The sequence below is a fragment of the Emys orbicularis genome, chromosome 16 (genome assembly GCF_028017835.1).
Source record: "Emys orbicularis isolate rEmyOrb1 chromosome 16, rEmyOrb1.hap1, whole genome shotgun sequence".
NCBI lineage: Eukaryota > Metazoa > Chordata > Testudines > Emydidae > Emys > Emys orbicularis.
The window spans coordinates 33,439,971-33,704,129 of NC_088698.1; the positions used below are offsets into that span (position 1 = coordinate 33,439,971).

At 44.9% G+C, this 264,159-nt stretch overlaps 1 protein-coding gene and 1 non-coding gene across 2 annotated transcripts; one reads left to right on the forward strand and one right to left on the reverse strand.

Moving 5' to 3' along the window:
* Positions 1 to 15,832: 15,832 nt before the first annotated feature.
* TRNAA-UGC (transfer RNA alanine (anticodon UGC)) lies at positions 15,833 to 15,904 on the reverse strand. Its single transcript has one exon. It is a non-coding gene; the product is annotated as a tRNA-Ala (tRNA).
* Positions 15,905 to 33,284: 17,380 nt separating this feature from the next.
* ZNRF3 (zinc and ring finger 3) lies at positions 33,285 to 237,473 on the forward strand. Its single transcript, XM_065417916.1, has 9 exons — positions 33,285 to 33,470; positions 181,051 to 181,176; positions 219,652 to 219,726; positions 224,433 to 224,564; positions 225,949 to 226,059; positions 231,073 to 231,240; positions 234,092 to 234,194; positions 234,979 to 236,721; positions 237,430 to 237,473. The coding sequence occupies exons 2-9, from the start codon at positions 181,051 to 181,053 to the stop codon at positions 237,471 to 237,473; spliced, it is 2,502 nt and encodes an 833-aa protein (XP_065273988.1). The 5' UTR covers positions 33,285 to 33,470.
* Positions 237,474 to 264,159: the final 26,686 nt, after the last annotated feature.

Below are 264,159 nucleotides of genomic sequence, written 5' to 3' on the forward strand. Positions count from 1 at the left end.
AGGACTATTTTTGAGGGTCCCCTTACTTTTCACCCATCTCCTAAAAATATTAATTGCTTTATTTTCACAAACTAAAAACTATTCCAACACAACACGTACTAATACACTTGTAAAAAAGTCCACATTAAATAAGATTAATGGTATGTTGCGGGTAATAGTAAATCATGGCCCCCTTGAACTGCTTTTGGTTCTTATCAATTGTTTAGTCTACTTATGCCTAGGGGACACGTCTGGGTCCCAGAGAAGTGGAGAAGGGAAAGCATGCTACCTAGCCTTGAAAATGGGGAAAAAGAGGACCTCAGAAGTTATAGACCAGTGAGCCTAATTTCAATGTCTGGAGAGATACTGGAACAAATTGTTAAGCAATCATTTTGTAAACCCCTAGAGGATAATAGGGGTTATAAAGAGTAGCCAGGGAACTAGGGAAATGTGGTCTAGATGAGATTACTATGTGATGAGTGTGACGTTCTGGGGATGGTAAATGTGTGTCCTTACCGCGAGGGTGCCCCATTGTGCCCATATGTGACACATTGCAGGGGACTTGGTCTCTCTCTGGGGCTGGGACCATGCCACCCAGCGCTGGGGTTAGGGGCTCACCTGGGGCTGGGGGCACTCAGGTTGGGCCCAGGGCGGGGGAGGGATTGTGGGGGAGGGTGCGCTGGGCTCCTGCAGGGGAGGGGGAGTATCATAGAATCATAGAATATCAGGGTTGGAAGGGACCTCAGGAGGTCATCTAGTCCAACCCCCTGCTCAAAGCAGGACCAATTCCCAACTAAATCATCCCAGCCAGGGCTTTGTCAAGCCGGGCCTTAAAAACCTCCAAGGAAGGAGATTCCACCACCTCCCTAGGTAAAGCATTCCAGTGCTTCACCACCCTCCTAGTGAAATAGTGTTTCCTAATATCCAACCCACTGCAACTTGAGACCATTGCTCCTTGTTCTGTCATCTGCCACCACTGAGAACAGCCGAGCTCCATCCTCTTTGGAACCCCCCCTCAGGTAGTTGAAAGCAGCTATCAAATCCCCCCTCATTCTTCTCTTCTGGAGACTAAACAATCCCAGTTCCCTCAGCCTCTCCTCATAAGTCATGTGCTCCAGACCCCTAATCATTTTTGTTGCCCTCCGCTGGACTCTTTCCAATATTTCCACATCCTTCTTGTACTGTGGGGTCCAAAACTGGACACAGTACTCCAGATGAGGCCTCACCAATGTCGCATAAAGGGGAATGATCACATCCCTCGATCTGCTGGCAATGCCCCTACTTATACAGCCCAAAATGCCATTAGCCTTCTTGGCAACAAGAGCACACTGTTGACTCATATCCAGCTTCTCGTCCACTGTGACCCCTAGGTCCTTTTCTGCAGAACTGCTACCTAGCCATTCGGTCCCTAGTCTGTAGCAGTGCATAGGATTCTTCCGTCCTAAGTACAGGACTCTGCACTTGTCCTTGTTGAACCTCATCAGGTTTCTTTTGGCCCAATCCTCCAATTTGTCTAGGTCCCTCTGTATCTGATCCCTACCCTCCAGCGTATCTACCACTCCTCCCAGTTTAGTGTCATCTGCAAACTTGCTGAGAGTGCAGTCCACACCATCCTCCAGATCATTAATAAAGATATTAAACAAAACCGGCCCCAGGACCGACCCTTGGGGCACCCCGCTTGAAACCGGCTGCCAACTAGACATGGAGCCATTGATCACTACCCGTTGAGCCCGACGATCTAGCCAGCTCTCTATCCACCTTACAGTCCATTCATCCAGCCCATACTTCTTTAACTTGGCAGCAAGAATACTGTGGGAGACCATATCAAAAGCTTTGATAAAGTCAAGGAATAACACATCCACTGCTTTCCCCTCATCCACAGAGCCAGTTATCTCCTCATAGAAGGCAATTAGGTTAGTCAGGCACGACTTCCCCTTGGTGAATCCATGCTGACTGTTCCTGATCACTTTCCTCTCCTCTAAGTGTTTCATAATTGATTCCTTGAGGACCTGCTCCATGATTTTTCCAGGGACTGAGGTGAGGCTGACTGGCCTGTAGTTCCCCAGATCCTCCTTCTTCCCTTTTTTAAAGATGGGCACTACATTAGCCTTTTTCCAGTCATCCGGGACCTCCCCCGATCGCCATGAGTTTTCAAAGATGATGGCCAATGGCTCCGCAATCACATCCGCCAACTCCTTTAGCACCCTTGTATGCAGCGCATCCGGCCCCATGGATTTGTGCTCATCCAGTTTTTCTAAATAGTGCTGAACCACTTCTTTCTCCACGGAGGGCTGGTCACCTCCTCCCCATACTGTGCTGCCCAGTGCAGCAGTCTGGGAGCTGACCTTGTTTGTGAAGACAGAGGCAAAAAAATCATTGAGTACATTAGCTTTTTCCACATCCTCTGTCACTAGGTTGTCTCCCTCATTCAGTAAGGGGCCCACTCTTTCCTTGATTTTCTTCTTGTTGCTAACATACCTGAAGAAACCCTTCTTGTTACTCTTAACATCTCTTGCTAGCTGCAACTCCAAGTACGATTTGGCCTTCCTGATTTCACTCTTGCATGCCTGAGCGATATTTTTATACTCCTCCCTGGTCATTTGTCCAATCTTCCACTTCTTGTAAGCTTCTTTTTTGCGTTTAAGGTCAGCAAGGATTTCACTGTTAAGCCAAGCTGGTCGCCTGCCATATTTACTATTCTTTCTACACATCGGGATGGTTTGTTCCTGCAACCACAGTAGAAGAGGATGGTGAGGGGTGGGGCCTCAGGCAGAAGGGGAAGGGCCAGGGGTTAGCCTCCCCCAACGGCTTGTTCACCGGCCGCCTATACATTTAGCCCAGTATCCTATCTTCCAACAGTGGCCAATGCCAGGTGCCCCAGAGGGAATGAACAGAACAGGTAACAGGTGGGCCTACCATGGATTTATATAGAGGCAATATCATATTTTCTGTCTTATTATCTATCCCTTTCTTAATGATTCCCAACATTCTATTAGCTTTTTTTGACTGCTGCTGCACATTGAGTGGATGTTTTCAGAGAACTATCCACAATGACTCCAAGATCTCTTTCTTGAATGGTCACAGCCAATTTAGACCCCATCATTTTATATGTATAGTTGGGATTAAGTTTTCAAATGGGCATTACTTTGCATTTATCAACACTGAATTTCATCTGCCAGTTTGTTGCCCAGTCACCCAGTTTTGAGAGATCCTTTTGTAGCTCTTCACAGTCTGCCTGGGACTTACATATCTTGAGTGATTTTGTGTGATCTGCAAATTTTGCCACCTCACTGTTTGCCCCTTTTTCCAGATCATTTATGAATATGTTGAATAGCACTAAAGATGGAGATTCCACCACCTCCCTAGGTAAAGCATTCCAGTGCTTCAGCACCCTCCTAGTTTTTCCTAATATCCAACCTAGACCTCCCACACTGCAACTTGAGACCATTGCTCCTTGTTCTGTCATCTGCCACCACTGAGAACAGCCGAGCTCCATCCTCTTTGGAACCCCCCCTTCAGGTAGTTGAAGGCTGCTATCAAATCCCCCCTCACTCTTCTGCAGACTAAATAAGCCCAGTTCCCTCAGCGTCTCCTCATAAGTCATGTGCCACAGCCCCCTAATCATTTTTGTTGCCCTCCGCTGGACTCTTTCCAATTTGTCCACATCCCTTCTGTAGTGGGGGGCCCAAAACTGGAAGCAATACTCCAGATGTGTCCTCACAAGTGCCGAATAGAGGGGAGTAATCACTTCTCTCAATCTGCTAGCAATGCTGCTACTAATGCAGCCCAATATGCCGTTAGCCTTCTTGGCAACAAGGGCACACTGTTGACTCATATCCAGCTTCTCGTCCACTGTAATCCCCAGGTCCTTATCTGCAGAACTGCCAGTCTGTCCCCAGACTGTAGCAGTGCATGGGATTCTTCCATCCTAAGTGTAGGACTCTGCACTTGTCCTTGTTGAACCTCATCAGATTTCTTTTCTACCCTCCAGTGTATCTATCTCTCCCCCCATCTTAGTGTCATCTGCGAACTTGCTGAGGGTGCAATCCATCCCATCATCTAGATCATTAATGAAGATGTTGAACAAAACCGGCCCCAGGACCAACCCCTGGGGCACTTCGCTTGATACCAGCTGACAACTAGACATCGAGCCGTTGATCACTACCCATTGAGCCCGATGATCTAGCTAGCTTTCTAACCACCTTATAGTCCATTCATGCAGCCCGTACTTCTTTAACTTGCTGGCAAGAATACTGTGGGAGACCGTATCAAAAGCTTTGTTAAAGTCAAGATATATTATGTCCACCGTTTTCCCCATATCCACAGAGCCAGTTATCTCATCATAGAAGGTAATCAGGTTGGTCAGGCATGGCTTGGCCTTGGTGAATCCATGTTGACTGTTCTTCATCACCTTGTGTATCCCTTGGGGGAGGGATAGCTCAGTGGTTTGAGCATTGGCCTGTTAAACCCAGTGTTGTGAATTCAATCCTTGAGGGGCCATGTAGGGATCTGGGGCAAAAATCTGTCTGGGGATTGATCCTGCTTTGAGCAGGGGGTTGGACTAGATGACCTCCTGAGGTCCCGTCCAACCCTGAGATATTCTATGATTCTGTAGTCAAATAAACCTGTGCAAAGTGGCTGTGAAATCCTCCCAAAACACAATTGTAGCACTTGGCACAGATTTAAATGACTGCACACGGTACAGGGCAGGGAGGCCCTGAAACTATACTTCCAAAATCATTCACAAACTGTTTTTCTTACACAAATAGCTTGTGAACAATTCATCCTGAATATTCAGTATTCAGTGTTTGTTAGTTAGTCTAGTTTTGGCTTTAAGAAGGGCCAGGTGAGAGGGACAGGGCATAGTTTGGGATATTGTGGGGTAATTATTGTTTGTATTTGAAGACAGGTAAGAATGAGACCATGTCTACACTACCACTTATGTTGGCAAAACTTATGTCAGTCAGAGGTGTGAAAAACCTCCCCCCCGAGCGACCTAAGTTTTGCCGGCATAAGCAATACCCCAGTGTGCACAGCACTATGTCGGAGGGAGGTGATTTAACCATGTCGACGGGAGAGCTCTCTATCACCACAATAGAGCAGCTACATGAGAGATCTTATAGCAGTGCATCTGCATCGGTACAGCCATGCCCTTGTAAGCTGTCTAGTGTAGACATAGCCTAATTTATTTAGTTGTGATTTGTGGTTTTATGTAATGGCAAGGCACATTAAGCCATCTTGGAGGATGCTTTGTGTTATGTCTAAATCTAAATTAGTTGTTTTTAACAGTGACTGATCAATGCAGTATGAATTTCAAAATTAGAACATTACAACTGGACATCAGAAAAGCAGACTTTGACTCCCTCAGGGAACAGATGGGCAGGATCCCCTGGGAGAATAACATGAAGGGCAAAGGGGTCCAGGAGAACTGGCTGTATTTTAAAGAATCCTTATTGCGGTTGCAGGAACAAACCATCCCGATGTGTAGAAAGAATAGTAAATATGGCAGGCGACCAGCTTGGCTAAACAGTGAAATCCTTGCTGATCTTAAACGCAAAAAAGAAGCTTACAAGAAGTGGAAGATTGGACAAATGACCAGGGAGGGGTATAAAAATATTGCTCAGGCATGCAGGAGTGAAATCAGGAAGGCCAAATCACACTTGGAGTTGCAGCTAGCAAGAGATGTTAAGAGTAACAAGAAAGGTTTCTTCAGGTATGTTAGCAACAAGAAGAAAGTCAAGGAAAGTGTGGGACCCTTACTGAATGAGGGAGGCAACCTAGTGACCGAGGATGTGGAAAAAGCTAATGTACTCAATGATTTTTTTGCCTCTGTCTTCACAAACAAGGTCAGCTCCCAGACTGCTGCACTGGGCAGCACAATATGGGGAGAAGGTGACCAGCCCTCGGTGGAGAAAGAAGTGGTTTGGGACTGTTTAGAAAAACTGGACGTGCACAAGTCCATGGGGCCGGATGCGCTGCATCCGAGGGTGCTAAAGGAGTTGGCGGATGAGATTGCAGAGCCATTAGCCATTATTTTTGAAAACTCATGGCGATCAGGGGAGGTCCCGGATGACTGGAAAAAGGCTAATGTAGTGCCCATCTTTAAAAAAGGGAAGAAGGAGGATCCGGGGAACTACAGGCCAGTCAGCCTCACCTCAGTCCCTGGAAAAATCATGGAGCAGGTCCTCAAGGAATCAATTATGAAACACTTAGAGGAGAGGAAAGTGATCAGGAACAGTCAGCATGGATTCACCAAGGGGAAGTCGTGCCTGACTAACCTAATTGCCTTCTATGATGAGATAACTGGCTCTGTGGATGAGGGGAAAGCAGTGGATGTGTTATTCCTTGACTTTAGCAAAGCTTTTGATACGGTCTCCCACAGTATTCTTGCTGCCAAGTTAAAGAAGTATGGGCTGGATGAATGGACTGTAAGGTGGATAGAGAGCTGGCTAGATCGTCGGGCTCAACGGGTAGTGATCAATGGCTCCATGTCTAGTTGGCAGCCGGTTTCAAGCGGGGTGCCCCAAGGGTCGGTCCTGGGGCCGGTTTTGTTTAATATCTTTATTAATGATCTGGAGGATGGTGTGGACTGCACTCTCAGCAAGTTTGCAGATGACACTAAACTAGGAGGCGTGGTAGATACACTAGAGGGTAGGGATCGGATACAGAGGGACCTAGACAAATTAGAGGATTGGGCCAAAAGAAACCTGATGAGGTTCAACAAGGACAAATGCAGAGTCCTGCACTTAGGACGGAAGAATCCCATGCACAGCTACAGACTAGGGACCGAATGGCTAGGTAGCAGTTCTGCAGAAAAGGACCTAGGGGTCACAGTGGACAAGAAGCTGGATATGAGTCAACAGTGTGCTCTTGTTGCCAAGAAGGCTAACGGCATTTTGGGCTGTATAAGTAGGGGCATTGCCAGCAGATCGAGGGACGTGATCGTTCCCCTTTATTCGACATTGGTGAGGCCTCATCTGGAGTACTGTGTCCAGTTTTGGGCCCCACACTACAAGAAGGATGTGGAAAAATTGGAAAGAGTCCAGTGGAGGGCAACAAAAATGATTAGGGGTCTGGAGCGCATGACTTATGAGGAGAGGCTGAGGGAACTGGGATTGTTTAGTCTCCAGAAGAGAAGAATGAGGGGGGATTTGATAGCAGCCTTCAACTACCTGAAGGGGGGTTCCAAAGAGGATGGAGCTCGGCTGTTCTCAGAGGTGGCAGATGACAGAACAAGGAGCAATGGTCTCAAGTTGCAGTGGGGGAGGTCTAGGTTGGATATTAGGAAACACTATTTCACTAGGAGGGTGGTGAAGCACTGGAATGCTTTACCTAGGGAGGTGGTGGAGTCTCCTTCCTTGGAGGTTTTTAAGGCCCGGCTTGACAAAGCCCTGGCTGGGATGATTTAGTTGGGAATTGGTCCTGCTTTGAGCAGGGGGTTGGACTAGATGACCTCCTGAGGTCCCTTCCAACCCTGATATTCTATGATTTAACTGACTATAGAACTGAAAAATTGCTTTTAGCAAATACTGAAGGATACTTGTCATAACATTTGGTTTCAGTGAGTATTTGCACTACTATAGCTTGAATGCTTGAAAATGAAAATGAAAGGCTCATGGGAAGAGATAATTGTTTTAATCCAAATGAATATTTGTGGAATTTTTCCCCACTATTTGTTCAGTTCTAGTTTTTATTGTGAAATGTGGAACATTAATGCACAGAAATACTGCAGAGTTTTTGAAGAGGTATGAGGACATCTAGTGGTACATGCTGAGATGATCTCCCTGTGGGATGTCACTCTCCAGAAAGTGCAACATGCAGAAAATGACGACAGTATTTGAGTTTTTAAAGCAAATATAGCTGCAGATGCCAAAAGCTAAAATTGTTCATGCTGTTTCAAAATCTTAAACTCATTAAGCATTCATTGATTCTCAGAATGGGTTTCTCGATCAGTACTAAGTGACATGGCCCCATTCCCATTGTGAAACATGTCTGAAAAGATGAAGGCTATGTTTTACACCTAGTACATTGGTGATAAAAAAAAAAAAAGGGTGTGTGCATGGGCCTGAATCTATTGAGAAAAGGATATTTTCTCCCAATACGGGTTGTTAGGAGGAGGAATAACATTTTCTTTTGCCTTTGGAATAGCTAGGCCTTGAGCACCTGTGCCCCAGAATGCACTGTTCCTACAGACTATGTGAGATTTGAATTTGTAGCTATCAGGGCTGTTGGTTCCCTTCTAATGTCTGAAAAGGGGAGAGGGAAGGGTAGACTCTTCTCTCTCTACTCAACTTTGAGGTGGTATCAGAGGAGACCACTGCGCAGGTTTGGCAGATTTTCTGTGCAGCTCCTTGGTATTTTCAAATTTTCTGTGATCTGGATGGAGCACAAATTTGATTTGAATGTATGCTATAAAGATAAACTCACAGGCACATGCCTTTAGTGACAGACCCACGACCCTCCCTCAGCTATCAAATCCTTACAGTCATCTGTCTATGTCTGCTCAGGAACTCCTACAACCCAAACCAGCATAGCATCTAGTAACTGTAGGGAGTGGACACTTTTGGATACACTACCTGATTTTTCAAATTTGAAAATAACAGCAGTATGAAGTCTCAGAATGACCTCCAAATCAGCATGTATAACAGGGCAGAGGGATGGCAGTGTTATGTACAATGCTCGTACACTCTCCTTTCTCCTGCACCTCAGCTTAAGTCTTTGCTGAAGCACAGTGTTTTCCCTTTTCAGATTTTTCAGAAAGTATGAAACAGAATTACCCTCTGGGCCATGTACATAAAATGCTGATATGATACGTAGGTGTTAGTACTTCCCAGTCAACTTCAAAGAGAGACTAAAATACAGTTTCTTAGTAAAACAAATATGTAATGCACAGAAAACATATATTTGAAATACTGTGAACAACTTTTAAACAAAAGTTTCTAAGAAATAAATCTACTGGTCTTCCTTCTACTGACTTTGCCCACATTGTTTCTGTTACATATATTTAACTATAAGGCTCCAACCTAACACTTACAGCCCTACATTCCTATGATTCTCTGTGGATTACAAGTACAATCTTCATTGTGTGGCACAAGAGCACTACATCCCAATATCAGACAAGGAAGTCACTGAATTCTCTCTGTGGTAATGAAGAAGCAAAGGTAAGATCCTCAACACCACTCCCCCCAGCACCCCCCATCACAAGCTCCTTTATGCTGGGTAAAAGTGCTGGGGTGGTGTACACGGGCACAAAAAGTCCTGTAACTGGCTGGGGGAGGATTCCTCTAGCTCAGTCCTGGTAGACGACACTGTAAAGCTTTCTTCTGGGAATCCCGCACAAGCCCTAGGAGGTGGGGTGCAGCTATAGGCTTGTCAGGAATGGGGCCAGAGCACACAGTGCTCCAGAGATTCAGGCAGCGCTATGGCCCATAGTGGAAACTGCTGGCCCTGTTGAAACTTAGGATATCCTCAGCTTTCCCTTGGGGTGATATAAACAGAACATGTGACAGTGTGTATTTTATTCCACCACTCGGTACTATGGTGACCCTAACACTTGAGGGTGTATGCGGTGCAGCACACTGCACATATTCCCATGCCTTGTCCATAATGTGAACCTCATCTCTGTAGGCACTGCTGCTACTTGACTCATTTGGACTCAAATAAATGTCCATAAAAGCTTTGGGACAGGGAACCATCTTTTCTTTCATGTCCGTACAGTGGCCAACACAATCACAGCACAGATCTTGATCTGTATGTCCGTGTGCCACTGCAATACCAATAATAACAACAACAAACAGGAATAAACACAACACAGGCAGGTCACCCAGTTTTCTCTTGGACTAAGGCACTTCCACTTCCATAACATGCAGCAGTAATGCTATTAGAAAGACTATAGATAGAACAATAACAGGAGTGTGGCAGTACAAAAGAGGCTTTAGCTCACCTAGGTGAATGGTGATCCCTGCTGTTCCTCACCAGGAAGGAGATGCAAAGAGACACCAGGACTGAATGGAAATCTATGGTTTAAGGTGGGACACAGTATTTTAATGGCATATTCCAGCCTTGCAAAATTAAAGTTGCTCACCCACCTAGGGAAGTATTTCCTTTTTCAACATGAGCTCCGTAACCCCCAAGCTGTGGAATGGCTTCCCCCTTCTCTGTATATTTTTTCTGGAGTTTGCATGACCATTTCTGAATTTATTGAGGCACCCTGTTCAGCTGGGTGTGCAGTCCTGTGGCATGCCCTCTTCCCCCTAGAAATGTCATGCGATGGGGTGGGTGTATAAACACCACACTAGTTAACCAGGGTTAACAGGTGCCTGAGCCCATTTAGACCACTGTGTGGCACCTGGAGGGGTGTTAGGCATAATTGGCGATCAAACCCAACTGGGTCTTCATGAAAGAAGGAGCACAAGGCAGTGGAAAAGGGGTTAGAGAAGAAACCTGTGTGAGAAAGGTTTGGTATCAGACCTAGTGGGTCCTGAGATAGAAAGAAGTCTGGGAGGCTAGGGGCTGCAAAGTCTAGGCATGTTTTCTTGAGTTGTGGGAAGCTAGAGGCAATGAAGCCAAAGAGGCAGTGACAGTAAAGCTTAAGGAGTGCTTGGATTGAAGTTTGGAGGGGTAGGCTCCTGTGGCAGCCCCTGAGGAGGGAGTTTCCAGGGAGGAAGCTCTGTGAGGCCGAACTCTGAAATAAAAGCAAGAAGGAATTTTGCAGGCATGAGGCTGAGCCCCAGTAGGAAACCCTGAGGAAGGAGGCTGTGGGCCCTTAAGATTTCTTTGAATGGTCTACATTGAAGATCCTGGCTGAGGATCTGTGGATCCTAATAACCGCTAGCCAGAGAAGCTGAAGACACTGGAACTTTAGGCATTGTTTTATGTAGACTTGAGAGTGGAGTACCCTGAAAGGTGTGTGGAACTAACACATGACCTGGCTGGAAGCTGGAGGGCTGAGTCATGAGAAGAAGTGGCCCACCACAGAACTAGCACAACTGTTGGCAAGGGGTGTTGGAGACGAAGGTGCTGCTACACCATACCTAACCAGGAGGGCATGCATCTGCAGTAAGTCCAGTCTTCTACACATCACTAATCAAACACTGGTGGTAACTATAGAACATCTGAAATTCAGGGGTTAAAATGCAGTTGCTGACACACTGAGCTCCATCACTGTTAGTGGCTGCACCTATAATCTATCTTAATGTGGGCTTCATTTGTCAAGTGATAAGGCAGTTTAGCCATCCCAATAATAAACCAACAAAATAATCACAGTCACATCAGCAGTGTTTCTCTGTTTTAAATTAGAGAAGCTAGTCTCCAAGTCTTGCCAAGAAAACAAAGAGCTTCTGGGGGTAGGTGCTGACCATGAACCTTACTATGCTTAACCTGGTTTCCCCATGGAAGAGACTTCTAGGATGTTGTATGTAGAGATTATACTATAGGTCCCACTTCATTTAAAGTGAAGACTGGAGACCTCAGTGTGAAGGACTGGGTTGCTCAGAAAAGTTAGTGGAACACAGAGACTTTAATCTCTCACCTGTTGGCCTGAGTCCAGGCCAGGCTGGTGGTGGTGAAAAGCCATCCCACATGATGGCCTTTTGCTGCTCCTGACTGTATGTGACCTGAATTTCCAGGCTGGAAGGATTACTTCTTAGTCGACAGATGTCCGCACTATTGTTGGTACAAATTGGTCCTCCTTGCTGTCATACAGAGATTAAAGGACAAGGGCTGTGGGCTACAGAGACTGAAACCCCCTTTTAGACACTATTACTGCATTGAATTACCTATTTGGGGGGCAAGAGTGGTTGTCTCACATTTTTTGGTACCTTGGCATCTTCAGCTGCTGTCTTTCCCGCTGAGAATTGAGCTAGGAAGTAGAATTGTCAGAATTGGTGGGCTAATGACATAGAAGTAACACTGATAACTCACTTTCACACACATAATTATCTTTTCCCTGGGAAAGTACAGCAGTTTGGCTTGTTTTTACTAGAGGATTAAACCTAGACTGTAAACTTTCTCTCTAATAGAGAATTGAAAGTACTTGAGTTTTCGCCCTCCATGTCTCCCATTGTTCACTGTTGTTCAGACCCACTCTTGTCTGTTACAGAGTAGGTGATTAATTGCATTCATTTCTGCTTCACAGAAGCCCAAGTTCATCCCTACTCCTAAATTTCACAGAAAGCTCAGTGGAAACAGCAGCACTGAAGCATTTGTCTGTCTAGCAGCAAGAGGGTTAACTCAATGATTCTTAGGACTTTTCCTATGCACCAGAACACAAGAGGGGATGCTATTAGATACATGAAAGTGTAGATTCACTCAATGATCTACTTTTGGGATTTTATTTTCTATGGGTTTCTAGTGTGATTATTCCCTGTGGGGCAGGAAATGTGCTTACTAGAGAGGAACCACTGCCTGCTTGTCTAACTGGGGGTGCTGGAAAAAAGGATGTTGCAGAACTTCTCTCAAGTGTACTGTAATTCTGGTCAACACCTTAAAATGGATCCCAAGGTCCCAGATAATTGTCTTTTGATAGTGTGATGAATGTTCAAATACCTCCTAAAATTGACAGCCTGACAATAGATCTTATGGGATTTTTCACAGGAGACTGGGTGTTAATCAATCTGCTGAAATTCCAGTTTGGGGAACTGCATTTTGCCAACCTAAATTCCCTCTTCCAAATTAAATTGTGCTACGCAGTGCTGATGTGTGGCAGTTAAATTACCATGTTCTACCCCAAGGGTGGCTACATTTAATTAGTGGGGATAAGGATTCCTATGTACACACACTGTGCAGTATGAGTAAAGTTTGTAATGTTCTTTTGGCTCCACATCTATGGAATAACTTTTATTAAAAAATTGGCTATTAAAGGGAGATATGATAGTGTATAAAATCATGAATGGTGTGGAGAAAATGCATAAGGAAGTGTTGTTTACTCCTTTATGCAAGAACTGGAAGTCACCTGATGAAACGTTAGGCAGCAGGCTTAAAACTAACATAAGGAAGTGCTTCATCATACAACACACAATCAACATGTGGAACTTGTTGCCAGGGAATGTTGTGAAGGCCAAAAGTATAACTGGGTTCAAAATAGTATTACATAAGTTCAGGGAAGGTAGGCCCATCAATAGCTATTGGCCAAGATGGTCATGGACACAACGACATGCTTCGAATGTCCCTAACTCTGACTGCCAGGGACTGGATGGATTACTCAATGATTGTCCTGTTCATTCCCTCAAAGCATCTGGCACTGGCTGCTGTTGGAAGACAGGATGCTGGGCTAGATGGATCATTAGTGTGACCCAATGCATCTATTCTTATGTTCTTATCAAGGTTGGTAGCTAATCCTCTGTCCTTGCAATACCACCAGGAAGCGCCAGGGGCGGATTAATGATTTTGCTGCCCCTAGGCCCTGAAATAATTGCCGCCCCGCCTGCCCCTGGCCCCGACCCGACTCCACCCTTTCCACAGCCCCATTCCAACCCCTTCCCCAAAGTCCCCGCCCCAACTCTGCCCCCTCCCTGCCCCTATTGGATCCCTTCCCCAAATCCCCCCTGGCCCCGCCTCTTCCCCCAGTGCACCGTGTTCCTCCTCCTCCTCCCCCCTCTCTTCCTGCCCCGCAAAACAGCTGTTTCGTGGCGCAAGCGCTGGGAGGGAGGGGAGAGAGACAGGACGCCGCAGCGCTCGCAGAGGAGGCGGAGGCAAGCTGGAGTAGGGGGGGGCGGGGAGGGGAGCTTCTCCGTGGGTGCTCAAATTTGCTGGCCTAGGCCTAGGCCTTGGCCTTGTCGGCCTAGGGGATAATACGCCGCTGGGAAGAGATTATTTCTAAAACCATAGACCATATACATGCCTAAACAAAGAGACAGAGACCCTCTCCTATTTGGAAGGGTTACTTCAGAGTGGTAGAGGCTAGAAATGTAGCTGAATATTAAAACGTGAAGGTTCTTCAGAAGCTGATAGACTCAGTCTCTAGACTCACCAGGGGAAGTTCTCCTCACCAGTGGCAAGTGGGACTTTTCAAGGCCTGCTTGAATAGCTGATTAAGTTCTCAATCTTGTCACTTCCAAGGCCCTTGATCACTTTGTTGCCAGTTTCTGAATTCCTCTGCTGCTTCGGGACTAAGATAGCAACATAATGGGGCGCTCGTCTTAATGCCAGGTGATAAAAGGAGAAACAATCTCAACACCACTTATGCCATGCAACCTATGAGTGCACTTGAGCCTTTGTGAGCAGCATGTACAAACTTACTGCTGACCTGCAGGGGGAGCTGGTTACCATATTCTGAAGTCCCAAACCTATTGGCAGTCAGTAGCTCTGGTCTAACTGATGCTCACTGGGCTAGCTAACGGTTTGGCAACATGTCATGTTATAGCCCAGAATAATAACTGCTTTTCCTTGTTATCTGAGCACCCCTAGTACCAGATTTTCTTCTTTCTGCAAAGAGATGAACTAGCCTTGCAAGGTTTGACTGCGTAGATAGTTAACCACAAGCAAACGGAAATTCCAGACTCCCTTGAATGTAGAAGAATTTTTATCCTGGTTCATAGTAAAGTTTGGCAACAACTTTCCTTATTTCCTTTGTCATAGTCAATTTTAGGGTGACATTTTGCAAAAGTCTATTACATTTAAATTAAAACTGCAATCAGTGTGAAAGTCTTACTCCTCCTCTGGAGTCTTGATAAAATATAATGCTCTAATTATCGTAAAATTGAGAATTTAAAATAGCATCATGTCAGTATAAGAATTGTAGATTGTCAGGAAGTGCAGAAAGGGTTGTGTGTTCTTTTAACAAGTTTTTTTGTTAGAAATCATTTGAGTAAAAATGTGCTACACCTTTAGAAATAGGCTTGTTTGCCACAATATCAACTACTAGACTTCATCTTTCTGTGGTATACATTTTCATACTTCCATGTACTGGAGAAATATAGGGTAATGAATATAGTCTGTAAATATAAGGGCAACTTTCTGGAAAGGCTAAAAAAAATTGAACTGCATTTACATTAGAAGTCTTGAGTTTTTGTGCTTGGAATAACAAAATGACCTGAAGAAGAGCTCCATGTAAGCTAGAAAGTTTGTCTTTTTTCACCAACAGAATTTGGTCCAGCAAAAGATATTACTTCACCCACCTTGTCTCTCTCATATCCTGGGACCAATATGGTTATACTACATTGCAAGCAAATTATTTTGTTTTTAAAAATGCTAACTACACATTTCCATAGTCCTCAATGTGGAATGTGATTTGCTAATTTTGAAAATAGAGGGGTAACAGACAATAGAAGGGATTGAAGATGTCTTACTGAATCTGTGCAGTACAACTTTGTTCAAGATAATAACACACTATTCCAGGCAAGTGCAGCTGATGCATATATTTACCTGGAAGTACATTTTTTTTGACAGCTTCCTGAATAGAAGCGGTGTTTCATATAGCATCCATTTTAGATCAGAGCTTTAATTCATTTTATTTATATATTAGGCAAATAATACCTACATTCCTACCTGAGTACAACTTTGCCCCAGCTACTGAAGTACCGACTACAAAACTCTTATCTTAACTTCCTGTGTTCTAACACAAATGTACCAATGACACGCCAAATGCTGGTATCAGTGTACCAACATGTCTATAGCAAATAAGCCAGAAACAGGGACACCTATCCAAATAAAATAAATATATGGAGATATACCTATCTCATAGAACTGGAAGGGACCCTGAAAGGTCATTGAGTCCAGCCCCCTGCCTTCACTAGCAGGACCAAATACTGATTTTGCCCTAGATCCCTAAGTGACCCCCTCAAGGACTGAACTCATAACCCTGGGTTTAGCAGGCCAATGCTCAAACCACTGAGCTGTCCCCCCCCCAAAACAATGGAGATGCTGGGGATTGAACCCAGGGCCTCATACATGCAAAGCATGCACTGTACCACTGAGCTACATCCCCTTCCTTCCACATAACAATCTTGTATCAAACATATCTATATTTACTGCTATAATCTAGAATAGCCCTTTAAAATGCAAAGAAAGTTAAGTAATGTTAGATACTTAAACATAATCATAACATAACCCCAACTATACATATAAAATGATGGGGTCTAAATTAGCTGTTACCACTCAAGAAAGAGATCTTGGAGTCATTGTGGATAGTTCTCTGAAAACATCCACTCAATGTGCAATCAAAAAAGCTAACAGAATGTTCGGAATCATTAAGAAAGGGATCGATAATAAGACAGAAAATATCATATTGCCTCTATATAAATCCATGGTAAGCCCACATCTTGAATACTGCCTGCAGATGTGGTCGCCCCATCTCAAAAAAGATATATTGGAATTAGAAAAGGTTCAGAAAAGGGCAACAAAAATGATTAGGAGTATGGAACAGCTTCCTTATGAGGAGAGATTCATAAGACTGGGACTTTTCAGCTTGGAAGAGACGACTAAGGCGGGGGGGGGGTATGATTGAAGTCTATAAAATCATGACTGGTGTGGAGAAAGTAAATAAGAAAGTGTTATCTACTTCTCATAACACAAGAACTAAGAGTCACCAAATGAAATTAATAGGCAGCAGGTTTAAAACAAACAAAAGTGAAATATTTTTTCACACAACGAACAGTCAGTCTGTGGAAGTCTTTGCCAGAGGATGTTGTGGAAGCCAAGACTATAACAGGGTTAAAAAAAGAACTAGATAAATTCATGGAGGACAGGTCCATCAATGGCTATTAGCCAGGATGGGCAGGGATGGTGTCCCTAGCCTCTGTTTGCCAGAAGTTGGGAATGGGCAACAGGGGATGGATCACTTGATGATTACCTATTCTGTTCATTCCCTCTGGGGCACCTGGAATTGGCCACTGTCAGAAGACAGAATACTGGGCTAGATGGACCTTTGGTCTGACCCTGTATGGCCATTCTTAAGTAAAGGCATATGTAGTGCCTTTTTGTTTGAGGTCTGATCATATGGCCTGATCTCTGATCAATCTTGAGTTCTCCAAAACAATGCAATTTTTATAATGGATAATTCAGTGATATGCACTTTTGCCTTCCTCTTCTCTTTGCTCTGTCTTTAAAAGGAATTTTAAATGATAATACTGTTAATGCAAGGCTGAGTTTTAACACACACATCAGGAAATTCCAAAATTAGGGTACCAGCATAACCCAGTAACCCTGCACATGTGAATAAATATTAGCAGCATCTAAAATAGATCCTTCCTGTATAACTTATAGCCAAGTATTATAATGGATTCCTATTTCCCAAAAAAGTATTTGGGATGGATTCACCAGTCTGCTCTGTCCTGTCTGCTGCTCAGGTGCTAAGTGGGCAGATTCCAGTCACAGTTGGCCAGTGGAGAATCTCCCCTTCAGAAGGGGAACTGGTCACTGTGTGTAAGGCTGGAAGAAGCCACAGAGTTGGCTCCTGCATGAGTTCCTTCCATCCATCTTCAGTAGGGAGAGGAAAGGGGAGGGGAATATGTTGGGGGGGGGGGCATAGCAGAACTGCTCCTATCCTCAACTGACCTCTTAGGGTTCCTGTGCCAGTAGAATGGAAATTAAAGCAACTGGAGGCCTGCTCTAAACTTTGTTGGGACTGGGCAGCACAGGATCACGGAGCTGAAACTGGTTCCCTGTGCTCTCACCTTCCAATCACTCCCAAGTGTAGCCCTTTGCATTACTTACTAACAGAGCTGTGTGGAGGACAGAATTCAGATTTATTAAGAATTCTGAGACTTCTAAATTTGGCCTTGTTCTGAATTGGAACAAAAATTAAAAATTTTGAAACTTGCCAAAAGAAAATTACCATTCCACCCCTCAAAAAAATCATTTTGGGGCAATCAAAATTGTTTCCATGTTGACTTTATTAAAATTTTGTACATTATATACATTATGCACATTTGTATATTATACAGAACTACAACATTTTTAACACAAGACACTTGTTCTTCAAACAATTTTTTTATTTAGAAATGTCAAACGTTCAGTTGGATGTTTTGACACTGGTACCTTCCTGGTTTTCTTCTGAAATTGAATTCCAGCAACGTTGACTTAATTTGCAACATGTTTCAATTTAGACAGAACTACGTATTCTTTAATGGAACCATATTCCATCAGTAGTTCTTCAAATGATGGTACATGTCCATTACACTAAGGGTATGTGTGTGCACGCGCACATCTCATGCACCAGGGATGGAGAGTTTCCCTAGCAGCAATGCCTCTGAGGTGGCCACACCTGTGCTCCACAGAGCAGAGCTGACCTGTCAATCCTTTTTACGCTCTGTGGTTGGAGCAGGCTGTCAGCTTCTTGGAACATGCAGTTAGTTTGTTTTGGTAGTTTGAGGACCGAAAAGTGAATACAACTAACCCCTCTGTCTTACCTACTGTCCTCTACTGTTCATAAATCAGTGGGCTCTGGTTCCCCTGGTACTAGGCAGAGCTCAATGTCTAGGTCCCCGAGCTTCAAACCCTGCTCTGTGTGTCACAACCCTCTCTCACTGCCTGAAGTGCTTGGATGAGGGCTACGTCAGGGCCCAGTGTCCAATTTGCTGACCCGACACTAAGAACACCTCAGATATATCCTCACAGAGATTGCCCTTTCCCTGGTATTGAGACCATTGCAGTCAGTTGGAGGGAGTTCCTTCCTGGCCAGAAGTACTCCCTGGCCTTCCCAGAAGGCCAGGAAAGGAGATCCCCTTCACCAGGGCACTACCGTCCTTGAAGAGATGTAAGTGCTTAGAGCTGCTTGGGCCTGTGAAGCCAAAGAAAGGGAAAGCTTCCACATTATCATAGTCCTCCATGCAAGCTGCTTCATCTACAGAGGCTAGGCCCTCTGGTACTGAAGGCAAAGCATGCCTTTCAGCTCCCTGATACCACTTCTGAAGCCAGGGAAAACAACTGTGGTATTTGGACTTCTGCAAGCTATCAGTCAAGGAACCTCTTCCTCTGCCTCCAGGCAAGGACCTGAGATTGCAAGATCACAGAAGGGTGTTGGACCTGAACCTCAGGCATTACACATCATAGCCTGGTTTCTTGGTCACTAGATCCCGAGGAAGTACATAATTCAGAAGCAGTCCTCCACAAGGGCTACTTAACTTAGTAAGTGAAAGCAGTTCTTTATCTGGGGAACTAGCCATGGTGTCACCTATGCAGGTCATAAATCAAAAGATCTTGGACTACTTGTTGCATCTAAAAGATCAGGTTTGGTGGTGAGCTCCATCAAGGTGCACGTGGGCACAATCTCAGCATGTCACTCTCATATCACAGGGAGATTATTCCACTTATTAGGGACCCTGCCCCAAAATGGGAATTGAATTTAGTGTTATCAGCTGCTTTGGATCCCACTCCTGCTCATGGTCACATCTTTCAGCAAAAGTGGCATTTTTAGTAGCCATCACGTCTATGAAGGACACAGAAGAACTGCATGCCCTAGTAATGGACTCTCCGTACATTTTTTTTCCTGAAAGGTACAGCTTGGCAACATCCTAAATTCCTCTCCAAACAGTATCTGATTTTTCATCTCAAGTAGTCTGTATCTTCACCAGTTCTGTCCAAAACCACATGCTCATACAGACAAACAAAGACTCATTACTCTGGATGTTTAGCTGAACCCTAGCTCTTTACTGAGCCCTTCTTGGGCACTGAAGGAGCTGGAGGTCCTGTGGGGGGAACACTGGACGCATTATGATGACACACCACACAAGGGGACTGAATTAGGTTTGCACAGGCAACATTAATTTCCGCATTTCCTAACTTTTAAGGATTTTAACTGTGCATGTGCCCATGCATGCACTCATTTGCTCATAGGTTTTACAGAAAGCAAAGGGGGAAAACCAAATTCCATCATGTTGACACCCACAAGGGTCATTGGCAGAGTTGGAACCTCTAGATCCACCACACAGAACTCTGCCATTTGTGCTAATGGAATAACTGATAGCAGCGGTAGGTTGTCACCCACCCTGCACTAGAAGGCACAGGACACATTGCCAGTGGGTTTCACAGATACCTGCAGTCAGCAGAAGAATGGTGAGAATCAGGAATCTTAGATTCCATTCTAAACTCTGGAGGGAGTGTGCTCTAATAGGTATAGACCCTTCTGCCCCATCCCTTCCAACCTATCACATCTTGTTTCTTTACTCCTTGGCTCCTAGTCCCATTCCCCTCCCTAGCCAGTCCCAGTGTCCCATCCTCAGGCTTCTCTTTACCCAGTAAAACCCAGTCTCATCCCTGTGGACTCTTGTCCTAGTCTGTCCCCTTTCTCCCCACAAATCAAGCTTATCCCAATTTATTTCCTCCTCACCCATAATTGAATGAGACCCAAAAAGTAACTTGGGCCTGCATTTTTAAAGGTATTTAGGCATTGCTGCGCTCAGTGTTGCAACTACTAACTGACTTAGGAGCCTAAATCTCAGGTTCAAAAGGGACTTAGGTCAGTTAGGTGTGGCAACATTGAGTGAAGCAATGTCTAAACACCTTTTAAAAATCCAGGCCTCTCTTCTTTAATTAGAACCCCACAGAGGAGTGTCACTGTTATAAAAGAGCTATAAACCAGGCACTTGATACTGTAGCCAACCAAATTAATAATGAAAGCAGGCCAGTGCAAGAATATAACTAAAATTAGAGTAGTGGACTGTATTTCTTAACAACCACTATAAGGGTTGAAATAACATCAAAGGGTACATAGACACACACAACATCCAGTGGAGCCACTAAATGAATGCTGTCCTGAAAAAAACAGACCCAGTGAAGCTGGGAAGAACTTAAAGTTTAGGGGAGTTGCCATCACCTTCCAGGTAGCATGCAGCTTGATACTTGCTCTCCTCAGATGAAACATGATCAATATTGAAAAAAGTAAAAATAAATAACCTAGATGCTGCTTGCATGACTTAAGATGGACTTGAACACAAAGAATGAGGATGAACCTTAATGTTCCCAATGGACTCTATCGTGTGACTTGGCAGCATAGCTAGGCCTGGCATGAGCTAGTCTAATTTGTTAGACATAATATTATAGTGTGCAGCCTTCCTATCTCTTCTGTTTTAATCACCTATCTTAAAATGTTGCATGCTTTCTTAAAATCACTGGACGTTGTCCAGCCTGTGCAATTACTAAGGCTGGGAACCTAAGATAAACAACAGGCTGTAATCAGGGAATTTTAAACACAGTGGTGTACAGTTACGCTACATTCTCCTACCTTTACAGAGAACAAGGATTCCAGTCATAGAATCAGAGAAGATTAGGGTTGGAAGAGACCTCAAGAAGTCATCTAGTCCAACCCCCAGCTCAAAGCAAGACCAACACCAACTAAATCATCCCAGCCAGGGTTTTGTCAAGCCAGGCCTTAGGATGGCTTGACAAAGGAATCTCTAAGGATGGAGATTCCACCACCTCCCTAGGTAACCCATTCCAGTGCTTCACCACCCTCCTAGTGAAATAGTTTTTCCTAATATCCAACCTAAACCTCCCCCACTGCAACTTGAGACCATTGCTCCTTGTTCTGTCATCTGCCACCACTGAGAACAGCCGAGCTCCATCCTCTTTGGAACCCCCTCCTTCAGGTAGTTGAAGGCTGCTATCAAATCCCCCTCACTCTTCCCTTCTGCAGACTAAATAAGCCCAGTTCCCTCAGCCTCTCCTCATAAGTCATATGACCCAACCCCCGGATCATTTTCATTGCCCTCTGCTGGACTCTCTCCAATTTGTCCACATCCCTTCTGTAGTGGGGGGCCCAAAACTGGACACAGTACTCCAGATGTGGCATCACCAGTGCCGAATAGAGGGGAATAATCACTTCCCTCGATCTGCTGTCAAAGCTCCTACTAATTCAGCCCAATATGCCATTAGCCATCTTGGCAACAAGGGCAGACTGCTGACTCATATCCAGCTTCTCATCCACTGTAATCCCAAGGTCCTTTTCTGAAGAACTGCTGCTTAGCCAGTCAGTCCCCAGCCTGTAGCGGTGCATGGGATTCTTCCATCCTAAGTGCAGGACTCTGCACTTGTCCTTGTTGAACCTTATCAGATTTCTTTTGGCCCAATCCTCCAATTTGTCTAGGTCATTCTGGACCCAATCCCTACCCTCCAGCATATTTACTTCTCCCCCCACAGTTTAGTGTCATCTGCAAACTTGCTGAGGGTGCAATCCATCCCATCATCCAGATCATTAATAAAGATGGTGGGGAGGGATAGCTCAGTGGTTTGAGCATTGGCCTGCTAAACCCAGGGTTGTGAGTGCAACCCTTGAGGGGGCCATTTAGGGATCTGGGGCAAAAATCTGTCTGGGGACTGGTCCTGCTTCAAGCAGGGGGTTGGACTAGATGACCTCCTGAGGTCCTTTTCAACCCTGATATTCTATGTTGAACAAAACCAGCCCCAGGACTGACCCCTCGGGCACTCTGCTTGATACCAGCTGCCAACTAAACATCAAGCCATTGATCACTACCCATTGAGCCCAACAATCTAGCCAGATTTCTATCCACCTTATCTAATCCATATCCATATTTTAACTTGCTGGCAAGAATACAGTGGGAGACCATACCAAAAGCTTTGCTAAAGTCAAGATATATCATGTCCACCATTTCCCCCATATCCACAGAGCCCGTTATCTCATCATAGAAGGCAATCAGGTTGGTCAGGCATGACTTGCCCTTGGTGAGTCCATGTTGACTGTTCCCAATCACCTTCCTCTCCTCCAAGTGCTTCAAAATGATTTCCTTGAGAACCTTCTCCATGATTTTTCCAGGGACTGAGGTGAGGCTGACCGGTCTGTAGTTCCCCAGTTTCTCCTTCTTCCCTTTTTTAAAGATGGGCACTATATTTGCCTTTTTCCAATCATCCAGGACCTCCCCCAATCGGATGAGTTTTCAAAGATAATGGCCAAAGGCTCTGCAATCACATCAGCCAATTTCCTCAGCATCCTTGGATGCATTAGATCTGGATCCATGGACTTGTGCATGTCCAGCTTTTCTAAATAGTCCTTAATCTGTTCTTTCACCACTGAGGGCTGCTCATCTCCTCCCCATACTGTGTTGCCCAGGACGGCCGTGTGGGAGCTGACCTTGTCTGTGAAGACCGAGGCAAAAAAAGCATTGAGTACTTCAGCTTTTTCCACATCATCTGTCACTAGGTTGCCTCCCCCATTCATTAAGGGTCCCACACTTTCCCTGACCTTTTCTTGTTGCTAACATACCTGTAGAAACCCTTCGTTACCCTTCACATCCGTTGCTAGCTGCAACTCCAGTTGTGGTTTGGCCTTCCTGATTACACCCCTGGCATGCTCGAGCAATATTTTTATACTCCTCCCTAGTCAGCTGTCCTTTTTGTGTTTAAGCTCACCGAAGATTTCACTGTTAAGCCAAGCTGGCCGCCTGCCATATTTGCTATTCTTTCTGCACATTGGGATGGTTTGTTCCTGCGCCCTCAATAAGGCTTCTTTAAAATACAGCCAGCTCTCCTCGACTCCTTTCCCGCTCATATTAGCCTCCCAGGGGATCGTGCCCATCAGTTCCCTATGGGAGTCAAAGTCTGCTTTTCTGAAGTCCACGGTCTGTATTTTGCTGCTCTCCTTTCTTCCTTTTGCCAGGATCCTGAACTCGACCATCTCATGGTTACTGCTGCCCAGGTTCCCACCCACTTCTACTTCCCCTACCAATTCGTCCCTGTTTGTAAGCAGCAGGTCAAGAGGAGAATGGCCCCTGGTTGGTTCCTCCAGTAGTTGCACCAGGAAGTTGTCCCCAACACTCTCCAAAAACTTCCTCGATTGTCTGTGCACTGCTGTATTGCTCTCCCAGCAGATGTCACGGTGATTGAAGTCCCCCATTAGAACCAGGGCATGTGTTCTGGAAACTTCAGTTAATTGTCCAAAGAAAGCCTCACCTACTTCATCCTCCTGGTCTGGTGGTCTATAACAGACACCCACCATGACATCACCCTTGTTGCTCTCGCCTCTAAACTTAACCCAAAGACTCTCAACAAGCCTTTCTGCAGTTTCATACTGGAGCTCTGAGCAATCATACTGCTCTCTTACATACAGTGCTACTCCTCCACCTTTCCTCCCCTGCCTGTCCTTCCTGAACAGTTTATATCCATCCATGACAGTGCTCCAGTCATATGAACTGCCCCACCAAGTCTCTGTTATTCCAGTCACATCATAGTTATTTGACTGTGCCAGGACTTCCAATTCTTCCTGCTTGTTTCCCAGGCTTCTGGCATTCATGTACATGCACCTAAGATAACTAGCCGATTGCCCTGCTTTCTCAGTATGAATCAGGAGCCCCCCCCCTCCCCATTGCAGCCTCCTCCTGGTATTTTCTCCCGGTATCCCACTTCCCCACTTACCTCAGGGCTTAGGTCACCATCTTGGCAATGCTCCCTTGGTTAAGAGCTTCTAAGTAGGTAGTGGCATAGTTGGTTCTAAATGTGGCTTGTGTTCCACATTCAACATGTTTGATATAGTTAATAACCATAGCAGGTCATGATGTATCATGAGTGTCAGTGGCCTAGGCTGTCACATGGTGATCGTGTAGCTAGCTAACTATCATTATTTTGCTGTATAGAAAAGACTTCCCAATTGGGTTGGCTGTTACCTAACTCTTTTCTCAGGATGGTATCCCAGAAAGTATCCCCATATTTGCTGCTGTCTGGGCACTCTATCCCCTGCTAAGGCATGGTGCAGATAGCGATCTATCTTTTTAGAGAATGCAATGATTGTAAACAAGCCTAGGTTGCAAGGCTAGCACTCTTCCTCTCCCCAAAAAACATAGCAGCTTTCTCACAACACAGACACATGGACTTAACTGGATCAGATGAATGTCATGAACTGGTTACAAAACAGTAATGTAGACTGGGTCTCAGAACATGACAAAGTATGGATTTAATAAAGTAAGCTGCTCACAGTCACTTTAATTAGAAATCATATTGCAGCTAAAAAGGGCTTTCACATCACTGCCTTTCACATGCAAATTAGTAAACATTCCAAGCATTAAAAACTTATTCCTGGGAGGCTCTCTAGGGTGGGAGTCTCTACTGGGAAGGGATGTCCCTAGAGTTCTCAAACCCTTTGTAGTTTGGGGTGCATTCTGCACTGCTACTGATTCAGGCTTTGTCCCCCAATTAAGGCTGTCTTCTGCAGACAAGAAGTAGTTGCTTGGTGGGGGTGAGGAAGGGAGGAGAGACTCTTCCCTTACTCCTCTCTTCCTCTTCTCTCCTTAAAAGCAGAAGAGAGAGACCTTGAAGGAAGGAAGCTGAGCTGCTCAGGAGCAGATGCCTCTTGGGATGAGAGAAGAGCTAAGACCATCACATTTGTCACAGGGCAGAGGAAGGAGGAGAGCAGGCCTTGAGCAGCTGCACTCCTGGTAAGCTGGCACACTTTGCATCCTTCAAACAACCATTGTCCTACAAACAATGGCTTATTGGAGGGAAAGAGAAGAGAAGCTGCTGCTGCTCCCACTGAAAGCCTTTTCGGTTCCAGAAGAGCAGGTAAGGCAGCAGAGTCCTATTAGGGTTGGCCTAAACTAGTTAAACTTGGGGAAGAGGGAAGCAGCAGCAGGATTCATTGAATATGCCAGATTGCATGAGTATGGACTATTTCCCACCTCCCGCACCATGCCCCAGGGGAAACTAGTTACAGATGGCAAAACTGGTTTAGTTGATTCACACAGGGAGAAACATCCTTTTAGAAGTAGGTTTTACAGTTAGAAACCATTATGCTCTGTCAATTAGAGTGCAACAAAACTCAGGTGTTCCATCTGCTGGTCATTTGTCATGTATTGGTAAGTTTGAAGATTGAGAGGTAGGGATGTCCCTTTCCATTATTTATCGGAGGGAAGTGAAGGGGAACTACTTAAAGAAGGGATCCTATATGTGTCTGAGTTGGTCGTAAAATCAGAAGATGTCAACCTAGAGATCAAATATCTAATCACCCTTTTGGTAACAACTGCACACACCAAGAAATGTCTAGATGCCAAGCGCACTTTTTGGCATTGTATAAATAAAAATAATGCAGTACATATACCAAGGGGTAAAATGCCATTAAAAGAAATTAGTCTTTCATTTGAATTTCTAAGTGCGAAAATTACATACAAGTCAATAGTTCAAGGTGTATCAAATCAGAATGGTATTTACTTAACTTGTGGCTATAGTCTGAAAAGTGACCAAAAATAGAGTTTCATGGGATTCCATGATTCTCTCATGCCTACCTAGCTAGCCTCTTATAAGGCACTGTACTATCTGAGCATGTATCTATACACAGTGAGCCTGAAAAATGAAATCCAGCTTGTAAACTAAGCAGATGCTAGCACTGCAGACTGCAGTGGGATGTGGAAGTCAGCCGAGTTCTTGTTGGCTTGTGCATCATCAACCATAATCGAGTTCCAGTTGCAGTATTTTTAACTATTGTGTTGATGACTCTTCACCTCAACTAGAATTCAGCTCACTCAAGAGTCAGATATCTATGACAATGTTTTAGAGGCATCTTATAAATGCCTAATCACCATATAAAGCTTGGATACTATTGTGATGGGCACAGTACAAGAATCTAGATGGATAGGCACTGAAGAGTGACTTAGCAGTGCTAACATGAGTAAATCCCATTAAAATCTTTCTTTAGTTAAGCAACTATGTGCAACTCTGAATACAACAAAGGGGTTCTCTGAGTGATTGCACATGTCCATTCACTGTACGTGAGTGTGCGCCTCATGTACGGTTATTGGAGAACTTTTCCCCTCAGTGGTACCTGTTGGGGCAGCTCAAGTGCCCGCTACATCTGTGCATCACCATGTGCCAGTATAAGAGGGCGGAGCCGCCCCGACCCCCCTCAGTTCCTTCTTATCGCCAGTGATGGTTGTTGGAGCGCTTCCATCCAGTATTGCGATGGCAAGTTTATTTTCCTCACCCTTCTTGTATATAGTTTGTTTCTCATTTAGTACTTAGTAGTTAATTAGATATAGCGTAGCGTTAATATTAGGTTTTAGTTGTTTGGGTCCCTTTTGGACCAAGTTTGATTATTTGATACTGGGACTGGAGCTGTGTCTCGCTCGCTGGAGTTCAAGTCCTGCTGGTCGTGTGCCAGACCGATGCTGGTCTGTGACCCACATCCCAGCTGCCTAAGATGTCTGGGGGAGTCCCACATCAGTGACAAGTGTCACATTTGCAGATGATTTAAGCCTTGCTCAAAAAGAGACAGAACAGTGAGATTTGTCACCTTACGGAGGTGGCACTTTGCCCTCCCTGGGAGTCGTTGGGTTTAGAGCGCACTCCAAGTGCGGCACTATTGATGCGACGTGTGCTTCCTGAGAGGTCTTTGGCACCACATTCTCTGTCTCTGGTACTGAAGAGGAGACAGATCTGCCAAGGACACAGTACTTCGTCCAGCAAGATCTTCATAACAGAGGCCAGATAAAAGCAAGATCTCTGGGAGGGATTCTGAGGGGAAGCGTTCCCCACAGTATGCCTCTGCTGCAATAGGGGGGGTGTCTACTTCAGAACCTGTGCCATGTCTGCCAAGGCCAGCCCCTGAAGTTTCTATTTGTCAGACCCAATCCTGATACCAGCAATGCCAGAAGCATATACTGTCGCCAGAGAATTACTTAACCCCTCAATACCAATGTCCCTGGTGATGCAGGAAGGGTTCCAGCCAGTGCCAGTGTCTGTAGTGCCTATGCCAGCTCCGCAAGAGCATGGATTACTGATGCTGCTCCTGGTGCCTAGGAGGCCAGTGCACTCCAGGGGCAAGCGGTTGTTAATATCCCCGGCACTGCTGTCTCTGGGTTCACTTACCCGTCTCCTGTCCACATGGGTTCTGCTCCTCCATTACCGTAGGACTCAGTCATCTTTGTCGGACTTGGAAGTGGAGTCTTTTGTGTCTCGTACCAGACAAGAACCTTACCTTCCATCAGAGCCCTGGACGTCCCAGCAGCGGACATGTCCCAAGGGACAATGGCCTGCACAACCATGGGGCCCACCGTCACCAGGTCTGGCCACCGAGGGGTGTCCCTCCCTCTGCTAGGACCTTTCCTCACCTGAGTCTATTTCCTCAAGGATGCACCAAGATCACTGGCATCACAGGAAACTTTCTCTGATGCCTGGTACTGAGCAACTAGAAGTTGCTCAGGCAGTTCCTACACCGCAAGTGGCAAACCAGCCATTGCCTCAGCATCCTGGTGTGTCATTTCCTTATCACCTGATGAGGCTGTAGAGATGGTGAGCAATTCTCCATCACCAGGGCATTACAATACTCACCAAGAACGGCTTAAAAGGGTGGCCTTGATTTTAGACATTCAAGTGGAATCGGTCTGTGACAAATCCCCCATGCTAGTGGATACTTTAGCTTCTGTGAGACCCGCCAGAGTGGTACTTCTGAGGTAATGAAGCAATTCTGGAACTGGTTAAAACACTTTCAAAGACCCCTTCTTCCCTCCTGCCTACAGCGAAATATGCACAGAGGAGCTACTGTGTCCCTTCTAAGGGCTTCAAACCCCTCTACTCTCACACACCCCCAGGCCCTTTGGTGGTGGCAGCAGCTCATGAGCAGGAGAGTCAGGGTCACCAAGCATTGATGCCAAAGAGTAAGAAATCAGAGAGGCTGGACCTGTTTGGTCAAACTTATTCAACAGAAGGTCTGCAGCCAAGAATTGTTAACCAGCTAGCCCTCCTAAGTTGCTATGATTTTACCCTATGAGAAAACATCCTGAAGTTTAAAGACAGGCTACCAGAGGATTCCAGGCAGGTTCTCACTCATGGTAGAGGAGGGTAAGCGGGGGTGCAAGGACAGCTATTCACAACAGTTAGGATGCAGCAGACTCAGTAGCTTGTTCCATGACATCTGCTATTTCTATGAGGAGAAGTTCATGGCTGCAATCTTCTGGTCTCCCTCCTGAAGTACAGCAGACCATCTAGAATTTGCCATTTGAGGGTCCATCCCTCTTTTCAGAAACGATGGACAATAGGCGGCATAGCTTACAAGATTCCAGGGCAATACTGAAGTCTCTTGGAATTTATACACTGGCAATGAAGAGGAAGCAATTCTGGCCCCAGAAGGCTCACAGATATCAGAGCTTTATACCTCAGCCCCAAGACCTGCCAAAAAAAAAAGGGACAGGAATTATAGAAATTGACCACCGCCTCTCTCATCTGCGACAGCAGATTCCTCTCAACCAATGGCCCAGTCTAAACATGCATTTTTGACAGGCTTGTCAAAGACAGCGTATCAATACTTACAGATGAATCTGTTCCTACCCTTACCTTTGCCTATTGTCTTTACGACTTCCTCTGTGCTTAGACTCATGTCACATCAGTTCGGTGGGTCCTAAGCATGGTGGATGTGGGATATTGACTTCAATTTGTTTCTATCCTCCCCCTTCTCCATCCCTCTTCAAGGACCACTCTCAGGAGACCGTTTTACAACAGGTTTAATCTCTCCTTCCAGTGGGTGCAGTAGAGGAAGTTCCTCTACTCCTCAGGGGGAACAGTTTTTATTCCTGCTATTTCCTTAATTCCCAAAACAAAAGGGGGTATTTTAGATCTAAGGGAGTTAAACAAGTACCTGAAGAAAATGAAGATCCCCATGGTTACCCTAGCTACCATCATTCCTTCCCTGAACAGGGCCACTGGTATGCTGCCCTTGACTTAAAAGACGCTTACTTCCATATAGTGATCTGTCTAGACCACTGGAAGTTCATCATGTTCCTAGCAAATGAAACACATTACCAATTTACACTACTTCAATTTGGTCTGTCAGCAGCAGCCCCTTGAGTTTTCACAATGTGCAAGGTAAGGTAGTTGTATATCTGAGAGGATTGGGAATCCGTGCACTTCCCACCTGGATGACTGGTTGGTGACAGTCTGGTTGAACTCTCAAGTGCTATCCAGTGTGGGTATCATTCAGTCCACCCTCAATGTACTGCGTCTATTACTCAGTCAAGTCAGATCAATTCTAAAAACCTGTGCAAAGAATAGTTTATCAGAGCACTCCTGGATGCTATACAAACCAGAGCATTTCTGCCCCCGTCAAGGTTCCAACTGCTCTGAGATCTGGTACTGGATCTAAAAGCACATCCCATTACTACAGTGCACGCTTGCCTCAGACTTCTGGGGAACATGGCAGCATGTACCCACATGACGTAACACACCTGATTATGCCTCAGGAAGCTTCAAGGATGCCCCCTGTTGTCATCGTCTAGACAGAGAAATTTGCATTGCAGAGGTAATTTTATCCTCTCTGGACTGGTGGACAGACCCTCAGACTGTTTGTATGGGAGTGTCCTTCATTTCTCTGCAACCAACGCTTATGTGGGTCACGGATGCCTCGTCCCTGGGTTGGGGGGCACCTATCGGAACCCTACAAACTCAAGGGTAGTGGTCCTTGCAGGAGCTGAGGACTCATATTAATGTCAGGGAACTACGTGCTATCCATCTACCCTGCTCTGCCTTCTAGCCATATATTCTGGGGAAAAAATCTGTTAGTGTTAAAGGACAATATAGCAACTATGCTTTATGTAAACAGACAGGGAAGGGCACGTTCCTCCCAACTGTGCCAGAAGGATACCTCCCAGGAGAGCAGAACACATCAGTAGGTCAGCTGAGCAGGTCTTTGGCCCCTCACCATGAATGGTCACTAGGTCCAGATGTGGCTAGGCTCATCTTCCAGCTCTGGGGAAACTTCTCACATGGACCTGTTTGCAACAAATGCCTCCTGTTCTGCTGCTGAGAGAATTCCAGACCTGGGTCTTTGACAGATGCTTTTCAGCTATCACGGATGAACTCACGGCTGTTTGCCTTTCCACCGATTCCATTAGTACCCAGAGTCCTATTCAAGATCAAGCAGGAACATGCTTGCTTCATTCGAATGGCAGCAGCATGGCCTCGACAATGCTGGTTCTTGAAACCTTTTAGTGAGGCCTCCTACCTCCCCCATTAGATTCAGATGTGATTTTTTTCAGACCACTGCAGTCTACTCAACCCCAACCTACAGGCCCTCCATTTAACTGCGTGGATACTTCCCGGCTAACACCACTAGAAAGGACTTGCTCAAAAGACATTCACAAGGTGCTTCTGAACAGGAGAAAGCCTTCAACTAGCCAAATGGAAACATTTTTCTACCTGGTCTCAACAGAGAAGTCTCTCCAGTGCAGGCTCCCATTAACCAGATTGGATTATCTGTTGCACCTAAAACAGCAAGGCCTGACTGTTAGTTCTACTGAAGTACATGTGGCAACGATTTCAGTGCTACTACCCACTGGAGGGTAGTAGATCACTTTTTCTCCCACCCCCACAACTATCAGATTTCTAAAACGGTTGGATAGATGATACCCTCTAGTACAAGAACCTGTTCCCCATGGGATTTAAACCTTGTGCTAACAATATTAACGAGGCCTTCCTTTGAACCTCTTGACCCACGCTCCCTCCTCCACCTTTCTATGGCATCCTGGTTGGTTGCAATAACCTCAGTAAGGAGAGTGAGTGAACTGAGCCCCTTGGTTTCAGAATCTCCTTTTACAGTTTTCCATAAGGATAAAGTTTACCTCTACCTTCACCCAAAATTCTTGACAAAGGTAGTTTCCAATTGCCATGTTAATCTGGCAATTTATTTATCAACATTTTTCCTGAAGCCTCACATGCACATAGATGAACAGAAGCTGCATTAGGTGGATGTGAGGAGAGCATTGTCCTTCTACGTGGATTGCACCAGCCCTTTTTAGATCCTCACAAAGTGATTTGTTGTGATGCTGGACATGGTGACAGGCAAACTGGTTTCCACTCAGAAGATTTCCTCTTGCATTTATTTGTGCTACCAGTTAGCATGTCACCCCCAGACTGTTGGCTCATTTGACTAGAGCACAGGCAGCTTTTCTAGCACAAGTACCTACTGAAGACCTTTGCAAAGCACCAACCAGGTCCTCGGTACAAACTTTTGCTGCTCATTATGCCATTTCCCATCAATCCAGGAACTATGCCAGTTTTTGACGGATTGTTCTACAATTGCTGTTCAGATAGACTCTGAGCCTGCCTCCATGTTAATCTGCTTGTGAGTCACGTACAGAGGAATTGGGGATTGGTCCTGCTTTGAGCAGGGGGTTGGACTAGATGACCTCCTGAGGTCCCTTCCAACCCTGATCGTCTATGAATTCTATGAATGGACATGTGCAATCACTTGAAGGAAAAATGGTTACCTACCTTTCCAAAAGTGTTGTTCTTTGAAATGTGCTGCACGTGTCCATTCCACAAGCCACCTTCCTTCCCCTCTCTAGTAAAGTCTAGGCAGTAGGAAGGAAGTGAAAGGGGGGAAGGTCCCACCCTCTTAGACTGCCCGCAGGGGCAGGCGGTGCCCCTCTGGCTTTGACAGGTACTGCTTTGGAAAAAGGTTCTCTCACTACTGCCCGAAACAGGCACATGCCTACAGTGTGGACATGTGCAACCCCCTCTCAAAGGACAACAGCTACGGAAAGGTAGGTAGCAGTCTTCTTGGTAAGAAGCAGCCCATGTTAGCAGTCAGTTTTCAGACTAAAACCTCCAAGAACTATTACTTTGCTTTCCGTTATGGGCCCTCTCCTGCTCTGAGTGCCCTGTGAGTAGCTCTCTGCTGCACGGCAACACTTCACACTTTAAAAACAACAACTCAGGCTCTGACCTGCCAGACTCAGGCTCTGGCTGAAGCCAGGCAAGGCCAAGTGTCCAGGCCTGATCCTGCACGTGCCGAGGCGTGTTCTTCTTGACACAGGCAGGAGCCCCCTAGAGTCAGCGGAGCCTCCCGTGCCTGGAGCGGAGCCGGGCTCGTGGGGACCGGGAGGGCCCCTCTCGGCCCCTCTCCGCCCGGCTCCGACCCTTTAACGAGTCCCCTGCTCGAGGCCCCCTAAAGTAACGCGATTTCCCCTGCGGCTGCGGGGTCAGCGAGCCCAGCGCTGTCCGCCCCGAGGGGGGCCCTGGTTGCCCCCGCCCAGGTGCTGCGCCCCGGCCCCCCTGCGGCCCCGGCCCGTGACCCGCCCAGGTGCTGCGCGGCGGCTCCCGCGGCCCCGTCCGGCTGCGCGGTGGGCGGGCGCGGGTCAGCGCGCGGGGGCGGGGATAACCCCGCGGTAGCTGTCACGTGGAGCAGATGAAAGGGACGCGGCTTGGCAGGCAGGCCAGGAGCCGGAGCGAGGGAAGGGGAGCGAGGGGCAGGCGGAGGCGCGGGGCTGGGCGCCGCGGGGCAGAGGAGCCGCCGCTGCCATGGGGCGCTGACCCGCCCGGATCCTCCCGGGCCCCCGGAGCTGGAGCCGCTGGCGAGCGATGTGCGGCGGCTGGGCGCTGCCCCATCCCGCCGCGCGATGAGGGGCTGCGGGGCCGGCGCCGGCCCGGCCGTGCCGCCGCCGCTGCTGCTCGGGCTGCTGCTGGCCGCGGCCCCGGGCGCCGCGCTGGCCAAGGAGACGGCGTTCGTGGAGGTGGTGCTCTTCGAGTCCAGCCCCAGCGGCGACTACACCACCTACACCACGGGGCTGCAGGGGCGCTTCTCGCGGGCCGGGGCCACCCTCAGCGCCGAGGGCGAGATCGTGCAGGTGAGCGGCGGGGCTGCGCCGGGCCGGGCCGGACGGCCAGCGGCTCCCTGCTCCCAAGATGGCTCCGCTGGGCCGGGAGCGGCGGCTGCACCGTGCGGGCTGGGGGCGGGCAGGGCCCGGAGCTCGGGCTGCGGGCTGCTCTCGGCTCGTCGGGGCGGCTGCCCTGGGCATGGGGGGCTTGAAGGGCACCGGGGCGGAGCCGGGACGCGCTGCCCCTGCGTGCGGGAGCCTCCCTGCTGCCCCCTGCCTGCATCCTGGCCGGGGGGGTCGGCGCCCCTCACCTGCTGTCCCTGGGGTTGCGAGCGGCCGGCGGGTCCGGGGCGGCTCGGCCTGGTCTCGGCGCCAAGGCTGCGGGGGACCCGGCGGCGACAGGGGCGCCCAAAGCGCCGGCCGTGCGCGGTGCAGAACGTGCCCCGCATGTGGCCCCAGCCCTTCTGTCCGCGCTGGGCCTGACCCCGGCTCTGGGGACCGAGCACTGGTGTCCCACGTGGGCAGGGCACTTGTCTGAGAAGGGGGCTGCAGGACTTGCCCGTGGGATCCCCTGGGTACTGGGCTGCCCCTGTCTCATTGAGTGCCCCTCAGTGGAGGGAGGTGACAGTAGTCATGCTACAAAGGGCCAATTTGTTGTAGTGTAATGTTGATTTAAACAGCCCCCTGACTGCTCTTGCTGCTTATGCCTCTGCAGTTTGGACTCCTGACTGGGCACTGGGGGATAGTTTCCCTCTCACTTGTTTTAAGTACTTAAATAGGAATGGGAGAACCAGGAACTCTGAGGCTGCAGTAACCTGGAGATTTCACCCTTTCTGACAGGGCCTCCACCTTGTTACTAAATGAAAGAAATCTGCATTCCAGAGGAAGCTTGATATGGAGGGATTAAAAAATACTCTATTTGCAGGACTTACTTTGTCTGAGATGTGAACGAAGGCAGTGGTGCTGACCTACTGCTTACGATTGTTGTAACTGGATGCTGTTTCTTTTTTGTCTCGCTTTGCAAAGGCTTTGGAAAAACTCTAGTAGGTCTGTGGGCATAAATTATATTGCCAAGGGTGCTGGTGGTGGGAAGAGTTTTAAAAGGATTTGGTATCTCTTTGAACCTACTAAAGCATTGTACACATCTGGGTATTGCTAGCCTCTCACTCACTTCCCCTTCCTCTAAGAATAACAGTGATTTGAGTTGGTTTGGGGTTTTGATTTTATATACTAGAGAATGTTTCTGCAAAGAAAATGCATTGAGATTTATTTTCTTCAGGTTCTGAGTGAATCTTGCTTGCTATTAATAATTACTGACTGCATAGCGTCAACAGTTGAAACTTTCCTGCATTCTTGAAACATGCTATGGAGTTTCTACTCTAGCACATTTGGGGAAATGGCCTTTGCACTTCCACCAGGGATAGCAATGATGAGCGTGCACAGGGTGCAAGTGATTTTACTGCTGTCCTGTGTCTAGCTGTTCTGAGCCAAGTTAGATACAGAGATAAAAGTGCCTGTGCCCAGCTTACATTAATGCTACTCCTGGGGAACTGCATTCATGGTAGTGCAATGGTGAGAGTCTTTTCAAAACATGTCACAGTAGGCAAAGCTTGCATGGAACGGATTTATAAGTGATCTTTGTACCACACTGTAAAGACTGCAACTTTGTCTGGCTCGCTGGTTTTTGCATGAGTAGAAATGGTTGACCACTCCAGGCTGCAAAACAGAACATTAAAACTTCAGTATGCTGTGTGATAGCCTATGCCAGGGGTTCTCAACCTTTTTCCACCTCCACCCCCATCTCACTCAGTAGGCCACCCACCTGTGTGGGACTGTGTGCCGGTGCTGGCTGCAGAGCCAGGTTCTGACCAGCTGTGTGGGGGCTGGGAGCGGGGCTGGGAGCGGAGGAGCAGCTGCAACCCCAGGCACCAGCAGCAGACGGGGAATGCCAGGGCTGCCCACTCCATGGCACCACTAGCCGGAGGAGCAGCTGCCCTGCTCTGCCTGGCTCTGGCTTCCCACCTAGGATCTGGCCAGAGGGTGAGGGCTGAGGGAGAGGAAGAGGTGGAGGGTGTATGGAGCTGCCCGCAGGACTGCCCCACTCTGGGTAAGGCATTGCAGTTTTAGGGGGGCGACACCCTTGTGCCCCCTGAACTCTGCCCATGGGCTCAGGGGTGTTTGGGGTGGGGGAGAAAGCGCTTGGGGTTTCAGCTATGCACTGCCCCTGGCTTCGGAGGGGTAGACAGGGGGAGCTCAGGGTTTCAGCCCTGTGCTGCCCCTGGCTTCCTCCCTGCGGGGGGAGGAGGGGGTGCAAGGGATGGGGTGTCAGCCTTGCATCGCCCCCGGTGTCCAACCTGTGGGTGGGTGCCGGGCCTTGGGGTTTCAGCAGTGGCCCCTTGACAGGCCCATTTGGGAACCGTTGTCCCATATGATTCACATACACAACTCTTGTAGAAAGTGAAGGAGGAAATATTCAAGTGTAACGTTCAGTTTGTTGGAGAAAGCAATCAAGAAGTTATGGTTCTGGATTTTGCCGATTTATCAGTTCTTGTGGTGATTACCCATACATGTACTAAAGGTTCTTTGCAAAATTACTTAGCTTTCTCTAAAGCTTGGATTTTTGCTGAATGTTCCTGCTCACCCTGGTTGATTGGGCATTTTTAATATATGGTCAATGTTTGAAATTTTTGATTTGAGACTCATCAGAGAACTGTTGAACTTGCTGTTTTGATACTTAGAAAACATAGTATTAAAATATCTCTAGCAATCTATGCAGTTTCTGATGCTAAAATGTTTGGTTTTAGCTGCCTTGTTCTTTCTGTGTATTTGGCTTTCTGTGGGTCACTTTGTTCAGTGTATTCACTAGTCCTTCACTCAGAGCTAATCTCCAGTTAGCTATTTAATACAAAATTAAGTTTAAACACATCACTTAAAACTATCTTTATTCTTCTAAGCAGGTAGATAATGTCAGAGTTTAGCAGAACCAGGCTAGTCCCTATTCTATCTGGAACTTTTGAAGTGCTTATCTAATTCCTTTGTAGTCATTAGCAATTGTTGACTTAATTTTTTTCTTTTGGCTAGGCTAAGTAAAGAAAATTGGACTTAAATGGTATTTTAATAAGTTTACTTGTTAAGTAATCACTAATAGCTGTCCTTATTTCACTTACAACATCTGTGGAGTTGGTTTGTTTGAGCATGAGCTCTGTATAAAAATACTGAATAGTACTTTTTTTTTTTTTTTTTTTTTAGTTCAGAGACTATTCTTCCCTGTTCCCTTCTTGGCTTTGTTATGGAATTTACTGTGAAACTTTAAATTTTCTAAATGACAAAACTTTGTCACAAGAAGAAGAGTTGTGAAATCAGATTGCTGATGGAGGGAAAAACCCAGTGGAGCAATGAAGCAATTCAGTTTACTTTAAACTTTTTTAAAAATTGCTTTCAGGGGCTGAAATGTATACATTACTGGAAAAATCAACTGTTAATTTTAGCATGGTAAAACTTTGAAAAACGGGAGATTTTATTCTTACCATGAAAATCTGCCATGAGATGAAACTTTGAATGTGTTGTCCAGAGGAGGCACGGTATTGAGAACTTTAGAGACTGTCATGCTTTTTAAAATATAAATGTAAAGGAAAAATACATTTTTAAGACTTGAACTGGCATAACTAGAAGCAAATGTGTTAAGTGATTTTGTGTGTGTGGCCTTTCATTATAATATGGACCAGCTGATTTGCCTAATACTTAAAAACGTGGGGTGGGGGTTGGGAATTAATGAAGCAAATTTTTTGCTTTTTACACTGCTCATTTTTTTGCTAGTGGTTTTGTGCACGCATGTATGCAGCCATTATTTACCTCCCAAGCTATACTGTGTTTTAGATTTCAAATGAGATTTTAATTTATGCTTGTAAATAACTCGTATTAAGGTATTTCAGCCACCAGAGGGTGAAATATGCCAGATGTCGCTCCAAAGCAGGTAAAACTAGCACCATCAAAATCACTTCCTCTGTGTGCTCAGGCACTAGCGCATGTATAGCATGTCTTACCTGTAGTGTGGATTCCTTGCTCTTTTTCCTGTCCCTTCTGGTGAGTGAGTTGTATGGTGTCTAAACTTGTTTGTACACTTTCATAATTTTCTAAATTGCTTGCATTTTAAACAAATTTCATAGATACGTACTCCAGCTTTGGATCATTATCTGAAATTCTGCAAAACTTGGAAATGCAGGTCACCTGCCTAGTGATGTTAAAGATCTATTTAACTGTAGTGAGTGGTATATCCTTTTGTTTTAAACAAATGAAAAATACTCACTGAAGAGAGAACTCTCTTTTAGAGTGGAAATGTATTTCTCATTCAAATTAAATATTTAGAAATGTTTAAGGAATGAATACAAGGAAATGTGGGTGTTTGTGCAACCTCATGACCATATTTGTTTTTAATTGTTTCATTTGCTCACTGGTCTTGAAAGCATTAGAACAAAACCATCAGAAATAAAAGCTAAATGTGCATTATCTTTTAAATGTATGACTTATCAAATGGTTACTGATCAGTTTTCTGTCTAAAAGAGATACACTAATGGTGTTTCTCCTGTTACTGGGACTGAGTCTGGCTGGGGTCAGGCGTGTCTGGGGTAGCTTTTCTGAAGTGTTAAGAATTCACCTCTTTATGGTTGGAGTTAAGAGTTTGGTAAAGCATGTCCTTTAGGTCTTTTTGTGCCTCTGGTACCCCTTAAACTGACTAACGGTCTGATCCAGCAGTTGTGTATTGTCAACAAATGATCAGAATATTCTATATGCCTCAGAACAAAATCCTGTGGTTTTTTGGGAGTACTGGGGTGGGGATGGATGCGAAGAATGTTGATAGAGTTGGAGAGTGAGGAGGTCGTAGAGGAGGCTTCTCAGTAGGTAACCACCAGAGTCAAGTGATCACATCTCCACTGCATAGGGCTGAAGGTAGACAAGGATGGGCAGGCTGTGGCCAGCAGAGAGAAGAGGAGTTCCGTGTGGCTAGGAGTCTCCAGTCGATACCAAGTTCTCAAGTGTAGAAACTGTTTGCTTGTAAAGATACTTCTTAAGGTCCAGCTAGTCCAAGGGAATGAAGAGATGTACGAGACAGCTGTGAATGGCACTTCTGCCCTACCTGTAAGAAAATCAAGCTTGTCTGCAAAGAGTTCTTCAGCCCTCCAAGGAAGACAGATGATCCTTGTTGGAGATTTAATACTCAAAGAATAGAAAGAACATTCTGCAAGGGACAGGTGGATAACACAACAGTATACTACTTTCCTTGAGTCAAGACACAAGATGGCACTCTAAGATTGGATAGCCTTTTGAAGTTCATGGGGAAAAGATCCAGTGGTGGTGGTGGTACATATTGGCACTAATGATGCTGTGTTGCAGGATATCTCACAGATAATTGATGACTCAGAAGTGTGAAGAATATCCAAGTGATCTTGGAGATTCTTCTTGTCCCATGAGCAAAGGAAGACAGAAGGTAGAAGATTCCTTAAGTGAACCACTGGCTAAATAAGTGGTGTAGGATTTTTGTTTTTGTGGAACACTGGCTCATCTTCTGGGGGGGGGAGGGGTGTACAGTTTGGATGGGCTCCACATCAGCAAAAGGGGGACCAGTTTTCTCAGGGACAGGCTGGCTAGAGTAGGCAAGAGGGGATTAAATTAATAACAAAAGGGGAGTATAAAAAGAAGGAAGATATGAGCCCTCAGCACAAAATAGAGAAGTTTAGAAGAAAATCAAGGAACCAAAGGACATGAAGAGCAGAAATTATTTAATTGCCTATACACCAATGCTAGGAGCCTTGGTAACAAATAAGGAGCTGGAATTACTCATTTATAAATTTTAAATTTAGTCTAGTTGGTATTACCAAAACCTGGTGGGATGATTCCCGTTATTGGAGCATTACAAATCAATGGTTATAACCTATTTAGGAAGGATAAAATTGGCAAAAGGGGAAAGATGTGTGTTTTAAAAAAAAAAAAAAAACAAATTCCAAGTCACTGATAAAGTGAAAGGAAGTGATTGTGAATGGTTATGGATGAATGTCCTAACAGAGAAAGTACAAGATGAGGTCTTAGTTGGTGTCTACTACAGACAGGGAACAGGCTGCTAGGTGTGTAAGGTGCCAATCTATAATGTATGGGAAAAGAGGCTGTGTGACTAGGGAATAGTTCAATTTGAGTGAGGTATGCTGGAAGTCCCAGGCTGCCAGTATTTAAAACAGCTTTGGAAATTCTAAAGATAGATGACTGTTTCTAACTCAAAATGTGTTGCATCCAAAATGAAGGCATTCTATACTAGACTTCATCTTGACAGATGAAGAGTAACTTCCCCTTATTTAGTTCTGTGATAACTTAGGTACAAGTGATCATAACTTGTGGACTATAAGGTGGATAGAAAGCTGGCTAGATCGTCGGGCTCAACGGGTAGTGATCAATAACTCCATGTCTAGTTGGCAGCCGGTATCAAGCGGAGTGCCCCAAGCCTTGGTCCCGGGGCCGGTTTTGTTCAATATCTTCATTAATGATCTGGAGGATGACGTGGACTGCACTCTCTGCAAATTTGCAGATGACACTAAACTGGGAGGAGTGGTAGTTACACTGGAGGGTAGGGATAGGATACAGAGGGACCTAGACAAATTAGAGGATTGGGCCAAAAGAAACCTGATGAGGGTCAACAAGGACAAGTGCAGAGTCCTGCACTTAGGATGGAAGAATCCCATTCACTGTTACAGACTAGGGACTGAATGGCTAGGCAGCAGTTCTGCAGAAAAGGACCTAGGGGTTACAGTGGCTGAGAAGCTGGATATGAGTCGACAGTGTGCCCTTGTTGCCAAGAAAGCTAACGGCATTTTGGGCTGTATAAGTAGGGGCATTGCCAGCAGATGGAGGGATGTGATCATTCCCCTCTATTCGACATTGGTGAGGCCTCAACTGGAGTACTGTGTCCAGTTTTGGGCCCCACACTACAAGAAGGATGTGGAAAAATTGGAAGGAGTCCAGCAGAGGGCAACGAAATTGTTTAGTCTGCAGAAGAGAAGAATGAGGGGGGATTTGATAGCTGCTTTCAACTACCTGAAGGGGGTTCCAAAGAGGATGGATCTAGACTGTTCTCAGTGGTAGCAGATTACAGAACAAGGAGTAATGGTCTCAAGTTGCAGTGGGGGAGGTTTAGGTTGGATATTAGGAAAAACTTTTTTACTAGGAGGGTGGTGAAGCACTGGAATGGGTTACTTAGGGAGGTGGTGGAATCTCCTTCCTTAGAGGTTTTTAAGGTCAGGCTTGACAAAACTCTGGCTGGCATGATTTAGTTGGTGTTGGTCTTGCTTTGAGCAGGGGGTAGGACTAGATGACCTCCTGAGGGCCCTTCCAACCCTGATATTCTATGATCCCATTTATAATGTTCAAATAGAATAAAGAGCAGACCAATGGTACATATAGTAGGTGCTTTAAAAGGGCCAGTTCCACAAAGGTGAAAACAATTATGAGCCAAATCAGTTGTAAGGAGGAATTTAATTAGAAAAATATGAATAATTGGGAATTGTTTACAACACTTTTCTAGAGGCCCCAAAAGCCACAATCAAGGAAGAAGGCTGTATAGTTTAAAAACCGACCTGATTTATACAGGAAGTGAAGACAGCTATAAAATATATATGTTAAAAAAAAATGGAAGAAAGGGGAAGCTGAAAGTAATAAATAGAAATCAGAAGTGATCAATTTTCTACAGTTTCTAAGGGAAGCCAAGGAACACAAGGAGAAATCCATTACCAGCAGAGTAAATAACAGGTTCTTGCTGTTCTTAAAGCATATTGGGAAGAAAAAAGAACCCTAACAATGGAATTGTCCATTAGATGGAAATGATAGAATTATCAATAATAAAGCAGAAGAGGCAGAAGTGTTCAATAAATATTTCTGTTCTGTATTTGGGGAAAAAAGAGATGATATATTCACATCCCATGAATGCACTCATTCCATTCCAATAGTATCTCAGTAGGATGTTAAACAGCAGCTACTAAAGTTGGACATTCTTAAATCAGGTGGCCCAGATAACTTACTTCCAAGAATTTTAAAAGACCTGGCTGAGGAGCCCGCTCGACTGTTAATGTGGATTTTCAGTAAGTCTTGGAACACCAGGGAAGTTCCAGAAGTCTGGAAGAAAGCTAATGTGCCAATATTTAAAAAAGGGAACTGGGATGACCTGGGTAATTATAGGCCTGTCAGTCTGACATTGGTCCCAGATAATAGAGCGGCTGAGAATTAAGGGGGAGTTAATATAATGAATGCCAATCAACATGGGTTTATAGAAAATAGATATGTTTTTTGATGAGATTACAAGTTTGATAAATATAATAGTGTTGATTGTAATATACTTAGACTTTTGTAAGGTATTTGCCTTGGTACCACACAGCATTATGATTAAAAAAACTAGAAGGAAATAAAATTAACATGGCAAACACTAAATTGATTAAAAACTTAGACTTCAAAATGTAATTATAAACGGGGAATGATGGTCGAATGGGTGTGTTTCTAGTGGGGTCCTGTGGGGACAGGTTCCGGGACATACATGGTTTAACACTTTTATTAATGACCTGGAAGAAAAGAGAAAATAATTACTGATAGTCTTCAGGTGACCCAAAAATTGGTAATGGTCAATAATGAAGAGGACTAGTCCACTCATACAGAGTGATCTGGATTGCTTGGTAATTTGGGTGCGAATGAACAATATGCATTTTAATGTGACTAAATGTATGCATCTAGGAACAGAATGTAGGCCATATTTACAGGATGGAGGATTCCATCTGGGAAGCAGCGATTCTGAAAAATATTTGGAAGTCATGGCAGATAATCGGCATCACACAGGGAACTCGTGTTCCGCTGTGGCCTAAAGGGCTAATACAATTCTTGGGTGCATAAAGAGGGGGAACTTGAGGTAGGAGTAGAGATTATTTTACCTCTGTATTGGTTACTGGTGTGACCAGTGCTGGAATACTGTGTCCAGTTCTGGTGTTCACCCACTGAAGAAGGATGTTGATAGATTGGAGAGGGTTCAGTGAAGAATCATGAGAATGAGTAAAGGATTAGAAAACATGTCTTTATAGTGAGACTCAAGGAACTCAGTTTATTTAGTTTGATCAAGTTGCCCCTTAACCTTCTCTTAGTCTAGAAGGACCTATGTGAGGAACAAATATTTAATAATGGGAATCTTCAGTCTAGCTGAGCCAGTGGTGGGAAGTTGAAGCTAGACATTCAAACTGGAAATAACCTCACTGTTAAAAATGCATGCCTTATTAATCATTGGGCCAATTCACCAAAGGTCATGGTGAATTCTCAATCACTGACAATTTTAAAATCAAGATGAGACGTTTTTCCAACAGCTCTGCTCTAGGAATTAATTTAGGGAAGTTCTCTGGCTTTTGTTGGAGGTCAGACTAGAAGATCACAGTGGTCCATTCTGGCCTTGGAATATGTGAATCTACAAAATCTGGAATATCTCTCTGCCTTAAAACAGCAGTAAATTCTGTTGCTAGTGAGCTTGATTCTCTTTGCTGGCACAGGGAGGCATAAATGACACCTCCCCAAGGCAGCAGAGTCAACTGTACCCCTGTGGGGGAATCACTCTTGAAGGGAATGCAAATAATGTTTGCACTGCTGCCATTCCTCCTCTATCGGCCACACCTATCATGTTGTTGCTGATCAATACTGCCTGTTTTTGAGGCTTTGCTTGACGCTTCTGACTGTGGCTTCCCTGGTGGATGTGAAGTATTTCATGTATGCTGTCACAAGTTTCATCTTCTCTGAAACCCATTGCTCGGGAGCTGCTTCTTGGGTTATGCTGGCAAAGGCTGTTGAATCTGGCCTGATATCTTGTCCTTCTGTGTTTGAACTATTGTTTGTGGGTTTTGTTCTAGTTATGTCAAACCAGTCTCTTCCCTGTTTTTTTTTTTTTAATTTTTATTTATTTATTGGTAGAGTACTCACTTATGGTGCTCCAGTAATAAGCATCTTGGATTTTATCAGAAATATCCTCTGGAGGTTGTAGGAGAGTTGTGTGAGTTATTTCTGCCAGCGTTTGACAAAACATTGTGTTAAGTTCAGCTCTTTGTGCTGCCTGATGACCAGAACTTGATGCGTGATGGTGCTGCATTTGCTGTGATGGATGTTACCTGCACATTGTAATTATGTAGTCTCCTGGCTGGTCAAGGTAGGGGAAAGGGAGAGCAGAGTTCGTTTGTTCGTTCTCTCTCTCTCTAAAATACAGAGTAAACGAACAAGCAAACAAAAAATAAAATCTGGCAAGGTTTTTAAATATACCTACTTGTTTAACCACAGCAGGGCATCATCACTAACCCTTTTCCTAAACCTTTGCTCCATTGCTACCCCTAGTGCAACTCTGCTGGTGGAAGAAGTACTGTAGACTGGCTGCAGCATGGAAAACTCTAGGAAAAGAAGCCTAGTGTAGACAAGGGCCAGGAATGTTGTCTAGTCTTCCCTGTTTTTTGCTCATTGTCTCACTGTAGGAGCAGAGAATGTGCTTTACCCAGCTCTTAAATGAAAGTGGAAGCATATAGAGTGTAACAAATACTTGGTACTAGAGTATAATTTGTTTAAATAGTTTAGAAACAAAATCCAGAGCTTTAAGTGGTCTGAATAAAAACAACTTCTCAGTTGCTTGTGTCTCACTTCTTGGGTCATGTGATGTTAGTCTACTTATTTGTCGAGTTGCCTTTAGTCTCTCAGGAAAAAAGATTAAGAAAATTTCAAATGTTTAGAAGGCCCTCCTTTTTCCTGTGTTGCTTTTTCCTCTGGATAATCCTCCTCAGGCGTTCTCTGTGCATCCTAAAGCGGGGGGGCGGGCAAATTCCATGGTATTCTTTGACAGGTCACCTTTAAATACTGAAACATAATAGGGATAGGGTTCTGACTCTTGCCAAGAAGGGAGCTGGAATAAAAGCTGCAGCTAGGAGAGAAGTGTGGCAATGATTGGAGGAGACCAGCTTAAGCAAAAGTTTGTTAATGCAAAGTTTCATTTCTTGTCTCTTCATTCATCCATAGTTAAAATGCTAGGTGAATTTTTTGTCTTGCTCAAATTGAGAAGCCTATAGGCTAATCAAAATCAGGAAGTGGAATTATTCACGGCTTTGAGTTACAAGCATGTTGGATTTTTTGGCAGTTACCTTTTTAATGTGAAGATAGCTGGGTTTTGTTCCACATCGCTGCCAGATGTCTTAATTGTAAGGCATTGCTGGAGTGCCACTGCTACCCACAGCTCCAGACATCAGCTGAAGTATAGTCCTCTGGTAAATTGCTTGAGACCCTAGGCCCAAAGATTAGCATGTTCAGCAGCAGTGATCTGTACTCAGAATTGCTTTGTTTTCCTGTCTTTGGAATTTGGGTTCTTGGAGATGAATACAGAAGTTTCAAATTACTACTTATTTTAGTAGAGATTGGATAGAACCTCTAAACTTGTGGCCTTTGAATAGCAAAGTGGGGGGGGGATGGAGAAGAATGTTTGATCTGCTCGCTTCCATGTTGGATACAAAGTAGTCAAGGTATGCTTCTGAATCTTGCATTTAAACTTCCATTTTCAGCCACTGAATCTGAACACTGCTCCTGAACTCAGCCTAAACCTGATTTGGATTCTCTCACCAATCTCTTGCCCCATTTAATGTTCTATCACAGGGGTTCTCAAACTGGGGGTCAGGACCCCTCAGGGGTCATGAGGTTATTACATGGGGGTTGCGAGCTGTCAGCCTCCACCCCAAACCCCGCTTTGCCTCCAGCATTTATAATGGTGTTAAATATATGTGTTTTTAATGTATAAGGGGGGGGGGTCACACGCAGAGGCTTGCTATGTGAAAGGGGTCAGCAGTACAAAAGTCTGAGAACCCCTGTTCTATCAGTTAGGGTGGTTGAGTGAAAAATCGAAGATGTTTATTTTTCATGGATGCTCTTTGAAGAAAATCAGAGCAATCAGGGTTCACACGTTTCTTCTATCAGCAGGGGAACCCAATAGTACCAGTGCCTTATTAATTTCTTAGTACCTGGTGAGCCAAAAATTCAAGTGCGGTGTTCTAGACAGTGTTATCAGGGCAAACAGGAATTGTTTCACACTTGGACTAGTTACTCGTATCTCTCCTCTACTAAACCAAGCTTGGTGCAATATTTTGTTTTTTCAGCCTCCAATTCCTTTTTGTTTCTACCCTGTTCTAGATATTGTGACATTGAGACTTGCCTGTGGGGATCTGCTCTGGCTTAAGCAAATGAAATCCCCACAGTACTGCACCCCTCACATATGTTATAGCATAGCACGTACAACTGTAAGTTTCAACCAGACACTCTTATGAATTATTTCTTTATTTAGGCTACATGCCAAGCACTGAGACACGAACCAGTGGTTTTAAAATGTCCTGTGAGCTGGCAGGACCTGTTAGTGTTGTCTGATGTAAGCAGGAGGTTGGATATGTCTGCATTATATTAGCACTTTGCCAGTCCTCACCCCAGACTGCTGGGATTTCTTACCAAGGTGCTGTGCCTGTAGCTTGTTCAGGGGCTCCATCTTTATTATCCGTCTCTTCAGGAAGAATGCAGATGTTTCTGCCCACAACCTCCTTAGTGCTTTAGTAGTAGAAGCCTGATACTCCATCCATCTCCACTGCCTCCTGGCTGGTGTGAAGGGGAGGCATTCTCATTGTGAATAGTACCAATGGCTGTCTCTTCTGATGTTGAGAGCTGAGCAGTTTGAAATTGACTGGAGTCACAAGTTTTGCTGGTGACTAGTGTTCTGAGTAGAGTCCTGTTTGTTCCCAAGCCCCGGTAAATTAAAACTATGAACAAGGTGCGAAGGGTATATCTACACTGCAATTTGGTATCTGCGGCTGGCCCTGGCTCATGGGGCTTGGGCTAAGGGGCTGTTTAATTGCAATGTAGACGTTCAGGCTTGAGCCTGAGCCCAAACACTTACACCACAGTTAAACAGCCCCTTAGCTGAAGCTCTGTGAGCTTGAGTTAGCTGACCTGGGCCAGCTCCAGGTCTCTAATTGCAGTGTAGATGTAGCTATAGGGCTCAGACACCGTTTTAATAGTGCAAAGTTTAAAAAAAACAAAAAAAAAAAAACTAAACAGCGGTCAGTGGACTCAGGAAGATAGCACTAAAATGGACCGTGTTGGGAAAGATATTTTTGCTAACCTAAGGGTCCAAAATAATGTTTTTAAATTCCAAGACAAAAACTACTTAATGCTGAGAGTACATAATAGTAACATAAGGGTAAAAAAAGTCACAGGGGTGTTATAACCATCTGTGGCGGTCCATGCCCCCCAAGGGTACGAGCGGCATGGACTATCCGCCACCGTCCATAAAATAGCCCTTTGGTTCATGGCAGTGTGGCTTAGCGGCCGGAGTCCATGAAGCGACACTCGGGTGGAGGATAGCGTGGCCTAGCGGCCAGAGTCTGTGGTGTCCCCTTTAACGCAGGGAGATGTAGCCTGACGGCCGGAGTCTATAATACGGTCCTTGGCTACAGGGCAGTGTGGCCTAGTGGCCAGAGTCTTTATCGTTGGGGTGTAACAGCTCCAGTGGGGGGAGGGACCCCGACCCAGGGCCCTAACAGTGGCGTAGTGGCTCACCACCAACTCAGCGGGGGGGGTCCAACCGAAACATTCTGAGTTTCCCCTGGGGGGGAGGTACCACTCTGTCACCCTCCCAGGGTCACTTCCTAGCAGGCTCTCCGATGGGGTCTCCCAGGAGTCGTCGGGTCCTCAGTACTCTGCGGATCCGGTCGTCCCCTGGGTCTACTCCAATCGCCGGGGTGCAGGCGGGCCGTGGACGGCGTCGCTTCCCGGTGCAGTCAGTGGCTGTGGCTGGCCCTCTGCAGGAGCTCCCTTGGCAGGTCCTTCTCCTATGGACTCCAGTCCAGAATGAGCTGGTCTCCCTCCCTTTATACTCCTGTAGCACTTGGAGCATGCCCAGTCTTCCCAGGGTGGCGGGACTTCCGCTGCCAGTCCCTGGGGCTTAACTCTGTCCAGGTTAAGGCGGGGTGGCCTGACCCCTGCCACACCATCCTATAACCAAGCATTACAAACCAAGGAAATTCAGAGTTACATTTGAGATCCAAACATCTTAAGATACGGAAATGTGCAGTAAAGGCACTCGAACAACCTAGGCCGTGCAATAATCATGCAGTTCTGGTGTCCAGGAAGCTGATGTTGGTGTGGGAGTGCTGTAGAGCAGTGGCTTTCAAACTGTGGGTCGTGACCCAGTACTAGGTTGCGGAATGTAAGGCACTGGGTCATAAGAGCAGCCATACTGGGTCAGACCAAAGGTCCATCCAGCCCAGTATCCTGTCGACCGACAGTGGCCAATGCCAGGTGCCCCAGAGGGAGTGAACCTAACAGGTAATGATCAAATGATCTCTCTCCTGCCATCCATCTCCACCCTCTGACAAACAGAGGCTAGGGACACCGTTGTTTACCCATCCTGGCTAATAGCCATTAATGGACTTAACCTCCATGAATTTATCTAGTTCTCTTTTAAACCCTGTTATAGTCCTAGCCTTCACAACTTCCTCAGGCAAGAAGTTCCACAGGTTGACTGTGCGCTGTGTGAAGAAGAACTTCCTTTTATTTGTTTTAAACCTGCACTGCCGATCGGGCTGTTAAAAGTCCCGTCAGCAGTGCTGCCTGGCTAAGGCAGGCTAGTCCCTACCTATTCTGACACTGTGCTGTGCCCTGGAAGTGGCCAGCAGCAGGTCTGTCTCCTAGGCAGGGCGGGCCACGGGGCTCTGTGCACTCTCCCGAGCACTGGCGTTGCACTCCCATTGGCTGGGAACCAGTGCAGTGATGTCTGCAGATGGCCCCTGGAGCCTCAGAGCTTTGTCAAACAGTAGTGAAGTGACCTTCCAAAATCTTGATACAGAGCCCAAATCTATTCCTTTAAAAGGGTTGGTCAAAGAGTGGCTTTCTGGGGGTGCAAGTAGCGATCACTGTCCTTAAGCTAGTAGTTGACAGGTAAACACTTCAATCTCTACCTGAAAGTTTGGAGCCTCTACTGAAGACCTTACTCTGCCAGGACGTTGACAGAACCGTGACCATTTCCTCCCTTTTTTATGCTGAAATTGAGGAGAGTAAAACTGGCTCTGAGGGGTCGAATTATTTAAAAATCCCAAAGATTTAGAGGCATGCTAAAACACCAATTTCTCCAACTGGTTGCATGTTCAGTTTTCTCACTTGTGTACATCAAGGCTGGATCTGTATGAGTAGGATGGATTAAATGTAATTACAGCCTGCACGCTGTATTGCCAGCAGTTGTGGCCAGTAGTGCCACAAAGACAGAATTGGCACATGTCCTCAGTGCGCCAAGCACTGGCAGATGTGGTTATGGGACAGGGTGACTCCACTATAGCAATGAAAGTAAAGGGCTCCTAAAATGGTACCAGGTGAAGCATGAAGAAGAGAACATGATTTGATGTTGCACTTCTTGCTGGAAAAGAGACACAGACCGCTCCACTGCAAGACCGTGTTAAAGAAAATCCTCAAGCAGTTGTATACAACCACTGATTAGCATACATAGTAATTTTCCTCCAGTTTAGACCATTTTGCTGTGTAACATATATTTAAAAATGCTCCCTTTTTATTAGTCTTCTAGACTTTTTTTTGTTCTGAGATTTCAAAGTGAGGCTCTTTTTAGACCAAAATAGTCTTCATAAGTACAAACTACTAAGTGTGAAGTCTGGGAGACCTACATCTGGTAGGTAAGGAAAGTAGAAGGTGGAGGCGGTGACCCATTGTGTGTGTGGGGGGTTTTGTTTGTTAGATCTGTGTACACAGTTCTGTGAGCTGTATGTATTCTGCATTTAAGGTATATTAAAAGACTATGACAAAAAATGTAAGTGCTGAATTCAGGAAACATGGAGGTTTAATGTGTGATATTAATTCTGACCTGGTATATATGCATTATTGTCTAACAATAGTCCTGGTTTGACCATATTAATGCTCGCAGATCAAAAAAGTCCACTCTGTTCCTATCTGTTTAAATAAGTACCCTTCAGAGTAAAGATAACTTGTAAAGGAAAAAAGAAAATTTAGCTTGAATCTTCTGCTGTTTTCTGATGTACAAAGACCTGAAAGGTGGCTTTATTTAAAAACAAAAAATATTGTTTTAAGAAATTCAGGCCCTGTTTAACTTGGGAGTCTCTGGCCTTGTCTGCACTGAGGAATTTTATCAAAAAAAATTCTTTCCCCCCAGTGGTCCTATTGTCTGAAATGCACCTGTGTGGTTATTGGTAGGAGCTCTAGTGTAGAATAAGGCTCTGGTGGTGGTGGTAGCATTGACAATTAAGTCTGTTTGCATTCAGTTAACATCCCCTTTATGCTCTTTTTGTTTTAAAAAGGTTAAACTGACTGTAGCTTTAGATTAGGTTTTACAGCGCTTAAGCTACAGTATAGCCTTGCATCATTCTGAGTAGCAAAACAAGTTGCAGGGTCAATAAGGAGGTTGCAGGGGAGTGCTAGGGGGCATATTTCAAATGGAGTAGTCACGCTTTGAGTACTGCTGTTTAATTAGCTGCACAGGCATGCACATTACAAGTACACACCTCCTACTGTGAATTTATTGCGTGTGCTTGGTAAGCAACTTCTAAATGCTTCTGACTTTACAGTGTTTGAAAAAATTGCTCCTAATTTAGCAAAGGCACTAGTCCCTACTGATTGCACTCTGTGCCAGATTCACCTTCCAAAATTGAGCCTTTCAATGTGGGCCTGTTCAAAAACGTGCCTAAAATGAATTTGGGGTGTGTGTGTGTGTGTATTTTCTCCCTCTCCCAAAACTCAAATGCTTGAGACTCCCCTCCCCCCCCCCCTCCCCTCAAATCATTCCTATAAATTGACCTTTGGAAAAACAGTAAGGGTGGAAACTTTCAGTTCAAAAATGAAATGTTTAGGAAAGCTAGGGGCATGTGGACATGCAGGATTATAATTATGTGACTGCTTTAGTGTTCTGAAAACTGCTACATTCTTGTTTGTGCATTAGTGCAGTACTTGAAGAATCTATGCAGTGGTCCAGGGGAATTTGCCTTCCAGGCTGTGAGTTCTTCTTAAGGAAAGTGGCATTGAAGGTTTAGTGGATTCTCTCCTGTTATAGCTTGGGCCTATTTGAATGTATGGCGCAAACAGCTGAAATCTAGTAGGTTTTATCTAAAACAAAACATTTCAACACCTCACAGATGGTATTTAAAAAGCCCAAACCAGCTGTTGCACATACTAACCTTGGTGACTTGTTCCTCCTACCCTAAAGTGTTGCCCCTCCCCCGGCTAGAATGTGGGTGTGGAGGTGGGAATAGAGGCCAGCCTCCCTTATGGAGTAACTGCTGCCTTTCCTCTGAACTAGAGTGAGTTTCTCCCCTCTGATTTTTCTCATTTGCTTTATTGCCATTGGTGGTTTAGTCAACTTCATCTCCAGCCTTCTGTGAATGCAGCTCTTCAGCTACCCAGTCTCGCTCCCACGGCTCGTTGCTGCTCTACCTCCCTCTTCCTTTACCCACTCCTCATTCTCCAGCAATCCTTTCCTCTCCCTTGCTTCATCCCTGTGCACTCCCCCAACCCCCAAAATTAATTCATGTAGTAATGTATCTTATAAAAGGATATGGCCCTAACCTGCTGTGTCACTTCCATTACTTTGGTTACTTTTAGGGTTATCATATTTGAATATTGAAAAAAGAGGACACTCCACGGGGGGGCCTTGGCCCCACCCTCATTCCAACCCCTTCCCCAAATCCCCGGCCCCGCCTCCTCCCCAGAGCACACCACATTCTTCCTTCTTCCCCCCCCGCCCCCAGCCGCGTGAAACAGCTGTTTCGCGGCGCAAGTGCTGGGAGCTGGGGGGGGAAAGCGGGCACTCTCTCAAGTGATCAACATTCTTTCTCTTTCTTGAATGATCAACTTTTCTTTGGGGAAAAATAATAATGGCAAAATCCTGGACGTTTTTAGATATTTAAAAATTCCTCCCGGGCGGCAATTTAAGAACCAAAAAGCCGGACATGTCTGGGAAAATACGGATGTATGGTAACGCTAGTCACTTTGCTTGTGTGCTATATCTTTTATCCCACATTTGGTTTGACTCCCGTATTTCCTAAGCTCTTCGAGGAAGGAACTGCCTCACTGTGTTTGTACAACATCTGGTATTGTGGGGCCATGACTCTGATTTGGGTCTCTTGGTACTACTGTAACATAGGTTTTAAACCACACTTCTTTATAATTAACTATGTAGTAACAGGAATAAGTACTGAGTGTGTATCTTTGTCAGTGCTACACTTTACAGAATTTCTTGACTCCATAATTCTTAAATAACGCTTCTTAAAAATAAGGAATTTGTTGTGAGCAGGGCCGGCTCCAGGCACCAGCGCAGCAAGCAGGTGCTTGGGGCGGCACGTCCGGCTCTTCAGCAGTGGGTCCCTCAGTCCCTCTCGGAGGGAAGAACCCACTGCCGAATTGCCGCCGAAGAACGAAGGCACGGTAGAGCTGCGGCTGAAGTGCCGCCGATCGCAGCTTTTGTTGTTGTTTTAAGCGGCGGAAATGCTGGAGCTGGCCCTGGTTGTGAGGCAGGGAAACCTACATTAATGTAACAGTTGCAAACAAAGTCTGGCAGTGCAAAAGATTACCATTACTATAAGAACCTTGCATACATTTTGAAGTTGTTGCTATGAGAAATGTAACTTTTGCATTCCCTTACCCGACTTGATTGATGTGCAATTACCTTAAATGCAACAGACTTTTTCCTAAATTTCTAACTTTCAGTATTCTTGCAGTTATCTTTAATTAGATAGCTAAGCACTTCCCTTAGTATTTCATCATTACAGGAATATACTGACAGATTACAGTAGTTTCCCCAATAGGCTTGTCTTAAATGTGTTGAGTTGGGAAGATTCAGCTACCAGTGGCTGATAACGATGAGATCAAAAGTACTTCCTACTGCATTAGTCTGTTAAGAAAGTATGATTTGTGCTCTGAATTTCCCTTAAGTATTTGATCAGACAGCCTCAGTAGTGTTTAATATTTAATCAGATAGGGACCATACCCACTGATTTCCTGAAATATCTGTTCTGTGTGATCAGATTAAATCAAACTTATACCAAGGCTAACCTAAGAGTAGCTATTCTAATTTTTTGAAGACTGCCAACATTTTGTTTTTGGGGCTTGGATGCCAGTGGTCCTGGAACCTAGAAAAATTACAACTGAAAATAATATGGGGGGGAAAAATTAAGGTATCTTTGTCAGTTAAAGCTCTGAAGCGTTTTGACAGTGTCTTGAAAGGGTTAAGCTTTAATTAGCTCACTCACAAGGTATTTTTAATATCCTTATTAAATCTCAACTGCTGGTAAATTTTTTTTTTTCCTTATAGTGAATAAAATTTCTTGAGGAACTGAGCTTCTGCCTCTCAGATCAGAGGCTCACATGTCGAAGCTGGCAGTGCTAGAGGCTAGTTCCTATGTGTGACAGCATTTTTAATTTAACAGGACCAGCTTTGATGTTCTCCAATATTTATAGGCAGCTACAATCACTTCAGTGTGCACATTTTTAACTGGAGCAAAAGTTCCTCCTCATGCAAGAAACTTTTTTCCCTTTTGTCCATTGTGAATTTGCAGAATATATGAATGCAGTAGAAAATGCAAAACAACAAAATTATGAAAAAACACTTGTTCTCTTCAAGGTCCTGCAGTGTGGTGGTGGTGGTGGTGTCACCAAATGAAATTAATAGGCAGCAGTTTAAAACAAACGGAAGTATTTCTTCATACAACACACAGTCAACCTGTGGAACTCTTTGCCAGAGGATATTGTGAACGCCAAGACTACAACAGGGTTCAAAAAAGAACTAGATAAGTTCATGGAGGATAGGTCCATCAGTGGCTTTTAGCCAGGATAGGCAGGGATAGTGTCCCTAGCCTCTGTTTGCCAGAATTGGGAATGGGCAACAGGGGATGGATCACTTGATTATTACCTGTTCTGTTCATTCCCTCTGGAGCACCTGGCATTGGCCACTGTCAGACAGGATACTGGGCTAGATGGGCCTTTGATCTGACCCAGTATGACTGTTCTTATGTAATGCCTTGTCTCTGACAGTGGCCAGCATCAGACACTTCAGAGAAAGGTATAAGACCCCACAGGAGGCAGACTTGGGGTAATCTGCCCCCTTCTTTAAGTCTCATCCTGATCTCTAGTAGCTAAAGATGGGTGTAAATCCTGAGTATGAGTTTGTTAGAGCTGGTTAGAAAAATTCTCATTTTTCATTGGAGTTTTCTGATTCATCAAGATTGGAATGTTCCACTGGGATGGCTTTGATTTCAGTGAAGTTCTGACCGAACCCAGGTAGGAACATGGTTACCTGCTGTGGCAGCATGGCTTCTCAGTAGACCACCTGCCTGACTACTTCAGAGTCAGGAACTTCAGAGCTTCTGGGTCTGGGGCAGCCCACCTGGTGCACTGCCCCACAGTCCCAGGCTCCAATCCCTTTTGTGAGACTTAAAAAAAAAAAAAAAAAAAAAAAAAAAGTGTTCTGATTCAGAACAAAATCAAATTGAAATATTTAAGTCCTCTGTGAAATTGAATTGGCTTTTTTAGCACAGCTCTGGTTTCAATATGCCTTTCACAAAAAGTTTGTTAATTATAATTCTGAATATACTTTATTCATATAAACGTTCAGTTCTGTTTTGAGTCTTGTTAAATTCTATCTACACAGCAAAGAAAAACCCTTGTCTGTGACCCTTCCACCCTGGAAAGCTGGGGCTCCAGCCTGAGCCTGGAAGTTTACACAGCAATGAAACAGCCCGTGAGCCTTACTTGGCTAACATGGGCCAACTGTGGGTGTTCAGTGGCTGTGTAGACACACCCAATGACTTCCTGTGGCAGTGAGTTCCACAGATTAATTAAATATTGTGTGAAAAAGTATTTTCTTTTGTCAGTTTTGACACTGAATGCTAGTTTTCTCTGTTCTGCTGAGTTGCTGCAGTTGTATTATTCTCTCTGCTCTATTCTTTGGATTTTATTGCAGTCTGACTTATCACTAATATTCAGTTCCTCATAGAACCGTCTGTCCTAATCATCAGAAACAGCAAAGCTCTCTCTTCATCTTTAGTATTGTCCGTATGAACACCAAATATTTCAGTTAAGCTTTTGCGTGCCAATTTTTTTTGTAGTGTAGGGCTGAGTGATTCACTTCCAGTGAAGACCTGTCTCTCTTAGCTTTTATTCTTCCCCTGATGACTAGTCAAAAAGGGTTTTAAGACAGTCAGTATCTAAGTATCGGGTATCTCATGCACTAGTTTGTGACTTCACAAAGTTATTCGCTTCCTCTTCTCTCTCCCCCCACCCCCCATTCCACCCATGCAAAGTGTTGTTACGGTGATGTCCCCTCCCATCTGCAAATCTCAAAGTGTCAATATCTCGGGTGGTGATAGTTTGTGCAAGGTTGTTGGCTCACTACTTTTGTAGTATAGACTAGGCCTTATGTTTGCAGGTATTACACTAGGGACAGTTGGCCGGTATAGCAAGTGTACTTTTTTGCCTGTATAAGATAGTTTTGTCAGCATAATTTATTGTGTTTTGGCAAGTGAAATCTATACTGGCAAAAGCACTATAACTGAGTCTACACTAGGGCTTTTGTTGGTGTTGAAATTTTTACAAAAAAAATCACATCCCTAACTGACATTATACTGGCAAGCTTCTAAATGTTCTCCACTCTAGTTTTACATGTACTAACAGGTCAAGCTGAAGCCTTGGCGGCACCCTTTTAGGTTTCAGCTTGGCCAGCTAGCACTCATTAAAGTTGATGCTTCCTTGTCTATACTAGAGTTTTAGAATATTAACTAAAATGTGCTACTGCCACATCTTTGAATGGAAGGCCTTGTTCTCAGTACAAAAGAGTTCTTAACTTGAGTTAGCTAACTGAACATCAATCCTAGTGAAGACAAGGCACTGTGTATTTTTCATACAAGCTAGCAGTGCGTTAATTCAGCTTGCTGATTTGTGTGGAAACTACAGGCTGCCTTGTCTTCACTAGGATTTTACCTTGATAGCTAACTTGAGTTAACACACTTTTTTTGTAGTTACACACAACCCTTGTCAAGACAAATTCTCAGTTAGTTGGCAGTTCAGCTGTCCTATTCTGTGGTGTGGAGAAGTGGTGGGGGTCCTACATGGCATTTAATGCTTATTGTGTGTTCAATCTTCATATTTTGCTGTGCAAAACAAGGTCCCAAACTTTAGTTTTTAAGCTTAAAAAAACCAGAACAACAAGGATGTCTTACATTTTAAGTGACATGTGACACCCTGGGACCCCAATATTCACCGCTGTCATGTAATTAGGATATGTGGTGGTTTTTTTGTTTTTGTTTTTTTACAAAATATGCCTTGTAAGGTATCCTTCTAAAAGTCTTGATCTGCTACACATTAATATCTCGTTGGATTGTATGTGCTATGGTCGTGTATGAAGTTTGGCTATGTATGTAAGAGGAAAGACAATAACAGGAAATGGCAGAGATGCTTAATTACTTTATTTTGGTTTTCACCAAGAAGGTTGGTGGCGATGGGACGTTTAACATAGTGAATGCTAGTGAAAATGAGGTAGGATCAGAGCCTAAAATAGGGAAAGAACAAGTCAAAAAGTACGTAGACAAGATAGATGTCTTCAAATCACCAGGGCCTGATGAAATGCATCCTAGAATACTCAAGGAGCTGACTGAGGAGATATCTGAGCCATTAGCAATTACCTTTGAAAACTCATGGAAGACGGGCGAGATTCCAGAAGACTGGAAAAGGGCAAATAGAGTGCCCATCCTTAAAAAGGGAAATAAGGACAAACTGGGGAATTACAGACCTTAACTTCTGTACCCATAAAGATAATGGAGCAAATAATTAAGCAATCAGTTTGCAAGCACCTAGAAGATAAGGTGATAAATAAGTCAGCATGGATTTGTCAAGAACAAATTGTGTTAAACCAACCTGATCGCTTTCTTTGACAGGGTAACAAGCCTTGTGGATAAGGGGGAAGTGGTAGATGTGGTATATCTTGACTTTAGTTAGGCTTTTTGATACTGTCTCGTGTGACCTTCTAATAAACAAACTAGGTAAATACAACCCAGATGGAGCTACTATGAAGTGGGTGCATAACTTGTTGGAAAATCGTTCCTAGAGAGTAGTTATCAGTGGTTCACAGTCATGCTGGAAGGGCATAACGAGTGGGATCCCGCAGGGATCTGTTCTGGATCCGGTTCTGTTGAATATCTTTTTTCAATGATTTAGATAATGGCATAGAGAGTACACTTACAAAGTTCGTGGATGATACCAAGCTGGGAGGGGTTGCAAGTGCTTTGGATGATAGGATTAAAATTTAAAATGATCTGGAGAAATGGTCTGAAGTCTAGGATGAAATTCAATAAGGACAAATGCAAAGTACTCCACTTAGGAAGGAACCATCAGTTGCCCACATACAAAATGGGAAATGACTGCCTAGGAAGGAGTACTGCAGAAAGGGATCTGAGGGTCATAGTGGATCACAAGCTAAATATGAGTCAACAGTGTAACGCTGTTGCAAAAAAACATCATTCTGGGATGTATTAGCGGCAGTATTGTAAGAAAGACACAAAGTAATTCTTCCATTCTACTCCGCGCTGATTAGGCCTCAACTGGAGTATTGTGTCCAGTTCTGGGCGCCACACTTCAATAAAGATGTGGACAAATTGGAGAGAGTCCAGAGAAGAGCAACAAAAATGATTAAAGGTCTAGAAAACCATGAGCTGTGAGGGAAGATTTGGAAAAAAATTGGGTTTGTTTCTTCTTGAGAAGAGAAGACTGAGAGGGGCAGGGCCGGCTCCAGGCACCAGCTTGGCAAGCAGGTGCTTGGGGTGGCCGCTCCGGAGAGGGGCGGCACGTCCAGCTATTTGGCGGCAATTCGGCAGACGGTCCCTCACTCCCGCTCGGAGCGAAGGACCTCCCACCGAATTGCCGCTGCAGATCACGATCGCGGCTTTTTTTATTTTATTTTTTTTGGCTGCTTGGGGCGGCAAAAACCCTGGAGCCGGCCCTGGAGAGGGGACATAAGTTTTCAAGTACATAAAAGGTTGTTACAAGGAGGAGGGAGAAAAAATATTATTGTTAACCTCTGGGGATAGTACAAGAAGCAATGGGCTTAAATTGCAACAAAGGGCAGTTTAGGTTGACAGGAAGTTTTTTGTAATGTCCAGACTGGTTAAGCACTGGAATAAATTGCCTAGGGAGGTTGTGGAATGTTCATCATTGGGGATTTTTAAGCGCCAGTTAGACAAACACCTGTCAGGGATGGTCTAGATAATACAGTAACTCCTTACTTAAAGTCGTCCTGGTTAACGTTGTTTTGTTGTTACATTGCTGATCAATTAGGGAACATGCTCGTTTAAAGTTGCGCAATGCTCCCTTATAACATTGTTTAGCAGCCTCCTGCTTTGTCCACTGCTTGCAGAAAGAGCAGCCTGTTGGAGCTATCTGGTGGGGAAGTTTGGAACCAGGGTGGACCAGCAGCCCCCCCATCAGCTCCCTGCTCCCCTAAGTTCCCTGTTCAGCGGCTGCCCAGCAGGTTATTGCCGGGCAGTTCAGCTGTCCCTCCCCCCCCACTGCCATGTGCTGCTCCTGTCCTCTGCCTTGGAGCTGCTCCCTGAGCCCCCTGCTTGCTGTGCGGGGGGTGGGGGGAGAAGGGAGAGCTAATGTCAGGGTGTCCCCCCTGCTCCTGCCCCCCCCCCCGGCAGCAGCTGCTGTCTCAACTTGCTGATAATCTTCAAAAGATAAGTACGCTGACCCCACTCCAAGTACATTGAAGGGCGCGCACACACACACACACAGAGTCTCTGTCTGCCATTCTGACTCCCCTCCCTCCATTCCTGCTGCCTTGTAGAGTGTGAGGCTACATTAACAACAATGTGTTAACCCTTGAGGGCTCAGCCGAGTGCTAGTTCATCACATAGCAGGCGTTCCCTGGGAAATATCCCACCCTCTGATTCCTCCACCTCAACCAAGCTTCACAGTCCTCATTGCTGTGTATAGTATTCAATTGTTTATTTAAAACTTATTGTGTGTGTGTGTGTGTGTGTGTGTGTAGAGAGAGAGTCTCTTTTTTTTTTTTTTTTGGTCTGGTGAAAAAAATTTCCCTGGAACCAACCCCCCCCCCCCCCCTATTTACATTAATTCTTATGGGGAAATTGGATTCTCTTAACATTGTTTTGCTTAGTCGCATTTTTCAGGAACATAACTACACCATTAAGCAAGGAGTTACTGTACTTAGTCCTGCCTTGAGTGCAGGGGACTGGACTAGATGACCTCTCGAGGTCCCTTCCAGTTCTGTGATTCTGTGTGTCACTGAAACGTGAGGTTGAAAACACCCCCAAGCAGCCTTTCAGGTACAACAGTAAAAAGGCCAAACAGTGTTAATGTCTTACTGAAGAAATACACAAGGATTACCCCAGGAACTGTGTACACATGAATCCCATTGATTGGGCTGAATTTAGCCTCGTGTAACCCCTTTCAAAAATTCTTCCTTGCAGCACAGCTTTCAGCTGTAGTTTGACCAACGCATTCTGTGATTTCTGACAGTGTCCAGGACTGCTGTATCTAAACACTGTTACTGGAAGCAGGGGCTTGTAGGTTTGTACCAAACGCCATCTCACGATAGCAATGTCTTTTAAGAGGACCTGTTTCGGAAGTGTAGCAGCAACACTTTGTTTTTTTCACACTAAACCCGCATCTGAATTATGACGTTGGGGTGTGGTTCCCCTGCTCACGTACGCATACTTGCGCTAGCTCTCGTGAGCTAGAGCAAGTATAAATAGCAGTGTAGCTGCAGTAGCACAAATAGCGGCAGTGGAAGCACAGCTTAGCCACGTCAAGTACGTACCCACTGGTTTCAGGGACGTTTGTGCTCAGCCTGGCTGAGCCATGCCTCTGCTACTGCAGCTACTCGGCTACTTGTACTCGGGCTAGCTCAGGTAGAGCTAGAGCAGGTATGTTTTTGTGTGTGTAGGTGAATCAGGCCCCTAGTTTATAGTGTAGAAGTGCAGCCTAAGGATGAGCCTACACTACAAGCAGGGCTGGCCTTACCATGAAGCGAACTGAGGTGGCCGCCTCAGGTGCCAGACTGTGTGTGTGGGGGGGCCACTAGGACCCAGAGTGTAGAAAATTGTCTGTTGCTGGTGCATATATATTCTCTTTGCTCTAGATGCACAGAGATGGTGGAGTGCTGTGCTGGAGGAAGGAGGGCACAAGAGACATAACAGGCAGGCAGGAGAAAAGGTGAGATGGAATAACAGAAAGCAGCAGGAGCTGCAGGGAGAGAGAGGAGGAGGAGCCTCTTATGTACTTCTCTAGCACCTCCAGGAGCCTGGACTGATTTTACACCAGCTTCTCAGGGAGTTTCCTGTTTCCTGCTGCTTCCCTGAACCCCCTTGAGGAGAACAGGCAGTCAACTGAAGTAGTAGGAGCTAGTTAGGCCCTTAAGATGCTGATAGCTTCCCTCACTCAGGTCCTGCTACCAGCCTGCTTATTTGTCCCCTTCAATTGAGTATTGAGCACCATTATAGCTGGCACAGAACAGCAGTCATGAGTGAAAGAAGAAAACGCTCCTCTGGGGCAGCATTCAGAAAAAGAAAGAAAGCTCTTCTATCTAAGCAGGAAGGAGCTCTCCTGAGATGCAGAGACAGACACAAATGTTCATGGTGAGCCTTCCGGCCCCAGTGAGGATGTGAGTGGTGAGGAGATGCCTGATCTTCCAGTTAGTCAGAGTGCAGGTGACCTGGCAGCTACTGCAGCATCCATATCTCCATCTCAAATGGATGTAACCAGGCACATTCCTGAAGAAAAGTGTAGATCCGAGAAGAGAGTGGTGGAGGCGCAAGGAGACTGTGGACCCACTTGAGCAGTAGCCTGAGGGACTTCCTTGTACTGCATGGGCCACAGCAAGTGGAAAAACTTCATGTTCCCCAAAGACAAAGAAAATAGAAGTTTCCATCCAACGCATTACTGGCATGAAATCCCCAATGGTGACAAAGTGGAGAGGCCATGGCTTATGTACTCAAAAACCCAGAATGCTGCATAATGTTTTTGTTGCAAACTCTTCCAGTCTAATGTTCCAGCCACATTGGGTTCTACGGGAACAAAGGACTGGAAAAATCAGGCTAGAAATCTGGCATGCCATGAGAAGGCAGCAAATCACCAGAGAAGACTCCATAGGTGGAAAGAGCTTGAGATGAGACTAAGGTTAAAGGGCACCATAGATGAGCAGCATCAAGAGAAGATTGCATCAGAGTCTCTTTACTGGCAAAATGTTCTGAAAAGGCTCATTGCCATTGTGAGAATGCTTGCTACCCAAAACCTAGCACTGCGTGGCATTTCACATCAGCTGTGTGTGCCAAACAATGGGAACTTCCTTAAAATTGTGAAGCTGATGGCTGAGTTTGATGCTGTACTCCCAGGAGCATCTAAGAATCACCACCCAAGAAATGTACACACACCACTACCTTGGAAAAAGAATTCAAAATGACATCATACAGTTACGGGCAACAAAAGTCAAACACAAGATCGTGGCAGGTCTGAAGTCAGCAAGATATTACTCTGTTATTCTGGACTGCACACCTGACATCAGCCATACGGAACGAATAACTTTAATGGTGCGTTTTGTAACAACAACAGAACCTAGTGAAAATGTCCCAGCAAAGGTGACTGTCAGAGCATTTTCTAGAATTTATTGACATTGATACTACAGGAGCTGGTATGACAAATGTGCTTCTTAAAGCGCTGGAAGATACGGGAATTGCGATAGCTGACATGAGAGGTCAGGACTACGATAATGGTGCCAACATGAGAGGAAAGAACAGGAGTGCAGACATGGATCTGAGAGTTAAACCCTTGAGCTTTTTTTGTCCCATGCAGTTCTCCTTCATTGAACTTGGTGGTCAGTGATGCATTATCAGCTTCTAGTGAGGCTGCTGAATTTTTTAATGTAATTCAAAGCATCTATGTATCTCTCTCTGCATCAACTTATCAATGGCAAATTTTGAAGCAACATCTGGGAACATCCTTTCTGACACTGAAACCACTGAGTGCCACACGATGGGCAAGTCGAGTGGAGGCGATAAAGCCTGTCAAACACCAAATTGGGAAGATAAATTATGCCATAGTTGCCATTATGGAGGATAATGCTATGACAGGAACTGCTTGTGGGAGAACAGTGGCAGAGGGAAATGGAATCTTCAGAAACATACATAACTTCAAATTTCTGTGTGGCTTAGTGTTGTGGCATGACATACTGTTTGAAATAAACGTTGTAAGCAAGAGACTCCAAGGTGTTGACTTTGATATATCTGGAGCAATGGAACAACTGGACAAAGCAAAGTCATACCTACAGTCTTACCGGTCCGATGAGGGATTTCAAAACATTCTGAAGAGTGAACAGAAGTTGGCAGAGGAACTTCACACTGAAGCTATTTTCCCACCCATTCAAGAATACAAGAGTCAGTGAAGAAGACATTTTGATTACGAGACACCGGATAATCCCATAAGAGACCCCAAACAACAATTCAAAGTTGAATTCTTTAACCAGGTGCTAGATTGTGTGATACAGTCAGCTGAACATCTCATGCAGCTCTAGGAACACAGCAGTATATTTGGGATGTTGTATGATATTCCAAAACTCCTCACTATACCTGAAGACCTACACCAGCAATGCAGGGCACTAGAGACCGTGTTGACACATGATGACATGCGCGATATTGATGCGAGTGATTTAGGTGATGAACTGAAAGTCCTTTCAAGATCTATTTCAGCAGGATCAACTCCAAAGGCTGTTCTGGAATATATGTGCACAAATAAGAAGACCACCCTCTTTCCAAATGCTTTTTGTTGCTCTGCGCATACTTCTAACACTTCCTGTAACAGTTGCCAGTGGAGAACGCAGCTTCTCCAAGCTGAAGTTAATAAAAACACATCTATGCTCCAGAATGACACATCTTGCAACCATCTCAATAGAGTATGGGCTGGCCCAGACCATGAACCTTCAGCAGGAAGCAGTTCAAATCTTTGCAACCAAGAAGGCACAGAAAGCACCACTTTGATTATTCAAACAGAAAAATGCCAGTGTTTACTATGCAGACAAGAAAAGTTACATTTTGCTGTTCAGGTGTTTTGAAAGTTAAGTGTTACTTAAAATTTTTGAACAAGGCATTTTAAGTTGTTAGTTCTCCTTTATTCGGGTAGGTAGCAGAGCAGTACCATGAGAGGAGTAGAACAGGAAGAAGGCAGAATTAAGACCTTTCAAAGTTTTGGCCCAAGCAAGGGGACATGGGGGTGTCCTTTGAGCTCCCTGCCTCAGGTGCCAAAAAGGTTGTGGGCTGGCCCTGACTGCAAATGAAGGTGTGATTGTATGATGGGTAACAATAGTAGTGGAAGCCTGGTGGCACAGGCTTTAGCACTGGCTATCCTCCAGAGAAGATACCCAGGCTCCCTGGCAAGCATGTACTTGGATGGCTAATCTATGCCACCATGTCTAAACACCTGTTGTTACCTATGCTACAATCATACCTTTACTTGCACATGCCCAAATAGCCCATTGTAGGCTGTATCAGTTCAACTAGTCCCGAAGTGAAGCTGTAGTCCAAATTGTATGGATGGAAGGCAAGTTCAAGGTTTCATGTCAAGCTCTTTTTTACTGTCCTTTTCTCTGATGTAAATGGTCTTTGTGTCACAAAATCTCTGTGGTAGGGAAATTTCCATACAGTGGAAATATGAGGGAACACAGTCTGTAGGGGGGTTTGCCACAGGCTACATGGAAAGTCTCTTTGGCAGGGCTGAAACAAGATCCTGGTCCTTCACACCCAGTGTGGTGCTTTGAGCATAATCCCATTCTTCCATATTATACAGAGGGCACCATAAAACCACTAGCCCAGAAGAATAAGGTACTGCCTGTGTACTCCTATGCCTTATTCAGAGGAAGACTTGAACCTTCAGAGTGCTGAAGCACATTTGATTGTTTGGACTGTCTTTCCAGACATCTGTGGCCAACAGGAAGTATTTACGCTTGGCAAGGCCACCAGCTTGTACCTTTGGTGCTACTGGAGTAATTATTATATCTCTTTCAGTCTTCAGTGAGCGCCTGATACCCCACTGGAGATGCTGGCCTTGGGCAGGTATGTCATGTGAAACACAGGAGCAAAACTAGAGGAAGCAACTAGAGCAGGCCAACATTTCACACCTGCAAAGTGACTTGTACATATGGCTTAGTGTTTTTGTGAGCAACATCAAGAACTAAACCTAAGAGGCAAGGAAGGTTAGTCTTGTGACTAAACCATAGGGCCAAGAGTCAGGATTCCTGACTCTCTGCCATTGCTTCTTGCGTGGCCTTGGGTAAATTACACTTTTCTCTGAGCCTCACTTTCTGAGGATTTAGAATACTTCCAAACTGCATGTATGCTGTAAGGCTAAGTTTAGTAACGTGCTTAAAACATTGAGCCTCAAAGATGTGAACAGAAAATATAATTATATGCAAAGAGACTTACCTGCATTAAAGATCTGCCTGTATTAGCGCCACATCTCTGTTATGAGAATTATGATGGAGCACTGGCAACACCATAGTTTAAACAGAAACACTTTAATCTTAAATCCTAATTTCAAACCTCTCTAAAGCTAACATATATGTAGTTAGGCCAATTTGAAAACTGGCATGCCAATTCAGTGCCCCCAGTAGAACATGTAGTAAAAATCTGGGGTTTCCTGAGATACAAGCCCCCTAATGACCTGTTTGTAAAACTTCAACTCAAACGCTTCTTTGCAATGATGGAGGGTAAAAGGGACGAAGAGGAAGGATGGATCCACATTACTTCTCAACATAGGCGTTCTAGTGAGATTGAGTGTCCAGCATGAAGATCAAGCTCTAAAAAAAATAACAAATTCAGAAGTTATGAATTTGTGTTTGACTCTGCTCAGTGAGCTGTCCAACTGCTGCAAGCTCTTTTTAGCTCACTGTTGCCGGAGAAAGATGCTCAGCTACAAAATACGTTAAAACATAGGGGAAGATGCACTGAGTTAGGAGCAGGGGTCTGAGTTCATCTCCCCTCCCTTTCCAGTGGCTGCAGTTAATATTTCTGTGCACTTCACAACCCTTATTACTGACTACGGTTGCTTAGGGGCAGGTACCTAACATTCCCCTTATTTCTCAGGTAAAATAAGGGGGAGGTTGCAGGATGTCACTTTAAATTTTTACTCCTGAGGGCATGCTGTGCCAAAAAATAAAAAATTCTGCGCACAATATTTTAAAATTTTGTAAATTTTGTCAAATGTGGAGGCTCCAGCATGGCATTGGGGAGCACAGGCCACTGGCTGCACAGAGATGGGAGATCACTGTGCAGCTCCCCCCTGGGACATGGACTCAGTGGAGAGGCTGCACCCAACCCTGACACAATGCAAGGACTGGGCCTGCACCAGAAACATCCCAGGGCCCTGCCCCACCGTACCAGGTGTGGGTAGGCAGGCTCAGCAATGCAGGATCCAAGCATGGGGGGATCGAGATATGGGTTGAGAGGGCTCGGTGGGGGGCTGTCTGGGTATAGGTGGCTCAGTGGGGGATCTGGATGCACGGGGGCTTGTTCTGGGTGCAATGGTAATGGGACTCTGCAGGGGGGGGTTCAGGTGAAGGGGTCAGTGGGTGGGGTCTGGGTGTGGGGGCAAAGGGGAAGGTTCCAGATGCTGGGAGAGTGGGGCTCAGTGGGGTGGGGATCCATGTGCAGCTGACGGGTGCTTGGTAGGGTGGGGATTCAGGTGTGGGTGGCTTGTCGGCATGGTCCAGCTGCAGGGGGAGTGGGGCTCGTCGGGGTGGGGTGTTCTGGGTGTATTGAGGGGTGAGGCTTGGTGGGAGGGCCTGGATATGAGGGGGTCTCATGGGGGTTGGGTGGATGGAGGAGCAGCTTCCCTGTACAGTGATCCCTCCCCCTGCAGCTGAGGAGCGATGGTGCAGGAAGCACGGATGGGGGAGAGGCTGGGGGTGGGGGGAGAGTTTGCAGAGCTTCCTACAGCAAGGGGAGAAATCTGAGGGTGTCTAACATGGCCCCAGAGGCTGTGCCAGTCCTCCCCACCCCAGCCGGGACTAGCAGCTGAACCCAGTGCAGGAGCTACCAGCTGGGTCTTCTCTAGTCCTGCCCCACAGTGATTTACCTGTCTGCCACCTGCCCTGGACACCTGGAACATACTACTGGGGAGGGTCGTATGACTGCTCTTGTGGCTTCCCTTTGCTTCCCCATCAAAGTCATTTTTCTGCAGGGAAGCAAAGAAATCTGCGGGGGACATAAACTCTGCACATGTGCAGTGGCACAAAATTCCACCAGGAGTAATTAAATAAAGCTGAGAATAGAGATTTGGGTGTGCCGTATTCTAGATGCAGGCTCAACTACTTACACTGCCTTTTTGAATGATTGTGCTGTACATGTGTTGGCTCAAATAGTAGAAATCTGTGGTGTAAAATTTGAAAGTCACCTGGTCAAGCCCTAGTACTGGCCCATTTGGGAGAAGGAAGAATAAGGTGGCACTTTAGCTTTATTTGTTTAAAGTTGCAGATAAACTTCTGCTTAAAGCCAAATTCTGCATCCCTTCTAAAATCTAAGTCAGATTGGCCTGAAAATTTAATAGTTTGGGCCTGACAGAAGTGCCACAGAGTGACTTCTAGTAGAGCTAGGAATAGAATCCGTGTCCCTCGTGTAGTAGAACCAGTTCTTACTCATTTAACCATACTGACTGTTGGAAAGAGCAGGCATAAATCTATATGCATGACTATACTATTTACCCAATAGAATTACTCCTGCAAACCCACTTTTACACAGCACTTGAGAAACAGATTAACTTCTATAGCAAATACTTGCATGTGATGAAATTTCCATGTAGTGAATGAGGAAGGCAGCTACTGGAACAAAATGGACTGTCCTGTGGCTGTGGCAGTGGACTGGAACTAATGATCACTGGGTTCCATTTCTGGCTCTGAAACAGACTTCCTGTGTCATTTAAGATGTTTTGGAGGTGTCCCCTAATTTTGGCCTTTATTTTTCTGTGCTTTTTAGAAAGTGGGGCTCAACAAGACCTCCATGTCTCATAAGGATAGATAAATTCAGTAATATTTGTGGGGTGAGATAAAGTTAGCTGTTATGCAGGGAGAAATGTAGGGACTGGAGTATGTTTTTATTTATGTATTATATAAATTTCAGTAGTGGTGGGAATGTTGGACTTGAGCTTGGGGTAGGGATAATTATGGGAGGCCCTTCCATTTCTTCCCCTGCATAGCAGAAATGCAACTGATGGTCTGGAGAGCGAGGGGATGAGGCTGGGTCTGCCTTTCTGAGGTCTGTGTAGGTTACCCTGAGTGAATTTTAGAAAGAAGCATGGTCTTGTGGTTAAGGCACTAGACTGGAATTCTGCAAACAAAGGATTCTTTGCTCTGTCAGTTTGGCATCTTGGCCAAGTCCATTAATTTCTCTGTGCCTCCATTTTCCTATCTATAAAATGGAATAATGCTTCCATATAAACATGCTAAATACATTAATGTGTGAGAGGCTTGGATGTTGTGATAGTGAAGCTATGTAAATGATAGATCAGTGCCCCATTGTGGTAGGTCCACACTGAGTCTGAGCTTAAGAAGGCTCATTAGGACCACCCATTAGCTTTATCAGACTACTTTCTGCTCTTCAGGGACCTGGCTCATTTAGGGTTCAGAAGACAATTCTGACTGATTGGGTGCTGAGGAGACTTCTAAGGCTTTGTGGGGCTCTGTAGGGACAAGTTGTGGGCCTGCGGGCCAGTGTCATGCTTAGTGGAAATTTTTTAAAAATCTTTCTTAAATTGTCAATAGTCATAGAAATGATGTAGGTCTGGAAGGGACCTCAAGAGGTTATGAATCCAAAACCCTCTGTTGAGCAAGACCAAATAAACCCAGACAATCCCTGGCAGATATTTGTTCAACAACGGGGATTCCCCAATCTCCCTATTCCAGAACTTAACTACCTGTATAGTTACAAAGTTTTCCCTAATACCTACCCTAAATCTCCCTTCTGGCAGATTAAGCCCATTACTAATTGTCCAACCTTCAGTGGACATGGAGAACAATTGATTGCTGTTCTCTTTGTAACAGCCCTTAACATATTTGAAGGCTATCAGGTCCCTTTCTCTCTCCCCCCCCCCCCCCCCCCAAGACCTGTTTGTAAAACTTCAACTCAAACGCTTCTTTGCAATGATGGAGGGTAAAAGGGACGAAGAGGAAGGATGGATCCACATTACTTCTCAACATAGGCGTTCTAGTGAGATTGAGTGTCCAGCATGAAGATCAAGCTCTAAAAAAAAATAACAAATTCAGAAGTTATGAATTTGTGTTTGACTCTGCTCAGTGAGCTGTCCCCCCCCCCCCCCCCCCAGACTAAACATGCCAAGGTTCTTTTTTTTAACCTTTCCTCATAGGTCAGATTTTCTAAATGGGTTTCTTTGTTCTTTTTGGTGCTCTCCTTTTGGGGGCTCACCAGTTGATCCACATCTTTCCTGAAGTGTGGCACCTCCCAGAATTGATCACAATACTCCAGCTGAGGACTCACCAGTATTGAGTAGATCAGGACAATTACCTCCCATGGCTTTTATGAGACGCTCCCATTAATACACACCAGAATATTAGCCTTTTTTTGCAACTGCATCACTTAGTTGACTCATTCAACTTGTGATCCATTCTAACCCCCAGATCCTCTTCAGTAGTACTACCACGTAGCCAGTTATTCTCTAAGTGAAATATGCTCTTGTCTTTATTGAATTTCATTTTGTTGCTTTCAGATCAATTCTCAAATTTGTCAAGGTTGTTTTGAATTCTAACCCTCTCTTCCAAAGTGTTGGCAGGTTAGTGCCATCTGAAAATTTTATAAGTGTACTCTCCACTCCATTATCCAAGTCATTAATGAAAATATTTAGTAGCACTGGATCCAGGACAGACGCCTGTGGGACTCCACTAGATGCACTTTCCCATTGATAAATACTCTAAGTTACTATAAAGTTGGTGCACAACTGATTGGAAGACCATACTCAATCTAGACCATATTTCCTTAGTTTGTTTATGAGACTGTCATGTGCAACTGTGTCAAAAGCCTTTCTAAAATCAAGATATAGCACGTCTACTTCTTCCCTCCATCCACTAGGCCAATAACCCTGTGGAAGGGGATTAGGTTGGTTTGGTATGATTTGATCTCGACAGATCCATGCTGGCTATTTCTTATAATCCTGTTTTATCCTCTAGGTGTTTACAAACTCATTGTTTAATAATTTGTTCTGGTATCTTTACAGGTATTGAAGTTAGACTGAATGATCTATAATTCCCTAGGTCACCTTTGTCCTTTCTTTTTAAAGATAGGTAATCTGTTTGCCCTTCTCTGTTCCTCCGGGAACTCATCCATCCTCCATGAGTTCTTGAAGTTAATCGCTAACGGTTCTGAAATTTCTTCAGCTAGTTCCTTAAGTATTGTAGATGAATTTCATCAGGCCCTGACAACTTCAATACATCTAATTTATGTAAATATTCTTTAATCTGTTTCACTGTTTTGACTTGGGTTCCTTTCCCCTTGTTAATATTAGTTGTGTTGAGTTTAGTGAAGGGTGAAGGAAAACCGGTATTAAATACCTCAGCTTTCCTTATGTCATCAGTTATGAATTCTACTTCCCCACTAAGTGGAGGACCTACACTTTGCTTCATCTTTCTGTTGCTCCTAATATATTTATAGAACCTCTTCCTATTGCCTTTTATGTCCCTTGCTAGGTGTAACTCATTTTGTGCCTTAGCCTTCCAGATTTTGTACTTGCATGCTTGTACCATTATTTTGTACTTCTTCTTAGCAATTTGTCCATGTTTCCCACTTCTTGTAGGATTCTTCTTTATTTTCAAGTCATAACAGCAAATAAATAAGTACATAAGAAGCCTGCCAAACAATCCGTTTGGGCTAGTGGATCAAGGTGCTAATGGAGCACTAAAAGAAGACAAGGCAGTTGTGGAGGAGCTAAATAAATTCTTGGCATCTGTCTTCACTCCTGAGGATGTGAGGGAGATTCTTGTACCTGAACTAGTCTTTTTAGGTGACAAATAGGAGGAACTGTCTCAGATTGATGTGTCAGTAGAGGAGGGTTTGGAACAAATCAATAAATTAAACTGTAATAGGTTACATACCATAGTTAGTTCTACAATTTCATATTTAATTTCCTTCAGAATTCTTGGGTGAATGTATTTGTTCCTGGTGACTTATGAGATTAAATCAGCCTCTCTACCAGATGCCTGGAGAACAGTTCATGTAACACCGATCTTTAAAAAAGCCTCCAGAGGCAATCCTGGCAATTACAGGCCAGTAAGCCTAACTTTGGTACCAGGAAAATTGACTGAAACTATAGTAAAGAACAGAATTATCAGACATAGAGGAACATGATCTGTTGGGGAAGAGTCAACACGGCTTTTGTAAAGGGAAATCATGCCTCGCTAATCTATTAGAATTCTTTAAGGAAGTCAATAAAAATGTGGGCAGGGGTGATCCACTCGATATAGTGTACTTGGACATATAAGAGAGCCTTTGACAAGGTCTCATACCAAAGCATCTTAAGCAAAGTAAGCAGTTGGGGGATAAGAGGGAAGGTCCTCTCATGGAACAGTAACTGGTTAAAAGATAGGAAACAAAGGGTAGGAATAAATGGTCATTTTTCACAGTGGAGAGAGGTAAATAGCAGCATCCCCTCCCCCCCAAGGATCTGTACTGGGGTACTTGTGCTGTTCAACATATTCATAAATGATCTGGAAAAAAGAGGTGAATAGTGAGGTGGCAAAATTTGCAGGATCTACAAAATTACTCAAGACAGTTAAGTCCAAAGCTGACTGCAAAGAGTTACAAAGGGATCTCACTAAATTGGATGACTGGGTGACAAAATGGCAGATGAAATGCAGTGTTGATAAATGCAAAGTAGTGCACATTGGAAAACATAATCCCAACTATACATACAAAATGATGGGGTCTAAATTAGCTGTTACCACTCAAGAAAGAGGTCTTGGAGTAATTGTGGATAGTTCTTTGAAAACATCTGCTCAATATGCAGCTGTTTTACCTAATGGTAGGAACCATTAGGAAAAGGATAGAAAATATCATAATGCCACTATATAAATCCATGTTATGTCCACATCCTTAATACTGCATACAGTTCTGGTTGCCCCATCTCAAAAAAGATAGGATTGGGAAGAAGTACAGAGAGAGGCGATAAAAATGATTAGGCATATGGAACAGCTGTATGAGGAGAGATTTAAATGACTTGGACTGTTCCTTTTAAGAAAGAAACTACTAAGGGGGGATATGATAGAGGTCTATAAAATCATGCCTGGTGTGGAGAAAGTAAATAAGGAAGTGTTATTTACTCCTCCCCATAATACAAAAACCAGGGGTCACCTGGTGAAATGAATAGGCAGCCGGTTTATAACAAACAAAACGAAGTACTTCTTCATATAGTGTACTGTCAACCTGTGGAACTCTTAGCTAGAGGATGTTGTGAAGGCCAAGCCTATAACAGGGTTCAAAAAAGAATTCAATAAGTTCATGGAGGATAGGTCCATCAATGGCTATTGGCAGGGATGGTGTCCCTAGCCTCTGTTTGCCAGAAGCTGGGGATGGATCACTTGATGATCATCTGTTCTATTCATTCCGTCTGAAGCATCTGGTTCTGGTCACTGTTGGAAGACAAGATACTGGGCTAGATGGACCCTTTATGGACACTCTCTATGTTCTTAAATTCTGTTTGTTTATAAACAATGTAAGAATTCCCACCATCCACTTTGTCTGAGCCAGAATTCCAACTACTCTTCAACATAATCAAACTAAGGCATACATTAACAAGCCAAGCCAAAACCAAACCCTTTCATCAGGAGATTTGGCTCATTTTCCTCCACCATGGAAACAGTATGGAGACTGGGATAACTCCAGCAATTTCTTCTGGAAATGTGCTCAATGGGGATATACAAGTGAGGAGAACCCAGGCCAGAGATCTCATTTGGGCAGGTCTATGGATGAGTTCTGATCTTAATTTAAGCAGGACTTCTAATCTTCAATATTTATCATGCAATGAGGGGTAGATACCATAGTGGGTAAGGAAGAAAGATATTCTGATGTGATAGGCCAAGAGAAGTATGATGCCAGGTGGTTGGTTTTTGCAAAGAAGCATCAGTCCTGCAAAGTACACGTGCATAAGAACAGCCATTTTGGTCTGACCCAATGGTCCATGTAGCCCAGAATAGACTGAATAGACACCCAAGGAAAGGAGATTGGCACACTTATTAGTGTTTTGTCTATAGAGCACAATCCTGCATTGGACCAAGGAGTTAATAGAGATGAAAGCCTAATTTCCATGGTTCTCTAGCAGAATGGGAGCAAACTTTTTCTCTTGGGGGACAATGGAGTAGAAAACAGAAAAAAAGATTTCTAGCTAGTTCTGAACTCACCTGTGCATAATCAAGCTCTTTTGCTTGTAGTCAGAGGGAATGTCCGTTTTGGTCTTGTGTTCACATGGTGGCAGGAAGTAGTTTTGTCATAAGCTGGTACTATTCGATTCTACTCCATTATGCTATCCCTCCGTGGAAACTGTCTTAATGCAGAAGTCTCATACAAGACTGACTTTAAACAGCATTTTTACTGAAATGTCACATTATCTATAGTTTTTTTTTTTTTTTTTTTTTTCCCCATGTACAATTCCGTAATGTTTCCCTTTAGCTCCACAGCAGGGATTCGAACTCATGGCACTCCTAGTCCAATCATTTTGTGCCTAGGCATTGTTGCTTATAGAACCCTTTTGTAGCTGGCTTGTAGCATATATTCTGTTATGATGGCTTTATAGAGTATAAAAAATTGACACAATAATACATATCTGCATGTTTGGTGCATGTAATTTATAGCAAGAGAGGTAGTGACTCTTATATTGTGGTTGCCTGATCTTTTCCATTATAAACAACTTTTGACTTTTTATGGGAAAGAGCTTGTAACACTTCCATGGTGTGTAGAGAACTCTGAAATTTTTGACAAGGGGATGTGGGGACAGGGATGCCTTTTAACTGACCCCATGAAAATCTATTCAGATTTGGCTGATTTGAAAATCCCACTATTTGTGGTTTGCATAGTACAACTTGTCCTTGGTATGCTCTCAAACTTCTATAGCAGAGTACCTCATCCCTGTGTCCTCCTTTAGCGTTTCACACAGTCACCCAGGGGACTAAAAAAAGGCTTTGGCCACTGTTAGCCACATTAAAATACATCTTGGCCTAAGGGAATGTACACTGGGTTGGGAACCAAAAGACCATGAGCTCTAGACTTATATTTTTCTTTTTTTCCTGGAAAGTTGTGTAAAGTACAGAGTTAACTTACTGAAGGGGTTACACATGTGGGACTAGAACTCAAATCTCAAATAGAGCAGATAGTCTCAGCTTTTTAGACACATGGTTTCATAAAGAACTTGCCATATGTTTTTATGTGGTCTGTAGAATGGGCTACTCGTACGCATGTAAACCATTTTTAATATTACAGTAAAAGCCGTGTTTTCTGGCATGTTGAGGGAATGGGGGGTTGCCAGTTAAGCAAAAAATCCAGATAGCTTAGGGCTGGGGGTTTGGGGTGCTGGATCCAGGCAGTGCTCATCTCATGTGCCTCCCTGCCAGCGGCGACATATCCCTGCTGCTCCTAGGTGGAGGTGTGGCCAGGTGGCTCTGTGAACTGCTCCTGCCCCACCCTGAGCACTAGCTCCATAGCTCCCATTGGCCGGCGATAGTGGCCAATGGGAGCAGCGGGGGCGGCACACAGAGCCGCCTGGCCGTGCTCTGCCTAGGAGCAGCAGGGATATGTCACCGCTTGTGTGGAGCCAAGGTGAGCGCTGCCCTTATCCGGCACCCCGAAATGCCGGTTTCTAGAGTTTTCTGGCTTATAAAGTGCCAGAAAACACATCTTTTAGTGTACATAGAATTCTGTGTTTCTTCCTATAGGGTAGCCACCTTTTTACTTCTGTGGGCTAATGGTCCTGTAGCTCAAGAGACAGCAATGTTGCCAATTCTTGCTGTTTTTATTGCTTATTTGGTGGGTATTTTCTTTAAGCCCATGAGAACCTCCGCTTTCATTTAAATAAAAAGTGAAGTTTGTGGTTGTGAGGGAAACACTTACAATATGAACCCTAAAGCTTCCAAAACCAGAAAGCAAATAGAAAGAACAACCAAACTTAGATTTTTAAAATCTGTTGGGTTTTTTTTTTTTTTAGCCAGTCTCATGATGTTTTAAGGCTTGACTCATGATTTTGGGGTTGGCAGTACTGCTGAAGGTTCAGGGTTCAAGTCTTGCTGATGTATGATGGCTGAGTGTGTGGTTAAGTAGCTCATAGCAGATTTTTATTTTATTTTTTTTTAAAACCCTTTCTCCTTTATGTCTACAATAACTTCTCACTTAATGTCGTCCTGGTTAATGTTGTTTCATTGTTACGTTGCTGATCTATTAGAGAACATACTCATTTAAAGTTTGTGCAATGTTTGCTTATAATGGTTTTTTGGTTGTGGGGGCTTGGAACCAGGCTGGGCTGGCAGCCTCATATCAGCTCCTCTCCACCTGGCCCAGCGCCTCCCGCCTACCAATAGCCTGTGGATCAGCAACTCCCCACACCTCCTGCCCGCAGCAATCAGCTGTTTTGCAGTGTTCAGGAGGCTGGGAGGTTTGGGGGGGAGTGGGGATGGGAAGAGGCGGGATGGGGGTGGGGTCTGGGGGGAAGAGGTGGAGTGGGGGTGGGCCTGGGCCTGGGGCAGAGCCGGGGGTTGAGCACCCTCCCGCACTTTGGAAAGAACAGCAAGAGGAGCAGCCGGACAATTCACCCTCGGACTCCACCACCTCAACCAAGCTTCACAATCATCATTGAGTACAGTATTACATTTTTTAAGATTGTTTACAACTTATACCTGTATGTGTATATAATGTCTTTTGTCTGGCGGAAAAAAAAATCCCTGGAACCTACATCTTCCTACCCCCCCATTTTACAATTAATTTTTATGGTGAAATTGGATTTGCTTAACATAGTTTCACTTAAAGTTGCATTTTTCAAGAACATAACTACAATGTTAAGCTAGGAGTTACTGTACAATTATATATGGAAAGCTGTGAAAACCTATAAAAAGAATGAGTGCTTGACTTGTGTCCTTAATTTTAAGAAATGCCATAACTAAGGTATCCTGTGCAACCTTAAGTCTGCCCCTGTGTTTGTGTTATGATCAAATAAGAATTTTTTCTGCTAAATGTCTGACATAGATATTCAACATGTAACCCCAGTCCTTATTTACAACACACGTGCAGGGAGTGTGGAATTACTAATTTATGCATGGGCTTTTCTATGATGCTCATTATTACAGTATCTGAGTGACTCTCAGACAATAGCAAATGCTACAGAGTTATGAAAATGCAAGAGTGAATAGGCTCCCCATTTTATAGGGAGACTGGGACAGAAAGACAGTGATTTGCCTAAGGTCACACAGTGGAAGCGAGTGGTGGAACCAATATTGGAATGTAGTGCATCCTGACTCCAACCAAGCCCTGTATTCATTCCTTCAGACAATACTACTGTGTGAAAGGTACTGGGTATCCACAGTCCCATTTACTTCAGTTGTGGTCATGAGTGCTTGACATTTCAAGTTGAGTGCCCAGAAAATGAAAAACACGCAATTAGTGGCCACCTGCTAAAATTTTGGTTTAAGTGACTCACCTGGCATTACTTGAGAAGTCTGATAGACTTTAAGGCCAGAAGGGGCCATCATGATCATCTAATCTGATGACCTACACATTGCTGGCCACAGAACCTCGCTCACCCACTCCTGTAATAGACCCCAAACTCAGGCTGAGTTACTGAAGTTCTCAAATCATGATTTTAAAGACTTCAAGTTACAGAGAATTCAGCATTTTACACTAGTTTAAACCTGCAGGTGGTTCGTGCCCCATGCTGCAGAGTAAGGTTACAAAACAAAAAACCCAGAGTCCCTGCCAGTTTGACCTTGGGGGGAGCAATTCCTTCCTGACCCCAAATATGATGGTCAGTTGGGCCTTAATCATTTTGGCAAGACCCACGAACCAGACAGCTGGCCAAGAATTCTCTCTAGTAACTCAGAGCCCTCCCGTCTAATGTCCCATCACCAGCCGTTGGGGATATTTTCTACTAGCAGTCACAGCTTGGCTACATGCAATGGTAGGCAGTTTCATCATACTATCCCCTCCATAAACTTATCAAGCTCTGTCTCGAAGCTAGTTAAGTTTTTGCCCCCACTGCTCCCTTGGAAGGCTGTTCCAGAACTTCACTCCTCTGAGGGTTAGAAACCTTTGTCTAATTTCAAGCCTAAACTTGATGACCAGTTTATATCCATTTGTTCTTGTGTCCACATTGGTGCTTAAATTTAAATAACTCCTCCCCCTCCCTTGTATTTAAACCTCTGATGTATTTATATAGAGCAATCCTATCTCCCTTCAACCTTTGTTTAGTTAAGCTAAACAAGCCACACTCTGAGTTTCCTCTCAAGAGTAAGGATGATCAGAGGAATGGAAAACTAGTAACCCTTTCCTGCACCTGTTCCAGTTTAAATTCATCTTTTCTTAAACATGGGAGAACAGAATTGCACACAGTATTCCAGATGAGATCTCACCAGTGACATGTATAAGTATCAAATGAAATTTAATGTCCTGGGCTTGACTTGTCAAATGCGTAAATGCATTGGTTCTGGCCAGTTTCAGCAATTAGGTCCTCACCACAGAAATCGGCCCTATCATGGTCATCAAACAGAACTGTCAACAAGGGTGAAACTTGTAGGACCCTGGGACAAACGTCTTCGTAGCTGGACTGCAGCTCTTGGTCTCCCTTCCACAAGAGATTAGAATGGCCCTGGATCTTGTTGCTTTCATGACCAATAGAAAACACATTTCTTTGCCAGGTCCTACAATACCAACCACTTTCCAACATAAGTAACTGAATCAGATTATTAGTGTATGGTTGCTTTTTTGATATTCAGGAAAGGTTGGTCCCTGCCCCAGGAAGCTCCCAATCTAAGGACAGGTGGAGATTAAAGGAAAGGGAGAGAAAAACATTAGTTTAACACAAATCAATTAGACGCACAGTAGGTCTCAAGGCAAAAGTGGTTCTTTAAGAAGACTTAAAAGTAGACAGAGCAGTGGTTATACCTTCCACTGGGGTCCATGTTGAAGATGGGTAAATGATACTGGGCGGAAAGAGGAAGGGAGGAGAGAGAAATGTGCAAGGAAAGAGAGAAAGCTAAATGTCTGCTGATGTTAGACACTTTCTGACATGATGTAATTTGTTGCATGGTGCTCAGGTATTGCTGTGGTGAGTGCAGTATAAATGCCTAGATGGACAGATTAAATCATACTGGAAAAATCAGTAAATCTGAGACAAGTATAACTTTGGGCCCAAAGCCTTTTCTCTCTTACAGTTCTGTAAGTGTGTAATTAAAAACGGTTGAATATGAAGAAAGTATTTGATTACAATTAGAACCATAGAGAAGTGTAGGACTGGAAGAGACCTTCAGGTCATCTAGTCCTGTCTCCTGCACTCAAGACAGGACTACATAATAACTAGACCATTTGGCTATCACACTATTTGTATCTCTGTTGTTGTACATTTGTAACTGTGCCTCAGTGGGTCACAACTGAGGATGCCAAATTCAGGACAAACTGCTGAAAAATAGGGCAGATCCCCCATAGGATATACCAAACCAGCAACAATACTAAGCTTCTGTTTCACAACACTGGCTAACAAGAAGTCATCAAAGCACTTTCCTTAGGCATTCCAGTTCTTAGATCACCACCAAAACACTGGATTTAGAGATGAGTGGTTCTTTAAAGCCACTCTCTTCAAATAAGAGGTTCTTCTGATCCCAAAGGACCAGCCACACAGTTCTAAGTATAGAACTTAGATCTTACCCAAAAATCATGCTGAGTATCCTTTAGTATCTAAAGGTTTATTCATAAAAAGAGAGAGAGGTGAGTTAAAATTGGCTAAAGGAATCAAATACACCTCTACCCCGATATAACGCTGTCCTCGGGAGCCAAAAAATCTTACTGCGTTATAGGTGAAACCGCGTTATATCGAACTTGCTTTGATCCGCCGTAGCGCTTAGCGCCCCCCCCCCCCCCCGGAGCGCTGCTTTACCACGTTATATCCGAATTCGTGTTATATCGGGTCGCATTATATCAGGGTAGAGGTGTACATACAATAATTGTCAAGTTCTTGGTTCTGGCTTGTAGCAGTGATGGCATAAGCTGCTGGCTTAAGTCAAGTCTCTGGCTACTTCCAAATCACTGGAAGATCTTCGGTCCATTGGTTAGAGTGCTCCTATTAGTATAAATTCCTAGTCCAGAGGCTGAAGCAGGATAGAGGCAAAATGGAGGGGTTTCCACGGCCTTTTATATCTTTTGCCATGTGGAGGGAAACCCATTGTTTCAAACAAAAACCTCAGCATGCAGTGGAAAATTGCAGGTCACAAGATAGTTTGGAGTCACATGGGCAAGTCATGTCCAAGCATGAACTTTTGCACACAGTAAAAGCCATTACCTATACTACCTCAAGCAGCACGTTTGTAGGACAGCGCATTTAGTGTAGATGGGCATCTCCCACGGTCCATTGTCCATTAAGTGTTTCTTGATGAGCCACTTTAATTTGAATAGTCCCTCCAAAATGTGCTGGCTAAATACCTTGTGGGCGTTACCCCAGGAGCAAACATTTGAAATCCAGGTATAGAACCAATATTTATAACTTTAAATACCAAAAATTATATATGCATACAGATAGCATAATCATAACCAGCAAATCATAAACTTTTCATAGACTTCTTACATGCCACATTTTGTACAAGATTTGTTGCAAATATATAACAGTGGTTGCAACAACAATCTATATGGTCATATTTTAATCAGATAACATCACAACATTGTTTTCAAGTATGCCTGTATAGTATACACAGTGACCCTTCAGTTGCAATAATCCTTGTAGATTAAGGATAGACCAATGGTTTTGTCTGCCATGTTTAAGTTGCTGATATTGTATTTCAGTCATGTAAAAATGCTTTTGTTGTTGTAATATTTATTTCTTGTGATTCTGGTTTGATTAGTTCTTTAAACACCACTTTCTCTAGTTAGCACATCTGTGTGCAAGATTCTCAAAACAAGGGCTGGTTTGGAGGACATTGGCTACAAAACTTCTAAGGGCTAGAATGCACTTCAAGATTGGATACTGCCTCTGCGTCTTTCAGTTTGGGATGGTTTTTATCAGAGCTGGACTCATAGACTTTAATGTCAGAAGGGACCATCGTGATATAGTCTGACGTCCTGCACGTTGCAGGCCACAGAACCTCACCCAGCCACCTAACCTCTGGCTGAGTTACTGAAGTTCTCAAACCATGGTTTAAAGCAGTGGTTCTCAAACTTTTGTACTGGTGACCCCTTTCACATAGCAAGCCTCTGAGGGTAACACCCCCCCCCCTTATAAGTTAAAAACACTTTTTAAAAATATATTTAACACCATTACAAAATGCTGGAGGCTGGCAGCTCGCAACCCCCCATGTAATAACCTCATGACCCCCTGAGGGGTCCTGGCCCCCAGTTTGAGAACCCCTGATTTAAAGACTTCAAGTTACAGAGAATTCACCATTTATACTAGTTTAAATCTGCAGGTGACCCGTACCCCATGCTGCAGAGGAAGGCGAAGCTAGAGTAGTTTCTTGCTGTTGCATGTTTGTGTAATACTTCAAGCAATAGATATCAAGTTCTTATTTTATTATTTTAAATTATGTTGCTGAGTGTCCAAATTGTTCCTCGCTATTTTTTAGCTACGTTTGATTATAAGTAGGCTTGATAGAATTTTTTTTATCCTTTTTGATTGGATATTTAATATTTTAAAGCATTTTTAATTATCAGGGTTGCTCAATTATGGGCTTTAAGCATTTGTAATAAAATTTTATTAATTTATCTTTTCACAATTCTGGAAATTTGGAAATTAATGACCGTAGATTTTGTGATTCAAACGTTAAAGCTTTATAAACATTGAAGCAGATTTTCAACATCACATCAAAAGTATGCAAAGTAAATATCCTTATATCAAACTCTAGCTCTGCAGCAGCATTTTTATTTCTTTGCCTATCTATAAATTTTCAATATTATTGCTGGAAATACTTTTTTGTTGGGTTGTGCGTGTACAGTGAAATCCATATTTGCCAATAAAATCCTTCCAAACTTAATTATAAGACAGGGTTCCCTGAGATAGCAGGGGACTGGATTTAATGACCCAGGAAGTCCTGACCAGTCCTGTGTCCTATGTTTTTCTCACATCTGTAGTATGGAGTATAAATGGTAATATTTATGTATTGGTACAAGTATGTGCAATAGGTAAAAATATGCCAAACAAAAGCCCTCCCCCCATTTACAATCGAATGGCAAGAATGGACATCATATACTGAACGAAACCCTAGTAACTTGTCATTGCGCATTCTTCTGTTAAGATACTCCAGCCACAGAGAGGTGGTTAATGAGGTCAGTGCTGGACTGCTTTACACGCATTGAATGCTTTTAGTCAGGAGTCGAAGTAAAAATGCAATATCAGGACCTGAAGCTATAAGTCCTAGAGTCTTGTATTTTGAGTTCCATAATGCTCTAGAGAAAACTGAAGGACAACCAAACACTGTCTGCAAATAGAAGTCTGAATGTGATGAACTTTCACCTGTTAAAACTCTGTTCTCCATCTCAAACTGGAATGATATGAGGAAAGAACTATTTGCTGCTAGTTTCCGCTCTCACATCACCAGCTTAAGGAAGATGTAAGTGGTTCTTAGAGTAATTGCACATCTCCATTTCACTGTAGGTTGGAGACTTCCCCCCCCCCCTCAGCAGTACCCATTGGGGCAGTGCGAGTACCCTCTGGTGCCTCATGCCACTGCATGCAAAGGGCTGCACTACCCTTGGTCTCCCCTCAGTTCCTTTCTACTGCCAGTGATGGTTGTTGGAACTTTGATCTTTGTATTTGCAAGTCTTCCTTCTTTTAGTGTATATATTACCTGTAGACTGAGTTTTAAGTGGGGTGTGGGGGTGTGTGTGTGTGCGCGCGCACATATTTAGATAAGAATAAGTTTAGGATAGTAATTTTCTAGAGTAGGGTTCCCAATTCTCGGTTGGGTACTGGGCTCAATACTGGACTAATGTCTTGTTCTCCTGGCTTCAAGTCCTGTTGCTTATGTATCAAGTCTGTGCCAATGAGTGACCTACATCCAGTTCCTTTAAGTGTCTGGGTGAATCATCTGAGATTGACAAATGTCACACTTGTAGTGGATTCAAACTCCAATTAAAAAGGACAAGGCTGCCAGACTCAACTACCTGCATATGGAGTCTGTGCTTCAGCTGCTGTCAGAACCTTCCCTCTTTGAACAGGTATCGAGCATGCCTGAGTCGTTTAGGAGTGCTCCCCCTATTCGGACGGAGTCCGGAGGCAGATCCTCGTTGCTGGTACCTAAAAAGATAACGATGAGTCTTCCAAAGATTCAGTACCAAGGCCTTTGGCATCTACGGTTGGAGGCAAGGACTTGGAGGTGCGCTCAAATAAGACACCCTTCTCCCCCCCCTCCCCCCAACACCTTCCCGGACACAGTCCATATGCTAGGAGGGATTGCTGACTCCGTAGCCCAGGAAGGGTCTGTTGAGATCAGTCCTGGAAGGACTGACACATGTTACCCCTGCCTCCCACTGCTAAAAGGATGGAGAAGAGATATTCTGTCCCTTCACGGGGATTTGAACATTTCTAGAACTACCCTCCTCTAGGCTCCCAGGTAGTCGCTGCTGCTAACAAAAAAGAAAGACGGGTAAACCAGGCCTGAAAGGAAAAGAAGAAGAAAAAGAAAAAAAAAAAAAAAAAAAAAAGGCAAGACCTGTTCAGCAGGAAGCTTTTTATTCCACAAGAGGTTTATAGCTTGGGATCGTGAACCAACAGGCTCTGCTGGGTCAATATGATTGCAATCTGTGGGATAATATCCTGAAGTTCAAAGACAAGCTCCCTGATGAGGCAAAGGAGGAGTTCACTGCTATGGTGGAGACCACCAAATTAGTTGCCCAAACCGCATTGCAAGTGAGCTGGGATGTGATGAACTCTGTGGCTTGAGCTATAGCTTCTGCCATCACGGTGCAGTGTTCATTTTGGCTGCAGCTGTCAGGTCTTCCCCTGGAGGTGGAACTAACCATTCAGGGCCTTCCATTTGAAGGCCCCTCGTTCTTTTCCAATAAGACCAATGAGAGGGTTCATAGTCATAAGGATTCAAGAGAGACCTTCACATTTCTGGGGATTTATACACCAGTGGCAAAAAGAAAACCATGCCTCCCACAACAGTGCCAGCAATTTCAGCCCTTTTTGCTGTGTACCCAGGACATGTGCATAAAAAGGAGCAGAAGTTACAAGAAGCCACCTCTTCCCTGCACCTCTTCCACAAATGCCAGTTCTTCTAGGCAAACTGGGTCTTCTAAACAATCATTTTGACCTGTTGGTCAAGAGCAGTCTATCAGTTACCAGAGTACCATTTTTGCCAACAGGCTATCCCATTTCCTAAGTGCTTGGACCTGCATCACCATGGATCAGTAGATCTTAAGCATGGTGAAACTGGTATATACCCTTACATTTATTTGTCCTCCCTCCTCCCCTTCCCTGTCCTTCTTCAGGGACCACTCTTACAAGAGTGCTGCTTTGGGAGATCCAGACTCGTCCTTCTCCATGGAAGTTCCTGTGTCATTCAGAGGGAAGGGACTTTATTCCCGTTACTCCCTAATCCTTAAGGCAAAGAGATCGGAGGCCTATTTTAGATATAAGGCAGCTGAACAAGTTCCTAAAGAAAACAAAATTCTAGGTGGTTATTCTAGCGCCTGTGTTATCCCTTCCCTAGATCCTGAGGACTGGTATGCTGCCCTTGACTTAAAACTTTTGTGTTTTATGTGGTGATTCACAAGCGTCACAGACACTTTCTCAGATACATGATTAACCGCTCCCACTACAAATTTGCAGTACTGCCTTTCATCCTGTCAGCAACCATTGCGTATTCATGAAATACATGGCTGTAGTAACGGTGTTCCTGGGAAGATTGGGAGTCCATGTATTCCCCTACCTGGACAACTGGCGAGCGAGAGGCCAGTCAGGTCTCAGGTACTCTCCAGCATAGCCACCATTCAGTACACTTTTGATGCACTGAGGCTCCTGATCAATACAGCAAAATCTATCCTGATGTCTGTTCAAAGAATAGAATTCATTGGGGGTAGTCCTGGACTCTAAAGGCCAGGGCTTTCCTGCTGGAACAGAGGTTCCAAACAATGGGGGTCATTGCTCTAGATCTAAAATAGTATTCTGTCACTATGGTTCAGAACTGCCTTACACTTCTAGGACACATGGAGGTGTGCACTTATATGGTGCAGCATGCCAGGCTACATATACCTCAGAACTGCAGGGTTGGCTAACCTTGGTATATTCACTAGCCCATCCTCATGTGGGCATGGTGGTTCATGTACTTCCTTAGGTCTTGTCCTCCCTGGACTGGTGGGAGAACCTGCAAATGTTTTTGTGAGGGACTCCTTTTGTCCCTCCACAACAATCACTCATTCTAGTCAGAGATGTGTCCGATCTAGGTTGGAGAGCTCACTTATTTTCCCCTTCAGTCTTGGGGTCTTTTGGTCTCCTCCAGATCTAAGTATCCATATAAATATCGGGGCTTGTGTGGCGTTCCTTCTGCATGTCAAGGGGTAGAATTTGTTGGTACACTCAGACAACATAGTAGCCATGTTCTGTGTAAATGAACAAGGCAGGGGGGCATTCGACAAAGTTGTGCAAGGAGGCAATCCTCTTTTTGGAATTTCTGTATTGCCAGCTCCATCACCTGGAGAATGGTTTACTTTTTGGGAGTTCAAAACTCTCTAGCAGACCACCGGAGCAGGTCGTTTGTAGGTGATCAGGAGTGGTCTCTTCACCCAGATGTGTCCAGGCCCAACTCCCCAAGTGGACCTGTTTGCAACAAGAACAAACAAAATATTTAATATTTTTGTTCCCGAGAGTGTCACAGCCCAGGTTCACTGACAGATACTTTTCTCCTACCCTGGTCAAGAGGCCTGCTGTATGCCTTCCCACCAGTTCTGCTCCTGCCCAAAGTCTTATCCTAAGTCAAGCTAGATTTTGCTTATCTTATTCACATCCCAGTGTGGCCATGTCAACATTGGTTTTTAATTCTACTAACCCTATTGGTCAGACCTCCACTGCCACTCCCAAGAGATATGGATGTGATCTCTCAGGACCTCAGTTGCCTCCTTTATCTCAACCTTCAGGCCCTCCACCTGAGAGCATGGATGCTTCATGGCTGACAACCTTGGAATGGGTTTGCTCTAATCGGGTGTGGAAATTCTGCTAAATAGTACGAATCCATCAATTAGGGCTGCTTACCTGGCTTAGTGGAAGAGATTCTATGTTTTGGTCCATTCAAAGAGCTGTCCGCCCCCAGCTCAAGCTGTGACTTTTGCCATGTTTTGGACTATCTTTTGTTTCTGAAACAGCAAGGGTTAGCACTTAGTTTCATCAGAGTCCATTTGGCGGCTGTCTCAGCTTTCTACCCTCCTGTGGATAAATGATCCATTTTTTCAAACCCTATGCCCATCTGATTCTAAAGGGTTTGCTCAGTTGTATCCACTGTGAAGTTGATGCATGCCCCCCTCCTCCCCCCATGAGCTGCTAGCGACTTGTTCTCTGTTACACTTGTCTATGCAGGTGAGTTTCTTGGTTGCTATAACCTCAACTGGGAGAGTAGGGGAGTTGTGACTTTTAGTATCAGAGCGTCCCTCTTCAGTTTTCTTTAAGGAGAAGGTTTTTGTTTCAGCCTCACCCAAAATTCCAATCTAAAGTGGTTTCCAATTTTCACTTTAATCAGTGAATTTATTCACAACTTTCTTTCCAAAGCCTCATTCAAGTAAAGGGGAAGAAAAGCTCCATACTCTAGATGTTAGAAGAGTTTTGGCTTTTTACCTGCATTGGACTAGGCCTTTCAGGTCTTCATCTCAGCTCTTTTGTTTGCATTTTCAGACAGAGTAAAGGGGACACCCAGAGGAACTTTTCCTGGGTTTCTCTCCGTATTCATTTATGCTACCAATTGGCTGATATTGCACTTCCAATTAAAGGGGTGGCTCACTCAACTAGGTCACAGACTACTTCCGGGGCCTTTCAGGCTTGTGTATCTATACTGGACACTTGAAGGGAGGCAACCTGGCTCTTGGTCTGCATGTTTAACTCTGACTGGGTCACCTCTCATCAATCTAGAGGTGATGCAAAATTTGGATGGGTGGTCCTACTATCCCTGTTCAAATAGCCTCTGAGCTGCCTCCAGTTCAAACTGCTTGTTCATTACCTACAGTGGAATGGACATGTGCAGTTGCTTGAAGAAAAAACGGTTACCTACCTTTCTATAACTGCTCTTTGAGATGTTGCACATATCCATTACATAACCTGCCCTCCTTCCCTTCTCTGTTGGAGTCTTTCTGTCAAGAAGGACCTAAGGGAGGGTCAGGTCAGTGCGTCCCTTCATACCTGCATGCAGTGGCATGAGGCACCAGAAGGTGCTCTCACTGCCCTGATTGGTAGTGCCGACAACCGTGCCTGAGGCATGCACACACCTACGGGGGAATGGACATGTGCAACGCATATCAAAGAACAACAGTTATGGAAAGAGCTGTTTTATTCTTGTTCATAACGTACCGTGACTCTGCGCATACAGGGTCTAGATGTGAGAACAACACAGGATTCTAGTTCCAATGTCTCAAATGCTGCCACTCCTCCTCATTACATGTGACCTCGCATTTCATAGTCCAGTCTAGCTGTAGGAAATGTTTCTGCCCCTAGCCAGCTGGTGTTCAGGTCCCCAAAATTTTGTTAGCACAAGTTGCTATTTGGCTGGTGGGGAAGTCCATGAGTATACGTTTGTGAAAGCATAAGCAATAAAACACCACTGTGTGTGTGTGTGTGTGCGCGCGCTAAGGAATGAGGTGTAGCAAAGTGCTTCAGCGTCAGACCTGCATCTATTGACTGACATGAGTAGACTGGAATATGTTGATTCCTAAAAATTTGCAATTTTTAATCATCCTTACTTGTCTTGCTAAATTTACATCCAGTTTTAACTTCAGACTAAATTTATTTTAGACACACATAAAATGAATTGTTTCATATATTGGTCTTCCTGCAGCCAGTGCCTGAACTGCTTTTGTGTGTGCAGCCGTCTCTGATGTATCTCATTGACATTAGGGGTTTAATTTTAAATTCTTCCTCCCTCCCACTGGTCGTCGTCCTCCTTCCTGTAACTCCGAGCCACAGGAAACTAGACGTTCAGCTATTAGACTTGGCAGAATTATTTTTAATTATTTTTATAATTTTTGCAGATATTTGATATTAAGCATTTCCCCCCTATTTTTATCAGTTTTCACAGTTGCAGTAGACTATGGGGGAGGGGTCAGACAGCAATTATCAAATACCAGTAGATGCTGAGATCAAAAAGTTAGCTTCATAACTGTGAAAAAACCCCTAACATCCCCCAATTCTCTACATCCCATGTCAAAATATACAACATAAACATCCTTAAATGAAGCTGTAAGTTCTCAAGCAGAATTTTTCTTTCTTTACTTATCTGTAAATTTTGATTATTATTGGTGGAGATGCGTTTTCCTCATGTTGTGTGTTTATGGTGAAATAGACGTTTTCTGACATTTAGTGATAAAAATCTCCCCTTTCCAAGCCTAGCTATGAGGTGCTCCCTAGCTAAAATAGCAAGTGGCAGCTTATTATCTTCGTTGCCAGGGAAGAAGCATGTTGAGGGGTGAAAGGCTCGATTTGGCCTGGGGTGGTAAGTTGGCACTGACCAGTTAAAGCTGGGTAACTCTTCAGGAATGGGGCTGCTTTCCTAACGCTGCATATACAGGTGGGGCTAGTAAGGGCAGAGAAAACAGAGGGCAGGCAACCTTGGCTGAAAACCGCTCCTCAGGCTTAATTAGCAGGATGTGTCAAACAGCCTTCTTCCATACCCTTCTGTTTCCCAAAGTAGCAATACCAGCAGCTCTGAGATAAACGGCTGTGTCAGGTATTTTATACTCGTACATAATTTAACCACTCTTAATATAAAATAGCTCTTTAGCAATGCTGTAGTTTTTATGGAGTGGTGCCATGAGTTCTCTCCTCCATGGGCTTGTGGTGTTTCTGCTAGTGGCATCCCTTTCCCCAGTAAGTGGCTTTCTACTCCAGACCTGTGTTCATTGGTCATACATTAAATGGCTTATGATTTCACTTCAGTCAAATTGCACTTCTCCTCTCCCTCCTTCCTCCCCTTTGTTAAATGCAATCCCGTTGGCGGAGGTTGGGCTTGAACACAAATAACTTGAGCTCTGGCTGGTCAATAGATGTGGGTGCCAGAAATTGCTAGGCAAGTTCATGTGACTATTGTTCCCCCCCCTTCCCCCCCAAACAGACTGTTTGGTAGAAGCCAATTGAAACCTCTTGCTTCATGCAGCTTCAAACTTCATATTTGACCCTGCCTCTTTCTCCAGTCCTGAGCTAAAATGTCCCAGTCAGTACACAACTTTACATGTGTGTAAATTCTCTAAAAGGATAAAGCCACCATGAGTGCTGGCTAATGTATTAAGGGCCCTCTGAAAGGCGATGAGTTTGGTTACAACCATGGCTGCTGTGCTAGGGTCACATAGGGTTGGGCTGGGCTCATGTAGTTACCTTTTTGGTTTTATTGAATGGGTGTCTGAGTGTCTGCTAGCAGTCTAGATCCATCTGCCGTAGGGTTTTGTATGTGCTATATAACGGTTCCGGGGAGTTCAGTCCTTGCAGTTAGTTAAGGTCAGCTTTACTATTTTGGATTCACACACTCCTTCCTCAGGAGCTAGCCTTGTGAAACTCTTTGGACCGTCATGGAGAATAGTTTGCTTTTTGGACCCTGACAAAACTTTCATATCCTAGGCCCTCAGTTGAAGGGCCCCACTGTATTTACAAAGAAATAGTTTTGGTTTCAGTAAATGACAGGCTGGCCGTGAAATGTCACTAGGTGCAACGCTCTCCAGGGCTTCTCTGGCATGCTTTTCATAGGATGGCTGTTTAGCATAATTCATGCTAAAGGGTCCCACAGCTTCCTGAGTGTGTTTCTAACCCCATAGGAAAGAGTGTCCATTCTCGGAGAATATAGTTTGTCCAACACCACTCCAGCGTGCTTGAATGGGAAGAAGGAACTAGACAGCTCTAGGGCTCCTTTATATTGATGAAAGCTCAGTTACTTGTGCTGCTGTAAAAAGTTCTCTCTCTCTCTCTCTCTCTCTCTCTCTCTCTCTCAGAATTGATTGATTGGTTTATATACAGCCATCTCTACAGTCTCCGCCTAAAACAGAATGGGAGCGAACAGCAATGCCAGTCTTGCCCACCACAAACGTTCAGAGCCTTCTCTTTGGAGGGCGTGCCAGAAGCTCTCTAGGCATGGGGAACGCACCTCCACCTGATCCATATGGCATTGAGACATGAAACCTCTGCAGCATTCACTTTGAGGAGTCCCCAGCGATAAAACCAAGTGACCCGGCCAAAGAATGCAGAGCCCACAAGCTCCAGAAGTATTTGTAAATCTTGGGAAAATCAGAACCCCAGATAGAGTAGGAAGGGTGAGGGGGAATGTGCTTATTTAGGGGACAAGGCTGGCAAGCGGGAGATATTTTGCCTTCTGTTGCTTCTTTCTCTCCCGGTGGTAGGGATGGGGCTGTTGGTGCAAGGATGCTTTGAACGGCCTGTATGTTTGAAGGATCTCACTAGAGGCACCCTTTTGTGATGGGCACAGCCGCTGCCTGTTGGCACAAGGACAGAACTTGTCTGCAGGGATGGTCCATCTGGAATGGTTGCTGTCCCATTCTGGAAAGAACAAAACTATGTGGAAGGTTGGGATGTGTTCACTGTCTAACTTCCTGGTTGTCTCAGGGTATGAAGACATGCAGGGAAGTTTAACACTTCACTGTAGTGACATGGTGAGGCTGGAATTATTTGAATCGCTTTTTGTGCTGAAGCTGGCTCTCCTGCCACTACGTGTGTATGAGAGCAAAGCTGGGGGTGGGGGGAGTGGGAGGTAGAGAGGCGTTCTGTTAGCTGGAGTTTCCACTGAAGTGCTGAATTGCTAGGATCCTTTTGAACCTCCAGTCTGGGAGAATATTTATAGTCGACTGTTTGCAGCATTGGAGGAACTGAGGATTTGCCTCTGAGGGTATGTCTATACTAGCCACTGGATCGGCAGGCAGCGATCGATCCAGTGGGGGTCAATTTATCGCGTCTAGTCTAGATGCGATAAATCGACCCCCGAGCACTCTCCCGTCGACTCCTGTACTCCACCGCTGCGAGAGGCGCAAGCAGAGTCGACGGGAGCAGCAGCAGTTGGCTCACCGCGGTAAGTCGATCTAAGTACGTCGACTTCAGCTACAAGCAACAGAGGGTCCTGTGGCACCTTTAAGACTAACAGAAGTATTGGAGCATAAGCTTTCGTGGGTGAATGCCCACTTCATCAGACGCAAGTAATGGAAATTTCCAGAGGCAGGCATAAATCAGTATGGAGATAACGAAGTTAGTTCAATCAGGGAGGTGAGGTGCTCTGCTAGCAGTTGAGATGTGAACACCAAGGGAGGAGAAACTGCTTCTGTAGTTGGATAGCCGTTCACAGTCTTTGTTTAATCCTGATCTGATGGTGTCAAATTTGCAAATGAACTGGAGCTCAGCAGTTTCTCTTTGGAGTCTGGTCCTGAAGTTTTTTTGCTGTAAGATGGCTACCTTTACATCTGCTATTGTATGGCCAGGGAGGTTGAAGTGTTCTCCTACAGGTTTTTGTATATTGCCATTCCTGATATCTGACTTTTGTGTCCATTTATCCTCTTGCGTAGTGACTGCCCAGTTTGGCCAATGTACATAGCAGAGGGGCATTGCTGGCGCATGATGGCATATATAACATTGGTGGACGTGCAGGTGAATGAGCCGGTGATGATGTAGCTGATCTGATTAGGTCCTGTGATGGTGTTGCTGGTGTAGATATGTGGGGAGAACTAACCTCGTTATCTCCATACTGATTTATACCTGCCTCTGGAAATTTCCATTACTTGCGTCTGATGAAGTGGGCATTCACCCACGAAAGCTTATGCTCCAATACTTCTGTTAATCTTAAAGGTGCCACAGGACCCTCTGTTGCTTTTTACAGATTGACTAACACGGCTACCCCTCTGATACTTGACTTCAGCTACGTTATTCATGTAGCTGAAATTGCGTAACGTAGATTCCCCCCTAGTGTAGACCAGGCCTTAGTCATTTTAAATGAAATTCTGAAGCACTGCCTAAAGTGTCCTTCCTAAATTGTGTAGGGTTTTTGTTTTGTTTTTAGTAGGAATTCTACCCCCCAAAAAAGAGGGGGAGGGGGAAGACTGTTCCAGATGGTCTCCTGCAGCAGCCAGTGTGGCACAATAGGTTCCTGCTATCTTGTATTTCTCCTTTCTTTGCCTTCTCCTCTGCTGTAGGGGGAGTATGCTGGTTGCTCAAGGGTTAACTGATCTTGCTTTGGAAGCAGCTGGCCAGTTTACACTCCTTGCTGGGCTGTACAAAAATACTTCTCCTTTGAAGTGCGGGGAAGAGCGGCTAAGGGTAAAACCTGGAGCTAGGCTGCGGTGGAGCTGTTTCCAGTGTGCTTGCCTACCAGTCAGCCTGCTGCCTGCAGTCACGCTGTGAGGTGGCAGTGTGGGACCAGAGTCTGCTGTCGCCTCTCTTGTTTTGGCTTGGGGTCTTTTTGTTTTGAGACTCTTAAAATGATGTTTAATTTCTGGCCAACTCTTGATTTGGGGCTGGTCCCAGTGTTTATAAGTTTAAGTAAATAAGTGCCCAAAAAGATACCTGGGTGCAAACACAAAACATCCACTCTGCTTAAAAATCATTACCTGATCTGCAGACTCTTGACAGCAACCCCTCCCCACTTTTGTGCAGAAGAGACAGGGCTGAATAAAATGACCTAAATGGGGAAGGAGTTTGGAATTCTGAAAACAGCCATCTGGGGCCGGTCCTTGAAAAGCAAATGACCCATCAAAAGCCCATCTCGTCTGCCCAATCCCGCTGAACCTTGGGGCAGTGATTAGGTGTAACCCATGGGCCATAGGAGGAGGAGTTGTGGGAAGGAAAATTTCTAACTTTTTGGTAGGGGAGGACCTGTCCCTGTCCCAGTATATTAAATGGGAGGAAGATGTGGCCCTCTTAGAGGGGATTTCTAGTACACCTCTACCCTGATTTAACGGGATTTAACACCTCTACCCAATATAACATGAATCCGGATATAACGCGGTAAAGCAGCGCTCTGGGGGGGCGGGGCTGCGCACTCCAGCGGATCAAAGCAAGTTCGATATAACGTGGTTTCACCTATAACGCGGTAAGATTTTTTTTTAAATGTCTACAGAAATACTGTAATCCACTTTTGAGGTCTATAGGTCTTTTTCATGAGGGTTATAATCATATGAACAGTGAAGATTAGACTCGTGTCCATTAAGTATCATAAGTGGCAGGCTGTTGGTATTTCAATTAGGGCTCTCTATGCATTAATGTCTTTACATTATATACGGGCTAGAGGCGTATATGTTTTCTAAGGCTTAAAAACTCTAGGGAGCTTGATCCAGGCAGTAAAATGAGATGAAACTGCATCCTGCTTGTTACCTCATGGGGTCTTGTAGTACTGGGGAGGAAGGGGTAGCAGAGAGAAAGCAGTCTCCTCTCAGCTCCAGGGAAGGATCCTATATTGTACTGGCTAACAGGGAGAAATTGGCAACCCTGCTGAAACCTGTGATAAAGGGGTACTGCCTGCCCTCCAAAGTTCAACACTGGAGTGAACTTATGTGGAGTGTGAACAGAGGAGCTGGGACTGGCTTGTTACATGCAAGTACAGGGCCTAGCAAAACTGAGTTGGGCTTGTAGGCATTAACACAACACAGATGAATAACAATAAAAAAAGAAGTGGGAGCTTTCTGTCCTTCCTTCCCCCTCTGCAGTGTTAGAACACACGTACTCCTCTGTGCTCCCTATCTATAGCTTGGAAAGACTGCTAGTTTGGTAGGAAATCTGTAAAGACATTAATGCATAGAGAGCCCTAATTGAAATACCAACAGCCTGCCACTTATGATACTTAATGGACACGAGTCTAATCTTCACTGTTCATATGTTTATAACCCTCATGAAAAAGACCTATAGACCTCAAAAGTGGATTACAGTATTTCTGTAGACATTTAAAAAAAATCTTACCGCGTTATAGGTGAAACCACGTTATATCGAACATTTTAAATAATGGTATAGAGTGTGATGGAGAAATACGTATTGTAGAATTCTGTAGGCTGATCTAAACATTCTATAGCGTTTCATTCTCTGTTGTATTTTAAAGGTATTTTTTTTTTTTATAGAATTTTGTAGGCCTCATTCCAATTTAAATTGTAAAGGATTTCCCCCAAAGTGAATAACTCTTGAAGAGTAAGTGTTGGACAGCTGGTATGGAGTTACTGGTAATGGGGAAGGTGGGGGGTGAGGAGAGTTTTGGGGGGGGGGGGAGAACAGCACTACGGTATTTGTAAAGGAAAAGGTTGTTGTAGCTGTGTTTTGGGAACCTTTCATAGACTTCTCCAAATGCTAATGGCAGGTGGGTGGGGTGGCATAAAGAGTGCACCAAATTTAGGGCCATCAACTCTGAGGATTAATTTGACTGGATCTGGTCTGTGTGCTGGTGAAGGATGTATACTTCATCTTTCTATGTCTAGAACAGATAAGAGTTCTCCACAATGAGCTGTGGCAAGAAGGTGTAATCCCAGGATGCAAGCCCACTCCTAATGGGCAACGTACCTTTTCAGAGCTTTAAAACAAGATTGATAGAACCTGGAGAAGCTGAGGAAATTGCATGCCCTGGAGTCAGCCAACAGTCAGACCAGCAGCAAGTGACTTCCAAAGTAGATGTTCCTTCAGTGACAGTGCTCTGCCACCAGCACTCTAGCTGTTTAAACCTGGGGCTTTGAATGGGACAGCTTCGATTGTTCTAGGGCAGAGGTCTCCAAACTGTGGGGTGTACCCTCCCATCGGGGATGGGGAGAGAGCGCCACCCATCTCCGCTCCTGGCTCCCAGCTCCCGTGTTTCCCCCCTCACCCTACCCCCCCGCCCCATCTCGGGGCGGACAGGGTGAGGAGGGAGTGAGGTAAAAGGTTTGTGGACCACTGCTCAAGGGAACCAACTTAGATGTGCTGTTGAGTGCAGGGAGTCTTTTTCCATGTGTGGTGTATAGTGCTATTCACAACTGATGGGCGTCTCCTGTCGAGTTTGACGGATGAGCTACAGTCACTTATTTTGTGTCCTGAGATGAGACCACAGACGAGTTTTGGACCTGCAGCCCTGTCTGCAAGTGCCACAGGTAAAGACAATGGTAGATGAATGTGTATTGCTTTTAGCTTTATGCCTCATATGTCTGTCCCTGATTGCAGCAACCTGTGAGCTCTCAAAATCTTTCCGTCTGAGGTGGCGCAGCTGCCACCATGAGATCTTGTCATAGTTTAAGAGCTCCCAAGTGTTTAGGTCAACAATGCAAGTTTTGAAGGTTGGCCTCCAATGTCTTCATAACGTTTTCTTGGTCTTGCCCCTAAAATGAGTTTGTTTGCAGTTCTCCATAAAAGATGGGGTTCAGTGTTCTTCTGTCAGACATACAGGCCACATGACTCTACCATCTCAGCTGTGCTCTGACAATAAAAGGTTCAGTGTGATGTTGCAGCACTCAGGGATCTTGCTGTTTGGAACCAAATCTTGCCATTTAATTCCTGTTATCCACCATAGCCATTGCAGGTGGAATAGATCCAAACATTTTACATGCACGTAGAGGACCATGCAGTCACAGAGGGATGTGGTGGTGATGATGGCTCAGAAAACATCAATTTTTGTTTGAAGTCTGACAACGTGGTCATTCCAGAGATGACATTGAATTTTTCCACATGCATTGCTGGACACGCCAATGCATTTCATAATGTTATAGTCCATTATTGCATCTTGTGAAATGATACACACACCGGGTAGCAAAATTTGTCAGCAATCTTGAGTGGTACATCTTTGATGGATGCAAGTGGAGTAGTTGCAGTACTTCCCAATTGAGCCTGGGCCATGACATGTCTTCTTTAGGCTGATTATTAAGCCAAAACATTTTGATGCATACGCAAAGCAGTCGGTGAGCAACTGACTGTCCAGGAGATTGTGGGTAAATAAAGCATCATCATCAGCGAACAGTAATTTGTGAATAATTGTGTTAACTTTTGTCTCTTTCATGCAGATGATGCAGATTCAAGACACTTCCATCCATATGGCAATTCATATAAATGCCACAATCATATAAATGCCACAATCAGTCTCTGGATGCATCTATTGGAACAGCTGCAAACATGATGCTAAATCAGGGGTGGCCAACCTGTGGCTCCAGAGCCACATGTGGCTCTTCAGAAGTTTAATATGCGGCTCCTTGAATAGGCACCGACTCGGGGGCTGGAGCTACAGGCGCCAACTTTCCAGTGTGCTGGGGGGTGCTCACTGCTCAACCACGCCACAGGCCTTGCCCCCACTCCACCCCTTCCTGCACCCTCCCCTGAGCCTGCCATGTCCTTACTCCTCTTCGATTTCCCCTTCTTTCCCCCCCCCCCCGAGCCTCCTGCACACCACGAAACAGCTGATTGGGAGGTGTGGGGAGGAAGGGGGAGACACTGATCAGCGGGGCTGCCTGTGGGCGGGGGGGGGGGGAGTGGGGAGAGCTGATGTATTACTGTGGCTCTTTGGCAATGTACATTGGTAAATTCTGGCTCCTTCTCCAGTTCAGGTTGGCCACCCCTGTGCTAAATAATGTTGGAGCAAGAACACAGCATTGTTTTACTCCATTGGTGATGAGAAGGACATGAACCTACATTCCTGCTTGAAAAGATTTAATAATGTTGATAAACTTATGGGAGCCACTGAACTTTCAGAGGGCTGTCCTCAGGCCATCTTGATTTAGAATCAAAGGCCTTACTTAGATTGACACAAACTACACGTAGGGCTTGATTCTGCTCATGACACTTCTGAATTTGACAGAGTGCAAAGATCAAGTCAGAAGTATCGTGCCCAGAATGGAAGACACATTGGCTTCCAGGCAGTATCTTTTCTGCAAGTTGATCACTTAGTTGGTTTAGCACGGCTTGGATGAGTACCTTTCCTGCAGTGGCAAGGAGTGTGATGCCTCCCTGGTTATCGCAAGAAGTGCGATTGCCTTTCCTTTTGTAAAGGTGAATAATGTTGGCATCTTTAAGTACCTGGGGCACAGCATCCTGTTCCCAAAACCTTAAGTAGAGGCCAGTGAGCTTCTTGATTGGCTCCTGGCCCCCACCTTTGAAGATCTCTGCAGGAATAACCTCTGGACCCGCTACTTTCCCATTGGACATTTCTTTGACCGCTTCAGTTACGTTGGTGGAATTGAGAGTTGGTCTTGAATAGGAAGTTGTTCAGGAGCCTCAAGTGCTGATACTGACCTGGTGATCAGGCAGTTGGGAACCTTATTAAAGTGTACAGCCCCTGTCTCTTCAGAATTTGTCCATGATGAGTCAGCAGCAGTGACTCATCTGCATTTGATATAGGAGTGATATTATTCGATTTTGGGTGTAAATGGTCTTCAGCTCATCAAAAACCAATTGGAGTCTTTTTGGTCTGCCACTGATTGAAGCTGCTCAGCTTTCATTTTCCACCAGCTATCCTTCATGTGCTCAAGTTTAGCTTACCGATTACACTTTATACATGACTGTGCCATCATGTAAATAGATGAGTTTTGATCATTTATCCATAATGTGTAAAGAGCATGCATGGATGTCAGAAGTTGCTTTATCTTAGCGTCTTTTTTTTTTGTCAAACCCGTCCTGATGCTTGCTCTTTATAGAGCTGAGAACTTCATTAGACACATTGAAGGCTATTTCCTTTAAAATAGGGATTCTCAACCTTTTTCTTTAAGACACAGCCCCTCCCCCCCACCCAACATGCTATAAAAACTCCATGGTCCAGCTGTGCCACAACTGTTTTTCTGCATCTAAAAGCCAGGGCCGGGGTTAAGGGGTAGCAAGCAGGACAATTGCCTGGGGCCCCACACCACGGGGCACAGCTAAACTAAGTTGCTCAGGCTTCAGCACCAGGTGGTCAGGCTCAGGGCCCCAGGGTGCAGTACCGTAAGGTGGGGCTTCAGCTTTTTGCACTGGGGACTAGTGAGTCTAATGCCAGTCATGCTTGGTGGACCCCCTGAAACCTGCTGGCGGCCCCTCAGGGGGCCCCAGACCCTTGGTTGAGAACCCCTCTGCCTTAAAATCTGACCAGGCTGAGTCAGTGTTTATTATGTCTGACTAGGGAACTTCATCAAGCTTCTTAACGTAAGTGAGCTCAGGTTCAATGTATGCACATTGAGCTTGGGTATTGGAGATTGATGACATCTGCACTGTTCTAAGTGGAGAATCGTTGTCCTCTTACATCTCACAAGCCAGTGATCAGACCACATCATGCTCCCTGCGCTGCATGCGTGATTCTGATCTTCCGATGGTCATGGCAGTTAAATGCCAGTGACCAGAGCAGAGATTTATCCACGTTGTTTTGCACGTTGCTTGTTGAAATACTGTGTTTATGATGACTAGCTAATTGTCCTTACACTTTGTAAGGAGTACTGTGCCGTTTGAGTTCTTGTCCCCCCACCATGTTTACAAATTACTTTTTAGGCCAAGCTTTGTGATTACAACCAACTTTGGCATTAAAGTTGCCTGGGATGATTAATTTATTGTGCCAATGAGCTGACTGTATGGCATTGTAGAAGTCTTTGTGGAATTTTTCTTTGCATTACCAGAAGATGTCATTGTGGGTGCATGTGCACTAATGACTGTTACGTGACGGGCAGATGTCAAGTTGAGGCAAAGGACCATCAGGTGATCATTTATTCCTTTTGGTACACAATCAAATATGCATGCAATAGATATCCCAACAGCATCTGTGGTGTATAATGCCATACACAACTATGTTGCTTATGAACAGCCATATAAAGTTGTATTGTTGAAACACCTTGAATTCCACATGCATAAGTGAAATAGGGATCTAGTGCAGTTGCTGCTTCCTGCCACTAACAGCAGCTGCACTGGACTAGCTGAAAATTCAGAGTGGTCTTCAAGTGTAGCCTTGTGCATTTCGTTAATCGTGTCTAGAAGTCACACACATGCGTGATTATTGAGGCAAGGCCCAGATCTCTGTTTCTACCTCCTGGAAACATGTTAGAGAGGCACTCTTGGCTGCCAAAACCACTGAAGATTCCAGTAGCAAACATAGATCCAAAAGCAATCTGTTTGTGAGCCTCTTCAGCAAATGGTGGACAGTTTTCCTCACTATTAGGTAAAACTGAGTGTATCAATACTATATCCTCAAAACTTCCTCCCCACTCACTAGCATTTCTTTAGTCTTTCTTGGATTAAGTTCCAACCAGATCACTCTCCATCAAGTCCCAACCTGGTCAGGCACTTGGGGGGCAGCGTTTAATCTGATGCATTTGACAGAATTGCATTACTACTATTTATACCTCTCAAACAACCCTTAATTCCCTCCTCTTTTGTTTTATTTACAGCCTTCAAATATTTGTAGGTGGTTATTGGCGCTTTCCCAGTGGCCAAACTCCAGGTATCTAGTTGGAGTATTTTCTCACAAATGGAACCTCCAGTCTCTTGATCCTCTTTGTTGCTCTGTTGGGTCCCAGTTGTCAAACTTTCAGGTGCTGAAGTGACCGGAACAGACTACTGTGTTCTAGAGGCAGTCACACCAGCGGTTAGAGAGAGAGAGAGAGAGAGAGGAACATATCCTCTTTCTTCCTCCTCCAAGCCTTCTGTTGGATTTTCTCCTGTGTATGAAATGATCATCTAGCAATATGTGAACCTCTTTGCTTTCGCATTTAACACTTTCAGTGCACATGAACATGTGTAACTGTAGTTTTAAGTGACCGCTTCATAACAGAGATCATCTGGCTCCATTGCAGCACCACTGAGCTCCCGTTATAATAACGCATCTTCAACCTGCACCTGGTAGATGCATCATTTTGTATTGAAACGGGGAAAGTAGGCGGGAGAGATACTAAAAGGGCTCTAAATTACATAAATTACAGGGACTTGTTCATGCTGTTGGTCAAAGAAGCTGCTACAAGTTTTAGAACTCTGGTGGAAAGGGGAGTTGGCTGGCTCCTCATGATAGTTATGGTCCTTTGATTCTGTTGTGCAGCTTTCGAGGGTTTAGGAATTCTGAAAAGTTCTGTTGGATTTGGTATTTGGGAGGTGTTATGGTAGCTGAAACATTATAATTTCATGTAAATGATGTTGCTTAGGTCTGGTTTTGAAAAACCCAACTGAGTAAACAGTGCATTTTTTAAAAAAGCCCTCAACTAAGTGGGTTCAGAACAGTGAGCTGGGAACCCAGAAGTGCTAAGGTTATTGGATGCCATGTGCTGGTGCACAATGCACTTGTTGCCTTCTGTGTCTTTAAACAGTTGAATAAGTGTGGCAGTTTGCTTGCAATCTAACAGAAGGAAAAATCCGGCCTGTCTAAATGTTATGGTCGTGCGCACACATGCGGCACGTGTTCATGAGTCTCCTTGCATGGGGGTGTATATACCATTTTAGTGTATTTAGAAAAGATTCACTCGGGCAGGAATGGGTGCTGCTGCATTGCCTAAAACTGTGCAGGCAAAGCTGATATTATCAGCTTTGGCCCTGGGGTGATGAAATAGAAAGATCAAAGCGCAGAGCAGTAGCGCACAGAGGCTCTTCAAAGCCTGAGTAAGGCAGGATTGATACAGAAAACGAGAAGGCTCTTGCTGATGTAATCATAGCCTGTGAGACAGGTTTTTTTTTTTTTTTTTTTTTTTTTAAAACTTAAACAAAGACACAAAGACGTCCCTTGTATGTTTAGAGAGGTGAAGCGTGTGCCACAGAGGCTGGGAGGGATACCTGGATGTTTGGAGGGCTTCAGCAGTTGTGCTAGAAGGTTGAGCCCCAGCACTTTGAAATCATAGAAGATTAGGGTTGGAAGGGACCTCAGGAGGTCATCTAGTCCAACCCCCTGCTCAAAGCAGGACCAATCCCCAACTAAATCATTCCAGCCAGGGCTTTGTCAATGTTGCAGGCTTGTTAGTTTCCTTACCTTAGACTGCAAAATTGCTGTGAATGGAAGTAATTTCTTCTTTTATATAAATGTTTTGAGGGGTTTTTGTGGGAGGGAATAGATTTAAAGATGGGAACAAGAACATCTGGTCTCTCAGCCCTCCACCCACCGTTCTTTCCTAACTGAATCTCCCCCCACCCCCCGACCCTGCACCTCAGGTAAGGATTTCTGGGGCTTGTGTGGAGCAAGTTGAGGATACACAAGGTGTAGGGGAAGGAGATGTAGTCAGCCCATTTCTTTTAAGGAAGCCCCTACCTCTGCTCAATCCAGAGTGCGTAGTAATTTCCCCTCCCCCCGCCCCCCCAAAGAGCAGGGGAGAAACAGTGAAATTGCTTCAGACTTGATTCCTATTTTCATGAAGGGGGAAAGGAAAGCGGGGAGGAGGGGTGACTTTTCTGGGAGATGTAGATTGGGGGCCCTTCAGTTGACTAAATGTGTTCCGCAGCTGCAGAATTTGAGGCCAGGGGTGGAGACTGCATCAGAATTACGGTATGCTCCAGGTTTTTGGTTTTCATTTAAAAATAAAATAATTTCTAGCCTTCTCCATTACAAAGAACTTTAAAAAATGTGAACTGGATACAAACAATGTAGAGTTGTCTGCCTGAGTGTGCAGACAACCTGAAACAGTTGTGAACGGGGTGAGCTGCTCCCATTAACTTACAGTGGGTTGTTAACTCCAAAGCATAAAGCTGATAGTTAATATGTTAGCATCATTTCACTGCTGATCATTTTAGTAGAAAGATACAACTAATAGGTTTATCTCCACAATCCCAATCTGCTTTCCAAGGTGCCCAAAACCATGACTGTCCCTATCCAGCTGGCTGGCAAAACCTTGGGGGCTTCTCTTCCATGTCCTCCCTGACCTCTTATAGTTGTGTTGTCAATACAAACAAGTTGTTGGACTTTGAAAACTGAAACTGTAGTGACAGCATAAACTATGCTGTACAAGGGAAGGGAGGCTGCACTGACTGCTATTCATTTTCATGTTTAATTCAGTAAAAAAATAAATTGTTTGAATTCAGCCGAAGCTGCCATAACATTTCCTGTCTGCTGCTTCAGTAATGTTGACTAAATAGGTGGTCTTGGCCCGGAATTTGAGGACCACTTTCCCACAGACTATACTGGGGCTTGGGTGGGATTTTTGAATTGCGTGTTCTTTTGGAGACTCTCTCTGGTCCATTCACTGACACCAGAACTACTACTTTTTCCTTCTTTTGAGTCTCTTTTGCTGCCTTGGCCCCCCACCCCCAATATATCCTGATTCAAATACAACTGGAATATGCTGATTAGGTTTCTAGTTACTCAACCTGCAGGCATTAGGGAATTTGCACATCTTACAAAGCTCTGAGATGGGCCATGACATGTATTTTGCTACTGCTACAGGCATTTTCCCCCTTATTCTGTAAATTACTACAAAGTAAACAGGCTGGATTTCTGATATGTGAAACAAGGAGAGGAGAGACGGGAAGGGCAACTATAACCATTTTCTGGGAATTGGATCCCTTTCCAAATATCTCCTTTTGGAACATGCGTCTGGATTCTTATAGAACAGGGTGTCCCAAACTGTCATAATGCACCTCCCATAAACATTCCCCCTATAGAATCAGTGCTGAGGGGGAGAGGTGGCAAAGCATTTGGGGTTTCATTTGGACTGGAGAGAGGTGCATTTTTGACATGTAAATAAAAGCTTTTTGTCAGTAGTACGTCAGTGCTAGGCTTGTAGGCGTTTCTTGTGGTCAGCCTTATGCGAAGCAAACACTTTTCCCTGGACTTGTTTGACCTATAGCAGAGGGAAAACTGTGTGTATAAGAGTGCCATTGCTACTAGCATAACCTCACTGTGGCAGCCCTGAGTGTGGGAGATAGCAACTCACTCCCCTCTCTTGCAGCTGTGTTTGGGCAGGGACATTGTGTTCGTGTTTGTGGAGAACACAGTGAAGAAGCTGCTCACTGGGTTTCCTGTGAGCAGTTCCTGTTGTTGGTAAGGTCTTGTGGGTTTATGACAGGGGAGACATGAATTGAATAAAGGAATAATTCGCTTCAGCATCTTGCCTGAATCTGGAAGGGCTGCAGTGAAAGCTGCTCTGTTCTTAGAAAGGCCTTTTACTAGCCTTGAGTAAAAAGCCACATTGTTAACCCTTACTTTGGCTCCAGAAATCAGGTAGGGTACGGGGAGAGTGGTGGTCAGTTTGGTGTGTGTTGGCATGATCAGCAACTAACTAGCTAATGTTGAGGTAGGTAACAGCCCATTGAAATAAATGGGGAAGTGCATTCTTAGGCGATCTACACTGGCAATTGAATGACACAACTTTTGTCGTTCAGAGGTACTAATCCACCCCCAGCCCCCAAAGACAAAAGTTTTGCCATGGCAAGTATCAGCGTTGTCAGCAGGAGCACTCTCCTGTTGACAACACAAACGCTGCTTGTTGGGGGTGGAAGTCTTTTTGTTGGCAAAAGTGCCGACAAACAGTGGCCACGCTGCCTGATTTTTAGTGACATGGCCGTGTCGCTAAAAGCTGTGTAGTGTAGACAAAGCCTTAGACTCTGAGCTTCCTGCACATGAGGAGTTCGTGTGGGAGGATGCCTGTCCTGTTTAGGGCCTTCTAAGCTTCATGAATCCTGCTAAGCATTCAACCTCACTATCGAGTGACCTAGAGTTCCACAGGTTAATGTCTATGACGTGAATATTTCCTTTTATCAGTTGCCTTTCCATTTTATCAAATGATGCTTTGCTCTTTTATTAGGAGTGTCTGATTTTACTTTTTCCATTCCACTTATTCTTTGGCATATCTCTTATTTGCCTTACCTCAGTTTAAACAGTCACCATATTTTCAAAGTATGGTCATATAAAAATCTTCCCAGGTCTCTTAATTGTCTGCTTTGTTGTTCGCTAGACTCATTATGTTTCTGCAGATCTCCTTTGAAATTGGGTTGCAAACCATTGTTTTGTATGGCCTATTTTCAGTGCTGTTTCCATCTCCTTCATAAACCTTGAGCCAGATGCTCAGGTGGGCCAGAATAGTGGTTGGAGCTCCTGAGGAAAAGGGGAAAGTGTTGGGTGTTTGTCTACTGCCTTTCTGCACATACCATTCTAAATGGGACCCCTTTGGCTCCCAGCATAAGTAGAAGCAGCGTCAAGGCTGCTCCAGCATAATCACTAATGGCCCCAGCTTGCTGAAGCAAAGTGTGTGCTTGTCATGCCTCTTTCTATTCAAGGAATGCCCCTATGCTGGGAAAGTGGCATAGAGATGCCAATGCTAGCTTTATAGTACCCATCAATTCTTCTGTCAGGGAGAGTCCACAGCTGGTGGGTCGCTTACCATTCCTTTTTGCATCGTTGTTGTGGGACTCAGGATGTGGCCCCATAACATTACTGTTTTGATGGCAGCTACAGTGGGTTGAATCACAGGCTTTTGTTAAGCTGTCAACGTTGACCACAGGTCTTTTTCCTGAGTGGTAATAGTTTTAGTTTTTGGATTCAACAATGTGCTGACTAGCTCAAATCACTCTTTGCATTTGTCAACACTGAATTTCATCTGCCACTGTGTTGCCCATTCACACAGTGTTGCTGGGTCCTCAGTCTTTTATGGTTCTGACTGTGGCTGGACGCAGCATGTGAATGTGCTGTGCAAATTTCCTCTGCTCCCACTCCCACACGTTGCTCTGCTAAACCACCTTAGCCCTGGCATTGCTGTCCTGGGCACCTGCCCAGCTTGTGATGCATCTGTGCTGCCCTGCAGCACTCCCTGCTGTTCAATCCAGATCCCTAACCACTCTGCCAAGGCACCTCATTCTTGATGCTATTCCTATTGCATGCTTTCCTGCCAGGGGTTGACTTAGTTTTAAGTTGGATTTCGCTTTTCTTGAGTGAGTTTGTTTCCTGCTGGTGTTGGGGTTATGAGCTGCTTTGCAACTGAGAAATGAAAGTTTTTGGGCTACCAAGCTGGGGGCAGTATTCGGGTGTGTGAGGGGAGATTAGTGCTTGTCCTTCTGTAGCTGGGTATTGTGCTCCTGGACTAGACAGATCTGAGTCCCTCGAAAACAATTCATGTCTCCCCTGGTGAGGAGTATGGTTACTCTGTGAGTGCCCCCTCTGGCTGCTCTGACCTCTGTTGGGAATTGCATCCAGCTCTCTGGCAAGAAGGATGCAACATCTTGAAGGGTGTGTGTGTGTGTGTGTGTGTGTGTGTGTGAGAGGAGGGGGGAACAGCATACAACTCTGAGCTGCTGGGAGAAGACAGTCTGGCATGAGTAAACAGTATTAGCAATTGACTTTTCACTACCATTGTATCTGTTGAGGGACTGTGAGGGAGTGATAAGTTCATGGGGACTGGGTCCTCCCCATCAGTCAAGCTCCCAACCTCAGTTTATCTTTGGCTTCTCACTTCCTGTCTCTTGCTGAACCTCATCCCTTTTCCCACCATCCCATTTAAAATCTGCCATTCCTCTGTCTCCACTGCAAAAGCCCTGGTTCACAGCATGGTTTTCTCATGTGGACTCCTGTAAACTCCTAACCTCTTCTCTCTTCACCCTCTCTAGCACGCTGCAGCTAATGTCGTCTTCATTCCTCACTCCCTTCACCTTCTTTCTGTATGAAGACTTAACTCCTGGCATGAACTATTAACTAAGGTTTGTAACCTGTCCTTTAAATCGGCTTCGGTACCCAATGACTGGAAGTTAGCTAATGTAACGCCAATATTTAAAAAGGGCTCTAGGGGTGATCCCGGCAATTACAGACCGGTAAGTCTAACGTCGGTACCGGGCAAATTAGTTGAAACAATAGTAAAGAACAAAATTGTCAGACACATAGAAAAACATAAACTCTTGAGCAATAGTCAACATGGTTTCTGTAAAGGGAAATCGTGTCTTACTAATCTATTAGAGTTCTTTGAAGGGGTCAACAAACATGTGGACAAGGGGGATCCGGTGGACATAGTGTACTTAGATTTCCAGAAAGCCTTTGACAAGGTCCCTCACCAAAGGCTCTTACGTAAATTAAGCTGTCATGGGATAAAAGGGAAGGTCCTTTCATGGATTGAGAACTGGTTAAAGGACAGGGAACAAAGGGTAGGAATTAATGGTAAATTCTCAGAATGGAGAGGGGTAACTAGTGGTGTTCCCCAAGGGTCAGTCCTAGGACCAATCCTATTCAATTTATTCATAAATGATCTGGAGAAAGGGGTAAACAGTGAGGTGGCAAAGTTTGCAGATGATACTAAACTACTCAAGATAGTTAAGACCAAAGCAGATTGTGAAGAACTTCAAAAAGATCTCACAAAACTAAGTGATTGGGCAGCAAAATGGCAAATGAAATTTAATGTGGATAAATGTAAAGTAATGCACATTGGAAAAAATAACCCCAACTATACATACAACATGATGGGGGCTAATTTAGCTACAACGAGTCAGGAAAAAGATCTCGGCGTCATCGTGGATAGTTCTCTAAAGATGTCCACGCAGTGTGCAGAGGCGGTCAAAAAAGCAAACAGGATGTTAGGAATCATTAAAAAGGGGATAGAGAATAAGACTGAGAATATATTATTGCCCTTATATAAATCCATGGTACGCCCACATCTCGAATACTGTGTACAGATGTGGTCTCCTCACCTCAAAAAAGATATTCTAGCCCTAGAAAAGGTTCAGAAAAGAGCAACTAAAATGATTAAGGGTTTAGAGAGGGTCCCATATGAGGAAAGATTAAAGAGGCTAGGACTCTTCAGTTTGGAAAAGAGAAGACTAAGGGGGGACATGATAGAGGTATATAAAATCATGAGTGATGTTGAGAAAGTGGATAAGGAAAAGTTATTTACTTATTCCCATAATGCAAGAACTAGGGGTCACCAAATGAAATTAATAGGCAGCAGGTTTAAAACAAATAAAAGGAAGTTCTTCTTCACGCAGCGCACAGTCAACTTGTGGAACTCCTTACCTGAGGAGGTTGTGAAGGCTAGGACTATAACAATGTTTAAAAGGGGACTGGATAAATTCATGGTGGCTAAGTCCATAAATGGCTATTAGCCAGGATGGGTAAGAATGGTGTCCCTAGCCTCTGTTCGTCAGAGGATGGAGATGGATGGCAGGAGAGAGATCACTTGATCATTGCCTGTTAGGTTCACTCCCTCTGGGGCACCTGGCATTGGCCACTGTCGGTAGACAGATACTGGGCTAGATGGACCTTTGGACTGACCCAGTACGGCCTTTCTTATGTTCTTATGTTGCCAAGACTCTGCCTCTATGGACATTTCACTGCTCATCTGCCCCTGAGCTCTGCCCTATCTTTGTCCCTTCATCTCCTCATCTCATGCCCTTTGTTGGCCTTTTTCCTCCTCCTGTGAGCTATGAGTACTCCTGTCTTCCTTCCTTCAAATCCTCCTTCAGTGCTTTGCACCATCAGTGGCCTCAACTCCTGGCATGACTTTTCCTGCCCAACCCTCTATCTGTGTGCTGCCTTGTCTATGCTGAGCTGCAGTGTGGGCCACAAGGATGTGAATTGCAGACTGCACCGAAGTGTTGTGCTCTAACTGCCCTGTATGGATGCTGCTGGTGCAAACTAAAAGGTATCTTGTTTTATGTTAACACAGTCTTGTTTGAAAGAGTACTGTATTAACATGTATTAGGTACCTCTAGTTTGCGTCAGCAATATCCATGCAGGCACTTCGGTGCAGTCTGCAATTCACAACCCCTGATGGTCCAGACTGCGGCAGAGTGTAGATGTAGGCTCTGTGTAAAAATATTAGAATTTACGAGACTTGCTCACAACACAACTCACTTTTGTTTTAACTCTCATCCCTCCTTTTTATATTCCCATCCTTTGATTACCTTCGTGTTCTATAATTAAAAGCTGTTTGGGGGAGAGGGAGTATCTTATTTCCTCTACCTGTAAAACCTGTGCAAATATGGTGCTAAAGAGAAATGCTTAATTATAATAATAAGGCGCTAGGAGGAATCCAGGCCAGGTTGGGAGTCAAACTGTTGTATGAATGCTTAATGGCATGTGTGAAATGAGTTTGCAGGTGTGTATCTCAGCCCAGTTGCTGGCAGGGCCGCCCAGAGGATTCAGGGGGTCTGGGGCAAAGCAGGGGAGCATTATGAAAGAGATCACTTCTATGCAGTGTTATCAATAGTCAATAGTCTATTATTATTATTATTATTATTATTATTATATTAGAATAACAGCCTTGTACTGATACTCCATTACCTCAGTGATAAAGAACTGCTGTAGGTCCAATTATCCAAACCATGCTGGTGAATCAGAGCTGTGTAGCAAAGGAGACAGTTGTCTGTAGGACCCCTGCCTCATTTGTTGCAGAAGTTGAAAGATGTGTAGTAGAGCTGTTTAAAATAATTCATGTGTAGATGTAGTGCTTTGTTAACAAACAGTTCAAAAACATTCCATTTAACATGTCATCAGCTTTCTAGTATGGTCTTAAGTCACAAGGGAGCATTCCCTCTTGTTCAGAGCAATCTCCCAGTCTAAAGGTAACAGTGCTTTTACAGTTACTATCATACAATGCAATAAAATGTGACTGACCTCAAATCTACCCCCTCCTCTCAGAGAGGGAGGTAGGTACAGGCCAGGTCCAGTTCCCTTGCATGGTGGGAGTCCTCTTAACACTAACATGGCTCAGGTTTTTTCCTTTTTAAAGGAAAAACCGGTTATTCTCTATAGAGACCTGCCACTAGAGGGGTATGGAGATGCACCCTTGGCCAGTGGGTTTCAGAGCAGAGGAACACTGAGGTCTTGTCTACACTACCACGTGGGGTTGATCTAAGATACGCAACTTCAGCTACATGAATAGCTACGTGTCATCACTGCGGTAAGTCAACAGCTGATGCTCTCCCGTCGACTCCGCTTGCACTCTACTACTCCACCAGAATGAGGAGTTGATGGGAGAGCACTCAGTGGTCGATTTATCGTGTCTAGTCGACCCCCACTGGATCGATCGCTGCCCGCCAGTCCGGTGGGTAGTAAACAAGCCCTGAGTGTCAGGAATAAGGGTTTCAATTCCAGGTTCTGGAGGGGAATATGCTATAGTGGTTATACAGACCTTTCTGCCCCTGTCCAGTTCAGTTTCTCCAGGCCCATGCTTCCTGCCCTTCTCCCATCTGCATTTGAGTCAGGCCACTTCCTCCTTCCCCTCCATGATGCCTGGGTGCCAACAAGAGCATTGAGAGCACAGGAGAGACAATATCCCTGCTCTTAATACAGTATTTCTTCTGCAGTGGCATCCTGGCAGGCAGGTGGAGCAACAGCCATTGCACGGAAAGTCCTACTCATCTTCTGCATTCTTGGGAATGGAGCATGCCCAGCTGCTGTGTAGAGACGCTACATGCCCAGCCCAGTGGTGTGTAGGAGCTATGAAGGGAAGGAACCCGCTCACCATGGACTGAATATTTGGAGAAATTAGATACCAAACAAGTCTCGACTGAGCATGTTTAAATTGAGAATTTTCAAAGGCTTCCAACTTGTCCAAACTTGTCACTCCACTTCCACCGACCCAGAACAGCAAAAGGCACATCCTTAACACCAGGGCGAATTTGAAGTCCCTGCTCCAAAGTATGGAGGCACTAGAGCTTCTTAATGAAACATTTGTGACAATTTTTTTAAGGTGGACAAAACAATTTATTTCCCCTTAATCTTGTTCTCAGTAGTGGCAGAACCATTTTTTGCTAAAACTTTCCCAACAAATCAGCCTGAAGCAGACACCTGACATGGAAAATTTCAGCCCTCATGGCTAAACTTGGGCAAGGTTACAAACAACTGACAACTGGGTCTTCTAATGGAAGTGTCATGCAACCTTAGGTTTAGGCAGCATTGCTAGTTCCACCTGTAATTTAGCATCTGTGGCACCTGGCAACATCCCTTTCAAATTGAGTACAGGAATTCTCTGATTCTGAATTATTTCTATTCCCAGGTTTTAGTGTCTGTTGCAAAAACCTGTCAAATTCAGGGCACTGCTTGTTCTAAGAGTTTCATTATTAAAAATCTGTCTGTTTTTGGATTTGCGTGCATGTTGTCTTGCAAACTAAGCAGCTACCATTAACTAACCAGTGACTAGAATCTTTAATAAAGGTTTCTTATTATTTCCTACATGTTTAAACATTAACTAAAAAGCATTCACTAGAATCATGTTATTAACATTCACTTGAAAGGTTTTAGGGATTATTGGGACATTGTTTTTCCTTATGTTGAGATGCTGGAATATGACAAGAATGCACCTTGGTATGGTGCCAGGGAAAGCCCTCGATGAGAGGAACTTTATTATTATGAAGGCACCAGCTGCAGCTCCATAGTTAAGGTTAGTTGAATTTTACTTTTTCAAGCTTGGATTCAGTTGCTTTGTTACATTAAAAATGCAGCAAATTTATCCTCAAGCTTACAGCAGTAACTCTTTCAGTACAGAATTGATTTTGAGAATTTACAAGTAAATCTGTTATAGTTCAGGATTTAAAATTTATTTTAAAATGGGTCCTCTAAGAAGCTTAGCACCTCGTGTCAGATGTGTGGTGTTTTTTTTTTTTTTTAATTTTTTTTTAAGGGAAATAAACTTAACAACAGAATAACACCTGTATGCAAATTCTGAAAGTTTAAACTATATGGGAAGTGAGTGAAATATTGTGCGTTGGCCACATTTGAAAAATTTAGGAATAATGCACATTTTTTCGTTCTAAGCCAACAGGGACTGAAGAATGTTTGACTATTGATAACACTGCATAGAAGTGATCTCTTTCATAATGGCTGCTGATTTCCATTTGGAACAATGGGATTGAAGTCAGACTGTCAAGTGGCCATTTTGAGAAGGACATCTCTCTTCTCTTGGCCTCCATGGGACTGTGTGTTCCTCTCCCTCTTTGCAGCCTGGGGAACCACTATTTTCTCTTGCTTCATTTTAATTGGGCGCAATGGAAGATGGGGGTGCTATTCTGACTGAAGGTGCCGGTAGCAATAGTAGCAGCCAGAACAGGGACCTTTTTCACTTTCAGACATTCTAGTCAAAACTGTACACAGTTCTGACTTTCTCTGTCTTGTGCTGTTTTGCTTCAACTCTTCTTCTCCCTCAGTCTCTTCACCTCAGCTTCACTTCACACCTGCCCCTCCTTAGCTTCTACTCCCCGGCCTGACCCTTCACCCCCCCCAACCTTGCCAACTTCTTTTAAGTTAGCTGATCCCCTCCTAAGTAAACCCACTCAAATCTATATTGTGGAACTAACATGATGTTTGACACCATCACATTGCTCATTCTGCTTGAGTGTTGTACTCCCTCCCCCATCCTGTTTGTGACTTGTCTATTTAGATTGTAAGCTCTTTGGGGCAGGGGTGTCTACTTTTAACCACAAGGGAAACCCAGTTGTGGGTTTTGAATGACTGACACCTACCAAACCCCAAAGTTGGAGTTGGGGTGACCTCTGGTAAGGTTTTTGGCATGCTTGTAGGTTCTTTCATTGTTTTTAGTACATCTTCTGTGTAATGCTTTCACCTCAAAAATAAATGTGCTTCCATATAAAGAGCTGTGTGGTAACTTATAACTGCAGGCCATTACGCTAATTATAGCCTCCGGAGAGAAAGCAGAGTGCAAGTGCTGGCCTGTTTAGACAGTCTGGCTTGCTTGTGCAGCCTGGAAAACACCCAGTTAGGAAGGAGAGAGGTGTGGGTCTCTACCCAAGAGATGGGTTTCAGAGTGGTAGCCGTGTTAGTCTGTATCAGCAAAAACAATGAGGAGTACTTGTGGCGCATTAGAGACTAACTAACAAATTTATTTGGGCATAAGCTTTTGTGGGCTAAAACCCACTTCATCAGATGCATGGAGTGGAAAATACAGTAGGAAGATGTATATACCTAGTACATGAAATGATGGGGGTTGCTTATGCCCAAATAAATTTGTTAGTCTTTAAGGTGCCACAAGTACTCCTCGTTGATTTTACCCAAGAGATGTGACTGCTGAGGAGCCTAGAGTGGGTGCCCTGGATGGACCATGAGAGAGAAATACAGGTGCAGTTGCCTGAACTATGACAGCATTCTCTTGAATTTCTTGTTTAATGTTCATGTATGAAATTTTTAGTTGAGATTTTCCTTTTTTAGACACAACTACATCAAGCTGGAGAAAAAGTTGAGTACTTATCACGAATGTAGGTAATTGTAAGATGTTGTTGTTGTTGTCCCAAAGCCAACCATTATAAACCAAGAAAATTCAGAGTTAATATGCTTGGATTTTGTTAACCTTAACTGTCAAGTAAGAAATGCGCAGTCAGGGCACCCAAACAACCTTAACTCTGCCCTATAGCAGTACTGTGATGGGGATGGAAATTCTACATATATTTAAAAATGAATTTTAATGACGTGGGATTTTTTTTCTTTTCTGCACATGGTGTCACTACTGAGGATTTGGGGGAAGAATTATGAGTTCAGTTTCTGACGTGCTGAGTTTGAAGGAGGACAAGTCAGAGACAGGTGGAAATATTTCATGATAGAGGGGCAAGGTCAAGGATGGAGATGGAAGTCCAGGGCGAGTCTGCATAGAGCTGTTAGTTAAAGCCATGAGAATGGATGAGGTTGTCTAAAAACATAGCGTAGAAGGAAAAGAAAGAAGAGTGAAAGGGTAGAGACCCAGACAGTCTGATTCTAACAGGCTGGCTAGAGGGAAGGGCACATTTTGGAAGCGAAAACGCTCCTGAAGTTTCTTAGGGACATGTTATGGGGATGGGAATGAGAGACACTTGCCATCTCGCCATCTCACCATCTCATTTAAAATTCCCTCACAAGGGAGTAATCTTCCAGAGCGCAAGAGTGGGGTAATGCCTACTCATCTTCCATGCCATCTACTGTTCAAGGAGAAACACCAAGCTGGGCAAAACATGGTGTTAGAATTCTCAGAGAAAATCCTCCTTCCGGGAAATACCAGCTATGGGTATGCTGTAGATTTAATATAAAATGTCCTAGTAAAAGGTCTGCACTCAGATGTCCAAAACCAGGTTGTGTGGGCAAGGTGGAGGGCGGCTGAGCTGTGTGCTCCGGAAATTAACAAATGTCTTTACAAACATTTCTTATCACTTGGAGATTTAAGACCTATTTAGATTTATGCAGATCTGTTTTGCCTTAGTCAAGGCATCTGTACTTCATCTTATTCAGAGAATCAGTAAAAATACTTTGTGGTTCTAATAGTACCTGTTAGCAGACAAATGAAGGGAAAATCAGAACTCTTTTTAATATGTGCTCCTTCTCTGGCCCTGTGACACCTTTCTGAACCCCATGTTTAAGTACTCAAAGGTTCATCTGGGCTTCTTCTGCATGCTGATCTATGAAATAGGATTCATCTTCTGGCGGTGGCAAATTATGCATATCTAGCCACAGTAAGCCATTCAGAGCCTTGCAGAGAATATCTTGATCCCAAGACCTTCACCTCATGGAAAATTTTCCTCTTCGATATAATAGGTATAGGTTTTGTAAAATCTTATTGGTGCCCCAATGAGAAACTCTGCTACTTACTCTCCTGGTAGGCTTTAAGATTTTCTTTGAGTCAGACTTGGGGCAATACATTTAGTACTTAAAAAAAATAAAAATTCTTTCTTTCCTCCTGGGTAGGGTGACCAGATAGCAAGTGTGAAAAATCAGGACGGGGATGTGGGGTAATAGGCACCTAGATAAAAAAGAGCCCCGAATATCAGGACTGTCCCTATAAAATCAGGACATCTGGTCACCCTACTCCTTGGGTCCTCTGCTGCAGGTTTTTCTGTGTGAGAGAATGGGAGAAGTGTATCGTACAACTGTCTAATAATTTTCTATTCAGACCAAATACACCGCTACCGCGATATAACGCGACCAGATATAACGCGGTAAAGCAGTGCTCCCGGGGGGGCGGGACTGTGCACTCTGGTGGATCAAAGCAAGTTCAATATAACGTGGTTTCACCTATAACGGGGTAAGATTTTTTTTTTTGGCTCCTGAGGACAGCGTTATATCGAGGTAGAGGTGTAGTTGTAAGGACTGTTAGTGTTCATACTCCAAGATACCATCATACTTCAGTGTAAACTGAAACTTTGTGCTTCCCTGTATTTTTCCTTAACCCAGACCAGAGGAGGAGAAATGGGGGCACCTCCTGTGTGTCAGCTAGACCATAACATTTTGAAGTCTTTAGGCCTCTGGGAAGGATTGTTGTCCCTTTGGAAGGGGAATAAATTGAGGCAAATAACTTCTGTTCTGTTCTTGCATGGTAATTTAAGAGCTGCGTTTCAGAGGTTTGTGAGCTGGCTGGGTGGATTGCTTTGCCATGTGGAAGGGTCATGCCTAAGAGGGACGAAGTGAGGTTTGAGAAGCTAGGCAAGGCAGGCTTTTTGGTTTTCTCCCCCCAAAATAAACTTAAATTTCTCCAGTGGTTGGTTTATCAGCTCCAGTGATCAGGGTTTGTAGGTTTAGAGTTCTGAGAGTAAATTCCCTCTCTCGAACTCCTGATTTCAGTGTTGACAACACAAAATGTTCATAAATAAAGATTTTTTTTTTTTTTTTTTTTTTTTTTTTTAAACGTGTAAGTTTGAGGCTTTTTATTTATTTCAGGGTTCACTTGGATCACATTTTTCTCTGCAATCATTAGGGCTAAAAACTTTTTTTTAAAATGAAAGCTGAAATTCTCATTCATGTATTCTCATCTTTTCAAGAGTGGGAGCTTAAAAAATGCAACCAAATATTTAGAAGCACACAGTAAAATCATGTGAGTTGGCAACACCCTGGTTTCGAAGTTTAATGAGGGCTGCTAATAAGATCCCATTTATGCTGCCTTTAGTGACACCACATCTTTCAGTACAGGATGTGTCCAATTTAATGTACTCTCACTACAGTTGCTTATTTATAACTATCTTGTTTACATGATTCTGCCTGTAACAAATCAAAATATAGAGCTTCTGTCCTCTCATCTGTCAATTTTCATAGCAAGCTTACAAATAAATAAGGTTTCAGAAACATGACTGAAGTGTAGGTGTTGTCCTGACCTGGAGAGCAGTGGCAAGTTTTGTCTGTGGCATGAAAGAGCAGATGGTGGGATTTTGCACAACTGACTTCACAGATAATTTGAATATGTTCTGCTGTACAGCAAGGTGGCAACACTGGAGAAAACCAATAATCAAACCGTTTGAAATGGGTAGTGTGAGCAGATGAGATTGAGTCTGGTCTTAAGGTGACTGACTGTTTTTTGTTTTTGTTTGCTACAAAAGGTGTAAGCATTATTCCACGACTTTGCATTTTGTGGATGATTCCATTTGTTTTGTCCCTATGGTGTCAGATAAAAATCACATAGCCCTTCCTATTGTGGGACTAATCTCTGCAGGCTCTGATTTTCTGATGCGGGTTGGGTGGGGAGGAGGAGTGTGTTTGACTTTGCTCAGGAATGTTCCTAATGTAAATACCTAATAGTCATTCCTCCACCACCCCTTTTTGCCCACTTATACTGGGTTGTAAGTTGTAATTTGAAAATCTGCTGTTTAAATGAAGGAAAGGGCCATCCTTGGGCCTCGTCTAGTTGTTGTTGTACTGGCTCAGTGGGGCGCTTTCTTTCTGGGGTATCTAGATAATGGTTTAGGTATTCAGTAGGCAAAAGTTGGTTGGGGGAGGGAAATGATATTTTAGACCTTTTCTGTCTTGCCCTCTCCCTGCTGAGAAGCACAAAATCACCAATTTTTATATTCCAGGAGCCAGCTGCTCCCTAGCACTGTGTTCTCATGTCTAAATTTCCCTCCAATCCCCAGGGAAGCTGTACCTTTCTGGTTCTTTGGCAGCTGCTGGACTTTGATGGGGACATGCCTTCTGCCTTTGCACTTGCTTCCCTTGGCAACCAGCCCTTTGAAGATGACCTCTTGCTGTTTGCCTGTTGTCTCTTTCGTGTTGGATTATAGATGAGAGGTGGGGGTGGCGTGGAGTGTTGATTTTTAGCTCATTTCCTTTGAGATTCCCAGCTCCCCTCCTCTCGGGCTTTCACCTCTCTGTATGTAGCTGAAACATTTATCATGCAGAAATGGGCACATGGAAAATGTTTTTCTTGGTGGGAGCGCTCAGTGTTTCTGCCTCTACTTGACGTTTGCTCCATAGGCCTGAGAGTCGGTTTGGTTTACAGTGACGGTGTTGCTCTTCGGCCAGTAGAAATCCACTTAATTTATTCCTCTTTCATAATACATTTGTAACCCCCCTTTCCTCCCTGGGTTACTCAGGAGCAGGCAACGCTCACCTGTGTGCCTGGGTGCCAGATGTTGACATTGAAGATCCTGAGTATCCTGAGTATCCCAGTGGTGCTGTTGGATAGGTGAGAATCCTCTATTCACCCCTCTGCTGCAATTCCTTTACTCCTAAAGGAATTTAAAATTGGCAGTGCCTCCACCTGGCTGGCCCCTGTATACACTCAATGGTGTGCCTTGGGAACCTCCAGGAATAAAGCTATTCTAATAATAATAAATAATAATAATAAATAATAATATAACTTAAAAATACCAATTATAAATAATACATACCCAATATACTTAAATTAGAGTTAACACACCTTTACTTTAACAACTTAAAAAAATCAGGGTATAACAGTCTAAGACTATGTCACTATTAATTTAAATCCACAGGGGGGCAGTTGAATAAAATCAATTAACAAATATATTATATTTAATATATATAATATATATTATACAGTGTAAAATGAAACTTATGTAACTGCCATTTACACTGCCACCATTTATCCCACCCCGCAGTGAACACTCCTCTGGATTTCAGAGTCCTAGACGCTTGCATGGGCGTGCTTGGAGATCTGCAGCTGGAGACAGCACCCTGTTGGTTCTGTGTGTCAGTCCCGGCCAGGCAACAACCCCACTGATGATTGGAGCTGGCCCTACCAAATGTCAGCCCCTCTGGGTGCTGGTTTGGTGGGAAGATCACTCAGTCCCTCTGCTGTGCCTCTTCCCTTGCAAGCACTTTCCCAAACCAGAGCTGGGGTTACTCATAGTTCCTTCACTGCAGGCCCACCTCATTCAGCTCTAGGCACAGCAACAGTCTCTGCCCTGGCCCCAGTGAAACCACCAACAGCTTCTGAGGCTCCCTGCTCGATCAAAGCCCCTGCAGGCCCAGCAACAGCTTCTGGCTTCCTAGCAGCAGCTCCTGGTATGGACAGAGCTCCACAGCAGCAATCTCACTCCTTTTCCCAAAATGGAGTCCACCCCCTGTTCTACCTGCATGAGGAAGTCTCTCCCCCTTTTCACAAGGCATCATGGGAGTTCAGGTCGCTAAGGCTAGATTGCAGCACACAGGCTTTTTTCCCTTGGAACACTCCCCAAAAAAGTTCAGAGGCTCCTCTGGTAAAGGGTGCCTACACATTGTTCTTAGCTGTCATGGGCAACCACTGTAGCGCCCCCCACCCCCCATATACTCTTCTCTCTCCTCTGTCCCTACCCTGGCCTCTCTGGTGCAACACAACCACTCTAGATGATTAGCAAAGGCACTGATGTGAAGTGTCAGGGGAGGAGACAGAGCCCTGCATCTAGGCTTTATTTTCATAGATACCAAGGCCTGGAGATACCATTGTGATCACCTAGTCTGACCTGTATAACAACATCCAATCTTGATTTAAAGATTCAGTGATGAAGACTCCACCACAAACCTTGGTAAATTGTTCAAATGGTTAGTTACTCCCTGTCGAAAATTTATGCCTTATTTCCACTCTACATGTATAGCTTCAACTTCCAGCCATTGGATCATGTTAGACCTCTCTCTGCTAGATTGAAGAGTTCATTATTAAATATTTGTTCCCTGTGTAGGTACTTACAGCCTGTAATCCAGTCACCCCTTAGCCTTCTCTTTGTTAAGTTAGATAGATAAACTCAAAGAGGGTGTTTCCTAATCCTTTAATTGCTCTTGTGGCTCTTCTCTGAATCCTCTCCAATTTATGAACATCCTCCTTGAATTGTGGGCACCGGAACTGGGGACACAATTCCAGCCATGGTCGCACCTGTGCCAAATACAGAGGTAAGAGAACCAATCTATTTCTACTTGAGATTCCTTTATTTATGCATACCAGGATGGCATTAGCTCTTTTGGCCACAGCATCATATTGGGAGCTTATGTTCATCTGGTTATCCCCAACAGCCCTCAAGTCTTTTTCAAAGTCACTGCTTCCCAGATAGTCCCCCATCCTGTAAGTATTCTTTATTCCTAGATGTGTTTAACATGTAGTTGTTTTTAAAATGCATATTGTTTGCTTGTGTCCAGTTTACCATGTGATCGAGATTGCCCTTAATCAGTGACCTGTTCTCTTCATTATTTACCACTCCCCCAATTTTTGCATCATCTGCGAACTCTATCAGTGATGATTCTATGTTTTCTTCCAGGTAATTGATAAAAATGTTAAATAGCATAGGGCCAAGAACCAATCCCTGTAGGACCCCCCCCTTAGAAAAACCCATTAAATTACATTTGAGACCTACTAGTTAGCCATTCTAGGTTTTTAAATCAAAATGTTCTGCGGTACCAAGTCAAATGCCTTGCAGAATTCTAAATATATTACTGTACATAATAAACACTGTTACCTTTATCAACCAAACTTATAATCTCATTTTGTGTAGCCATGGACTCTGTTAATAGAAGCCTGCTATCCTGGACTCCTCCCCCCCCCCCCCCCCCCCCAAAAAAAAAGTCTGACAAAACACCTTACAAGAGGCTACTAAGGAAACCAAGTAGCCATAAGATTAGAGGTAAACTTCTGTCATGGATCAGAAACTAGCAGAGAGACAGGAAAACAGAGTAGGAATAAATGGCCAATTTTTCAACATGGCAAAAGGTTAACAGGCTGTGTGAGGTTCTGTACTAGTGCCAGTGGTGTTTAACACAACAATCCGTGATCTGGAAAAGAGAGTGAGCAGTGAGGTGGCAAAATTTGCAAATAACAAAATTATTTAGATGAGTAAAGACTAGGTTAATCTGTGAGGAACTTCAGAGGGACCTAAAAAACTTAAGTGAATGGACAGCACAATGGCAGATTAAATTAACAACAAATGCAGAGAAGTGTGCATTGGCAGGTATAATTGTACACTTGGTACTATATTAATTGTAACCACTGAAGACGAAAACATGGGCATCCTTATGGACAGCTCAATGAAAACTTTTCAGTGTGCAGCAATGGTCAAAATCCCCAAAACATTAGGATCTATCAGCTACAACTTCAGTATTTTCCATATCACTCATTAAATAACTTCCAAAATAGGAATTTGTAGGAGAAGTGATGTTGAATGATATCTGCGGATTGCACAGGGAAATTTCTTTTAGAGCCAGTTGCTTTAGCACCTTTAGTAAGCCTGTAGATGTTGCTGTTGAGTGATATGAAGTTTTGGCCATGTCTACATTATAAAATTTGTACAGCCATCGCAGTTACTACATCACTTTTGTGTGTCTACACTTTGCTCCTTATGTCGGCAGTGCATGTCCTTAACAGGAACACTTGTAACAATGCAGAATGCAGGGTACCGTGGGTAGCTATCCCACCGTGCAACTCACCACTATCCAGGACAAGCTATTTTGGAAAGTCTTTACAATGCCTGATGGGGCTGAAACAGGTCATCCAGGGGTGACTGGGAGTATGGGGTCAACTTCCCATAATGCAGTGTTCTCCATCCCATAATTTCATTTGCATCCAATAATACTCCACACCTTCTGTTCAAAATCTGCATATCCCATCTCACTGGCCATGATCTCTGACAGCAGGTTTAAAACAAAAGGAAGTATTTTTTCACACAATGCACAGTCAACCTGTGGAACTCCTTGCCAGAGGATGTTGTAAAGGCCAAGACTGTAACCGGATTCAGAAAAGAACTATATAAGTTCATGGAGGATAGGTCCATCAATGGTTACTAGCCAGGCTGGGCAGGGATGGTGTCCCTAGCCTCTGTTTGCCAGAAGCTGGGAATGGGTGACAGGGGATGGATCACTTGATGATTACCTGTTCAGTTCATTCCCTCTGGGGCACCTGGCATTGGCCACTGTTGGAAGACAGGATACTGGGCTAGATGGAACTTTGGTCTGACCCAGTATGGCTGTTCTTATGTTCTTATGACAGAAGCATAGAGCCTGCACAGCTCTGCTCTATTGTCATGAGTGTTGCAAGCACAGGGCGCATGATCCTCCAGTATTTGCAGAACCGCAAAAGGAGCCATGGGGAACATGATGATTTTTTGGAGGCTAGATTGCTGTGGGACATAAAAAGAAACAATTCAAGGCCGTTGGAGGCATTCATGGAGGAGCTGGAGATAGTGGAGCACTTGTGCTGGGCCTGAGAAGCAAACACTGACTGGTGGGATCGCATTGTCATGTAGGTTTGGGATGATAAGTTGTGGCTGCAGAACTTTCGGTTATACAAGGCCACATTCCTGGATCTGTGTGCCAAACTGGCCCCAGCCTTCCAGCCAGGGATACCAAAATGAGAGCTGCGCTGACAGTTGAGAATCGAGTGGTGACATGCATTGTGAAAATGTGCAATGCCAGATTGTTACTGGTCAGTTGGGAATCAATTTGGATTTGGGAAATCCACTGCAGGGGCCGTTGTGATGCAAGTGTGCAAGTCCATTAAATCACCTGCTATGCAGGACTATGACTCTGGGCAATATGCAGGACATAGTGAATGGTTTTGCAGCAATGGGATTCTCGAACTGCAGTGGGGCAATAGATGGCATGCAGATCCCTATTTTAGCACCAGATCACCTTACCACGTACATCAACAGAAAGGGCAGTGCAAGCACTGGTGGATCCTGTGGACCCCAGAAACTAGGGATGCTTTACCGACATAAGTGTGGGCATGTCAGGAAAGGTGCATGGCGTACACATCTTTAACAACCGAGGACTATTCAGAAAACTGCAAGCAGGGACTTTCTTTCCCAACTGACGGATTACCATTGGGAATATTGAAATGCCAGTAGTGATTCTGGGAGACCAAGCCTACCTCTTGCTCTCATGGCTCATGAAGCTGTACACCGGTCAACTCAGCAGCACGAAGGAGCGCTTCAACTACATTATCAGCAGCTGCAGAAAGACAGTTGAATGTATCTTTGGTCATTTTGAAGGCTCGCTGGCGTTGTTTACTTAGAAGATTGGACCTCGGTGAGAAAAATATCCCATGGTTATAGCTGCCTGCTGTGTCCTGCCTAATACCTGTGAAGCAAAGGGGGAAAAGTTTCTGCCAGGGTCCAGGGCGGAGGTGGAGTGGCTGTTGAACTTGAACATCTAGAAATGGGGGCGATTAGAGCTCAATGCAGAGCTGTATGGCTCAAGGAGGCTTTGAAAAGACCATTGTAATTGTGAGCCAGAGTAGTGTGCGTTGCTGTAGTGTGCTCTTCCTGGCCTTGCTCTTATGGAGCCTGGTACAAAGGTTGTAGTGAGTGCCGTCTGTGTAGGAATATAAGATTGCCAATGCAACTATTGATATTGTCTGTGAATGATACGTGTTCTGTGAAAAAGTGAAGTAGCAAGAAATTGGTTGCTGTCAGACCTGCTTAGCACAAGACTGCATATGTTGTGATCTAATAAATATGAATTTGGTTCCAAAAAGCATATTTTATTCTGTAACATGAACCCCGCAATCAAAACTCAATATCAGAGGTCCCGATATTGAGTTCTCTATGGGCTACAGAGGGAAACTATCACAGGGTTTTGAACCTGCAGCTCTGCCAGAGCGTGCAGCATTTCCATTTGCTGTTTGAGAAGCTCAAGCACCTTCTACTGCACTTTCCGTTCCTTTTCCAGCACCTTTCTCCTCTTCACTCTGTCCTTCTCCGTGCTATCTGCAAGGGTGATCCTCCAGGCCCTGGTCTCGTTCTCTGATGCAGCACTGGCTTGCAGGATCTCCTGGACCATGTCATCCTGAGTCGTCCTCTTTCTCTTCTGTATCTGGCTCAGGCGTTCTGTGGGTGTGGAGAGGGAGACTCTGAAGGCCACAGTGGCAGCAGCTGCACATACAACACACAGGTACCATTGTCAGTGTATTCACGATGAAATTCAAAACTTAAGATACTGAACTCACTCCCCTTGCATCCCAAAACTTGTAAGCACTACATTCTCACCTCTCCTTGGGATTTATAGAACATGGCACCAGTCCCAGCACCAGCCATGGTGAGTACGCCCCTAGGGGCGGGGGTTGGGGAAATGAGGGGGGGAATAGCTCGCTGGCATGATTCTAGCTTTATAAGGCAATGGAACTGAACACTGGCACTGTTTTCGACAGGCAGTCTTGCTCCTCGTGGATCTCTTTGCCTAACTCTAGAGGGGAATGAAAAGCAGATAGCAACTCTGTCTCTCTTGGTTGTTCCACTATTACTTCTAGCACAACTAAGAGTTAATTAACAGATGTGTCCGGTTACATTGGGGGTTCCAACCCTATAATTTCTAAGCAAACTGCTTACTTACCTGAGGTTCCTTCCCCCGCATCAGGCTCACCTGTGCTTGACTGTCAGGATTGGCTGGACTGTGGGGAGTCAAAAACAGCTTCTGGCTCACTGTGCAGCTGGATCCCCTGGTTGCCTTTTCCCCCCTTGCTGTTCAGGGGCCTGTGACTTTGGCTTCTCTGAAGCATCCGCGGTGCTCGGGGGGTTTGCCAAAGATGGCATGCAACTCTTTGTAAAAGCGGCAGGTTTGCAGCTCTCCACCAGATTGCCTGTTGGCCTCTCTGGCCTTCTGGTAGGCCCGCTGCAGCTCCTTGGCTTTCATGTGGCACTGCTGCTTGTCCATGTTGTAATCTTTCTCCTGCATCTCCCGAGCACTCTGCTCATTGATGTCCTTGAGCTGTATTTTCATAGCCTCTTCTCCACATAAGCCCAGGTGATCTGCCCCTTCCTGTGTACTCCAGGCAAGAGTGCGTCTGCAGTGTGTAGCTGGCATGGTCTGCTGGGCAGTTACACTCAACAATGGAGAGCTGCTAGGTGTGCTTGCCAAGCTGGGCAACCAAGAAGAGGAACTTCAAAAATTTGCAGGGCTTTAAAAGGAAGGGGCGGCTTCCTGTCCACCTGACCCCTGAGCAGCGGAGTTCACACTGAGGACCAGAGCAGTCAGCATGGGCAATGGGGGACAGCTTTTGGTAGCCAGAAACAGTTGATGTAAGTAATGCAGTGTCTACGCTATCACTGTGTCAATCTAACTACACTGACCATGACTACACCACTTGGGTATTACAGAAATGTAGCAGGGCACTTACGTCAGCGGGAACCACAGCTAGCTCGACCTAAGCTGCTTACATCTACCTAACCGTGTAGTATAGACCAGGCCTTATTCTTTCCAGCCCTAAAAGTTCCCTGTAGCACTGGAATGGGTTACCTAGGCAGGTGGTGGAATCTCCTTCCTTAGAGGTTTTTAAGGTCAGGCTTGACAAAGCCCTGGCTGGGATGATTTAGTTGGGAATTGGTCCTGCTTTGAGGATGGGGTTGGACTAGATTCCTCCTGAGGTCCCTTCCAACCCTGATATTCTATGATTCTATGAAATGAGTAGCTTTCATTATATTCTAGAAAGCTTGGATTAGGGCCTTCCTCACACTCCCATCTTAGTCTTCCAGTGGAAAACTTGCTCAGAAAGCACTTGTAAGGCTGTTTGGTGCATCTCACTTTAAGTCCAGGCTGTTGTTTGGCATTGATCTGATACTTGCAGGGTAAATCCTCCACTGATTAGTACAGGACAAATTTAGTAGTTTATGAAGTGCAAGATAATCCTATTTTCCCAGCCAGTTCTCACTTTATCTAAAGCCCTTGCAAGGCCATTAGGGTATTTTGGGCCATTCTCCTTTTATATAGTGCCAGAACTCTTAGATTTTTACTGTATAGCTACTGGCAACACTCTTCTGCCAAAAAAGGCTACAAATGTATCATTTTACACATAATTTTCCCTCCCCTCTGTCAGTGGTATTATGCTCACATCTCTCACCAGCTTCTTTCCACCCAGTAAATACCACCTCCACACACACAAAAAAAACAACTATAAATGTGACTCTGTTCCTTCTTTGTTCTGTTGATATTGTGGAAGGAGCACTGGTATTTTGTTGACGTAATTAAAACACTTATATTTTGAAGAGACCTCAAGGAATTAATCTTAGATATTCGCATCTTTGTGGGGCTGTGTTTTAACGAGACCCTTTGAGGGAATGAAAAGGCTGAAATTTGATGCAGAGCTTCCCCTGCAGAGTGCAAAGACTCTCTTTAAAGGAATACCTGGGATTGGAGTACAAGCAGCTTGCCTCAGTGGACTGCACACTGAGTCTGTGTGGCACGCTTTGCTTTATAGTGAATGAGAGACAAGGTGAGTGAGGTAATAGATCTCATTGGACCAACTTCTGTTGGTGAGAGAGATGAGCTTTCGAGTTATGCAGAGCAGGGCCGGCTCCAGGAACCAGCTTAACAAGCAGGTGCTTGGGGCGGCCAAGGGAGAGGGGCGGCACCTGCGGCAATTCGGGGGCGGCAGGTCCCTCACTCCCTCTAGGAGCGAAGGACCTGCCACTGAACTGCCACCGCCGATCGCGGCTTTTTTTTTTTTTTTCCAATTGCCGCCGCCGATTGCGGCTTTTTTTTTTTTTGCTTGGGGCGGGAGAAATGCTGGAGCCGGCCCTGACGCAGAGCTCTTCCTCAGGTCTGGGAAAGGTACTCCGAGTGTCACAGTTAAATGTACGGTGGAACAGACTGTTTAGCATAAGTGGTTAACACATATCCTAAGAGACCATTCAAGGTGAAGTGGCCTGTAAACCCCGCTGCAGTCATAGGACAAAATTAATGTCTTGCTACAAGAACATGATTTTTAGTGTTTTGCAAAGTTATGAATTGCAGTGAATGATCCGTTTGGAGACGCCTGCCTGTGTCACTTCACTGATAGCAGTATCAAGTCCTGGATCCTTACTTAACAAAAGTTAGCCTTGGCTGAAATGCAATCCGTTGGTCAGAGATGACCATTAGTGTTCACAGGGCCTCCTGGGTAGTTTGTAGTTCCATCCTATCTGTAGCCTCCATGCTGGGTTTTTCTGCATAATGGGATGTGCTCAGCTGCCCTGCCCTGGTTTCACATGAAATCAGAACTCCAGCCCTTGCTGTAATCCTGTCCCTCAGGCCATCCCCTTTCTTGGGGAATGAGGAATAGAGCGCACTTCTAGAGTGCTTGAAGCTTCTGGTTCTGAGGGTCATTTTCAGTGGGACCCTCTTGTAGGTTCACTGCTGGTTTGAACCGTATAGTCACAACTGATGGCCAAGAAAAGCAAACTTTCTGGATAATGTTACATTTCATGGTGGTTTGGTTCCTAGCCTGATACGGTATCCTTGTTTTAAAAACAAACAAACAAACAAAAAAAACAACCTCTCTAATGGGCCTGTTGTTGTACTTGCATTTGAGGCTGTATGTTGCTCTTAACCTTGCTGAGTTCCATGTCTGATACGTGCAGAATGTTGAGGAAAAGCTTCTGGCTTTCACCTTTAGAAGAGCTGCTCTACTCCAGCTGCTGCTAACATGGAAAGTTCATCCACTTCATTGGATTGAAGGGACACAGGCAATACTTCTTTAATATGCTTTTGTTAGTCTACCTCCTAGATCATGAAAGATTTTCTCTAGTTTATTTCCCGTTTGTAAAACACTGTTTTCTTATTTTTAATAGCACCTTCATGTAAACAAAGCAGTGTTACTGTTTTGTGCCCCTTTCTCTCCAGTGGGTTATGGCAATGATTTGTTGCTAACAATACCTACACTTAGGTAGAGCCTTGCACCTAAGTTCCTCTCATCTGCAAAAGAGCTTTGAGAGCCTTTTCTATTTTAAGATACTGCACTGTGGGTAAATACTTACATTTTATAAATAATTGGGGAGGTGCTCAAATGCTATGGTGATGCAGCCATATAAATACCTAGACTGACTTGTCCACGATCACACAGTGATCCAGTGGCAAAATTGGGAATAGAAGTCCGCTGTAACCACCAAGACTGACTTCTGTTTGTTGTCCTGCAGATCTAGTAGGATACACAAGAACAAAACGTTGTTTCTGTAGGCCCTATAAAAATAGTGGGTGCTTTAGTGAATGAGAATTTTAAAACAAAATTGTTAAAATCACAGGAAATACAAACTAAAGGTATTGCAATATTAACTTTGCTGCAATACTTGCCTCGTATATCTGATAGTGAATATTAAGAAACAAACAAATGGAATATATTACACGGTTCACTAGGAAATCAAGACTAGACAGTACTGGGGATGTGCATTTCAGTGCAGTAGTTAATGGCAGTCGAGCTTTAGCTTTGCATTTCATGACTGATATTTTTTTTAACTGAATTTAAAGTTGCATTAACATTTTTTTCTTTTTCATTTGTTAGAGACAGGAGGAACTGTTCATATTTGGGAGAGGGATAGCTCAGTGGTTTGAGCATCGGCCCACTAAACCCAGGGTTGTGAGTTCAATCCTCGAAGGGGCCATTTACGGATCTGGGGCAAAAAAAATGGTCCTGCTAGTGAAGGCAGGGGACTGGACTTGATGACCTTTCAAGGTCCCTTCCAGTTCTATGAGGTAGATATATCTCCATATATTCTATTCTATTCTAATAATGGCAGCTTATAATTGGAACCAGTCAGGCTTTGAAATGGATGGACTGGGAAGTGGGGTATTTTCACTAATGCTATTTAGCTCTTCTTATGCCCTCCTTATTAGCACCCGCACACAGTGGCCCTGTCTACACTGGGTAAATTACCAAAAAAAAAAAAAAAAAAATCCCCCTGATTTCAGCTGAAGCAGTATTAGCATTGGTGGGAGGTGCCGTGGCTGATTTCTAGTTTTACAACAGTTTAGGTTAGACTTGCTTAGGTTTACCTAAAAGTGTGGCTGAAAACTGTTCTAAGTGCTGGAGCAGTGTTTATGTGACAACTTCCACTAGTACTGATGGTGGGAGTCAGCTAATCAGGTTTTGAATTTTTTGGTAAACTTACCCAGTGCAGATAGGGATGTTGGCTGTGTCCACGCTAGTAAAGTTAGCAGACTTAATTCGCCTCAAGAGGAAGCTGTAGATGGAGGGCCAAGGTGGTGAATTTGGACTACATGTGACACAGCTGTTGTCACATCTGAAATTAGGTTGCAAACCTTTTCTGGTTAGGGCCTTGTCTTCTAGTGCATTTTTAGGTACTATAAAGTAACAACAAATGGATAATATGAAGATTTAGTCACCATTATGGAAAGATAGAAACATAAGAATGGCCATACAGGGTCAGACCAATGGTCCATCTAGCCCAGTATCCTGTCTTCCCACAGTGGCCACTGTCAAATGCTTCAGAGGGCATGAACAGAACAGGGCTATGACTGAGGCCTGGTCTACACTACAGTTAGGTTGATGTAAGCTGCCTTGAACCGATTGAACTATGGAAGTGTCTACATTAAAATTTCACTCCTGTGTATGTATAGTTGGGATTATGTTTTCAAATGTGCATTACTTTGCACTTATCCACATTGAATTTCAGCTTCTATTTTGTCACCCAGTTTTGTGAAATCCCTTTTCACTCTTCCTAGTCAGCTTTTGACTTAACTATCCTGAGTTATTTTGTATCATCTGCAAATTTTGCCACCTCACTGTTCACTCCCTTTTCCTGATCATTGATGAATATATTGAACAGCAAAGCGTCCCAAGACTGATTTTTTTTGGGGGGGGGACCCTACTATTTACCTCTCTCCAGTGTGAAAACTAACCACTTATTTCTACCTTTTAACTGGTTACTGATCCATGAGAGGACCCTTTCCTCTTATCCCCCAACTGCTTACTTTGCCTAAGACATTTTGGTATGGGATCTTGTCAAAGGCAATCTGAAAGTCCAAGTACACTATATCCATTGGGTCACCCTTGCCCACGTGTTTGTTTGACCTCCTTAAAGAATGCTAATAGATTGGTGAGGCATGATTTTCCTTTACAAAAACTGTGACTCTTCCCCAACATATCATAGGATTGTAGGATTGGATGGGACGGGACCAAGAGAGGTCATCTAGTCCAGTCCCCTGCACTCATCTATCATCTAGACCATCCCTGACATGTTTGTCTAACCTGCTCTTAAAAATCTACAATGATGGCGATTGCATCACCTCCCTGGGCAATTTATTCCAGTGTTTAACTACCCTGGCAGTTAGAAAGTTTTTCTTAATGTCCAACCTAAATCGCCCTTGCAGCAATTTAAGCCCATTGCTTCTTGTCCTATCTTCAGAGGTTAAGAAGAACAATTTTTCTTGCTCCTCCTTGTAACAACCTTTTATGTACTTGAAAACTGTTATCATGTCCCCTCTCAGTCTTCTCTTCTCCAGACTAAACAAACCCAATTTTTTCAATCTTCCCTCATAGGTCATGTTTTCTAGACCTTTAATCATTTTTGTTGCTTTTCTCTGGACTTTCTCCAATTTGTTCACATCTTTCCTGAAATGTGGTGCCCAGAACTCGACACAATACTGCAGTTGAGGCCTAATCAGCGTGGAGTAGAGTGTAAGAATTATTTCTTGTGTCTTAGTTACAACACTCCTGCTAAAACATCCCAGAATGACATTTGCTCTTTTGTAACAGTGTTACACTCTTGACTTGTATTGAGTTTGTGATCCACTATGACCCCCAGATCCCTTTCTCCAGTACTCCTCCCTAGGCAGTCATTTTCCATTTTGTATGTGTGCAACTGATCGTTGCTTCCTAAGTGGAGTACTTTGCATTTGTCCCTATTGAATTTCATCCTATTTACTTCAGACCATTTCTTCAGTTTGTCGAGATCATTTTGAATTATAATCCAATCCTCCAAAGTACTTTCAACTCCTCCCAGCTTGGTATCGTCTGCAAACTTTATAAGTGTACTCTCTCTGCCACTATCTAATCACCGATTAAGCTGTTGAAGAGAACCAGATCCAGAGCTGATCCCTGCATGAATCCACTCAATATGTTCTTCCAGCTAGACTGTGAACCACTGAGAACTATTCTCTGAAAATGGTTTTCCAACCAGTTGTGTGTCCACCTTATGGTAGCTCCATCTAGGTTGTATTTCCCTAGTTTATGAGAAAGTCATGAGACAGTATCAAAAGCTGTACTAAAGTCAAGATATTCCATATCTACCGCTTTCCTCCCCCCCCTCCCCCCATAAACAAGGCTTATTACCCTGTCAAAGAAAACTATTCGCTATTATCATGTTCTTCTGTGTCTGATAATTCTGTTCTTTACTATAGTTTCAAACAATTGTCTTAGTACTAAAGTTAGGCTTACTGGCTTGTAATTGCCAGGATTGCCTCTGGAGCCTTTTTTTAAAATGGGCATTATGTTAGCTATCCTTCAGTCATCTGGTATAGAGGCTGATTTATGCAATAGGTTACATACCACAGTTAGTAGTTGTGCATTTTCATATTTGAGTTCCTTCAAAGCTCCTGAATGAATACCATCTAGTCCTCATGACTTATTACTGTTTAATTTATCAATTTGAGGTTTCAATAGAAGAGGTTTTGGAACAATCTGGGACAGTTTCTCAGATTTGTTACCTAAAAAGAGTGGCTCAGGTGCGGGAATCTTCTGCACAGCCTCTTAGCGAAGAATTCATATAGCTTCTCCACAATGGCCTAGTTTCCTTGAGTGCTCCTTTAGCACCTTGATTGTCCAATGGCCTCACTGATAGTTTGGCAGACTTCCTGCTTCTGTTGTACTTAATTTTAGGGTTTTTTTTCTTTTGCTAGTTGCTCTTCGGATTCTTTTTTGACCTGCCTAATTACATATTTGCACTTGGCTTGCCAGAGTTTGTTCCTTTCTACTTTTCTCAGTAGGATTTTACTTCCAATTTTTAAAGGATGCCTTTTTGCCTCTGTCTCTTTTACTCTGTTTAGTCCATGGTGGCATTTTTGGTCCTCTTACCCAAAATTAAAAAAAAAAAAAAAAAAAATAGTATTTATTTAATTTGTGGCTCTATTATAGTATTTTTTTAAAAAAGTTTACATGCAGCTTGCAGGAATTTCACTATTGTGACTTTTTTCCTTTTTATTTTCCATTTAACTAGCTTCCTCATTTTTGTGTAGTTCCCCTTTTTGAAGTTAAGTGCTACTGTGGTGGGCTTCTTTAGAATCTCCAGCCCCTTCCCCCAAGGATGTTAAATTGAATTACATTATGGTAACTATTACTGAGAATTGGCCCTGTCAACACTGGTTCTCCACTTGCGAAGTAACTCCCTGCTCTCCATGTGTCAGTATATAATGCCTGCATCTGTAACTTTCACTCTATGCATCTGAAGAAGTGAGGTTTTTACCCACGAAAGCTTATGCCCAAATAAATCTGTTAGTCTTTAAGGTGCCACCAGACTCCTTGTTATTACTGAGCTGTTCAGCTATATTCACCTTTTGTACCAGTTCCTGTGCGCCATTTAGGACTATCTCAAGAATTGTCTCTCCTCTTGTGAGTTCCAGGACTAGCTGCTCTAAGCAGCAGTCATTAATGTGTCTAGAAATTTTATCTCTGCATCCTGTCCTGAAGTGACATGTTCCCAGTCATTTTGGGGCTAGTTGAAAACCCCCATTATTATTGGGTTTTCTGTTTTTTATAGTCTCTCTAATCTCCTTGAGTATTTAACAATCACCATCACCATCCTGGTCAGGTGATTGTTAATATATTCCTATTGCTATATTCTTACTGTTCAAGCATGGGATTTCTGTCCATAGAGATTCTATGGCACAGTTTGATTCATTTAAATATTTTACTATATTTGACCCTGCTTTCTCACCCTCCAGGATGGCTCGCTATGTCAAACCTATGTATTTTAGACCCTGGTATTACTGTGTCCCATTGATTATCATCGTTCCACCAAGTTTCTATGATGCCTATTATATCTATATCCTCATTTAATACCAGGCACTCAGGTTCACTCATCTTAGTATTTGGATTTCTAGCAACATAACTCTTTAAGGGTTTTTGTTTTGTTTTGTTTTTTAGAATTAGCAGAATATTATGGAATAAACCCAAAATTACAGAGACTAGCACAATTTGTGACTTCCTGCAACCCGTGCTCATGATTTTTTCCTGTACCAGATGTTAAGGCTAGTAGGCTTTCTTTTGTGTTACACAATGTTGCAATGCACCACTTGAAGTTTCCCTTATGCAAATTGTTGCTGTAGCAGCTGCTGGGCTGGTGAATCCAGGCAAGGAGAATGTGCAGTGGTGTTTCCAAGGGGGTGATGCTGCATTGTGCTATGCATACTTTCAAACTTTTGATGCACACTCAACATGCCTGGAAGTTGATGGGTTTGTTTTCAGTTGCTTACCACTTTATTTTTTAGTTCTCTTCCCAGAGCTTGCCTCCCCCATCATGACTGGGCTGTGTCCCTGCTTTATTTCAAACTTAAGCCATCTTTCCTTTAACCCTTTTTATTTTTCTAAAGGTGGCTAATATTATTTACAATGGTATAGTGTATTTTTATTGTCCCATAACTTAGCTGGTGAGACAAACTTATTCAAACTGTGTTAAAAGCCAAATGTCAGAGTTCTTTTTAAGCACTTTCTTGGTTTAGCACTTGTCAGGGAATAGAAATAAGGAGGGTTTTTTGTTGCACAGCTTTTTTTCCTCATTCATCACTAATGGGCTAATGCCCCCCACCTATGGAATTCAGAGGTGGTCCAGTGTTGTTGCTGAAGGCTACAGGACTCGGGCCATGTCTACATTACCGCAGTAAGTTGACCTAAGTTACGGTACTCCAACTACGTGAATAATGTAGCTGGAGTAGACGTAGCTTAGGTCGACTTACTGCGGTGTCTACGCCTTGCTGTGTCGATGGGAGATGGTCTCCAGTCGACTTACCTTAATCTTCTCGTTCTGGTGGAGTACCAGAGTCGACTGGAGAGCACTCTGTGGTCGATTTTAGCAGGTTTTCACTAGACCTGCTAAATCGACTCCCGTTGCATTGATCGCAGCAGTGTCGATCCCCAGCAAGTGTAGACATGGCTTAGGCCATGTCCTTCTGCTCAGGCCACCAGATATTCTGCTGCCAGTGGTAGAAGAAGTTGGTGTTTAAGTTTCTCCTGACCATTTTGTTGTCTAACTTGCTTTTGTGCTGTAGCAGCTTATCTATATTCCTCCTCTGGATCTGCTGTTTGACAGTGTGGTGGTTTCAACCATTCAGACCCACTGCTGCGGCATCTCTTCTCCGAGATCAGGCAGCATTTACAGGTTATTGAAAGGGCAAATCACAACCAGCTGACCCTCCCCCGGCCAGGGTATGAGAGTCTGAGTCTGACTGGCATGTTGGCTCACTCTATCCCATTGAGCCAGGACTCCAGTGCAGGAAAGCCTGATCAGGAGCTTCTGAGTATTTGGGGAAGAGTTTCAGGATGAGGAAGACGCTGTCAGCCGGCTCAAGGTAAGGCCCACAACAGATCCGGGTTGGAGGGTGAAAACCCTCTGAACGGTTTCACACTCTCCCCCCAGTACTGTATGGAAGCAGGGCTCCTATGCAGGTTTGCAAACCCCAGAGACTCCAGGTCCCAAAAGGCAAAAGCAAGTGTTGCCTTCTCAAGGCAGTAATTAATATTGTTAATGAACAAGAGCGGTGAATATCAGGGGGTTAAATCCCTTCTCCCCCAAGAAAGTGTCTGCTGGGGGTGTTTCTCCTGTACAGATGCTTTTGTTGTGCTCTATATCATGGTCCCCACTCCTCCCCTACTCTGCAGCAAGTCTGGGCATGCAGAAAAGCAAGATACTTCCATAACTGAGGAGTCTTTGTACCAATGCCCTTCCTAGATTGAGTGGTCCCCAGTGTGAATCGCATGCTGTCTTCCCGCTCTAAACAGCCAGGGGAAGTACCACACATGTGCCATCACCAAAACCTTGTAGGCCTTTTCCAGGACAGGATGTCAGTGGCTTGCAAGGAACTCATTAATATAAATAAAATACCTTTTCTTTGAAGTGTTGTTAGGATATATAGTTTCCTGTAGAAGCCGCCTTTGGAGACATCATAAGATCCAAATGAAAATTTTTTTTTTGTTTCAAATTGAGACAGCTGCTCCTTCAGAAGGGGATTTCCAGAATGCCCCAGAGGCCATAAGAGTGATGGCACAGTGCACAGCAATTTCAAAGTCTCAGTGATTGCCATTCAGATGAAAGGTGGCAAGCAAGTGGCTTGTTGTCAAGGGTTATGATATCTGCTTGGAGTAAGCCATCCCTGCTCAAACCCTTCATGTGACTTGTAATAAGCAATGGCTTCTAACTTGTTTGGCTTCAAGGAAACCATGTAATACCCATGAATAACCATCAGTTATCCTAAATCGATAACTTGTGCATCCAGACTCACGGGTGAGAAGCTGTTTGGGGAAACATTTTGAGAAATTAGTAGCTGAGATAGTGAGGGTTGAGGCCTCTCTGCTATCAGAGTCTGCATAGCAATCTGTTGGTTGCCACCAACGTGCAGGGTATACAAGAAGGGACTGTTACCCTGGAAGAGGGAAAAGTCTGGAGCAGAAGCTTCCAAGGAAACCTAGGTAATTTTTCCTCCAAACAAAATCCTCAGCATGACTAAGGTAAAAAGAGCGATGGTCTATAAGAGCTCTCAGTCCCTGTACAATACTCTTCCTCCTGATTCACCCCTTGCATCAGAGTAATATATATATTTTTTAATTATATGGAGATATACCTATCTCATAAAACTGGAAGGGACCTTGAAAGGTTATCGAGTCCAGTCCCCTGCCTTCACAGCAGGACCAAGTACTGTCACTGACAGATTTTTGCCCCAGATCCCTAAATGGCCCCTTCAAGGATTAAACTCACAACCCTGGGTTTAGCAGGCCAGTGCTCAAACCACTGCGCCCTCCCTCCCCTCACAGCTGGTGGCATCCCAGCAAGGCACAGGATGCAAGTTACCTACTTGGACAACATGCCAATCAGTGCTGTGTCCAGAGAAACAGACCCATTGATAACTGGATGACTGCTGGAAAGGATTCTTAGTCACCACTTTTTCAAAATCGAGAACTTTTGAACCCAATGCAGCGAATTGCTCATCTAGGGGTCAAAGTAGACACGGCTCTAGCCATAATTTTACCATCATGGGTAAAGACTTGCAAAGAGATCCAAAACTTCATTGCATCAGGTATTTCTTGGCAGTGGTCACCATTAGCCACTTATCTGCAATGGCTACGATTGCTGGTGCCATATATCAGCTTCGTTCTCTGAGTGGGGTTTTAAAAATGTGCCTGCAGAAATTTCTTTTGAGGATGTGGAACCATGCACTTGACGCAGTGCAAAATTAGGTGTAATTCTCAGATCATGTCTGAATGTCGCTTTTTGTGTGTGGGTCTGTATAAGCAACACGCTGACATCCAACCCAATTTACACTGAGGAAGCATCCCTCACAGGGTGGGGAGCATACCTGGAAGACACATTTCCAAAATCTGAATACACATCCTTTTAGTTCAGTTTGATAACTATATTAGTGGCTTGTCAGAATCCAACTCCCTTCCCAAGAAACAGCCACCTGGGATCAGATCACTGGTCCACCTCCTGAGAGTGGCCAGCACAACAGTATAAGCTGCTTCGGAAGGAGGAGTAAGAAACCATGTATCAGGCAGTCATGGTGTTCACAGGGGAAGTCTCCTACCTCAAATGGGTGGCTGGCTTATGACCTGAGGCAAGAGTGTTTATATCCCCTCCAAAACCAGGGAGTAACCAGAAGTCAAAATTTCTCTGTGACAATGGAATCATGTTTTGGGTAGTTTCCAAACAATTTATGTAAAGGATACAGGAAAAAAGAAAATGTGAGTGTTGAAGTCCTTCACTGGCCCAGAAGGCACTTTGGACTTGCTAGATAACTAAGAAACCTACACTGTACTCACAGAAAAGACCAGAACTCTTGCAGGAGTCCGTGCTTCAATTCAGACTGGGAACATCCGCAGTAAACAGCCAGGACATCAGAAGAGAAGTGTCATTCTGCATGGATTCTCTATTAGCCTCTGATACGCTTTGGGTATCTAGGAAGAACTCGGCCAAGAAATTTTATTTATTGATCTGGCCAAACTTCTGTTTCTGGTGTGAAGGGAAACAGAAAGCTCTTTGGGATGAGGACTGCCTTTTGTTTGTACAGTCCCAGTACAATGGGGTCTTGACCTCCAGATGCAACCATAATAATCACAAAGTTCTGGAAATCTCAGCTACATTAGTTTCTTCAGAAAGGTTCATTGGAGTACTACAACCAAGTACCATAAATACATGGGACCAGCCCTAGTGGCATTCCAGAGGGGTAGCTACATTGAACTCTCCATCTGAGTATCAGGGGCCAAGACTAATCAAAATGTAACTAGACCAGGGGTGGGCAAACTTTTTGGCCTGAGGGCCACATCTGGGAATAGAAATTGTATGGCGGGCCATGAATGCTCACAAAATTGGGGTTGGGGTGCAGGAGGGGGTGAGGGCTCTGGTTGGGGTGTGGGCTCTGGGGTGGGGCCAGAAATGAGGAGTTCAGGGTATGGGAGGGGGCTCCGGGCTGGGTCGGGGGAATAGGTGCAGGGTGGGGGGGATGAGGCCTCCGGCTGGGGGTTGGGCTCTTGGGTGGGGCTGCAGATGAGGGGTTTGGGGTGCAGGAGGGTGCTCTGGGCTGGGATCGAGGGGATCAGGGCTGGGACAGGGGGTTGGAGCGTGGGGAGAGGCTCAGGGGTGTAGGCTCCGGGCAGTGCTTACCTTAAATGGCTCTCGGAAGCAGCCACCATGTCCCCATTCTGTCTCCTACATGGAGCCGTGGCCAGGCAGCTCTGCGTACTGCCCCATGCGCAGGCGCTGCCCCTGCAGCTCCCATTGGCTGCCCCTACACATAGGAGCCAGAGTGGGGCCATGCTGCTGCTTCCGGGAGTGGCGTGGAGCGGCCTTCGACCCTGCTCCCCGCCTGGAGTGGAGCAGGGTAAGCCCCAGACCCTGCTCCCCAGCAGGAGCTCAAGGGCCGGCTTAAAACGGCTGGCGGGCTGGATCTGGCCGGTGGGCCGTAGTTTGCCCACCCCTGGACTAGACAAATCTCTGGCTGGCCTTTCTAGTTCCCATTAGATTGGAAAGGCAGGTTTTTTAATTAGTTTCCCTTTCTATACAAGAGAAACACTACTGTTGTCATGAGGCAAATCTGTACAACAGTATGAGAGAAATTTCCTACCTAATAAGACTGGTCTACAGCCAAAATGCTTCTGAAATAAATGTAGTCAAACTTTACTAATTCTGGGTCACTGAGAACGAAAATGATGCTTAAAATAGTTGATTAGCTCTAGTTTTCAAGATATGCTATTGGGTCAGTATATACGATCCTTGACTTGGGAATGGCGGAGGATAAGTGAGTTATAAAGGGAAGGGATCTCAGTTTAAACCAGAAATGACTAAAATACATCTTTGACTGGATCTATGAATAAATCTATGACTGGGTTTGGACAGTACTTGCTTTTTAGGCAAAACAATGAATGATGCAATCTGAAGCTGGTATTGCGTCATACATGATATGAATTGCATCATGTTATTCCTAGAAGTCATGGATGATGCAATCATAATGAAGCTTACATCACTCTGCTGAACAAATTGCCCTATATCCGCTCTAGAAATCATACAGTGTCGTGCTCTTATTTGTCAGTGTTTGATTTTGCAAAGGGACACATTTCTGTTTAGCCAAAGTGAGCAGAGATGCCTCATACTTGTGTGAACAGTGCAGATAACTTCTGCTATGTTTGTGGTGAAGTGACTTTTGCATCACAAAAGCGCAGTATAACCACTATGGTTAAGAAAGCCTATCACCTTTATTTTGGCTGCAAAATTGGAGATCAGGACAAGAGGTGGGCCCCCCACATATGCTGCAACACTTGTGCAACAAATCTTTGCCAGTGGTTGAACAGGAAAAGGAAATCTATGCCTTTTGCAGTGCCAATGATTTGGAGAGAGCCAACAGATCATAGCAGCAATTGTTACTTCTGCATGGTGCCTCCAGTTGGGAAAGGTGTGTCAAAGAAGAAAAAGTGGACTGTGCATTATCCAAACATTCAATCAGCTATACGCCCAGTACCCCACGGAGAAGGACTGCCGCTTCCTGATGCACCAGAATCATTCTCACTTGAGTCAGACGAGGAAGAGGATGAAACTTCTGGTCCTGAACCATCAATGTCACAGGACCCACATTTTCTCCCATCCTCCTCCTCTGAACCACACCTCATAACACAAGGTGAACTGAATGACCTTGTCAGGGATTTGGAACTACCCAAGAGTAAGGCAGAGCTGTTGGGCTCCAGACTACAGCAGTGGAATCTCCTGGCAGGTGATGTTAGGGTTTCCATGTTCCGTGACCGTCAAAAGGATCTTGTCCCATTCTTCTTCATGGAAGGTGATCTTGTAGCCTGCAACAACATCGATGGTGTGATGGCAGCCCTCAACATCGTTCACGATCCAGATGAGTGGAGACTGTTAATTGATTCATCGAAGACGAGTCTTAAAGCTGTTTTACTGCATAATGGCAATGTTTTGCCATCAATTCCAGTTGGTCATGCAGTCCATATGAAGGAAACCTATGACAACATGAAACAAATTTTGAGGTGCATAAACTATGACCAACATCAGAGGCAGCTTTGTGACGATTTGAAGGTTGTTGTTGCTCTCTTGCTTGGTCTGCAGACTGGATACACAAAGTACTGCTGTTTTCTCTGCAAATGGGATAGTCGTGCAAGAGATTCCCACTACATCAAGAAAGATTGGCCACTCCGACAGTCATTGGAGCCTGGGAGGAAAAGTGTTCAGTATCCACCACTTGTTGAATCAAGGAAGATTTTGTTACCACCCTTACACATCAAGCTGGGTCTGATGAAGAACTTTGTCAAGGCCATTGACAAAACACAAGCAGCTTTCAAGTACCTCCGTGGAAAATTTCCAAGGTTAAGTGAAGCTAAGATAAAGGAAGGTGTCTTTGTTGGTCCTCAGATTCGTGAACTTCTTCGAGATGATGCATTTGACCATGCAGTGCGTGGCAAGGAAAAGACGGCATGGAAAGCCTTCCAGTTAGTGGCAATAAATTTTCTCGGAAACAACAAGGCAGACAACTACAGGTTGTTGGTGGAAAACCTCCTCGAGGCATACAAAAGCCTTGGTTGCAACATGTCACTAAAGATACATTTTTTGCACTCTCATCTAGATTTTTTTCCACCGAACTGCGGAGCAGTGAGCGACGAGCACGGCGAGCGATTTCACCAGGACATTGCGACAATGGAGAAACGCTATCAGGGCAAATGGAGCCCATCAATGCTTGCAGACTATTGCTGGACAGTGACAAGAGATGCTCCATTTAATGAATACAAGAGACAAGCCAAGAAGCGTCGAGTAGACACTGAATAGGACTAAACTATGTACATAATTTTTGCCTTTTGTTTCATAATGAATTTTATTTATATGACCCTTTTGCTGATTTTTAAAGTGTTACATAAACAGGACAGGTGAAATATTATCCTGTAAAGCAACCATAAACACATGAAAAGACCTAGGTTTACAATTTATGATTAAAACTCTATCATCTACACAATATACGTAGACATAAAATGTAAAAACTTAAATATCTTAGAAACAGTAGCCAGTCAGTTGTTTTAATTGTCATATTTGACTTCAGCACATCAAAATACATAATAAATAGCACATTTTATCTCTGAAGCAGACGACTTCTCAAAAATTGTAGACCAGTGTAATCTGCTTTCTAGTAGCCTCTCTTCATTTAACCCACCCTGGTGGGTAGGTAAATTAATGCACCCTGGTGGTCAGAATAGAAATTTGAAGCTTTTCTGTCAGGGATTCTTGGTTAACCTTAAAATAATTTATATGTCTAATACATTATATCAAGTTATCTTAATGCTAATAATTGGTGGATGTAGTGTTTCTGCAGCTTTTGGAAGAACTCTTCCTGGGGTCTGAGTTGAAGGGCGGGGTTTAGTCCTTGAGACTCCAGCGATGATGTTAGACCATTTCTGAATTTCATAGCTGGGGGACATTAGCCTAGTAATGATGAATGGGGAGAGAATTCTCTGTTAGCAGCTTATCAGGTAAGAAATTTCTCACTTCCCTTTCTGAGGAAAAGACATGAGTTGGCCCATACCCTCCTTTTTTGTTTTTGTTTTTTTGAATGGGCATCCTTCAGGAAGGGAAGTGCTCACTAATCAGAGGGGTATGTTACTATAATGTACTCATTTTCTGTTGTCTAGTCAGCTCTGAGCTATGGCATATTCTCGGCTTGAATCAGACCCTTTGGAAAAGGCAGTGGGTGTGGGGAAATAGATGGAGAGCTCACAAGCAGCTGACTTGCTTGCCAGTAAAAGCCAAGAGGCTGTGCAGCGGGAACCCTCCACAGTGCACTCCGCTCTGAGTAACCCAACTCTGCCTCAGTCTACGCTTTGCATTTTGGGGAAAATGGGAGAGGTTGCACTTCCTCAGTGATGTAAACTTTCCATTAAGATAATTTTGCACCGTGAGAAACTCATCAATTTAATTTCAAAAGCCTGTCTGGTAAAGGAATGTGAATTCATGTTAAGGGAGCCGAATCCATGTCAAATGCAATCTGGATAGGAAAGTTACGGTGTGTCTGTGTCAGGTCCCAGAGCCGATAAAGAATTCAGGTCCTCACAAAAGAGACACTTGTTCTGTTCTGATTGCTTCTAAAGACTCATCTTGAGTGTAATGTTTTTGTTTCTCCTTTTCATTGTGACCTTTTTGAAGCCATTAGTTTGAGTAATTGCTCAATTTTTTTGCAGTCCGGGCTGTATGCTCCCTTATCACTTTGGTTCAGTACATCAGAGTTGTGTGGGGATGGCTAGGAAATGGAGTAAATGGGCAAGTAACAGAATTTGCCGTCTTATGCTCTGAATTTGGATAGGTTAACACACGTTTCTAAAGTGGAAAATGCACGAAATCAGAAATGGGCCCCTGAATCTCTCCAGAGAGTTGTTAGAATTTGTTTTATATTGTTGTTCCTTATCTCTTCATGGACCCCCCCCCCCACGCTTTCACAGACTGCAGTCCTCCATCCCCCATGTTTAAAACAGAATACGATTCCTAAGACAGCATCACAAAACCCCCAACATAACTCTGCATGGTTGCTATCTCAGTCTGTGAGAGGCACAGGGTTGGGATGTAGGAGGTGCTGCAGGATAGGACTGAAGTTTCTCAGCCAAGCTGTATGGGGAGTCCAGAACTGGGCTTACGGTCAGGATGGAGGGGCTTTTCAAACTGTATTGGGAACCGATCAGTGTGCCTGTACGATGCCTCTGTCGCTTTTTAATGAACAGATTCAGCCAATATGTTTCAAGCTTCACTGTTTAATTTTTAAACTGTACCAAGTCATGCACCCAGTGTGTCTCTCCTGTGGGAGATTTGAGAAGATGATGCGCTGACTGTTGCAGTGATGAGGGAGGTTTTTGTTCATGCTCGTTCTGTTTTTGGTATGGCAAGCAAGAACTGTGCAGCAGGAGAGGGGACCTTTATTGTTTGTGAGGGGCAAGAGAGGTATAGATACTTGCAGGGAGGAGCTTCAAGTGATCTCTTGTCACAAAATTGGCGCTTGAATCTGGCACCAGAGTTGGCATTGGCAGCGCTCCACCTTCCAACTGCCTAACTCAAGTTAACTGGGGGAAGGCATAACCCACAGGCATGTAGATGAGAAGCTTAGATCCTTTTAACCCTTTTGTAACTTCACTATGGTGTGCATTCACCCTCTGTCTTGGGAAATCTCCCCTTTCTGCACACAGCTCCTCTGAATCAGCACGTTGCTCTCTATAGAGGGTCTTTGTGTTTGTGTAGGGTTTGTTTTTTGCTAAAATACAAAAATGAACAAACAAGTTGTATATGCAGGTTGGTGAGGCCTGAAGTGAGGTTTGATATTGTAACGATGGGTAAGGGGGGAGGGAGAGTTGCAGAGATTCCTCTGAGCACTCCCCAAACTCCCCCAACTTTTGGCACGTATTCCAGGCAGTGTTAAATGTATCCTGTATTTGTGTGTTCAGATGTAGCTGAGGGGAGTTGGGGCTATAAAGGAAACATCTAGTGCCTTCTGCTGCTGTATCAAGAGCTAGAGACGTATCCCTACAGAACAAAAGGCTCTTGGGAATGGCTTAGAGAGCATCCTGTACATTCTCCTTTCCCAGTATCCTGCTACACCGTGACCAGCAGATCTGCTACCTGAGAACAGGTAAACAAAGCATCTCGCGGTCCGCCGGGGCTTACTCCGAACAAGCCATGAACCAAGTTTGGGAACCCCTGAAGTATAGCCAGGTTTAAAGTGGTGAAGGGGCATGCTGGAGACCATAAGAAGTGAAACTGAGGAGGAGAGGTTGGGGGCTACTCTTGGCCATGTGATTCGTGTAGCCTATGTCAGTGCTGGAATTAGATGACCTAGTCCAGTGGTTCTCAAACTAGGGCTGCCGCTTGTTCAGGGAAAGCCCCGGCGGGCCGGGCCGGTTTGTTTACCTGCTGTGTCCGCAAGTTCGGCTGATGGCGGCTCCCACGGGCCGCGGTTCGCCGCTCCAGGCCAATCGCTGCAGGAAGGGCGGCCAGCATGTCCCTCGGCCCGTGTCGCTTCCTGCAGCCCCCATTGGCCTGGAGTGGTGAACCGCGGCCAGTGGGAGCCGCAATCGGCTGAACCTGCGGACGCGGCAGGTAAACAAACCGGCCCAGCCCGCTGGGGCTTTCCCTGAACAAGCGGCGGCCCTAGTTTGAGAACCACTGACATAGTAGACCATCTGCAGGTAGTTTTGTCATACTATTTCCACTGCTGCTACCACCAGAAATGCTGTATCCGTTTGGAATTACAGGTCCTGACTTTTTCCAGTATAGGCAAGGGTATAAATCAGGGGAGGGCAAACTACAGGCCGGATCTGGCCCATCAGGGCTTTCAATCCGGCCCGTGGGATTGCCAGCCCCATGGTGCAGCGGGGCTAAGGCAGGCTCCCTGCCTGCCCTGATCCCGCACAGCTCCCGGAAGTGGCCAGCACCATGTCCCTGCGGCCCCTGGGGGAGAGGGGGCAGAGGGCTCCGTGCACTGCCCTTATCTGCAGGCACCACCCCCCACAGCTCCCATTGGCTGGGAACGGGAACCGTGGCCAATGGGAGCTTTGGGGGTGGTACCTGCAGGCGAGGGCAGCATGCGCCTGCCCCGCCCCGCCCCACCCCACCCTCCAGGAGCCACTGCTGGACATGCTGGCCACTTCCCGGAAAGGTGTGGGGCCAGGGCAGGCAGGGAGCCTGCCTTAGTACCGCTGCGCGCTGCTGCCATCTTGGAGCTGCTCGAGGTAAGTGGCACCAGGTTGGAGCCTGCACCCCCAAACCCCTCCTGCACCCCACACCCCAACCCCCTGCCCTGAGCCGCCTAACTCCCTGCTTTGAGCCCCCTGCTGCATCCCTCCTGCACCCCAGCCCCCTGCCCTGAGCCCCCTTCTGCACTCCTCACCCCCTTCTGCACCCCTGCCCTGAGCCCCCTCCCTCACTCCACACCCCTCCTGCACCCAACCTCCTGCCCTGAGCCCCCTCCCTCACTTCTCACCCCCTTCTGCACCCTAGCCCCCTGTTCTGAGCCCCCTAACTCCCTGCCGTACCCCTTCTGCACTCCAGCCCCCTGCCCCGGCCCTGCATACAATTTCCCCACCCAGATGTGGCCCTCGGCCCAGAAAGTTTGCCCACCCCTGGTATAAATAGTAAAGACTGAGTCGTACACCCTTAGAGGCATGAAACTTATTTTGAATGCAGTGTGGAAAATACCTGGATGTAGATTTGCACAACTTCCATCCATATGATATGCTAGGTATTACACAACTGGGCTATTCACAGCCACCTTCTTTTCTGTTGTGCAGCCTCTCTCCTCATTCTTTATTCATGCACTAATGCCCCCCACCTGTGGAAGTGGGAGGTGGTCCAGTGTTGTTGCTGGAGGCTCCAGGACTAGACTTTGCCTTTGAGCTCAGGCCACCAGATCTTCTGCCTCTGGCAGTGGAACAAGTTGGCTGATAAATATCTCCTGATCACGTTAAGGTTTTAAACCTTAGTTTCTAATCTTTCTCCTTCTTCTTTCCCTTGATCAGGAAAAAATAGCAGGGTGGTGGTTTCAACCTCTAGATTTGCTGCTGCGGCACCTCCCTGCCAGGCTCCTCTGCCCCCACTCAGGTATAGCAGAACTGCCCTGCAAATCCCAGGTTTAAATCTAACCAGACTGTAACCGTGCCTCTGTGGCACACAACTGAGAATACCAAATTCAGGACAAACTGCTGAGAAGTAGGGCGGACACATCCCAAAACTGGAGGTTATTCTCCCATGAGATATACCAAACCAGCAACAACAGTAAACTTTTGTTAACCAATGTGGTGAAACAGGAAGTCATAAAAGCAGTTTCCTTAGGCATTCCAGTCCTTGTATCACCAACAAAAACACTGGATTTAAAGATGAGTGGTTCTTTTACAACCAGTATCATCAAATAAAAGTTTCTTCTGATCCCAAAGGACCAGCCACACACCCAGGTCAATATACAACTCAGATATTACCCAAAAAACACGCTGTTGCCAATCTTTTAGTATCTAAAGGTTTATTCATAAAAAGAAAGAAAGGAAAAATGGTGAGAGGAATCAAATACATACAGTAATTGTGAAGTTCTTAGTTCAGGCTTGTAGCAGGGATGGAATAAACTGCAGGTTTAAGTCAAGTCTCTGGTTGCTTCTAAATCATTGGAGGGACCTCAGTCCCTTGGTTAGATGCTCTCATTAGTACAAGTCAATAGTCCAGAGGCTTGAGCAGGAGAGAGGCAAAATGGAGGGGTTTCCAGAGCCTTTTATAGCTTTTGCCATGTGGAGGGAAACCCATTGTTTCAAACAAAGCTCTCAGCACAGCTAGTGAAAAATTACAGGTAAAAGATGGAAATTTGGAGTCACATGGGCAAGTCACCTGTCCATGCCCGATTTCGCTTAGTCATAGCAGGAAGCCATTACCTATATTTCAGATGGAAAGTCCATTCAGTTTAGATGGACGTCTCCCATAGTTCATTGTGAGTTAACTGTCTTTTTGATGGACCACTCAATTTGAATAGTCCCTCCAAGATGTGCTGACTAACTACCTTGTGGGCATTACCCCAGGAGCAAACAATACTCATAACATCAAATACAAAAATGATACATGCATACAGATAGCAAATCATAACCAGATAATCATAACCTTTTCATAGACATCTTACATGCCACATTTTGCACAAGATTTGTTGCAAATATAGAACAGTGGTTGCAACAAATTATATGGTGATATTTTAATCAGATAACGTCACACCAGTTCTCCCTGCGTGAGACAGCACTGATAGGCTCTACAGAGGGTGAATTATGCCTTGCCTGTCGCCAGTCAGCTGACCCTCGCGCTCCCAGCATACAGGGCTCAGAATCAGACTGGCATGTTGGGTCCCCACCTGTCCCTGAGGAGCTGTGACTTGAACTGAGTAAAGCCCAATCAGGAGCTTCTGAGCTTTGGAGGGAGAGTCTAAGGACTGAGGAGGAAGCTATCTGGCTAGCTCATGGAGGTAGGTCCTGCAACAGACCTGGAATCGAGGGGCAAAACACCTGAAAGGATCCTGAGTCCCGAACCCCCTAATGATACTGTATGGCACCTCAGCTCCTTGGGGAAAGGAGCAGGGCTCCTGCACAGCCCTCCTTCCTCCCACTTTGAATCGGGGATTCTTATGATGCTCAGGAGCAGATTTGCAAACCCCAGAGACTCCAGGTCCCAAAAGGCAAAAGCAAGTGTTGCCTTCCCAAGACAGTAATTAATATTGTCAATGAACAAGAGGGGTGAAGATCAGGGGTTAAACCCCTTTGCCTCGTGTACAGAGGCTTTTGCAGCGCTCTGCATCATGATCCCTACTCCTCCCCTACCCTGTAGCATCTGGGCATGCAGAGAAGCCTGTTCTTCCTGTGCAGCCCTGCCTCAGGCTGCAGCCTAATGGAAGTTGTGCATGTCTGGGTTTCAGGCTGCAGACAAGGTCCCTTGCTCTGCCAGGGAAATGTGCCCAGGGGCTAGAAAGTGGGAAAGGGTCTCTCTCCCCATCCCTCCCATCCCCACAGGCCCAAGGAGCACTTCTGGCAGTCTGTGACCAGAACAGATGCACATGAGGAGTCCATTTCCCACCCCCACACCCCCTACGTAGCTGCTCCATCGTGGGGTTACAGAGGGCTAAGTGAGAAAACCCTTCCCATGTTCAAAATGATCCTGATTTCCTGAATAAGCCCCAGGTGGAACTAGGTTGCTCCTACAGTACTTACTTGGTGCTAACTAGCCTGGGGGAGCCGGCAGGCAGACTTTCAGGTTCCCAGGACATCTAGCAAGATACTTCCATAACCTCAGCCTCCATTCACATTTGGTTTTCCAGTAGACCAGTGCCTGGTTGTTCATACCTGGTATTCTGGTTGACCATAATGACATTTATGACCGTTAACCCAACTATTTGCATGAGCCCCTTCCCAATAGTTTTGTAACATCAGTGCAATTAGCTCGTATTGCAAAAAAGCCTCAAGAGGCTCCCATCTATTCATTTGCGGTTTATTTGTTTATCACCAAATGCATTGGTAAACTATCACAAGGGACATTGCTACATTTTTTAATTTTGGATCAAGCTTGTATTGTTGCATAACCTTTGGTCAGATGCATAATACTCATCCTATCTTATACCAACTGCTAGTAGGCCTCACTCTAAGCCCTTAATATTTTAACGCTTAAGACCTATAGCTAAGCGTATTTTGAATACATTATTTTGGTTCTTCTACTTGCCATTATAGCTTCAATAACTTCCATTATTATTTCTATAAACATGCTTAGCAGATGGATTTTATTTTACCCGAAACTATAAACCCTCCAATATCAGGTCTGGGGTCAACAATCAACAATTTTGTAGACAGGTGCATCAGATTCTCCATTTGACTTTAATCAGGACAGTTTAGATAAACCTGTGGCTGGCCTAGTCACCATTACCTCTGAAAGGAAAATTTTGGAATTAGTTCCCATGTCCATACAAGAATCACACCTGCCTTTGTCATGCAGAAAATGTTCTTATAGCTCCAGAAACCTTTCTGTTCAAGATAAAGTCTTTCCACAATTCCCGGGAAACCATCGTCCCGTCATTTTGTTCTAACCCTTGGAAGGTTGTGGCATGAATGAGCATTCCTGGAGCTCTAAAGATATATCTCAAGCACATGGATTATATAAACCATTTGTATCCTACTGATCTCATTCTATCCAAAATGCCAAGGCCGTCGGACCTCAAGGTTACTGCAGGCAAGATGTAAGAATCTGCACCAGTTGGCATGCTAGGCATCTGGGACGCTGTTCACAGAAGTCCCTACAGGCACTTGGGGGAGAAAGTATATGAGTTACTTCACCATTCTTCCTTAAATGAAAGTTTCCATTCCTTTGCAAAGGCATCCTTTGCTGGAAGGTGCTACTAGGTTTGTTTCCATGTAACTCCTTTGTTTATAAAGCACTCGCTTTATATGGGGGGGAACTTCATTTCTGCCTGTATTTTTTACTATAATTTTGGAACTCTGCTTATCCTTTCCTTCTCTAATTCTTGCTACTTCCCAAAAGTAATTAATGAGGAGAGAAGCTGTGAAATAGAAACTTACTACCTGATAACTTTCTTTCTCTTAGCAGTTTCTCTCTGAATTCAAGCCACGGTGGTAGTGTGGTAAAGAACCATGATAAAAATTGATGATTTTCTCTAAAGGAAGACCTTGGACATGTCTATACTACAATGTTAAGTCAAAGTAAAAAGAACTGGAGTACTTGTGGTACCTTAGAGACTAACACATTTATTTGAGCATAAGCTTTCGTGGCCTACAGCCCACTTCTTCAGATGCATAGAATGGAACATATAGTAAGGAGATCTATATACATACAGAACATGAAAAGGTGGAAGTAGCCATATCAACTCTAAGAGGCTAATTAATTAAGATGAGCTATAATCAGCAGGAGGAAAAAAAAACGTTTGTAGTGAGAATCAAGATGGCCCATTTCAGACCGTTGACAAGAGGTGTGAGGATACTTAACATGGGGAAATAGATTCAATCTCTGTAATGACTCGGCCATTCCCAGTCTCTATTCAAGCCTAAATTAATGGTATCTAGTTTGCATATTGATTCAAGTTCAGCAGTTTCTCCTTGGAGTCTGTTTTTGAAACTTTTCTGTTGCAAAATTGCCACCTTTAAGTCTGTTATTGAGTGACCAGAAAGGTTGAAGTGTTCTCCTACTGGTTTTTGAATGTTCTGATTTGTGTCCATTTATTCTTTTGTGTAGAGACTGTCCAGTTTGGCCAATGTACATGGCAGAGGGGCATTGCTGGCACATGATGGCATATATCGCATTGGTAGATGTGCAGGTGAATGCGCCCCTGATGGCGTGGCTGATTTGATTAGGTCCTATGATGGTGTCACTTGAATAGATATGTGGACAGAGTTGGCGTCGGGCTTTGTTGCAAGGATAGGTTCCTGGGTTAGTGTTTTTTGTTGTATGGTGTGTGGTTGCTGGTGAGTATTTGCTTCAGGTTTGGGGGGCTGTCTCCCAAGATCTGTGAGTGAGGGATTGTCTTTCAGGATAGGTTGTAGATCTTTGATGATGCGCTGGAGAGGTTTTAGTTGGGGGCTGAAGGTGACGGCTAGTGGCGTTCTGTTATTTTCTTTGTTGGGCCTGTCCTGGAGTAGGTGACTTCTGGGTACTCTTCTGGCTCTGTCAATCTGTTTTTTCACTTCAGCAGGTGGTATTGTAGTTTTAAGAATGCTTGATAGAGATCTTGTAGGTGCTTGTCTCTATCTGAGGGATTGGAGCAAATGCGGTTGTATCTTAGAGCTTGGCTGTAGACAATGGATCACGTGGTGTGTTCTGGATGGAAGCTGGAGGCATGTAGGCAAGTATAGCGGTCAGTAGGTTTCCGGTATAGGGTGGTGTTTATGTGACCATTGCTTATTAGCACAGTAGTGTCCAGGAAATGGGCTGCTTGTATGGATTGGTCTAGGCTGAGGTTGATGGTGGGATGGATATTATTGAAATCATGGTGGAATTCCTCAAGGACTTCTTTTCCATGGGTCCATATGATAAAGATGTCATCAATGTAGCACAAGTAGAGTAGGGGCGTTAGGGGACGAGAGCTGAGGAAGCGTTGTTCTAGGTCAGCCATAAAAATGTTGGCATACTGTGGGGCCATGCAGGTACCCATAGCAGTGCCGCTGACTTGAAGGTATATATTGTCCCCAAATGTGAAATAGTTGTGGGTGAGGACAAAGTTCAGCCACCAGGTTTGCCGTGACTTTATCGGGGATACTGTTCCTGATAGCTTGTAGTCCATCTTTGTGTGGAATATTGGTGTAGAGGGCTTCTACGTCCATAGTGGCCAGGATGGTGTTTTCTGGAAGATCACCGATGGATTGTAGTTTCCTCAGGAAGTCAGTGGTGTCTCGAAGATAGCTGGGATTGCTGGTAGCGTAGGGCCTGAGGAGAGAATCCACATAACCAGACAATCCTGATGTTAGGGTGCCAATGCCTGAGATGATGGGGTGTCCAGGTTTATGGATTTTTGGATAGCAAATAGAATATCCCTGGTCGGGGTTCTAGGCATGTGTCTGTACAGATCTGTTCCTGTGCTTTTTCAGTTTACGTCGACCTAACCGTGTAAGTGCACACACTACAGCGTTCCTCCTGCCTTTGTGACTCTCCTGCTACGCCAGCCTAATATATTCACCTTGAAGAGTGGGTGTAATGCTTAGGTCAAAGTAGTTTGAGTGATGCAGTGTCTGTATAGACCCTGAGTTACTTGCATCGCCTGTTGGCTGTCAGGGGGGCTGACAGCCAGAGCCATGACATTGACAAGAATGTCAATTTCTCTGCTGGTAGGGTCCCTGTTTTGAAATTGAGTGGGGCGTGTATGTGTTCCAGCTGTCAGCCACAGCAGTGCTGACACCTGGTGCCTCGCTGCCCAGTGCTGAGAGCCCCGGTTGTGGGCTCCCTGCGGAGCTCCCAGCTGGAGCCCGGGTGGCAGCTGGGCTCCCCGCTGGGAGCTCCACGCAGAGCGGGGAGTTGAGAGGCTCTCAGCCCCCCACACGTCCCCTCTTAAGTCAGTGCATGAGTTCCTGGTGAGGACGCATACCACCGACAATAGCAGTAATTACTGCGGTGGTTGTGTAGTGTAAATATGGAATTAAACACATTGTCTTAAGGTTAATTTAACACACATTAGCATCAAGACAGTTGATATAAAGTGGTTGTTGGAATGTTTCTACAGCTGTGGAAGAACTCTTCTGCTGTCCTGAGCAGAAGGCCAGAGTCTAGTCCTGGAGTCACCAGAAACAACCGCCTTTGTATTTTGCACGTGGGGTGCATTACCCCATGAGTAACGAATTTGGAGAGAAGCTGCGCAACAGAAATTTCTCATTCCTTATTCAGAGTTTTCCTGAAAACTTCTACCGTATGACCTACAGGCAATGAACCAGCAATTCTTTAAAAACGTTGACTGGTTAGGGTTCAGTTAGCCCCAAAATGGCAGCAGACTCCCTTGAGAAATACTTTCCCCTGGGTTGGGGCAGCTGAGCCTGACTAGGCTGCCCAATATCCACAACATTTTCTCCAATCAGGACTCATCAGTCTGTGGTAGAGGAAGACTCTTCTCTACCTCCAGTGCTGGCGTGTTGTGTATGAATTTGTGATCCTGGTTATCCTTAAATCCTGGAAACTAGTGGAGTCCCTTGAGACCAAAAGGTGTCTATGGTATGTCCATGGACGCTAATGTTAGTATTGTAGGCTGTAGTGGGGTGCCATTTTCTTAAATTGTGTGCTGTCTTAAAAGTTAAACAGTGTTCTTTATGGCCATGTGTTTGGCAAGACAGACAATGAAGTGTGGGCTCTTTCTAGGTTCATAGGCTAAATATGATATTGAGGATAATACCCAAACTTACTCCAAACTGGCATTCAGAGTTTCATTGCTCAGGATTTTTTTCTCTGCAGTGTGTGAAATCCCAAAGTTTTTCAGAGGATTAGTTAAGTAGATCGTATGCCATTTGGGCCTTAGATGGTGTGAACATGCTGTGACCAAGAGAGGACTGGACGTTTTACATCACATACTCAATGGTTTATTGTTTGGTGTATTGAAGCTTCTGCCTTGAAATACTGACACATTTGGCCAGGAAAATGCCAATTTTATTGGTATTTGGTTGAATCCTTAATAGAGGACTCGGTACATCTGTGTATATCAATAAGGAGTTGCAATATGGATTCCGATTGTAGTTTATAAATTGGACATTTGGGTATTTAGACTCTTGATTGGAAGTCTTCCTTATTGTTATGCTAGAGTTATTCCTAATGTACCTTGTTTATAGCTGGTAAAGAATGGATTATGTTTTGGTGGTATTTGTCACATTCTAGGCCAAGGTACACAGCAGAAAATTGTGGACCCCCCCCCCCAACTCAAAAATAGACTTTCTAACTTTTTTGTTAGATAACCAGCTGAATCTGAGTTCCTGGTGTGATGCTGTAGCTAGGAGGGGAATGTGACTCTTGGATGCATAAATGGGAATATCAGGGAGGAAGTATTACCTCTGAGTACAGCATTAGTGAGACATGGCTGGATACTATGTCTATTTCTGGTGTCAACACTTCAAAAAAGCTATAGAAAAATTGGAAAGGGTTCAGAAAAGAGCTGCAAGAATGATTTCAGGTCTAGAAAACCTGCCTTAGAATGAGAGACTTAAACTAAATACATTGAGCTGCTTATCATCAATAAGGCGACTTGATCATGGTCTGCAAGTATTTACATGGGGAAGAGATTTCTGATGCAAGACAGCGCTTAGTATAGCAGGAAAAGACATAATGAGATCCAGTGTTTGGAAGATTAAACTAGACAAATTCAAACTAGAAATTGTGTTTGTTTTCAACAGTGAGGGTTGGAACAGTTTCCCTAGTGGCGTGTTGGATTCTCCTTCACTTGAAGTCTCTAAATCAGGACTGGGTGTCTTTTCTAAAGGATCCGCTATAGCTAAAATTGAAGATTATGGGCTTAGAGCAGAAATTACTGGATGAATTCTTTGGCTTGTGCTATGTAGATGACCAAACTAGACACTCATAATGGTCCCTTCTGCCCTTTAAAATCTGCGAATATCAATGTTCATTTTTCCCTAGTGCTTATTACAATTGTATCACTTTCTGAAACAAGTCCATTAAATTGCAGGTACCAAATGCAGACTTTGGGAAGAAAATTGTGTTGTGTGGCTGTAAGGCATTTTTAATCTTTAAGAGGCCTTGTCAGTGTAGAAGGAGCTGAAATTCTGGCAATATTTTAGTTTGTCCTGCATTATTTATTTCTATGACCCCAAATCTTAGAAAGTCTGGCTGAAATGTTTAGTAGACCTGTATATTGAATTTATTTTACAACATGTAATACTTTGGAGGAGTGACCATGTCTCATCTTCCCTGTGAAACACCCAGCAAAGAACTTACATGGTAACTTATATATGGCACAATGAGAGGAGGGGTGCAAAGATGTCAGATCAGTAAAATTGCACGGCTGCTCAGTGAAGGCATTTGCATATCATGAGCAAGCTGTTTGGTTTAGTTATGAGTTTGACTTGCTGCTTGCAGGCATTACAACAGAAGTGAACTTTTGAGAGGAATTTAATGAGCTCAGGTACGGTATGCCATGTGTAGGAGGTAGTGTGGAAAAAGGCATGGAGTAAAATTTTCAAAAGGGCCCCAACTCTCGTTTTTCAGAACTGACTGTGGTCCTTAGAAGCTGAAGTCTCATTGATAGGGCCCTACCAAATTCATGGTCCATTAGGGTCAATTTCACAGTCATAGGATTTTAAAAATAATAAATGTCATGATTTCAGCTATTTAAATCTAAAATTTCACTGTAGGGTTTGTAATTGTAGGGTTCCTGACCCAAAAAGGAGTTTTTTGGGGGGTCGCAAAGTTAGTGGAGGGGGGGTTGTGGTACCGCTACCCTTTTGTGCTGCTGCTGGAGAGCCACGGCTGCTGGCTGGGATCCCAACTCTGAAGGCAGAGATGCCACCAGCCGCAGTGCAGAAATAAGGATGGCATAGTATGGTATTGCCACCCTTAACTTCTGCAGTGCTGTTGGCGGGGCGCTGCCTTCAGAGCTGGGCGACCGGCCAACAGCTGCTGCTCTGTGGCTGCCCAGTTCTGAAGGCAGTGCAGAAGTAAGTGTGGCAATACTGTGACCCCCTCCCCTAAAATAACCTTGCAACTCCCTTTTGGGTCAGGACACCCAATTTGAGAAATGCTGGTCTCACTCGTGAAATCTGTATAGTATAGGGTAGAAGCACACAAGACCAGATTTCACGGTCCGTGACGCGTTTTTCATGGCCGTGAATTTGGTAGTGCCCTACTCATTGAAAGTCAATAGGACTTACGGCTCCTAGGAGCTCAAGTCCCATTTTCAAAATTGTCTTGGGCTCTTACGTCACTTAAATGCTTTTGAAAATTTCCCACATAGAGACAGTTGTGGGGGAAGCAGATGAATGGATCGGTGTGGCTGGCGTCACTGGCAGAGCGGTGGACATTAGATCAGATAGTTAGATGAGGAGTTATGCAGGTCTTGAAGGACAGGACAATCAGCTTTCAATTTGGCATGGCAGAAGAGAGGTGGGATTCATACAGGGAGGTGACATCAGTGATTTTTAGTAACTGTATTTTGTGTCTATCAGAGGGAGCAGTGGGGGTAGGTGAGGCCAGGGATAAGGAGTTTGCAGTAAGCAAGTTGGGAGATGGTAGGGGCATGAATGAGAGTATTTTGGTAGCGTGGGCAAAAAAGAGGTCAGAACTTGGATTAAGGGGACAGTGGAAGGATTTGGACACCACCTGTGTGGTGAAGGAGAGGGAGGAGTCAGATGTCTCTGTTACTGGTCCAGGTGACAGGAAGAATGGTGGTATGCTCAGTAGTGACATAGAATTGGACTGAGAGTGAGTGTGTTTGAGAGGAAAGATGAGCTCAGTTTTAACAAATTTGTTGTTGGCGACCTCTTCAAGGGGGAGGTGTTAAGAGAATTAGGCCAATATGTTAGATTTGAGGGAAGTGGTTCAGGTGGACCTGGTGAGTCATAGCATAGGGATAGCAGTTGAAACTCTGTGTGCAGAGATCACCTAGCGAGGAGATTTATAGAGAAAGGAAGGAGGGACCAAGACCAGAGTCCTGGGAAAAGCGAGAGAGAGAGAGGGCAGGAAGTAGGCCCACCAGAGGAAATACTGAAGAAGTGGTCAGAGAGAGCACATTGTCATGGAACCCGCAGGGATGCCAAGGAGATGGGTCACACTGGTGTCCAGGAGGATGAGGATGAAGTATAGGCCCCAAGATATGGCTAGAGAAAGATCATTAGGACCTTGGTGAAGGAGGCAGACATTATGGCAGACACTGTTGCTATTTTATGATCTTTATGGCTTTACAAAGCAACGGTGTGTGGTTGTGAGCTTGATTCCCCCATGTTCACTTTGTAATATTAGGTAACAATATGACTAGGTGTTTAATTTCTGTCTCCTGGTTGAGTTTTGCAGTTTCTCCTATCATCCTCACCCATGTTGGTTGTTGAATTTTCATTTCAGTCATTTGGTTTCATAATGAACATGGTTTTTAATTGGTCATTGGAATGTTTTCGTCATTTGTCCTTCCCTGAAGCACATGGACTATGAGAGAGCATCACCAGGATTATCTAATTTGTTTGGAATCTCACCAGGGCAATTAATGAATGTGATGCAACAAAATCCTTGTGAATTTGTAGCCTGCAGGTGTAGCTAATGAGTCCTCTACATCTGCCAGCACAGAGCCTGGGGCATCCTTTTTACGTTCATTTGCTGCTTACAGTGAGTTTCATGTTTGGGTTTGGGGGTTTTCTGAATACAGGATTATTTTGCCTATGGATGGCGACTTAATAAAGTTCATAACTTATAAGGCCAGTAAGGACCATTGTTATCTGACCTCATGTATAACACGGGCAGTGATGAGCTGCCAAAATCTTAACAACCGGTTCCCTCCTCACCCCACGACGGGGTCGTGGCCCACCCCCCAGGACTCCTGCCCCATCCACCCCCCTTCCCTGTCCCCTGACTGCCCCCTGCCACCCCATCCAACCCCTCCTCTCATTCCTGATGGCCCCCCAGGACTCCTGCCCCATCCAACCACCCCTTCTCTCTGTCCCCTGACTGCACCTGGAACCCCTGCCCCTGACTGCCTCCCACCACCCCATCCAACCCCTGCTCCTTCCTGACTGCCCCCCCAGGACCCTTGCCCCCATTCAATACCCCTGTTCCCTGCCCTCTGACTGCCCCAACCCCTATCCAACACCCCCTCCCTGCCCCCTTACCACGCCGCTCGGCTGGAGCCGGGCCGGGCCGCCGCCTTGCAGTGCCTGGAGCCGGGCTGCACAGCTGGGGCCAGGCCGGGCTGCCGCCTCGCAGCGCCTGGAGCCGGGCCGGGCTTGCTTCTCAGCCCTCCCAGGCTTCCTGCGTGAACAGCTGATTCGCGGGAAGCAAGGGGGGAGGAGAAGCAGGATGGAGCGTTCAGGGGAGGAGGCGGAGCGGAGGTGAGTTGGGGCTGGGGGCGGGGCGGGGAGCTGCCGGAGCTTTACCGATTGTTAAATTTAAAAGTCCCGCAGGACAACCGGTTCTAAAAGGGCTTCTAAATTTAACAACTGGTTCCCGCGAACTGGCTCGAGCTCACCACTGAACATGGGCCAGAGAACATGCCTAAAATGATTCCGAGAACAGAGCTGTTGGGAAAGCATCCGATCTTGTTTCAAAAATTGTTACTGGTAGCGAATCCACCACAGCCCTTGGTACATTTTTCCAGTGATGATATTCTTCCCATTAAAAAATTATGCCTTATTTCCAGACTGTAAGGCATGTTTTCTCATCTTTCATCGTTCTAACGACTCTTCTTTGAACCCTCTTGTTTGTGCCCCCTGTACGAGTGTATAAGGTGTAAGACCTCACCTGTCCTATTGGACTGCAACGTGAAGCTTTTATTTACCATTTGTGACATTCTTGCTCTAACAGCAGCATTGCTTGTCAGTAGGGAGCCATGCCATGTTAGGGAGAAGCTTCCTTTTCTGCCAGCTTCTTAATTTTGTGGTTGCCCCAACCATAGCTTTGTCCTAAGCAAGGAGTTACAATAAAATAGTTGTAGAACCTTGCAGTTGCCTGTGTGTAATGCTGGGTTTTCTATTCAGATGGAGTTCCTGGGTCTGATCTGGAATATATGAACACCTGTCCTTCAGGGTGAGTCGAAGATGTGTGCACTGTTATTGGTCTGAATCTTGTACTTAGGAGGTGGGTTCTTTGCTTCAGTGTTCCAAATTCCACCAGACTTTGCTAATCACATTTCTTTGAGAAGCCGCTCTGTCAGAGCACATTCCTGAATCTCAGGAGATTCCCTTGCATTCTGCCAGGTTGCCTCTTACATTAGAGTGGGTGTATGCTTCTCAGGAAGCCTGACACTGATGACTGCCATTTCCAGGAGTAATGGATGCTCTTCTGACAAACAAGTTGTGAAATGTAATGCAATGTTCAGTAAGTGCACAGCCCAAGTCTCTCTGGTGGAGTGAGCCTGTTTGTTTCCCAGATCCCAGCCTCTTTCATTGATCCATTCTCCACCCTTGCTTCATAGTACTGTTTACATGTAAATAGTGCATTTTTCTTTATAGCTAGATGAGTTGTCTCTCTGCACAATAGTCTGTTTTGCTATTGGATCCACATCTTGCAGATGTAGTTGATGGATCCTTGTTGTAGGCGCCCCATGCTGCAGCTAGTGTTAGGAGGCATGGTGCTGCACACTATTAGCGACAGCCCATACCACTTTCCTAGTCCTGCTCCTCGACATATTTGTTCTCCATTCATCTCACCTGTGAGATGCCTTTCTTGGCTAAGCTGGTAGGACCCAGTTAGAGGACGCTGCATGAAGGCTTTCTGTCAGGGTATGTCTACACTGGCAATTGAGCAATAAAGCTTTTGTTGTTCAGAGGTGCTAAACTTCTCCACGCCCTCCCCCCCCCCAAAAGACAAAAGTTTTGCCGCAGCAAGTTTCAGTGTGAACAGTGAATGCCGCTCATTGAGGGTGGAAGTATTTTGTCGGAAAAAGTGCCGACAAACAGCAGCTACACTGCCCGACGTTTAGTGACATTGCTGTGTTGACATGGCCATGTTGCTAAAAGCTGTGTAGTGTAGACAAAGCGTCCACCTCTTTAGGTGGTATGTGTCCACTGGACAGGAACCCCTCAGAGCTTTTAACCCAGCTGCCTGCTGCTGGAAGGGAGAAGGAGCTTCCTATCCTTGCTTCCCATCTTCCCCCAAGCCTCCTGACCTTTCAATCAGGAGGAGGTGGGGAAAGGGGCTAATCTACCCTCACTGTCCTTGCTGGCTGCTGCTATACATCTTTCTCTATGGCTAGGTCTACACTACAGCGGGGGGTCGACCTAAGATACGCAACTTCAGCTACGTGAATAGCGTAGCTGAAGTGGCGTATTTTAGGTCGACTTACCTGGCTGTGAGGACGGCGGCAAGTCGACCGCTGCCGCGCCGCCGTCGACTCCGCTACCGCCTCTTGCCGCGGTGGATTTCCGGAGTCGACGGTAGAGCCATCAGGGATCGATTTTATCGCGTCTTCACTAGACGCGGTAAGTCGATCCCCGATAGACCGATTGCTACCCGCCGGATCGGCGGGTAGTGAAGACAAGTCCCAAGACTAGTTCCAGTGCCTGTGTCTGCTTGTCATAGCTCTTCTCTAAGGAGCAGAACTGATGTGATTCTTTAGTTTCACTGCTGCCCATAGGGTTCTGAATTGTAGCCAGGAAACTGACCAGTCTTGTTAACTTCACTTCGCTGCTGCTACTGCCATGGAGAGCTTTGAGCAGAGTTCCTAGAGATGCACTGTAACGGTCAGTGCTCACATCATATTTGGAAAGCTTTCTTCAGGATTTAATTATTTAAGTAAATAAATAGATGGTTGAGGCCTCCCCGTTAGCCCGGACAAGTTTTTTACTTGCTACTGGCAAATTAATTTCTCAAGTCCAGCTTGTCTGGAATCATGAAGATTCTGCTTTCTTATCTAACAGGGCCTTTTTGCTGTTTGTCCTCTAAACTACATGCATCTGCTTTTCCTAACCCTTTTCTGAGGGCTGTAAGAGATTGGTCTAGTGGAGAAATCTGCTCCTGTTCTTTGTTCATTTATGTGTGCTCATCTTGCTAAAGTCTGTAGTTCAGCACTGCACAAACCATAATCTTGTGAGCGGAGAGGTGTTCATGCTGGCTTGCTTTGGCAACTTTTGGGTGACACTGAGTGGACTTGTGTAGATAGTAAGGAACCCCAAAGGGTCACTGACACACTCAATACTTTCTTCCTTGAAATTTTGTGTAGTTTATAATAGCATACTTCTCTTTTCCAATTTTCTGTTCCTGAATGGGAGCATGTACCAGACATCTAGTGCTGGCCACTGTTGGAGATATGATTGGACTAGACGGATCACATGTCCAATCCAAAATGACAGTGGAAAGTACAGTTTAGTCAAAAGAAGAGGCGATTTTATAATTTATTTAGGCTCATCAACGAGTCTATCTAGTGATGTATTGTGGAACGTGTTTCTCTGAAGTTTAATTCTTCCTGAATACGCTCTAAAGGCTTATCTACACATGGAAATTTACCAAAATAGCTATTCAGGAATGATTATTTCAGTATAAGCCCCCATGGGGATATTTTGAAAATTATCGGTAAATTTCCATGAGTAAATAAGTCTTGAGTCTGCCCCATACTTTTATGTCCTAACTGCTGCTACTGTTGTTGTTTGTTTATATTATTGGTGTCTAGGAGCCCTAGTCATGGACCAGGACCCTGTTGTGCTAGGTGCTGTACAAATATGAAACGACGACTGTTCCTGCCCCAAGGTGGTTACAGTCAAAGACAAGAGACAACAGATGGATATAGACAGAGTACAAGTAAGCAGTAAGACTGGTCAGGATGTTAAGTAGTGGTCACTGCATCCTCGGAGGTTTTAACCATTAAGGTTTTGTAGGTATTATGGCAAAGAAGAGATTTGAAGAGGGATTTGAATGTGGGTAATGAGGCAGCTTTGCAGATGTTTATGGGGAGCATGGGTAATGAAGGCTGGCCTGGTGAGCTGATTGGATGTGAGCATCAACAATGAGAGATGATGATGATAGGCTGGGTGGGGACTGACTGTAAAGGGCCTTGAAACTGTATACAAGTAGCTTATGTTTGATGCGATAGACAAGGTGGAGCCAGTGGATGGGGTGACATAGTTTCCTTAGCCTGCTGCTTTGACAGTCTTTACAGCAGCATTTTGAATGGATATGGGTGGGGCAAGACTGCATTTCAAGGACCCAGAGAAGGATGTTGCAGTAATTGATGTGAGATGAAAGCTTGGATGAGAATTTTAGCTGTGTGGATGGCTGGGAAAGGCCATAACCTAGAGAAGTTTTGTAGGAAAAACCAGCAAGATTTAGATTGAGGCTGGATGTGAGGACCTAGAGAGAGTTGACAACCAGGTTACGGGCCTGAATCAGAGGCAGGATGGTGGTGGTGGTTGCAATGATGGAGAAAGGAGGTAGTGCGGAGGGCTCTAGCCACTTTCTACTTTCCAGAGCATAAATTCTTTACAGAACCTTAGGAAAGATTTTGCACAAAATGGGCAAGAGGGGAAATAGGTTACACAAGAATTTGAAGTGAGTGGCAAGTGTGGAATTTCGAAGAATAAATTTCAGGTGGTGCTGCCCTCACCCGAACAGCCTGGTGACCACCTGGAGAGTGCAGCAAAGTGTTCTGTAGTGAGCTTCTCTGCTCTGATTGTTGAAGACAGACCTAGAGCCTCTAAGGAAAAAAAAAAGGTTGGTTGGTTAAACACTTTGATTCCAGTGGTCTGTCACCTGCCAGGGACTATTAGCGTTGAAGGATCTGTTTGTCAGCTTGTGGCTGTGGCCTCTTGAGAAAGTTTTAAGTCTGGTTGAGAAGAAGAAACACTGTGCTAAAGAAGCATAATGGTATTTAGAACAAAGTGACTCAGTACATAAATGGGAAGAATTTTCTATTCTTCTCGGCCCCACTCCAAGAATCTTTTTCTGGTCTATGAAAAGTAGGTGGAGACAGTTTGGGTGGAGACAGTTTTCTATGGATGGATAGAAAATACAAGCCTTTAATCTAGTAACAATGTCTTTAAGAGAAGATCCTGGGTTTGTTCATTTGGAGGCTGGTAATACCATGACATCCTACCCTAGCAAACAGGGGGAAAGGACAAAAGGACGGAAGTTTTCCCTTTTAATCTCCAGGACTTTTCTGAGGAGATAAAGTTACAGAGTAAAAAGTCCCTCCCTCCTTCCCAGTTCACTGTTTGTCTGCTGTGTAACAGTAACCCACTTAAAACTGCACGGCTCCTTTGAAGTTAATTTAAACCCTCAACAGCGTATACTGATATTGTAACCTTGGATAAAAGCACCACCCAGCTGTGGTTTCAGTTTTGCCCTTTTAGACGTGTGGAAAGTGCCCCAGTATATTTCAAGGATTTTGTGCTGGATACTTCTTAAAGAGATGGGCTATGACTTCAAAGCTTGATTGATACAGTGTATACCAGGGGACTGTTTCTCTATTTCTCTAGATATTTAACATAGATTCTTTTTCACTAACCAGAGAAAGCGGCTATTATAGCCAAGCTTGGTGGATTTGGAGCAGTTTGCAAACTCCATTTTTATTCATATTGGAAAGACAAAACATTGTAAGCTGAACCCTTTGGGGTTGATGAGCTTTGAGTATGTCGAGGTAGCTGAGTTTGTTTTCAAGGTTTTTTGGCCAGATGGGGTGTGTGTTTCCTCTATCTTTTCTCCCAGCTCCCTTTCCTTGCTTTATATCTGAACGGAGTGGCTTTCTGTGGGTCAGATGCTGAGTTTAAGGCTTGGTTTCTCCTGCAGAAATTGATATCCTAGCCCCTTAAAGGGAGTAATTTGACCTGCTCATCCACATGAACTAGACATCGTTGTGGACTCTGGTAAGCCAACAAGTAAACAATGTTAAAATGAACAAAATGGAATAGGGTTCAGTACTGGCTACCCAATATCTCTATTTTTGAGACAACCTTCTAGGTGATTCAGAGATGGGCTAATGAAAATAGAGACCTGGGAAAACTTCTGGGTTGGAGATAGCTATTGTTTAACACTTATACTGCAGAAGTGAGTCCTCCAGTAAGCCAGGGCCCCACTGTGTAGGTCATTGTAAATGATCATCCCTGCCTCAATGTTTATAAACTATACGACAAGACAGAACACATGTCTGAGACAAACAAGGGGCTGAGCGGGAGGGATGGGGTAACAAAAATAATAGGATATTACTTTTAGCACAGACAAGTCCTATGTGCAATTCTTAACTTACCATGTAATTCATTAACTGTAAACACAACTTGCCACCTGTCCTGCTGTTATCAGATTGCAGTTTTCTGTGTATGTTCTGGCAGAGATGAGTTTTGAGGAATGGCTTGAAGGAGGATGAAGTAGTGGCGTTCTGGATTTTGACTGGGAGTCTTTCCTGTGCAAACGGACAGCAAGGGAAAGGGAATGAATGTTTCCTATATAAACACTTGCATACTATCTGAAGATTGGGATATTAGGCTGAGAAAGAAGACAAATAGAAAGGGACATAAATGTGTACAATATAGCGAATAGTGTACAGGAAGTAAGTTGGGCATTCTGACTTCCTATCTCATAATAGTAGAAAAAGAGATGTTAAATGGAGCATGTTTAAAACTGATCGAAGGAAAGGAAATACTCTTAAAATCAGTGCATGAATTAACCTGTGGAACTCATTGCCACAACAGAGGTAATGAACATAGGATTGAAAAAATGATTAGATGCTTTATATGAATAACAAGAATATTGATGCTTACATTGGGTAGGGTATCAAAATTCAGAAGGAATTTAAACTCTGCTTCAAGATTTAACCCAAAGACTGTTATTTCTTAATTGTCCACTGTGGGTGAGGGGAAGGGCAAACAGGGATGTAGTCACTGCATGCAGCAGTAATGACCCTGCTTCTGTGGAAGGGGAGGCTATCCTGGTGATGTACAGCCAACTCAGCACATCCTCCAAGGCAGTTGGTAGCAGGCTATGAAGGTGGAGACTACAACCTCACGCCTCACTGGCGCATATTGATGATTCCTGTGTTGGAACAGCTTCTTGCTCCAGCAACAGAGATCCTGCTGCTCCAGCCCCAACCAGCACCAGCCTTGCCTTAGATAACACTACCGCTGCATGGAGTGAGTGACTGAATTCCCCGTCTATCAACGCAACTGCAAGGGTGCCTCCAGAAGTAATGCGGTAGCTGGATGCTTCCATGGTGAAACAGGCAATCTGTGTTCTCCGCCTCCCTCCATCTAGTCAGAATGGATTGTTAAAGGGCTGTGATACACTCTCAGGGTCCTTAGAAAACAGGAGCTTTGGCCTGTCTCAAGGAAGCAGACAAAGAAACTTCATGCCCAGGAGTCCCTCTTTTTTCCATTGCACTGAACCCATCCTTCCCTGACATTAAAGCCTAACCAGTGATGCCAAGGGAACCTAAAGAGGAAATATGACCCTAGGCCTGATACTGACTTCAAATGGGAATATCTCTTTAGTGATGGGAAATGCCTGACTCTCAAGCCTTGGATCTTCACGAAAGTCCAAAGACACCAGTGATGGTGCCCAGGTGTGTGTTGGTATTTAGTCTGAACATCCAGAGTGGCCAGAGGTGGTGAAAAGAGTGGGAGGGGGTGTTTTCTCTCAGTTTCAGAAGGAGCTGTGCCTCGTTTTTCATTATTTGTCAGGAAGACGGCTCTGGAATAAATTCGATAGGGAAGGAAAATCCAGATCAGACTGCAATTCCAAAGACCCTGAAAAGATTTCTCGTCCGGTTCTAGGGACAACTCAAAATGGATATTTAGTAGAAACTGATCCAGCTCCCCCTAAAAGAAATGAGATCCCAGAAACCAGAGTCCAGAAAAGGTCTTCAAACTGGAGTAGATGTGGGTCATAGAACGCATCAAAAGTGCAATAGTGTGGAGTACAAAGAAGGTGGTCATGCAAGCCTCTTGGTTCTGAAAGCGAAATTCTATCCCCTCATGATGACCTGTAATACACAGTTCCATATCCCTGTCAGATGTCTTCTCTGCATTCCTGCTACAACAGGAGGCACCTCCAGTGCATAGAGAGAACCATCTAGGACAAGGCAGAGAGACTGCAGTCTTTCTACAGGAACATGCATTTATGAAAGTCTCCTGATTCCAGTCCCAGACAAGGTCAGAATCATCACCTGAGAAGTTAAAATAATATCAGTAATGTTTTTGACTTGTGCTAGATGACTCATGCTGGTGGTATTGTGAAAACACATCAGTGATTCTGCTTCCACAGGAGGCCTGCAAAGATTCCTATTCCCCTTTCAACTCTTTCTTCCTCTGCTTCAAACTGAGGGTACCAGACTTAATAATTCAATCCATGGAGCTGTGGACTTGCCTCAGCAAGTTTGAACTGGGATATCCCATGTTAAAACTGGAAAGGATCTTCATCACCAGCAGTACTAGAAAACCAGTTGACACAGGGTGTTCTGTCAAAATAGGAACAAGGGGAAAGTAACTCCAACTGTTTGGAGCTCAGGGTAAGATGGCTTGCTCCACTGCACTTCCAACTAGTAGTGCAGCATAAGCATGTTTTAGTCCTTATGACAACAGCATGGTGATTGCATACTTGAATAAAGGGCGGGAGTAGGCTTATTCCTCTCGAAAAAGAGTCCCACAAGCTGCTTAACTGGGTGGAAAATCACATCGTTCTATCTGGACCCCCGTGTCCAGGGAAGATAAAGGCTCTATACTGTAGGAAATGTAATCCTTTTGAAGGACTTCCATGTTGAGACCTAATAGGGAGACTGAGAAATTTTTGTAAGGCAAAAATTCAGAAGTGAAGGCAATATATACTACCCCACAAATGACCTTTTAAAAAGCTTTCTATGTATTCCATTCTTGGCAAAGACTAATAGGAATATTATTGGCAGAGGCCATGGAGATCAGATGAAGATTGGTGCACCTCAGTCATATTGATAGATTCCTGACCACGTCACTCAGTGACCAGTTGTGCATCAAGATTCCCGTCACAGAATGTACTGGGTCCTTTAAGAGGGAATTGCTCCAGCACACCTCTGATTTGTTAACAGCCTTGATGGAGCCTGACAGAGGATAGGTGTCCTCAATAAAGAGCCAAAGGGGAACAGGAAACCAGGAGAGGTAGCATAGGAAAAGAGTAGAGAGTGAGGATGCAGGGAAGATGCTGGCACTGAGAGAGTTTGGATGACAGAGTCAGAAGGTTGAGCCCCAGCCAGGCAACCCCTGAGAGTGGCAGTTGAAGCAGAGAGGGAAGACAGATGCCCTAGGAAGGAGGGGCAATATGTAAATCAGAAAGGACCAGGGAGAAGAGCAGCCCAAGCCCCAGAAGGAGGGCTGTGGAGTTCCCTTAGTCAAGATGGAAGAGGGTTGGGCCTAGAAGGTCACTGAAGACTGCATGTAATATTAAATAACTAGACCCCACCCAGAAGGGTTAATTTTGTTTGAAATACTGTGGACTGTGCAGTTCTTAAGGGGCCCTAAGGAGGGGGAAAGGGAGCAGGGTGCTGCAGAGTGACCGCCACCCAACAGGGGGCACTCAGGAGGTGGCTGACTACTTAACAGCTTGGAAATTCCAAGGAAGGGACATACACTCCTTGGGATAATCAGAGGTAGACATTCTACTCTCATTCAGTAAAGAGCCCACCAATATTGCCTTTGGGGCGGTATAGACAAAAATTAGCTATAGAGCTGTGAATGATGCATCTGAGCATCCCCAGCCAAAGTTATGCTTGTGACAGGATAGCAGTAGAGCTCAAGGCCAACACTCAAGAAGTGTGTTCTAGAAATTGTCTGTTATCTACTGCAGAAGGCCAGGTTGATGATGAAACTCCATTACGTTACTAGATTCCTCAGAGCCATACAGCCGTTATGCCTACCAGTGATTCAGATTCCCTGCAAGATGCTAGACCTGTGTGCACCACAGGGCTGTAACCAGGGTGGGCGAGCAGGGCAGCTGCCCAAGGCGCAAAGCCGCAGGGATGGAAAAATGACAGGAAAAAAAATACAGTAGGGGGTGTAAAGATGCTTACTTGCCCAGGCACTAAAATACCTCGTTACGGCTCAAATTTTGTAAGGGTGTGGGGCACCAATCTTTTGTAACTCTGTGCTCAGTCTCTTCACTTTCTCACTTTTAAGGTGCTTTGCTCTAATGCCAGCTCAGAGAGTATTGTCAATAGGAACACTGTTAATAGAGTCAGATTAGGATAGAAAGTAGTTCTGAGGCCAGACCCACACCTTCATGCCAAAGATCAGTTAACTCATCAGAAGTAATTAGTGTATCTTTCTGTTAGAATCTGAAGTATCCTTAGTGATGGAGTGGTACACTTGGCATGTCAGGAGAACAACTTGCCTCAAGAGGACTGAACACTACAGAAAAGTTAATTGCACTCATAGTACTTTACCAGCCAGCAGTCAAGCAAGCATGCCTCCAAGGCCCTCACAGCAAGATGGCTCAACACATACATAGTGGAAGCCTGTGCAGTGACCCAGCCTCAGCTAGGCTGTGCCTACTATGGGGAGAGTCAGAGGCAAACAAACTCCACCTTTAACCTTACATTTTAAACTTTATAAAGGAAAAACCCAGACATTTGGCAGGTACAGTAAAATAAAGTAACATCAAATACTTGTTTAGGAAAATAAACTGTAAATTACAATCACAATGAAAGAAGTGTTTCAACAACGGTGCATCACCTCAAGCGGGAATTAGGTCCTCCTCTCCCTGGCTCCAAAGTCTAGCTTCACCCCTGCTGTCCTGCTTTTGTCTCTCTCTGGCTTGCAATGCTCCTTTGCTTCAACACTTCAATGACTGCACCTCTTTCCAACAGGTTCACTGGCAAACAGCTCCTCACCTGGAGGGCCACACCCATTCCTCAGGTGCCCAAACTCTATTCCCTCTGTCCATGTTTCAGTGGTCACTCTCACCAGTCATAAGCACTGTGCCCCTCACCACCAGGCTCCTTGCACACAGCCCTTCACAGACCAGGTTCCTCTAACACAGCTTTCTCTGGCCAAGCCCCTTTTCACCCAAGCAGAGTCTTTTTGCTGCCCTCTTCTCTAATAGTCTTCCAACTGGCCCTTTGTGCAGATTCCAAGCCCCCTCCCCAGCTTGAGCTGCCCTCAATGTCCATCTCTCTCCCCAGGACAGCATTCTGTGTCACTGCACCACAACTGCAGCAGCTACTAGGGCCAGGGCCACGGTTTCTAAATCTTTAAGGCCAGATGAGCCACTTCACCTAAGAGCATTACCGCTCAGTCCACCAAGTGGACAAAGAGAATTAGATACTTCGTATGAAGAACTATGCAAGAACTATGTTCATCCGCGTGTTCGACATACTACAAAGTATTCATTCTGCCACAGCGTGTGTGGTAGGAGAGTCTTCTAGAATGTGGTGCCTCAGAAATCCAATAGCCTGCTTTTATTGACGTGATGTTCTGAGAACCAGTAGTTCCCATTGACTTTTGTTAGTGTTTTGTGTGTTCTGCCCTTCTGAAAATCAGGCTACTGTATATTGTGTATTAGTATCACTATCCTCTCCCCAGAAGGCTTTGACAGCTGTGAACCATCCCACTGTTTAAAAAAAAATAAAAATGAAATATCAATGGAACTTTTTGATTTTTGCCTAAACTTCCTTTTTTGGACCCTTCATGCCCCAAAACATGTCCCCTAAGATACATTTCTTCAGGCCTGTTGTCAGTAGTTGAAGGCTCTTTTAAAGATGGGTATTAGATATTACCTGTTTCTAGTTACTGATATCTCAGAAAAAGATGATCTTGAATTCTTATGGATCCGGGTTCTAACAGATAAATCACAAGATGGGGGTTCTAGTTGGTGTCTGCTATTGACCCTAAATCACACCCAGGGAACAGGATCACCATTTATAATGTACCCATTTATGCACCTATTTATAATGTCTAGCGGGGGGGAAAGCTGAGTTATGATGGGAGGACGTCCGTCTGAGTGACACAGGCTGGTGGCCTCATGCTGTCAGTACTAAAACATCCTCAGAATTTCTAAATATTATAGATGAGTTTCCTAACTCAAAAAGCATTACAGCCAACAAGTGGGAATTCTATACCTTTGGCTTGACAAATGGCTTGTCTACACAGAGCAGTAATGCGCACTAGAGAAATGTGATTTCTTAAAGCACACCTGTGTGTTGCACTGGCCAATGTAGATACCCCTGAAGCTGTGAACTTAATGGGTCCCTAGTGTGCATTAATGTAGTGCTGTTTACTATGTAAATATGTACTAGGGACCTTTTAACTTGCACTAGAAGGGTCTATGCAGGCCAGTTAGCATGCAACACATCGGTGTGCTTTAGATATCACATTCCTCTAGTGCTGCTCTGTGTAGACAGCCCGAATAGGAATTGATCACAAAACTAAAAATTTGTACTAGCTTAGGTTCAAGTGATCATAACTTGATTACATTTGTTACATGCAAACAGAATAAAGTCTAAGCATGCATGCATATGTATAGCCAATTTCATAAAGTTGAAAGCCAACTGAACCTCAGTCAATTGGGAGAAATAATTTAAACAAATATTGAAATGATAATTGGGAGCTGCTTCAGAATATATTAGTAGATGCCCAAAAAGTCACAATTGAGGGAAAGCCACACTTTGAAGTGAAGGCAGGTTAAAATAAATAAATAAATATTTATATATTTATATATTTATATATATTAGCCCTTTTGGCCACATCAACACACTGAGCTCATGTTCAGCTGATTATCCACCATGACCCTCAAATGTTTTTTAATTATTAATATAAATCAGAAGTTCAGAATCATAGAAAATTTATGTCGGAGGAAAAGGACCTAAGGAAAGATCTATGGGCAGCACAGCTTAAGTATATTGGGAACGAAAGGAATCCTAACAATGGTATTACTAGATGGAAATGGTAGAATATCCAATAATGCAGAAAAAAGTAGAAGCATTCAAAAGTATTTCTGTTCTGTATTTGGAGGAAAAAAGATGCAGTTACAGCATATGATGAGGAAACACTTCCAATAGTAATCTCGGAGGGAGGATGTTCCCCTGCAGCTACTAAAGTTAAACACTTTTAAATCACCAAGTCCAGATAACTTCCATCCAAGAATTTCAAAAGAGCTGGTCAAGGAGCTCTCTAAACTGTTAATGTTGACTTTTCAATAAATCTTAGAACACTGGGGAGGTTGCTGAAGACTGGAAGAAAGCTAATGGTGTGCCAATATTTTAAAGGGTAAACAGGACAATCCAGATATAATTATAGGCCTGTCAGCCTGACCTCGATCCCAAGCAAAATAATGAAGTGGCTGATACCTTTCTTTATTAATCTAGTGTGGTAATATAATTAATGCCAATCAGTATGGGTGTATGGATAATAGATCCTGTCAATTTAACTTTCACTTTCTTTGAGGTTACAGGTTTGGTCAATAAAAGTTGATGTAATATACTAAGACTTCTGTAAGGCATTTGACTTGACACCACACAACATTTTGATTTAAAAACTAGACTAATACAAAATTAACACAGCAAATGTTAAATGGATTGAAAACTGGCTAACTGACAGGTCTCAAAATGTAATTGTAAACAGGGACTCATGGTTCAGCTGGTGTTTTTCTAGTTGGGTCCTACAGGAACCCGATGCTTTGTAACACTTTTATTAATGCCCTGAAAGAAAACATAAAATCATCATTAATAAAGTTGGCAGATGACTGAAGAGTGGAGGAGTAGTAAATAATGAATAGGCTAGGTCAATGATACAGCGTGATCTAGATTGTTTGGGAAACTGGTGCAAGCAAACAGTATGTGTTTCAGTATGGCTGAATGTAAATGTATTCATCTAGGTACAAGAATGTAGGCCATACTTACAGGATGGGGAACTGTAAGCAGTGACTCTGAAAAACATTTGAGGGTCATGGTGGATAATAAGCTGAACATGAGCTCAGTGTGTTGATGTGGCCAAAAGGGCTAATACAGTCTTTAGATGCATAAACGGGTATCTTGAGTAAGGATAGGGAGGTTATATTCCCTCTGTATTTGGCACTGGTGTGACCACTGCTGGAATACTTTGTCCAATTCTGGTGTCTACTGTGACACTACGCCCCCATATTCTTCAAAGAGAATATAATCATTTTAAGTGATTATAAGGGACAGCAAACAGATCAAAGCAGATTACCTAGCAAATAAAACAAACACAGAATCTAAGGTTAATATACTAAAGAAACTGGATGGACGGAACCCGGCCGGCAGCGGGCTGAGTGGGGCCGGCTGTGGGGGGGAGGGATAGCTCACTGGTTTGAGCATTGGCCTGCTAAACCCCAGGGTTGTGAGTCCACTTAGGGGTCTGGGGCAAAATCAGTTCTTGGTCCTGCTAGTGAAGGCAGGAGTCTGGACTCGATGACCTTTCAAGGTTCCTTCCAGTTCTAGGAGATAGGGTTTTTTTTTATTAATGGAGATATCCTAAGCCCAAGTTTAAAAAAAAAAATTATGATATGACAGGGGTCGGCAACCTTTGAGAAGTGGTGTGCGCCAAGTCTTCATTAATTTAAGGTTCCACCTGCCAGTAAAAGGTTTCGCGTGCCGGACCGGCAGCGTGGGTGGCAGATGGAACCCCAGACCGTCAGCGGGCTGAGCCGCTCAGCCTGCTGCCGGTCTGGGGTTCTGTCCGCCAGCCCCTGCCAGCCAGGGTCCCGGCAGCCGGCCCCACTCAGCCCGCTGCCGGTCGGGTTCCGTCCATCCAGTTTCTTTAGTATATTAAACTTAGATTCTGTGTTTGTTTTATTTGCTAGGTAATCTGCTTTGATCTGTTTGCTGTCCCTTATAATCACTTAAAATCTATCCTTTGTAGTTAATAAACTTGCTTTTGTTTTTGTCTAAAACCAGTGTGAACATGGAAATCATAACTTGGGGCAGAAAGCTGTGTATATTCCTCTCCACATTGAGGGAGGGGACAAATTTCATGAGCTTATGCTGTACAGTTCTCTGTGCAACACAAGACGGTATAATTTTGGGTTTACACTCCAGAGGGAGGTGTGCACTTGACTAACTGGGCAGTTCCTTAGCTGAGCCTTCCCATGCAGAGCTGATCTCCACATCTGTGTGTATAGCTGCAGCTGGGTGTGTCCCTACCTGTATGTGTGTTGGTAAAATGCAGTCTGAAGCCTGGGGAAGGGCTTTACAGGCTGCATAACAGTACAGTGTAAAGGGAACCCAGGCTGGTGGGTCAGGCGGGCTTAGTGGTGCCACAGTTCCAGGCAGTGCCCCAAGGTGGGGGGGGTCCCATCACAACCACAATTCAAGAAGGATGTTGAAAAATTGGAGAGAGTTCTGAGAAGGTCCAGAAGAACTATAAAGGATTAGAAAATCTGCCTTTCATAGTGAGACTCAGAGCTCAATCTATTTAGTTTAACAAAAGGAGGTTCAGGGGTGACTTGATTAGTCTGTAAGTACCTACATAGGGAACAGATATTTAATAATGGGCTCTTCAGTCTAGCAGAGAAAGGCATAACATGATCCAATGGCTGGAAGTTGAAGCTAGACAAATTCAGACTGGAATTAGGTGTAAATTTTTAACAGAGTGAGTTATCATTGGAACAACTTGCCAAGTGTCATGGTGGATTCTCCATCGCTGACTATTTTTAAATCGAGATTGGATGTTTTTCTAAAAGATCTAGTTCAAACAGGAATTAATTCAGAAAGTCCTATGGCCTGTGTCATACAGGCGGTAAGACATGATGGGCTGGTCCACACTAACCCCCCAGTTCGAACTAAGCTACGCAACTTCAGCTACGTGAATAACGTAGCTGAAGTTGAAGTATCTTAGTTCGAACTACAAGGTACTTACCGCGGGTCCACACGCGGCAGGCAGGCTCCCCCGTCAACTCCGTGTACTCCTCTCGCGGAGCAGGAGTACCGGTGTCGACGGCGAGCACTTCCAGGATCGACAAGACGCGATAAATCAATCCCAGAAGATCGATTGCTTACCGCCGAACCCGGAGGTAAGTATAGACGTACCCGATGATCGACATTCCCATCTGTCTGTATAATCTATTAATCTAGTTTCTTTATAGCACAATTAAATATTTTGGCTAACAACGTTGAATGTTTTATAGCTCTAGAAGCTCATGGTCTGTGGAGAGCTCAGAGTATGTTGGTCTGCTTCTAATCACCTGGGAGATCGGAGGTGGGGAACACTTAAAATTGTGGGACATGAAGGATCCAAGAAGGAAAATTTCCAGTTTAAGATCAAACTTCCCTTCTTGACCAATAAGTAAAGGTGGAACAGAGTCAAGTCTGCACATATGCTGTATGATTTGGGCTATTTCCTGATGTTAAATGGCGTTTGTAAAAACAGCAAAACCCCTCTGAATACCTTTTGAGAGTGAGATCTGCCTGCAGCCAGGGAGTTTGAGTACCTTTAAAACATTTGTCTCAAGCAGGTTAGATTTGATGTTCATCAGTAGTTAGTCTTAAAGTGGTGGTAAACTTTGCTGGGTCACTGTCCCATGGTGGGATAATGGCCCATAGTCAGTGAGTGCTTGCTTGTACAAACATTTAAAAGTCATGTGTTGTGATTAAATGCCAGAGCAATTTTTGTACCTTGGGGAGCTCTTCTCTCATGCTGTTGTAAGGACACTGCTGATAACAAAAAACAAATAAGCAGAAGGCAACCAGATAAATTATCAAGGGTCTAGAAGAGACTCTAGAGCCTTGTGGGCAGTGGGTTTCTTTATCACTGCTGGAAGTAGATCAGAAACATTCCGGAAACGGAGGCATGATGTGGTTTCTCTGGAAAGTATGTTCATTGTGTATGATGATCCACAAACAGCTCAAACTAAAGCAGATGGATGGCCAATGTCAATAATTTTTACTATTTCAGTGATCAAATACATTTGTCACTTGTCAAATATAACCCATTTTCAGAGAAGTTGAAGAGGGAAATAGGTTCTATTTTTCATTTCTCCTAAGCTATTGTTGGGGTGAAGGAGCTTTAAAAAAGCAATATCACGAGTTGATACCAGAAGAGAGGTTCAGATTATTATTCTTGTAAAACAAATGGCTGTTTAACATTTTGCACATCGGTAGCATCTTCCATTTGAGGCTCTCATCGCTTTACTACTAACCTTAAGCTGTCTGCTTCATAGCCCCCTTGGCAGGTATGTCAGTACTATCCCCATTCTACTGGTAAGTAAACTGACACAGAGAAGGAAAATAATTTGCCCAAGTTAATTCTGTGCTATAGCCAAGAGCTGACCCCAGATATTTGCCAATGATTTTGAAGGCTTCTATCACCGTAGCAGCTCCTATGTCCTGGCCTTGCACCCTGTTCTTCTTTGCACTAAGGTGGGAATGATTTTTTTAAATCCAAACCATGTTGGTGGAGGGATGGTTAATTGGCTGTAGGGTAAGGAGCAATTCCACTGGCAGGAAATGACCTTCAGACTTGTAGAAATGAACAAAGCAGCTTGATTATGAAACATTGCAAACAGAATCTGTGAAGTTGGCAAATTAAACACAAAGCATGCCCTAGAATGTTGGGGTCTTAGCACGTCAGACCATAAGTGAGCTGCTTTGGCAGAGCTGTCTGGTGGCCCTATGACTGATTTAGCAGTGGGTGCTGCAAACTAGAGGTAGTTTTTAATGAGTGAAGGGCTAAGGTTGCTGTAGAGCAGGGGTGGGCAAACTTTTTGGCCCAAGGGCCACATCTGGGTATGGAAATTGTATGGTGGGCCATGAATGCTCATGAAATTGGGGGTTGGGGTGCGGCCAGATCTGAGGAGTTCGGGGGGGGGGGAGGCTCTGGGCTGGGGCAGGGTGTTGGAGTGCAGGGGGGTGAGGGCTCCCACTAGGTGTATGGGCTCTGGGGTAGGGCTGAAGATGAGGGGTTGGGGGTGCAGGAAGGTGTTCCGGGCTGGGACCAAGAGGGTGGGAGGGGGATCAGGGCTGGGGCAGGGGGTTGGGGCATGGGAGGGGGTCAGGGGTGCAGGCTCCAGGCAGTGCTTACCTCAAGCAGCTCCCAGAAGCAGCGGCTTGTCCCTCCTCCGGCTCCTATGCGGAGGCGCAGCCAGGCGGCTCGGCGCGCTGCCCTGTCTGCCACACTGCCCCTGCAGCTCCCATTGGTCATGGTTCCAGTGGGAGCTGTGGGGGCGGTGCTTGGGGTGGAGGCAGCGTGCAGAGCCCCCTGGCTGCCCCTACGCTTAGGAGACGGAGAGGGGACATGCCGCTGCTTCCGGGAGCTGTGCAGAGCCACGGCACGCACGAAGCGGGGCAAGCCCCCAGCTGGAGCACCGGAGCGCGGCAAGCCCCGGATCCCACTCCCTGGTGGGAACTTGAGGGCCAGATTAAAACATCTGAAGGGCCGGATGTGGCCCCTGCTGTAGAGGTTTCATTGTACAAGTGTGTCACCTTTCTGCAAATCCCTTTCACCAAAAAATCTGATATCCTGTGCTCTTATATATACTGCTCCTTCATCTAGCAATTAATATAATCTCAGTTATGCATAGATATCTGTTAGAGAGTGTTTTTGAAAGAACAAATGCAAAGACAAATCTGCTACCACATTTAGAAGTGATGATGTTATGGTGAGTGAGTGAGAGAGAGAGAAACTTCTGCACTAAATACCCGTATAGGCCAGGGGAAATGTGACAGAGCTGGCAGCCAGAGGACCATGAGTTTAGATCTCACTTCTACCAACTACTGTTTCTTTCCACCCCATCACTACCCTTATTGTCGACTAAGACCTTGAGCCCCAACCGTAGATGGCAGTCAAGAATGAGCTACAGCCCCCATTAACAATTTTTTGTGTGTGCAAAGTTACTCAACATCATTGTATGCACAGTGAGGAATAGAACCCAGGTCTCTAACAAGGCAGACTTAAAGCTTATCCAGTCAGCCACGTTGCTTTTCAGAGTCATTGTTCCAGTTTTGACTACCTGTCTCTAGCCACTGAACCACACTCCCTTCTTAGGGACAGAATCTAGGATTTCTCATCTCATCTGACCAATTGGGAAGATGTGTGCCAAATCCTCCTCATGGTGGCTAGTCCACAAAAAGGCTCCGTTACTCCTATAGTTTAAGTGGGTAGGGGTCTGAGCTGGAGAATCTGAAGATCCAGGTTAAAATCCTGCTGCTGATGTACATGGGAGATGCTATGGCTGTATATCTTTCAACACTGAGAGAACTTCTTTTTTAAAACAGGTTTTGTATTTAATTTACACATTATCATGGTTAGTTCTCATGCTGTCACTTGGACAACATAGAGGCCGCCAAATGCATTATGCACCTCCCTAATGTTCTGTCCTGCATGACAGGTTGCCTGTGAGAGACAGGAGTGTGATGGTGTCCAGCCATAATATTTTAGACTAGGAGGTCTTTTCCCGCTTTTATACTCTGAGGTGAATTTCATCAGGCCCTGCCAACATCAATACATCTAACTTATCTAAATATTCTTTAACCGGTTCTTTCCCTGTTCTTTTCCTTCCCCCTTGTTGTTAATGTTTGGTTAAGCATCTGGTCACAATTTTTTAGCATGAAGACTAAAGCAAAATAGGCATTAAACACTTACGACTTATTGGTGTAATCTGTTGTTAGCTCTCCTTCCCTGTTAAGGAGTCCAGTTTCTTGCCACAGTCTCATCTAGGGCAGAGTGGAGGAGTGGGGGTGGGAGGAGAGACCTCCAGGAGAGAAGGCAGCTGCAGAAGCCTCATCAGATGGAGTGATCCGGGTCTTTGAACACCAGGAGCTTGCAGGAACAAGATATGAAGAGGTTATGGAAGGCTGTGGCCCTTTTAGAGATGAAGTGAGTATTCCAGAGGCAGCAAGACAAAGGGAGGGTGTCGTAGGGTAAATACACCCCGTCATGGAGTGTCAGGTCAGGGTCAAGGTAGCTACTGTCCTGTGCAGGGCAGCATGGCCTAATGGCCAGAGTCAATAGGGCTGCCCTTCTATGCAGGACAGTGTGACCTAGTGATCCAAAATGTTTAATAACTGGGACAGCTCTGCCATTAATTTCTATGAGACATTGGTCCCCTGGTCAGTTAGTATCTTCCAGGGTATTCCTACTCAGGTGAAGATTTTTAGAAGCTCGGCAGCTATTGTGGGGGCCATGGCCATCTGCCATGGCACGGCCTCTGGGTACCGGGGCACATAATCTACCACTATGAGGATATACTGGCACCCGATCCACTCTTCTCCAGAGGCCCTATCAGGTCCATACCAATCCACTCAAAGGACCCCAACTACAGGGAGTGGTATCGGGGGCGCCTTAGGTGTCCCCTTTGGGTTGGCATGTTGGCGCTCAGGACAGGAGGTGCAGAAGTCCCAAACTTCGCCGTAGACACCTGGCCAGAAATCCTCCCTGCCACCTCTTGCAGGGTCTTCTTACTCCCCAAGTGTCCCGCCCAGGGCATTGAGTGCGTTAGGTGCTGGGACCTCTGCAGGACCAGCAATTGCTGGAATTCTTCCTGAGTTTGAGGTTCCTTAGCCAGCTGGCAGAGGCAGTCATCATGCACCTCGAATTGGGGTGCTTGAGGTGGTCGTTTGCCACCACCATCCTCCTGCTTGGGGTCCGCCATGTGCTCCCAAGCTCAGCTCAGACTCGAGTCCCTCTGCTTCCTTAGGAAGTCTCCGTCAATGTCCAGCCAGCCCCAGTCAGCCTCCGCTGGCACCTCTGCCTGTGTGTGGGTGTGTATTGGGGTGTCTGGCTGGATGGAGGGGCCTTTTCCTGAGCCGTCCGGGCCCTTGTTGCCCAGTAGTTCCCTGCCATTCACCCACAGAGATACCAGGAGCGTAGCTGGGCCCCTTTTTCTTGCCTGGAGGCTGGCCACCTACACTTGGCCATAGCTACAATGGCCAGGGCCCCCCGGCTGGTGGTTCCGATCTCAAGACTGCAGGTCCCTCCAGGCAGATCTTCTCTCCCCCGTCCATCCGGGGGTGGCTGGTCGATGGGACGCCTCCTTGCTGGTGTTCATACAGTTGCTGATGGCCTGGGTTGGTGCCGAGGACTCCCTATCTTGGGACTGCGTGCCCCCCGATCCATCAGCTGACCCCAGCTCCCCAGGCTCTCCAGATTATGGACTCACGTCTCAGACCCTTCGGCATTGAGGTATTCCTCCATTAAGGAAATGGCCTCTGCGAGGGTAGTTAGGCAATGTCCCTGGACCCACTCCTTCCCCCCCCCACCAGGAAGGATCTGGGTGAACTGCTCCAGTGTGACCGTTTCCTCCACTTGGGCCCCGATCAGCTCATTGCCCTGGGGCAGGTGAGGTGGTTGGTCGCAGCAGCATCGCCATCTTCTGTACCAGGCATTCCTGCTGCGCCTGCTGCTGGGCGGCCATTTCCCATACCAGCTGCTGCCGCTGCTCTTGTTGCTCTGGGCCAGCTGCTGCTGCATGGCCATCTGTTGTAGCAGCTGCGTCTGCTGCTGCTGCTGCACTGCCTGTTGTTGCTGACTTTCCAGTAGCCATTTCAAAACCTTTTCTGTCTCCATCTTTAACAGACCAGAATGGGGGGGGGGGGGGGGAAGGTTGTGTCTCTGGCCCTCCTTGGTGTGGAACTTTCAGCAGGTTCTGGTTGTTGCCTGTGTTCTCTGCCAGTTGTCATGGGGTGAGTACATCCGGTCATGGGGTGTTGATGTCGGGGTCAAGGTGGCTGCCTTTCAGCGCAGGGCAGTGTGGCCTAGTGTCCAGAGTCGGTAGGGCTGGCCAGGGAACCCTCACTGTTTAGGGTCCCACAGCCTCCTGGCTGGGGCAAGTCAGCAACAAGCTCGGGCCTTGTGGCCAAATGGGAGCACGCCACCACCCAGTGGTGGGGCTGGCGACCAGGGGTAGGGGAACCCGTCACCCTACTCCACTATGTCCCAGCCAAGGGCTCTCAGTGGTGAGTGGTCGCACCACTGGGTCAGTGGGATCATACCAAAACACAGAGTCCGCTCCTGGTACCCCCTTGGATCAATGTCTGGTTCCACTGGACTACTTCTTAACCTGTCTTCCTGCTCCATAGTGTGCAGGTCCTCAGTCTCCTTGGGGTGCTAGGCAGGCGAGATTTCCAGTGACTCCTTTCCCCCGTGGGCCTCAACAGAGAGCTGGGTACTCGCCGGGGTCTTGGCGTGGCTTATCATAGGTTTGCATGAAGGTGTCCACTTCAGCCTTCAGCTCTGCCGGATCCACCACTGAAGCTGCATAACTGGCGATCCACTTGCGGATGGATCTCTGCGGCATGGGGCTCTGATAGCTTCTGGGCAGGTGCCTGCAACACATTTCCGCTCTCCTTCCCAGTCATCCCAGTCTGAGTTGGGCTATCCTCTTTTATGGTCTGCCTCCAGTTGGAGCATGCCCAGCAAGGGCAAGAGGGTGCCATGCTCCTCAGCCCACAGGGTATGGTTAACCCCACAGGGACAGTGCGGGGTAAGTACACCCCATCACAGAAGGAGATGGGCATGAGGTTAGGAATCTTGGCACGAGGGGTGACAGGCAGATATGGGAGGTGTAGATGCAGATGGAGGGAAGGCCAGGGTTGGGCCAGTTGTCACCTAGATGCTAGGAGAAGGCAGAGGGAGATGCAGATATGGGATCTGGATTTGTGCTTGTGTTGGTGGGAAGGCGATTGGGGTGGAGAAGGGAAGAGCACTAGGTAGCGCTGGTGGAAACTGTTGATAAGCAAGTAGAACTGGAGCCAAGGGGGGATGGAGGGAGGAGAAGAGTACACACTACAATGCAGAATAGGGGTTTGGGGAGACCTATGAGTGAGTGGCAGATGGAACAAGATTTAGACAACATAAACGGGAACTGATAAAATCAATGGAAATTAGTTGAGCAGTCAAGTGAGAGGTGAGTGACCATGGAGAAGGATAGTTATGAGATGCTCAAATGACAGTTGAGTGAAAGCAGGAGCTGAAAGATGTGGCAAAGGGGTGTTGGATGCATATGAGGACTCAGAAGCAGGAGGCAAAGAGGATGGTGGAGAAGTGAGGGAAAGTTAGAGATTCCCAATCATGAAGTACATTGAAATTAAAAAAAAAAAAAAATCATTAAGGTTAAAACTTACAGTAAGATACTAGGGTGATCACCATATAAAACCCTATAAATAAAAATACCCTCACTTTGTTTCTATAGATATTATCACTGGTATAGCAGCAGCTAACTTTTTTTTTTAGGTTTTTAGATGCCTTAATATTTATGATTCACACTGTGGTTTATAAATCTCTGTAAGATGCCACCAGTGGTGCAAACACATTAAGAACTCTGTGCAGCAGGGAGGCAACCAGGAATTAAGAATCATAGAATATCAGGGTTGGAAGGGACCTCGAGGTCATCTAGTCCAGCCCCCTGCTCAAAGCAAGACCAATCCCCAACTAAACCATCCCAGCCAGGGCTTCGTCAAGCCTGATCTTAAAAACCTCGAAGGAAGGAGATTCCACTACCTGCCTAGGTAACCCATTCCAGTGCTTCACCACCCTCCTAGTAAAAAAGTTTTTCCTAATATCCAACCTAAACCTTCCCCACTGCAACTTGAGACCATTACTCCTTGTTCTGTCACCAGGTACCACTGAGAACAGGCTAGATCCATCCTCTTTGGAACCCCCTTTCAGGTAGTTGAAAGCAGCTATCAAATCTCTCCTCATTCTTCTCTTCTGCAGACTAAACAATCCCAGTTCCCTCAGCCTCTCTTCATAAGTCATGTGCTCCAGCCCCCTAATCATTTTTGTTGCCCTCCGCTGGACTCTTTCCAATTTTTCCACATCCTTCTTGTAGTGTGGGGCCCAAAACTGGACACAGCACTCCAGATGAGGCCTCACCAATGCCGAATAGAGGGGAATGATCACATCCCTCAATCTGCTGGCAGTGCCCCTACTTATACAGCCCGTTAGCCTTCTTGGCAACAAGGGCACACTGTTGACTCATATCCAGCTTCTCATCCACTGTAACCCCTAGGTCCTTTCTGCAGAACTGCTGCCTAGCCATTCAGTCCCTAGTCTGTAGCAGTGCATGGGATTCTTCTGTCCTAAGTGCAGGAATCTGCACTTGTCCTTGTTGAATCTCATCAGATTTCTTTTGGCTCAATCCTCTAATTTGTCTAGGTCCCGCTGTATCCTATCCCTATCCTCCAGCGTATCTACCACTCCTCCCAGTTTAGTGTCATCTGCAAACTTGCTAAGAGTGCAGTCCACGTCATCCTCCAGATCATTAATGAAGATATTGAACAAAACCAGCCCCAGGACCGACCCTTGGGGCACTCTGCTTGATAATGGCTGCCAACTAGAAATGGAGCCATTGATCACTACCTGTTGAGCCCGATCTAGCCAGCTTTCTATCAGGGCCGGCTCCAGGGTTTTTGCCGCCCCAAGCAGCAAAAAAAAAAAAAAAAAAAAAAAAAAAGCCGTGATCGCGATCTGCAGCGGCAATTCTGCGGAAGGTCCTTCGCTCCAAGTGGGAGTGAGGGACCGTCCGCCGAATTGCCGCCGAATAGCTGGACGTGCCGCCCTTCTCCAGAGTGGCCGCCCCAAGCACCTGCTTGGCAAGCTGGTGCCTGGAGCCGGCCCTGCTTTCTATCCACCTTATAGTCCATTCATTCAGCCCATACTTCTTTAACTTGCCTGCAAGAATACTGTGGGAGAACGTACCAAAAGCTTTGATAAAGTCAAGGAATAACACGCCCACTGCTTTCCCCTCATCCACAGAGCCAGTTGCATTATCTCTGCTGCATAGGAGGGTAAAATTTGGGGAAACGCTCCTTTTCATCCCTCCAATGTCTGCACCTTTGGCTGATGGAACATCAGTAGTCTACCATGCAGGTTCCCCTGGATTCCTGCTACATGAAAGCACTGATTTGCTGTATTCATCTTCTGGTAAACGGTTTTCTTTCTTCTGTGTAATCCCTTTCTCCCCCCAAAACTGTGTTGGGACTTTGTCACTCCCAGACATATTCTAGTTCTGGGGTTCAGAAGTTCTCAGGTCTTCTACTGAAAATATCTCCTAGCTGTATGAACATGTTTACTAGGAGTCCCTGTTACATGCCCGATTCAGAGTAAATTCAACATGCTGCTGTTCTTATAAGTGTGTAGCATTTGGGATGTTCTGGTTCTTGAGCTCAGTTCGGAATCAGAATCTGCCCCCTTGAAGACCCTGATTTTTGTACAGTATGGTAACAGTTTCATCTTGGAGTTGTAGTTAACTTGTCAGTGTGCTTCCCTTTTACATATAAAAATTCATTTGGAGGCTGGTAAAGAATTTTTCACCACAGCTTGTACCTTGCTGATACCAAATTCTGTTTCATATCCAAAAAATATCCTGAGACTCCTCTCTAGACTCAGGTTGTCAGGTAATGGACAGGACAGCAGCTCTTCTTACACTAGTTTGGCATAAGATTCAAAAATTTTCCATTCTCTGATACTCATTAAGTACCATGTTGTGACAAAGTGGGAATTTTCTGTAATATTTTATGAAGCCTGTGTTTGCCTCAGTTTCCCCCATGTTTTGCATGGCTACCCCATGGCAGCAGGAAGGTCTATGTTTGGTCTCAGGGCTGGCTAAGAGACATGGGGAAGGGAGAGGTCTGAGCCTGAACAGGTCATCATAAAGGACTGGCTGAGGTCGACTCCATCTCAGTGGAAAATCTGAGAAGACACTGGAAAACTCAGTCACCAGGACATTAACACCTAGCAACCAACAACCTAGAGGGAGATGGATTTTCCCCACCCTGCATCAGGGAACCCGAGGAAAGACCCCAGCTCAAGAACAAAGAACTGGAATGTATGGGGGGGGGGGGGGGAGCTAGTGTTGGCTTCTGGAGGAATCTGACTGGGGGCCTCTCACCTGGGAACTGACTAAGGAGGTCAGATAAAGACAGAGAGCCAGAGACTGAAAATGCAGTTGCATTACAGCTTGGCTGGGGCTCTGGGCTGACCAAAATGAGCTATGCTTTAACCTTCATTTCTCTATGCTAACCTGTGGACTTCCTGTGCTGTGTTCTAGCAGATTAGTAAACCCAACTGTTTTGACATCACTGCCAGAGTCTCACTGTAAATATTTGGGAAGGTGCATTAAAGAGTGTACAAGTCTCTACCAGGAAACTCTCTCAGTTGGACATGCTGAACAGAGCTCACCGTGTGAAGCAGGAGTGCTGAAGCCCAGAGGTTCAGTCTGAGATGGTGGTGAGGCTGCGTGGCCTACCCTGTAGGAAGAGTGAGGTGCCTTGGGGGCCTGGCACAGCAAAGAGGTTCCTCCAACAGACTGCTCCAAAGCTGGAGGTGTAGCACCGATCTTGTAGCTCTGTGACAGGGGCCCTCTTGCACCACTACATACAAGAGTTTATTAATAACCATGTTCCTTTGTTTGATGGATTTGCCTCTCTTTCTTCTCCTCCTCCCATTGTAAATGTTTTTGTTAGGAAGACACTCCTTGAATATTTTACTCTTCAGAAAATGAGAATATTCACTATCCCACTAAAAGTCTATTCTATGCTGAAAAAATTGGTGCTTGAGCTCCTGGGTGGTCGCTCTGTCACACCTGTAACACACCTCATGCACTAGGGCTCGCAGCTCCCAGCAGTGCACAGATGTTCCAGCTACTGTTTGGGGTAGACTTGCTTCGAACTGGCTAACTGACAGGCCTCAAAATGTAACTTGTTAACTGGGGATCATCACTGAATGGGTGCATTTCTAGTGGTGTCCTGCAAGGATCAGATCATGGCCCTACACTATTCTTCCAAGTCATTGGAAGTGTTAGATAACTATAGTGTTTGTTTTGCTGTACAGGAAGAGGGTGTAACTATAGCACTATATTCACTCACAAAAAACTTTAATGCAGAGTTAAGGTAGTCCAGTGGTATTTTGTGTCCTTCCAGAACATTAAGTTAATCAAAACACAGACTTTTAAAAACTAGGAAATACAGAGTTACGATACACACCCATGCAACCTTAACTCTGCCCGGCTGGAGCCTCTGGGGATTATCTGCATGCACTCCAATTACAATTACTATATTATATGTAGCTGTATGAAGTGGAGAGATTAGTTGGATTAGTTGGAGCAGCTTGTCAGAGCTGTGATTTTGTGATATGAGGTGATCTCAGGGGCTGTGCTCCTCTAGGAGTGTGTGAGAGCCCCTGTCCCTGACTCCCATGTGTGTGATCAAAGGAAAGAGATGCATAGAGTCATTGGGCTGGAAGGGGCCTTGAGAAGTCATTAAGTCCAGCCCCCTGCACTCAGGCAGGACCAGATAAACCTAGACCAGTGGTCCCCAACCTTTTTCGTCTGGCAGGCACCAGACAACGAGCCACGGAGGACCGTGGCGGCGGATGAGCATCCGCTGAAATGCCGCTGACAAGCGGCAACGTCAATAGGCGTCGCCGCCGACAAGCGGCAACGTCAATAGGCGTCGCCACCGAAATGCCGCTGAAAATCGGCAGCATTTCGGCGGTGACACCTCTGGATGATGATGCTTCTCGACAGCATTTCAGTGGATGCTCGTCCGCTGGCCAGTACGCAGGCGCACTTAGACGCCCCGGCGGGTGCCATGGCATCCACGGGCACCACGTTGGGGACCCCTGACCTAGACCATCCCTGACATGTTTGTCCAACTTGTTCTTAAAAACTTACAGTGATGGGGATTCCACAACCTCCCTTGTAAGCGTGGTCCAGAGCTTAACTTTCTTTATAGTTAGTTTAGATATTAGGAAAAACTTCCTAAATTTTCCTTGCTGAAGATGAAGCCTATTACTACTTGTCCTAGCCTGGTGGACGTGGAGAATAATAGATCACCATCTTCTTTATAACAGCCCTTATGTGAGGTACTTAGCTGAGGCTTTCAGGGACGTGGTAGAATGGTCCCACACCCAGTCTGACAGCCTCTGTGCTGTTAAGGAGGATGAAAGTCTCGGGGAAGAAGACTATCAAGCTGGAGTGGAGGGAAACAATCCTATAGTTGAGATCCGCCCTCCAGATGATGTCATGATATCCTCTCACACTGAGGATACTCCTCCTGGCGTGGGAACCCATTGTTAGGAAGAGCCAGGTAATAGTGATGGGGATTTGATTATTAGAATATAGATAGTTGGGTTTGTGATGACTGGGAGAACCATGTGGTAAATTGCCTGCAGGGTGTGGAGGTTGCAGATCTCACAAGACATCAAGACAGGCTTATGTGCAGTGCTGGAGAGGAGTTCAGGTACATGCCATGCAACCTTAACTCTGCTATCTGTGGGTGACCCCCCAATACACACACTTATTTGCACCTGCCTTTGCGTTACAGGAGCGATCTCTTTCAGATGACCTGGAACCATCAGCTTGTGTATTATCTGACCTGTGTTAACTGCAGGGATTTTATTTTTATGATTCTGGTTTACACTGTCTAGCTGGGTTCCTTTTCAAATTAGATAATTAATTGTTTGGGGCAGAGACAGTATCTCGGTATCATACCTAGTACAGTGGGCCCCGATCCTAGCTGAGGGCTTTGGGCACTATTGCAATGTTAGGGTTTTTTTTGTTTGTTTGGTTTTTTTTTGGTCTGGGAGTATTCTACTGTATGTGTGAGAATGCAGATACTCTGGGTTACTGTTGCAGTGCCCCATGGGTATATTCATTCATTGCCCTTTCTCAAGGAGAGGACTGTGCTGGGCTGCTTCCTGTTTGAGGAAAACTCTAGACTGGAATAACATTTTAAGATCAAAGTAATTGCTGATTTGTCTGACGCTATCAATCTTCATATGGAGTGTTTTGCTGCTTTTGGCTTCCTAACTGTTTTGCACCACTGGTTTCCAATCCATCTGTTACTGGCAAATCTGAGCTCTGTCAAATCACAATTGAGATCAGAAGTGTAAGGACTACAATAAAAATATTTAGCACTATTATGGAACTTTTCTCACCTTCTGATGTGCCACTGTCTGAACAGCAAGCAGATATTTCTCTGTTTAGTATGTATTTGACTGATATACTATACTATACTCTGTATTTAGGCCACCAGTAGAATATTTTATTACTTCCATCATAAAGAACACTGTCTTGTTTTCATGTTAATGTTTTGGTTAACGCCTTTACCAACTTCTCTTCATCTCCCCTTGTTCTGTTTCAGATGCATCCACTGGGACTGTGTAATAGCAATGATGAAGAGGACTTGTATGAATATGGCTGGGTAGGAGTTGTGAAACTGGAACAGCCTGAGTTGGAGCCTAAACCATGCCTCACTGTTCTGGGCAAGGTAAGGGAAAAAATGACCACCAATATTTTGGATAAATGGAGCTTGCAACTCTGTTTCTAAAAGGGGATAGTTCCCTCTTGTGACAAATGAGAAAAACTGGAGGAAACTTTTCCCCCCAAACAGATCCTTTCTAAGGTCTCCCATGGGATATGGCACTTGTACCAAGCTTGAAAAGGGGCATTTCAGGTATGAAAAATGGCTGGGGGAGAGGAAAGATTTGGGCAAAGAAGGCCATTTAGCTCAAGGAGGAGTTTCAGCAAAGTATTGTGCTCTGCTGGTGGTGGTCTCATTGCAGTTATGCAGGGGGTGCATAAAACGGGGCAAAATGGGGAGATTCATGGACTCCAAGGCCAGAAGGGACTATTGTGATCACTTAGTCTGACCTGCTGTATAACACAGATCATAAAACTTTCCCAAAATAATTCCTGGAGCAGATCGTTTAGAAAAATATCCAATCTTATTTCAAAAATTGTCAGTTTTGGAGAATCCACCATGACCCTTGGTAAATTGTTCCAATGGTTAATTACTCTCACTGTCAAAAATTATGCCTTATTTCCAGTCTGAATTTGTCTAGCTTCAACTTCCAGCCATTGGATCATGTTAGAGCTTTCTCTGCTAGACTGAAGAGCTTATTAAATATTTCTTCCCCATGTAGGATTTTGTAGACTGTAATCAAGTCACCACTTGCCCTTCTCTTTGTTAAACTAAATATATTGAGCTCTTTTCTGGGAGTTTTGTGAAGAAATAAGGCATGGAAAAATTTAGCAGATATGTACTAGCTGGGGGTTAATGTGAAAGAGGGAGGGACCAGAAAAGACCTGGGCCAATGTCCTGGTGAAAAGTTCAGCACTTTACTGCTGGGGAGTGGGTAGGGTACTGGGAGGTGTATGTCCCTGGGCCCTGCTTAGGGACTCAGTCTCTTGTACCAGTCTTTGGCTACTAGCTGCTTTCCCAGCCTCCTCTGGCAGATGGAAAGTGGGAGAACCCTTCCTGCCGTGCCGCCCCTACCCGACCAGGGCCTCTGGATTATTTGGGTTGTGGAGGGAGGATATATAATAATTAATGGAGATATCCTATCTCCTAGAATTGGAAGGGACCTTGCAAGGTCATAGAGTCCAGCCCCCTGCCTTCACTAGCAGGACCAAGTACTGATTTTGCCCCAGATCCCTAAGTGGCCCCCTCAAACTCACAACCCTGGGTTTAGCAGGCCAATGCTCAAAGCACTGAGCTATCCCTCCCCCCGGGATATAAAGTCATATCTTTATGACTTTCACCAGAGTAGGGAGTTTCTTTGCTTCTTCTCCACCCTCCTGGCTACTAGAAAAGCAGGAGAGTCTTTTGCTATTCTATCCATCCCCAATCTCTCTGTTTCTGTGAGGGTGTCTGAGCTATTGTACCCTGCACCATTTCCTTTTTGTGAGTTCTCCTCTCCAGAGGATAGCTCCAGTGACTCAGCTGTAGCTCAGGGCTATAGCAATCCAGCAACAGCAGTACTATAGAACGGACTGGATTCTTGGCAGTTTCACTACAGACCACAGGATTCTGAATAGGAGCCATAAAATTTACCAGTCCTGTTAACTTCACGTTGCCACTGGGCAAGGCTCTGAGCAGCAGCTGGGGCACTAGAATTACTCTGACGGTAACTTTAGACTAGAAGACTCCAAACTCCGGGTCCTCAGTTCTGCTATCCTGGTTCAGTGTCCAGCTCTCTTGATCTTCCAGCCAAAGTCCTGCTTGACCATTTATATTCTAGGATTAGTGTTTTTCAAAGACTAATGTTTAAACAAGAGATGACATTATAGATGCAGTTGGAAGTGACACCTAGTTGAGGTTGCTTAATGCTTTCCATTATAAGACCTTGTTTTACAGCCCTGGCTGTCTTGAGACTAAATGTTTTTTTAAAAGCTTCAGCAAAAACTGATTAGCATTTCCAAGAACAAGGTTAGGGGGAAAAAAAGCTTAGCCCATTTTAAAAAAGTTCTTGCAATCTTTTCATTGAGAAGTTCTAGTGCCTCCATGCATTGGATCAAGGACTTAAAATGTGATGTGTGGAGGGTGCCATGGTGTCAGAGAGATGCCTTTGTCATCCCTGTGAAAATACAACCAAATTTAGCTATGTTATATGCTTCTGAAAATCACCATTTCTACATGATCTGTAGAGATTTGTTAGAGGTTGGGAGCAAAGTTTTCTGAACATTCTGTCTGCACTGAGCATGCTCCAGTCCAGGATTGTAGATGCTGAGCAGGACTTTCCTTGCATTGATTCTGCCAGCAGCGCTGGGATCATGTGGTGCAAGGCACCAGAAGTAAGAACAGAGAGACTAACTTTTTTGTGCTCTCAGTGCACCCTCTGCAGGTGCCCAGGCAGCATGGAGGAGAAAGGGAAAGCTTCCTGACTCAAATGCAGGGTGTTGAGGAGTAGGTTTGGTTGGGGACAGTCTCTGAGGGATGGGAGCACAAGAGGCTGTAACCCCTAGAGAAAAAACTTTTCCAGAACTTGAAACTAAAACCAGGATTTCAGAGCCCCCAACATTCCTCTGCTGTCTAGCAAATAGCTGTGAAAATTACTGGCAAAGTGTGAATCTCATCCCCCTCTGGTGTCAGGGCCTCATAGAGGATAACAGCCTTCTACTGCTACCAGTCATTGTTGGCTTGTGCTATGGATTAAAAGGTTCCTACCCTGCTGATGACCCATGTGGAGGTCTGTATTGCTCCATGTCATGGAATTTTGAGTTTTGTTTGATTTTTTTTTTTTTAAATAAAAATTTAGGAAGTTTATATACAATGAAACTATATTAAGGTTGAAAAGTCAAGCACTCAAACTTTTAAAAAATGCCAATATTAAGGTTGCCTGTGCAATCTTAATTCAGCTCCTTGTATGTATAAATTGTGATTGTAATCATGTGATTAAAAACTATTTTTGCCACAGCACCCCTCCCTCCTTCAGTTTATAGAGTAGATGGTGCTCTGGAAATGAATCTGGGTTGTGTAGTGGATGAGGTTATAGGTTATAGAACCCCCACCTCACTTGTTGAATTGAAAGGTGTATTGGGAAGGAGATGGTATTCTAGAAAGAGGAAAAGATGATCTTGTGGCTGAGTTGATTTAATGCCACCCTTGAACACTGAATTCTATCCGTGTCTGTGCCACAGTTCCTATGTCATGCTTAGCAAGTTATTTAAACCAAACTTTTCACAGATGGCCTCATTTTCTGGGTGTCTGACTCGAGATAGCTGAAGTCTGATTTCTGGAAGTGCTGAGTGCTCATAACTACAACTGTGCTTTGACTCTATAAAGTACAATAAAAATGCTCTAAAAAAGGAAGAATCAACTAAAAAATCTGGCCCCCTAGGCATCTTAAGTTGGGAACCCAAATAATAGACATTTTAGGCAATTTTGGCTTTAAACTCTGTGCCTCCATTCCTTATCTGCAAATTGGGAATAATATCACCTTACCTTACAGGAGTGTTGTGAAGATAAATTCATTGTTTGTGAAGACACTGTGGTGATGGGCATTATAGAAAAGCCTGTGAGGATATTAATAATTCTGTATTCAGTTCAGGGTTTGACCTGTGTGCAGTAAATAAGGCCTGAAGCCATATAACGAATAAGGATTAAAAAAAATTGAATAATGAGTCAACACCATCCAGACTGTGCTCTGAATGAAGCAGGAGTCCTCTTGTGGGGGAAGGAGGGAAACATATACCTGAAGATATCCTAATGTGTACACACAAGGAGGCTGAATTAAGATTTTCATGGAAAACCTTAATTCTGGCATTTTCTAACTTTTGAGTCCTTGACTTCGCGACCTTAATGCTCTTGCTGTGTGCATTTATGTATGTAATTAAACTATAGAACAGGGGTCGGCAATCTTTCCGAAGCGGTGTGCCGACTCTTCATTTATTTACTCTAATTGAAGGTTTCACGTGCCGGTAATACATTTTAACGTTTTTAGAAGGTCTCTTTCTATTGTTGTATGTAAAGTAAATAAGGTTTTTAAAATGTTTAAGAAGCTTCATTTAAAATGCAGAGCCCCCCAGACCGGTGGCCAGGACCCGGGCAGTGTGAGTGCCACTGAAAATCATTTAGTGTGCCACCTTTGGCACACGTACCATAGGTTGCCTACCCTGCTATAGAATGACGTTGGTTTGCAGAGTCAGTTATTTCTCCATTCTACATCTCTGACATTTATAGCCCATTACATTTTTACGATTTGTGGTGAATTGTTATTTCTCATTATGCTGAAGGGCTGATGCTGGAATTGGGCAGATGCAGTGATGGAGCATGCTTGACATTCCTGTGACTGAAATAATTTCAGGAGCGTTGCTCCAACCTGCTATCATGGCCTTTCCCCTGACTAATTGCTTTAGTGTGGGAGATAGCCCTAGTAAAGCCACCCTTTCAGGGAGTGAGAGAAAGTGTGGGGCCCTGAATATGCCTTCCAAGCTTCTTGATTTCAGCTGTGCCAAAGCAACTTGTTCACTGTGTTTTGTTAAGCCATTTGAGGATCCTCCCCATCCTCATTTCTCACAATTGATGTCACACCTTCCCACAAACATCTTGCAGATGGCATCCACTAAAGGTAATTTTCATTGCCCTGCTGTTCAAGCTTGGTTTTCACTGGATGCTGAGACAGCAAGGAAGGAGTGTTCAAAGGCTTTGTTTTTTGGCTATGGAGTCACAAAGTCACTTCCACAGCACATTGTTATCTGAAATGCAGTGGATCTCCCATAAACCAGGATTTAAAGGATTCCTTTTTTATTGAGTGCTGGCAGATTAAGTCTCTTTACTCTTCATCTTGCACACAATTCTCATAATACAATTTCCAGTATAGATTCAAAAGTTAGAAGTGTGCAAAGGGCAGACACAAGCCTGAGAGTCTTGTTGCAAACTCAGTTGGGGGTTCTGCATTGCAAGGATTTGGAACAAGGCTTGTGCTGTCTAATAGTTTGTATAGCAGCTTTCATGAATTCTAAGGTTCTGTACAGGGCATAAAAGACAGTACAAACCAGAATACAGCAGATTAAAAGAAACAAAGTTTAGATTTAAACAAACTAGGTCATAGTGGTCAGTTTCCTGGGAAGGATAAATGACTTAGGTTCTGTAAACATGTGCATGGAACAGTATGAACAGCTGTAAGTGTCAAAAAGATAATTTTGCAACTTTATTCAGACATCAGCAAATGCATACCTGTAAAGGTGCAGGAGATGAGAAAAGGAACAATGAAAAATCAAATGACCCATGGAATTTGGACAGAATGTAAGCCAAAAAGGGATCAGGCAAGAAGACCAACAAGGGGATCATTAGTGATTGAGGCAAGAAAAAAGCAAAGCATGGACCAGAATGTGGAAATAGCTACCAGATGGCATCTACATAAAAAGTGAGAGAGATCTGAATGAAGTGATATTCATCAGGCTCAGTCTAAAGTGATATGGGAGAAGTAAATCTTAACGTACTTTTATATATGCAGTGTAGTTGTAGCCGTGTCGGTCCCAGGATATTAGAGAGAGAAGGCGGGTGAGCTAATATCTTTTATTGGACCAACTTCTGTTGGTGAGAGAGACAAGCTCTTGAGCCGCACAGACCTCAGTGCCCAGACCTGAAGAATAGCCCTGTGTGGCTCGAAAGCTTGTCTCTCTCACCAACAAAAGTTGGTCCAATAAAAAATATTCCCTTACCTGCCTTGTCTCTCTAATACTTGTATATAGGAAGAGGCAATAGGTCCTAAAAACATAAACTTCTGGTTTTTCACTTATGTTAAATGCTAAAAAATTCTTGAATCCCTAACTAATGATCTCAGCCAGAGAGCATGAAATTAGGAGACACACATCCTCAGGATAAACCAAAAAGAACCTGTCTCTACATCTTCTGCATGCAGAAAGTAATTAGACCTCTGACAATTAAAGCATCAAGTGTCTGCAGATACAGAGGAAAAAAGCAGTAGCTTAAGAAGAATTCTGTGGAACATTCCATAAGAAGATCAAAAGATTCATGTGAGTTTTTTGCCATCAGCTACACAATAGAATAATCTTTGAGCAATTGTAGGGCTCAAGTCATGAGTGGGAAACTCAGATGCAATGTAGCTGGCAACCCTTGCATAACTAGCTAGTGGCCAGGATTGGGAATGGCAGACAGTATTTCACCTGCATGTCACCAGTGACCACCGTGAATCCTGAGCAGGTTGGTTGTGACAGACAATTACCATCTGATCGCTCTTTGGCCTGTATGGAATGACTGTGGGCTCAGTCCAGTTCCCAGTAGAAAGGTGAACCCACCACAGACCTACCACCATAATTGTCATTTAATTGCTTCCCGCTGTTGGTAGTCTTAAACAAGACACTAAAGAGCCCTGGAAACTATTTTTTTCCACCCTTCTTGCTAATCCCGCCACATCAGGACTGAGGCATGTTGGCAGATGGTGCATGGTGGAAGCTTGCATTGCCACTGCCTTGGCTGTTCTGGTTCTGTGTATAAACAGAGAATTCTAGTCTCCAGGGCTTTCAAACCAGTAATTTTCATGAGCACTGAACACCTGGACAGATGTGGACGCACACACTATGATCCTCAAAAGCCAATCTGTGGGAATAATGTGTTTTAAGCATCTAATCAATCTAACTGTAGAAACCAGTGTGACTACAGTATCTGTCAAGGCTAAGAAAATGAATATAACGTAGCAGGAGGTGACGGGAGACTGGCTGCATTTGACTTCTAGCTGCTATTGTTAAGAGTCCTCCTAGCAATTTGGACTCCAGGGAAACAAGGATAGAAAAAATTAATAGGGTATAAATACAGTACAAGTGCTACCCTCAAACAAAAGTGCATCTGCAAGGTCTAGTTGTAAACAATGGTAATAAACTTTGTATTCTCTCTTGTGTCCCTTTTAAGAAAATGCCCAATGTAGAAAGATTCCTGGCAGATTGTTGCAGCCTTTGTGGAAGAAGGGAAAGCCTGTTGGGAAGTGGAGTTCATAGCAACACAAGGATTTTAAGTGAAATACATGTTGGTGTTGCCATAAGTTTCTTTAAAGAAAAAAGTCTTAGTTATTTTTCACTTCCTCTGCTATTCATAGATTCTAGGACTGGAAGGGACCTCAAGAGGTCATCGAGTCCAGTCCCCTGCCCTCATGGCAGGACCATTAGAGAAGCCTGAACACCTCTCATATTGTCTTTCCCCCAAAAAAGTGTCAAATAATGGTTTTAACATAGAATCATAGAATATCAGGGTTGGAAGGGACCTCAGGAGGTCATCTAGTCCAACCCCCTGCTCAAAGTAGGACCGATTCCCAACTAAATCATCCCAGCCATGGCTTTGTCAAGTCGGGCCTTAGGGTACGTCTACACTTACTTCCTGGTTCGGCGGCAGGCAATCGATCTTCTGGGATCGATTTATCGCGTCTTGTCTAGACGCGATAAATCGATCCCGGAAGTGCTCTCCGTCGACGCCGGTACTCCAGCTCGGCGAGAGGAGTACGCGGCATCGACGGGGGAGCCTGCCTGCCTGCCGCGTCTGGACCCGCGGTAAGTTCGGACTAAGGTACTTCGAATTCAGCTACGTTATTAACGTAGCTGAATTTGCGTACCTTAGTCCGAAGTGGGGGGTTAGTGTGGACCAGGCCTAAGATACTTGGGATATAGTCCACTGGGACAGTTTGGCTGAGTATCTCCACTAGTGTGTCCATGGCTGAGATTGTAAACTTTGTGATCATCTTCTTTGTCTGGGTTGTTTCCATAGAATGGAGGAAAATAGCAAACCTGCCTATTTTTCCAGTAGACCCAGGTATAATGGAAATAGTTTGAGTTAACAAATCAAGTAAAGATTTTGAAACCTCAACAAAGATATGAAAGTTAAGATCTGTCTACTGAATTTTTTTTTACTTGCAGATGCAAATAGTTCCTCTTTCAAAAGACATTTTTGTAGAATAGATGAACTAGTCTGTGTAAAAACCCAAGATGCAGGGCTGTTGAACTTTAATTCCATAATGAGCCATAGGCCACTGGGAGAGATTCTGCTTTGTCTTTGCCTTCTGACGAACGCAGCAACATAATTGCAGCTGGAGTTTCTACTCCTTTCCCAGATCCCCATGGATTTTCTAACTCTGAAGTCAGGTTGGAATCTGCCAGTAACTCTCCTTCATCCTTAATTCCATTGGAAGCCATTCTGTTAACTGTGAGAACTAAGTTTTTTTTTTTATGTGGAAAGTGGTGTATAAAAAGTTGGATTATTTAATCTGGCAGTTTGATGGTAGGAAGAAAATCGGTACTGTGGAAATAAAGAAAAGGGTTTGCACAGAAGTTTAACTTAAATTGATTTAAAAAATAATTAACATCCACACAGAACATTGTACATATTTATCAGTTTAAAACCAGTTTATATCTGTTTACCTTGCATCTATGAATTACAGACTGCAGATTGAACCAATATAAACTAGATTTAAACAGACATAAGAGTGTCTATATACAGAGCTGCCACAGTTTAACGGAATTGGTTTAAAATCACACTTTCAGTTATACTTCTGCAACTTTGTGTGGACCAGGCTTGAAGATGACTCAGAAGATCAAGGAACATCAGGAGCTGTGTAGAAAGGTGCCATTAGGAATAACAGGGAAAGTGTCAGAATGAGAGTGTGTCAGGTGGGTGAGGAGCGCTAAGCTTTCTCACATTAGAAAGCAAGAGGGAGAGAACTGAGGATGAATTTAAGTAAAGGGAAAAAGTCACAATCTGAAATATAAGTGTTGTCTATCCATAACACAGTGATCTATCTGTTTGGTACAAGGATTCTTCTCAGGGCAGAACAATAGTCTGTGTTTTCAGTAGCTTTACACCAGTTCTCTATCCGCTCATTAAATAGGCCCAGTATTTAAGAACAAGAATGTTTTTAATTTTAGAGAGATCTTTGCATCACAAGAAATCTGTCCAGCAAGAATGAGCATTATATGATGTAATGGAAGGACAATCACAAGAGTGTCATCCTCTTTGCTCCCCCTCTAAAAACAGCTCCCATTTCAGCACCAGTGAAAACTGGGTCCTGGTTGGGCAAGGGGTGTGTGTGGCAGCCTTGATTTAGCATCTCCTTTGATCACAGTGCAGTCCTGTTTAAGGCACCGCTGCATGCAGGCGAAGCAAAGGCCTGGGCTTTACTGATCTGATGAGCTCCTGAATAGGGCTGGAAGGGGAATGAAGAAGGAAGAAGAAAGCTTTGAAAATGAAAAGGAAACCCCATGAACCCAACAAGCATTATTGGCTGGATTTGCCTACCAGGGAGCCGCTCAGTTTCTGCCAGGCTAATTCTGCTTCATTCCCCCTGCCCCTCCTCCCTCCTCTTCTTTCAGACTGTTGTTTTTTTTTGTTTTGTTTTGTTTTTGAATCATGGCTGTTGCTCCTTGGTTCTCAGGCTGGGAACCCACTGAGCCTGTTGCCATGGTCACTGGGAAGCTCTTAGTGCCATGTGCTTCAAAGGGAACCTTTTCCCCTTCTAGAATTCCTGCCTTCTCAATGCAGGCAGCACAATGAAACTGGTTCTCCGTTGGCCAGGCCTCTCCCCCACACGCTGCAACAGCACAACCTTGCCTTGCCCTGTTTTCCAGAGTAAAGTTGTCTGAAGTTACAATGAAAGTGCCTGCACATGCTGCATGGCTGCAGGCAGGGAGTGCCTGCCTGTGTGATGCACGCAAACTTGTGTGTGGTTCTTTCACTGGTAAATTACCAATGCTGACTGACTGACTGATTTTAAATAAGTTAAACTGGTGGAACCTAGAATTACTAGTGCCCTGCCTTTTTCTCTATGATACCAGGGCAGGACCAGAGTCAGAATGGCTAGCAAGAGACTATACTGAAGACCAGCTTTAAGCCACAAAACCTGCCCTCTCATACAAGCCTCAAAGTCCTCGGGAAGGGATTTATTTTTCTGTGCCCCTCCTAAGGTCCACTGAAGAGGGATTTACCTTCTGTGGCTCTTAGGAGGTGAGCAATAGCATGGCTTCACTCCCATGGATCTCAGCAAGAGGGAGAATGCACCCACCTCTAAACCGGCTGGCTTTCCTCAGTCCAGTGTTAGGATTTCTTAAAAAGCTAAGTATACTTCCACCATCTCCTCCCCCAATGAACCCATTTGCTTTATTTATTGAACTTAAATCAGAGCATATCTACATTAAGACTGACTAGAAGAACCTCTTGTGTTATGTCATAATGATAATATTTTATTGCAGTTGCCATGGGTTAGAGTTAAGGTTGTGGTTGCTGTCGGAGTGAGAGTCAGCATCTTGTTTGGGAAGTGTAGCCATGGGTTCTAATTGTTTGGCTTTCTAATGGGTTTTGTAATTCAAACATTCTTACCAGGTACACTTAAACTGCAGATCTACAGATGCAGCCCTAAGGCCAATTTATGGAGTGGTCTGTTCTAACGGGAATGGGTTTTAGTTTGGATTTAGTGGAATATTTAAGAATCTGGAAATAAAATTGAACAATAATTATAAATCTGGCTTACCTTTCATTTTGTCCACTCATTGTATTGGAGTTATGTCCCAGAATGTTATGTGACCCTGACTTGAGTTCCTTCACTTTGTGAGGTTGGCTGCTTTTCTTGTCCAGTTCTAGGTCTTACTCAGAGTCTTTGTTTCCAAATGGTATCTACGTAAGGTGTACCTATAAGCCTTTGCAGGCAGAGCTGTTCAAATTCTTAACCAAGCATTTAGGAAGGATAATGTTTTTAGGCCAGAAGTGCAGTGTGTATTTAATATTAGAGCATCAACAGTGTGCTTTGGCACTGTGCAGAAAACAGAGGGTAAAGTTTTGCCCCAAGGAGCATGTTTTAAAATAGACACTAGGAACTTAACTCACCAGTTAATCCACAGAAGAGTCCATAAAGCACTTTAAAAAACTGCCATCTATAAAATGCCTCTCAAGAAACCAGCTCCTGGAAACTCAGTTGAAATGTTGATGCTCCATCAGTTCTGCTTGCAGAAGCTTCTGGTACCCCTGAGGTAGGGCACATGCCAGAGAAGACAGTCTGATGATAACCCTTCCCCTCCCCCCCAATCTCAGATTTTATTACCAATTCATTTGTCAGGTAGGGGACCCTATTTTGCAGGACTCATACCTAATAGGGGCCCTTTTTAGGGAGGGCTCCTGGGACATTGTACAGTTACAAGTTTATTACCATATACTGGTTAATACTTGTACAGTACTTGAAGACAGAATTTTAAGTACTAAGTTGTTTCTCTCCTACTAGTCACTTTTCCCGTGTGAGCCTCTGACTTCCTGCAAATCTGTGGCTCCATCCAGCTTGCTGCAAGAAAATTTAGAATCAGACACACTTCTCCCCAGCAGTAAATTCATTTGCATTTGAAAATAGTTTTACATTACATTTCGTATTTCGGAGCCAGGTGTTAACCATTTTGTTCACAAATGGTATTTGCGAGCTGCTGAAACAGAAATAAAGCAGGTGGTAAACTGGTTTGTATCTAGGACTTTAAAATTAAAGTCAGGCATGTAATTATGTGCACAAAAAGAAAGTGCAATTGCTTTCCTAACCTGCATACGTAATTACTATGATGCATGCACAAATTGGGTAGTTGAATGTAGAAACAATTAAATCTGTTCCAGTTGTAGGAATTGCATATGCAAAGTAGGGTACAGTTGCATGCCTATCTTGTTTAAAAAGTCATGGATGAGCTACATAGTATTTTGTGGAACTAAAATTCAGTGAAGATGTGTTTAAATCCCTTAGGCTTAACAAAACTCAACTCAGGTCCCTAATATTTAAACAATATTTAACTTTAATATTTAACATTCTCTTTGAGAGAAGTAATTCAAATGTTGAAAGTTTGTAGTAGCCCTACTACAAGGCCCATCATTTTCTGTGAAAAGAGGGGAAACCATTCTGAGTCCAAAATGGAAGAGCTCTTTCGAATGAGATTAGGCTGGCCTGGCATACATTTCCAATGCTAGCTCATAAGAACATAAGAATGGCCATACTGGGTCAGACCAAACGTCCATCCAACCCAGTTTCCTGTCTGCCGACAGTGGCCAATGCCAGGTGCCCCAGAGGGAGTGAACCTAACAGGTAATGATCAAGTGATCTCTCTCCTGCTATACATCTCCACTCTCTGACAAACAGAGGCTACGGACATCATTCCTTACCCATCCTGGCTAATAGCCATAACCTCCATGAATTTATCTAGTTCTCTTTTAAACCCTGTTACAGTCCTAGCCTTCACAACCTCTTCAGGCAAGGAGTTCCACAGGTTGACTGTGTGTTCTGTGAAGAAGAACTTCCTTTTATTTGTTTTAAACCTGCTGCCCATAGTTCCGCAATTTCACATTTGAGTTCTTTCAGAACTCATGGGTGAATGCCATCTGGTCCCGGTGACTTGTTACTGTTAAGTTTATCAGTTAATTCCAAAACCTCCTCTAATGACACTTCAATCTGTGACAATTCCTCAGATTTGTCACCAACAAAGGAAGGCTCAGGTTTGGGAATCTCCCTAACATCCTCAGCCGTGAAGACTGAAGCAAAGAATTAATTTAGTTTCTCCGCAATGACTTTATCGTCTTTTTAAGTACTCCTTTTTTATCTCGCAACAGAGGGTCCTGTGGCACCTTTAAGACTAACAGGAGTATTGGGAGCATAAGCTTTCGTGGGTAAGAACCTCACTTCTTCAGATGCAAGTGAGGTTCTTACCCACGAAAGCTTATGCTGCCAATACTCCTGTTAGTCTTAAAGGTGCCACAGGACCCTCTGTTGCTTTTTACAGATTCAGACTAACACGGCTACCCCTCTGATACTTTTTTATCTCGATTGTCCAGGGGCCCCACTGGTTGTTTAGCAGGCTTTAGATCATAGATCTAAAAGGCAAGAGCAACCACTGTGCCCATAGGACGTCACCCAGTAATTCTTGCATTGGAGGGAATTTTTTCCCTACTGTGTAAGTGAACACTTTCAATCCCAGTTACTTACGGCTAAACCAGCACATGTAATTTAGAAAAAAACCCAATCTTGATTTAAAGACTTCAAGGGATGATGAATCCATCACATTCCTCGGTAAGATGCTCCAATAGTTTATTACCCTTATGGATTTAAAACAAAGTAGCTCCTTGTTTCCAGTTTGAAATTTTCTAATTTCAACTTCCAGTCAATGGGACTTGTTATGGATTGTCTGCTATCTTTAAGCAGCCCTTAAATTCAGAGTTACTTACTAGAGGATTATACACTATTCTCAAGTCTAGAGCATATATATGCTTTATATTCTTTTAAAAATATATATATATTAATTATGGGGACAAATGCTTAATTTAACTAAGGCTATACACAGATAACTGAGGAAGAACAGGGGCTCTGCAATGCCTTAATGGGAGCCAAGGGAACAGACAGCTTTATTCTGTTAACATACAGTTGAAAGGGGCTGCCACTTCAAGACTAGTTGCTAAAAATGAAGGATACCTTAAAAAAAAAAAAAGAGAGAGAACCAGTTCAACAGCAGTAAAGAGCATGAAGATGCAAGGAAAAGAGTGTAAGTGTTTGGAGGAGAGAAGAGCTCTAATATGTAGAATAAACTAGCAGGAGAGCATTAGATACAGATCTGTCCACTGTGGGTCCTATGGCAGGAGCAGCTTCCTTAAGACTCATGTCTCAGAAGGGATCTTGGTAATTGTGCTGGTATTTTCACATTGTATTTTTACGTCCATCTATCTCAGGCACCCATATTCTTATTTACTTAGTGCCAATAGTATACAGCTTGGTGCGGTACAAAGCCCAAAAATAAGACAATCACTATCCTGAGATGTCAAGTATCAGAGGGGTAGCCGTGTTAGTCTGGATCTGTAAAAAGTGACAGAGTCCTGTGGCACCTTATAGACTAACAGACGTATTGGAGCATAAGCTTTCGTGGGTGAATACGTCTGACGAAGTAGGTATTCACCCACGAAAGCTTATACTCCAATACTTCTGTTAGTCTATAAGGTGCCACAGGACTCCTTGTCGCTTTATCCTGAGATGCTAACAGAGCTGCACAGGGAGATCCAGAGACAGGATAACACTTGTTCTGTTTTTAAAATCTATTTGCCTCTAGGAAGATGTGAGGTTTCCATAATAGCATTTGTTGTGCTTGACTAGTTTGAAGTACAGTGACTAGCTAAAGTCTAATCTTCATCATGTCCCTGTGGGGTAAGCAGGTATTATGGGATGGATATAAATGGAGGGAAAGAGAGGAAATTATTTGCCCACAGCCACCAAGTGATTCCTCAGCAAAGGCATGATGAGAACTATGTACCTCCTGCTTCCCAGCTCCCTGCTCAATCCTCCAGACCATTCTACTTTCCAACTGCAAGCCTATTTAACAGATTTAAGAGGGACTTGAATGGGGAGAAGGAAGTGACTTGGCAAACTGGTTCAGGTGGGCACTGCATGCATAGAAACAGGAATCGGAGATAATTATCATTGGTGGAATGCAGGGGATGTGTGGGAAAACCTAAAACAAGGTCTGAGATGTAGGTTAAGCTAGCATTGTGAAGTTCCATGAAGGTGAGGACAAGGTTTTAAACTTGAGATACACCTTTTCTCTTGTCTTTCCTCCTAACCCTTTCTTTTGGCTCCATAATTATTTCATGTCTTGACTTCAGCAGTCTCTTTAAGGAAGAGTAAGTGGAAGGATGTGAGAAGGGGAAAGACAATGTTCAATTGAAAGGTGAGGGAGCTAATTGTGGATGGCAATCCAGGAGTGCATCAGGAGGAGAGGGTGTAAGATAAGGAATTTGATCTCAGCCATGTTAAGTGCCATACAGAAAGAAATATCAGAGAGAGGCTGACATGGGGCTGGACAGAGACCCCTACTTATGGAGAAGTAGATGCGTATGTTGTCAGTGTAGAGATATCAACCAGATATAAGAGGTGTGAGGAGAACAGCAGGGACTACAGAATAACAGCCAGTGTCAAAAGTCAGAGATATTAGGCTTTCACTATTACATTGACATCCTCAGACTTTCACTGTGTATTTTTATAACATGGAAAGAGTGGCAGCAGCATGCAAATAAAGACACATCTTATGCTTTTCCCTTTGGCCTCTCCACAGATTTGCTAACAGTGGATCAGCTGTGCATAAATGTTCCTTTTAGGACTGAGTCCTCCACAATCCCATCAAACAAACGTGGAGTTAAAGAAACCACTGTTATTTTCTGACACTTGTTACTGGTGTCTTTACTCAGGCAGAACTCCCACTGAAGTCACTGGAAGTTCTGGCTGAGTTAGGACTGAGGAGGACTTCAGGACTTGGCCTGTTTTTCAGTTGGGTAAGATTTTAGAACTCCATAATTGTACATGGTTTGTGACTCATTTACAAGTCCATGATATGCATTTCATGCCACAAAGAGCTTATAGACCAAATCAATACATGTGATAACTGAAACAGCTACAGTTGGAAGGCTACATGAAAGAATGGATTTGGAGGCAACAAGAAGTGGTTGGCTAAGAAATGAGGTTGCATGAAGCACAGGAATGATAACAAAGGAAAGCTGGCAAGCAGAGTGAGATAAAGGAGCAGTAAGATGAAGAGAGCAGGGAGCAGACGTGGAGGCAGGGAATGGGATTGTTCAGGGCTTTGCTAAGGCGAGTGAAGAGCCAGGATTCAGTGCACTAAAAATGAGAATGGGGTGATATAATCAGAAGTGCAGTGGAGTTTTGGATAGATTGGCAGGGAGATTAGAGGGGGAGGGGTTCCAGTAGTCACAGTAAGAGACAGACAAGTTTTAGCAGTAGTGATGAAAAAGAAATAGATTTTTAGAGAAGTTGCAAAGAAAGAAGTTAGGAGCATTTTGCAAGAAACTTCAGGGACATAGGGCTTGGTGGAAGAGGAGTTTAATACAACTCAAAACTTATGAGCTTGAACCTCCCTTTCCACTGAATGTCTTCACAATGGCTACACAGATGTACTTAAGGGTATCTGCATCTGTAGCATGTGGCAATTTTGTGTTTTGTGTAGTTCAAAGGTCTAATTCCAAGTGGCATAGGTATCCATTTCACAAATGAAGAAAAATTAGCACTAAGATGTCCCCTTTGTCAGCAGAGAGCATGTATTGAACTTCCCTTATTATCCTATAGGATGGTCCCGCTAGCTCAGGACTGAGGTGTATTTGTGAGCGGTGAGCTGTGCTAAGTTACCAGCACGAGATTCACACTGAGACATTTAATGAAAGTAAAAAGAATGCATGTGCATGTTCTGGTGCGTCAGCCATCATCTGGATATGGGTACGCAGGTTTTTCTGGTGAATAGGTCTGTATCTGGAAGTTTGATTCCCAACAAATCTTTAAAAATACCCCAGAGATTTTCTAGCTGCCCAGCCCTGGATGCTTGAGGAGAGTGCCAAAAGACTTGGAGAGAACTGACCTTAGTCTCCAGGCATCTGAACAGGGAGACATGTGCTTGGCTGATGGGACAGATAGTTATCTTTTTTTTTTTCCTTACTGTTTTTGGGGAAGACAAGTTGGTTCCTCAGAGCTCCAAAGACACAAACTTTTAAGCCCATGAACAGTGTTGAAACAACCAAAAGCTCCTTTGGGCCGACTAAAAGGGACTAATGAGCTAGCCTGGCTGTTTATGGGCTGTGGTTAACCTCTTGCAAGTTAGGATTTCCTGTCACCAGCAACGGACGGTGACCGCCAGCACCACAGTGTTAATGATGAGGTAGGGGCTGATTGAATGGCTGGACTCCAGACAGCAGCCTTCACTGGCAGAGAATCAAGTGGCTAAGGGGGAAAACACTGGTGTCTACAAGAGAAATAACACAAACTCCAAACCTATAATTCCCAAGTTTAAAAAAAGAAAGGGAGAAAGAAAGTGGGGAGAATTTCAAACCAAACCAAGCTTTTATCTCTGCATTCTGAACAGAAAACTGTTCCTCAGCAAAATCGGCTGCAAAAGCCAGGCCAGTTAAAACCGTATATAGGCAGCTTGCCTCCAAGTAACCAGAAATTGTTGGCTCTGAGGAGCCAACCTGCTGGGAGACGTTATCCAAGCAACGGCCTGAATGTAATTCCTCCCGCTGTGGAATGGCTCTTTGGCAAATGAAGACCCTAATTAGAGAAGGACGGGTTTCTATTTTGTTTTTCTTTAATCCTTACCCTGAGGCCTTTGCAATACAGCCATGTCTCTGCTTGTGTGGAAAGAAGTTTCCAGTTTCCCTTTGTAACAAGAACCCTTTTTCTGGGGAAAAAAGCAACAAACTAACATGGGCCCACCATCCTTTGGGTCCCTGAAACTAACCTAATCCAAAACCAAGCACCATTATGTTTTGAAAAGGTGATGATGTCATCTTTCATTAGCCACTAATGCAAAGTTGCTGACCAAATCAGAGTACTTCCTGGACCCAGTATAGGCAGTGCATCTTTATCCTTAGTACACCCACGGAACTTATCACCCGAACAGGTGCTGCCTGGTAGATAGTTTGCCAAATCCAAAAGAAAAATGGGAGAGAACAAAGCATAAGTTATGAGCAAACTATAAGTCTGAATTCTGGCATTGCTAGTGTAGCCCATGGAAATTATCCGTCTTTTTCCTATGAAGAAATCTCATCTGACATGTATTCTCATCCTCCTGGCTCGCTCTGCTGCATTTAGTGCTGTTGACCATGAGATACTGCTGTCCCACCTGAAGAAGGTGGCAGAGTGCCAAGAGAATGCACTAAAATAGAGAAGTCCAAAGATTAATCTTGGAGAAATTACACTTCTACATTCAGCCATTAGAACTGGTGAAATGACATGGGCTCGAGTGCCAGCAATATGCAGACGACTCACAGTTATGTCTATCCTTCACCTGATATGACCATACCAATACTACAAAGATGACCCAGTGCTTGAAAAAGATCAGCTCATGTATGAAGATCAGCTGATTGAACCTAAACCCAAGTAAGATGGAAGCTGTGGTGGTAGTCAGAAAAAAGCACATTGAGGAATTTGCAGCGATGGATGAGCCTCCTTGTGTTGAAGGTACAAGTCCAAAATTGGTCAAATCGGTCCACAGTTTCCTGTGGTCCTCACTGATGCTAAGCTCTGCCATACTCATGGCTGCTGCTTGTGCTTCCTCCCCCCAGATCCCTTAGACTAAGAGACTCCATCCCATCCTGTGAGGTGTTGACCTGGCCTCAGTTGAACATGACTGGTTAACTTCCAGCTTGACTACAGTAATGCTGGTCATACTGGTCATGAACCATCAGCCCTTGGGAAACTTCAGCTAGTACAGAATGCAGCAGCATGCCTTCTCAGCAACCTGGGCTACCATGAACATATCAGACCTGTCCTCTGCTCTCTGCACTGGTTTCCCATAGAATATTGAGTCCAGTTTAAGCTCTTTGTCTTTTATATTTAAGTCCCCTGGGCCCATTATATCTAAAAGATCACCTAAAACTCTGGGATGGGGACCCATGGTTCACGACTGTGCTTCTTGGGTACTATGGAACTCTCTATCACAAGGTTAAAGCTCATCTATGCGGGAGACAGTTCTTTCTAAGGGGGCCGGTCTCAGTCTGTGGAATGAACTCTGTCTCAGGAATTAAGAACCATAATAAACCTCTCCACCTTCCAGTCCCAGTGGAAAGCGTACTTCCGTTTCTCTTGCTTTTCTCTAATATAAACACAGATCAGCTTGTATATATTAAACAAACAAAAACCCCTACAAAACACTGCACTGTACATACCATTTCCCCCCATGTGCAAGAATGAGCCACATATGACAGATGTTAATCACACAGCTGAAGGTACTTGTACTTCAAAACTGGACCGCAATACTGCTGCTAACTCTGTGTCAATATAGAGTGGTAACACGCGTTCACCATAGAATCATAGAAATGTAGGGCTGGAAGGGACCTCAAGAGGTCATCTAATATAGTTGCCTGTGCTGAGGCAGAACCAAGAATACCTAGATCATCTCTGACAGGTGTTTATCTAATTTGTTCTTAAAAACCTTCAATGCCAGGGATTCTACAACCCTCCCATCCCAGATAAAGGTGATCCAGTGGATATAGTGTACTTGGACTTTCAGAAAGCCTTTGACAAGGTCCATCAACAAAAGCTCTTAAGGAAGCTATGTGGTCATGTGATAAGAGGGAAGCCCCACCCTTGGATCAGTAAAGGAAACAAAGGGTAGGAATAAAGGGTCAGTTTTCATAATGGAGAGAGGTAAACAACAGAGTCTGGAGCACATATGCACTGGAGTGTCTTGTTTTGGTAGGGTTTTTTGAAATCTGCATATTTCTGTGTATTTGTTAGAGAAGGCAAGGTCAAAGAAATGCATCTTTCGCTTGCTGCAGAAGGTGGTGAGGTTTGTGATGATCCTTAGTTCCTCAGGGAATTCATACCAGTCTCCAACTGACCCCTCAGAAATTTTTCCTACACAAGTGAACTTTACTTTTATTGTAGAGAGTTCTTCTGTGCCAGATGAGTGTAGTTTTTATCCTGGACTTCATCCTGAATCTTTAGGGAGTCTTTTAGGTATCCCAGGATTGGGCCATGGAGACTATGAAGATATCAGGCTAGACCGTAAACTTAACTTGAAATACAGTGTAGGGAAAAGGATTTGTTTGCTCACAGAAGCCTGTGTTGTTGAGGAGCTGCAGCACTCTGTACTAGTTGAAGTTCCTAAGGGCTGACGGCTTTAGGCCAGCTGAGAAGTGATGATGGCGTGAATAACTGAGGTTAGGTCATTCTCTGCCAGGATAGGACAAGGTCTTCTAGCTGGCCAGAGATGACAGGAAGCATTACGCATGGATTCTTCTACATGAGAGATTGCCGTCATCAAGGAATCCATGAGTACTCCTAAACTACAGACTGAATTGACTAATTGTGGTTGTGAACCTTCCACCAAAGGAAATGTTTGCTGTCACAGCAAACTCTTCAAAATGCTTTCTTGTGCCCAACTGTATCACCTCTGTTTTGCTCAGGTTCAGCTTCAACCAGCTATTCTTCATCCATGAGCCGATCTCATCCAAGCACTGGGCTGTCCTGGTGGTAGTGGTGTGGTTGTGTGTGGTAAAGGGTAGGTAGAGCTGTGCTTCCCTGCATATTGCTGATGCTTAAGTTCATGTTGTCTGACCAGTTTGCCTAGTGGCTGCATGTAAATATTGAAAAGGACTGGGGGGAGAATTGATCCTTGTGGAGCCTCACCAGTGCGAGGTCTAGTAATGGAGGTGCTGTGTCCCATTACTACTCATGGGGTGAGTCCATCTAGGAAAGACTCGCATCATTTTAGCACATTCCCTTGGACCCCTGTCACCCTTCTCAGGCAAAACAGCTGTATTTCATGGTCAACAGTGTTGATGGCTGCACAGAAGTCCAGGAGGACGAGAATAGGTGTCTGGCTTCTGTCCACTGACAGCGGGATATCATCCATCAGTGCCACTGAAGTGGTTTCAGTTCCATGTCATGGGCTGAATTCAGATTGTGCTGGGCTTAGAATGTTGCCTTCAATTAAATGAGCTTGCAGTTGGCCTTTGGCTACTTTCTTTGAGTGTGCTCAGGAAGGGGGAGAGGTTAACACCGAGTGATAGCTGGCCAGATGTATCCAAGGTGGGTTTCATATGTGTTTTGAAGGAAGAACGGAGAGCTCTTTCTTTGAATGAGGTGCGGGCTGTTTCAGTGAGGAGTGGCACCAGTTGCTCATGACTCTTTCACAGGCCAGGAATGGCATAGGGCAAATTCACAAGTCTTGGACCAAGACTCCCTCAGGGTGTCCAGAACTACTTGATGTGTGAATGTATTGATCTCTGGGAATGTAGGTGGGCTGTTGGTTGGTGGATGCACAGAAGGTGCATCCATGCTGTTAGAGAAGGCTTCCAGAATGTATGTACGAAGTAGGATGATAGTTCTTCACAGCAGTTCTTGCTCAATGATGATGCAAGTTGACAACACGCAGGATTGATGAAGCACTTTACCACTCTGGATAGCTCCTGAGGGTGGGTTTTGGTAGGTTTATTGGAGGCTGATGATACAGGCTTTAAGGAATTCATTAGGTTTTGTATTTGTCTGTATCAGCCTTTATCCACCATCAGTGCTTGAGTTTCCACCCCTTTCCCATCAGCCAGTACAGAGCATCAGAAACCTAAGGCACTGTGTGGGCAAAAAGGATGGGGCCATTTGGGAGGCAGTGTGTTGATGATCAAATCTCATACATAATGACAATGATTCACCAGGTTCTTGACTCATCATTCAGTGGGTGGAGTGCTGTTGACCTCTAGCAGGTTTCAGAATGTATTGGGAGTCCTGGAGTCTTCATGGTTGAATCAAGATCATTGGTCTGTCTTGTTTGAGAGCTGGAAGGTCTCACAACTGACTGTGTTGTGATGTCCCTGATCTTGAGTTATAGACTGAAGATCAGGTCCAGAGTGTGACCAGCTGCATGAGTATATCACCCCCGTGCTCTACTCACTGTACTGGCTCCTCACTAAGTAGAATCTAGTTCCAGGACCGTATCCTGATATTCAGACCCGGCCATGGGATTGACCTTACTTTCCTGAGATCACATCTTCCTTTGTGACTCTGACCCCTCACAACAACTGTATCATATTGGAACAACAAAACCATCAACCAACAAGGAAAGTTTGTAAACTTAGGAGTTAGACCCTATGCCTATGGAACCCATTGCCATGAGAGAGAAGTGACCGAGGGTGTCACCATGTTCAGAGCTAAATACATGTAAAACTGTTTCTTCACTTTCGCTTTACTTCATTAGGTTTTTCTTTCTTGCTCTCAACTGTAAACCAATAAGTTATTTCTTCTATAGACTGGGAAGGAAGAGAGAGAGATTGTTTGTTTGTTTCTTCAGGTTTTGGGTATTTGGGAGACACTTAGTTTTGTAGGCCTTATTAGTATATACCAGTGTTTCCCAAACTTGGGACGCCGCTTGTGTAGGGAAAGCCCCTGGCGGGCCGGGCCGGTTTGTTTACCTGCCGCGTCCGCAGCTCCGGCCAATCTCGGCTCTCACTGGCCGCAGTTCGCTGCTCCAGGCCAATGGGAGCTGCTGGAAGCAGCGCGGGCCGAGGGACATACTGGCCGCTGCTTCCCGCAGCTCCCATTGGCCTGGAGCAGCGAACCGCGGCCAGTGGGAGCCGCGATTGGCCGGACCTGCGGACGCAGCAGGTAAACAAACCGGCCCGGCCCACCAGGGGCTTTCCCTACACAAGCGGCGTCCCAAGTCTGGGAAACACTGGTATATACCATAGTAAACATGATTACATATCTAGACAGAACTACAAACAAACATCCTTTTTAGACTACTTGTGTCTTAAGTGCCTGTTTCAAGATTGGTTTTGGAGATTGTGAATCTGATAAATGGTCCATGACTTCATATTTTTATAGAAAACTGCTGTACACTGCATTTACCCAGTACTGGCTATCACCACCACATATGCAATATCTATAGCATATGTATAGAAGATGAATCTTTAGTGCTCAGGGTAGCAGAGCTAAGTGTTCAGGTCAGCAGGTTAATTTGTAACTTCAGCCATTAGCAGTTTAGATATCAACCCTTTCCATTCCCCACTTTCAGATGAAAAACGGACCTGTGGTCTGGCTTTCAAATCCTGCCAGAGAATTGTGGGACAGAGAAATCTCAGTGATACTGAGACTGATTTCAACACAGGATTAGTACGTATGACTATATTGTCCAAATATCTCTCACATTCTTGTACCCTTGGTAGCTTTGAGGGACCAAGAAAAGCTTCAGGGTTTATCCCTTAATGATGTAGTATATGTGACATAACATTGTGGGTTTCATGCAGGATTCACAGCTAAACAGTATGCAGCAGGTTACTATACTGGAATGTCTTAGCCTGTGGCTGACACACCACCCTTTTTACAGATTTAACTGTAAATCTGATGGAATTGGGAATGGGATTTCTTCTGTTCATTAAACAAATCTTTGTGCAGTTTTTTCCCTAATAGTAGCAGCTGCTAACTGTATTTATTATGGATAGTGAAAGGGATATAGAGACAATAAATTCTTGCCTACTTAAACAGTTAGCTCGTAGGATGTATTTTAAAGGTTTTGCTTTGCTTTAAACCAAAAGCAGTATCAAACAATCCAGTGATGCCTTTTTAAACAAATAAACAGATTTTGCTGGGCTGCTTCTGTTTTTTCCCAAATAGGAGGTACCTATTACATGTACCAACCATCAAGTTAATGGAAAGGTGGTGGTAACTGTCTCAGAGAAGATCATCTTTCTTTCTTTTCCCAGGTGTAGATACAGCACACTAGAGCTCGCTGGTGCCAAGCTGTAGAATAAAAACAAAAGACTAATTTGTGGAAAACGGTTTAAAGTCATCATGTGCACGCTGGGTCCTAAAAGGAACATATTGCTTGGAAATAAGAGATACTCCTATTCCAAGCCAGAAGCATGAATCTGTCTTTTTCTTCTTCTGTTCTGGTGCATTCTCACTTGTGGGATATGGTAACTCTTGGTGTTAGTCATGGAACCTCTGCCAAATCTCTATCACTGGGGATGCACAGGTGCCCATATGATGTTTATGGCCAACATCTGAGTGTATAATCGGTATGCTTCCCCTGCTCACCTCAGTTTCTCTTCTTTCACAGTGAAAAGTTTAAGGACTCTCACTACCACTCTACTTAGCAGATCTTAGTCCTGTACTTAGTTTAATGTAGTGTTGTTTTCCTTTAGGTAACTCCCTTCTTCTGAAGACAGAAGAGAACTCTTTCCCATTCACAGTCTCAGGTGCTGAGGCTACACAGGTGGCATGGCCAGCCCAATCTAAGAAGGGCTGTAAGTGATGTGGGATCTGCTCTTCCATCTTTGCAGAACTGGAGACTTGTGTGGTGGTTCGTGTGTTTGGACAAGGCCCAAATCTATCTGACTGGACTTTCATGCCAAATCCTGCCAGCATTTGCCACTTAAACTTCACTTTGCCAGGGAGGCAGTAAAATCTCCAGCCTCAGCATCAGTCAACCAAGCTGATAACATAGGCTCTTGGAATAGTGTGCATTAGACCTTGCCTGTCATTCAGATGCCAGATTTGGGTAAGCAGTGCTTCGGTCCTTAATTAAAGAACTTCTTTGTTCACCGTTCTCTATTGGTGGTACTTGCTACTCTCTCACCAGAAGGAAGGCACGAAGAAGAAAGAGACAGTCTGCATGGATCCCACTCCAATCTCATATGCATGCGTGCTTAAATTATTTTGGTCAACAGTGTCCATTGGAGCAGGACACATGCTCCTTGCATATTCTCACACCCTTCACTCAAGGGTGTAAAGGGTGGAGCAGCCACATCGATCACTCACTTCCTTCTTACCACCTGTGGCAGCAAGACAGAATTTCCTCGGCTACCCTATAGCTATAGCTTTTTTTATTATCCCTGTTAGTGTTAGTTCCTATAGTTATTTAGTACCCTGGCTTTAAAAGAAAAGAAACATTTTTGTTCCCTTAGTAGGTTTACCTCAGTAACATGGCACTGTCCCTATGGTGCAAGCTAAGCACCTCCATGATTTAAAACCTGTCCAGCCTGTGAGGTAGCTATGTCCTTAAATGGTAGGTATGTTAAATTATTTTTTTTGGCCTTGGAGAGCAGTATGTGCTTGAAAAATGCTTAATTTGTAGATATTTTTCAAAGAGTGCCCAGAAGGCTAGAGGTGCTCATCTGAAATTTTTTACGAGAAGGAAGGAGGATGGCATCCTATACTGGACTTCAGATGGCTGAACAGGTTCATTCATCAGTTTTGGTTCAGAACAGTCACCCTTGCTTCTATAATCCCCTCCCTAGATCCTGTAAATTAGTTTGAGACTCTCGACTTGCAAGATGTGAACTTTCACATTTCCACCCTCGCATCTCACAGGAAATACCTGCATTTCATAGTGAAGGACATTCATTACAAATTCAGAGGGCTGTTTTTTAGTCTTTTGATAGCAAGAAAGGTGTTCACCAAATGCCTATCAGTTGTTGTGGCTCATCTGCAGAGACAAAGCTTGCACAATGTATCCTTACCTGTGGTGACTTCCCTCATTCTAGCCAACCAAGTCACGGAGGCAGTTCAGTTGGTTCTCCAAATTTCTCAGTAGGATTCAAGATAAATTGAGACAAATCAGTCCTCAATCAATAGTCTATTGGGACACTTCTCATTTCGAAGCTAGCAAGGGCTTATCTCCCTCAAGACAGGTTCAGCACCACAAGTTATCTTGTATCAGATTTTCAGACTCAACCAAGGACAGAGAGCCTCTGTCTTCTGGGTCATATGGCCTCTTGCACTTATGTGATGCCATGTCAGGTTACATCTCATCCACTTCAGGGATGGCTGAAGTCAGTCTCTATCAGCCAAACAGACACAGCAAAATAGGGAAGTAGTTGTTCCCAAGAAATGTCGTGTCAACCCTACTCTGGTTGGCCAAGTGTCTGCCAGGGTGTGATGTCCATGTCTCCAATTCCAGCAAACATTCTTGTGACAGACTCCTCCAAACAGGATTGGGGGCACATCTTGCTCATCTGCTGACAGGGTCTGAAGTCCTTCCAGCGGGATTTCATCTAGAACGCAGAGCCATTCTTCTAGCTTTCAGGTCCTCTCGACCACTAATTCATGGCACAACAATCCATATTTTAACAGAAAATACTATAATGATGCTCCTCTTGGTCTTTTTACATAGCACAAGATCATCCCATCTGGGTCAAGAGGCCATTCTCCTATGGGAATGGTGTGTACAGCATTGCATCATTCTAGATGCCTGAGATTCAAAATAACTTAGTAGATCCACTCATCAAAAAATGCTCTTCTGTACAAGAAAGGTGTCTCACTGGTTCAGTTCTTTAGAAATTTGTCAGAAGTGGGATGCTCCCACCATGGACCTATTCACAACCATTCTCAACAACAAAAGTCATACTTTTGTTCTAGGAGAGGAATGAGCTCAGGCTCTCTGAGGCATATCTCATTCAGTGGAACAACAATGTTCTCTGTGCATTTCTGCTGATCCCTCTAATCACCAGAGATCTGTGAAAGATAAAACTGAACATGTCCCAGGTCAGCTTAATAGCTCTGGCATGGGTATGCCAATTTTGGTACATGGAACTGAAGTACCTATCAATTCAACCCCCGTTCAAGCTACCAGTCATTCCAGACATATCACAGAACCAAGATCTGATTCTATATCCAGACCTATTGTCTCTGTACCTGATGGCGTGGATGTTAGCTGGCTGAGTTTGTGCTGTGGGCAGTGTCCTCAAGGGAATAGAGCATCACACTCCTTAATTGTCTTCTGAACCAGAAATGCTGCGATAGCATCAAAGACAAATGCATTAAACTGCTATTCCATCTATCTCCATGTTGGCAGACCCTCTGGCTCACCAGAGCTTTTGGTAATTGATTGTCAGAGTTGTATAGGATCCAACAAATGCAAAGAGAACAGTATGTTGAGGTAGACTGAAGGATGGCAGATGAGTTTTTCTTCAGCTAATCTCTGTGTCCGGTTCAAGGAGACACAGTCCATTTTTTAAAATGCAATCATATTGCATAATGTGCAAACTCCTATACTTCGGTCCTCTTCCACTGGCTACATCGCTCTGTTACCAAATAGCCACTTCTAATAACTAAGTCTTCCTATTGCCCTCTTATTAATTGGAAATGTGTTGCTATTTCTATATGAATGTAAGACTAAACATGGCGAGCTATTAACTATCTGCCTTGCTTGCCCCACTTCCTGTTCCCAGGGCTCAGTCCCTCTCTCAATTTATAACATGCTTATTTCCCTATAGCTCTTCAGATCAGGGTGTCCTGGGCTCTGATACAAATATGACTGCATAATGTGAGGGAGTTTTGACTCTCAAAGTTTGTCTGACTGGGGACTTAAATCAAATGAATGAAGGTTAGTGAGGTTGGTATAATTTCTAATGGAGACTCCATTAGGCAACTTTTCTTCTTAACTTGGTTTCACCAGTGTTGCATAATTAAAGACATACTTGGCAGGGTGAAGCCGTGCCAGAAGGTGGAAGGCGGAGGAGATTGCCTCTGATATAATTAACTATTTATATCCTGCAAGCTTTTAGGGCCCTCGTACAGAGTGCTGTGCTGATGTTGGTCAATCAAAGGCTTTTTGTTGCTTTCTTATGTCCTATGGACCCCCCTCCCCCTTTAAGTCTAGTAACTTAGGAGTGGTCTACACTACCGCTTAAGCTGGAGTAATTTACATCGCTCAGGGGTGTGAAAAAGACACCCTCCTGAGTGACATAAGTTACATTGATTTAAGTGCTGTCCACACTGGCGTTATGTCGGCGGGAGACGCTCTCCCACTGACATAGCTTCTGCCTCTCACGGAGGTTGAGTTATTATGCTGACAGGAGAGCAGTCTCCCAATGGCATAACTTGTCTTCACCAGACACGCTACAGCGGTGCAGCTGCATCACTGTGAGCAGCACTTTCCCTGGTTTCCTTTACATCCCAAAAATATTCCTGGAAGTTTCCCAAGCATTGGAGATTTGGGGAGGAGATTCAATAACATTGAAGATCTAATTTCTGGGACCCTCCCCATGCTTCTGTCTTGTGGGTTTTTGTTTTTGTTTTTCCCCTCAACTTCTTCCTTTCCTGTAGATTAAGCTGTCTGGTAAATGCCTCTCCACCTTAACCTGACATGATTTCCTTTTTATTCTTCTGAGTGATGATCACCAACGGAGCAAATAGGCCTCTCTGACCCAGAACTCTAAAATGCCTTCATTATTTCAGTCCCCTCCGGGTCCCATGGTGCGAGATCCTCCATGGGAATGAAAACATTCTAAAACCTTAACTGGACCAGGATGATTTTCATTTGCAGCTAAGGTTTAAGACCACTGTAAAGGTTTATGCAACACATGCACTGCACCCTCTGCATACATTTGTCTGTGACTCTGGGACTGCCAATTTTAATCCTTCAGCTAAACATAGAATATTAAATGTTTAGCTTAGAAGATTCTATCTAATTCCTCTTTTTGTTCTATTGGCCCTTGGCATCTTTTTTATTTCTGTTCCCTCTAAAAATAGTTACTGATATTCAGCTCTAACAAAACTGTCACACTGCCTTAGGCAGCTGTTACATTTACCAACTTCTTTAAGGATCATCTTAAAATCTTTCTAGCACATTATGCTGAACTGATTATCAGGTCTTTTTAGTCTGGTCTTCACACTACCAGCAATTCTGTTCACCAGGACCTGGACTGAGACCCATTAACTCTCTTTACATGGCACACTGGTAATAACTTTCACTCACTACCAAACTTGGCTGGTTTTAAACCAGACGTCTAGAGGTGAACCGTTCTGTATCAATATTTTGAAACAACGTGTGGCTCGTTCCCCTGCCCTCCTTCTGGGATCAACAAAATCACTAGTCCAAACAAAACAGTCTCACTTTGCTCTCTCTGGTCCTTCAGCCCTGGTTGGACTCAGACCTGTCGGCCATCACTAGGCACTCAGACACAATATCCCTTTCTCCTTCTACTGGAGGCATCTGCTTGTCCCTCTTGATGGTGCTGCTCCAACTTAGGGGATTCTGGCCCGTCACTCACCTCTGGGTTCCAGGTGTGAATGGTGGAGCAACATGTCCCCTTCACTCCAAACCACTTTTCTTCCTTTTCTGGTCCGCTTCCTGTGGGGTCAGTCAGTCCTAGACCAGGGCTGTATGACTGGAGAGCTTTCCAGCCCGTCCCACTCCTTGCAGATTTCTCTCAGCTATACCTCCGGTTCTTCTCAGCTAGTTCTCCTGCCAGTTCCTCCCTATTATTGAGTCTAAGCAGAATGATACCTCTGTCGTATGACCCATCTAGGAGTACACCTGCCATCAGTCCCTGCCTGGAAACTGAATCACCTACAATTCCCTTTCCTTAAAGGGCAGAGTGACGCGGCAGCAGTGAGTCTCCTTAAAGGGGCTGACATGTTCAGTTACAATGGAAAACAGGAATAGAAAATTATACCGCTGTGTAAAGTGGCTTAGTTAATGTTGTTAGTAATTTGTTTACATGCTGACAATGTGTTCTTCCCAACACAAAGGAATAAAGAAGTTTGTCCCCGGGATCTTACAGTTTTAAGGGATGGAGTCTGTTCAGATATACTTGTGTAAATCCACAGTAGTTCCATTGAAATCAAAGGAGTTACTCTGGATTTACACCAATGTAGTTGAAAACAGAATTTTACCCTAAATATACAGTAATAATCAGGAAGAATGTACTAAAAGACTTAGAGCAGTGATACTCAGACTGCATCTTGCGAGCTGCAAGTGGCTCTTTAATGTGTTTCCTGTGTCTCTTTGCAGCACAATATTAAAACACTGTGTGATTTTAATTATTAACCAATCGGGATGCTGTTACTATGTTATTAACCAATTAAGTTATCATCTTGCACTAAGTTATTAACTTATTTGATGGGGGAATTAAAATATATAAAAGTACTATAATAAATGAAACAATTAATTCACACTACTATGGCTCTTCTGGGTAATGGAGATCGCTAATTTGACTCCTGAACCACTGGGGTCTGAGTATCACTGATCTAGAAGATGGTTTTATTTTGGAGTATATTTTGGCTTTAAGTTAATTGATACATGGCCACATTTTTACTGGTCTGGGTTTCATATGAGATGAGTTCTAATGGGTTGCAGTAGAACCTTTAGCTTTTACGATTTGACATTTGAGTGCTTGATTTCTCACCCTTAACTTTCCAGCATTGTCAGCTATTATTGTGTTTTATATAGTACCATTAACGAACAAGACAGTGGATTTTTACATTTAATTTTCTTTTGTGCTTTTTCAGGAGAAAAGTACTGCTAAATTGCAGCGTACAGTTGCCAGGCTCATGCTAAACTGGAGTGACATTATCTGAGGCATCTTTAACCATTGAGCTGTTGATGGCCTTCAACAAAGGCAAAAAAAAAAGTAGAACAATCTACTGTACAGATGTGAAAATGCCACTTTAAATGGTCCTAATATTGAAAGTACTAAACTAGTTAATTTTATTTATTCATGAGGAATACAAATATTTTCTCAGAAAAGGGGGAAGTATGGGGGGTAGGGGAAGAGGGGCTTACACACTGTCACAGTGCAGAATAGCTGCACTGATTTTGCTCATACTTTCAGGAAAAACTCATGGTGGTTGGAAGCAAGAATAGAGAAAATTTCAACCCAAATGGAATTTGTTGAATCTGTTTATAAGCAGCTGAAAAAAGAAGGGTTAGGAAGGATGTTGGAATGCAACCTATATCACTAGCTGCTGGCAGAAGCTTCACAACATTGCTACAAAATCATCATTAAACTCCTTGTGAACAATGTCATCTGCATTTCCCTTGCCATTATTGCTAATTAACAAGATAGGTTTTTTTCTTCCTTAGCAGGCTGTTCACGCTGCCTGAATCACTCTGTAATATTACAGTGCTGTGAATGGCCTCAAACCTGCACTCTACCTACTCTACTCTAAAGGCTCCTGAAGACCATGCTTTTCCCAGTCAGATTGTGAAAAGTATAGGCCACAGGTAGTCAATTATTTTTTGTCAAGGTCCAAATTTCTTGCTCAAGAAAATAATAATAAAAAACAATAATAATAAGTAAATAAAAAGATTTCGGGGTCCTTCAACAGCATCTGGCGATATGGATTTGGCCCATGGTCTGCCTATTGACTATCCCTGGTGTAAGCTATTTCTGCATGGCAGATTGATGTCATCTGTGACTATCAGAGATGCTCTCTGCTACCTCCACCCTATTCATTGTGTGAACTTGTGATCAATAAACACAGTTATAAATGGGATTCTGCTGAAACCAACTGGCCAGAGAGTGGCCATAAGTACTTGGCATCTCTGAAAATCAGACCTAATGGCTTTTCTTCTGTATCTGGGTTCTGACTTCCTCTTCCTCTTCCTCACTGGGGCTGCGTTCGTACAATTAATTGAGGTGTCAATAAGGGGGGGAGGGAATTAGAGACCAGTGAATTCAGTACGCTCAACTTAATTTATACAGGTATAGGACAAGCACAGGAACAGCTGTGTAAATGGTCCCTAAGCTTCTGGACCCCATCCTGAGGTATGACTGTGCCCTACTCAACTAAGATGGTGCATAGAAATGCACTTGCTGTATGTGAATGTAGCAAGAAAATTATCACATGCCACATTACACCCTTCTGAATTCATGTGCAGGTCTTCAGCTCCTTTTGCAGCAGCATTCCAGCCCAGACCTTGTAGAGGGCCCCCTCCTCAATGTGGACTGGGGTTAGTGCTGGGGAGGGGTAGAGATTGGGTTGACAGGTTGGAGAGCAGGCACAGTACCCCCATTCAAGCTCTGTGGAAGTTCCTGGGAAAAGTAATACCAGCTTGCAGGCTATATCAACTGTTCTGCAGACCCTCCCCCTTTTTGGGGACCCAAGTCAGCCACCATCAGGGAGTTGAGTCTGACTAGTTGCCAGAGCCAGTGGCAGGAGTACAGGGCCTCTGTACAGATGGCCCTGCCCTTCCACAGATCCCAGCGTCTGCCAACTTTGATCCAAGGGCCTACAGAGATTGTCTGGAGATGACTCTGCCAAAGAATGGAAGGTAGGAACTGTGGTGAAGAGGAGACTTCTGCCCCATTTCCTCACCCTCCCTATCCCAGACCTTTGCTGGGTTAGGCCTCCCCTCTTGTCAACTTCCTTGGGTTTGCTGGAAATGGCTCCAGTCCAGTGGGCCTTGGTGGATTTTTTTTATAATGGTGCTAAGGCAATTTCCACACCCAGAACTAAGTTTTGTGGTGGAGTTGGGGTTGCAAGCCCAAACCAGTTGTGTGAATGTGTATTATCTTACAAGAATATTGGAGTTAAAAAAAAAAAAAAAAAAGACCCAAATAACATTCTCCCCCCCCCCCCCCCCCCCGCCAAATGTTCGAATCCCAGGAAATGGTGAATTTAAGGTTCAATTTCTCAAGCAAGACACCAAGTGACCTGACTTTGCCAGGTAGATAATTCCTAAATTTTATTCATATGATGACTGTGATGTTTATGGTTTTATTTATTATAGTGAGATGTAGAAGAATTTTACAGATTCCTGATTAGACACAGCATGCTGAAGGCAATTATTCCCCAGTCTTCATTCAAGGCCCATTCCTACCAGGAGCAGAGAGTAGTCAGCATTTCAGGTGCTTAGGGCTTAAGCCTGAAAGGAGCTATGATTCCATGTGGCAGCCAAGTACCCAAATGTTGTTACACACAGAGCTAGCATATCTCTATATGCAACCACACAAATGCTCAAATAATTCAATTAGAACACTTTTTTTAAAAAATGGCAAAAGTTAGAATGGTGTCAGATATCACACTTTCCTTTGGCAGACGTAGAATAACCAGATCTTAGTCCAGTTTCTGTGGTATACATTTTTCATACTCCACATGCAGATAGAGGAACATGGGAGGCTGCCCGCTCTACAAGGCAGAGTTAAGGTAGTTTGGTACCTTGTTTGACAACTACAACAGTAATTCTGTTTCTGAGGGTTCTAACTTTTGGGAGGAGGAAAGGGGGGCTATTTCTTTCTTGTTTTTAACTCTAATGCTCTTGAAAAGTAGCATAGGTTCAAACATTGATATGTATCTGCAACGTAGCTTCACTTTGCCGAAGTCATTTGTGTGGGAATTGAGACTTAAGGAAATGTGTTGCTGTTTGACTCTGCATATTATAACCTCTGTGCAGTAGCCTCCCAACCTCCTACCTGTTGAGCTTGTACCTTTCTTCTTGGTTTACATTTTGGCTGCTACATTTTTTTTTTTTAAGAGTGGCAAGTAGTTTTTAAACATTAACTGATATTTTATTTATTTGTAATGACGAAAGGCACTTTATGAAGTAGTATCTTCTTAAGTGAGGCTTAAATTGCATCTTCAGTAAGCAGAAGGGCTCTGAGTAAGCAGCAGATAGGAAACTTTCAAAGGTTTAACGACTTTAATTATCCAACAAGATGTTTTTGAGGAGGAGGGAGAGAGGCCTTTGTGGAAGCAATGAGGCTTTGCACCACAACTTTAAAGAGTTTTCTTTATTATTGTGGGGTGGAAGACATGCAGCTGCCTGTTCCTCCCTCTCCTGCAGTGCAGGTGCGAAGGTTTCTCTTGCTGAGTTACCTTCACAGAGCTAAGGGAAAGAGCTGAAAATCAGATGAAGAAAATGCCTGTGTTCAGGCCCCAGCCTGCTCACACTCGCTTGCTTCTCAACAAAGTGCTGTGGTTTTAAAAACTGGGGGGGGAGGGACCAGAAGGGGAGAGGCTGCGGTGGAGGCGGGCAGGGGGGAGAGAGAGAGAGAGACTGCATTCTGTGGTGTGTTTGTGGCTTCTGCTCTTTGATCTCTTGCCAGGGAAACCTGGAAGGTCAGGCCAAGCTGCAACTAAATTATGGAGAGTGGAGCTGAGCGGAATGCTGGAATGGGATCCATAGCGTATGCATGTGTATTGTATGTGTAAAGCACTCCGCCCCCATCCAAGTCCGCTCTAACACCCGCTTATATCTCCACATCTGAAGCTTTCATATCTCATTGTCGAACTGAATTACATTTCCTTTATATTTACTCTGAGGAGAGCCCCCCTTTCTAATCTGCTTCTTGTGGTTATACTAAGTTGGTAACTTGGTCAGAGACTTGATTTTAGCATCTGTGGAGGTGTAATGAGTCAGACTCTGTAATAGCTTAGTTCACACATTTGGTCTGTTTTCACCCTTATGATCAGAATCTAAACCCAGGTAAAGAAAACAATGCCCAGTCTTTGAAGTGACTGCTGTGCTGCCCCTCACCTTTTCAGCCTTTTGTGTGTGTGTGTGTGTGTGTGTGTGTGTGTGTGTGTGTGTGTTTGGGGGGAGGATTTAGAGAGAGAGAGAGAATTTCCTTTGGAATGAAAAGTTTCAGTTTGAAAACAGGGCACTTTTTGAGACAGGGCTTCCAATCCTGAGTCCGTAGACTGATGGAGGGTTACTTGTGTCATACTTTTGACTCATGCTTCAGGGAACAGTAGCTGACCAGCATGCTTGTTAGCCTTGTGCTTGGGTGGCCAGCTTTATGGAAATAGGAATAACAAGGGTGGAGAAAGGGAAAAAGTGACAAGTGAGAATTAAAAGTGAAGTTGACTTTTCTGCCTTTACTTGGGGCCTAGCAAAATCCTGCCTTGCCCAGTTGTAATTGGCTAAAGTGAAACTAGCCAAGCAAGTTTGCTGCAGAAACAGGTAGTGGCATTTCTTTAACCCCAGTTTCCATGATTGGTTTGTCTACAACCAGATCTCTCTGGTATAATATTCTACATTTTGTATTTTACTGGGACCAGTGGGCCTGCTCTCTTCTGCTGTAGTTGCAACATAATGTAGTATGTTATCTATCAAGTCTGTGTAATGCCTAGGGCATGTAAAATGCGTTAATATCTCCTGAACCAGGGCTGTGGTCCTATGCTACTTATGTCCCTGATATCACTATTAAGGTTAGGAATTAAAGCTGGTATTGTAATATGTTTCTGGACCCGCTTTCTTTAATGAGCTGAGTGCATTAAAGTTTATGCAGAGAAGTTGGAACTGGGGTGGGGGCACTCAAGTCAGGATGTCAGCTGTTCTAATCTTGTTCTTGGCAAAGTGGTAGGACTTATGGTACCATTGCTGAGCAGCTCTGTCAGTAGGTGCTGCTTTGTGGACTAATACAGCAGCATTTCTCAGCTTCCTTTGCAATATGACAGTTACTCTTCATGTAGCTGTAACATCCCTTGATTCCCCCAAGCCTCATGCCAGCCAGCCTAGAAAATACCAGTTGGGTGCTGGGCTGAACCTCTCATTTGTCTATGGAAGAGGAGCTTGCAATTGCAGTGGTGCTCTAATGCTGCAACACGCAGTGGATATTGTAACATGCTATCTGGAAATATGCCACAAGGTTGTGTGGTGCCCCACAGGTACCCTGATGCTAGTAGCTAGAGGCATTGTGGTTCTTTGTCATCTTCAGCTTACAGAAAATATAGGTGTAAGAGTTTGACATTCAAGAGCTGCTGGGCCTTTTTGTTCTTTAGCATGTATCGGGGGAGAACAAGTCAAGATGAGGCAACCCAAAATTATACCTAATGAGTCTCAGGATCAAATAATTATAAATTTTTCAAGTCTGCGGAATACTCCTTTTAACTAAATTGCTATAGAGAAAAACCTATGAATAAGAGCTTGTCTACACAGGGACCTCAGGAAATGTAATTCAAATTAGCTAAAGCAGTGAATTTAAAGTGGATTAATTAAACTGCATTGAACCTCTGTGTGGATGCTCTCTTTCAGAGTCAAAGTGGCCTCTAACTTCTATGATTCTGTGCTACAAGGTAGTAATGAGTGACCAAACTTTGTTTTTGGTAATTTTGGAGTTATCTACTGTAAACCTGCTTGTTCACCATTCTATGCAAAATGAACCAAGCCCAGACAGGCTTCAAAAGTATAATCATCTCCAGAGATCAAAAGCTCTTCACATCTGACCCCACTGCCCACTGAGAAAGAACTGCTCTCTAACAGGCTTCTAAAGTCTACATGCCTGAAACACTTGAGCAAGTGCTGGGCATCTGTGAGAGAACCCTTCTGGGCAACACTTCACTGGCACATCTCCATGGCAGAGAAGAAGAGCTTTACTAGATCAGATTCCTTTTAGCTCTTCATTCCCAACAGCTATTAGCGATTAGCCAGGTGTTCTTTCTTCAAAGGAGATAAATATTTGCTGGGCTGAGACAGAGACCCTTTCTGGGAGCTGCTTTCCCTCAGGTGCTGTCTGATGTGCTTTATTAGGTTTTAAATGAAAACACAATAAAGAGAGAATGGAGCAGAGAAAATGACCAGTTAGTCCTTCACACTTGCAGCCAATTTTTCTCTTGTAGTAAAACCTCAGTATTACTCCATAACAGGCATGTTTGTACCATCTATTTATTTCCTATTGGATTTAAACCACATGCTCCATTGTTCTCTCTACAAAGGGTCAGGGCCCTGTGATTTCTCTCTGTTACAGTGATTGATGTTGTTTTCTGGAGGAAGCGGGGGGAAACCAAGTCCTTCATGGATGCGTCCCCTAACGCTCCTACTCTACTTGCGCTACATTGATGACATCTTTATCATCTGGACCCAGGGAAAAGAAGCCCTTGAGGAATTCCACCATGATTTCAACAATTTCTATCCCACCATCAACCTCAGCCTGGACCAGTCCACACAAGAAATCCACTTCCTGGACACTACAGTGCCAATAAGCGATGGTCACATAAACACCAACCTATACCGGAAACCTACTGACTGCTATACTTACCTACATGCCTATAGCTTTCATCCAGATCACATCACACTATCCATTGTCTACAGCCAAGCTCTAAGATACAACTGCATTTGCTCCAATCCCTCAGACAGAGAGAAACACCTACAAGATCTCTATCAAACGTTCTTAAAACTACAATACCCACCTGCTGAAGTGAAGAAACAGATTGACAGAGCCAGAAGAATACCCAGAAGTCACCTACTCCAGGACAGGCCCAACAAAGAAAATAACAGAACGCCACTAGCCGTCACCTTCAGCCCCCAACTAAAATCTCTCCCTCACATCATCAAAGATCTACAACCTATCCTGAAGGACAATCCCTCACTCTCACAGATCTTGGGAGACAGGCCAGTCCTTGCTTACAGACAGCCCCCCAACCCGAAGCAAATACTCACCAACACCCACACAACAAAAACACTAACCCGGGAACCTATCCTTGCAACAAAGCCCGTTGCCAACTCTGTCCACATATCTATCAAGGGTCACCATCATAGGACCTAATCACATCAGCCATGCCATTAGGGGCTCGTTCACCTGCACATCTACCAATGTGATATATGCCATCATGTGCCAGCAATGCCCCTCTGCCATGTACATAGGCCAAACCGGACAGTCGCTACGCAAAAGAATAAATGGACACAAATCAGACGTCAAGAATTATAACATTCAAAAACCAGTCGGAGAACACTTCAACCTCCCTGGTCACTCAATTACAGACCTAAAAGTTGCAATTCTCCAACAAAAAAACTTCAAAAAAGGACTCCAATGAGAAACTGTAGAACTGGAATTAATTTGCAAACTGTCCACCATTAAATTAGTTTTTACTTTGTGTAATGACCCATCCACTCCCAGTCTTTATTCAAGCCTATTTCCCCATGCTAATTTTTCCCCTACTGTTACTCACACCTTCTTGTCAGCTGTTTGAAATGGGCTATCCTGATTACCACTACACAAGTTTTTTTTCTCCTGCTGATAATAGCCCACCTTAATTGATTAGTCTCGTTAGAGTTGGTATGGCAACACCCATTTTTTCATGTTCTCTGTGTGTGTGTGTGTGTGTGTGTGTGTGTGTGTGTGTGTGTGTGTGTGTGTGTATATATATATATCTATCTTCCTATTGTATTTTCCACTGCATGCATCCGATGAGGTGGGTTTTAGCCCACGAAAGCTTATGCCCAAATACATTTGTTAGTCTCTAAGGTGCCACAAGTACTCCTCGTTCTTTTTTAATTGGAGGTGTAGTGCTAGTTGTGGTGATTCCGTGACAATTGTTTACTGTAGGAAGTTACAGGACAGCATTTTGGTAGAGGTTGCAGAGACACTGTCAGAAGCTGCAGTGAAAGGTGCCTGCAGCTCCCATTTCACTATCCCAGAGGATTTTAATACATTCCAGTGTTCCCGGCTGGCTCTTGGTCACTCCAGTTCTGAATTATGGTCCCTTAGTATAAATCCTTCACAAATCAAATAGAATTGATCTTCTCTGAGTGGAGATGCTGCATGCAGTAAGAATGACCTCTAGTGGACAGACATAGCAATGTCTTTTCAAAACATCTGAGGAACACAGTCTGAGTCTCACTGGACAGAATTTGTCATGACTGCAGCGAGAGAATGGATTTAGGAGACTTTAAAGATGGCATGTGTAATGGCCCTGAGTCTCCTTATACACCTGCCAAAGGTGAACCCTTTTTCCTCTTCCTCGCTGCAGAAAAGGTTTTCTAATGGAGCCCCACAGCACTCCCTCCCTCCTATGTGGTCTGTGGAGGGGGCTTTTCTCTCCAGGTTACTTAATTCTTTCAGTTCTAAGAAATGTTTTAAAAAGTGGTAAAAGTTTAACTGTCATCTGAGACTGAGTGGGGCTGGGAAGGGCACCATGGATGCCCTGGAGCGGTTGGCTTCTCTCTGCACTAGAGATTCAGTTATCCCTGCATTTGCAGTTGCCTTCTGTATTGATTATATAGAAATAAAAACCATTTTAATCCTGTTTACTTTTTGCCTGGCATGTGAAAGTGGGAAAGAGCAGGCTGCTGCTGACAGAGGCAGTGCCAGCCCCTTCGGGGCCCAAAGCAGGAACACACAGACGCGTGCGCATGCGCAAATAGAGGGTCCCCTGAGCTGCTCAGGGCCCTAAGCATGCTTAGTCTGCTTATGCCTAGCAGCGGCACTGGTTGCTGGGATGGGAAGAGGTAGGGGCAGGGGGGACATTTCCCTTTTGGGAGGTGTTAAAGGGGCATTATCTTTTTCTCATTGCAGGCAAAGCGGGCAGTGCAGCGAGGAGCCACAGCTGTCATCTTTGATGTGTCTGAAAACCCAGATGCCATTGACCAGGTACAAAGCAGGGAGCCCAGGCTTATCCCAGTCTCTGTGAGCTTTATCCTCACTGTGAGGGTTGCTGTACACCAAACTCTGTGAATCGTGAGCTGTGTTCTTTGCTCTCATAATAGAGCTGTCCTAGAATAGACACACCTGCTCTTCTCTCTGGGGATGTGGTGTTTGGGTTTTTCCCTCCCCCTCTTCTAACAAGTACCCTGACAGAGGGTGATGGGGAATGGTAAAGCCAGAGAAGTCTGTCTTGTTTCCTACTTTTTAATTTGCTGCATTTCTATTTATTCTTTTTCCGGTGGAGGCGGTAAGGTCCCAGGAAAGGGGGGATGTGAAGCCTCCCCTTTGCCCAGCACACACACGCACTGAGTTCCACCTCAGCCTTTTCACTCCTGTTGTAATCCAGCGCTGTGTTGTCCAGGATGCTCCCTTTACCCCCCTCATCTCAAAGGGAGAGTATTTGGTGTACAGAGTGGAGGGGATGCTTCAGTGTAGTGCCCACTAGCAGCAGCCACTGCAGTTCAGGTTGCAAAATGTTTTCTGTTTTACACCCCTATTTTTTCACATTTTGGACTGACATTTTCCAGGCTTTGCCTCTTGCTAGTGGAGTCAGTTTTGTGTGTGTCACTTTTATTCACTTTGGGAGGGTGGGGTTGTGTTTTTGTGGGAAGTTTGAGCAAAATCCCTTCAGCCAGTTCTGAGTTATGGGAGTAGGAAAATACTTTTACAAGTGTGGAAAAGAATTCTAACTATGCTTTTTTGAACAGGGCTACGACAAAAATAGCTCAAGTATGAACGTTTAAATTGGGCCTGTGTATAGTCCTCATGGATGAAAGCCTGCATGATTAGGTTTGAAAGAACTGGCTTCAATTCTGGAAGAAACGTGTTTGAAAATTGAGTACAGAGCATGTATATTAGAGACTATCTGCAAGTGGAGGTGTAAAATCTTAAAACAGATCACTTACATGTAACTTAGGCCCTGATTCTGCAACATTTACTTGCATGAGTAATTCTTGATTTTTCACACATGGAAGGAATCCTCTAGTGTGGAAACTGACTGGCTACAGGAGCAAGTGAAACTCTCAGAATGTTGGTGCCTAAACCGCTCTCCCTAAATAAACCTTCCGACTGCCTCCTCATAGGCCCAGTCTGCTGCTTCTGTGCCACAGCACACAGCTTCTCACTAGCTCCACTCTGATCTTGAGGATTTAGCCCCCCACCCTTGGGTTCTGTTGACAGCCCTCCTTTCTCTACCCTCCTGATCGTCTCGTTTTTCCCTATCGTTAGTCTGTTCCTGGGCCAGCAGGTGCAGTGGTGTGACGTGGATGCAGACATGGTAGCACAAAAATAGCGAGCCATGGCCCTGTGGGAGGTCACTGCTGACCAGGAAGAGTCCAGCAGGGGTGGATGACGGACTGAAGTCAGTGCTTCACTGCAGGCAAGGTTCCGGGAGAAAATGGCACGGTATCCAGTACAGACATGGACAGAACTAGGGCCTGTGGGACGTGTGCTCAGAATCTGCTCAAAGGGAATCTGCCCTATACTTGCAAGATGGCTGGGCCGTCAAATCCACGGCCCCAAATGCCCATCACCAAATTCAGCACTACTACCCTTGACAACTGTGACCCCCAGTGCCTTGGAATCGTTCCTTTCAGGGATATTACTCCACCTGAAGGCATTGGTTTCCTTAATGTGGTGCTTCATGTGTGGTCACGTTACAGCCCCTGGTCAGTGCTTTAAAGATATTATAAGGTGAGTCTGCACCTGCCACTTCTTTGTCGAGCCACCCACTTTCTCATCAAGCCACTCTGGTGATCCCTGGGAATAGCTCCTGAGCATGGATCTAAGTGACCCCCCTCAAATTCTTCCCTGTCCTCCTTGAGCTACTCTCCTAGGAAAAAGGTGACTTCCAATACATCCTGATAAATTTTCAAGGAAAGCTTCTGAGAGCCTCCAGATAAGTAGTCGTCTTTGTAGAAAAATGAATCCCCTTCTTCCTCTGACTTCTCTCCTGCAGACTTGGGCTTATACTCTGGAGCGCTTGGCATAAGGGATATTAATTAACTTGTCCTGAAAGTAGATAAGGTGTTGGCATTAAGAGAGAACTCAGTACCCTAACTTCCCTGCTAGTATTCCTCTCTTAAGAAAAAGGAAAGCAAGGACGAGGTAGTGAGTGCAAAATGCCTGGTAGAAACATACCAGCATATATGCTACACTTTTTTTTTTTTTTTTTTAATCTATGAAAAGTGGGATAAATTTGGCTCTGCCCATACAGTAGTCTCAGAGATCCTTAGTGAAAGAATGTATTTACAGCGGTTACTTAAAAGGAACTTTGACACCCTGTGCATCCTGTACCTTCACATCTAAAGCCTCCTTGTCCTGACTAAAAGCCATGACCCAGGTTTGCAGCAGTAATCTAAGGAAGAGAACTCCCTCTTCTTTCCCCCCATCCTGAGAGGGGGGGGGGAAAGAGACCTTTGCGGCAAGCTCTCCTTTTTCTTAACTACCCTAAGGCTTCCTTTGATCATATCCTGCAAGGCTAGATGTAATGGATAAGCTCTCAATGTCAGAGCCTGCAAACTTTAAACAAAGAATCCTGCTGTGCAGACAAACACCTGCTAAGTTGATCAGCCATTTTATTCTGTCACAGCCTGCACATTATGTATAGAAGAGAATGGCCACATTTTTTTCTGTCCCGCTATTTGTTACAAGCTTACCTCCTGCTCCTAGCCGTCACTTAAAGGGAACTACGATTTGGCCTGTGCAACTCCGCATGTAGCCATTTCTGTGTCACCTCTTGACACAGGTTAAGACCCTGAACTAAAATCCTGTAAGTGGGGATTTTGGGATGGTTATCACTCTGAGTTTGCCTATCCTTTCATGAGCATTACCCTTCATGTATATGAGACTCCTTTTGTTCTAGACCATGGGTTTTTTTCTCCTTGGTATTACTATAGCTAGGAAACAGATGTGATTGCTGTCATGGGAGGTGGTGATCACCTCCAAAGCTCTCTTGTCCCAGGCATTGTGGGACAGAAGCAGTTTGGTGAAGTTCTTGAAGACATTAGCAAACTTTTTATGCCTGACGACCAAGTTCTTTTTGTACCAGTGAGCAAAAGTCACAGGTTCTGAGACCAAATTGCTTATCATCCCTCAAGGCTAAGCAAGTGTTCTCCTTGACCTGTGATTTGTCACATGAGTGCTTCTTCCTGGCACTAGGCTGCGTGACCGTGGATAGGCTGGGAACACCTGACCTATCTGGACTGTGAACCCTTGTTACAACAGAAGAAAGTTTTGGGACCCTCTCCCATCCAGTCATAAAAAAATGGAGGATGGCTATAACCTTCTGACCTGTTGAGGCTCTCGGAGGGTCGTGACCCTCAGACTGAGAATCAGTGTTATAGATTTTGTTCCCTCATCTTTAAATTTCAACAGAATACTTGAATTCCTAGGGGACAATTTCCAGGGTGAGTCAGGCCCAGAAAATTTCCTTTGAGGGGAAAATAAGTGTGTAAGGGTGTAGCAGTTACAAGGATAGCTGCATCTCTGTCCCCTTCTGGTCATGCCTTGTGGCTTTACCTATCCCATGGTGGTTCTGTGTCAGATTAGACCATTTGAATTTACTGCATATATGTCTTGTAACAGAGGAATCCTCTAGTCTAGACTTTTTCCCACTCTGGTACATAATATATGTTTAGAGGTTGCTAAGGTTTAATACTTTGAAAGGATCTCAAGTAGGTCTGTGCAAGGGTCCCAGAACACTTATAGGGGAAGCAGTTTGTGTGCCAAAATTCTGAGTTTCAGCTATGCTTGTGGCTGTGGTTGACACTTCAAGTTAGTCTCTCGATTAGAGAGGATTCCTCCATTACATGAAGACATTTATGGTAAATTCAAACTGTCGAATTGACTACACACATGAATAATTCTTTGCAGATTAAGACCCAAGTGTGTACCTGTTGGTTCAAATAAGCATTAGAAGCCAAATAACTGTATCAGTGAGTTTACAAGCTCTGCTGTTGAAGACAGAAGAACTTATTAGCTCATAAGTCAAAGGGCTCACAAGCTAGGAACTTGAATTTTGCTGATAAAATATGTGCTGCATAGATGTTCTACAGCAGGGGTGGGCAAACTATTTGGCCCGAGGTCCACATCTGGGTGGGAAAAACATCTGGGTGCGGGGTGCGGGAGGGGATGCGGGGTGCAGGAAGGTGCTCAGGGCAAGGGGTTGGGGTGCAGGAGGGATGTGTGGTGCAGGAGGGGGCTCAGGGCAGGGGGTTGGGGTGCAGGGAGGGGGCGCAGAGTGAGGGAGGGGGCTCAGGGCAGGGGGTTAGGGTGCAGGAGGGGTTTGGGGTGCGGGCTCCAGCCTGGCGCCGCTTACCTGGAGCGGCTCTGGGGTGGCAGCAGCGCCCCGCGCTAAGGCAGGCTCCCTGCCTACCCTGGCCCTGCACCGCTCCCGGAAACGGCCCGCACCATGTCACATGAGTTAACTGCGATTAATCGACAGGCCTAATTTTAACTCGAGTTTTTAACTTAATTTTATGTTTGTAAAGTGTTTTGAAATTCTCGGATGAAAGGATGCACTACAAAAGGACAAGTGGTGGTGTATCTAGTGCTATCTTCATTCACCCATGGTCTCCTCTCCTTCTCTTGAAAAGAGGGTTGCTGATCTGAAATAAATCTATTTAATGGAATTTTACTGTGTTCTTGTCTAGCTGAACCAGGGCTCAGAAGACCCTTTGAAGAGGCCAGTGGTGTATGTGAAGGGGGCTGATGCTGTCAAACTGATGAACATAGTTAACAAGCAGAAAGTGGCACGAGCAAGGATTCAGCACCGGCCCCCACGGGTGAGACTTAATGTTCAGTGGGGATTGTGTTGCTGTTGCTTCATGCAGCACCTGTTAATAGCATTGATTGATAACATGTAGTGTGATGCTTTCCATGAGTGCTGACTGGAGAACAGTTAGTTACTCACTCAGAAAGTATCATTGACTTCCATGGGATTTCCTAAGTGAGTAACATCTCACCAGTGTTAAGGAGGAGGTTCACAGTCTGGGCCCTATATTTATTACACAGGGATTTTTTTTTTATTTTTATTTTGTATTATAATGGTCCATTAATAAAGAAAACAAAACATTAAAAAAAAAAAAAAGGCGGCTAATTGTATTCTACCCCCAGGAAAGCAGTCTGTCTGATGTTAGTGAACATTTCTTGACTGCATTTTTCACACATGGATTAACAAAGAAATCTGAGACTTTATTCTCTTTCCAATCTAGAATGGATGTTCCCAAGACATCTTGAACACTTCCTACATGTAGTTTATATGAGAAAAGCGAACATAAAAATCAGTGCCAAGTATTAGAGGTGTGTTAGTCTGTATCCACAAAAACAACTAGGAGTCCAGTGGCACCTTAAAGACTAACAGATTTATTTGGGCATAAGCTTTTGTGGGTAAAAAACAAAATGCATCTGACAGCCTATGCATCTGAAGAAGTGGGTTTTTACCCATGAAAGTTTATGCCCAAATAAATCTTAGTCTTTAAGGTGCCACCGGACTCCTAGTTTTTATAAAAATCTGTGTAGACCAGGTTTCTAATTCATTTTTACTGTATTCCTAAAGCACCAGCTGTATTAGAAAGCATGACTCATTTGAGCAATCAGTACTTTGCTGAGGACTCAGACATGTTGATTTTACTTGCTTCAAAAATAGAATTATACCAAAAACCCACTGGAGCTGTTGGTAACTGTGATTCACTCTGGTGAAATCTGTTGCTTGTAGAACCAGCATTGAGTTCAGAGCTGCTGTAAACCTTATACTCTAAGGCTGGCCATAACTGTGTCCCATCACACACTTACGTTCCTGTGATAAATGTGACTTCCTCCCATTTTTTTTATTTCAGATTGTTTGCGATATCCCTGCATGTAAAGGACACCCCTGACTATTCACTATTAAGTACATGGAATTTTATAAAATAATATTAATTGACCTCACTCAGTGATATTGACTTAAGATTCTGGCTCATGCATCAGGGCTCATGAGCAACTGGTCAAGAGAGAGGCTAACATATGCAGTGGCTTTTTCCACCAATGTGGTTCATGCCCACAGGGCATTCATAGAAATCATAATTACCAAGAAATTAGAGAAGGGGGAAATGGATTTGAAGGGAATAGCAATGGATTTGAATGTGATCTGCCAGGGGAGATAAGTTAAATTTCTTCTGTCTTCTTCAGCAACCCACAGAGTACTTTGACATGGGGATTTTCCTCGCCTTTTTTGTGGTGGTCTCTCTCGTTTGCCTCATTCTTCTCGTCAAGATCAAACTGAAGCAGCGACGTAGTCAGGTAAGAGCTGCCTGAGCTCGGGATCAATAATGATACTTTCGTTGCACTCTGACTGCTGCTTCTACCTTCTTCTACAGAGTTGGGTCAGTGCTGTTGAAGAGAGAGAAGGGTTCACTGTCTGGAAAAACAATCTTTGTGAAAAGGGTATTATCCAAAGATGCACGGCACTTTGAAAAGGTGTGGAACTTTACTAAGAGACCTGCTATACTCTGCTGTGCTCGATCAGTTGATCCTTGGGTTGGGAGTGCTACAGAAACTGTAGTTATTCCCAAGTGGAGAAGGGAGAGAAGCTGATCGGAGTGGTGTTGATGGATTCTAACAAAGGATAGTGGCTTCAAAGCAGGTTCCAAGCTTGTTGGGTGTATAGTATGTGGATCCTCAAGATTTCCATCTGGAATTAAAGGAGAGGCAACTTCCTTTTAATGAAAATGTCCCTTGATTCCTAGAGGGAAAAGATTTCAAGAAAAGAAGCCTGGTTAGGAATCATCCCGGGAACAGAGAGATTCAGAGGATCAAAGCTATCTGACGGGAAGGCTGAGTAGGAGAACAGTGTAACAATCAGATGCTAAAGTTCCCTGCAGTTTGCATTTGTCATCTGTCCTGTAATTCCCCTGCATGCATATAGGGTGTTTCATCTGGAAGGAGGCCAAACAATTGTGTACTCATAGAACTCCTTTAACCCTCACCTCTGTGATGGGACTCACCAGGCATTCTGGACCTACAACACTGCAAAGCAGGGATACTAGAAAGGAAAATATTTGAATACAGGATTTATCAAACCTACAATTTGAATTGTAGGGAAGCAGCATGTAATTATCTGAGTTGGCGTTGTCCAGCATTCCAAACCTCATAAAGAGTGCCAAAGGATATTTAATCACCACATTCATTTTACATCTTTTATGCTAGAGGCACAGTCTTTCAGATCACAGGGCCTAGAGCAGTGGCTCGCCTCTCAACCTTTCCAGATTACGGTACCCTTTTCAGGAGTCTGACTTGTCTTGCGTACCCCCAAGTTTCACCTCACTTAAAAACTACTTGCTTACAAAGTCAGACATAAACATACAAAAGTGTCACAGCACACTATTATTGAAAAATTGCTTACTTGCTGATTTTTACCATATAATTATAAAATAAATTGATTGGAATATAAATATTGTACTTACATTTCACTGCATAGTATATAGAGTGGTATAAATAAGTCCTTGTATGAAATTTTAGTTTGTACTGACTTCATTAGTGCTTTTCATGTAGCCTGTGTAAAACTAGGCAAATATCTAGATGAGTTGATATACCCCCTGGAAGACCCCTGCATACCCCCAGGGGTATGCGTACCCCTGTTTGAGAACCGTTGACCTATAGCACCCTGATGGAGCATTAAAGTCAGTACTGACACTGTCATAACTATAAAGGGAAGGGTAACAGCTCTCCTGTGTACAGTACTATAAAATCCCTCCTGGCCAGAGACTCCAAAATCCTTTTACCTGTAAAGGGTTAAGAAGCTCAGGTAACCTAGCTGACACCTGACCCAAAGGACCAATAAGGGGACAAGATACTTTCAAATCTGGGGGGGGGGGGGGGGAGGCTTTTGTTTGTGCTCTTTGTTTTGGGGGTTGTTCGCTCTTGGGACTGAGAGGGACCAGACATCAATCCAGGTTCTCCAAATCTTTCTGAATAAGTCTCTCATATTTCAAACTTGTAAGTAAACAGCCAGGCAAGGCGTGTTAGTTTATCTTTGTTTTCTCAACTTGTAAATGTACCTTTTACTAGAGTGTTTATCTCTGTTTGCTGTACTTTGAACCTAAGGCTAGAGGGGGGTCCTCTGAGCTCTTTAAGTTTGATTACCCTGTAAAGTTATTTTCCATACTGATTTTACAGAGATGATTTTTACCTTTTTCTTTAATTAAAAGCCTTCTTTTTAAGAACCTGATTTGATTTTTCCTTGTTTTTAGATCCAAGGGGGTTGGATCTTGATCCACCAGGAGTTGGTGGGAGGAAGGATGGGGGGATGGTTAATTTCTCCTTGTTTTAAGATCCAAGGGGTTTGGATCTGTATTCACCAGGGAATTGGTGAAGAGTTTCTCAAGGCTTCACAGGGAAGGGAATTAGCTTTGGGAATGGTGGCAGCGGACCAGATCTAAGCTGGTAGTTAAGCTTAGAAGTTTTCATGCAGGCCCCCACATTTGTACCCTAAAGTTCAGAGTGGGGAAGCAGCCTTGACAGACACACATTGGAAAGTTCTCTCTGCTGAGTCATCTTGTTAGCACTATGTTGGGGCGTTGGGGTCTGCACCAATGTTTCCTCTAATTTTTTACATCCATGTGCGGAATGAACTTTGTTATGTGCACCAATAGGAAGATGATGTGTGGTGGGGGTGGGGCCAAGGGCTGGGGCAGAAGATTGCAGTGCGGAGGGGGAAGGGAAGGGCTCCGGCTGGGGGTGCAGGCTCTGGGGTGGGGCCGGGGATGAGCAGTTTGGGATGCAGGCTGCCCCAGGGATGCAACATGGAGAGAGGGCTTCCCCCAGCCCTCTCTCACCACAGGCGCTCTGGGGCTGGGGGAGAGGTGCCACTCCCACCCACCTGCGTGGCCCTTGATAGCCTGCTGCGCAGCTTAGTGGGAACTTAGGTCTGTGCTGACCTATAAAAGAGTATATCCCATATTGGGTCACAGATTCAGAGATTTAAAAGCCATAAGGAACCATATGATCATCTAGTACAACTTCCTGCACAGCGCAGGCCATAGAATTTTACCCATTAATTCCTGTATCAAGGCCATATCATCTGGCTGAGCTAAAGCAGGTCTTTTAGAAAGACATTCAGTCTTGATTTAAATATTTCACATGATGGAGAATCCACCACATCCCTTAACATGTTGTAATGGTAATTACCCTCACAGTTAAATTCAGACTGGAAATAAGGTACACATTTGTTTTCTAGCTTCAACTTCCAGCCATTGGATCCTGTTATGCCTTTGTATGCTAGATTGAAAAGCCCTGTACTATCTAAAATTTTCTCCCCACATAAGTGCTTATAAACCGCAATCATGTCAGCTCTTCTCTTCTCTTGGGTCAACCAAACAGATTGATCGTCTTACCTTCTCACTGTCTAAGGCAGATTTTCCAGACCTCAGATCATTCTTGAAACTCTTTTCTGACTGCTTTCCAGTTTTTCAACATCCTTTTTGAAAGGTGGATCCGGATCCAGACACAGTTTTCAGTAATGGTTCCATATACTCAGGTGGTACCACCTTCCTGCTCCTAGGCATCATTCCTCTGCTTTTATACATGCAAGGATCATCTTAGCTCTCATAGCCACTGCATCACACAGGGACACAGTTCAATTGGTTGTCCATTTGACCCTTAAGTTCTTCTCAGAGTCCATGCTTTCCAGAATACATTCTTCCATCCTGTGTGTGTAACCTACGTTATTTCTTTCTAGATGTATGAACTTGTATTTGCTGAATTACAGCACATGTACTTTGAATAAGGCTACGTTTTAGTCACAGGTATTTTTAGTAAAAGTCATGGACAGGTCATGGGCAGTAAGCAAAAATTCACTGCCCATGACCTGTTCATGACTTGTACTATATACCCCTAACTAAAACTTGGGCTGGGGGGCCATGGGTGCTGGAGGGTGGGGCGTGCGGCCTGGAACCCCCACTGGTGCTGGGGTGGGAGGGTTGGCAGGGCTGGCAGGCTCCCTACCCGGCTCCGCATGGCTCCCCAGAAGTGGCATGTCCCTGCAGCTCCTAAAGGGAAGGAGGGCTAAGGGGGCTCCGCGCACTGCCCCTGCCATGAGCGATGGCTCCGCAGCTCCCATTACCCGGGAACTGCAGCCAGTGGGAGCTGCGGAGGGGAGGTGCCTGCAGGCAGGGGCAGCACACAGAGCCCCTCCGCCTAGGAGCTGCAGACACATGCCAGTCGCTTCCAGGGAGCCCTCCTGAGGTAAGCTCCGCCATGCACCCCAGCCCCAGTCCTGTGCCCCCTCCCACACCCAAACTACTGCTGCTGCAGGGGGTGGGTGTGTGGTAGCCTGAGACTGCCCCAGCCCCGGAGCCAGCCGCACTGGCCGCTGCAGAGGTCACAGCCCAGCTTACCAAGGAATTGAGACCACTGGGTCTAAATGACCTGTGTCTGTCTGTCTTTTAATAGATGCTGTATAACATCTTACCTAGTTACTGTAGAAATAGAAAGTATTTTGTCATTGGGCTTTTTCTCCAAATAGAGAACAAAAGTTCGTCTTGAATACTTGCCTTTTCTGATTGATTGTTGACAATTTTACCACTTCTACTAACAGACTTATTACTGGGTTGTTGTTTTTTCTGTTTCATTATTCCTTTTTTATTGTCCTTAACCCTACTATCCAAAGACTTTTCCTTGGCACTTTTGACTTCCTTTATCAATTTCTATTTTATAGTTATTGCTATCAATTTCCTCATTTGCTAAATATATTTTTTATTTTGTAGCGGTGCTTTCATTCCTCTTTTTAGTCAGAATGGCTTTTTAATTTAAGAAGTCGTCTTTTGTGATTGTAGAGCTGTAGGTGTTTTGGGGATCTAGCAAAATAAAATATTCTTAAACAATTCCCAATTATCACTCACATTTTTCTGTTTAAATTTTTCCTCTCAATCAGTTTTGCTCATTTTTTTTCAGGTTTGGAAAACTACTTTTCTCCAAGTGCCGTGTGTGTGCGTGCTCACACACTCATAGGTTTTGTTTAGTTGGTTTTTTGTTTTTGTTTTTTAACTGGTTAGGACTGTGTTCTGTTTGCACAGAGAATGTTTAGCTCAGTGATAAGTTGATCACACACACTCCTCACTGTAGCGCATGTCATTTCCAGAGGGTCTCCCACATAGAGAGAAGCCTAATCAGGATCTGCTTAGCTTATGAGACTTGACACCCATCTCAGCCTGAGGAGATATGGTTACAGATGTTAATTGTTACGAACAGCATTATTTTTCTGCTATTCCAATTGCCTCAATCCCTCAAGCAGTAACGTTGTGTTTTATATTGTAGAATTCCATGAACAGGCTTGCAGTGCAGGCACTGGAAAAGATGGAAACCAAGAAGTTCAAGTCCAAAAATAAGGGTCACCGTGAAGGAAGCTGTGGAGCTCTGGACACACTAAGCAGCAGTTCAACCTCTGACTGTGCCATCTGCCTGGAGAAATACATTGATGGGGAGGTAAAAGAAAGCAGTTTCTCTAACCTGGTTGGCTCATGCTGCTGGGCCAGTTTTGGCACAGTTGTCACCTGATGAGTATTTGGTGGCACATGAACCAAGAGTGGGGATCAGTGGGTAGGAGGTGTGGCAGTGTTGATTTCATCCAGCTGAAAATGTAGGGAGGTCTCCCTCTCCAAAACTGGATCTGATAGACCAGGGGTAGTTAATGGATACACCATGGGCCAAATGCGGACTGCCAGATGCTTTTGAGTGGACCCTGAAATCTCTTTATTTACTTACCATTATTGTTATTTTTTATTATTATTTTCTCTGGAGTCTGGACCTTGGTCACCCTGATTTCAAGAACTATGTCAGCAATTACGTTTTGTTATGAATGGGTCATCTCATAGCTCCGTAGACTCATTCAGGAAGAACAACAATGACCGCACTGACCACAGAGCCATTTGTCTAGTTGTGTTGATTGAGCTGCATGTTTTCGTACATGGCACTGTGCTCCCAGCAGTGCAATGCAGTTCTTATCAAAGTCATGGACATCCACCCTGACAGCATGGCACCATGTAATGCTCAAAGATCGAGTCACAAATATTTCTTGGGTGCAGATTTTGTTTGAGTATCTTTAGAAGTGTTTCATCTGCACTCCATGCCTGTAGTTGCTAGATCTAAATTCATATATAGAATTTGTTTTGATAAATGGGTCTCAGGTATACCAGTTACATAATCAGTCCATCTCAGTTGGTAACCAATCAAAATCTAATGACCCTCAATACCAGCCGAACCAGCTTGCACTAAGACTTCTGTGTGGGACACCTGGTCCTGCCATTTGGTGCCCAGCAGTCATTGTAGGTGTCACAAGTGGAAACTTCCAAGCTTTTTAATGTGCCATTGATAACAGGTCCATGTTTCACACCTGTAGAGCAATATCATGAGGACAACAGCATTATAGATTTAGATTTGCATCTGTAAACAGATTCCATGTTGCTTCCAGATTCAGTGATAAAGGCAACCATATGATGCACTGGCTTTCTTAATTCACATATCCACTCTGTGATTGATTTGCACTTCATTGTTTATCATGCTGCCAAGATAAGTAAACTGTTTGGCAGCTTGGAGTGTGGTATCTTCCAAGCTTATTGATGGTTCTTGGGAAAGTTGTTGAGGAGCTGGCTGGTACATAGCTTCAATTTTTGTTTGGCTGAAGGTAAGGCCAAAGTATAAGCAGCCTCAGCAAAGCAGTTTGTAAGATCTTGTTGTGCTGCTTCAGAATGTGCCGTCAAAGGCGAAGTCATTGCCAGAGAGCAGTAAAGTGTTGCTTTAGGAACTGCATTCTTGATGCGTGGGCTGCTTTTAAAGAGTGAGATATGAAATAAGATCAGGATGTAAGGATGTTTTCAGATCCATAGGTTACTTTACAAATCTAGCAAAGCAGAAAACCACTGCTTGCTGTTGCAGGCAAAACCACTGCTAATTCCATAGTTCCCATCCAAGGAACAGGGTTATTTCAGAATAGGTACAAAGTGCCACACCCCAGTAATCAGTTGAAGATGGCCAGCCAATGAACTGACTGAGTATATACAGACAAGGCTGTACACAAACAAAGGCAAAGACTTAAGTCTGAGTACATTCTTTTATACCCAAGATGAGAGCTTGTATCAAACACCCCTCTCCTCTGATCTGATGTTTTATGACCAAATACAAGATTCTGCCTTACACCGTAAATTGTATAACTTAGTTTTGTTACTGTTAATAAATAGATATCAGTCTTCATGTCTGACAGAGACTTTGGGGACTTCCTGTGTTTACCCTGATTATATTTGGCTGGGTCATCGTAATCTTGCATCTTACTTCATCCTTGGAACCTCATACCCAAATAAGAGGCATTCTAAGGAGTGAAATAACAGGATATTTAGTAAGCCAAAAACCTTGTTTTGCACTTCTTCCCAAAAAAGGATTATTCAAAGATCTGATGAACCAAACTAAACTAGGCCTACATTTATATTGAGTATGCATTTGCTTATATATATTACTAGCTAATATGTGAAACATGTGTGTGTATGTATGATCCATTAAATACACTTAGGCCCTAACCATTTTACATGAGATAGGTTCACCAAATCATTGTCTCACCTCCTTACAGAGGAAATCCCTTGGAAGAAGCTCAAAGTTCCAGAAAATGACTTCTAACCTCAGCATCCATCCGTGTTAGTGCCATAGTGAAAGGTGCTCGGCTGCCATCTCCCCTACAACAACACTCAGAGGAACTAAAGAGGGGAATGAATCAAAGAGCATGGCCCAAAGGGAAGGGGCAATCTAAAATCTCAGTGTGCAGTTAGAAGACACTGGATTTAAAAAAAAAAAAAAAGACTGCCTTTTTTAAAATTTTCCTCCCCTCAAATAAAAAATACATCCTTTGTCAGACATGAAAAAAATAAAATAACTGCTGCAGTAACTCAATGCTGCACGTGCACAACAGTCAAGAATGCACTGAATGTGGCCCTCGGGAACACTGCCAGACAAAGCACAAAACTAGCTAGAACTGTTGGGTGCTGCTGGAGGTAGGCTAGAGGCTTCAGAGGGAAGAGTAGCTTGAGAGGAGGACAGGATGCAACGGGGAAAGGAGCTCAACAGGGTTGCTGAGCATGGAGATGCTCACCATATGAATGAACACAAACTCTCTCCAGCCACTATGCTCTGAGTTATTTGTTAACAGAGGTTGGTGGCTTTTCCACCCCTCTTCCAGCAAGAGGCTTGGAATTGACCTGATAGGTAGCTAAGCCAGAAGAGCTAGGTGTGGGTTGCGAGTATTCACGCCTTTTAGGGAGAGTCCTCTAATTTTCTTCTTTCTCCCCAACAGGAGTTGCGGGTGATTCCCTGCACTCACAGATTCCACAAAAAATGTGTGGATCCCTGGTTGCTGCAGCATCATACTTGTCCCCACTGCCGCCATAATATTATAGGTGAGTGTTGCCCCTCAAATGCACACACCCAAATAGTGCCATTTCTAGACTTCTCAGCTCTCTGGATGGAGGGTAAATTGTGTATTTCTGTACACTCCTAGGAAAATCTCTTTGGTGATTGGTCTGTATTGTAATACAATCCTGGGACTTCCTTCAATGATGCCAGCCGGTAATAGAGGTCAATTAAATAAGTTTCTTTGAGAGTGACCCCATGTCCTAAAACAGCCAAAACACTTTCCTACCATATCTCTTATCCTGGGCATATGCCCACCAGAGGGCAGCATCTATCAGTCTGTGTAGAAAAGAAGCATAAATAAAATTCACCCAAGTTCACTGTATTTATATGGGGAAATACAAAGAAAAGCAAATTAATTAAAAGCAGCTGGTATGTGGGAGGGAGTTGTAAAATTCCTGGATTCCTCTGTGCAGCAACATAGAATGTGGTTCTTTCATTGACTTTAAAACATTTTCCATCTAAATAATTTGTAAGAAGAATGGAAAAAGTTGGGCAGAGATGAGTGTTACTAACCCAGAAGGCTGGGAATGCTGAGTAGGCAGCATCTTTGCTTATGCAGAGGAAGGAGCTGAAGTCACTGCTCTTCCTCCCCTGGCCAATAGACCCAGGTGTTTCAAAGAACTTCTGGGCAAGTGTGCTTGTGTTGGTTGTGTCACTTCTCTGGAGCAGGCTGGCACTTTTACTCACTGTTGCAGTCTGCCAGGTAACAAACCCTCAGCAGAGTGGCTGCATTTCCAGAACACACTGTTTGTTTTTCTCCCCATCCAGAACAAAAGAAGGGAAACCCAGGCCCGGTATGTTTGGAATCCACCAACCCAGTGCGCAGCCGGCAGCAGAGGGTGATTCTGCCAGTTCATTATCCTGGCCGAGTGCACAGGACCAGCCAGATAACTGCATATCCCACCCGGACTAGCATGGACTCCCATGGAAATCCCATCACGGTACTTACAGTGGACCGGCATGGTGAGCAGAGCCTGTACCCAGCACAGTCCCCTGCTTACATCCAAAGTTACCAGCCTGTTCACTTGGATCATGCCTTGAACACACATCGCTGTGGCCTGGAGCACAGAGCTTATTCTCCAGCTCATACCTTCCGAAGGGCCAAGTTCAATGGACGTAACTTCTCCAAAGCAGCTTGTTTTTCCCAGTATGAGACCATGTACCAGCACTACTACTTCCAAGGCCTTAGCTACCCTGAGCAAGATGGACAGTCTCCAGCTGGCATTGCCGCAAAGGGTCCCTCCCGTGCCTTCCAGCCTGGTGGCAGCATGCTGTTCCCTCCTGTGGTACATGTAATGCCCTCCTCCCGCTTGGAGAGTGGCAGCACCTCCAGTTTCAGCTGCTATCATGGTCACCGCTCAGTGTGCAGTGGTTACCTGGCTGACTGCCCAGGCAGTGACAGCAGCAGCAGCAGTTCTGGTCAATGCCACTGCTCCTCCAGTGATTCCATGGTTGACTGTACAGAAGTCAGCAACCAGGGGGTCTATGGGAGCTGTTCCACCTTCCGTAGTTCTCTGAGCAGTGACTATGACCCTTACATTTACCGCAGCAAGAGCCCCTGCCGAGTGGGGGATGCTGGTGGCACAAACCGAGGGACGATCGTTCTCCTGGAGGGCCCCCATCAGGACGAGCTTCTGGCACATGGGCACACTCTGATGGGTGCTGACTGTCGGCCTGTGCCAGCTTCTTCCTCAGGGGACCAACTTTCTAACTGCAGCATGGAGATGAACTACAGCAGTAATTCCTCACTAGAGCACAGGGATTCAAATGGCACTACCTCAGAGGGAGGCCTCGAGGCTACTCCCAGTGCTGCCTTGGATGTTAAAAGGAACTGGAAAGGTCCAGAAGTAGCAGGACCTCTGATGGAGCAAACATGTGCTTGCTGCTTTGAGCTCCAGCACTCTGCCCTGGAGCCCAGCAGTGGGACAACAGACTGTGGTGCACTCTTCTTGGGCTCCCCACTTTGGGGAGGGTGTGGCCCGGGGCTGGAGCAGCAGCCAGGTAGTTCCCCAGGTTTGTACAGTATTAACTCAGACCACTTGCATAGGACAGATGGGGTGAAATATGAGGGCTTGCCCTGCTGCTTCTATGAAGAGAAGCAGGTTGCCTGTGGTGGCACCGGTAGCAGTGGAGGTGGTGGCTGCTACACAGAGGACTATGCAGTGAGTGTACAGTACACACTTCCTGATGAGGCCTTGCCAAGCTGCTATAGGGGGGTGCGTGACATAGGTCAACGCATTCCTATCATTCCTGAGGACAGAGACTGTGAGCTAGTCCTGCCAATAGAGTGCCGAGGGACCCATGGAGGCTGTAGTTCCTGGGATGGGACACCTGAAATGGACGCTCATCTACACCGCCAAGGTCTAGGAGAGCTACAGGAGGAGAGGGAGGTGTGCTTCCGGGCAATGTCCCGAGAGCAGTTCTGCTGCAGGAAGGACGAAGAAACAAGGATGCTCTTTCACAACCCCACCCTGAGCTCCCAGGAGGCAGTAGCAACCACAAAAACTGCAGGTAAGAGTCAGACATGGTTTTTCTCCAGCACCTTTCAGTCTCAGAGTATGGTGAAGAGAGCGTCATATTGGCTGCACTAGTGTTCACAGAGATGGTCCACACATTATGAAAGTTACAGCTCATGCTCTGGAGAAGTTGAACTGCGCATGGTTCCACCCTATAATCTACATTTTTACAAAAACTGCCTATATTAGCCTCTTCTCCTCAGAAAATGTCCTCCATTGCTCCCCTGCTGCAGTTTCATTGGTGGGAGTGCTAATGTACCATCTAGCCGTGCTCGTAGCAGCTCTAGACACCAATGGTGAAAACACAAGTGGCTGCTGGTACCTAATCTAAACTTGGGCTCCCACCATTGCCACAGCCAGTGGCGCTGAACCAGTGTTAGAAGCAGGGAAACTCAGGAAAAATGGCCAGTGCAGAAAAGGCCAAAGTGCCATGCATGGGGTAGGTGAGGAGACTGGTGACCCTGAGGAGGATGAAAAGGGGTGGTGGAAAGTCTGGGATAGCCTCAGAGGAGAGTGCATGGAAAGGGAGGGAGGTGCAGGCCCCCCTGATGCTTCAGAAGTGTGTGTGGGAGCGAGTCTGGACTGGTGACAAAGTAATTAGTGGCAGAGGAAGAATCACCACTTGGGCTGCTCCTTCTCCTTCCCCAGACCTCTTTCTTGGATGTGCCTGCATTATGTCTAATAATTTCTTTTATCCCTTCAGGCTCTGGATCTCACCCCCTGGAAAGAAGCCAAATGGGTGACTAGACCTGGCCAGACTGCCACAGATCGACAAGGAGAGCTTTTTATGGAGACTCCAAATTATGCTGGACTTTCTTTCAAACTTTTTTAGCTTTGACAAACACACAAAAGTGGTAATGTAGAGAAGCCCCTCCCCCCACCCCAGCTGGACTGAGCCTCCCTCCGTTCCTTGCCAGCTTGATGCCGCCTTCAGTCCTGGGTTTATGTAAGTGAACAAACCCCACGCAGAGCAGCTCTGAGCGCTAGTGCTGTTTTTATACTAGTGACAAAAAGTGTTCTTTAAATATATATTTTTTTAAAACCATTGTGCCCACTCTTGCTGGCAGGTGACAGTGCTGCCTTAAACAAGGCACAGCATGTATAGATACTAGGGCTGTCCGTTAATCACAGTTAACTCATGTGATTAACTCAAAAATATTAATCGCGATTAATTGCAGCTTTAATCACACTGTTAAACAATCGAATACCAATTGAAATGTATTAAATATTTTGGATGTTTTTCTACATTTTCAAATATATTGATTTCAATTACAACACAGAATATGAAGTGTACAGTCCTCACTTTATATTTATTTTTATTACAAATATTTTCACTGTAAAAAAACACAATAGTATTTTTCAATTCACCTCATACAAATACTGTAGTGCGATCTCTTTATTGTGAAAGTGCAACTTACAAATGTAGATTTTTTTTTGTTACATAACTGCACTCAAAAACAAAACAATGCAAAACTTTAGAGCCTATAAGTCCATTCAGTCCTACTTCTTGTTCAGCCAATTGTTAAGACAAACAAGTATGTTTACATTTACAGGAGATAATGCTGCCCACTTCTTATTTACAATGTCACCAGAAAGTGAGAAAAGGCGTTCGCATGGGACTTTTGTAGCCGGCATTGCAAGCTATTTATGTGCCAGAGATGCTAAACATTTGTATGCCCCTTCATGCCTCGGCCACCATTCCAAAGGACATGCTTCCATGCTGATGATGCTCATTTAAAAAAAAAAAAAAAGCGTTAATTAAATTTGTGACTGAACTTTTTGGGGGAGAATTGTACTTCTCCGGCTTTGTTTTACCCACTTTCTGCCATATATTTCATGTTATAGTAGTCTCGGATGATGACTCAGCACCTGTTCATTTTAAGAACACTTTCACTGCAGATTTGACACAACGCAAAGAAGGTACCAATGTGCGATTTCTAAAGATAGCTACAGCACTCAACCCAAGGTTTAAGAATCTGAAGTGCCTTCCAAAATCTCAGAGGGATGAGGTGTGGAGCATGCTTCCAGAAGGCTTAAAAGAGCAACACTCTGATGCGGAAACTACAGAAACCGAACCACCAAAAGAGAAAATCAACCTTTTGCTGGTGGCATCTGACTCAGATGATGAAAATGAACATATATCGGTCCGCACTGCTTTGTGTTATCAAGCAGATCCCATCAGCAGCATGGACGCATGTCCTCTAGAATGGTGGTTGAAGCATGAAGAGACACATGAATTTTTAGCTCATCTAGCATGTAAATATCTTGCAACACCTGCTACAACAGTGCCATGCAAACACCTGTTCTCACTTTCTGTTGACTCTGTAAACAAGAAGTGTTAGACCCGCAATAGAGGTTTCCCTATGGGATGGGGAGCAGGCAGATACCGGACACAGTGTTGGTATATAATACTCTAAATGCTCACAAACCTTATTCACTCCACATTCACATCCCAAACATACTATACCAGAGTCCAAAGGTCAGAATGGTCCCGATAGCCAATCGAGATTCCTTCCATCCATATGATCATAAGATGCGGGGAGCTGGCGAAAACCACATCTATATCCACACAGGGCTCTGGATCAATAAACGACTCGGATTTGCAGAAATCATAGGCAACCATTTCTAGTCCATTCCGTCGCGTCATCAGTTCTTTGCCTTCTACCCACACAGTTCCAAAGAGACAATCCTGGGTGGGCTGCCATGATCCAAGGTGTGCCATTTCCTCCAATTCTTACACAATTTTATATCAGTCCAGCTGGTGGTGTTTCCTTTTCTGCTGATTCTCCGTATTTTTCTCGGAACATAACAAGATTGTTTTTGCACAAATAGTTCTAATAGTTCTTGACCTTAAGTTCTTGCTTCGGTTGCCAGCTTGCAACGCACGTATTCATGTCAAGCACACGTCATTCATACCAGGCCTCAATGACCTATAACATATTACATGGATATATGAATCATAATGTATATACATAACAGAATAGAAGCGGGCAGTATTATCTCCTGCAGATGTAAACAAACTTGTTTATCTGAGTGATTGGCTGAGTAAGAAATAGGACTGTGTGGACTTGTAGGCTCTAAAGTTTTACATTGTTTTATTTTTCAATGCAGGTTTTTTGTACATAATTCTACATTTGTAAGTTCAGCTTTCATGATAGAGATTGCACTATAGTACTTGTATTAGGTGAACTGAAAAATACTATTTCCTGTTTATTTACAGTGAAAATATTTGTAATCAAAAATAAAGTGAGGACTGTACACTTTGTATTCTGTGTTGTAATTGAAATCAATATATTTGAAAATGTAGAAAACATCCAAAAATATTTAAATTATATTGTATTCTATTATTGTGTAACAGTGCGATTAATTGTGATTAATTTTTTTAATCGCTTGACAGCCCTAATAGATACTAATCTCTCCCTAAACAAGTGCAGGCCTTTGAGCTCAGGGCTATACCTGCCTTAGAAAACAAGTCAGCACCTTGAGTCAAAACTAGTCCAGGTGGATACAAATGATAAATCCATTCTTGGATGCTGCCCTGTCCTCCTTGTGGCAAATCTCAGTGGCAAGCAGGTTTTAGAATCTTTAAGGGGTGGGTGGAAGATTGGGATACGGAAGTATTTTTGCCCCGTCTCACACTCCTCAAACAGCTTGGCTGCTAGGGGTCTGCAGACAAGGTCAGCTTTCCTGAAGGAGTGCAGATGTGAGCTCATGTGAAATACTTCCACTGTCACCTGCTGACAAAAGTTAGGACCTTTTGCGCCTTCAGGCCTGTGGAGCAATAGGGAACAAGTGACTTGCTACCACATTGAAAAGCTGAGGGGATAACAGCTTCCCATAGAGAACCCCAGCATTCCTACTGCAGTTCTTCAGGAGAAACTGTAGCAAGAGAAACTGGCACATGTAATGATGTATTGCTTGTATGATATTTGTGACTTGTTTTGGGTCAGTTGAGAAAACACTTGGATGGGGGTTACTGTTTTGTTTCCTTGGAGACTGCACATAGATAATAATAGAATTAGTGCTTTCCGTCAACTAGCACATCTTGCATGTATGCACATGCATGGAGTTTTAGTTCCCAGAGTAAAGACTGGGTAAACTTGCTTTAGCCATTGTCTCTTTCTTTGCTGGAAGAGATATGGTTGATAGACTGATCTATGGAAGCTACATCTTACAGGATTCTTTGGCCTATCCAGCCTTGCCTGTGTTCATGCCTTTGCGTACAGAGAGCACTGCATACCCCTTAAGTTTGGGCACATAGATCTGTTCCTGTTTTTCTTACAGTGGGGAAGTTTTGTTATCATGAGATAATGCACATCATCCCTTCCAATAGCAATCGTTTCCTGTGGAAACTGGCTTCTGGATAAGAGGCCATGGCTGTCATGCTGTGTGACTGAGAACACAGTATGCACTTTTCTGTCTGTCTGGTGTATTCACACAGCAGGGATTTTCTTAAAGGGACCCGAACTAGTTTGTGCCCACAATGTAGGTCTTGTAAAATATGATTGGAAATGTTTTCATTACATTAAAAATAAAAAAATTAGTGAGAAGTTTATTTTTACTGAAACATTGCCCTTTATGGGACAGCATTGGGCTAGTCATGGGAACCAGGAAAAGGATTCTAATCAGTCTTGATGGATGTCCTGGATGAATGGGGGTGGGGGGGAAACAGAGCTTAAGTAATACAAAATAATTTGGATTTTTACATTTTTTTTCACTTCTAATACTCTACAGTGTTCCAAAAAAAACCCACTAGGAAGGATAAATATATTTAAAGGATCCCCTGCGTCTCTCTAAATGAGTAACCATGAATGAAGCATTTCAGAGACTTGGTGTGTCTTACAACAAGATACAGGAGCTGTGCTATAAAATTAAAACCCATTACAATAAACATATTTCCTACATATAAAGAGGCAGAAACCAAGCAATATCTTCTCTGAGTACCAGTGACATGGTGTGTTTGTGGGAATGAAGCTGTGGGATTTTATCAAATTTTCCACTTTGAATACACTCACCTTCCCCCACCCCCAAAGAAATGCACTAGAGGAGGTATGGTTATGATCTTGTATTTGAGAACCACCAAGTCTTTGGCCACTCAAGATACTTGGCACACTGTAACTAGCATAGATTGAGGTACGGTAAAACGTGGTGTAAAATGTCTGTCTGAATGTTTTGGCTCATGTGTTCCCATCCACATGGATATGGTCTTACTCAGAAGACCTGGAAATGCCAACCAATCATGCCACTCCCTCCCTGCAAGCCATTTTGTAGAAATACATTCTCTTTAGTTCCCATTTCTGATCTTGTTACCTTCTGCATTTGCTCATTTTCCCTGCGGAAAGCCCATTGGGACTAATGTGTCTGAAATGAGACACAGGCTGATTAGCCACATAGAGACTATTTTAAAACAAAAATGCCTTTTTATTGCTTAAATAAACTGTTGCCGTTGTGTTGGGCTCAGGAGGCACTATTTAAAATGTTTAATTAAAATTTATTCTGTAGCACTTAAAAATGGTTTTGTATAAACTTTGGTGTAAAGATTTGTAATAATATAGTCAAAGGGCTCTTTCTCCATTACCATTTTTTTTACTGTTTTAAAGGCTAGGAAACAACTTGTGTATATTCTGTATATGTATAGCAGCACATTTCATTTATGGAAATATGTTCTCAGAATATTTATTTACTAATATATTTATCTTAAGCCATGTCTTATGTTGAGAGTGTGTGACATTATTGGAATAATCACTGAAAATCACTAACATGAGGCCCTGTAAATACATGATAATTGCACACAAAGATTTTACAATATTTGCCGACCAAAAAATGATTTAAAGCAAGTCGTAGTTCTCTACAGTTTTGTAACAAAGTGTACAAATGTCTGTTAAAAAAACAAAACAAAATACAGTTTTATCAAGTATATTTTGAAAGTTGTCGTGTTTTGTGGGGAAAGAAGCTGACGCAGTATTGTGTCTCTAAAGAAAATCCTGGGGGCCTGCAGGTGAAATACTTTAAAATAAACTAAGCTTGCACAGGCCTCTTGTGACAGTTCTACTTGACCCATGTGAAGACTGGTTTAGTAGTACAACACTTAGAAGCATGTATCTCAGTAGAAGTGTGTGTAAATGCCTCTTTCCAAGCTGTCCATCCACCATTAAACTCTCCTAACCGAATTCCTTTCTTAGACTCACTTTTCATGATGTCCGTAAGAAGTGACCTGATCATAACTACTATGAACTATTGTAAGTGAATAAAAACTATTTTCATTGACCCACCAGGATGTAGATATGACTAGATAGAGTAAAAGTGATCTTTTCAACCTTCTTCCCTCTAACCCTTCCTCTCACTGTTTGGTGCCCCTATTCATGGGCCTTATCTGGTATTAGATTTATAAGCCCTTTGAGGCAAGAACTGTCAGTCTACCTTACTGTAAAGTGCCTAGCATATTTTTGTGTACTCTAAAATAGTAGTTAATGTTTAACCCTGGCACACGCTTACCCACAGTATACAGCCAACTTTCAATATGACAACACACTGAAAACAGAGCAGTTATTCCAAAATTAAACTAAAAACAATAGCTAAAACGTTTTATCAGTGTATCTGTCCTGGAAACATTCACTGACTTCTGATATTTTCCAGCTCCTTTTTGTTGATTTTTTCCTCCTTGTCTCACTGTAGTCTAACTACATAAAAATTAGGTTAAAACAGTCTTAAATTAGCTATACTGGACCATGCTCAAAGGGCAATGATAATCTTGGGTGGGGATAAAGGGAGAGAGACATGTTAGGCCTGATCTTTGCCAAACTTTAACTGTTTAGGCTGAAGTTTTCAATGCGAAGTGTTTGCCTCAACTTGAATTTATTTTGGAAAACTTCAGCCAGAACAGTTCCAACATTTTCAAGAATAAGGCCAGTGAAACATACATTTTGCCCAGGTTAAAAAAATTCTTGAGATTCCCCAAACAACTGAAGGAAAGGGTGAGACGTATGCCTTTGGAGGTAACCTCCTCATGTCATCCTCTCCAAAAACTTAAGCTCAGTCCTGAAACAAGTTAAGATATTTTGCCTTCAAAACTGCTTTGGAAGGCTGTTCCAGAATCTTCATCTAATTTCAAGCCTAAACTTGCTGATGGCCAATTTATATCCATTTGTTCTGGTGCCAAGGAGACTTTGGAGAAATTGGCCCACACTCAGTCTATACTCTCCCCCCAGAGTCTGGGTTTCTGCCTTAGCCAACAAGCAGCCCAGTCTGTTAATTTCTGTACAAATGCAGAGGGCTATAATCCCGCAGTCCATCTTCCTGCTCTAAATTTCTGGTGGTATTTTTCTGTGTACAGGCCCAACCCATCCAAAATGGCTGCCTTAATCACATCATAGTCTCTTGCTGGTACATTACTGAGAGCCATATATGCTCCCTGTGCTTCCCCAGTTAAGCAGGGTGCCAGCCCAAGGGCCCACATTGTTCTGTCCTAACCAGCTCCTGCTGTCACCCTTTTGAAAGTACTAAAAACATATCAGGCTCGTCCACAGGTTCCATTCTGCAGAGACCTGTCCCTTGTGCCCAGTTTCTGTTTCCAGTTGCAGGACTCTCAAAGCTTTGCTGGAGTTGTTGCTGAACCTGGGCTTGCTCTTTTATAAATTCCTGCAGGCTCTTTTGCTGCTCTGCCTGCCAGGCAAGCAAAGACTTTCTCTACGTGGTGGGATTGTTGGAAGCATGGCCGGCTCTAGGCACCAGCAAACCAAGCAGGTGCTTGGGGCAGCACATTTTCAGGGGTGGCATTCCAGCCAGCCTCTTTTTTTTTTTTTTTTTTTGGGGGGCACTTGGGCAGCAAAAGCCTACAGCCAGCCCTGGCAGCAGCAGCGCGTCCTGCACCGAGGGCACCCTGGGGCCGCTGCGGTTCGCGTTGGGGAGCAGCACCCACACCTTATGGCCGGGCAGGCTCCGAGTGCGGGACACTCGGCTGGGGGCCGCCCCTCGGGGCACATGGAGCTGCCTGCATGCGCCGCAAGGCGGCCACACCCCCCCCCCCCACCGCCGCCGCCGCAGCCGAGGCTGGGCGAAACAGCCAGAGCCGCCCAGGGACTGCGGCAGGGCGGCTAGGAGCAGCAGCAGGAGCAGGGCCATAGAGGGCAGGGCGCTGCTGTGCGGTGCCCGCGTCCCGCTCTCCGTGGCTCCACTCCCTCTGGGGCTGCCCTGCCCCGGCTCCTCAGCCCCCTGCTGGGGCGGTCCCTCGGCTCTGTCCTCCCCGGTCCCGGCCGGTCCTGGAGGCAGGAGCCCTGGCTGGAGGGACCCTGGGCTGAGGCGCGGCCCGGGAGCCCTGCTGCTTACCCCGATCCTGCCAGCGTTGGACCGGCTGGAGGTGAGGGAGGAGTGGGCGGAGTCAGCGCTGGTGGGGGGAGGCCCAGAGTTGTGGTGGCAGGGGGTATGGGTGGGGTAGGGGGGAGGAGAGCCCAGTGCTGGGGTGGCAGAGGGTGCGGGTGGGGTGGGGGGGGAGAGCCCAGGGTAGGGGCGGCATGGGGTGCAGGTTGGGGGTGGGGGGCAGTCAAAAATTTTTTTTGCTTGGGGCAGCAAAAAACCTAGAGCCGGCTCTGGTTCATAGAATCATAGAATATCAGGGTTGGAAGGGACCTCAAGAGGTCATCTAGTCCAACCCCCTGCTCAAAGCAGGACCAATTCCCAACTAAATCATCCCAGCCAGGGCTTTGTCAAGCCGGGCCTTAAAAACCTCCAAGGAAGGAGACTCCACCACCTCCCTAGGTAACGCATTCCAGTGCTTCACCACCCTCCTAGTGAAATAGTGTTTCCTAATATCCAACCTGGACCTCCCCCACTGCAACTTGAGACCATTGCTCCTTGTTCTGTCATCTGCCACCACTGAGAACAGCCGAGCTCCATCCTCTTTGGAACCCCCCTTCAGGTAGTTGAAGGCTGCTATCAAATCCCCCCTCATTCTTCTCTTCTGGAGACTAAACAATCCCAGTTCCCTCAGCCTCTCCTCATAAGTCATGTGCTCCAGACCCCTAATCATTTTTGTTGCCCTCCGCTGGACTCTTTCCAATTTTTCCACATCCTTCTTGTAGTGTGGGGCCCAAAATTGGACACAGTATTCCAGATGAGGCCTCACCAATGTCGAATAAAGGGGAACGATCACGTTCCTCGATCTGCTGGCAATGCCCCTACTTATACAGCCCAAAATGCCGTTAGCCTTCTTGGCAACAAGAGCACACTGTTGACTCATATCCAGCTTCTCGTCCACTGTGACCCCTAGGTCCTTTTCTGCAGAACTGCTACCTAGCCATTCGGTCCCTAGTCTGTAGCAGTGCATGGGATTCTTCCGTCCTAAGTGCAGGACTCTGCACTTATCCTTGTTGAACCTCATCAGGTTTTTTTTGGCCCAATCCTCTAATTTGTCTAGGTCCCTCTGTATCCGATCCCTACCCTCTAGTGTATCTACCACGCCTCCTAGTTTAGTGTCATCTGCAAACTTGCTGAGAGTGCAGTCCACACCATCCTCCAGATCATTAATAAAGATATTAAACAAAACTGGCCCCAGGACCGACCCTTGGGGCACTCCGCTTGAAACCGGCTGCCAACTAGACATGGAGCCATTGATCACTACCCGTTGAGCCCGACGATCTAGCCAGCTTTCTATCCACCTTACAGTCCATTCATCCAGCCCATATTTCTTTAACTTGGCGGCAAGAATACTGTGGGAGACTGTATCAAAAGCTTTGCTAAAGTCAAGGAATAACACATCCACTGCTTTCCCCTCATCCACAGAGCCAGTTATCTCATCATAGAAGGCAATTAGGTTAGTCAGGCACGACTTCCCTTTGGTGAATCCATGCTGACTGTTCCTGATCACTTTCCTCTCCTCTAAGTGTTTCATAATTGATTCCTTGAGGACCTGTTCCATGATTTTTCCAGGGACTGAGGTGAGGCTGACTGGCCTGTAGTTCCCCGGATCCTCCTTCTTCCCTTTTTTAAAGATGGGCACTACATTAGCCTTTTTCCAGTCATCCGGGACCTCCCCCGATCGCCATGAGTTTTCAAAAATAATGGCTAATGGCTCTGCAATCTCATCCGCCAACTCCTTTAGCACCCTCGGATGCAGCGCATCCGGCCCCATGGACTTGTGCACATCCAGTTTTTCTAAATAGTCCCGAACCACTTCTTTCTCCACATAGGGCTGGTCACCTTCTCCCCATATTGTGCTGCCCAGTGCAGCAGTCTGGGAGCTGACCTTGTTCGTGAAGACAGAGGCAAAAAAAGCATTGAGTACATTAGCTTTTTCCACATCCTCGGTCACTAGGTTGCCTCCCACATTCAGTAAGGGGCCCACACTTTCCTTGACTTTCTTCTTGTTGCTAACATACCTGAAGAAACCTTTCTTGTTACTCTTAACATCTCTTGCTAGCTGCAACTCCAAGTGTGATTTGGCCTTCCTGATTTCATTCCTGCATGCCTGAGCAATAGTTTTATACTCCTCCCTGGTCATTTGTCCAATCTTCCACTTCTTGTAAGCTTCTTTTTTGCGTTTAAGTTCAGCAAGGATTTCACTGTTTAGCCAAGCTGGTCGCCTGCCATATTTACTATTCTTTCTACACATCGGGATGGTTTGTTCCTGCAACCGCAATAAGGATTCTTTAAAATACAGCCAGCTCTCCTGGACCCCTTTGCCCTTCATGTTATTCTCCCAGGGGATCCTGCCCATCTGTTCCCTGAGGGAGTCAAAGTCTGCTTTTCTGAAGTCCAGGGTCCGTATTCTGCTGCTCTCCTTTCTTCCTTGTGTCAGGATCCTGAACTCGACCATCTCATGGTCACTGCCTCCCAGGTTCCCATCCACTTTTGCTTCCCCTACTAATTCTTCCCTGTTTGTGAGCAGCAGGTCAAGAAAAGCTCTGCCCCTAGTTGGTTCCTCCAGCACTTGCACCAGGAAATTGTCCCCTACACTTTCCAAAAACTTCCTGGATTGTCTGTGCACCGCTGTATTGCTCTCCCAGCAGATATCAGGGTGATTAAAGTCTCCCATGAGAACCAGGGCCTGCGATCTAGCAACTTCTGCTAGTTGCCAGAAGAAAGCCTCATCCACCTCATCCCCCTGGTCTGGTGGTCTATAGCAGACTCCAACCACGACATCACCCTTGTTGCTCACACTTCTCAACTTTATCCAGAGACTCTCAGGTTTTTCTGCAGTTTCATACCGGAGCTCTGAGCAGTCATACTCCTCTCTTACATACAACGCAACTCCCCCACCTTTTCTGCCCTGCCTGTCCTTCCTGAACAGTTTATATCCATCCATGACAGTACTCCAGTCATGTGAGTTATCCCACCAAGTCTCTGTTATTCCAATCGCATCATAGTTCCCTGATTGTGCCAGGACTTCCAGTTCTCCCTGCTTGTTTCCCAGGCTTCTTGCATTTGTGTATAGGCACTTAAGATAACTCATCGATCGTCCCTCTTTCTCAGCATGAGACAGGAATCCTCCCCTCTTGCGCTCTCCTGCTTGTGCTTCCTCCCAGGATCCCATTTCCCCACTTACCTCAGGGCTTTGGTCTCCTTCCCCCGGTGAACCTAGTTTAAAGCCCTCCTCACTAGGTTAGCCAGCCTGCTGGCGAAGATGCTCTTCCCTCTCTTCGTTAGGTGGAGCCCGTCTCTGCCTAGCACTCCTCCTTCTTGGAACACCATCCCATGGTCGAAGAATCCAAAGCCTTCTCTCCGACACCACCTGCGTAGCCATTCATTGACTTCCACGATTCGACGGTCTCTACCCAGGCCTTTTCCTTGCACAGGGAGGATGGACGAGAACACCACTTGCGCCTCAAACTCCTTTATCCTTCTTCCCAGAGCCACGTAGTCTGCAGTGATCCGCTCAAGGTCATTCTTGGCAGTATCATTGGTGCCCACATGGAGAAGCAGGAAGGGGTAGCGATCCGAGGGCTTGATGAGTCTCGGCAGTCTCTCCGTCACATCGTGTATCCTAGCTCCTGGCAAGCAGCAGACCTCTCGGTTTTCCCGGTCGGGGCGGCAGATAGATGACTCAGTCCCCCTGAGGAGGGAGTCCCCGACCACCACCACCCTCCTCCTCCTCTTGGGAGTGGTGGTCGTGGAACCCCCATCCCTAGGACAGTGCATCTTTTGCCTTCCAATCGGTGGAGTCTCCTTCTGCTCCCTTCCCTCAGATGGGTCATCTAGTCCACTCTCCGCATTAGTACCTGTGGAGAGAACATGGAAACGATTGCTCACCTGTATCTCCATTGCTGGTGCATGGACGCTCCTCTTTCTCCTTCTGGAAGTCACATGCTGCCAAACCTCTTCACAATCCTTCTGTCCCTGCTGTGCCTGCTCTGAATCTTCAGAACATTGTGGCCGTAGAAGCATCTCCTGACGTCTGTCCAGGAAATCTTCATTTTCCCTTATGCAACGCAGTGTTGATACTCGTTTCTCCAGCCCTCGAACCTTCTCTTCCAATATGGAGACCAGCTTGCACTTTGTACAGACAAAGTCGCTTCTGTCCTGTGGAAGAAAGACAAACATGGCACAACCTGTGCAGGTTACAACAGCTGATCGCTCACCTTCCATATCCCTGTCCTCTTAAGAGCTTCCTCAGCTGTTGCAGGAACTACTCAGAGAAACCTGCAGATGAAAGCCTCAGTGAGCTCTCTCCAGGCGAACTCCCAGGCAAACTCCCTCTGTTAGCCTCTGCTGTTCGCCGCTCAGCTGGTTCGCTGCTGACTGCCCTTATATACCAGTCAGGCCCACTCAAGGCCCACCTGGAACAAAGCACTCCCAATTCACACTTTTCAAACAAACAAGCAAGCAATCAAGCACACGGTCAAACTGACCAACTGTCCCAGCAGCAGACACTCAGATACTCACCAACACAGCCCCCCTAATGCAGCACTTAGCGTACCTCCTCTCGGACAGCTCCCAGGCAAACTCCCTCTGTTAGCCTCTGCTGTTCGCCGCTCAGCTGGTTCGCTGCTGACTGCCCTTATATACCAGTCAGGCCCACTCAAGGCCCACCTGGAACAAAGCACTCCCAATTCACACTTTTCAAACAAACAAGCAAGCAATCAAGCACACGGTCAAACTGACCAACTGTCCCAGCAGCAGACACTCAGATACTCACCAACACAGCCCCCCTAATGCAGCACTTAGCGTACCTCCTCTCGGACAGCTCCCAGGCAAACTCCCTCTGTTAGCCTCTGCTGTTCGCCGCTCAGCTGGTTCGCTGCTGACTGCCCTTATATACCAGTCAGGCCCACTCAAGGCCCACCTGGAACAAAGCACTCCCAATTCACACTTTTCAAACAAACAAGCAAGCAATCAAGCACACGGTCAAACTGACCAACTGTCCCAGCAGCAGACACTCAGATACTCACCAACACAGCCCCCCTAATGCAGCACTTAGCGTACCTCCTCTCGGACAGCTCCCAGGCAAACTCCCTCTGTTAGCCTCTGCTGTTCGCCGCTCAGCTGGTTCGCTGCTGACTGCCCTTATATACCAGTCAGGCCCACTCAAGGCCCACCTGGAACAAAGCACTCCCAATTCACACTTTTCAAACAAACAAGCAAGCAATCAAGCACACGGTCAAACTGACCAACTGTCCCAGCAGCAGACACTCAGATACTCACCAACACAGCCCCCCTAATGCAGCACTTAGCGTACCTCCTCTCGGACAGCTCCCAGGCAAACTCCCTCTGTTAGCCTCTGCTGTTCGCCGCTCAGCTGGTTCGCTGCTGACTGCCCTTATATACCAGTCAGGCCCACTCAAGGCCCACCTGGAACAAAGCACTCCCAATTCACACTTTTCAAACAAACAAGCAAGCAATCAAGCACACGGTCAAACTGACCAACTGTCCCAGCAGCAGACACTCAGATACTCACCAACACAGCCCCCCTAATGCAGCACTTAGCGTACCTCCTCTCGGACAGCTCCCAGGCAAACTCCCTCTGTTAGCCTCTGCTGTTCGCCGCTCAGCTGGTTCGCTGCTGACTGCCCTTATATACCAGTCAGGCCCACTCAAGGCCCACCTGGAACAAAGCACTCCCAATTCACACTTTTCAAACAAACAAGCAAGCAATCAAGCACACGGTCAAACTGACCAACTGTCCCAGCAGCAGACACTCAGATACTCACCAACACAGCCCCCCTAATGCAGCACTTAGCGTACCTCCTCTCGGACAGCTCCCAGGCAAACTCCCTCTGTTAGCCTCTGCTGTTCGCCGCTCAGCTGGTTCGCTGCTGACTGCCCTTATATACCAGTCAGGCCCACTCAAGGCCCACCTGGAACAAAGCACTCCCAATTCACACTTTTCAAACAAACAAGCAAGCAATCAAGCACACGGTCAAACTGACCAACTGTCCCAGCAGCAGACACTCAGATACTCACCAACACAGCCCCCCTAATGCAGCACTTAGCGTACCTCCTCTCGGACAGCTCCCAGGCAAACTCCCTCTGTTAGCCTCTGCTGTTCGCCGCTCAGCTGGTTCGCTGCTGACTGCCCTTATATACCAGTCAGGCCCACTCAAGGCCCACCTGGAACAAAGCACTCCCAATTCACACTTTTCAAACAAACAAGCAAGCAATCAAGCACACGGTCAAACTGACCAACTGTCCCAGCAGCAGACACTCAGATACTCACCAACACAGCCCCCCTAATGCAGCACTTAGCGTACCTCCTCTCGGACAGCTCCCAGGCAAACTCCCTCTGTTAGCCTCTGCTGTTCGCCGCTCAGCTGGTTCGCTGCTGACTGCCCTTATATACCAGTCAGGCCCACTCAAGGCCCACCTGGAACAAAGCACTCCCAATTCACACTTTTCAAACAAACAAGCAAGCAATCAAGCACACGGTCAAACTGACCAACTGTCCCAGCAGCAGACACTCAGATACTCACCAACACAGCCCCCCTAATGCAGCACTTAGCGTACCTCCTCTCGGACAGCTCCCAGGCAAACTCCCTCTGTTAGCCTCTGCTGTTCGCCGCTCAGCTGGTTCGCTGCTGACTGCCCTTATATACCAGTCAGGCCCACTCAAGGCCCACCTGGAACAAAGCACTCCCAATTCACACTTTTCAAACAAACAAGCAAGCAATCAAGCACACGGTCAAACTGACCAACTGTCCCAGCAGCAGACACTCAGATACTCACCAACACAGCCCCCCTAATGCAGCACTTAGCGTACCTCCTCTCGGACAGCTCCCAGGCAAACTCCCTCTGTTAGCCTCTGCTGTTCGCCGCTCAGCTGGTTCGCTGCTGACTGCCCTTATATACCAGTCAGGCCCACTCAAGGCCCACCTGGAACAAAGCACTCCCAATTCACACTTTTCAAACAAACAAGCAAGCAATCAAGCACACGGTCAAACTGACCAACTGTCCCAGCAGCAGACACTCAGATACTCACCAACACAGCCCCCCTAATGCAGCACTTAGCGTACCTCCTCTCGGACAGCTCCCAGGCAAACTCCCTCTGTTAGCCTCTGCTGTTCGCCGCTCAGCTGGTTCGCTGCTGACTGCCCTTATATACCAGTCAGGCCCACTCAAGGCCCACCTGGAACAAAGCACTCCCAATTCACACTTTTCAAACAAACAAGCAAGCAATCAAGCACACGGTCAAACTGACCAACTGTCCCAGCAGCAGACACTCAGATACTCACCAACACAGCCCCCCTAATGCAGCACTTAGCGTACCTCCTCTCGGACAGCTCCCAGGCAAACTCCCTCTGTTAGCCTCTGCTGTTCGCCGCTCAGCTGGTTCGCTGCTGACTGCCCTTATATACCAGTCAGGCCCACTCAAGGCCCACCTGGAACAAAGCACTCCCAATTCACACTTTTCAAACAAACAAGCAAGCAATCAAGCACACGGTCAAACTGACCAACTGTCCCAGCAGCAGACACTCAGATACTCACCAACACAGCCCCCCTAATGCAGCACTTAGCGTACCTCCTCTCGGACAGCTCCCAGGCAAACTCCCTCTGTTAGCCTCTGCTGTTCGCCGCTCAGCTGGTTCGCTGCTGACTGCCCTTATATACCAGTCAGGCCCACTCAAGGCCCACCTGGAACAAAGCACTCCCAATTCACACTTTTCAAACAAACAAGCAAGCAATCAAGCACACGGTCAAACTGACCAACTGTCCCAGCAGCAGACACTCAGATACTCACCAACACAGCCCCCCTAATGCAGCACTTAGCGTACCTCCTCTCGGACAGCTCCCAGGCAAACTCCCTCTGTTAGCCTCTGCTGTTCGCCGCTCAGCTGGTTCGCTGCTGACTGCCCTTATATACCAGTCAGGCCCACTCAAGGCCCACCTGGAACAAAGCACTCCCAATTCACACTTTTCAAACAAACAAGCAAGCAATCAAGCACACGGTCAAACTGACCAACTGTCCCAGCAGCAGACACTCAGATACTCACCAACACAGCCCCCCTAATGCAGCACTTAGCGTACCTCCTCTCGGACAGCTCCCAGGCAAACTCCCTCTGTTAGCCTCTGCTGTTCGCCGCTCAGCTGGTTCGCTGCTGACTGCCCTTATATACCAGTCAGGCCCACTCAAGGCCCACCTGGAACAAAGCACTCCCAATTCACACTTTTCAAACAAACAAGCAAGCAATCAAGCACACGGTCAAACTGACCAACTGTCCCAGCAGCAGACACTCAGATACTCACCAACACAGCCCCCCTAATGCAGCACTTAGCGTACCTCCTCTCGGACAGCTCCCAGGCAAACTCCCTCTGTTAGCCTCTGCTGTTCGCCGCTCAGCTGGTTCGCTGCTGACTGCCCTTATATACCAGTCAGGCCCACTCAAGGCCCACCTGGAACAAAGCACTCCCAATTCACACTTTTCAAACAAACAAGCAAGCAATCAAGCACACGGTCAAACTGACCAACTGTCCCAGCAGCAGACACTCAGATACTCACCAACACAGCCCCCCTAATGCAGCACTTAGCGTACCTCCTCTCGGACAGCTCCCAGGCAAACTCCCTCTGTTAGCCTCTGCTGTTCGCCGCTCAGCTGGTTCGCTGCTGACTGCCCTTATATACCAGTCAGGCCCACTCAAGGCCCACCTGGAACAAAGCACTCCCAATTCACACTTTTCAAACAAACAAGCAAGCAATCAAGCACACGGTCAAACTGACCAACTGTCCCAGCAGCAGACACTCAGATACTCACCAACACAGCCCCCCTAATGCAGCACTTAGCGTACCTCCTCTCGGACAGCTCCCAGGCAAACTCCCTCTGTTAGCCTCTGCTGTTCGCCGCTCAGCTGGTTCGCTGCTGACTGCCCTTATATACCAGTCAGGCCCACTCAAGGCCCACCTGGAACAAAGCACTCCCAATTCACACTTTTCAAACAAACAAGCAAGCAATCAAGCACACGGTCAAACTGACCAACTGTCCCAGCAGCAGACACTCAGATACTCACCAACACAGCCCCCCTAATGCAGCACTTAGCGTACCTCCTCTCGGACAGCTCCCAGGCAAACTCCCTCTGTTAGCCTCTGCTGTTCGCCGCTCAGCTGGTTCGCTGCTGACTGCCCTTATATACCAGTCAGGCCCACTCAAGGCCCACCTGGAACAAAGCACTCCCAATTCACACTTTTCAAACAAACAAGCAAGCAATCAAGCACACGGTCAAACTGACCAACTGTCCCAGCAGCAGACACTCAGATACTCACCAACACAGCCCCCCTAATGCAGCACTTAGCGTACCTCCTCTCGGACAGCTCCCAGGCAAACTCCCTCTGTTAGCCTCTGCTGTTCGCCGCTCAGCTGGTTCGCTGCTGACTGCCCTTATATACCAGTCAGGCCCACTCAAGGCCCACCTGGAACAAAGCACTCCCAATTCACACTTTTCAAACAAACAAGCAAGCAATCAAGCACACGGTCAAACTGACCAACTGTCCCAGCAGCAGACACTCAGATACTCACCAACACAGCCCCCCTAATGCAGCACTTAGCGTACCTCCTCTCGGACAGCTCCCAGGCAAACTCCCTCTGTTAGCCTCTGCTGTTCGCCGCTCAGCTGGTTCGCTGCTGACTGCCCTTATATACCAGTCAGGCCCACTCAAGGCCCACCTGGAACAAAGCACTCCCAATTCACACTTTTCAAACAAACAAGCAAGCAATCAAGCACACGGTCAAACTGACCAACTGTCCCAGCAGCAGACACTCAGATACTCACCAACACAGCCCCCCTAATGCAGCACTTAGCGTACCTCCTCTCGGACAGCTCCCAGGCAAACTCCCTCTGTTAGCCTCTGCTGTTCGCCGCTCAGCTGGTTCGCTGCTGACTGCCCTTATATACCAGTCAGGCCCACTCAAGGCCCACCTGGAACAAAGCACTCCCAATTCACACTTTTCAAACAAACAAGCAAGCAATCAAGCACACGGTCAAACTGACCAACTGTCCCAGCAGCAGACACTCAGATACTCACCAACACAGCCCCCCTAATGCAGCACTTAGCGTACCTCCTCTCGGACAGCTCCCAGGCAAACTCCCTCTGTTAGCCTCTGCTGTTCGCCGCTCAGCTGGTTCGCTGCTGACTGCCCTTATATACCAGTCAGGCCCACTCAAGGCCCACCTGGAACAAAGCACTCCCAATTCACACTTTTCAAACAAACAAGCAAGCAATCAAGCACACGGTCAAACTGACCAACTGTCCCAGCAGCAGACACTCAGATACTCACCAACACAGCCCCCCTAATGCAGCACTTAGCGTACCTCCTCTCGGACAGCTCCCAGGCAAACTCCCTCTGTTAGCCTCTGCTGTTCGCCGCTCAGCTGGTTCGCTGCTGACTGCCCTTATATACCAGTCAGGCCCACTCAAGGCCCACCTGGAACAAAGCACTCCCAATTCACACTTTTCAAACAAACAAGCAAGCAATCAAGCACACGGTCAAACTGACCAACTGTCCCAGCAGCAGACACTCAGATACTCACCAACACAGCCCCCCTAATGCAGCACTTAGCGTACCTCCTCTCGGACAGCTCCCAGGCAAACTCCCTCTGTTAGCCTCTGCTGTTCGCCGCTCAGCTGGTTCGCTGCTGACTGCCCTTATATACCAGTCAGGCCCACTCAAGGCCCACCTGGAACAAAGCACTCCCAATTCACACTTTTCAAACAAACAAGCAAGCAATCAAGCACACGGTCAAACTGACCAACTGTCCCAGCAGCAGACACTCAGATACTCACCAACACAGCCCCCCTAATGCAGCACTTAGCGTACCTCCTCTCGGACAGCTCCCAGGCAAACTCCCTCTGTTAGCCTCTGCTGTTCGCCGCTCAGCTGGTTCGCTGCTGACTGCCCTTATATACCAGTCAGGCCCACTCAAGGCCCACCTGGAACAAAGCACTCCCAATTCACACTTTTCAAACAAACAAGCAAGCAATCAAGCACACGGTCAAACTGACCAACTGTCCCAGCAGCAGACACTCAGATACTCACCAACACAGCCCCCCTAATGCAGCACTTAGCGTACCTCCTCTCGGACAGCTCCCAGGCAAACTCCCTCTGTTAGCCTCTGCTGTTCGCCGCTCAGCTGGTTCGCTGCTGACTGCCCTTATATACCAGTCAGGCCCACTCAAGGCCCACCTGGAACAAAGCACTCCCAATTCACACTTTTCAAACAAACAAGCAAGCAATCAAGCACACGGTCAAACTGACCAACTGTCCCAGCAGCAGACACTCAGATACTCACCAACACAGCCCCCCTAATGCAGCACTTAGCGTACCTCCTCTCGGACAGCTCCCAGGCAAACTCCCTCTGTTAGCCTCTGCTGTTCGCCGCTCAGCTGGTTCGCTGCTGACTGCCCTTATATACCAGTCAGGCCCACTCAAGGCCCACCTGGAACAAAGCACTCCCAATTCACACTTTTCAAACAAACAAGCAAGCAATCAAGCACACGGTCAAACTGACCAACTGTCCCAGCAGCAGACACTCAGATACTCACCAACACAGCCCCCCTAATGCAGCACTTAGCGTACCTCCTCTCGGACAGCTCCCAGGCAAACTCCCTCTGTTAGCCTCTGCTGTTTGCCGCTCAGCTGGTTCGCTGCTGACTGCCCTTATATACCAGTCAGGCCCACTCAAGGCCCACCTGGAACAAAGCACTCCCAATTCACACTTTTCAAACAAACAAGCAAGCAATCAAGCACACGGTCAAACTGACCAACTGTCCCAGCAGCAGACACTCAGATACTCACCAACACAGCCCCCCTAATGCAGCACTTAGCGTACCTCCTCTCGGACAGCTCCCAGGCAAACTCCCTCTGTTAGCCTCTGCTGTTCGCCGCTCAGCTGGTTCGCTGCTGACTGCCCTTATATACCAGTCAGGCCCACTCAAGGCCCACCTGGAACAAAGCACTCCCAATTCACACTTTTCAAACAAACAAGCAAGCAATCAAGCACACGGTCAAACTGACCAACTGTCCCAGCAGCAGACACTCAGATACTCACCAACACAGCCCCCCTAATGCAGCACTTAGCGTACCTCCTCTCGGACAGCTCCCAGGCAAACTCCCTCTGTTAGCCTCTGCTGTTCGCCGCTCAGCTGGTTCGCTGCTGACTGCCCTTATATACCAGTCAGGCCCACTCAAGGCCCACCTGGAACAAAGCACTCCCAATTCACACTTTTCAAACAAACAAGCAAGCAATCAAGCACACGGTCAAACTGACCAACTGTCCCAGCAGCAGACACTCAGATACTCACCAACACAGCCCCCCTAATGCAGCACTTAGCGTACCTCCTCTCGGACAGCTCCCAGGCAAACTCCCTCTGTTAGCCTCTGCTGTTCGCCGCTCAGCTGGTTCGCTGCTGACTGCCCTTATATACCAGTCAGGCCCACTCAAGGCCCACCTGGAACAAAGCACTCCCAATTCACACTTTTCAAACAAACAAGCAAGCAATCAAGCACACGGTCAAACTGACCAACTGTCCCAGCAGCAGACACTCAGATACTCACCAACACAGCCCCCCTAATGCAGCACTTAGCGTACCTCCTCTCGGACAGCTCCCAGGCAAACTCCCTCTGTTAGCCTCTGCTGTTCGCCGCTCAGCTGGTTCGCTGCTGACTGCCCTTATATACCAGTCAGGCCCACTCAAGGCCCACCTGGAACAAAGCACTCCCAATTCACACTTTTCAAACAAACAAGCAAGCAATCAAGCACACGGTCAAACTGACCAACTGTCCCAGCAGCAGACACTCAGATACTCACCAACACAGCCCCCCTAATGCAGCACTTAGCGTACCTCCTCTCGGACAGCTCCCAGGCAAACTCCCTCTGTTAGCCTCTGCTGTTCGCCGCTCAGCTGGTTCGCTGCTGACTGCCCTTATATACCAGTCAGGCCCACTCAAGGCCCACCTGGAACAAAGCACTCCCAATTCACACTTTTCAAACAAACAAGCAAGCAATCAAGCACACGGTCAAACTGACCAACTGTCCCAGCAGCAGACACTCAGATACTCACCAACACAGCCCCCCTAATGCAGCACTTAGCGTACCTCCTCTCGGACAGCTCCCAGGCAAACTCCCTCTGTTAGCCTCTGCTGTTCGCCGCTCAGCTGGTTCGCTGCTGGTTGGAAGGCTACAGGGTCTTCTAGAGCTCTTTGCTGCTCCACCAGCCATTGCAGCGTTCCCTCCAGCATCCAGACTGCCAAACCTCTCTGACAGGTTCTCCATTCGCAAGGATACAGGCGACTTCCAGACAAGCCCCTAAGTTGTGACAGAGTGGCATGCCACATGCATGGCTCTTCCATAAACACAGACCGTGCTGAGACCTTGCTTGTCAAATACCCCTCTGTAATTTATGTACAGTGTTTTAATCCTCCACCAATACATAGTAATGTCTCTACACCTTTACACTGTGTCTCAGGTTTCAAACCCATTCCCCAAAAGGAGGGGGGAGAACAAGTGGCTCTACTCAAAGGACTCTTCTAGCTGCCTTTTCCCTAAACACTCCTTCCTGTGCCCTTTTATACAGGTTCACTGTTAATGGGCTTAATTGATGCACCAGCCCCAATCTGGCTTGTAATCAGGTACACATCTGTCCAGTTAGACCTTCTCTAGGGAGAACCTAATTAATACTAAAAGTGACTAGAATGCTGGCCCTTTAGTCACAAATGGTAATAAATCTCTCTCTACTGGAAATACCTTGCCTAATACATCCTAGGATTGTATTAGCCTTTTTCCTGGTCACATCACATTAGTCACTCATAGTCATCCTGTGTTTGACCAGTACACCCAGGTTTTTCTCCTACTCTGTTGCTTCCAATTGGTAAGCTCCCAATTTATAGCAAAAATTCTTGTTCTTAGTCCCTAAGTGCATGAACTTGCATTTTGCACTATTAAATTTCATCCTATTTCTATTACCCCAGTTTTCAAGGTTGGCCAAATGTATGATATTCCAGTCCTCCTCTGATTGGCAATACCTCCCAACTTTGTCTCATCACAAATTTTATTAGCACACTCCCACTTTTTGTGCCAAGGTCCGTAATTAAAATGTTGAGTAAGACTGATCCCAAGACCAATCCCCGAGGAACTCTACTTGTAACTTCCCACAAGCCTGACAGTTTGCTTTTCAGTATGACTGGCAGTAGTCTCCGTTAATCAGTACGTTAACAACCTTTTGATTCCCATCTACTTTAATTTCCCATGTGGAACTGTATCAAAAGCTTTACTGAAATCCAGACAGATTAGGTCGTCTGCATTTCCTTTGTCTAGAAAATCAGTTATCTCAAAGAAAGAGGTCAAGTTGAGCTGGCACAATCTACCTTTTGTAAAAGCATTTTGTATTTTATCACAGTTACTGTTTACCTCTGTCTTTATTTACTCTCTCTTTCAAAATTTGTTCTAAGACCTGGCATACAGCTGAGGTTAAACTAACGGGTCTGTAGTTTCCCAGATCCCTCTTTTTTTTCTTTAACTTTCTGAAATTTGCAATTCTGCAGTCATAAGGCATGATCTCCAAGTTTATGGATTCATTAAAAATCCTGCCTATTGGGCTAGCAATTTAATGTGCCAGTTCCTTTAATATGCTTGGCTGGTGATTATCTGAGCCCCTTCCTCCCCCTGCATTTGGTCCCATTAAGCTGCTTGAGTTTGCCACATCCGAGGCGTAAGCCAATTTCTGTTGATATAGCTTTGTTCCCATTAGCCATGCTGCCATTGCCCCCCAGCTCCTCATTAAAAATGGAGGCAAAGTGTGTGTTTAAGTGTTGGGCCATACCTAGATTATCTTTAATCTCCACCATGTCCTCATCAATGTTCCTGCTAATTTTTTCTATCCATGTGCGGAACACATTTTATGTGCACCAAGGTATGTGTGGATGTGCACTACCAGTAGAAACAAAAAACCGAGATATAATATATATCTTTAAAAAGTTACCATAGGGATAATTACTCCAGCTGGGACAGGTTAGTCATTTTAGAACTCACTACTCAAATAATTATATTTGTGTAAGGGAAATAAAAATTATGAAATGATGGACTAGTCAAAACACTAAAATAACACACTTTGAAAGAATAAAATTACAGAGAATATATGTGCATTGCAGGAAGTATCAAGTAGTAACAACACCACAAATATGTGTTGGGAAATGAGTGGGACACAGACTGTGTGTGTGTGTGTGTGTGTGTTGGCTGGCTACTGGGGAAGTTTCTTTAAGGCACGCACTAAAAGCTCTCCTATGTCCTGAGCCCTATCTCCCCTCACCTGCTCTGTGTAGACGGGGGTACATGGGCGGGAGGGGAGAGAGAGAGATTGTGTGAACAAGACACTCACTCACTGCCTGGAGGCTCCTTCAGACTGCAGCAGCTCTCTCCTGCTTGAGTCCTGAGCCAGTCTGTCCCCTCTCCCCTGCTCTGCAGAGATGGGGGAGACCCTGACATCAGCACACACAAACACCTGCTCTGCACAGCCAGCAGGAGGGTCCTGGGAGCAGCTGTAGGAGCAATGTGGCTGCAAAGCAGCGGGAGGGGCAGCTGAACACATGCTGCCAGATGTGTGTGGCTCTGCTAATCAAGTGGGCGGCACTTGAATCTATCCTGGGCAACCATCCAACCGTGCAGCTTACAGGGAACTTAGGTCCTCAGTGGGCTCACTTCTTGTTTCCTTTTTATTTATATGGCTAAAGAACCTTATACTATTGGTTTTACTTTCCTTTGCAATGTCCAGCTCTGCCTGGCTTTTGGAAGTTCTCACTTTATCCCTGTACTTTCTGACCCGCAAGAGGTAGGTAGCTTTCCTTGCAGAGCCATTCCTTCCATTCCTTGTGGGCTGTCTGATTTTTCTTTACAACCTGTTTGAGATGCTTGTTCAGCTGGTTTGGGCTGCAACACTTCTCTGAGTCTCTCCCCTCCCCCTTCCCCCCCCCCCCCCCAGTATGGAGCTTTGACTTAAAGTAATTCCAAGCCTCTTCCACATTCAGATCCTTGAGTTCTTCAGACCAGTCAACTTCCCTAACTAATGCCTGTAATTTTTTAAAATTTGCCCTTTTGAAATCAAGGATCCTAGTTGCAGACCTATTTTTGTTTAGCCTTCCATTTAGTTTAAACTGAATTAGCTCCATTTAGGTGAACCTGAATTAATTTATCATCACGTGAACCAAGGTTGTCCTTTACAACAAGGTAATCTATTAGGTTCTCACTACTTAGTAATACCAAATCTAAAATGGCATCAGTACTTGTTGGTTCATTGACTATTTGGTGAGGAAATCTGTCAGCTATGACATCCAGGATGTTGGCCTACCATTATTATTAGCAATTGTGCTCCACTCTACAGCTGGAAAATTAGTCTCCCATAATCACACAATTCCCAGTAGCATTAATTTTATTATAAATATTAATGAGGTTTTGTGCCATATCCAAATTGGATCCAGGGGATCTATTGTAAACCCCATGCACTGTTCCAGGGGAGCCTCTGGTTTAAAATCACTTTGGGGAAGAAAGCTAACAAACAGATTAAATGTAATCCTTTCCATCACTTCTAATTTCTTTACAGGCTTACCTCATCATTTATATGCAATGCTTACTCCTGGGAGAATTCTGTGCCACTGTGCATGTGCAGAATTCATGTTCCTCACAGATTTCTTTGCTTCCCTGCAAAAAAATGACTTCCTGATAGGGAAGCAAAAGGAAGCCTCAAGAACAGTCACATGCCCCACCCCTGTGGGCGTGGCATTTCAGGTGCCCAGAGCAGCTGGGGGAGAAGTAAATCGGTGGGGGGGCTGGGGATGTGCCTATCCTGTGCCGGAATCAGCTGCCAGTCCCTGGGCTGGGAGCGAGGGAGGATGGGACTTTCTCTTCCCCTGCATGGAGCATCTGGGGTCAGGTTAAATTAACATAGTTCTTTTGTTACCCTGTAAAGAACATTTATTTTTCCCAGAATAAAAACTAACATCTTTTCATGCTTTGAAATGTTCATGATGTACAGGCATATTGCATTATTTTTAAAAAACACACATCCTAAAAAATATATTACTGTAGATAGCATATTACACTTTCTTATATTTTAATATACAGTAGAACCTCGGAGTTACGCACACCAGAGTTACAAACTGACCGATCAACCATACACCTTAATTGGAACAGGAAATACGCAATCAGGCAGCAGCAGAGACCAACCCCCCCACCCCCCCCCCCAAAAAAACAAATACAGTACTGTCAAATGTAAACTATTAAAAAAATAAAGGGACAGTTTAAAAAAAGATTTGACAAGGTAAGGAAACGCTTTTTGTGCTTGGTTAATTTAAATTAAGATGGTTAAAAGCAGCATTTTTCTTCTGCATAGTAAAGTTTCAATGCTGTATTAAGTCAATGTTCAGCTGTAAACTTTTGAAAGAACCACCATAACATTTTATTGAGAGTTACAAACATTTCAGTTACAACCAACCTCCATTCCCAAGATGTTTGTAACTCTGAGGTTCTACCGTGTTTTTAAATAATACAGTCTCTATTTTTCCTCAAAGTTGGAACATGTACTTAAAACCATTTAATTAACAAATTAAACTAGTTTTTCAAGCAAGAGGCACGTGTACTTTTGCCCCCTAGAATATGAGACCCTTTGATTATAATAAATGAGCTACAGCATAATGTAAACTTACACATATCTTTACAAACACAGTCCGTCACACTTAGAGCCCTAAAGAGCTGCTGATCCCTTTGAAGGAGTTATTAGGGAAAGAGGACAAAAAGGCACTGTGGGGGAAATTCCAAACAAATTCCGACACTGCAATTAGTTCTTATATGGCTAAGCAGCTAGCAATGTCACACTTGGAAGGTTGCCCTAAGGAGGAATGCCTATCAGATGCTAAGGTGCCAGCATTGCGGTAGGAACTCCTATTATGCTGCGTCATGTGGAAATCTGTCACAGAAAATGTGTCAGATATCATTTTACTACTGAATCCATACATCAGAGGACATTCCCATCATGTGCCATACCCATTCATAACTTGTATGTTGAATCAAACACCCTCCACGTCACTGGATGCCTGCATTTTGGGGGACAATGACTGAAAGTACTGGCATAATCCTGAGAACCATATCACAGGCAGCTAATGCGATATAAATGGTCTCACAGTTATAAATGAGAGGCGAGGTTAAGAGGGACACTGTCCATTTCACTTCAATCTGACATCTTCTTATCTACTGTTGTTACAAGCAATAACCCTAGAATCACTAAAAGACATTAGAGAAAATGAGCAACATCCTCTTGTCAGTGTGTTTACAGTGTGTAGTCATGTTCATTGTTACCCTGGACAGTCAGTTTTGCCTGTTGCTTGTCTGGGTCTCTTGTACAGCAAAAAGGGATAACATTAAAAAAAAAAAAACAGTGAAGCATGATTTCAAAATGTTAAAATTGGTAAGTATGCTTAGGAACAGGTGTCACAGTACAAACAATTTAAACACAGTTGTGGAAACTGACTAGAGCTAATATTGATAGGGTCAGTTTCTTTAAGAAACAAGGTTTCTATACATTAGAAAAGAGAATAAAAAGGAATGCAATTTTCACCCTCCACAGGCAAGTGAAACTCAGTAAGATGGCACTCTTACTGTGTTTCAGTTCAGAGGTAGTAGCTGCTTCCTTCATGAACTAGCCAGTCTATGGTCTTGTAAGCTTGGATGGGCAGAGAAATAGCACTTTACAGCTACCTTGAAAGAGAGAGCTAAAGAGAATAATGAATGGATGAAGCACAGTGTGGGGAACCCATGCTGGAGAGAGAAAGGGGTGGCTAAAACCAAATAAATTCCAGCTGTAGTTACTGAACTCATGTCCTTAAACTGCTCACACCTCCAACTAGCCACAGTGATGGAATTAATGCCCAACTGGACATGAGTGGCAACTCAGCTTATAGCTTTGGTATTGGTTTTCTTTTGATTTTTTTTTTCTTTTAATTGCATAGTCCTCTGAAAATCTAACCCTCCA

Bases quoted from the DNA above. Each gene is read 5' to 3' on its own strand.
- ZNRF3 (XM_065417916.1), top strand. From the start codon at position 181,051: ATGCATCCACTGGGACTGTGTAATAGCAATGATGAAGAGGACTTGTAT. The intron at 181,177-219,651 runs GTAAGGGAAAAA...TTCTCATTGCAG, and splicing joins GCCTCACTGTTCTGGGCAAG to GCAAAGCGGGCAGTGCAGCG. The intron at 226,060-231,072 runs GTAAGAGCTGCC...TTTATATTGTAG, and splicing joins TGAAGCAGCGACGTAGTCAG to AATTCCATGAACAGGCTTGC.